This window comes from Lepus europaeus, chromosome 2 (assembly GCF_033115175.1).
Source record: "Lepus europaeus isolate LE1 chromosome 2, mLepTim1.pri, whole genome shotgun sequence".
Classification (NCBI taxonomy): Eukaryota; Metazoa; Chordata; class Mammalia; order Lagomorpha; family Leporidae; genus Lepus; species Lepus europaeus.
In genome coordinates, this window is record NC_084828.1 from 107,671,009 (window position 1) to 107,956,077 (window position 285,069).

The window sequence follows — 285,069 nt, forward strand, 5'->3', positions numbered from 1 at the left end:
ACCTGGAAGAAGCTCCTGGCTCCTGGCTTCAAATCGGCACAGCTCTGGCAGTTGCAGCCAGAGGATGCAGCCAGAGGTTCCAGCCAAAGGATGGAAGACTCTCTCTCTCTTTCTCTGTGTGTGTGTGTGTGTGCGCGCCTCTCCTTCTCTCTCTGTGTATCTCTCCCTTTCAAATAAATAAATAAATCTTTAAAAAAAATATTGGTGGAGGGGCCAGTACTATGGAGTAGTGGCTAAGCCTCCACCTGCAGTGCCAGCATCCCATATGGACACCGATTAGAGTCCTGGCTGCTTCACTTCCAACCCAGCTCTCTGCTATGGCCTGGGAAAGCCGTAGAAGATGGCCCAAGTCCTTGGGCCCCTGCACCCATGTGGGAGACCTGGAGGAAACTCCCGGCTCCCAGTTTCAGGTTGGCCCAGCTCCAGCTGTTGCAGCCATTTGGAGAGTGAGCCAATGGATGGAAGACCTTTCTCTCTGTCTCTCCCTCTCTTTGTAACTCTGACTCTCAAATAAATAAATAAATCTTTAAAAAAAAAAACTTAAAATAAAAAGAATATTGGGGCCGGCGCTGTGGCTTAACAGGCTAATCCTCCGCCTTGCGGCGCTGGCACACCGTGTTCTAGTCCCGGTTGGGGCGCCGGATTCTGTCCCCGTTGCCCGTCTTCCAGGCCAGCTCTCTGCTATGGCCTGGGAAGGCAGTGGAGGATGGCCCAAGTCCTTGGGCCCTGCACCCGCATGGGAGACCTGGAGAAGCACCTGGCTCCTGGCTTCGGATCAGCACGATGCGCCGGCTGCAGCGGCCATTGGAGGGTGAACCAATGGCAAAAAGGAAGACCTTTCTCTCTCTCTCTCTCTCTCTCTCACTGTCCACTCTGCCTGTCAAAAAAAAAAAAAAAAAAAAAAAAGAAAAAAAAATATTGGGGGAAGCACTCTGGCCTTCAGTTCATTTTGACCCCATCTGAGATGATGTCGATGTTCGCATTATTTTCAGGAAGCCACCTCTACTGTATTCATATAAAGCGTCAACCAAGGTAACTTACTTCCCAAAGCCACAACAATTGGTTTAGTCCCCAATCATCCCCAAGCTAGCCCTAAAAGTTTCTTCAGTCCCCCAAAGTGCTATTTCAGAGTGGATCTGAGATCTCCTTACTCTAAGAACTGCTCTCCCCGTGTGTCAGAGGTAATGCCCTGGAAGTCAGACCTGTTTCCACCTCAAAGAACTGGTCACATCTTTTCCCTCTCTTTCTCTGCCCTGCCACTGCACCCTGGGAGGCAATAGATAATAGCACAAGTAGTTGGGCCTCTGCCGCTTGTGCGGGAGACTTAGATTGAGTTCCCAGTACGGGCTAGGCCTGGTCTAGTTGGTTGTCGTGGGCATTTGAGAAGTGAACCAGAAGGTGGATGATAGCTGTGTGTGTGTGTGTCTTTCAAATACATAAAATTAATTGTTTAATTAATTTTTAAGATAATCAACAAGTAATATCAAGTTCAACAAAAGAAAAGCGAAAATACCATAAACCATTCAGTTTCCAACACCAAAGCTCTAAAATAAGGAAAGTCTCCAGACATATGTTAAGAAAATAAAAAGAAACACTTGTAGTTATTTCCCAAATGAGGGACTAATGTCCTCTATATTTTTGAAAACAGTTATCATATAGGACTATATTAGTAAAGAGAGAAAGTCCAGAACTTTACCTATACATGGACTCTTCTTGTGTTTGTTATTTAAATGTTCCTGTTAGTTTTTATTTTATTTTATTTTTTTCCTTTTTGACAGGCAGAGTAGATAGTGAGAGAGAGAGAGACAGAGAGAAAGGTCTTCTTTTTGCCATTGGTTCACCCTCCAATGGCCGCCGCAGCCGGCACGCTGCGGCCGGCGCACCGCACTGATCCGAAGCCAGGAGCCAGGTGCTTCTCCTGGTCTCCCATGGGGTGCAGGGCCCAAGCACTTGGGCCATCCTCCACTGCACTCCCGGGCCACAGCAGAGAGCTGGCCTGGAAGAGGGGCAACCAGGATAGAATCCGGCACCCCAACCGGGACTAGAACCTGGTGTGCCAGCGCCGCTAGGCGGAGGATTAGCCTGTTGAGCCACGGCGCCAGCTCTTCCTGTTAGTTTTGTACCTGCTTCTCTCTGTTTTTGCTCTATGCTTCTCACTTTTCTTCGTGTTTTAAATATTCAAAATCTACATTTTCAGCTGAGATTGCTATCCTGAGATCCACACCCATACACCACATGCCTACCAGGCTTTCAAACTTCAGTAGGCCTAAAACTGAACTCAGTATTACCTTCCACAAGCTTTTTCCTGTGTTCTCTAAGTGAATGGCGCCACCTACCCAGCTCTCTGTGACTGTAGAAATCTTGGAGACACCTTCACTCCTCCCTTTCCCCAAATTGTAACATTCCAGCAATCCTGTATATTCAACACCTCTAAAACCTATTCAATACTTTCCACTCATGCTGTCACCATCTCATTTATGATCTCAATTCTCACCTAGATTAGCCACCACCTTCACTTTCAGTGCCATCCTGTCTTTCATCTTGCCCTTGCCAACAGAGTAGTCATACACTATCAGAGTGCTCACATTAAAAATGAAAATCTGATTACGTTATCCACTCTCCATTGTACTGCTACCATTGCATCCCTCACCCTTGGGCTAAGGTTTATACTAATATAGCTTGACAGGCAAGATCCTTCCTTCACATTCTATTTGCTGCTCCCTTCCCTTGCCAAAAGGGAAAAATCTGCGTGGACCTGGGCAGCATAAACCAAAGGCCCAACTGGGGCACCGAGGAACGTGTATGTGCAGGCTTTTGACTCAAGGCGTCTCTATAGTAGCCCAGGTTACCTTGCTCAAGTTTATGAAGGGTTGCATTTAGAAAGAAAATGATAATTATTTGTTCAGTACCTGATCTGAAATCATGCGAGACTGAACATTTGTACTAACAAGGTTAAATGGAATCGACAGAGATTGATGAGTGTTGAGAGAAGAGTTTTTTTCTGTTAGATGGTTTAAATCAGAAAGCAAGTTGTCAAATCTCCAGAGGTGTTTAAAAATATAGTGGTACTTTGGCTAAACAGATATTAATCCACTAGGAGAAAAGCAGTAGTAGGAAATAATGTTTTAAGAACTCCTATAGCAGTATGATTTTTGAGGCGGCAAATTTCATCTTTTCTCACTTCAGTACCTGTTGATTCAAAGTGAATTTCCCCACTTCTGTGAGTCCTTTTCCACCTAAACTCCAACGGTTTCCACTCTCATGATCCAGTGGAACTCAACTCACCTTGCCGTGCCGTTGGGCTGCTTGTAGTGTGTTTTTGTGTGGGGCTTCCCACTGTGTAACTTCCACAAAGGAAAGTCAACTCTCTTTAAATTAATTTATTTAAAAGGGGTGAGGAGGGAAGGGGGGAGTGCTGATCATCTGGTTCACTTGCAAATGCCCACAAAAACTGGGGTTGGGCCAGGCTAAAGCGAGGCCCAGAACTCAATCCAGGATTCCCACATAGGTGACAGGGACCCAAATACTTGAGTCTGCTGCACAGATATCCCAAGAAGCATCTCTTTCCCAGTTTTTCTTTTTTTTTTTTTAAGATTTATTTATTTATTGGAAAGGGAGAGTTACAGAAAGGTGGAGGCAGAGGCAGAAAGAAAGAGAGTGAGTCTTCCATCCACTGGTTCACTCCCCAAATGGCCACAACGGCTGGAGCTGTGCCAATCTGGAGCCAGAAGCCAGGAGCTTTTTCTGGGTTCCCACGCAGGTGCAGGGGTCCAAGGACTTGGGCCATCTTCTACTGCATTTTCAGGCTGTAGCAGAGAGCTGGATTGGAAATGGAACAGCTGGGACTTGAGCCAGCACCCATATGGGATGCCTGCACTGCAGGCAGCGGCTTTACCCACTATGTAACAGCACTGGCCCCATTACTTATTTATTTGAAAAGCAGGGAGGAAGGGGGAGAGAGAGAGAATAACAGATATCCTTCATTGACTGGGTTCACTCCCCCAAATGGCTGCTACAATGGGGTTGGACTGGGCCAAAGCCAGGAGCTCAGAACTATATCCTGGTCTCCACATGGGTAGCAAGGGATCAAGTAAGTACTTGGGTCATCTTCCACTGCTTTCCCAGGAGCATTAAAAGGGAGCTGGCTCAGAAGAGGAGCAGCTGGGACGAAAACCAGTGCTGTGATATGGGATGCCAGTGTCACAAGTGGCAGCTTAACACACTGTGCCACAACGCGGCCCTCCCCTCTCCAAGCAGCATCTGAACTGCTGTGCCAAATATTGGCCCCGACTTCTCATCTCTGTAAGCCTGATGCCCTGCCTGCTGACCTCCTCTGTGGCCCTGCTGCCTTCTCTCGCAAAATGAATGGTGTGTGTTCAATGTGTTTTTGTTGTATTTAACTGAATTGCAAGTCACTTGATTTTAGGCATCATGCCTAGAAATGTTTGAGTTTTTAATTCATAATTGCTGAATACAAGAAGATGGTTTCTGAAAATTTCATGGTTTGTGAATAAACTTTTTAACAGATGTTATTTTGTGTACAATTCTTTACCTCATTATATTTAGCTAAGCAGGAGAGATAATGCCCTCTTTTTCCATGGTCAGCCTCTCAGATCTAAGCATTTGACTTTATCAATTATATATGGTCAGCTATGTGCCTATGTGCTATGTGCTATGTGCTTCCTTATGCCTGAAAATAGGGCATAAGGAAGCCATTGGAGAAAGCAATAAATTTAACTTAGAGTTAAAACTTTTTAAAAACATTTATTTTACTTATTTGAAAGGCAGAGCTACAGAGAGGCAGAGGCAGAGAGAGATATCTTCCATCTGCCAGTTCATTCCCCAAATGGCTGCAACAACTGGAGGTGGGCCAACCTAAAGCCAGGAGCCTGGAGCTTCTTCCAGGTTTCCCAGATGGATGCAGGGGCCCAAGGTCTTGGGCCATTCTCTGCTGCTTTCTTAGACACATTAGCATGGAGCTGGGTTGGAAGTGAAGCAGCCAACTTCAACCGGTGCCCATATGGGATGCTGGTGCTGCAGGCCGGGGTTTTAACCCACTGTGCCATAGTGCTGGCCCCAAGTTCAAATTTTTAAAAGAATAACTTTCTGGTAATATACCAAAGATAAAAAAAAAATGCCCAATGGAACTAAGCAATTTTTTTCTTTATCTGAGATAAGCATTAGAAGCCAGGAGGCAGTAGAAAATCTAACTGAATAAATAATTCACCTGATTTATCTTAATATATCTAGTCACTAAAATTTAAATGTCATCCTGAGTACTTGGCCTAGGAATTTAGACCACTGGGTATTTTTAATAATTAATCATTATGAAGCATATTTAATCAATATGAATGATTTATTCCTAAGAAACATACACTGATTTTTCTACCATTGACTTACAAAAAATACAACTAAATCAGTTAAATGAATTCTAATTGTAATCACTAAATCTGGGTCTACCAATAGTTTAATTAAAAACAGATCTGACACTTCTAAGAGGTATAATTTTACATCATTCAGAAAATGAACAGAAGTTTCTCCCTGAAACTGTCATTCTCTTGCAGATTATTTGAAGATGCCATATGTTTGTAGCTGTCTTTTCTTCCCTTGCCTGTCTGATATGCTTCTACTCAGCTTTGAAGCCTTTTCTTTCTACACAACTTTACTATAATACCAACATTTTTCTGTTTATTTTCCTGTTAATTTTTTTTTTTTTTTACTGTTTATTTTCTTCCCTACTACACTTATACCTCTTTCTCTTCAGTCATTGTGTCCTGTTGGGCATTGCCTAAAATCTCCATTACAATATGGCGCCTGTCGGATGTTTGAGGGGCGTGTCTGTGGCTGCTGTGTAAGATCAGACCACTGGCAGGGATAGGTCCGCTTCAGTTCCAGACTCGTAGACAGTGCGTGATCCCTATACTTTGCTTAAGATGCCCCTGTGGGTGGTCCACCCATGCCTGCGTGATCTTTTCACTGATTGGCTCCCCTACTGCACATGTCTTTTGTAAGCTTTATAAGCCTGCACACTTCTTCAATAAAGTGGTTCCTGCTTCGACAGAACTCACGGGTGCTTGTGGTGTGTTCATCACCCGTCCACCTTACCTCTCCCATTTGCCTTGTCGGGGAGTGCCTGTACTGCCCCTGCTGGTTAGGGGCTAGCATCGGCCTTGAGACTCCGACAGTGCCCCATTATCAAGCATGGTAGAGTGTTCACTACTTGGTAGGCCATTGGTAAATATCTATATAGACAATAAACGAAAGTTATGGTGATGGTCGATTTTAGGTGTCAGCTTCACTGAATAAGAAAACCAAGGAAAGTGTCAGTGCTGTGTTGCAGCAGGTTAAGCCCTGGCCTGCAGCGCTGCCATCCCATATGGGTGCTGGTTCCAGTCCTGGCTGTTCAACTTCTGACCCAACTCCCTGCTAATGTGCTTGGGAAAGCAGCAGAAGATGGCCCAAATATCTGGGACCCTGCCATCCACGTGGGAGATCCAAAGAAGCTCCTGGCTCCTGGCTTTGGATTGGCCCAGCTCCAGTCATTGTGGCCATTCGGGAAATGAACCAGCAGATGGGAGACTTCTCTTCCTGTCTCTCCTTCTCTATCCCTGTAACTCTGCCTTTCAAATAAATAAATAAATCTTATAAAAATAAAAAATAAAAGAAAACCAAGGCAGCTGGTGGAACATTATGAGGGGCTTCAAAATATTTGTGGAAAAATTGAATTGGAAGAAGTTTATTTTGGTACAAAAGTTTTTTTGTTTTTTTTGTTTGTTTGTTTGTTTTTAGAATTATTTTGTTTATTTGAAAATCAAGGTTATACACAGAGAGCAGAGGCAGAGAGAGAGAGAGAGGTCTTCCATTCTGCTTCACTCCCCAAATGACCACAATGGCCAGAGATAAGCTGATCTGAAGCCAGGAGCCAGGAGCTTCTTCCTGGTCTCCCACGCGGGTGCAGGGGTCCAAGGAGTTGGGCCATCCTCCACTGCTTTCCCAGGCCATAGCAGAGAGCTGGATTGGAAGAGGAGCAGCCAGGGCTCAAACCTGCACCCACATGGGATGCTGGCACCGCAGGCTGGGGCTTTAAACCCGCTGTGCCACAGCTCTGGCCCCGGTGCAAAAGTTTTTTTAAAAATCTATGCATAGTTTATTCATAACATACATTTTCTCAGAAACTTTTTGAAGATTATTCATATTTCTGGATCTGTGTGTGAGGATGATTTCTAAAGAAACTGGCATTATGGCCGGCGCCGTGGCTTAACAGGCTAATCCTCCGCCTTGCGGTGCCGGCACACCAGGTTCTAGTCCCGGTTGGGGCGCTGGATTCTGTCCCGGTTGCCCCTCTTCCAGGCCAGCTCTCTGCTATGGCCTGGGAAGGCAGTGGAGGATGGCCCAAGTCCTTGGGCCCTGCACCCGCATGGGAGACCTGGAGAAGCACCTGGCTCCTGGCTTCGGATCAGCACGATGCGCCGGCTGCAGCGGCCACTGGAGGGTGAACCAACGGCAAAAAGGAAGACCTTTCTCTCTGTCTCTCTCTCTCTCACTATCCACTCTGCCTGTCAAGAAAAAAGAAAAAAGAAACTGGCATTTGAATTAGTGAGTGAGGGAGATCTTCCCTCACACACTGTAGATGGGCACCATCCAATCTACTGAGGGCCCATGTAGAATAAGAAGGTAGAATAAAGGCAGTTTTTTTGTTCCTCCTCTGAACCTGGGTTGTTGTTCTCCTGCCCTGAGACACCAGAACGCTAAGTATTTCTGCCTTTGAATTCTAGGCCTGAACAGCAGTGACTCCCCAGTGCTTTAGTCCATGTATGAGTTTGCATGTTGAATTGTCCCTGTGGGCCAATGTGAAAGACACTTGGTCCCTGGGTTGGACCTCTGGGAGGTATGGAATCATCAGGAGGTCACTGGGAGCAAGCCATGGGGAGGTAGCTCTATGCGACCTCTATGTTTCCATGAGATGATTGTTAACAAAAGCCCGAACTGGGACTCATCTACTCTCTCTGCTTCCTGGGCCACCACATGCTCCTTTCTCCATATGTGCTCTGCCATCAGCCATGAAGCCTTCAATGAAGCCTGAATCACATACTGTTTGGGCTTTCAACCTCCAAAACAGTGATTAAAGAAACCTCTTTTTCCTTCATCAGGTCTCCGGTATTTTGTTGTAAAAAAGAAGAGCTGACTAATACCCTGAGTTCCTCAGGCATTTAGCTTCACATTAAGATCTCCCCCTCTGGTTCTCTGGTTCTCAAGCCTTCAGACTTGGACTGAGCTGCACTCCCAGCTCCCCTGGATGTCAAGCTTTCAGAGGGCTTGTGTGGGACTTCTCAGCCTCCTTAATCCCATGAGCCAACTCCTATAGTATATCCCCTCTCATGTATCTATCAATTGATCAGTTGATTTAGGATAGATTGATGTCTATCTCCTCTTGGTTCTGTCTCTCTGGAGAAACCTGGCTAATACAGTTATACTTGAAAATAATAAGGTAAATGTAACATATTGTGATGTTATATAAGTTTGAACATATCCAAGTCCTTGATACAGTGTCTTTTGTTTTTTTTTTTTTTTGCTTGTCTGATTTTTTTTATTATTTAAAAAAAGGAACAAAAGTGCAATATTTGTTCAATAAATATGACTTGAATCTTATGCAGTTGTTGCAGCAAGTGAAGTCCATGACTTTAGGATGATGATGGCAATTTATCCATGAGATAATCAGTTTTCACACAGTCTCAATAACTGCTGCAATTTCCTTGAACTGTCTGTAGAAATTCTGAAACTGTGGAATTGTCATTTCAAAGGATTTGCTCTTTACGTGGCCTGCATGATCTGCTATTTTCAGCATCACTGCAACATAAGGGTGCTTAAGAGACCTGCAACTGTCCGAGCTCACAGCCATACCGAGTTTCCACTGAAAATCTGTAAGCTGGTCGGTTACTTTGGAGTTGGCATCCAGCACCGGCTCGCTGGATCCCTCCATGGCAGGATTCCAGGGCTCACGGCACGGACACCTCCGGACCCCCACCCCCCAGCTAACAATTCCTGATACATAGTTTCATACATGTGAACCATGAAAATATATCTGGTTCCTGAAAGGGCAACATAAAACAAAAAAGCCACATTATATCAAAAACTATGAAATCATTTTCCCAGGGATTACCTAGTCTTAAAAATGTTATCCATAGTTGGTTGTATCAGTCTGAAAATCTGGGGGAAAGATGGAGATAGAGAAAAGATATTTAACCAGAGCTCTACTTTAAAAGTAGCTTTTTAATCAGGCAACTATTCTATGACCTTCCTGAAACAAGATTTTATTTCACTGAAATAAGAAAATCATCGTAGTATTTTCAGAAATAATGAAGCTTTTACTTGAAAAGTTTGGTTCAGAACACAAATACCAGTAACACAATTCTCTTTCCAGCTATATAGTCTCCATATTTACCCAAAATTTGGTCATTTAAGTTGGCTGTATAATATACTGCTAGTTGATCAGATAGCAGTTATAGAAGGTGCTTAGATGACAAGCTTCAAGGCCCAAACACATTACGTGATGAATTTTATAAAATACTGTCACTCAGAGGAAGAGACATTTAAGCAGCTACCAACAGCATGAACAGTAGGGGCAGAGTGCCAACTGGAGAGAACATCTTGGAAACACGTCCATGAAGGGGGCAGGAGTAAAGGGTGGGGGGAGGTGGAGGCGGAGGAAGTTTAGCACAGTGCTTAACAGCTGCTTGGGATGCCTGCTTCCCATATCAGAGCACCTAGGTTGAGTCTCAGTTACTCCAATTCCACCCTAGCTTCCTACCCAGCAGTCCTTGGGTGCCTGACACCCACATGGGAGACCCAGATTATGCCCTTGGCTCCTAGCTTCAGCCTGACCCAGCCCGGGCTGCTGTGGACATTTGGCAGGGGTGAACCAGCAGATAGAAGCTTGCTCTCTCATTCTGCCTTTCAAATAAATGCAAACAAATCAATTTTTAAGCTCTGGGGCAGAAAAGCCTTAGCACATAGCTGATAAGGGAAAATAGGCAGTATGGCTGCCCCACCAACACAAGGAGGGAGGGCCCTACATGAGTTACAGAGGTAGGCGGAAGTTGATCATGCAGGATTTGTAGACTTGCAAAGGAGGTTTAGTTTATTTGAATATAATATTCAAACTTACCTGTGATGTTGGCTGGAACCCTGAATGCCCAGTCGCCACTTGCCATAACACAGGCCCCGGGAACAGCTATGCAGGTCATTAGTAAGGCTCACAGCTTTCCTAGTCTGGCAGACTCAACAAGAACACCAAAAGAACAGTGAAATCGTTTCTAACTCAGTTTCTTGGAGGACCAGAAGTTGTGGGGGAGGGAAAGAAAAAAAAAAGAATGTATTTGGTTTGGAGCAATAAATACAGTTGGTCAAAGAATTTTAATCTGTATCATTGCAGAGCAGCTTCCATTTTGGGGATACCTGAGCTAAAGCTGTCCAAATGCATAGTTTATAAAGAAAAATCGAAATGCCTGGTGTGAGCCAAGTGATGGACGCGGGACTAGACGCGGCACCAATGCGGAAAGCGCGTGGGAGGCTTTAGCCGCCCCTCCGCCAGGTACACCATCACCAAGCGGCCCAGCAAGCTGTTAGCACAATGCTGTGCAGGTCCCCCACAGCAGCAGGCGCAGGCCAGGCTCCAAGAGCTCCTTGAAATGCCGGCAACCCCCGCTGGCTCAGCACTCAGCACAGCAGTGGGACCTCGGCCCCTATCGAGTTTGAAGCTCAGGCCTGTGTTCAAGAGCGTGAATGCCCGGCAGCCCCCTGCTACATCCTCCATCCCTGCAGGGGACCCGGGAGACCTACACACTGGCCTGGAAGGAGAACGTTGGCTTGGTGTCCAAAGCCTAGCAGCTGGTGGAGCAGCACCTGGGTTGTGGCCTCATGGGGCCTGTGCAGTATGTGGAGAGGAGCCACCAGTCCCTGGTCGCACAAGATTGTTGACCTGGCTGAGTAGGCACTCCAGTTTCTGGCTGGAATATTCAACTGGTCCTAGTGGCTTCTTGAGAAGCACTGGCTCCATGGACTCTGTGCCACCAGAGGACATGGGTGCCCTGTCCATCCCTGTGGCTTGGCCACATGCCAGCCATGCCTCGCGTGACAGCATTTGGACTTTTGTGCCTGCTGTTCTTTGATCCAGCTGTTCTGAGTTGTCAGGGGGAGGGACTGAACCCGTCTGACTTCAGTCCTGTCCATTGTGCACAGGGACAATTGCTGGAGCTGGCAGGAGAAGCTCCAGGCTGACAGCTTTAAGAAAGTGCAAAAAGCAAAACAAACGACCAAAAGAAAAATGAAAAATTGCCTTCACATGTTTTTTTTTACTAACAAATTTTTTTTATTATTGTTAATATTCCTGTGTTATTTTACAACACATGTTTGTGTGTGTGTGTGCCATAGGTTATTTGGATGATGCTAGGCTTTTGTTACTATAAAGCAGACAGCCACAAGCCATGTGTTACACAGACCATCCTCCAAGCTGCACCATACTCTTCTGTTAGCCTGAAATCTGAATAGTACAATTCTTCTTCTTTTTTTTTAATAAATCTGAAGGGTTTTCTTAATTTAAAATTATTTTTATCTGAAACTCAGTTACAGATTGAGAGCGGGAGAGAGAGAGAGAGCGAGAGAGAGAGAGATATTTTCCATTCAGTGGTTCATTCCCCAGAAGGCTGCAACCGCCAGGGTTGGGCCAGGCTGAAGCCAGGAGGTTTTCTGGGTCTCCCATGTGCATAGAGGGGCCCAAATTCTTGGGCCATCCTCTGCCGCTTTTCCCAGGCTATTAACAGGGAACTGGATTGGAAGTTGAGTAGTTGCCAAATCCCAGGTAGCGGCTCTACTTGCTATGCCAGCCCAGAAGGCATTCTTTAGAGTTAAACACACACACACACACACACTCACACACACAAATTACTTGCATGAAGTCACTCATCATTTACAATATATAGGAAAGCATATGTGCACCTCAACCCTCACTCTACCTCTTTTCCCTCTACCCCGAATTAGTTGTAAAGTTATTTGTCAATAAAAAAATGAAAACCTGAGCTTCAGAGAATGAGCAAAGGGGACATCACCTTCTTTGAATAATATAAGAAGGCCTAGGGATCATGTACAGTGCTACAGTGGTGGAAAGGGTAGGATGCCCTGCTAAAATGCTTCTTTTTTCCCATTAACTCTTGGTACTGTACTGGATTGAATAGTGCTGTCCCCACGCCTATTCATTTTCTTCCCAGAACCTCAGAATATGACCTTATTCAGAAATAGGGTAATTGCAGATGTGATGAATTAAGATAAAGTCATAAACTAGAGTAGGGTGAGCCCTTAATCCATTATGACTGACATCCCTATAAGATAAGGGGAGATACAAAAGATTGATTCTTCATGCCACTGTATCACCTGCTGCAAGTCCTTGCAAATATCACCCCTATCTTGGACACCTTAGAACTAACACCTTCTTCTGCTTCCCCTGCTCTCTCCCTGTCAATATACCCTCCACACAGTTACCAGAGCAACCTAATACGCACCTTTCAATGCTTCCAGACTGCCTGCGGGATAATGTTCAACTTCTTTGGCATGATGCAAGGCCCTGCATCATGTGATCTCTGCGCAAGCCTTCAGGTTAAAATCTCATCACTCTCTACTCCTGGCAGCTGATGCTCCAGAAATGTGGGACTACTGATTTACCGCTCTGCTTGCACCGCACTCCAGAGCTGTTGTCCAGGCTCTTCTGTGGGCTTACGATGGTCTTACCAGGGTCTGCCTGCATGCTCCTCTTCAGCCTGCAGAGCCTGCTCAGTCACCACTTTCATTGTGAATCTTCTTATTCTCACTCTCCCAGGACAGAACTAGCCCTGACCGCCTCTGTACCACACCTCTGAACTTTGTATGCATTTGAAATAACCCTTTTCTGTCCGACAAAGTGGACACTTTTGGCAGGTAAAGAAGCTATACCTTCATCACAACAGGGCCTATCACAGTACCTTACAGGCAGCAGGACTCAGGAGATGTTGGACGAAAATTCTTTTTATCTTAGGTGGGGAAGTCACGTCACATGGTACAGTATATGATATTTGGGGTAAATTTGAATTTAAACTTTTAAGATATTTTACTTATTTGAAAGGCAAAGAAACAAGGAGGGAGGCAAGGAGGGAGAGAGAGACAGAGAAAGAGATGTCTCCTAGTCACTGATTCATGTCCCAAATGCCCAAAACAGCTAGGGCTGGGCTAGGCCTGAGTCAGGAGCCTAGAACTCAATCTTTTTGGTAATGACTCAGCTACTTGAGCCATTATCTACTACCTCCCAGGGTATGCCTCAGCAGGAAGTCGGGATCAGGAGAGGAGGCAGCACTTGAGCCCACACACTTTTTTATTAATGTAGGAGTCACAATCAGCATCTCAACTGCATCAAACCACTGCCCTGGGTGCCTTTTTTTTTTTTAAGAATAAATAAATAAATATTTTGCTAAGTAGTGGTTTTGTTGTGTCATATACTTAAGAGATATTAATAAAAATTGAAGCAATCACGTAAAAGTAGAAAAATCAATTGCTTAACTCAAACCATACCATATGGGCTTAGGACCAGGACCAGGGCATTTTACTGACTGCTCTCTTTTGTTCACTCATCTTCACTCTCTCTACCTGCCTCTTTCTGTTGGCTCTGCATTTCAAATAAATAAATAGGTTGCTGGGATGCTGATGGATAGGGTTACACGGCTGCTGGGGCCCGCTTGAGGAGATGGAGAGTTATCAAGTGAACACTACCATTGCAACCCAGTACACCACTAATTACTCACAAATGATGAGTTATCCCAAGAGGTATACCAGATGGCCTTCCTTTCCACACTATTGGATACAACAAATTATATTGGTGCAAGTTAACCCTGGGGAGACTCTCACTATCAAGTCTAATGATGGGAACATTCAGAATATACAAGGGCCTGCTGATGTGCCTCTGATGTCACCAAGTGGTATTTTGCCACCTATATATCTTCCTCCTGGTTACATGTCTCAGGTGGTAGAAGAAAACGGGATTCGCAAAATTATCATTGTGCCTCAGACAATTGACTGTCATGTGTTCATGCCTGCTTCAGTGCAAGTACCACAGTTCATACTACCATTCTCTCCTGTGTATCCACAAGCCCCTGAACCGATGTATTCCTCAAATCAAGGAGAATTTCCACCACCTTACATCCAACAGCCAGGGCCACAGCAGCTGATGCCACCACCACCACCACCGCTGCCGCCACCACCAGCAGCAGCATTTATGTACCAACAAAATCATGGTAGTATATGTTTCTTAAATAGCAAATATTTTTAGTTTATGGAAATTAACATATTTGGACAATTATTAAAATTTAAAAGGTGGGAAATAACAACACTTCAATGAATAATGGGATTTGTGTGTTTGGCAAAATAGGGTTTCCTATATATGTGTGCTGTAGTTTGATATAGCAATGTGATTTATGATACTTAATCTTACTGATTAGGTCTATAAAATCAGATTCTAAAACTGTAAAATAATGTTTAGGTTATGAATGCCATATACTGGAAATATATGAAAGATATTGGAGGGTCAGCATTACAATCATCTTAAGAACTTAATATTTAGAAATGGAGTTACTACCTAGGGAGAAACTATATTTACTCGTATTTTTCTTTCTGTATGTACCACTTATTATAAACAGTCAAACATATGCCTAGTATCTGTATTAAAGCAAACTAATAAAAATTTTTAAAGTAAAAAATAAATAAATAACCTTTCAAAAGATTTTTAAATTCTAATTACTATATTAAGATGCATTTTTACATATGCCAGGTGTTTTAAGACCTTGCCTATTTCCATGAAGCAGTTATCCCAAATGTTTTCTTTCTGATTTCTGGTTGTAATTCTGATAGTGAACTTTCCTCTCCCTCAGCCCGTACTCCTCTCTCCCCAGTCTTTAACAAGAATCCTGGTTTGAATGCCTTTTCCGGTACCATTGGCCCACTGGAAGAGGTTTCATTCAGCTAGTATCCACCAAGTCATACCACTGTAAAGTAAGTTTTTTTTCACTTTGTAACAATAATTAGAGGTCATTTGATGAGGAATGAAAATCCCTTGTCAAGCTTTTACCCACTCTTTTTAACATTTATTTACGATTTTCTGTGGTTAATAGTTGACATTCCATTGTAATGAAAGCCTTCCCTCTTTCCCTATTTGTTTGTTCATGTATCTTAGTATAGATTCCTGGACTTTCAATGGTTTGTAGCCTATTATGATAGTTTGTTTTGATGCTAAAATTATGCCAGTTTTAGCCACCAGGAGATCTTTCAAGCTGCCACCTGTTCCATGATGTTTTGAGTACTTCCTTATCTTCCGGCAGGCCGGGTCGGGCTTATCTTGTAAAGCCACGTGCCCCGCCTTGGAATCCGCCTTTCCTCCAGCGAGCTGCCAAAGGGCTGGTTTCCTGCTACGAGGAGGGAAAGGGATTTGGAAACCAAGACTTGGGTGCTAAGTGTACCGCATGAGAGTCATTGTTGGAGCTACAGGGATTTTCCCTTCTTTCTCAGCTAGATAGGACACTGCCTGGCAAGTCTGGCTCTGGAAGACTTAATGCCTATCTTAATACCATCTCCACTTTGAGTGAAAGAACCCCCGCGCCTTGCACGGAGACTCAACCCACTGGAACAATTTCGGGTCTGGGGGTTGGGGAACCTCCGGGAAGAAGCCGCTGGCCACAGGCATGCAATGCAAGCCGCTGTCCTGCAGGGCCCGCTGCGCCACGCGCCGCGCCGTGCCAGCGCCTGCTCCAACCTGGGGTGCCTGGAACACTTGGCAAGGACACCCGCGAGGGGCACGTCAGCGCTCCGACTTCCTCCCGACGCCGCCCGCGATTGGCTACTGGGCGTATAAGAAACAAGCCAAGGAGCCGCTGCCTCAGGCAGAAACTTGCCGGAGGTCTCTGGGTGGCGTCGCCCCTTCCCCCTGGGTGCACCGGCGGGCCTGCGGAGCCGGGGAGGATGAGGTCGTCCTGCGTGCTGCTCGCCGCCCTGGTGGCGCTGGCCGCCTACTACGTCTACATCCCGCTGCCGGGCGCCGTGTCCGACCCCTGGAAGCTGATGCTGCTGGATGCGACTTTCCGGGGCGCACAGCAAGTGGTGAGGCGCAGCGGCGCGCTGCTTCGCTCCGGGTCCTCTCGCGCGGTCTCCCGAAGGGAGCAGCATTCCGACCTCCATCCGCGGGAACGCAAGGTCTCCCGAACGCGGCGGGGCGGTCGCACGCTCAGATGCTCCTGCGGGGCTTGTACGGGGGGTCGCAGTCGCCCCCTCTCTGGCAGCGGGCTAGGTCCGTGTCTCGCCTGCGATTGTGCCCGGGGAAGTGAAGTTCCAGGATAGAATTTGGCAACGGGGTTAATCTTTCTCCTGCCATAACTAGCCCTCTCTCTCTAGGCTTGCAACATCGAAAAGCGAATCCATCTTTGAGCCTTTTCCAAGCCTCCCCTCCCCCGTGTTCGTTCTCCGGTAGGGGCCGGCAGAGAGTGAGTTAAATGCATTAGGTTTTGATTCCGGGGAAGGCAGCCACTTAGAAGCCACCGGCGCGGGCGGGCCGGCCCCCACGGCCCTGGGCTCGCGGCGCTCCTTCCCGGGGGCAGCAGGCAGGGCCCTCGGGGCGCTGGAGCGGCCGCACGGATCTCCCAGTTCGTCTCCGGCGCAGCTCCAGGAAGGAGGCCGGGAGGCTGGGAGGCTGGGGTGGCGGTTAAGGTGCCGGCGGCGGCTCCGCTTTGCTGGATGTGTGTTTTCTGTTTGCCCGGCCTCTCTTTACGTCCTTGGCTGTCAAGGAGATAACCTTTTCCTGAACCTTAGCCTGGAAGGATCCCATTTCTCCCTATTGTAACAGGGGTGTGTGGTTCTCCCCACCCCTGGGACAGGAAAATCTGTTTCAGGCTTGTTCCATTGCAAGAGGCACTATTTTTAGTGTCAGAGAATCTAAAATGTAAATTACAGTCTGCAGCCAGGGCTGAGCCGTCCCATTGGACAGCATTTCCAAGCGGCCTGCTCTAACCTCAATAACCCACCTCCAAAACCAGCCTTTCTCCTCCTTCCCCCAACCTTTGTAAAGTCCTTCCTTCAGGAATGACAGCTGGAGAAAGAGGGAGAAAAACCGTGATTTTCTTAGAGGGTTTCTATTCCTTGTCCCTGTCCTCCTTGATTATGTGTAGGTAGATTACATGGTGTGGGGGCTTACTTTCACACACCCCCTCCCTGGGACACCGTAGCGTGTTTACAGTTTGGATTTGCTTTTCCTGAACCCAGCTTCGTTCTCCACCTCCAAGGTTGATTTTGTCCCTGAGGACAAGTCTGTGAAGCTGGAGACCCCCATCTTCCCTCCTGCTTACTGTGATGTTAACTACGATGGTGGGGCAATGACCAGCCCTTCCACAGGAAGTCCCGCCTTCCCATTCTGTGCCCCCCTCCCCCAGGCGGTTATGTAATTTAGAAGGATCACTCTGCAAAGATTCTGGAGAACAATGATATTTGAGCAGTTGGGTGGGGGGGCTGTCTACAGTATGAGGGCACTTCAAAGAGTTTGTGGAAAAATAGAATTAAGAGTTCATTTTGATGCAAAAATTGATATCCATGCATGGTTTTTTTCCCCATAGTATTAATTTTCCAGGAATTTTTTTAATAACTCTAGTTAACTTGAAACTAAAGAAAGCAGGAAAAAGTGATCAAGCCGCTGTGTTGGCTGCAGAGATTATTCTTAGTTCTCGTTCCCCAAGAAGTCTCCCCTCGTGTAAGTAATTTGGGAAACACCAAGTTGGGGGAAGAGCCTTTCTTCCTCAGCTCGGCCACCAAGTCCTCAAGAGCAAGGCCTTGGGTGCCCCACGGAGCAGAGGTGTGTGCAGATGGTGATGTGTGTGACAGATGAGGGAACAGGTGGCCCATCCACCCCCACCCCCACTGGCTTAGCAGAGAAGTGGTGCCTGTCGCTTCCCTTCTGCATTTCGAAGCATCACAAATGCCAGGAAGATTCTTCAGACACATGAAAGTGTGTTCCAGCTGCGGAAGCACTTGAGCGCTGTCACTTCACATTTTCCTAAGTCTTCCCTGTGAGATAGGACAAGTGACTCAATAAGCCTGCGGTGAGGTTTAGTGATGTCGTTAAGTGTTTTCATTCTAAAAGTTGTCCCCACGTGGTGTGGATTGTGGGGAATGGAAATGGAAGGGGATTTATAACAGTGACACCTAGAGAGCTACCACATAAAACTTCTTAGCCAAGTAATTGTAGTTTGAATCAGATGGCTCATTTAGTTGAAGCTAGTTGAGAGATTAGTGTTGTTTGCTTCCTAGCACAGCAGTACCTACCTAGCATCAAGCAATTCGAGTGCTACATTATTAGTGTTGTCTTTGGCAAATGCCTCCCCGTATCCCTCCTTATCTCCTCTGTCTTGTGCAGGGAGTCAGAATTTTGGGATTATGTTCACTGCACTTTGCTTCCACGGTCATCTAGTATTTTGTTTTTTTAAGATTTATTTATTTATTTGAAAGAATTACAGAGAAGGAGAGGCAGAAGTAGAGGGAGAGAAAGTCAGATCTTCTGTCCACTGGTTCACTCCCCAAATTATCGCCACAGCCCAGGCCGGGCCAGGCTGAAGCCAGGAGCCAGGAGCTTCATCCAGGTCTTCCATGTGGGTACAGGGACCCAAGGACTTGAGCCATCTTCTTCTGCCTTCCCAGACGCATTAGCAGGGAGCTGGATCGGAAGTAGAGCAGCTGGATTCAAACCGGCACCCGTATAGTATGCTGCACTGCAGGCGTTACTTAACCCGCTCCACCACAGCGCCCGGCCTGGTTCCTCTAGTATTACCTAAGAGAAAGCTGCTTAGACTCTCTAACTGGACGGCGCCAGTGCCGTGGGGTAGGTTAAGTCTCTCTGTATTTCTTTCAAATGAATAAATCGTAAAAAAAAAAAAAAAAAAATCCCGATGCCCCAGTCATACCTTAATACCATATTTATACCAAATCCCTGGGATGTGAGTATTTTTAGCAGTGTTCCTTAGGAAATCGCCTCAGGTGATTGCAATTGCAGCAAAACACGAGAACCATGGATCTATAAAACAAATAAAATGCCTTGCTCTTGTGGATGATATATTGTCCTTGAATTGCTCAAGTTATATTGCATACATGTTTCTGGGAATAAGCCCTTTTTCATTAGCATGGATTAGTTTCTCAGATTAGTTGGTTGATACTGTGGCTCTGAGTGTCTAAGGGGATAAAAGAGTAGCCTGGCAGATTTCAGCGGTACAGCAGTGGGCAAGCCCAGGAAGGGGCAGGGGATCAGTTTAGCTATGACTGACAGCAGGAGACTAGAGGGCTAATTGGGAAGTTCTGAGGACTGTTTTCAAAATGCTATTCAAATGAAGATTTAAAAAAAAAAAAAAAAAAGGCAATTCCAGCACGGCAGAAGACACTGACAAGTGTACAGTGCTGAGCGAATGTGCTTTGGAACCGCTTTTGTTGAGGACAGCTTGGCAACAGCCCTGGGAAGCTTTAAACCCAGCAATCCCTCTGGAGAGAATTTTTTGGTAAGAGATGCTGGATCTAGGCAAACCTGTGGCTGTAAAAAAGGGAGCATTTTACAGGATTCAAGGCTCGCTCAGCTCATCCGAAAGCACTGCCGTTTATGAGAAATGTGAGGAATCACTCACCAATCTCTTCTGTTCTCTCTCTCTCTGAATCTTTCTTTTTATTGCAGCATTGTTTGAAAAAATGAAAATGGATATAGAGAACAAGCAGGAAGATAATGTTTTTATTTTTTTAAAAGATTTTATTTATTTATTTATTTGAGAGGTAGAGTTACAGGCAGAGAGAGGGAGAGACAGAGAAAAGGTCTTCCTCTGCTGGTTCACTCCCCAAATGGCCGGAGCTGGGCCAATCCAAACCAGGAGCCAGGAACTTCTTCCAGGTCTCCCATACAAGTGCAGGGGCCCAAGGACTTGGGCCATCTTCTACCGCTTTCCCAGGCCATAGCAGAGAGCTGGATCAGAAGAGGAGCAGCCGGGACTAGAACCGGGGCCCTTTGGGATGCCAGCACTGCAGGCGGAGGATTAACCTACTGAGCCATAGCGCCGGCCCCGATAATTTCAAATATAATGATTTTCCTTCCAGGCCACAAGGAATCTTACCTTTATTTTAATATCTGTGTATTGCCACAGTAAGCATGAAGTCAGAAGAAAGTATTTTAAAACTTTTTCTGGGAGCCCAAAAATAAATTTCCTTCTTCTAAAGTGGAGTTGATGTGCTTATGCATATCAATATGATGTACATTTTGGTAGTTAAATTTCCTCTAAAAATTTATTGCAGGGGCCAGGTTGTGATGGAGTAAGTTAAGCCTCCGCCTGCAGCCATGCCATCTCATATGGGTGTTGGTTTGAGTCCCAGCTGCTCCACTTCCAATCCAGCTCCCTGCTAATGGCCTGGGAAAGCAGTGGAAGATGACCCAAGTGCTTGTGCCCCTGCACCCACATGAGAGACCCAGAAGAAGCTTCTGGCACCTGGCTTCAGATCAGCCCAGCTCCAGCCATTGTGGCCATTCGGGAAGTGAACCAGTGGATGGAAGACCTCTGTAACTCTGCCCCTCAAATAAATAAATAAATCTTTTTTTTTTTTGTTTTGTTTTGGACAGGCAGAGTGGACAGTGAGAGAGAGACAGAGAGAAAGGTCTTCCTTTGCCGTTGGTTCACCCTCCAATGGCCGCCGCGGTAGGTGCGCTACGGCCCGCGCGCTGCGCTGATCCGATGGCAGGAGCCAGGTGCTTCTCCTGGTCTCCCATGGGGTGCAGGGCCCAAGCACTTGGGCCATCCTCCACTGCACTCCCGGGCCACAGCAGAGAGCTGGCCTGGAAGGGGGGCAACCGGGACAGGATCGGTGCCCCGACCGGGACTAGAACCCGGTGTGCTGGCGCCGCAAGGCAGAGGATTAGCCTAGTGAGCCGCGGCGCCGGCCTGAAGAGACGCAATTTAAGAAAGCAAAAGTGAAGGCAAGAGACCACATAGGGAGCCCGGGTGCAGGTGAGAGCGAGGCCTGGTGCTTGCGGCTGGGGGCTGCTTGGGAGGGAGGCTGAGCGGAGTAGCTGCAGAGGAGGGGAAGGAGTCAGCCGGGAGAGCTCACGGATGACTCTTGGCCCAGACTCCGGAACCCAAGGCCAGTGGAGACGCTGATCCTGACAGGACAAGTGGCAGACCGTGTGGGAAGTGTCAGTGGGGCTGGCCCACGCACAGCAGCCACACCTAGAGGTCCGGAGCTCAGGACAGGGAGGCTGGGCTGGAGATGTGGACTTGGCGCCGGCGGCAAGTGCACAGTAGCAGAAGCGGTGGACGCAAACGTGTGTGGGGTGAGAGCTGGCCTGGGGGCTCCTACCAAAGGGAACCCCTGCGGGTGAGAGAGGGTGAGAGGAAGAAGGGACCAGTCCTAAGGGAAATGGGACCATAAGGAACATAATTTTTTACTATGCCGTACATTTAGATAGCCCTTTTGGGTTTTGTGAAAGGCTTCACTTATCTCATTTTATTGTGTCGTGAATAACTGGTGGGCATCGCTGGTTCCATTTGTCAGCTGAGGAGACTTAAGGTTCAGATCCGGTCAGGACATCCTCAGGATCACATGGTGAGTTTCACTGGTGAAGCAGGGGCCGCGGTGGAAATTCCCCAACTTCTCCTGGCGTGTGCTCACTGCTGGGCCATGCTGGAAGGGTGTCATTCGTGCATTCTTTGTGTCCTGACCTTTCCTGAGCTCTCACAGTTACTGTACGGCAGGCCTGACCTGTCTTTTTTGTGTCAGGGAGGTGGTTAGAGTTCTGTGGTACACCTTGAAAGTATGGGATATAATTTGGGGAGAAACTGTATGGTTTTGAATGACATAATTCACATGATTTATAAAGAGAATTATGCAAATGGTCAGAATGCAAACTCTGATAAATCTTGAAGTTATTAAAAATGGACTTAAGTTAAGGAGGTACCTTTCTCTGAAGGGAGGAGAGAACTTCCACTATGACTATGACCCTGTCGGAAGAAGATCGAAGTCTGCAAACTCAAAAGGCTTCCATAGCCTTGGCAACTCATGTCTAGAGCCTAGGGAGATTACTGACACCATAAACAAGAGTGTCAATTTGTTAAGTCAACAACAGGAGTCACTGTGTACTTACTTCTCATGTGGGATCTGTCCTTAATATGTTGTCCAATGTGAAGTAATGCTATAACTAGTACTGAAACAGTATTTTACACTTTGTGTTTCTGTGTGGGTGCAAACTGATGAAATCTTTACTTAGTATTTACTGAATCAATCTTCTGTATATAAAGATAATTAAAAATGAATCTTGGCCGGCGCCGCGGCTCAATAGGCTAATCCTCCGCCTTGTGGCGCCGGCACACCGGGTTCTAGTCCCGGTCAGGGCACCGGATCCTGTCCCGGTTGCCCCTCTTCCAGGCCAGCTCTCTGCTGTGGCCAGGGAGTGCAGTGGAGGATGGCCCAAGTGCTTGAGCCCTGCACCCCATGGGAGACCAGGAGAAGCACCTGGCTCCTGCCATCGGATCAGCGCGGCGCACCGGCCGCAGCGCGCTGGCCGCGGCGGCCATTGGAGGGTGAACCAATGTCCACTCTGCCTGTCTAAAATTAAGAAAAGAAAAGAAAATGAATCTTGATGTGAATGGAATGGGAGAGGGAGCGGGAGATGGGGGGGGGCGAGTGGGAGGGAAATTATGGGGGGGGGAAAGCCATTGTAAACCATAAACTGTACTTTGGAAATTTATATTTACTGAATAAAAAAAAAGAATAAAAATGGACTTAAGTTGTAATCCCTATAATACACTTAAATATCAGTATCTGGAGTGGCCTACCTGTAACCCATTTGTTGTGTGCCAGTTGAGAAACTCCCCTCTCTACAGATTGTACCTGTTCAAAGTATACATTGTTATGACTACTGTTATTAAACACAGAGGGTCCCATGTTACATATGTCTAGTAGCTATATCATTTGTTATCCAAACCAAGATTTTTTTGAGAATGACAGGGGCTGCTTCTAATAATCTTGCCAGGAAAACAGGTTCTTTCTTTTATTTTTAGATTTATTTGTTTGAAAGGCAGAGATACAGAAAGAAAAGGAGAGAGAGAGAGAGAGAGGACTTTTATCCACTGGTTCATTCCCCAAATGGACACCATAGCCAGGGCTGGACCAGGCCCAAGCCAGGAGCCTGGAACTCCATTTGGGTCTCCCACATGAGTGGTAAAGGCCTAAGCACTTGGGCCATCTTCCACTGCTTTCCCAGTCTCCTTAGCAAGGAGCTATATCAGAAGTGGAGTAGCCAGGATGCTGGGGTTATAGAGGCAGCTTAACCTGCTATGCCACAGCACCACTCCCCCAACCTCTGCCTCCCTCCCACCCCCCTCCCTTTCTCTCTCTCTCTCTTTTTCTCTCCCTTCTTTTTGGACAACAGTTTCAAACCAGAATTATTCCCAGGCAAACCTGGACAGATGCCCAGGCTACAGTCAGCTGACTTGTAGCCATCCAGCCCAGTCAAGCCAAAGCTGTAGAAGGGTCCCGGTGCCTGAGCCCTGAGTGCTGACTCTCCGTTCCACTCCCTCGTCCCACCCTGGCTGGCACCCCTGCTAACCCCAGCCTCACGCGTCTGACACTACCTCTTGTCCCGCCTTCCTTGCATGCCCTCCTACCCTCTCACTTTGGCCAACATCCCACACATCTTTCAACACCAACTCAAAATCATCTTTTCTAGAGACTTCCTCATCCTCTCCTTGAAACGCCAGCCAACCTTCCTTTCCCTCTCTACCCTCTGCTAGCATTTTGTGTTTCCTTTATGGCAATTGTGCTTATTCTCTTGTGTGGGTTTTTTTTTTTTTTTTTTTTGACAGGCAGAGTGGACAGTGAGAGAGAGACAGAGAGAAAGGTCTTCCTCTGCCATTGGTTCACCCTCCAATGGCCGCCGCGGCTGGCGCACTGCGGCCGGTGCACCGCACTGATCCAAAGCCAGGAGCCAGGTGCTTCTCCTGGTCTCCCATGGGGTGCAGGGCCCAAGCACTTGGGCCATCCTCCACTGCACTCCCTGGCCACAGCAGAGAGCTGGCCTGGAAGAGGGGCAACCGGGACAGAATCCGGTGCCCTGACCGGAACTAGAACCTGGTGTGCCGGCGCCGCGAGGTGGAGGATTAGCCTAGTGAGCCATGGCGCCGGCCCTCGTGTGGGTATTTATTGACAGATTCCCATCATAATTGTAAGCTTCCTTGCCTGTCATAATTTCCTTCTTACCGTTTTGGGCTTGTATTTTTGTCTTGCTTTGTTTGAAGATCATTTGTGATACAGAAACCAGAGGGAGAATAGGGATCCGTGGTTCTGCTTTCTTGTGGTGTCTGTGCTGCTGCATCTGTCCCCAGGGGCTGACCTGGTGCTCCCATGTGCTTATGTCTTGGAACTTAGCCAAAAGTGGCTTTTTGTTGTCCTTTGCAACTTTTATTTTTGCAAACCTCATGGTTTTTTATGTTTCTAACTTCCTCATAATACTTTTTGTAATGAATTAGGTATCTGTTTCCAGCTAAATATCAGTTATAATTACAAACCATTTCCTTAAACAATTACTGGCAAATTTCCAGATTCATTCTACCTCTTCTACTTCTTCCTGAATGGGATACATGAGTACCCCTGAGGAATGATGTGACACACTGCCTTCTGAGCTACCTGTCCTACAATATTATTCTAGGACACAAATGACTTTTTTTTAAAGTTTATTTTATTTATTTGAAAGGAAGAATGACACAGAGAGAGGAGAGACAAACAGATCTTCCATCTACTGGTTTGCTCCCCAAATGGCCACAATGACCAGAGCTGGGCCAGGCTGACACCATGAGCCTGGAACTCCATCCATGTGTCCCATGTGGGTGGCAAGTTCCTAAGTACTTGGGCCTTCTTCCACTGCCTTCTCAGGCACATTGACAAGGAAGCTGGATCAGAAGTGGAGCAGCCAGGGCTCAACCAGGGCTCTGATATGGTATGCCAGCACTGCAGGTGGTGGCTTAACCCACTGTACTACAACACCAGCCTCACAACCTTGAACTTTTTGATCTGTTTTCCTAAAGTGCAAGATGTTTACCCCACTGATTTGGTATGCACATTAGTTCTAAGATAGGATCATTTTGTTCCCAAGTTTCAGCCACTTCCATTTCGTAGCACAATTCTTCTTCTTGAGAGGCAGGAGCTGCAGTAACCGCTGCTTCCTTAGCTTTTGTAGCAAGGCAAGTCAGTTCTGCTTTGAGAAGATGATCTGCTTCTAATAGACTGCAGGTCTCTACATTACGCTGGATCCACGTGCTGAATGGTAAACAATCACCTAGGGAAATAGTAGGATGAATGTCTTCATTTTACAGAAAGGAAGTAAGGAAATAAAGGCTCCACAGAGTGAAGCTGTTCACAGACACACAGCTGCTAGTGCGGCTGGCTGTGACCCAGGTCTGCTAGCCCTAGAGCCCTGTCAGCGACAGCTGACAGTCTCCCATCAGGGTCCCCTGTGTCCCCGTCAGGGTCCCCTGTGTCCCCCACCCCCACCCCCAACTCTAAACTCATTTGTCTGGTCCTGTGAGCATGCATCGCACCAAGACAGACTGAGCATGTCATGTATTTACACATTTTAATTCTGGGAGATCTTAATATCATTAAAAAAAAAAAAACCTTTAGGCAAAATAAATTTGATAGCAATCATCTGGGCAAAGACCAAGTGATGATGATGAGTCAGGCAGACTCAGAACCTCAAGAGGCTCAGAGTTCCACTCCGCAGCATAACAGTGAGCTGTCATAGACCAAGCGGGCAGCAAAGCAGAGAAATTACTTAACTGGCTGCAGCTAGACATGGGCCTTATGTGGGAATGATCCAGTGGAATGTGTTGTGGTAGAAGTTCACCAGTGGTTTCTGATTACTTCCGCTTAAACTTCATTTTGCTGTTTGCACTGAATTGGGTTTTGGTTTGCTTAGGAACTCTGAGTCCAGGGACAACCTCAGAATAATTTCCTTATTTGTTTTAAGAAAGTACAGCACAGGGGCCGGTGCCATGGCTCACTTGGTTAATCCTCCACCTGCGGCGCCGGCATCCCATATGGGCGCCGGGTTTTAGTCCCGGTTGCTCCTCTTCCAGTCCAGCTCTTTGCTGTGGCACGGGAAGGCAGTGGAGGATGGCCCAAGTGCTCGGGTGCCAGCACCTGCATGGGAGACCAGGAGGAAGCACCTGGCTCCTGGCTTTGGATCAGTGCAGCGGCGACCGTAGCGACTATTTGGGGGATGCCGTAGCGGCTATTTGGGGGGTGAACTAAAGGAAGGAAGACCTTTCTCTCTGTCTCTCTCTCTCACTGTCTAACTCTATCTGGCAAAAAAAAAAAAAAAAAAAAAAAAAAAAAAGAATGTACAGCCCACATTGCAAAGGGTTCTATGATTCACTGAGTTTGTGAACTATTGAGTTAAGCAATTAATCAAAAAATTTTTTTCTTAACCAAAAGATTTTAGAATTCCTACTACACTCATATCAAGAGAATTTTCACCGAGTCCCATATTCAGTTGACTACAGGTCTCTTATTTTACAAAATATCTCGTACAGCTGATAGAGTATTAGCAAATTTTGTGGAACATATCCATTTAAAGAGCCTGGACCTGGGGATCAAGGGGACTGACTCTGAGCTGTCCTAACTGTGTGACCTTCAACAGGGCATTTAACCTGTGAGTTTGTTTCCTGATCCAGCAACTAGTTATAATACTTAGCCCATTGACTTACTGTGAAGAGCTCATAAGATGATGTGTGTGTATGAGGCTTCATTGCTCATTGTCATCCCCTTTCTCACTCATTAGATAATATGCAAAGCATTGGGAGCAGTACCTGGCACATAAGGAATATTTTCTCAAGATCTAATTTTTGGCAGTTCCCCACAGTATACTACAATTCACTATTTAAATATGTTGCTTTTTTTCTTTTATTTTCATATTTTTCTCTTTTTTTAGATTTATTTATTTGAAAAGCAGAGTTACAGAGAGAGAATGAGATCTTCCACTTGCTCGATCACTCCCCAAATGGCCACAACTGCTCGAGTTGGGCCAGACAAACCAGGAGCCTGGAACTCCATCCAGGCCTCCCACTTGGGTGGCAGGAGTTCAAGCACTTGGGCCATCTTCCAGGTGCATTATCAGGGAGCTGGATTGGAGGTGGGGCAGCCAGGACTCAACCGATGCTTGTATAGAATGCCAGTGTCGCAGGTGGCAGCTTAACCCGCTGTATCACAATGTTGGCCCCCATTTTCATCCTTATTGTCAATCTGTTACTGCTCTTAGGTCTGTGGACTTCTATATAGGAGTAGATTTTTTTTTAAAGATTTATTTATTTTATTTGAAAGGCAGTTACATAGAGGCAGAGAGAGAGGTCTTCCATCTGCGGGTTCACTCTCCAAATGGCCACAAGGGCTGGAACTGCACCAATCAAGCTAAGGGCCAGGAGCTTCTTCTAGGTCTCCCATGTGAGTGTAGGGGCCCAAGGACTTGGGAAAACTTCTACTGCTTTCCCAGGCCATAGCAGAGAGCTGGATACGAAGTGGAGCAGCCAGGACTCAAACCGGTGCTCATATGGGATACAGCACTGCAGGCAGCGGCTTTACCCACTATGCCATAGTGTTGGCCCCACAAGAATAGATCTTAACATGAACTGCATTTGGCTACAGTGACAAGATTTAAATTCTGGCTTTAGCACTTACTAGTTGTGTGACTAGTTGAACAAGTTACTTGACTTCTGTAAGTGTTAGTTTCTTCATCTGTGAAAGTGGGGATAATGACAGTGCCTCTCTCGGCTTGATTCAATCAATGTGATTGTTCTATGATTTTCTTATATTAACCCAACTTATAAAATCCTGTGAGGTAAGTACCATTGTTATTCTGGCTTTGTAAAGGAAAAGACCGAGACTCAGAGGGTAAAGTTTAAGTATCTGCCGGAGCCACACAGCCAGTAAGTGGAAGAGCCAGGATTCAAATCCATATACTCCGTCCAGGGTTAATGCTCTGAGAGCTGGAGAAATTACACGTCTCCTCGACAATCACTGTGTTATGTCCAAGATCTCAAGCTGTCAACTCAGTTTAGAATTTTTGGTGTCATTTGAAAAGAGTCCTTAGACTTCAGGTACTTGATGGAAAGTTTTAGTTTTAGCTTTAAGATTTATTTATTTACTTGAGAGGCAGAGTTATAGACAGAGAGGGAGATACAAAGAGAAACCTCTTCCATCCTCTGTTTCACTCCCCAAATGGCCGCAAAAGCCAGAGCTGGGTTAGTCAAAAGCCAAGAGCCAGGAGCTTCATCCTTGTCTCCCACGTGGGTGGCAGGGCCCCACGCACTGCTGCTTTCTCAGGTGCATTTGCAGGGAGCTGGATCAGAAGTGAAGCAGCCGTGATTTAACCCACATCTATATACGGAACGCAGGCACTGCAGACAGAGGCTTAACCTGCCATAGTGCTGTTCATAGATAAAGCTGTTCACAGGGCATTTTGTTATAAAAATTACAGTGCTTTGCTTGAATTCTAGTCTGTACGAAGGTAGTGATGAAGTCTCTCTGAACAGGGTTGATCTTTTCCTCAATAAAGGGCTCCGAATTTGCTCCAATGACTGCTCTCTTTGCCACCCAGAGATCTAGACTGTATGTATGAAGGAGATGACTTTGACATCTAAAGTTGTAAAGGCAACTTTAACATTGACTACTTCTTCCATTGACGACCATAATTATGGAGCTTCCCATAGCCTCTGTCACATATTAGCTGGGCAATTATTATGTGCTCGGCATTGGCAGAGACCAATTCATGAGCCAAAGGGCACCTGCTCTAGAGCTACGTCCAGTGCCAAAGTATGTGTGAGTTGTTGTGTGAACACAGAGACCTCTGTTGGCAGGTCAGGGATAATGGAAACCCTGGAAATACATGAAGACCCCTGAGGAATCAGTGTTGAGAGAGAAGATTGTGGCAGAGTTGCTGGGAGAACTGGGGCTGACAAAGGAGGCAGAACCTAGAGGGAACAAGGAAGAAACTGGGAAACAGTGTCAGAACCAGAAAAAACACTGCCAGTGGGTGGTCAACCTCGTGGAGTTCTCCTGAGAAGCTGAGGAATGCGAGGACCCAAATGAGCCATCAGCCCTGCAGCCTGGTGGAGCCCGCAGAGTGTCAGCCCCGGCTTCACGTGCAGTGTCTTCCGCCTGCAACCTGTTTGTTGGCATGATGTCAAGGATGCCTGCCAAAAATCATGCTCTCACTTTGGCAATATTGCTTCTGAGCTATTACTGCTGGTAGGAAATAGTCAAAATATACTTTATAGATTGTGGTTAAAACTTGAGGTGAAGCTACCGATGTACTAAATAGTGCAAAAATATATTTACATACACACATATTCAGAAAGAAAAAGTAAAGAAACTCCCACTAAATTTCCAAATAACTACCTTTCAATTTAAGTTGATTGGTTCATTTATGTGGAAACATTTTACAATATGGAATCTTAACAGGCTGAGTAGCTTCTCTTAACTGCCTCAAAACAAGGTTCACGGGGCTGGTACTGTGTCATAGCGGGTAAAGCTGCCTCCTGCAGTGCTGGCATCCATATGAGCACCGGTTTGAGTCCAGGCTGCTCCACTTTCAGTCCAGCTCTCTGTTATGGCCTGGGAAAGCATTTGAAGATGGCCTAAGTCCTTGGGCCCTTGCACCCATGTGGAAGACCCTGAAGAAGCTCCTGGCTCCTGGCTTTGGATTGGCCCGGCTCTGGCCACTGTGGTCACTTGGAGAATGAACCAACAGATGGAAGACTTTTCTCTCTCTCTCTCTCTCTCTCTCTCTGCCTCTGCTTCTCTGTAACTCTACCTTTAAAATTAATAAATAAATCTTTTTTTAAAAAGTTCACATTTGATGAATATTAACAATTCTATTTTAGATTGAATCCGCTAACTCTCTAGTTATCAGTGTAACATTTAAATACACATACAGGAGTCAGGAGTCTGGTGCAGCAGTTAAAACCTTGCTTAAGATTGTTGCATCCCATGTTGGAGTGTCGGGGTTTGGGTTCTGGCTATGCTTTTGTTTAGTCTCCAACTTTTGTTTTTTCAAGATTCATTTATTTTTCTCTAAAAGACAGAGTTAGAGGGAGAGAGGGAGAGAGGGAGAAGTGCGTGCGCGCGCACACACACACACACAGAAAGAGAAAGAGAGAAAGATCTCCCATCTACCAGTTTACTTCCCGAGTGGCCCAAAGTGGGCCAGCATTGGGCCAGGCCAAAGCCAGGAGCCTGGAACTCCAAGATCTTCTGTGGCACTTGGGCCATCTTCTGCTGCCTTCCCAGGTATACTAGTAGGGAACTGGATTGGAAGTGGTGCAACCAGGACTTGAACCTGTACTCAGATGGGATGCCAGGTTCATGGGTGATGACTTAACCCACTGTGCCACACTGCCTGCCCCTAGTCACCACCTTTGACAGTTACGATTTCAGGAACTGAAGCCAAACTACTTACTCACTGTTATTTTAGCCTCACAAAGTTTTGATTTTCTCATCTCTAAAAATATGGGCTATGGGGCATGCATCTAAACCTAGTAGTTTAAGGTGCAGCTTGAGATACCTGCATCCCATTTTGGAGTGCCTGGGTTCAAGTCCTGGCTCAAGCTGGCCCTAATTCAAGCTGTCCTACTAATGCACTCCTTGGGGGGAGTCCGTGCTGCCCACATGGATAACCCAGATTGGCTTCAACCTTGCCCAGACCTGGCTGTTGTGGGCATTTGAGGAGTGAACTAGCATATGGAAGGTCTCTGTCTGTCTGTCTTTCAGATAAAATGAAATAAAAAGTATTTTTCATTGATAAGATAAATACACATAATGTACTTTTGCCAAGGATGAGAGGTCAATGTTTTATACAATGTTCCGTGTACCAGAAGCCACAGAAGCAGTTCCTTACTCAAACCAATAACTTGTCAGTCTAATTTCCTCACAGAGCCAAATAAAAATCATGTAATTCTATTTGATTAAATATAGCTATGTCATTGATGAAAAGAAAAATATTGTTGGTTATGTCTATAGAAGGAACTTACTTGTAGTGATTTTCCATTGCTCTGAAGACATTAACATGAGTTTCCTGTCTACAAAAGCATATTGTGGGGGCAAACAATAGAATTTTAACTGCTTTGAAACACTGGACTTTCATTTGGTATTACCAGTGGTTAACTGTCTTCTGACCAGCGCTCCCTTGCCCTTTAACCACCCTGGTCCTGTTTATGCTGTTTGCTGGCTTCACCAAGGGGCCGGCAATCATGGGCAGTGTTTTTAATTCTATATCCTTTGAGGGTCCAGGGAATCATGCAGCATACTTAACTGCTACAGTCATTATTGACCTTCGAGAAATTCCACTGGTCTTTGTCCTGGCCACATCATGTCTGTGGAGGGCTGGGGAAGGCTCTAGCCAAGGAGCTCATTGTGCTCCTGTTTTGACTATTGGCACTCTGACCTGTGTACTGATTGTTGGCGGGGGCAAGAGGGGGCGGGGAGATATTACGTCATTGCAGGTCCTTGGGTAAGGCAAGGCAGGTCCTCTCTTGAGACTTCCAGTCCAGACACTTGTAGACCCAAGTTGTGTTTAGGTAGTTATTTGAAAGAAAAGAATGACGTCTCCTGCTTGTACTTAATACTAGCTTCTCTTGTGCACAGCTGAATATTTGTAATTATGTTCTGTGTTGGACCCACTGCTGTAAAAACAATAAAATAGGACACAGAAGGGAAAGAAGCTATACACACTGGTAAATGTAGCCGCAATGAAAATTGGTTCCTGTGGTTTTACAGGCATGTGGGAGATCTAGGTTTGCTTTTAAGGTCTTTTTATTAACGTTGAAGTTACACTTAAACGTGCAGTGTGAGACTGTTACAGCTGTACACGTGGTTCCTTTTCTAAAGTGTCAGTGACTTTTCAGCAGACATTTATTGATCACCCGGAATGTGCCAGACACTACAGAGACCTTGAAATGCTCACTCTCTGAAGAGCCCGTAGGTCCACAATCGCAACAAAGCCTTCAGAGTACTTCAGGCTGTGGTGTGTAGCAGGCACTGTGAGGGCCTGCTGGAGGAAGCCCCTGTGCGCCTGATGAACTTGGGCAGAAGAACCCAGAGGAAGCACTGGCTGAGCGGAGTCTGGAAAGAGAGAGAAAAAGCTCTGTCGGTCAGACGGCAAGGGCATTCCAGGAAAAGAAGGCAGCAGGTGCAAAAGTCTGCAGTGGCGAGCGTGATCCCCGCAGAGAGCTACTTCTGTTGAGTTTCTGAAAGTGTAAAATGAAAACTTGAGGAGGATCTTTACCTAACTGAGCCCTGGGAGCCCCAGTACTGTTAAGATCTGTTTCACTCTTAGTTGTGGTCACTTCTAATAAGCTAAAAGCAGGATTATGAAAGCACACAACTAATGTGTGATTTTTCAAGAGTAAGGGTGAAATGAACTTTAAATTACTTATTAAAAATGTTCTCTGGGGCCAGCGTTGTGGTGTAGCAAGTTAAGCCACTGCCTGCGATGCTGGCATCCCATATCAGAGCACCTGTTGGAATCTGAGCTTCTCCTCTTCTGATCCAGCTCCCTGCTAATGTACCTGGGGAGGAAGCAGAAGAGTGCTTGGGTCCCTATCACCCATGTGGGAGACCCAGATGGACTTCCAGGCTCCTGGCTTAGGCCTGGCCCAGCCCTGACCATTGCAGCCATTTGGGCAGTGAATTAGCAGATGGAAGATCTTTTTTGTCCTCTCTGTAACTCTGCTTTTCAAATAAATAAATAAATAGATTTTTAAAAGATGTGTATTATCTGTTATAAACCTGTGGAGTAGCATTTAAATTTTAGTGACCGAATAATATAATTTGATAGAAAACAAAGCATTTTCCTGGCATTGTTTAGTTTTAGTAGCTTCTTGTCTTCAACAAAAACGTCAAGCCAGTCCATCTTATTGCATCTGTGAATCATTGCTTCAGGAAGTCACTCTTTGAAGCTTGGAACAAAAACTGCAGTTGTTGGCAGTGATGGTGCTTTATGTGAGACAAAACCTTGCATGTTCATCCAAGGGGTGGGTGGGTCCGAGGTTAGAGAACTTGGCCTCTTGTTTGCATTACCCGGTGCCATTTCCCTCTCAACCTGTTTTCCTCTCTCGACCCACTCTGTTCCTTCCTATTTTTATCTTCCAGATCTTTCATCTTGCCATGAGCAATTGTCAGTTTTTCCAGTTCCTCCTAAGTAATTCTGTCTCCCATGCCCAGCAGGAGGGGGAAGATATGCAGGCTTCCCAAATACGTACCCAGTTCCTAAAAGTACCTGGCACAGAGAAAAACACTCACACACTTGCTGAGTGAATACCTGGAAGAGGGACCAAAAGCCCCTGGGCAGTTTCTACAGTAAAGACGTTGCTGGTGATAACCCTGACAGGAAGTCATCCCTGTACATCCCCTTTCTCAAAGGCTGCATCAGAAGGATCAACCAACAAAATTGCTTGTTTTTACCCTGGATTTCTCTTTGTTTTTGTTTTGTTTTGTTTTTGCAGGAAGAGCCTAAGCAAAGCTAGGAGGTAAGCTACCTGCTATCTTACAAGGCATGCATTTGGAAGCTGCAATGAAAAGCAACAGTAATAGAAATTCTGTATCTTCATTCATGCTACAACTTGGTAGGAGGGAGTATGCTAGGCCTCAAGGAATAAAGGTGAGGGAGATCTAGAGGCTGATAATGGTACTGCAGCAAGTTTCAAAAAAGTAGAGGCTAGATGCAAGTGGTAAGAGCACTAGAGCAGAGGTGAGTGTCCCAGGCGGAGCTGGGGGGGGGGCACGGGGAGGGGTGTTGGAGGTGGAGCACCGGATGAGCTGTCAGCTGGTTCTGAGGAGAAGCAAGAGAGAGTCCAGTAACCGATGGAATCTCATAGTTCAGCCCTCTGTATCTTTTCTGCCTGGGCAAGAAAGACAAGTTTTGCAAGCAGGGTGTGTACAGGCCAGTAGTAAAGAGGAGTGCGAGTAGGTAAAGGTATGTTTGGCCAGTGAGTATGTGTCAGGAGGTAGAGAATGTTTAAGTTCTATAATCACTGGATGTCATAGCTGCTTCAGAATTTTCCCACAAAAGCATAATTCTTGTAGTAAGTTAAGGCTGTTATTTTTTTTACTGTGAAAGTTAAGTAATCATGATATAGGAGTTTAGAAATAAAAAAAAAAAAACCTGTAATTTCAACTTTTTTTCTTTCTTTCTTTTTTTTTCTTTTTTTTTTTTTGGGGACAGGCAGAGTTAGACAGTGAGAAAGAGAGAGACAGAGAAAAAGGAGAAAGGTCTTCCTTCCATTGGTTCACCCCCAAAATGGCTACCACGGCCAGTGCGCTGCGCTGATCCGAAGGCAGGAGCCAGGTGCTTCCTCCTGGTCTCCCATGTGGGTGCAGGGCCCAAGCACTTGGGCCATCCTCCACTGCCTTCCTGGGCCACAGCAGAGAGCTGGACTAGAAGAGGAGCAACCGGGACAGAACCCGGCGCCCCAACTGGGACTAGAACCTGGGGTGCCGGCGCTGCAGGCAGAGGATTAGCCTAGTGAGCCACGGCACCGGCCTATAATTTCACTTTAACACAACCATCATTCACTTTCTGTTATCTTTCCTTTCAGTTTCTCTTTTTGTGTATACAGTATCTTGCTTTTTTGGTGCTGTCCTACTATACATACAATTTTATAAACTACTTATTTTACTTAAATTCCCACACAATATTCCCAAATTTCCCTGTGACAGATTAATCAAAAAGCTTGTGACGTTTTGGGACATAACTGTTTCCTACTACCAAAAACAGTCTGTTTAGGAAATTGCCACTAAAGATAATGTCACAGTGAACACAACTATGTATATAATCTTTTGGTTTTTAGGCTTTTCCTCAAGGGATACCCAAAAAGTGGATCTACCAGATCAAAGGTTTTAAATATTTTTGCAGGTTTTCTTATTTCTTTTTTAAAGATGTATTTATTTATTTGAAAAGCAGGCCGGTGCCGTGGCTTAACAGGCTAATCCTCTGCCTTGCGGCGCCGGCACACAGGGTTCTAGTCCTGGTCAGGGCACCGGATTCTATCCTGGTTGCCCCTCTTCCAGGCCAGCTCTCGGCTATGGCCCGGGAAGGCAGTGGAGGATAGCCCAAGTCCTTGGGCCCTGCACCCCATGGGAGACCGGGATAAGCACCTGGCTCCTGTTCGGATCAGCGCGATGCACCGGCCACAACGGCCATTGGAGGGTGAACCAATGGCAAAAAGGAAGACCTTTCTCTCTGTCTCTCTCTCTCACTGTCCACTCTGCCTGTCAAAAAAAAAAAAAAAAAAAAAAGAAAGAAGAACCCAAGGATGAGTTACTTCTTTAAAAAAAAAAAAAAGAAAGAAAGAAAGAAAGAAAGAAAGAAAAGCAGAGAAAGAGAGAGGGAGAGAGAGAGGAGAAGTCTTCCATTCGTTGGTTCACTCCCTAAATAGCCACAATGGCCAGAGCTAGGCCAATCCAAAGCCAGGAGCCAGGAGCTTCTTCTGAGTTTCCCACATGGATGCAGGGGTCCAAGCACTTGGGCCATCTTCTACTGCTTTCTCAGGCCATAGCAGAGAGTTGGATTGGAAGTGTAGCAGCCAGACTCAAACTGGGATGCTGGCACTGCAGGCGGTGGCTTTTACCCACTATGCCACACAGCCGGCCCCCACCCCCTGAAGCATTTTTTTTATTGGTTGTTTTCAGACATTTCAGTTCACCTTTAAATATCCTCATTGGTAACAAGTCCTCCTCTGGAGGTGCATTTGATTTTCACAAAAGCCAGTGTTCTTCTAGAACAGATTCTGTGGTGATGCGGTGACTTCGTTTTGTTCATAAACCAGCTGATACTAGAACGTGAGACTGATGTTCACATAAATGTCATGAAATGACTTGGGGTGAAATTTCTAGGGTCGGGTTTAAGACTTGTTCTGAGTACTAGCCATGGCATCACCATTCAATTAAGCTGAGGGCCACATACTTGGAGCAACAAGCGCCCTGCTAACAGGGCCATGCATTTCATTCTCAGGGTGGTGCAGCAGGTAAGAAAGACCATAGCATTGAAACAGACCAAGTTGCATTCTCTTCATAGCCACTTGTCAGCTGCATGAGTTTGGGGGAAATAGTTAACCTCTCAAGCCCTTTTTTATAAAAATGGATTTTTAAAGATTTATTTGAAAGGCTGAACGACAGAGATGGAAGAGAGAGAGAGAGAGTCTTCTGTCTACTGTCTACTGGTTCCTCCCCAAATGGCCACAACAGCCAGATCTGAGGAACTCCATTCTGGGCTCCCACATGGGTGGCAGGGCCCCATGTGCTTGGGCCATCTTCTGCTGCCTTCCCAGGTGCATTAGCAGGAAGCAGAGCAGCGAGATTCAAACTGGCACTCGAATGTGGGATGCCGACGTCACAAGCAGCAGCTTAACCTGCTGTGCCAAGATGTCAGTCCCTTGAGTACTTTTATTTAAATGAGCCTTTCTGAAGTGTATGAGTAAACAATCTGTGTGCTCTGTCCCCAGGGGGAAAAGAGTGGGGTCACACAGTGACGTGCATGCAATAGATATTCACTGAAACAATGAGCAAAAATTGAAATGTCAGCCAGTTTCAAGGAGAGCTCGATTAAACAAGGTACTCATTTAAGCTATTCCATGAATGAGTTCTAAAAAATCAGTTCCAATAGTTCGTGCTGGAAAAGAGGATAGCACAATGGGCACTGTCACACATTGCTAGCACCTCCAAACAAGATGGACACATCTGGAAACCATTGAACTTAGTAAAATAAGCCAGTCCCCAAAAGACCGATATCATGTTTTCCCTGATCTGAGGTAACTAGTTAGAGTACCTAAAATGTAATGTTGGAGTGAAAAGGACATTTTGAAATTAGATGATTGTTTACAGCCTTTGTCTTTTCTGTTGAGGAACAGTGCTTTTTCTTCATACTATTTGTTGAACTCTTTTCATTGGTGTAGGGTTAACTTTATGATCATTAAGTAAGCTGAAAATAGATCTTTGTAAAAATTAACAGTAGGAATGGGAGAGGAGGAAGGGTGGGAGGGAGGGTAAGGTGGGAAGTATCACTATGTTCCTAAATGTATATATGAAATACATGAAATGGGTGCCAATTGGTGTCCTGGCAGCTCCACTTCTGATCCAGCACCATGATAATGCACCTGAGAAAGCAGTGGAAGATGGCCCAAGTGCTTGGGCCCCTGCCACCCACATGGGAGACTCGGAAAAAGCTCCTGGCTCCTAGCTTTGGCTTGGCCCAGCCTTGGCTGTTGCAGCCATCTGGGGGAATGAACCAGTGGATGGAAGACCTGTTCCTCTCTCTGCCCCTTCTCTCTGTAACTCTGACTTTCAAATAAATAAATCTTTAAAAAATGCTTTTGGGGGGCTGGCATTGTGGTACGGTGGGTTAAGCTGCTACCTGCTATGCCAGTGTCCCCTATGAGCACCATTTTGAGTCTCCACTGCTTCTCTTCTGATCCAGCTTCCTGTTAATGTGCCTGGAAAGGCAGCAGAGGATGGTCCAAGTGCTTGGGTCTCTGCCACCCAAGTGGGAGAGCCTGGTGGAGTTCTGGGCTCCTGGCCTCAACCTAGACCTGTCTTGGCCATGGTGACCATTTGGGGAATAAACCAGGGAATGGAAGATCGATCCATTTTTCTTCTCTCGCTCTCTCTCTTTCTCTGCCTTAACAAATAAAAAAATTTTAAAAGTTTTTAAACAAGAACTACTTGGTTCAATACCTCTCCTCACTGGGAGGGGTGGGAGGGAAAGTGCCTCTGGCTATTACTGGCCTTACCTAAACCTGCCTTCCACTTGTGCAGCCCCAACTTCACTATCTCAGCTCACTATACCTCCCCCTCCTGCCTAGGAATTCGGACTTTATCTTAGAACCGGGCCTGGTCCAAAGTCTACTCTCCTTTTCTTAATGGCTGTCTCCACGATTTCCAATTGGTCTTTTGTCCCTTTCTTTCAGTTTTACCACAAGAGTAGCAAGGGAGTGGTAATCCCATCCTTGGGCTCCCTGCTTATTGAGAAACAGATTAGATATCCCACCCTTCTGATGACTCTTGTTTCATCTTGAGCAAGGCGGACAGATTGGACAGATTTTCGAGCTGTGACAGCTGCCTAAACATTTGCTTCGGAAGCAGCCCCACGAGGCTGATAGACTATGATGTCATGGGGCCTGAGATATTCTTGAAAAAAAGAAAAAAAAAAGGGGGGGGGGGACAGCTGTAACTAATTTTTCTTTGAATCTAGAACATTCACTACCCTTAAAAATATTGCTTTGTGGCTGGCGCCTTGGCTCAATAGGCTAATCCTCTGCCTTGCGGCGCCGGCACACCGGGTTCTAGTCCCGGTCAGGGCGCCGGATTCTGTCCCAGTTGCCCCTCTTCCAGGCCAGCTCTCTGCTGAGGCCCGGGAGTGCAGTGGAGGATGGCCCAAGTGCTTGGGCCCTGCACCCCATGGGAGAACAAGGAGAAGTACCTGGCTCCTGCCTTCGGATCAGTGCGGTGCGCCGGCCGCAGTGCGCCAGCCGTGGCAGCCATTGGAGGGTGAACCAACGGCAAAGGAAGACCTTTCTCTCTGTCTCTCTCTCTCACTGTCCACTCTGCCTGTCAAAAAAAAAAAAAATATATATATATATATATATATATATATTGCTTTGTGACTTGCTGAACTTATTTTGCAATTTTACCAGGTTTCTGGGTAATCAGTACTCAATGAAACAGCAATGGGTAATTAATAAACGTAGTAATTTTTATTCATTATAAATCACTGTGTCCATAGAAAACGTTATTATGCTGGCATTTATTGGACAAAGGGTTGGGGCCCATTTTTTAATACCCTTTCCCACCCCATGCCTCCTCCACCAGCACCTCTTCTCCACCTGCCCTTTCTGGATGATAAAGTCTGTAACTGAATCATGAGTAGGTTCTGTGAGTCTGCAATATAGAAGAACCTAGCAATGAACTGAATTACATGGCTACATGGCCAGCGTCTTACAGAAGAAAGGACAGCTAAGTGTGGTCCCACGGCGTGGACCAGGCTGGCTAGAGAATTGCAGCAACGCCACTGTCACTGTTTCATTAAATATGTGTTCTCAGGAAAAAAAAAAAAAAAAACTACTTGGGTCCCTGGTTGCCACATTAGGTTATGTGTATGAGTCCCTAACTCCTTTGCTAGGGTGAAAACCTGCCAGATCTCCTGTCCAGGGCACTTGTGGGCTACCACAAACATTTAACCTATCCATCAGCCTCAAGGACAAGGGCAGGAAGAATATCCTTTAGCATTGCTCATGACCATCAGCACAGAATTGGGCACCTGTCATTGTAGCAGCAGTTATAAATAACCTATTTCCTGGTATTTGCTGAAGTATTTGATAACAATACTTGGTGGGTGGAGAGAGAGACAGCATTTAGACAGCTTGGACTCTCTCTATATATTTGTTATGATGTATATGTAATAGTTTCTTTTTTAAAATTAAGCATTTTTACTTTTTTTTGAGGATTTATGTATTCATTTGAGAGGCAGAGTGACATAGAGAGGGGGAGAGATGGAAAGAGAGAGATCTTCCATCTGCTAGCTCACTCCCCAAATGTCTGTATCAGCTAGAGCTGGACCAGGCTGCAGCCAGTAGCTATGAGTTTCATTAGGTTTCCCATGTGGGTGGAGGGACCCAAGCACTTGGGCCATCTTCCTCTGTTTTCCCAGGCACGCTAGCAGGGAGCTGGATCAGAATTGGAGCAGCTGGGACTTGAACCAGTGTTCATACGGGGTGCAGGCCCTGCAGACAGTGGTTTAACCTGCTGTGCCACAATGCTGACCTCTATAATACTCTCTTTAGCATATTTCTCTTGTCTTCTAATTCTAATGTAATAATTATCTGAGAAAAATGAATCCTTATCACCCATTTCCAGAATTACCCCTGACAAGGAAAAGGAAATCTATGTTTTGAAGGGAAAAGAAATTTTAAAACAAGTGCTCCAGCCTCTGTTATCCTTGAGAGCACTCAACATACACCCTCGAAATTCTCCGTGATCTCCATGTCAGCTTTCTTTTTTTTTTTTTGGACAGGCAGAGTGGACAGTGAGAGAGAGACAGATAGAAAGATCTTCCTTTTTGCCGTTGGTTCACCCCCCCACCCCCCCCCCCAATAGCCGCTGCAGCCGGCGCACCGCGCTGTTCCAAAGCCAGGAGCCAGGTGCTTCTCCTGGTCTCCCATGGGGTGCAGGGCTCAAGCACTTGGGCCATCCTCCAGTGCACTCCAGGGCCACAGCAGAGCTGGACTGGAAGAGGAGTGACCGGGACAGAATCCGGCGCCCCGACTGGGACTAGAACCCGGAGTGCCAGCGCCGCAGGCAGAGGATTAGCACATCAGCTTTCAAAGCTAATTGAACAGCTTCTATGCATTTAAAATGTGAAAAAAAAATAAAAATTTATATCTTTATATTTTGATTTTATCATTGCCCGTATTTGGAAATCAACACTGTTAACTATGCATATTATTTGTGTGAAAAAATGTGGTTAGACATTGAAACAGCAAGCCTAAGAGCTGGAGACCAACTTGTAGCTATGCTGTTGTTGGCCCATGCTGCATATTGTTAGTACTTAAAATTCCAGATATTTCACAGAATAACCTGGGCTTCCCACTTCTCTTGAAAAATCATCGTCTAGTAGGTTAATCCTCCGCCTGTGGTGCTGGCATCCCATATGGGCGCTGGTTCTAGTCCTGGCTGCTCCACTTCTGCTCTAGCTCTCTGCTATGGCCTGGGAAAGCAGTAGAAGATGGCTCAAGTCCTTGAGCCCCTGCACGCACGTGGGAGACCCCAGGGAGATCCTGGCTCCAGGCTTCGGATTGGAGCAGCTCTGGCTGTTGTGGTCAATTAGGGAGTGAATCAGCAGATGGAAGACCTTTCTGTCTCTTCCTCTCACTGTCTGTAACTCTACCTCTCAAGTAAATAAATTTAAAAAAATCTTTAAAAGAAAGAAAGAACATGACCTAATTTAAAAAAAAAAGAAAAAGAAAAATTATTGTCTAGCAACCTGGGCCAGAATTTCCACTTCACACAGTTACTCAGGGTGGAGCAGCAGCAGTTGCCCTAGGCACTGTTTCTTCTCTTTGCTTCTTTCTCACTGTCTGATGTGTAACAACTGCTTTACTCGCTTTTATTAGTTGCCCAGGCTCCTGAGTTAATGAGAGTTTACAGAGAATGAGAGACTCACAGAAAGACAGACAGATGTCTTTCATCCATTGGTTCACTCCCCAAATGGCCACAGTGGTGGGGGCTGTGCCAATCTGGAGTCAGGAGCTTCTTTCATGTCTCCTAAGCAGGTGCAGGGGCCCAAGACTTGGGTCATCTTCTGCTGCTTTTCCAGACCAAAGCAGAGAGCTGGGTCAGAAGTGGAGCACCTGGGACAAGAACCAGTGTGCATACAGGATGCCAGCGCCACAGCTACGCCACGGCGCCAGTCCAGAGTTCATAATCTTATAACATATTCTGCACTGAACACTCATTTAATGTTTCATGTAATTAGCAAATATTTACTAAATAGCTAGCATTTTACACAAGCGTTCCAAAGAGATCCTGTGCCAGGGTTCTGAAAAGACAGGATTTACTTGAAGACAAGTAAAATAGTGTGGAAGGTAAGCCTAGAAATCTCAGTAGGTAATTAGGGCACGGGTGATTCTTTCTTTCTTTCCTTCCTTCTTTCTTTATTTTAAGATTTACTTATTTATTTGGAAGATGGAATTACAGAGAGGCAGAAGCAGAGGCAGAGAGAGAGAGAGAGAGAGAGAGAGAGAGAGAGAGAGAGATCTTCCATCCTCTGGTTCACTCCTCAAATGGTTGCAATGGCTGGAGTTGGGCCGATCCGAAACCAGAAGCCTGGAGCTTCTTCTGGGTCTCCCATGAGAGTGCAGGGGTTTTATTTATTTATTTATTTTTAAAGATTTATTTATTTATTTTAAAGTCAGAGTTACACAGAGAGCGGAGAGGCAGAGAGAAAGAGAGAGGGGTCTTCCATCTGCTGGCTCACTCCCCAGTTGGCTGCAACAGCCTATCCGAAGCCAGGAGCCAGGAGCTTCTTCCGGGTCTCCCATGTGGGTGCAGGGGCCCAAGGACTTGGGCCATCTTCTACTGCTTTCCCAGGCCATAGCAGAGAGCTCGGTCGGAAGAGGAGCACCTGGGACTAGAACCAGCGCCCATATGAGATGCCAGAGCTTCAGGCCAGGGCTTTAACCTGCTGCACCACAGCACCAACCCCTCCACAGGTGATTCTTAAGTGGCAGTACAGTACCAAGGACAGTACAATACCAAGGGCTATGAACTCAGAAGAGTGAAGACTGAGGTGGAACAGCCTTAGGAAGATTAAGACTGAAAATGTGCCTTGAAGAATGGGTCAGGATAACATTGTAGGGAGGCTAAGGGAAGGGTAAGTGTTAGAGGAGAAGGAAATAATATAAAATCAACAAAAACTAGTTGGTGGGAATGAGCAGGTTTGGGAACTGTAAGTTGGCTTGTTTAGTTGGAATACAGAAGATATATTCATCCATTTTGGTTAGTGTAATGAAATATCTGAGACAGGCCACTTTATAAAAAAAATTAGTTTATTTTTAGCTTGCGGTTTGGAGGTGCAAGGTCTAGAGGCCTCGTCTGGTGGTGATCTTGTTGACAGTGTTCTGAGGCAGCACAGGGAGGGCATCAGGTGTGAGAGACATGGAGAAAGGTGCCCGTCTGTGTCTGCGTGTCTCTCTCCCTCTGTCTACAAAGCCAGCAGGATGCAAGCATGCGAGTTCTACCCTAAAGACCACGGTTGGATTAAGTTTCCACCTTCTTTTTTTTTAAACTTTCCTTTTTGAAAAAATAAAAATTATTTATTTATTTGAAAGTCAGAGTACACACAGAGAGAAAGAGAAGTCTTCCATCCGCTGGTTCACTCCCCAGTTGGCTGCAATGGCCAGAGCCATGCCGATCCAAAGCCAGGAGCCAGGAGCTTCCTCCGGGTCTTCCCACATGGGTGCAGGGGCCCAAGGACTTGGGCCATCTTCTACTGCTTTCCCAGGCCATAGCAGAGAGCTGGATTGGAAGTGGAGCAGCCAGGTCTTGAACTGGCGCCCATATGAGGTGCTGGCACTGCAGGCGGTGGCTTTACCTGCCACACCACAGCGCTGGCCCCCATTTTCGTAGCACCATTAGCATATGATCACTGAGGCTTCAACTCCTACATGCGTTTATCGGAGGACAAGCCATATTCGCGGCACAGCAGCAGATGTATGAGCATGCAGGCCACTGTTCATCAGCGAGGGCCGTCTGACGTCCCTTTAACTCCCGCCGTCGTCCATTTATTCCCAGCTATCCTGGAAATGCCTTGCCAGAAAGGTAGTGAGCACTTTGTGCAAATACTGGCCCACCTCTCTTTATGCAAGACTTGTTTTCCTCTCTCTCTCCCTCTCCCCCAAGACACAATACAAGAAAAACTCTTTCTACTAGACTCCACTGGGAAAACTCTATTGGTGTGAGAGAACCAATAGGAAATGAGAAAATGGAGGGAGGTGGGTTATGAAGTTAGGAGAAAGGGAAAAAGGAGGTGGAGAGGAGGGGGCGCATTCTAATGAGTTTCTGGAGGGGCCGCATTCACCCATCCCTGTCACCTGAAGACCAGGGCCCTGTAAGAAGAGCATCACCCCCACATCTCCTCCACGATGCTCTGTTCTGGGCTCGTTCCTCTAGTCCTTTGAACGCTTTCAGATGGCGTTGTGTGTCCATGTCCCAATACCTCATGTTGCACTGAAGTTGTGTAAGTCAGGGAAACTAGGCCAGCCCTCTGGCCTGTAACATGAGATATGGGATCAAGCTGAGCTAAGAGCAAGCATCCACCCTCCTGCCCCCCACAGGTATACACAGTGTGAATGTTTGTAGTCAGTTGCAGGCAATTTGTTGGTTATTGGCTGTGCTGAAGGCCAGAAACAACTGGATCCAGCAGAGGAGAAACAGTACTTGGAGAGTAGGTCTTGCCCTGGGGCTCAGAGCACTGGCTCTTGGCCCAATAAGAGAATTCAACTCACTCTTCCTTTGTAAAATAAGGGAACTAGATATGGCATGGGCTTCCTAAACCAGTGTTAAGTGAGGTTTGTAGATGTGGAAAGGGGAAAAATTAATCAACGGGAAATCCGTCTCTTTGACAACTGGAACTTGTCGGTGTGTTTAAACAGCCGATGATGGCTCAGAGAGAAGTGATGTGCGACATTTCCCAGGCAGAGCTGATCACGGAGCCCTGCGCCCTTGCTCTCGAAGTGAAGGGATCCCCTCCACCTGATGTCACAGAGAGATCAGTTTGGGAGGGACTGCTCTGTAATTCTCCGTCCAGCTCCAACATTCTAAGCATGTAGAGAAGGCAACAAAAGCCTGAAGGGCCACAGGTATTGTCTTTTTTTTTTTTTTCTTTTTTCTTTTAATACAGGCAGAGTGGAGAGAGAGAGACAGAGAGAAAGGTCTTCCTTTTTGCCGCTGGTTCACCCTCCAATGGCTGCTGTGGTCAGCGCACCGCGCTGATCCGAAGCCAGGAGCCAGGTGCTTCTCCTGGTCTCCCATGTGGGTGCAGGGCCCAAGCACTTGGGCCATCCTCCACTGCACTCCCGGGCCATAGCAGAGAGCTGGCCTGGAAGAGGGGCAACCGGGATAGAATCCGGCGCCCCAACCGAGGCTAGAACCCAGTGTGTGGAAGCCGCAAGGCAGAGGATTAGCCTGTTAAGCCACGGCGCCGGCCCTCCTTTTTTTTTTTTTTTTTTTTTTTAAAGATTTTTATTTATTTATTTATTTGAAAGGTAGAGTTACAGACAATGAGAGGCATAGTCAGAGAGAATGGTCATCCGTCCGCTGGTTCACTCCCCTGATGGCTACAATGGCCAGAACTGTGCCGATCCGAAGCCAGGAGCCAGGAGCTTCTTCCCGGTCTCCCACGTGGGTGCAGGGGCCCAAAGATTTAGGCCATCCTCCACTGCTTTCCCAGATCATAGCAGAGAACTGGATTGGAAGAGGAACAGCCAGGACTAGAACCGGCGCCCAAATGGGATGCTGGCGCCACAGTCGGAGGATTAACCTACTCTGTCACAGCGCCAGTCTCCCCAGGTGTTGTCTTAATCTGTTTCCTTTCGGTAATTTCTAACAAAAAGAAGTGTTTTTCTCACCATTCTGGATGGTGGAAGTTTGAGAGCAGGGTGCCAGCATCTGGTGGGGGACCTTCTTGCAGCGTTATCACACGGCGGAGGGTATCACAGGGCGAGGGAGCCTGCCAGAGAGAGAAAAACAAAAACAAAAAAATGGATAAGCTCAGGCTTTTATCAGGAGCTCATTCTGGCAGCGCGCTCATGGCCTAATCACCTCCCGGCAGGTCCCATGTCTTAAAACTGCTACAAAGGCCATTGCATATCAGCATGAGTTTCAGAGGGACTTCCAAGGCACAGCAAATGTCAAGGGAGATGAGAGATCTGGTCCTCAGATAGTGAGGATTTGGAATGAGGCCTTTGGATGTGGGTGCCCTTTCTCAAGGTCTGGGAGGCAGATGGTACAGAGAAGGGGGAGAGCAGGGTTTAAGCAACCGGAATGACTGTAGAGTTAGTTTTGCAATGAAGGGGAAAAGAAAGAATCTGAGTGAGGGTTGCAGGAACTCTGAGATGAACTGGGAGTTTTTTCAGTTGAGATGTAGTAAAAGAACCTAGAGCTAGAAACCTGCCTGCCTGGTTCGAGTCTGCACGGGTCAGCGACTGGGTCATCTGGGGTTTGTCACCCATCTTTCTAGGCAGCAGCTGCCTCTGTTTTCTAAGAAGGGAATCTATATTTGTGGGCTCTTTGGGTTTTAAAATTATTATCCGATTTTCTTTGTGTCCAGTTTCAGTTAGTAGGGATTGAGGTCTTGGAAAGGGATTTAGTGAGGAAAGATGTATGAAGAAATAAGGGCCGAATCCGAGATTAGAGAGAATTAGGTCAAGAGAGGCCCTTGAGTAGCCTGGTGAAGATGAGTCCTCAGTGGCACGATCACTTCCAGCTCCTGGGATTTCTCTGCAAAACTGCATTTAGAAAAGATGCTATCTGTTCAGTTGACTTATTGTGTCAGTGTGTCTTCATTTCCCAACTAAACTGGCCAGGCCTCTGAACTGGATTGGGTTCTCGTTAGCTCTCCTGAGTAACTGGTAATTGGTTTACTTGGCTTTCATCCAGATTATATATATATATATATTTTTTTTTTTTTTGTCATACAGTGACTGGATACTTGCCCTTTTGTGAACTATTTCCGATTTTTGTTCAATTGCAGTCTTGTCACATGTTCTAGATTTACTTTCCTTCTTGAGTTATCTGCTAAGATAAAATTCATTTTAGCAATCTCTTAATTATGAGACACAGTAAAGTGTGTTTTGGTTAATACTTTTAGGCATTTGGGAAGAACAAGTGCATTTCTTTTTCAAGTATTAAATATATACTCCTCTGATATTTGTGGACATCCATCATTCCACGAATATTGAACACATATGTATTGTTGCCAGGCATTCTTCTCAGTAGGGTAAAGTGGTGAACGAATACATCATCGTATTTCTCATGTTCTGTGTGGATAGATACCTAACTTAAACACTGTTTTAAGCACTGTTACCTGTGAAAACATTCACTTCCTCACTCATTTTTATTTATGATTCTATTAAGTTATAAAAGAAGGATAAGGGCCGGCGCCGTGGCTTAACAGGCTAATCCTCTGCCTTGCGGCGCCAGCACACCGGGTTCTAGTCCCAGTTGGGGCGCCGGATTCTATCCTGGTTGCCCCTTTTCCAGGCCAGCTCTCTGCTATGGCCCGGGAAGGCAGTGGAGGATAGCCCAAGTCCTTGGGCCCTGCACCCCATGGGAGACCAGGAGAAGCACCTGGCTCCTGGCTTCGGATCAGCGCGGTGCGCCGTCTGCAGCGGCCGTTGGAGGGTGAACCAGCGGTAAAAAGGAAGACCTTTCTCTCTCTCTCTCTATCCACTCTGCCTGTCCAAAAAAAAAAAAAAAAAAAAAAAAAAAAAAGAAGTATAAAATGGTAACTTTCAACACAGCTCTGCCAGAAACTACGCTTAGTTATCTGAGTCACCTAGTATACAATAGGAAAGGAGTAAAATATTTGATAGCATTAAGGTTTTTTTTTTTTTTTTTTTTTAATATATTTTTGACAGGCAGAGTGGACAGTAGAGGGAGATAGAGAGAAAGGTCTTCCTTTTTGCCATCAGTTCACCCTCCAATGGCCGCGCAGCGCGCTGTTCCGATGGCAGGAGCCAGGTGCTTCTCCTGGTCTCCCATGGGGTGCAGGGCCCAAGGACTTGGGCCATCCTCCACTGCACTCCCGGGCCACAGCAGAGAGCTGGCCTGGAAGAGGGGCAACCGGGACAGGATCGGTGCCCCAACCGGGACTAGAACCCGGTGTGCCGGCGCTGCAAGGCGGAGGATTAGCCTAGTGAGCCGCGGTGCCGGCAGCATTAAGTTTCATTGACACCTGCAATAAACAACTTATGCTTGTGTTTCTTTTTTTAAAGATTTTATTTATTTATTTGAAAGTCAGAGTTACACAGAGATAGGAGAGGCAGAGAGAGAGAGAGAGAGAGGTCCTCTATCTGCTGGTTCACTCCACAGTTGGCCGCAACAGCCGGAGCTGCACCGATCTGAAGCCAGGAGGCAGGAGCTAGGTGCTTCTTTCAGGTCTCCCATGCAGACGCAGGAGCCCAAGGACTTGGGCCATCTTCTACTGCTTTCCCAGGCCATAGCAGAGAGCTGGATCAGAAGTGGAGCAGCCAGGTCTCAAACCGGCGCCCATATGGGATGCCAGCACTTCAGGCCAGGGTGTTAACCTGCTGTGCCACAAGCGCCGGCTCCTGCTTGTGTTTTTTTATACATAGCTGGATCACACACAATTCAAAACTCACAGAGAACCTGAGTCTTTACAGTACATATGTTCTTCCTGGAAATCCTTAACTATGGTATACCAGTCTATCTTTAAGCAGTAAAATTTTATTATGTACCATTTATATTTAATGTCACATTGACAAGTCAATCAACTGAAACTGTAAAAGTGGAAAAAATTTATGTTAGGGTCTGGTTATTGCAAATGAGAAACAGATTCAGAAAGCTCAGAAGGGATGTTACCAAGAAATTCAGATTGTACAGGACTTTCCAAAGGGAAGGAGAAGTAACCTATAAGGAAGATGAATGGAGCAGACGAGGTATCTTAATCCCAGTCTGTACATCATTAGGCTGTACCTGATCAATTGCTAGGGTTGTCTTTAGCTAAAGAGTTCATTGTGACAGCTGCAACTGTAGCATTCATTAAAGGATATTGATGGTTTGTTTTTAGAGATGTGGCGCAGTTTAAGAGTTCACATTCCCAGCAGTATCTAAGTCCTAATCCCTAATAGCCTCTTGACTCCATTTTGAAATGTTCTCTCAGTGTTGCTAGATTTTCTTCTAGATTTCACAGCATTACAAAATAATTGAAGGCACAGCACATGCAAACAAGCTTGAACCCTTTCTATTTATGAGCTGGGGGGCGGGTACATACTTGGGTGGACAAGAGGCAGGGAGCACATGGATGTATCCATGCGTGGTCTCTGTCCCTCTTTTAAAGCTATCAGGATTCAATCGGGGGCTCCACCCTAATGACCTCATCTAAGCCTTGTCACTTCCTAAGAGGTCCCACCTCTAAACACCATAGGTGGTTGAAGTTCCCACCCTGTTGACCCATCAACATATGACCTTGGGGATTACTATCCAGCATGAGTTGGGGGAGGGGCAACAAGGAATAGCAAGTTCTGATCATTTTCAAATGCACTAAAAATGACATGACTTCAGGGGCTGGCGCTGTGGTGCAGCGGGTTAAGCCATGACCTGCAGCGCTGGCATCCCAGAAGGGCACCAGTTGGAGTCCCAGCTGCTCCACTTCTGATCCGGCTCCCTACTAATGTGCCTGGGAAAGCAGAGGAAGATGGCCCAAGTCCCTGGGTCCCTGCATCCATGTGGAAGACCCAAATGAAGCTCCTGGCTCTTTGCCTCAGCTTGGCCTACCCCTGGCCATTGTGGCCATTTGGGGAGTGAACCAGTGGATGGAAGATCTCTCTCCTTCTCTCTGTAACTCTGCCTTTCAAAACAAACAGAAAAGACATGATTTCCTAGCGGCGCCGGCACACCGGGTTCTAGTCCCGGTCGGGGCACCGATCCTGTCCCGGTTGCCCCTCTTCCAGGCCAGCTCTCTGCTGTGGCCAGGGAGTGCAGTGGAGGATGGCCCAAGTCCTTGGGTCCTGCACCCCATGGGAGACCAGGATAAACACCTGGCTCCTGCCATCGGAACAGCGCGGTGCGCCGGCCGCAGCGCGCTACCGCGGCGGCCATTGGAGGGTGAACCAACGGCAAAAGGAAGACCTTTCTCTCTGTCTCTGTCTCTCACTGTCCACTCTGCCTGTCAAAAAATTAAAAAAAAAAAAAAAAAAAAAAAAAAAAAGACATGATTTCACAGGGACCAACCTACGTAACATTGGATACAAGAGTTCATTGTTCTATAACTCTCTCAGAACATTATTACTTATAAAATAATAGCTAAAGTGGTTTAATGTTTAAACACATGCTTCCCACCTCCTTTGTAAATAGACACTACCAAGAAAATACCTGAATCTGAGATTGTTAAGTAATGAACAGGGATGGTGAAGACATTTCACAAGTTATCCACCTTCTGTCACTGAAGCATGTTATTTCTCTAAATGCAGGGGTTCAGAACTCTAAGTAACAGTTTTCCTGGCCTTGTTAGCAGTAGTGCCGTGATCTCCATCACTAAGATTTATTTCATTTATTTTGTTGCTGAAGATGGCAGATATAGATTCTTGTTTTCCAGTAAGAAAATTTCAGACCTGAGACAGAGATCAGCAGTAAGTAAGGTAGCGAGGTTTAATGAAGACAACGCACCTGGCAGGCCAGACGGTTGTCTCAGCCAGAACTGAGATCCGTCTGCATTCAGACCAGAGTTTTTCTGGGCACGGGCTCACCATTTCTCCCCCTTCTGGGACTTTGGCTGGAGGGCTTTCCAATTCATGAAATTCCTCCCAAGGCTTTACCAGCACTGTGCTGGGAACTTAAGATGCCTGCAGGGGAGGGCTGGGACCTGCCTAACAGTGTCATCAGACATAAGGAAGACTTTGATGGCAAATGCTGTCTCCTTCCAAGGCCTGCTTCTAGTTCCTTCCCTCATTTAACCACAGGAACTTCCTGTTCTCTCTCACACATAGGCTAATATCTACTTTCCTACCTGTTATATCTTAATGTTAGCCGTTGCAAAGCACACCGGACACCGGAGTAAGGGAAAGGGTTTATTGGGGAACACCCAATAGACCGAGTGAAGGGGCGGCGAAGGAAAAAGAGAAGGAGACTGTAAGAGAGAGAGAGACAGAGACAGAGAGGAGGGAGAAGAGAGACGAGAGGAGAGAAGCCAAGAGAGGCCAAGAGAGCCGGGAGCAGAGCCAAGAGAGCACGTGTTCAGGGCGGGCCCTTTTAAAACTTTGCCTGAGGGCGGGCAGGGAAGCAGGAGCAGCGAATCCCATTAGGATGGGGGTGGAGCCTGGCTCAGGTAGCTGGGCTGTGCGGCCACCTGGCTAAAACTGCGCCAGTTTCCTTACACTACCCAGCAATTTGAAAGGCACAGTGACAGAGATAAGGGGGAGAGAGCAAGAGATAGATCTTCCATCCTTTGATTCACTCCCCAAGTAGCCACCAAGGCTGGGCCAGGCCAAAGACAAGAGCCTGGAGCTCGTTCCTGCGTGGCTCAAACACTCGGCCAACCTTCTGCTGCTTTCCCCAGTGCCCTAGCAGGAAGCTGCATTGGAAGTGGAGCAGCCGGGACTTGAACCAGCACTCTGATGTGGGCTGCCTGCGTTGGAAACTGAGGCTTAACCTCCTAGGTGACACCTAGGCCCTTCCATCTCTCCCTTCAGAAGTGTGAAGCTCATCTCTGAGTTACAAAAGATACTGTTTCTGTGCTGGGAAATTTAAGGGCTAAAGGTACTGGAGAATTAAGTATTGAGAGCATGGCTTCATTGTCCCATGTATGACAGTGGAGTGACAATCTACTTCCTATCTTCCTGACACTTTTTTTTTTTAAGCAAGTGAAGTTGTTGTTTTTTTTTTTTTTTTTTTTTTTTTAGGTTTATTTATTTACTTATTTGAAAGGCAGAGTTACAGAGAGGAAGAGACAGAGACAGAAAGGGAAATCTTCCATCCGATAGTTCACTCCCCAGATGGCCACATCAACCAGAGCTGGGCCAGGCGTAAGGCAGGAGCCAGGAGCTTCATCTGGGTTTCCCACATGGGTTTAGGGGCCCAGGTACTTGGATGATCTTCCACTGCTTTCCTAGGCACATTAGGGGAGTTTGGATTGGAAATGGAGCAGCTGGGACTCCAACTGTACCCATATGGGATGCCTGCAATACAGGTGGTGGCTTTGCCTGTTATGGCACAGCACCGTGCCCCAACCTGACACTTTTTGTAAGCCTCAATTTCCAATCCTCATAGAAACAATCATGAAAGAATAATTCAAGATCAACTCATCCTCATTGCTTTACCACTGTCAGGGTACACTTATTGTGCTCAAAATGAACATGCGGTTTGAAATTGAGGGGCTGGACAAGATCTGTATGCCTCACATTTATATTAAGCACTTCAAAAAAGTTTGTGAAATGAAATATAAAAATTATTTACCTGAAAAAAATTAAAATCCATGTACATGCAAAATTTCAGTAAGTTCCTAAGAAATGCCTATTGTGAAAAAACTATGCATTGTAGAGGAACCTCAGAATAGGTTTATGTTACAATTAAAAAGTTATCTCTTTCAAGCTCATTAATCCAAGAATTTTGTCAGTTTTTCCCCCTCTTTCACGTCTTCAGTGTCTGGCCCCTCTTATTGGATACCTCAGAATGGGAATCCTCATCATTCGCCAGCCTCCACCACCTCCTCTTCCTGTTCCTCTCCGACCCCACCCTGTTTTGCCCCTCAGGTCCACGCCTAGTCTGCATTTCTCAGGTGAGCTCCACCAATAAGGGCTTATGGATGTGGGTGTGTTTTTTCCCAGGGCCCGAACTTCCTTATCAAACTTGGCTTGCTTCTGTGGCTTTTGAGGACAAGGACGGGATGGGCATTTTACCAAGGTAGACAAGCTCTCCCTAAGTCCTTTTTAGGCCTTGGTGCCTCTTGGCGCGGTGGCGCTCCTCCACCCTTGATCGCAGGCGCGCGCAGGGTCTGCACCCTGCACAGCTGTTCCCTCCGGGCTGCACTCCGCAGATCGCCCTGGTCCTGAGCCTGCCGGCTTAGAAGTGCGAAGGCGCGGCTCACTAGGCTAATCCTCCGCCTTGCAGCGCCAGCACACCGGGTTCTAGTCCCGGTCGGGGCACCGATCCTGTCCCGGTTGCCCCCCTTCCAGGCCAGCTCTCTGCTGTGGCCAGGGAGTGCAGTGGAGGATGGCCCAGGTCCTTGGGCCCTGCACCCCATGGGAGACCAGGAGAAGCACCTGGCTCCTGCCATCGGATCAGCGCGGTGCGCCGCAGCGCGCCTACGGCGGCGGCCATTGGAAGGTGAACCAACGGCAAAGGAAGACCTTTCTCTCTGTCCACTCTGCCTGTCAAAAAAATTAAAAAAAAAAAAAAAGTGCGAAGGCTGGGTCCCTGAGCGCCAGCGACTCCGTGCGAAGAGCGGAGGGCGGGCTTGTTTTCTCCGCGGGAAAAGAGGCTTCCCAGCCGCCCGAGGCCAGGAAGTAGCCGCTTCTCTGCCGCCTGGGATTTCAGGCAGGTCTCAAGCCCCTCCACCTCCAACTCGTGGCAGCGCGCCAGCCGCTGTGCCTGGATACGGGGAAGACGCCAGCCTGGTTTCAGAGGTGTCGCGCGCACAGCAAATCTCACACCGAGTGGGGAGTTGCAACATTCGAGATGTGTTGGAGACGCGCACCTCGAGAGCCTAAAGCCAGGGAGGAGGGGGGGGGGGCGAGGGCCTTGACAGCGGACACTTCTCAAAGATGCAGAGTTCAGGGCAGAGACCTCTGGGGTGTGAGGAGGCCAGCGGGATCTTTCAGACTTTGCGCTCAGGCTTGTCCTGGGGAGTACTGCAGCGTTCCCTGGGCATACCCTGGGCTTTTGATTGCAAAGGAAATCAGTAAGAGCAAACATGGCTAACGAAAGGCGGTTCTGCACTTTGAATCCCCTAGGCCAGTGTTTCCCTGCTTTGTGGTACAAAAGAATCACCTGGAGGAGAGATGTCCTGGGCCCCACCGACGGGGAGTCGATGGATAGAGTGGGGCACAAGACTGTGCATTAGACACCTTAATCACAGGCTACCCTTGGAGTAATCCTGGACAAGACAACTGCATTGTGTAATGGTGACAGATTCACAAAACCAAGGAACTCACTCATCATAACTTTGTCTTGAAAAACAGTTGAATTTTTAAATGAATAATTTACTAACCTATGGGTGATTCACACTCGCTTTGTATGTTCAGTTGGGATAGATCCCTTTTAATGAAATTATTTTTGCTTCCCTGAGTTTTGTCCTGGGGTTTGTAGGGCATGGTGGAATTAGTTGGAGAGGCAGAGAGATGCTTTTTAAAAGGTCAACTTTTTGGAAGATTTATTTATTTATTTGAAAGGTAGAGTTACAGAGAGAGGGGGGAAAGAGAGGTCTTCCATCTGCTGGTTCACTCCCCAAATGGTCACAACAGCCAGGGCCTGGCCAGGCTGAAGCCAGAAGCCAGGAGCTTCTTCCAGGTCTCCCACCATGGGTGCAGGGACCCAAGGACCTGGACCATCATCCGCTGCCTTCCCATGCACAATAACAGGGAGCTAGAGTGGAAGTGGAACACTTGAACCAGTACCCATATGGGATGCTGGTGCTGCAGGCAGCAGCCTAACCCACTATGCCACAGTGCCAGCATCCTATCAAAACATTTGAGGCAGGCATCGTGGTACAGCGGCTTAACCTGCTGTTTGGGAAGCCCACAGCATATATCAGAGTGCTGGTTCCAGTGCTGGCTACTCTGCTTCTAGTCCAGCTTCCTGCTAACATATCTAGGATGCAACAGATGATGGCTCAGGGCCCTGCCACCCACCTGAGAGACCCTGATGGAATTCCTGGCTCCTGGCTTCTACCTGACCAAGCTTTGGCAGTTGGACACCTTTGGGGAATGACCCAGTGGATAGAAGATACCTCTCTCTCCCTTTCAAGTAAATAAAAATAAGCATTAATAAACAGACGCAACAGACACCCCTGTTTTCAAACCAGTCTTGCTCTTCCGTATCTGTATGTTACACGATTTTTCCACTGGGAGAATGTCCTTATCTCCCATTTTCTTTTGGCAGGTTATTAGTAGAGGCCCCAGTTCAAATGTGGCCAATGCTGTGAACACATTGCAAGCTCCCCGAAGTGGAAACCGTACTTCTCTGTGATTGTACCTGTCCTACTGTATACACTATTGCATTGCAATGTTTACATCTGCCTTAAAAAAAAAAAGATGGCTACAATGACTGAGGCTGGGCCAGGCAGGAACCAGGAACCAGGAGCCAGGAGGATCTTCCAGGTCTCCCATGTGTGTGCAGGGGCCCAAGCACTTGGGTCATCTTCCACTTTTCCCAGGCACATTAGCAAGAAGTTGGATCATAAGTGGAGCAGCTGGGAATCGAACCAGTTCCTATATGGGATGCCAGTGCTACAGGTGACGGCTTAACCCACTGCCTTCTAAAGCTTCAACTTCTTAAGAATGGAGCCCTTGTTTGTTTGTTTTTTTTTCCCTAATCTCTTTACCAGTTTTGAGATCTAGTAGACAATAAATATACAGTTTCTGCGGGGAAGGGGGCTGAAAAGTAAATGTGGGGGCCAGTGCTGTGGCATAGCAGGTAAAGCTGCCGCCTGCAGTGCTAGTATCCCATATGGCCCCAGTTTGAGTCCCAGCTGCTCCACTTCCAATTCAGCTCTTTGCTATGGCCTGGGAAAGCAGTGGAGAATGGCCCAAGTTCTTGGGCCCCTGCACTCCCCTGTGGGAGACCTGGAAGAGGTTCCTGGCTCCTGGCTTCGGATCGACCCAGCTCCGGCTGTGGTGGCCATTTGGGGAGTAAACCAGCGGATGGAAGATTTACTCCTCTCTCTCTCTCTCTCTGCCTCTCTGTAGCTCTGCTTTTCAAATAAAATAAATAAACATTTAATGAAGTTATAAAAATAAATATGGACCCTTTTCTGTGTGGTAGGTTATTTCCCCTATAAATTTCCCTGAAGAGGATCCTATAGTTATCCCATCTGTTGTATAGATATTCTGAATGAGACTTAACATGTCAGCCTTTAAGCAAGTTGGATTGCTTGTTGTTTAACTGGATACAGACTAAGTGTTTGTGCAGAGTGACTTGTTTCAAATGCATGAATGCATTAACAGGAGAGGCTTCTCTCTGCGTAAATGTAAACCCTCCTTTGTCCAGAAGAGTCTAGATTCTATCCAGATCCCATCCCAAGAGCCACTGCTTGCCTTCTTGAGTCTCTGTGGCTGGCAAGCCATGCTATCTCTAATGCCTCAGGCCAAGGAGTGACTCAGCTAGGTTAATTTGAAACTACTGGCTGTGGAAATTCTAATAGTTGTAAAGCTTCAGCTTTTGTACTGATGCAAATTTTCTCCGGCACTGTTTATGTAGCAGACTTGTTCTACTAACCTGCTGAGCAGGCGCGAAGAATATGCTGCCAGTAGCACTGAATTTGGGATACATTTCATGACCTACTTGCCTACCCCATTCTGATTTTAAGCCTTTTACTCTGAAGTTCACCAACACTTGAGTGATAGGAAGAAGCTTCAGCTCTCAATGATAATTTGGTTAGTTTCTGTCTTCTGAGCTCCAAGTAATAATATTATTGATCGCAAGCACAGTGTGAATATGCATAAAAAGTTACTTATGGTCATCCTATGCAATCTGGGTCTTCAGACATCTGTAGATGTCTATAAAAATTATTTGCTTTCTATCTTTTGGGTTTATGCACCGTTTAGGAAACCATTTTTCAAAGGTCATTTTGCTGCTTCCTGCTGTACTTTACACAAAAGAGAAAGTTAATCCAACCTCTGGAGTTGCCTGTGTAACACGCTAGTGAAGTCAGGCAGAGGGCGTGAGTGGGCATGCTCTGAGCTGCTAAATCCCAGAAGGGCGCCTTGGAGATTTTGTTGGGCAGTGTTAATTGTTCTGCGCAGCCTTTAGTCAGCTGCTGTTGGAACACACAAAGGAAAATAAACGCTACTTGTCCTCGCAATCAAGGGAGGCTCCGGGCAGCTTGGGTCCTCTGTACATGAGGCTCTGGAAGACATTTTGATCCCCTCCATGGCCCAGACCTCGTCCAAGGAGCTCACAAGCTAGTTATGTCTGATGGGTAACAGAGATGGGTGGAAAGAAGAACTCAACTATTTTTTTTTTTTTTTAAATCTCTTCCATGCACCTGCTATGGAAGGCAAAGGAGAGTGAGAGAGGAGCAGGATGGAGATAAAGGTGTTTGTTTTTTTTTTTAATTTTTTTTTTAATTTATTTGACAGAGTTAGACAGTGAGAGAGAGAGAGAGAGAGAGAGAGAGAGAGAGAGAGAGAGAAAGGTCTTCTTTCCTTTGGTTCACTCCCCAAATGGCCGCTACAGCTGGCACTGTGCTGATCCGAAGCCAGGAGTCAGGAACTTCCTCTTGGTCTCCCACGTGGGTGCAGGTGCCCAATCACCTGGGCCATCCTCTACTGCCTTCCCGGGCCACAGCAGAGAGCTGGACTGGAAGAGGAGCATCTAGGACTAGAACCCAGTGCCCATATGGGATGCCAGCACCACAGGCGGAGGATTAGCCAAGTGAGCCACGGCGCCGGCCCCGGAGATAAAGGTGTTGCCAGAAAAGGCTGGAGAGAGAAATGGGCTGGTGACCAAGGGGAAGGATGGAGCCCCTCTGATCCAAAGGATTAAGGCTAGATAGAACTGCTCTGTCATAATTGCTTAGCCCGGTGTAACTCTGGGAAGCTAAGTGTACCCCCCAGGTGTGAAGTCATCTAGTTTTAAGATGTAGGTTCAAGAATAAATGTACTGGTGAATGGTAACAGAGGGTCTGGAGCCAGGGAGGCTTGAGTTCAAGTGCAGCCCATTGTTTACCACCTGTGTGGCCCTTGGCCTGAGATTCCTGCAAATGTCAGCATGTACGCTACTCCCCTGGATGGATCCTTCAGAACCTAGGAGATTTGGAGTGACGTCAGTATTGTGGCATTACGGAAGCTACCTGTTTTCTCTGTGATAGTAAAAAGCAAGAAATCAAAGGACAAGCTTATCCTTTTGGCTTTCCTGAGGCTGAGTTGCAGCCCTAGAGATTTACTGGGAGAAAGGGAATCCATTGGACATTTTAGAGTAGCAGGGCTAAGGTGCTGGAACCTTCTGTGAGCTCCTTCCTTTCTCTGACCAGGGTTATCCTGGTTATCAGTGGTGGTAAGGTTCTCCTCATTCTTGCTTTGCAGCTTGTAATGAAATTCTCAGGTATGTGAGGAAACCATTTGAGATTCTGTAATGGAGTGATCCCATGAGGAAACGCTATTGTGGCATGATTACCCTATTTGAGGTCTTGCAGGTAGCCTGAATCATTCCCTCTGGTGCTTTGCTAGGTGGGGACAGTGCAGCTGTGCCCCACAGAGAACTCTTTTGGTCCAGGCACTCCCTTAGTGTGAAACAAAGGGATTCCTCCACAAAAAGAATGCTGAGGACATGAAATAAGGGATAGGCAGGGTCTCTAACCAGAGGGAGGTCTACCAAAGGCCTGGAGCCTGAGCAAGCCTATACGCTGATGCTGATGCGTAGCATTTGCCGATGGCCAATTCCAAGCTACCGACCTCACGTCAGCTTACTTACAGCTTCCTGTAAATTTATCAGTTGGTCCACTACTACTGATGTACATTGTCAAAGGAGATAGAAGGTGAAAATATAAAAGTTATGCAAGTTACACTTGAGTTCAAGAGGAAGTGTGGTGAGAAATGAGGCTGGAATGTTGGACCTAGGCTGGAATGCCAGGTTCTGATTTTTTTTTTCTGTAGGAAATAGCAAGTCAATATGTATTAATGTGACTAATATGAGCAACTTTTTAGAGTAAGAATTCTGTCACCCTGTCTTTTATGACCTTGTCTAAATATGATCAGAGTCGGCGAACTTGGAAGGCTTTCATAGCCTTGGCAACTCATGACGACAGCCTAGGGTGGTTACTGGCACTATAAACTAGAGTGTCAATTTGTTGGGTCAACAACAGGAGTCACTGTGCACTTGCTTCTCCTGTGGGATCTCTGTCCTTAATGTGCTGTACATTGTGATTTAATGCTATAACTAGTACTCCAACAGTATGTTTCACTTTGTGTTTCTATGCAGGTGCAAACTGTTGAAATCTTTACTTAATATATACTAAAGTGATCTTCTGTATATAAAGAGAATTGAAAATGAATTGATGTGAATGGAAGGGGAGAGGGAGCGGGAGAGGGGAGGGTTGCGGGTGGGAGGGAAGTTATGGGAGGGGGAAGCCATTGTAATCCATAAGCTGTACTTTGGAAATTTATATTCATTAAATAAAAGTTAAAAAAAAAAAAAGAGTTCTGACAGCAGTATGCAGCAGGGCCTCAGTTTTGTTAATTCTTTCCTCCTCCGTAATCTGCTCTCTCTTTACACCCCTTTGCCTAGAAGCAACTCAAGTCTCTGCCAATTTAGAAGGTGGGGGGGGGATTTTCTTTATTATTTCTCTTAAGCTATTTTCCCAACACCTTGCGTATCTCCTCAGACAGTCAAAGCTGTCTGTCTACATTGGCTACCCTTGTGTCTTCAACTCTCACTCACTTTGCAGCCGTGGTGTAACCCGCACATGGCTGTTGAAACCGGCTTTACCCGCTTCCCCATGACTGACTTGGCCTCTTTTCAGACCCCTGCTCATTCTGGAGGTTCACTTGCCCCATCACTTCCCAATTTCTTGTTTCTTTTGTTAAAGATTGATTTTATTTATTTGAAAGGCAAAATGAGTGAGAGAGAAAGAGATCTCCCATCTGCTGGTTCATTCCCCAAAGGGCTACAATGGCCAGGCCAAAGCCAGGAGGCAGGTGGCAGGGGCCCAAGCACTTGGGCCATCCTCTGCTGCTTTCCCATATACGTCAGCAGGGAGCTGGATTGGAAACTCAGCAGCCAGGACTTGAACCAGCGTGCACATGGGATCTAGGCATCACCTGCTGTACCACAATGCCAGCCCATTTCTTGTTCCTCTTATCACATTAACAAGTCACCTCCTCTCTATTTCTGTTTCCCCCTCTCTCTTTTTTCAAATTTTCTTCTGCTCCTGCCCACTGGCCCCTTTAAGTGATGATGTTCCAAGTTTCTGGTTTTTATTTTACTCAACTTTACAGTTCCAGCTTTCTGTGAGCAAACTGACTTCCTCTGTCTGGTGGGATTTACCTTGTGGCCTAAATCCTCCTGGTAGTGGTGCTCAGACAGTCCGGTCCTTTGACCAGAGTTGGGTTGCGGCAGGGAGATTCAGCATGTAACAATCGAGGGTGTGACTTAACCTCATACTCCGGTTGAGGATAGGAGAGGGGACTTCAATGACTCGCACGGTCTCTTCCTGTCCTCACTTGGTGAGACAGGCGAAAAGACTGAAAGGTGGAGCTGCCAGAAACATCTGGAAGGCTCTCTCCCCCTTCTCCGTCTCCAGCCTGCTGGTCATTGCTGGAAGTCCGTTTGCCTGAGCGGGTGGTCTGTGTGCAGGCAGCCTGTGTGGACAGCCTCAGTTGCTTTCTTCCCAAGGTTTAGTGACATACCTCTGTCCTTTAAGATACAGATCTGTAGTTTTGAGGTTTCCACAGCATACCACAATCATCCGTTGTGTCTAGGCTATTCCCACGTTTGTGTGCTCCTCAAAGACAGAAATAAAGCCATCTGAGACCTTCTACCCACCAAAGGAGGAACTCAGAAATCTGGAGGAAGCCGAAAGTGAGGCTTTCCCCCTGACACACACACCCACGACACACCACCCAGTCTGGAGAGCGGTGACCAGCTGGTGAAGCTGGCCAGCGGGCTCAGCCATTCCGTCCCTTTATCCTTGCTACGCAGAGGTCCCTGCCCCCTGTTTCTCATTGGTTGAGAAAGCTGGGAGGTACACTCTCGCCCAAAAGGGTGCCTAATGTGGGGAGGGGTAATAGAGGAGCGGGTACGCAGACCTGTTGCTGGGCAGATGAGGGAGAAGGAGGGTGCTTCAGACTGATACTGGGAACTGGCGTTGAACAGGGGCAACGTGGTAATCCTGTCCAGCCTGCTCACAATAAAATACAAACACCATCAGAAGGGTGGGTTAGGGACTTCCTCTTAAAACCAGAAGCTCAGAGGGTGGAGGCAGCGCTTTGGGCTTGCTGAAGGCAGCTTCGGTGGAGGAGCAGGCATAGTTTGCCCAGAGAGCTTTAGATGTCAGAGGGTGGAGACAAAAATCCCTTCAAGGGCTGGAGTTGTCAGCCAGCTCAGCAGTTAATCTACTTTGGGGTTTCTGCAACTGCCTCTTCTATGTGCTACGGAGGCCTGAAATGATGGCTATAGAGCCTAAGCTAAGCTTTTTTGAAAATACAGCATGGAGCATTTTCTAGCAGGTATTTTGTCAATGTTGATTGAACGAATTAGTTGACTTGGTTTGCTTAGTGCATCTCAACCTTGCTATGCATTGAATTCACCTAGACAAATACTCATGCTTTGGTCACATTCCCAGAAATTACTACTATTATTTAAAGATTTATTTTGTTTATTTGAAAGGCAGAGTTAGAGAGAGAGAGAGAGAGAGAGAGAGAGAGAGATCTTCCATCTATCTGCTGGTTCACTCTCTAAATGGCCACAGCAGCCAGGGGTAGGCCAGGCTGAAGCCGGGAGCTTTTTCCAGGTCTCCCTTGTGAGTGCAGGGGCCCAAGCACTTGGGCTGTACTCTGTTGCTTTCCCAGGCACGTTAGTAAGGAGCTAGATGGGAAGTGGAGCAGCCTGGACTTGAACCAGCTCTCTTTTGAGAGGCCACTGCTGTGGGCAGTGGCTTATCCACTAAACTGCAACACCGGCCCCTAGAAATTATTATTTAATAGGTGTGGAATCAGATTCGGTAATAATAATTTTTTAAAGCTTCTGGAAGATTCTAATATGATGCCACTTTTGAGAACCACTGGATTAAATGAATAAAAGAGGTATGCCAGCTGTTTTAATTAAATTCTAACAATAATTTAGGGATTTGTTTTTAGCATATGGAAAAGGGTGATCTAATAGCTTTACATAAACCACAAAATTCATGAGAGGCAGAACCAGAAACTGTTAACTTGCACTGTGTTTCTGGTTTCCCAGGCAACTACCCTCCAGTGACAGTGTTGGGGGAATCCATTCAGTCACTTGTTCCATCACTTAGCAATCAAATATTGCCCAATTGGCTGAATTACATAACATTTAGAGAAATGTGCCCTTATCTCACAGCTGCTAATTTTTTTTTTTTTTTTTGAAGAGTTATAATCAAAGAGGGAGACAGGTCCTCCACCCATGGTTCACTCTCCAGATGGCTGCAACAGCCAGGTCTGTGTCAGGCCGAAGCCAGAAGCAAGAAGCTTCATCAACTCTCCCACATGGGTGGCAGAGGCGCCAGCCTTTGGGCCAGCTTCTTCTGCTTTTCCCAGGCCATTAGCAGGGGGCTGGATCAGAAGTGGATCAGTTAGGACACGAACCTTTGCCCATATGGGACGCTGGTGTTGCGGATAGCAGCTTTATCCACTATTCCACCCTGGCCTCATAGCCACCAGTTCTTTTGAAGGAGAGTACACAGTGCAGAGCAGGGATACCTTGCACACAGTGAGGAAAATGATGAAAAGGATATTGAAATAATTGGGCTATACTTCCATGAATCACCTAAAACCTCCGGACTACTAGTGACGATTTCCGTTAGGGTGATAATGGCTGTTTTTCAGCCCTTAGCTCCCTTCAGTGTCCTAATTGTCAGCTGTTCCTTTGAAATTCTTTCAGGTTTGGCTTTTGTACTCTGATTTTCACTTAGTTCCCTTCTTGCCACTCTGACCTCCGTAGAGCTTTCCCTCTGGATTCTTCTTTCTAGCCCGTCAAAGAATATTTTCCTCCTTGGTCTGCACCTTTGACACTACGTCTGGTCTCTTTGCTGCCTCTTGTGAGCCTTCCTGCTGTTTGAGTTGTATCAGCTGCCACTGAGCTCTGTTTGCAGGAGATTCAACCTCCTTGGATCTCTGACGCTGCCTTTGCTTTCTGTCTTTTGGGACCTGGATATGTCCCAAAGAGCTTTACAAGGACTGATTCTAAAATGAAACTCCCTGCCCTACCTCTTCCTCTGTTTCTCATAGCCCAGGTGAAGCCCTTCCAGGATTCTTTCTCCCGTGGCCTTCCATCGGGCCTGCCAGGCCCCGGTCCCTCCACTCCATGAGCCATTGCCAAGGCCGGCCCCTCTGCCTCAGCGATGACTCTTGCCTATGTTCCCTTCCTTTGAGTCTGCTCAGGGAAGACCTTCACCTGCTGTCTGGTGGACAGTGGCTGAATTCTTATAACTGCTACCTTTGCCTCCAGTGTCTTCTCTGCCAATCTATTGTGTATACCCCAGCCATGAAACTCTTCCCAAGGAACAGAGTCATAAAAATAAAAAATAGCATCCTAATGTCTTTGTTGTTTCACCATAGAGGTTGTTTCGCCAGCTGAGGTCTACCCTTGACAGTGGCGTTGAGTCTGCTACCACCTGGCCAGCTATGCACTGGTTCAGTCCGGCTGCATCAGCCTCTACACTGGAGGTTGCCTCTGGTGGCCCTGTAGTCCTAGATTTGGCCTGCAGACGTTGATGCTTTTCTGCCACTTTTTTCAATATCAATCTGAGTCAATAGTTTAAAATCATGAGATTTACCTTAAAAGTTAAAGTCTCCCGGGGCCGGTGCTGCAGCAGAGTGGCTAAAACTGGTGCCACATCCCATATGAGCACCAGTTCAAGTTCCAGCTGCTCCACTTCCTATCCAGCTCCCTGCTAATGTGCCTGGGAAAGTGGTGGAAGATGGCCCAAGTCCCTGGGCCCCAGCCACCTATGTGGGAGACCTGGAAGAAGCTCTTGGTTCCTGGCTTCAGCCTAGCCTAGCCCTTGCCATTACTGCCATTTGGGGAGTGAACCAGCATATGGTAGTTTCTCTCTCTCTCTCTCTCTCTCTGTAACTTTGCATTTCAAATAAATAAATCTTAAAAAAAAAAAAAAAACCTTAAAATAGAATTGCAGAAGTTTAAAGGAAAAATGGAATTTTGGAGAAAAGGAGAAAGACAAGACTTTAAAAGATTCTTAGCTATTTCAGTTCTTTTTCCATATTTTACCTTTGTTTGTATTCCTGTAGTATGTGGCAGAGATGCTGCCTCATAGGTGCCTAACTAATGCTGGTTGACTTACAGCTCTGTGACCTTTGGTAATAAAGACTGATTCTGTGTAGAATAAAATTTCTGCATGCATGAACCTCAAGTGTAAGTCACCCAAGCTGAGCGTGAGCAACAACAAAGAGTAAATCTGCATGTTGTAGGCCACCCAAACTTGATAATGTTCAAAAAACAAGACCACACATTCTCAAGCAGAGAAATGAATGTTCCATGAGATTGTAGAATTTTCTGAAACAAGCATTAGTAGAACAGAATCTGGAGAGGAGAACTACAAAGGTTATTTGGAGACCCACTGGCATAGAATAACAAATTCTTTTTTTTTTTTTAAGGTTCATTTTATTTATTTGAAAGACAGAGTTAGAGAGGGAGAGATAGAGACAGAGAGAGAGGTCTTCCATCTGCTGCTTCACTCCCCAAATGGCCACAATAGCCGGAGCTGAGCCAATCTGAAACCAAGAGTCAGGAGCTTCCTCCAGGTCTCCCATGTGGGTGCAGGGGTCCAAGGACTTTCCCAGGCCATAGCAGAGAGCTGGATCAGAAGTGGAGCAGCCAGGACTCAAACCAGCACCCATATGGGATGCCGACACTGTAGGTGGCGGCTTTACCCACTACACCATGGTGCTGGCCTCTCTCCATACATTCTGTGCTTCATTTCCAATGCTTCTGCTTCTACTCTCCCCACACCTAGCCTGGGGTATCACCTTCTGTTCTAGGAGCCTCCTTATTCATCAAGCAGTCTGCTAAGCTGGTGTCTGTTTTTAAAATTCTCCTGCAGCACGAAGGCACTCCTGTTTTTTTGCAGTTTCTTCTCCTACCGCTTCAGTGAAGTGACAACTGTGGAAAGACTTGCCTAATGCTATTATTTGCTGGGCAGTAAGGGTGACGGGGAACAATAATCGCTAAGGGAAAGAGTAGATACTGGAGGAAGGAGTTGCATAGTATTCATGATTTGGTGTCGTTACATCAACATGTGGATGTCGTCTTATACTGGAGAGGGCTCAGAACAGATGCCTAACATTTCTAGTCCTTTTGTGGTCCTGCAGCCCCTCACTGTTTGAGTATTGCAGCTTCTGCACTTGAGACTTAATCTCTAAGCTTCTCTCCTCTCTGCACGGAAGGCGGCAATTCTCACCTGATGGGATTGTCGCCAGGATCCCACAGTCCACCTGGCACTGAATGTAGCCCCTGCAGCAGTAATGGCTCTTATTAGTGGTCTCTCAGTAACAGTGGTTAAGGACAGGTAATTGACACTGTTAAAGGTTTCTGTTACAGTGAAAATGGCTAATGGCAGGTCACTGTTTAGTCCTCTCCATTTTTACATTGTTTTCTTTCTTTCTTTCTTTCTTTTTTTTTAAGATTTATTTATTTATTTGATAGAGTTACACAGAGAGAGAAGGAGAGGCAGAGAGAGAAAAGTCTTCCATCTGCTGGTTCACTCCCCAGATGGCCACAAAGGCCAGAGCTGAGCCAATCCAAAGTCAGGAGCCAGGAACTTCTTCTGGGTTTCCCACATGGGTGCAGGGGCCCAAGGATTTGAGCCATCTTCTACTGCTTTCCCAGGCCATAGCAGAGAGCTGGATCAGAAGTGGAGCAGCCGGGACTAGAACCGGTGCCCAGATGGGATGCCGGTGCTGCAGGTGGCGGCTTTACCTGTTACACCACAGCACTGGCCCCTACGTTGTTTTCAAACTTATTTATTTTATTTATTTGAAAGGCAGAGCATCAGAGAGACAAGGAAAGAGAGAGATTAAGCTTACATCTGCTGATTCACTTCCCAAATGCAAGATAAAAACAGTGGTTGGCCAGGCTCAAGCCATGAGCCCCAAACTCCATCCGAGTCTCTCATGTAGGTGACAGGGACCCAAGTACTTGGTCTGTCATCCACTAGTTTCTCAGGCACATTAACAGGGAGCTGAATGAGAAGTGGAGTAGCTGGGACTAGAATCCGCACTCTGTTATGGTATTCAGGTTGCAGGAGGTGACTTAACCTGCTGTACAACTTTCACCTCCATTTTCACATTTTGAAACAGCCTTGCCATCAATATGGGATTTCTATTCCTATTCTCTAATTTCAAACATTAACATAATTTTTCCTTTAGCAGCTTCCTAGATTCTTTTTTCTTTTTTTAGATTTATTTTATTTATTTGAAAGACAGAGTTACAGAGAGAGGTAGAGACACAAAAATAGAAGTCTTCCATCCACTGCTTCTCTCCCCAGATGGCTGCAGCGGCTGGAGCTAAGCTGATCCGAAGTCAGCAGCCAGGAGTTTCTTGCAGGTCTCCCACACAGGTGCAGGGGCCCAAGGACTTGGGGCATCCTCCACTGCTATCCCAGGCCATGGCACAGAGCTGGATCGAAGAGGAGCAGCCAGGACTAGAACCGGTGCCCATATGGGATGGCTGGCACTTCAGGCCAGGGCGATAACCCACTGCACCACAGCACCGGCTCCTCTAGATTCTTTTCCCACCTATCCACACATCCCCTCTAACACCCTTCTTTCCTGTGTCCATATACTGTCCTTTTCCTAGCCAGCACTTCTGCTACCACCTCAGCCTGTCACTATTGTGAACAGTACAGATATGGCTGTTCAGAAATTCTGCTAATGCAGGTGAATGCCAGCTGAGGAGCAGGGCCGTTTCTGGAAAGGTATGGGCAATTTGAGTCATGTCTGTGTGCCTTCAGGGCGGTACCATATAGATAAAGTCCAAGCTGGGTTCTCATAAAAATAACAATTTTCCCTTCTCTTTCTTGAAAAGATAGTACACTAATTTTTCAGCTTTCCTATAGTTGAAAACTGTATATAATTTATCATAACTCTTTAATGAAGTCTTCATTTAGCCAAGAAAAATAACAGTCCAGAAAGAGCCAAGTTTGCTGTTTGTTCACATTTCATCATTTCATGCCTATCAGCTTACTCGTCCTGTGAGAAATGCAATGGATTCTGTGTGTTCTCTGTTAATTGGTAACAGTGCTGACAAAGACTTATTGTGTCTGTTCCAGAATCCTTTGCAAATACAGTGATTCCCAACTGTGCCCTCGCAGAGCGAGAATTCCCCAAGTTGAATTAAGGTTTCAACATGAATTCAAAAGATGATTGACTTGTCCCCAGTGAGCCAGAGAACTCAACTGGCTGGCTAGAATCCTCTATGGATACGCATGTTTGCACATGCACACACATATGTCCATGTTTACCTCTATTTACTTACGTGATATCAAGGGCATTCATGGTGTTTTAACTTTTTCAGTAAATTGGGTGGTTGATGTCAGGACACATAGAAGTTGAATCATTTTATTAATATTCATTTGCTCTGCTGATGCTTACACTTGCCAGCAAATGAATATTAATGGATTCCTGAAATAGCTGTTCATTGTTAGATTAATTGCCTCTTGTTCTTATTTTTCATGAACACTCACTAATGTTTTTATAATGCAGTGCCTTCCAACTCTTTTCATGACAAAGCATATGTATATATGTGTATATATGTATATATTCTCTCTCTCTCCATATATATATATATATATATATATATATATATATATATAAACCCCTCCCCCAGGATACTAAAATCAACAGATGCTCCAATCCCTTATATAACATGGTATAGTACAAGGGTACTTCAAAAAGTTTGCTGAAAAATAGAATTTAAAAATGGTTTATTTTTGGTGCAAAAAATTGAAATCCGACAGTGGGCATTTGGCAGAGTGGTTGACACTGGTTGGAATGCCCACGTTCCCTATCAGAGTGCTGGGTTCGAGTTCTGGTTCTCCTGGTTTCAGCTTCTTGCTAATGCACATGAGCCAGCAGGGATGGCTCAAGTACTTGGGTCCCTGCTGCTCACATGGGAGACCTGGAGTGAGTTTCCCACTCCTGGCTTTGGCCTGGCCCAGCTCTGGCTTTTGCAGGTATCTGGAGAGTGAACCAGTGGATGAGAGATCTCTGTCTCTATGTCTCTCTATTTCTGCTTTTCAAATAAATAGAAAATAAACAAAATAAAAAACACTGAAATTCTTGTACAGTGTTTTCATAATATGATTTCCCATGAATTTTTTAAAGATTCTTTGTATGCGTAGCTTTTAAATTTTTTGTACCAAAATAAATATATCTTTTATTTTATCTTATATTTAATTTACTTGAAAGTAGAGTTACACAGAGAATGGAAAAGGGGAGGGAGGGAGAGAGAGAGAGAAAGAGAGAGAGAAAGGTCTTCCATCGCTGGTTCACTCCCCAATTGGCTGCAACAACTGAAGCTGTGCCGATCCGAAGCCAGGAGCCAGGAGCTTCTTCCAGGTCTCCCACATGGGTGCAGAGGGGCCCAAGGAGTTGGGCCACCTTCTACTGCTTTCCCAGGCCATAGCCGGGATCTGGATAGGAAGTGGAGCAGCCGGGTCTTGAACCGGTGCCCATATGGAATGCTGGCAATAAAGGCCAGGGCGTTAACCCACTGCGCCACAGTGCTGGCCCCAAACATATCTTTTAATACTATTTCACAGACTTTTTTAAAAAATTAATTTATTTATTTGAAAGGCAGAGTTACAAAGAGGCAGAGAGAGAGGGAGAGGTCTTCCATCTCCATCTGCTGGATCACCCCCCAAATGGCTGCAATGGCTGGAGCTGGGCCAATCTGAAGCCAGGAGCCAAGAGCTTCTTCCAGGTCTTCCAAGCAGGTGCAGAGTCCAAAGACTTGGGCCATCTTCTGCTGCTTTCCTAGGCCATAGCAGGGAGCTGGATCTGAAGCGGAGCAGCCAGGATTCAAAGCAGCACCCATGTGGGATGCTGGCACTGCAGGCGGCAGCTTTACCCACTATGCCACGGCACCTGGCCCTCCACAGACTTTTTGAAGTACATTTGAATTTGCATATAATCTGTGCACATCCTCCCGTATACTTTGCATTATCTCTAGATTACTTATTATGATACCAGTACCATGTGAATATGTGAATGCTGTGTAAATAGTTGTTCTGCTCCATTGTCAGGGTTAGTGACAAGCAAAAAAAGCCTGTACATGTTCAGTGCCGATGCAGTTTTTTGGCCCAAACGTTTCCAACCTGCAGATGGTTGAATGCACAATGCAGAAGCCAGTGATATGTAGGCAATAATAGTATCTATAGGGGACATTGGGGTAGATGGCTCAGGAGCTCAGCTGCCCAGAGGCCAAGGGCCCACCTGTGTCCTCGTGGCACATCAGTGTGCTCTGTGCATGGCTGGGAAGCTACAGTATGGTGCACTCCAGACATCATATATTTTTAATTCTGCTAAGAACACAGTTTCCTTGATCTTGTGATGCATTAATAATTTCACTAATCACCAGGATTCTGTTTCATGTCCTACAAAAAGAGCACTCTTTCTCTCCAGCTGCTCCCCTTTTTGAGGCGCTTATAGAACTGGAAAGAGGAATGAACTCTGATGGGTCTTTGCAGGGCAGGTGGCCAGGTCTTTTCCTTTATGCTTCTTCTGCAAGCAGATAACACGCTGTGAATGCTTAATGCTGAGCTCCATACCTGTCCGGTTCAGAAGAGAAGGGATGCCAGTTTTGGGGCATTTTGCACATTTCTGAAATGTTCCTGGTTGTGTTTGAACTGGTCTGCTGTCAAATGCCAGGGCTGCAAGTAACCTAGTTCCTTTTTCTCACTCACTCATTACTTCCTCCTTCTCTCAAAATAGTCCAGACATACTTAAATATATAAGCTTGAAAGCACTTTAACAATACTTAAGGTAGGGCTGGTGCCGTGGTGTAGGCTAAGCCTCCATGATGCTGGCACCAGTTCATGTCCTGGCTGCTCCTTTTCCAATCCATCTTTCTGCTTGTGGCCTGGGAAAGCAGTGGAAGATGCCCGAGTGCTTGGGTCCCTGCACCTGCATGGGAGACCCAGAGGAAGCTCCAGGCTCCTGGCTTCAGATTGGCCCAGCTACAGCCGTTGCGGCCACTTGGGGAGTGATCAGTGGATGGAAAACCTCTCCCTATCCCACCCATCCCATCCTCTCTCTCTTTAACTCCACCTCTCAACTAAAAAAAAAAAAAAAAAAAAAAAAGTTACTTAAAAAATTCCTAAGGTAAATATAAAACTTACTTCACTTTCATTTACACTTAACTATTCTTCTTCTTGAAGCTGTGCTCTACTTATTTATTTATTTATTTTTTGATAGGCAGAGTGGATAGTGAGAGAGACAGAGAGAAAGGTCTTCCTTTTGCCTTTGGTTCACCCTCCAATGGCCGCTGCGGCCGGCGCATCTCGCTGATCCGAAGCCAGGAGCCAGGTGCTTCTCCTGGTCTCCCACGTAGGTGCAGGGCCCAAGCACTTGGGCCATCCTCCACTGCCTTCCCGGGCCATAGCAGAGAGCTGGCCTGGAAGAGGGGCAACCGGGATAGAATCCGGCACCCCAACTGGGACTAGAACCTGGTGTGCCAGCGCCGCAAGGCAGAGGATTAGCCTGTTAAGCCACGGCGCCAGCCTTGTGCTCTACTTATTTAGAGGGGGAGGGAAAAGGACTGAATCCTGGACTTAACAAGTCCTAGGTTTGAGTCCTAGAACCACCACGTATGCAGCTAAATGGGCAAGTGTAGTGCCTTTCTAAAGATTCTCAGTAACATGGGTCTGATGATAGCCGCTCCATTTCCATCCCAGAGCTGGTCTGAAAATGAAAGGTCATCTCAGATACAAAAATATGTTGGCTGCTCTGAAAGCATAAGGGAAAGGTGGTGCCCGGGGAGAACTCGGTCCAGTTGCTGGTGGAGAATTCAGATGGCAACAGTTGCCGAAGTGTAGCTCTGGCGGCGACAACGTTGACCTGTGTTCTTCCTCTTCCTCCCTCCCTTGTCCTACAGAGTAACCTGATACACTACCTGGGACTGAGCCATCACCTGATCGCGCTGAATTTTATCATCATTGCTTTTGGCAAGAAAAGCGCCTGGTCGTCCGCCCACGTGCAGGTGACCGACACTGACTTCGACGGGGTGGAAGTCCGCGTATTCGAAGGCTCTCCCAAGCCGGGGGAGTCTCTGAAGCGCAGCGTCGTTTACATCCACGGAGGAGGCTGGGCCTTGGCAAGTGCAAGTACGTCCTGGCACCGAGCTGTTGGGTGTTGTGGGGGGCTTTGAGGGGGCCGCGGACTTGACTTTGGCTTTCCTATTGGGTAAGGAGCAGGGGATCAGTAGTCTCAGAGGCTCGGATGGACCTCCTCATCCCTGTTGTCCCAGCAGAATTATGAATAGTGCCCCCCTTGTCTCTCTGAAACAAGTTCTGGGTTGAGTTATTGATTACATGGCTACCCTACGTAGCCGTGCTTGTTGGATGGTGTGTTAGTTCTGGCAGACTGTTTGAGAATATTTCTTGTGATCTAAATCAGAGACTAACTTACTGTGAAGTGCTGAGAATACCTTCCCGCACCAAAACGAGAAGTTTGACTGGGTTGAGGTATTACAGAATTATCGAAAGCTGTCATTGTACAAAACAGAGTAGGTATTTCTTATGCAGATGTTAACTCACCAACATTGTATGTGCTTATAAAGCCAAAGATTAACGTATAAAAGGTATGCAACCACTAAAAGAAAAAAAAAATGTTCTTTAGAGTTGGATGTCTTTCAAGAGACTAACAAGTTCCAAATGGTAGGCAGCCAAGTGGAACAGCCCAGGGGAGTCTAGCACCAATGAAGTCAGGCCCTTTGCTCTGGTTGTAATTATCACAGAGCTACTTCTTCATCTTTAGCTCTGAGCTTTTGTCATCCCTGAAATTCAGAGGCAATGACAACTTGTTCTGTCCATCTATTTTGTTATTATATGATTTATATACATATATATGCACACATGCATATACACTAATGGTCCAAAAGTGTATATTTGGGGGGTAATTCCATTTTATTTAGCTCCATATTCATTTATTCTTTTTTCAGTTATTTGTTCATGTTTTCAATAGCTGCTGACTGAATACATAGGTTTGCCCAAGATTTAGATTTCCTTGGATGCAGATTTTCAGTGCAAAAACTCAAAAAGTTGTGGGCAACCTGGGCCCTTGGCCACCCCAGGGGCACTTGGGGCTAGAGATGCACAAATGGAGAAGTCAGCCTCTGCCTTAGAAAAGACCGGGCCTGTAGCATTGGACGCTTGCCAGGCAAGGCATGGTACTGAAGGAAAGGAAGTGGAGATTGCAGGACTGGCAGGTGCTGTGTGAGTTAGCCTGGCCTCTTCTGCACCATTGTCACTGATCAACCCTGCCCGAGGAACAGCATGGCTGGTGAGGATGCAGGAGGCTACTGGTTTTTAAAACTTGAGATTTCCAGCTGCCTTGGAAAGCCTGTAAAGAGGAAATTCCTGGCTCTCTGCTGGCATAATTGAGAATTCATTACTGCATCAAATTCCTGCATGTGAAAATTGCTGTCACTGTGAGGTCTTGGGATCTGCTTTCTCAGAAATGCTTAGACATCCTAAATTCTGGTTTCATTTCTGTTGGTTGAAAGAGAATGACATATTCTTCAGATAGATGACTTTTTGAATCACAGCAAATGAAGATGTTAAAAGAGCAAAATTTTATGATTCTAAGGAGGAAACTGCTTATTTGCTATGATTTCAAGGAAAGGCATACATTTGAATAACTACAAAATTCAGAATTAATTTGTAGCATTTCATTATAGTCCATTATGAAATAAATGTTTAGTTAGCTAAAAAATGTATTCAAAACTAATCTCATATGGAGTTCCTGTTATTTACAGTCAGTGCATTTTTTTTTCAAAGATTTATTTTATTTATTTGAATGAAAGGCAGAGTTACACAGAGGCAGAGATAGAGAGGGAGAGAGAGAGAGGTCTTCCATCCTCTGGTTCACTGCTCAAATGGCCACAATAGCCAGCACTGCACCAATCCAAAGCCAGGAGCTTCTTCCAGGTCTTCCACACAGGTGCAGGGGCCCAAGGACTTGGGCCATCTTCTACTGCTTTTCCAGGCCATAGCAGAGAGCTGGATCAGAAGTGGAGCAGCCGGGACTCAAACCAGTGCCCATATGGAATGCTGGCACTGCAAGCAGCAGCCTTACCCGCTGAGCCATAGTGCCGGCCCCTACAGTCATTGCATTTTAACAGAAACCAGATTTAATTTTTGTATTTGTCATATAAGTCTATTGATACTTGTTCACATGTGCTTTTTATTATTTGTTCTCATTATTGATAACCTAACTTCAAGTCTAAGAGCAAGCCACATTTAGCTGAATTTAAGCATGGACAACAATGATGTAAGAATGGGCAGTAATAAATGGCCTGTTCTGCAGTGATTATTCCTTTGTCTCTTGTAGAAATCAGGTATTATGATGAGCTGTGTGCAGCAATGGCCGAGGAATTGAATGCCGTCATCGTCTCCATTGAGTAAGTAATTCATGATATTCAAAGAAAAAAATTTTTAATCAAGAAAGGATTCTAAATAGCATTGGATATTTGGCCTAGCGGCTAAGACACCGGTATCCCGTATCAGAGTACCTGGGGTCAGTCCCGGGTTTGGATTCCTCTTTCCAGCTCCCAGCTATTGCACATCCTGGGAGGCAGCAGTGATGTGCTGGCTCAGGGAAGACCCAGACTGACTTCTTGTCTCCTGGTTTCAGCCTGGCCCAGTCCATGTATTTAGGGAGTAAACCAGTGGATGGCAGTTCTCTCTTTATATATTTGTCTGTGTCTCTCTGACTTGCAAATAAGTAAATGAAAAATTAAATAAGTAAGCACCAGTCTAATTATTTATATTACAAGTGATAAAATGAAGTGTAAAATGTGGGTCCAGGGTGGTGATTTGCCTAAGGTCACATTTAACATAATCATAAAAATTATTTCTGATATAGCTTAAAAATTTTTAAACTAGCTCTATATCATATTGAATTACCTTTTTAATTTAGTCTTGCATACTTTTCGAAAAGAAATTAACTATATAAACTGGAGAAATATACAGTTACCAGCAACATATAACATTTCATACTACTGGGATGGGCATTTAGCCTAGTAGTTCTTTTTTTTTTAAGATATATTTATTTATCAGCCGGCGCCGTGGCTTAACAGGCTAATCCTCCGCCTTGCGGCGCTGGCACACCGGGTTCTAGTCCCGCTTGGGGTGCTGGATTCTGTCCCGGTTGCCCCTCTTCCAGGCCAGCTCTCTGCTATGGCCCGGGAAGGCAGTGGAGGATGGCCCAAGTCCTTGGGCCCTGCACCCACATGGGGGACCAGGAGAAGCACCTGGCTCCTGGCTTCGGATCAGCGAGATGCGCCAACCGCAGCGGCCATTGGAGGGTGAACCAACGGCAAAAGGAAGACCTTTCTCTCTGTCTCTCTCTCTCACTATCCACTCTGCCTGTCAAAAAAAAAAAAAAAAAGATATATATATTTGTCTAAAAGACAGTTACAGAGAAATAAGGAGAGAGAGAGGGAGATCTTCCATGCACTGATTCACTCCCCAAATAGTGCAATGGTTGGAGCTGGGCTGACCTGAAGTCAAGAGCCAGGAGGTTCTTCTGGTTTTCCGGTGTGTGTACAGAGGTCCAAGCACTTGGGCCAATCTCTGATGCTTTCCCAGGTGCAGCTGGGACTTGAACTGGCACCCATATGGGATGCTGGCCTGCCATGCCTTAGTGCTAGCTCCTAGCCTAGTGATTCCTTCATCAAAGCACCTGAGTTTGATTTCTGGCTCCAGTTCCTGACTCCAGCTTCCTCCTAATACAGACCCTGGGAGGCAGTGGTGATGGCTTATGTAACTGGGTTCCTGCCACTCATCTCAGAGACGAGGTCTGAGTTTCTAGCACCTAGCCTCCCCTTGACCCAGTCCCGCCTGTGGAGGGCACTGAGGGTGAATGAGTAGATGGAATCTCTCTTTCTCTGTGTCTCTCTGCCTCTCAAGTAATTAAATAATTGATTTTTAAAAATAAAATTGATTATTTGGGGGATTCGTTTTCTAAATGACTACAACAGCAGAGACTGGGCCAGACCAAAGCCAGGAGCTGGCCATGAACTCCAGGTCTCCCACAGCAGTGGTAGGAACCCAAGTACTTGAGCCATCACTGCTGCCTCCCAGGAGCTGCTTTAGCAGGAAGCTGGAGTTCAGGAGCTGGGTATTGAACCCCAGTCCTCCAGTATGGGGTGAAGATGTCTTAACCACGAGACCAAATGCTCGCTCCTTAATTCTACTACATTTTTAAGTCTGACAAGCAATCAAGATTTTAAGAGAGTTTCTCATATCACCAAGAGTTGGAAAAGGCCAGTGCCGCGGCTCACTAGGCTAATCCTCCGCCTTGCGGCGCCGGCACACTGGGTTCTAGTCCCGGTCAGGGCGCCGGATTCTGTCCCGGTTGCCCCTCTTCCAGGCCAGCTCTCTGCTGTGGCCCGGGAGTGCAGAGGAGGATGGCTCAAGTCCTTGGGCCCTGTACTCCATGGGAGACCAGGATAAGCACCTGGCTCCTGCCTTTGGATCAGTGCGGTGTGCCGGTCGCAGCGTGCTGGCTGCGGCAGTCATTGGAGGGTGAACCAACGGCAAAGGAAGACCTTTCTCTCTCTCTCTCTCTCTCTCACTGTCCACTCTGCCTGTCAAAAAAAAAAAAAAAAAAAAAAGAGTTGGAAAAGTTATTTTCATAGAAGCAGGTACTGTAACTTGGATCTTGGGACTTAAAAAATGTGTAACAAATCTTAGTGGTGTATTTAGGAGTGGTGGTCATGGTAGTGCCATTTTGGGCTGTCGCTAATCACTTCTTTATAAGCTACTCTTCTGGACCACTGAGAGGAACATGAATAATAGCAATGATAACAATTATGGTGGTAGCAAGAACTCAAAAACTCCACTGCTATGCCATGCCAGGCAAGGTGTATGTGCTTTTGCATGAGTCTCCCTCCCTCGTCCAGGCTGTGTTGGGGATTCTCAGGCGGACACCTTCCTTAACAACCCTACGGGACATTGCAACCCACTTTCCTCTGCCGCAACGGCTGGAGCTATGCCGATCTGAAGCCAGGAGCCAGGAGCTTCTTCCGGGTCTCCCATGTGGGTCCAGGAGTCCAAGGACTTGGGCCATCTTCTACTGCTTTCCCAGGCCACAGGCTCTGCTTTATTTCTCTCCAAAGCTACCACCACTGTCTGCACAGACCATGTATTTGACTTATTACATGTTTATTGTAGTAAGTGGAAGTAGACAATATGAACTCTAAGAAGGCAGGAATTTTAGGGAATTTTTTCTGTTTTGTCTTTTGCAGAATCATTAGTGCCTGGAAACACCCCTGGCATATGATGGCTATTCAATAAATATTTATGGAATGAATGGATAGGCTTCCTTACTTCTCATATAAAGCCTTCAAGATAAATATTTTGGTATCTTCTTCATAGATGAGGAAGTTGAGGCCCAAGAAGCCAGAGAGTCTGTGTGAGGTTGAATAGCTCAGCCAGTCACACAGTGGCGTAGGGAGCAGAGCCCAGGTTGGATGGCTGTGGAGACCCCGTGCCTTTGTGACCCAGTGTCAAGCCAACATTGAAGGAAGCTGATCACGCTGAGAACCAGGGCTGTGGCAGCCTCACCCACTGTCCATGCCTCAGGCACATCCCATTGTCCCTGCCCTCTGCCTCTCTCTGCCAGCTGCTCTCACCTCCTCACTGTGGCAACTCCAAATCCGAGATCTCAGAGAGCCCTGTCTGCTGCAGTCTCTTGGAAAGGCTGTTCTCAGTCACTGGGCATGGTCATGAGCAGTTCTGACTTGAAGTGGAGGAAAGGGGCTGAATTTTTATTACAGGCTCTTGCCATGTGCTAAGACAAGAATTCTTAGAGCTGACATATATAAAGCAACATTTATTCAAAAGGTGAGGCAGTGAACACACACACGCACACACACACACACGGGTTGCTCCACACTGAGAAATACCTGTCATAAGTATGCAGTGGCCAGAGGAGAAAGGGGTAGAGAGAGGAAGCAGAGAGCACCTGCTAGCACCTCCTTTTATGAAGTAGGGGGGTGTCTCTCCGGCCATGAAGCTACCTGGGAGTTTTATGGTACCTCCATAAAATTCCACGTGGATCTCAGTATACATATTTTCATGGAATCATTTCTGCAGTTCTGAGATGAAGAAGATGAATCTTGGAAAAGAGGCCCTTTTGCTTGACAGGTAGAAGGATAGTCTTACACGTGGGGCAAGGGCGTGTGACCTGCAGCTGCTTCCAGTCAGCAGACCCTAAACTAGCTGGGATTTTGGGTAACCCCAGCTCCTGGCAAATTCAGAGGAGAGAGGGCAGCCGGGCTTGGTTCCCTTGTCACTCTGAGGATTCTCCAGTTGCCGCACAGGCCCTGCCCTCTGGGGCTTCGATACCAGTGGGTAGCTGAAGGCCTCGGCCCTTGCTGCAGGCCCCTCTCCACCTGTCAGCAAGTGTTTCGAATGAAGCTCTGCTCTTCTAAGTCAGGCTCATCCTAAAACATCAGAGGATGGATAAGATGCTTTTAAGAACTAAAGCAACGAAGGGCCTGTTTTCATCTGAACTTTCATTGCGCCTGATCTGTGTCACAAAGCAGCCACAAGTTTATCCACTGCAAGCTGTCACAGTACAGTGGTCAGTGCCACTTCTCGTGATGGTGCAACCTCAGGTTCATGTGCAAATTGGGGGTTAGGACTGTTTCCTGTGTGTGTATAATGCTGCTACTGGGAGCAGAAATCGTGTCCTCTTTCATTTGCATCCCCAGCACCTCGTGCAAGGCTTGGAATGTGCGTGGCTGAGCAAACACGCAGTGAGTCGGGATAATGACTTCAGAAAGTTGTCACTGAGCACCAGTCTGAACACCTGACGTAAGAGGGTTTCCGATGCTGTCGGAGACATGCTGTAGCCCACAGCATCAAAAGGTCAGCTTAGAAACATATTGATCTGTGTGTGGAATTCACAGCACCACTCGATTTGCAGAAATAGTGAGATGACGTGGTTAAGATCCAGGCCAGCGCACCGGGAGCCTGATAACCTATACTCCAGTTGAGAAGCAGCCAATATCACATGATCACCTTTCCCTTGCAAAGTGTTTGGAGATCTAACTTGGGAACATGCTTGTCTCGCTGGCTCACCTCTTTTCTCTCTGTGTACTTACTGAGTTCGTGTTCAGTGTGAGTAGGACAGCCCCTACTGCACCCAGGCAGCCTTGGGGAGACAGTCAAACCAAATTCCTCAGGAACTCCTCTCCCAAAACAGGCAAGATGTGGGCCTTCTCCGCAGTCCTGGCTATCTGAGCTCACCTAGATAGCATCACAAGTAAGTTAACCCTACCGAGAGAAGGGATTGTGCCTTCTTTGAAAAGTAGTTTTATTTTCTTCACTATCACGAAATGAATGACCGCTTTGAGACGTATTTAACTCATGTCTTTCTGGTTCTGATTTCTACTAACAAAAAAAACAAAACAAAAAACAAACAAACAAACAAAAACAACCTGCAAGCTTCTTCCTGGTGGCTTAGGTCTTTAGAATTCTAGAGAAGAGAATTAGAGCTTTACAAATGGCCTGTGTCACAGCTAGAAGACACCTGCACACCTGAACCTGGTGCAGCTATTTTTAGCTGCTGAAGCCATGGGGAGAAGGGCTAGACGGACCTGGCATTGAACCGGTTGGGTTTCTGTAGCCCCATGGGGGATGTGCTCTGGCTCTCTGTTTACCTTTTTTTTTTTTTTTAAGATTTATTTATATATATTTGAAAGAGTTATACAGAGAGAGGAGAGGCAGAGAGAGAGGTCTTCCATCCGATGGTTCACTCGCCAATTGGCCACAACAGCCGGAGCTGTGCCGATCTGAAGCCAGGATCCAGGAGTTTCTTCTGGGTCTCCCACGCAGGTGCAGGGGCCCAAGCACTTGGGCCATCTTCCACTGCTTTCCCAGGCCATAGCAGAAAGCTGGATCGGAAGTGGAGCAGCCAGGACTCGAACCGATGCCCATGTGGGATGCCGGCACTGCAGGCAGCGGCTTTACCCACTTCGCCACAGTGCCAGCCCTTCTGTTTACCCTTGAGGGCCCCAAGGAAGGAGACCTGCTTTCAGCTGGGGGGCTCAGAAGGCTTGGTGGAAGCAACAGCGTGCAGGGACGGGAGCATTTGCCGAGGAAGAGCTGAAGGGCTTGGGGATGGAGACAGGCACTGCAAATGAGACAGGGGCGTTGTGCTCCGAGAAGAGCGCGTGTGTGCTTGGGCTCCGGGAGTTTTGAACTCAGGCTGCCCGTAGTAATTACTTAAGGAACTTTTCTTCCAGTAGAGATACTGAGCCCCTACCAGGGCTGCGTGAATTGCAGTGTTTTGCAGAAGGGCTCGCACCGGATTGATTTTGAGAACCTGCTAAGGTGGCATGGTATATGCTGCGCACAGAGCTGAGAACCACCCCCCACTCCCCCCAACCCTGATGGCTGGAGTACAGGACGTGGAGCCATGAGCGGGAGGCGGGCAGACGGGGCAGTGTGCCAGGAACCGTTGTTTCTAAAGTCGCTTCGTGCTGTCCTACCACGGCTAGTGCTGTACGACACGTAGCTCATCTTTACATTTGTATTCGAAGGGGAGAAAAATATGTTATTCAAAATGTACCATGTGCCAGATTTTGCTAGATTACCCTAGGCAAGTTCTTTTGAGAATATCGCAAAACTGTTGAAATCTTGCTAGTGTTCTGGGGTGACAGACTCACAGTGTTTTGAGAATTTAGTGCTTTGATGAAATAATGAGAATATGTACGAAGAAACTCCGTGGAAAATGGATGTAATGGGAACTCTATGGGGCTGGAGTGTGGCACAGCTGGTTCAGCTTCTGCTTGTGATGCCAGCGTGCCACTCTGCTTCCAAGCCGGCTCCCTGCTAGTGTCCTGGGCAAACAGCAGAAGATGGCCAAGTGCTTGGGCCCCTGGACCCACAGGGGAGGCCTAGATGGAGTTTCAGGTTCTTGGATTTGGCCTGGCCCAGCCCTGGGCATTGTGGTCATTTGAAGAGTGAACCAGCAGATGGAAGATACCTCTCTCTCGCTCACTCTTTCTTTCTTTCTTTTTAAGATTTATTTATTTTATTTGAAAGGCAGAGTGACAGAGAGAGAGAGGAAGAGACAGACTCCCCACTTGGCTGCAAAGACCAGAGCTGTGCCGATCTGAAGCCAAGAGCCAGGAGCTTCTTCTGGGCCTCCCATGTGGTTGCAGGGGCCCAAACACTTGGGCCGTCTTCTACTGCTTTCCCAGGTGGATTAGCAGGGAGTTGCATAGGAAGAGGAGCAGCCGGGACTCGAGCTGGGGCCTATGTGGAATGCTGGCACTGCAGGCCAGGACTTTCATGCCATAGCACCTAATCTACCTTTCAAAGAAATACAATAAACCTTAAAAAAAAGAAGAAAAAACTATGCATGGATTTAATTTTTTTACTTGAAAATAAGCTCATCTTTTGATTCTATTTTCCAACTTTTTGAAGTCCCCGTGTGTGTGTGTGTGTGTCTTTGTCTTTGAAAGGCTGCGTGTTTTGAAGAATGAGACTGTGTTTAAAAGGGAAGCAAGGAAGAGGGTTTGAAGTCCTCAGAGCCCAGCTCTCCGCTTCCTGGCTATTGTAGATGCGTCGGCACCCTCCCTCAGCCTCACGTTCTTGTCCCTAAACCCCGAGATTCGAATGAACCGTGTCTGTGGAACACTTGGCAAAGTGCCTCACCTAGCAGGAAAGACATCATCTTTACACAGCGACTTAACAGGCTGAGCCTCAGGCCTGAGTCTCCACCGATGCTGCTCCCAGCGGCGGGTGTGTCGGGTGTGCCGGGACAAGGACAGGAGTGCAGCTGGCTCTGCACAGTCAGCTCTCCGGCATGAGCTGGGGGAAAAACAGACATATCTCTAAATTTCTTAAAAAGGGAGAACCCGCTCTGAGTGCTTGGCAGGGACGCGGCCTGGGAGGCGCACAGTGGACAGCAGATGTCTTCCTGTGCGCTGACCTTGGCCTTGACCCCGGGTCTTCCCTCCTGACCCTCAACAGCCAGCACCTGTGAAGAGGCTGCAAACTCGTTTGTTTCCAGGAGCGCTTACTCTGTTCTCTGAGCCAGTTGTTAATCGACAAGATTAAGCAGTCACTTGCTCTTTTAGACCTCCCACTTCCTTTGATCCCAAATCCCTGAGACTGTTTCTGGAACAGCACCTGAAAACCGTTTAATTCATGTATGTATACGGTTAGGCATGCGTTCTGATCTCCTGGACAGCTAGGAAAACAGTTTATGGTGAGACGTGGAAAATTGCTGAAATATAATAACCTTTATCTCCATTAGCTTGTTTGTGAAATGAATTCATTTGTTTTGATTAAAATGAAAAATTCAGCTTGATATTGCTGAAGTTAAAAAAATTGGTACCTCCTCCAAGAGCTAGGGGTAAGTAGAATCTTGTGATATGGCGCCACCTAGTGGAAAAAAGTGTAATACTTCTCCTTTTGTACATAATTAGCAAATGAAATACCAGCAGCTTTTAGTACTGTGAAGTCAACTGGAGGAAAACATTTCACATGATTAATTGTTAATATTTATAGGAAAATGGAAAAGAATTAGAAAGATTTTATCTGCTATAAGGTAGCACTAGCGGAGTTTCTTATTGCCTTTGTTTTCAAAATATAATAATTCCTAAGCAATTAGCTCTATATTTACTATTTATCAAAGCATTTCACAAATATTTGTTCATTTGATTGTAGCAACATTTAATATCAAGATGGTTAATTAGATACCTGGATTTTAGATGGGGAAGATAAATGGCTTTATAAAGCTTAGCTGAAAAATTAGTTTCTAGAAATAAATATGGTAATTATAAAATGGATATTAATCATCTGAGTCTAATGGGGCATGGATAGTCTTGCAGTTAAGATACTCATATCCCACATTGGAATACCTGCTTCAATTCCTCACCCCATCTCCTAACTCCGGCTTCCTGCTAGTGTAGACCCTGGGAGACAATGCGGGTGGCCCAACAATTGGATCCCTGCCACCCATGTGAGAGACCTGGATTGATTTTCTTCCAGCTTCATCCCCTGCTAAGCTTCAGCTCACCCTTGGCCCAGCCCCTGCTGGGCATCAGGGGAGTGAACCAGTGGAAGGGAGTTTTCTCTGTTTCCCTGCATCTCAAATAAAAATGTTACAAAGATTCAAGTATTAAGTGGCTGATTTTTGGTTTTAATGAAGTGTTCTCATCCTACTTTATTGTGGTCTCTGTCCAATGTCTCTGACAAGGCAAACCATTTTTACACACTTCAGTTTCTTCCTTTGCAGAATGAGGTGTGCTGACGCCCAGAGACAGTTTACTGGGTGGGTGACTGTGGGCACTGGAAGCACATGATGAACACAGCGCAGTTCCTGATATAGAGAACAGAGTGCCTTCGCAGCAGGGTACCCCGACACATGGGACTATCATGGCCTTCCGTCAGGAGCCAGCTCACCTTCAGGAGCTAGCTCATCTAGAAACCAGTGGAGTCGAGGAAGGCTGCCTGGAGGAGGCCACACCTTCTGGTTAAGGATTGAATGAGTAGTCAGAATTGCTGAGCAAGGGAGGAGAGCGGAGACTAAGGGGGCCCTCCAAGTGGAGGTTCCAGTGTATCAGGGAACAGGGTGGGTAGAACATTTGTCAGAAACAGTTTTGGGGACTCTTAAGGGAATATGAACTCTACAAGTTGTACAGAGTGGGATCCCTGGGGGGCCTGACCTTGCAAAGTGGGGCAATAAGCTGTGTGCCAGAAGCCGGCTACGGACTGAACTGGGCCAGCTGGCAAACTGGGCTTTCCCATTGCCGGTTAACAGCTGGCTCTTTAGTCCTAGTCTTGGCCTGGACCAGCACCAGTGGGGAGCAGTTTTACTCTGTTTATCAAATGAATGATGAAGAACGCCAGGAGGACTCACTCAGTGTGATGCCAATGAAGTGGTCAGTGCTGCCGAGTCACCAGCGGGCCTGGTGCCTCCAACCCAGAGGCCAAGGCCAGCGAGCGGACCACTGAACATCCAGAGACAGAACCCTGAAGTCCGTGATAGCTCTCTCCATGTCCCAGTCACGAACATCTGCTTTTGCCTTTGAAGTCTGATCATGTTTTTGTTGTTGTTTTGTTTGGAGGTGGATTGGTGGTGGTGATGAATCTGACTTACTTGGTTTGGTGTCCTTACAGCAAAAAACAAAAACAAAAGGAATGGTCACTAATACAAAAGTCATTTGATTTGCAAGAGGATTGATGGCTTTAGATGTCGTTTAATTCCTTTTCTGTTTATTTCTGCCTGTAAAAGAACTTGTTTCCTCTTGAACTTCAAGCCGCCGACACAAACTTGTGAGGTCTTCACATGCCCACAACTTCTGTCTTCACAGATACAGGCTGGTTCCGCAGGTGTATTTTCCTGAGCAGATCCATGACATCGCCCGGGCCACAAAGTATTTCCTGCAGCCAGAAGTCTTACAGAAGTACAAGGTTGACCCGGGCAGAATCGGCATTTCTGGTGACAGCGCTGGTGGGAATTTGGCTGCTGCCCTGGGACAGCAGGTAACTCCCCTGCCCTGAGGTGTGCCGGTGCGGGGGAGGGGAGCAGCACATTGTCCATCAGGGGAGGGAGACGCTGGGACACGGCTTTGAAGCAGGAAGACAGGTCAGTGCAGCAAGTGTCGCCCGGAGTCCTTATGAAGACCCTGACTGCAGTGGGTGTTAGGGAGGGGCTCCCATTTCCCAGGACCCCTTGCTCCTCAGGGAGCTGCATGGAAATTCAGTGTCCCTGGCTCCTCTCCCATGTTTGACTTGCGTATTGCTTCCATTCCAGTTCCTGAGGTGCTTTCCAGAGAGCGCTGCACCACATTTAAAAATCGAAAAGCATTTCCCAAAGTCTCTCTCTGGTTTTGTTTTTTGTTGTTTTTTTTTTTTTTATTTGAAAGAGTTACAGAGAGAGAGGGAGAGAGAGAAGTCTTTCATCTGCTTTTCACTCCCCAGATGGCCTCAACAGCCAGGGCTGGGCCAGGCCCAAGCCAGGAGCCAGGAGCTTCTTCCAGGTCTCCCATGTGGGTAGCAGGGGCCCAAGCACTTGGACCCTCCTCCACTGCTTTCTCAGGCCATTAGCAAAGAGCTGGATCAGAAGTGGAGCAGCTGGGACTTGAACCGGTGCCCATACGGGATGCCGGCACCACAGGTGGCAGCTTTATCCCATAAGCCTCAGCGTGGGCCTCCCTCCACACACACACACCCAGAGTTTCTCTTTAATATAAAAGAAAACACAGTAAGTGGTTATGCCATTTTGAGCACTATGTTACAAGCTGAGCCGAGCTTTACCGGGTTAAATTCTCTGAGAACCATGTCGGCTGTAGTAGCCGGGTGAGCTGGGCGAGGAGACCAGCACCTGCTTCTTCCTGGGGCTTGGGTAACGCAAGCACGGCCCCTCTCTCTGGCTTTGCATCTCCAGACTTCTCTCGGTCTCCTGGAGTAGCAACGGCTGTTTTGTTCGTGTGGGCTCTGCTTTGCCCAATTCCTAATGATTAATGAATAGCAAGAACTTGATTCTGTGTCGCCTCGGCACTTGCTATCCGTGTGTCCAGATGTGGTCAGAAGGAAGGCTGTGCAGTACGGGAGAGTCACATGGGCTCTGAAGCCAGGCAGAACTGGGATCCACTCCACAGGGCGGCACGGGCAAGTCCTTGACCACCATGAGCTGGGGGAGAAGGAGGACTTGAGCTGACTGCAGGGCTGCCGGGAGGACTCGGAGAGAGGCCGCATGCAATCCTTGGCGGGTGTTACCATTGCCATCTAGTGACCGTTTCCTCTGGCTTTTACAAAGCGCTTTAGCATCCTACCTGGGGATGATGGGCTCTGAAGTCCAGGTGTGAAGCCCACCCGCTGGGCTGAAGCTACCTTGGCGATCGCCTCGTTGCTCGGGAAGCCCTGTGACCTAGGTAGCTTCCTTTTAGATGTTCGTGACAAATAGGTGCTTTTCAACACAGGGGTTAAAAATGGGGCAGTAGAGTCACACTATGGGGAGGCATAGAGAGCCTCCCCTATCTAGGAAGGTGAGGGATTCGCCCCCTCCCCAAGTCCACGTTGGGGCGTGTGTGCGCTCATGCCGCGGAGTGGGAAGTGCATCGGCAGCACTACTTAGATTCCCCAGGTGTGAGGAGTAAGTGCTCATCAGAGGTGGTGCCTGGGGTTCCGCTGAAGTACCTGGGAGCCCCATCATCTGTTCACTTAGTGTTCCCTCCCCCCTCCTTAGGAAGAGTAAGACCCATTCTCTCTCTCTCTCTCTCTGCTAAGAAGCTTTAGCCTTTGGGGGTTTTGTAAGGAATACAACGATCTAAATATGTTCCCCTCCACCCATAAGGCCCAGCAAGGGGTGCTAAGTGCCAACAAGCTGGTGTGAGTAAAACATTAGAGGCCTCAGGGATGGTGCACCTAAGGGTTTGTTCAAACCTCTGAGTGGCAAACACCCCGTACCCTTAACAGCAGGTGCAATAATGTCCCTGTTTCCTCCTCTCCAGTTTATTCAGGATGCCAGCCTACAACACAAGCTCAAACTGCAAGCTCTGATTTATCCCGTCCTGCAAGCGTTAGATTTTAACACACCCTCTTACCAGCAAAATGTGAACACCCCGATCCTGCCTCGCTACGTCATGGTCAAGTACTGGGTGGACTACTTCAAGGGCAACTATGACTTCGTGCAGGCGATGATCGTTAACAACCACACTTCGCTGGACGTGAAGGAGGCTGCCGCCCTGAGGGCCCGCGTGAACTGGACGTCCCTCCTGCCCGCTGCCATTACCAAGCACTACAAGCCCGTCGTGCCCGCCACCGGCGACGCCAGGATCATCCAGGAGATCCCCGAGCTGCTGGATGCCCGGTCGTCCCCGCTCCTCGCAGACCAGGAGGTGCTGCGGCTGCTCCCGAAGACCTACATCCTGACCTGTGAGCACGACGTCCTCAGGGATGACGGGCTCATGTACGCCAAGCGCCTGGAAAGCGCCGGCGTGGACGTGACCCTCGACCACTTTGAGGACGGCTTCCACGGCTGCATGATCTTCACCAGCTGGCCCACCAACTTCTCCGTGGGCATCCGGACCAGGAACAGTTTCATCAGGTGGCTGGATCAGAATCTGTAACGCAGGGAATCCTGTGGAAGGCCCCAGCCCTTCTGGATTCTGCACCTGCTTTGGCAAGACGTCTCCCTTCTCAGCGGACTCATTCCTCCCCCACCCCCCCACCCCGGCCCGTGGTGCCCGGGGAGCTGTGGCCTCCCTGCTCCCTGCAGACTGGAGGAGAATCTCATTTTTTTAAAAAATTGAACTGGAATACCTGACATGCGAGCATGCTTTACCTGGCTCCCAAGGTGCGCTGGTCTTTCTGTTCCTGTTATTTTAGCCGACTTCTGCTCATGCCTGCAGCAGCTGCACCAAGCTGGCCGAGGAGCCAGAAGTAACCCCGGGCCCTGCCTTCCTCAAGCTGCTCTTTGCAGAAGAGATCCTTCCAGCCGGGGGCGAGGCAACGCCCTTTCCGGAGTTCAGAGACCCTGGCTGGACTTGACTTTGGGTTCCAGCGGTGTTGGGAGTGTGCACTTTCCGATCGGTGCTGGGGGCCATGGGCCCTCTGGGCTTTGTGAGTGGATGGTTTTGTTTCTGTGGGATTCTTAGCAAAAGCTTTCCAGCAAGGACAAGTGTCTCCAAGGATCTTCTTCCTCGTGAATGTTCATTCTATGAGCTAGCTCCAGGTCCAGGTGGATTAAAATAATACTTGAAAGCTACCTTCTACCACTATGATTCGAAATTATGAGATGCATGCACTGGATAGCTACACATCGTGAAGATTTTTTTGTGTTTTCTGGTTATGCCATCTCCTTGGGGAAATCTTTTGTGAGCACATTCATTTAGATTGAGACTGAATTTTCCATTATAGAGAAGTAGAAACACACAAATAAAACAATCTAATGTTTCATAAAAATACTCCTGACATAAATTACTATGAGCAGTATGTATATATTTGGCATAGGCAGGAAAGAAAATACGTTTAATATTAGTCTAAAATTATGAAAAATACCTGTGGAAAGTCTAGTCTCTTCTGAAAAACTCAACTTTTTCACTTATATGGCTTTAAAATGGGGCTATTTTGGTATAATATAATGTATTGTTTGTTTTTTAAGTTATTTAATGTTAATATATCTAGCTAGAATTAGGATTTTGTTTTTGGAAAGACATCTGTTATAAATATTAAAATAGTGGTATTTTTAAAAAACTACCTTAGAGTTATATCCACATGTAATTTTATGGAAAGAGATAAAAATAGCTATTGATAGTACTATACATTAGACCTAAATATTTTGATATTTATATATATGCATATGAAAGTTAAAGTCATTAGAGACTATGATCACATCTAGGAAACATATCTCAGTTTCTACAGGTTGAGCATCCCTAACCCCAAAATCCCAAGTCCAAAATGCTCCAAAGTTGACTGTGCGCTGACTTAATGCCACGAGTAGACGATTTCTTACCATGAGACTTTGTTTCATCCATTGTATTATTAAATGTATTGCATCAAATTACCCTCAGGCTACGTGTGTAATGTATATATGAAACATAAATGAATTTCCTGTTTAGACTTGGGTCCCATCTCCAAGATATCGGATTGTGTATATGGAAATATTCCAAAGTAAGAAAAAAAAAAAATCCCAAATGTGACACTCCTGGTTCCAGGCATTTCAGATGAGGGATGTTCAACCTGTAGTTCAATAGCTTAGGCAGGACACACACTGCACCCTCTGCTCTTTGTCAGAGGAACCCTAGCTCATTCTTCTGGGTGAAGGGCAAACATTGGCACCTAGTGTCTACCCCTACCCCCCACTTGCCCCCTCCTCCTAGAACACTATTCTTTCTGACACCATCTAAAGGTGAACTTATATTGAGTTTGTCTACCTTTATAAAAGAGAACATCTAATGTTTGCACGGTTCTTTAACATGACGTGTTTGTTTTTTTAATTTACCAGAACTCTGAGTCAAATCCTAAAGTTATTACAGACAACAAATGATTCCAGATTTCTACAGGGCTCTCAGATGAAAGGGATGGAGGAAAAAAGCAGTCAAGCACTGTTTCTGATGACAAACTTGAATTTAGTTATTCTTTTAGTTTTTATTCTGGTAAAAAATGTTTATGCTCTGCAGATTGATCTTTTTTAGTACGATAACTGTTTGCTTTTCCTATTTTATGAAAAAGTTGGCAATCTTTTTGTAATGTCATTGCTGTCTGTGAGATATGAACATTAATATATGAAGAAAAACCTTGAAGTGCTGCACAACATAGGGAACTGTAAATTATTCTTCCTGTTTTATCATTGATTTGTGAAGAATTTACGACTATTGTATAATTATCATGGTGGTATATTTCATGCATGACTTTTAACCTTTGACTTCTTGCTCACCTCCCATGATAAAGGGGAAGGCAGATTTTATGAAGGATTTTAGGAGTGACTATATTTTATAAAATGAAAATCCAGTGTGGAGATAGGATATCAGATATCTCTTTTGAATCACGTTTGGAAATAAAATGGCTCCATCTGGGAATGTGTGTATTTGCTTCCTCTTGTCTAACTTTGTGGTTCCCAGCTGAGGCCGTGCTCTCTCTCAGCATCCCAGCTGCCCAGCCCTGAGTCTGCCCAAGTCCTGCCCACCTGAGTACACAGCTGTCCTTTAGCCAAGGATGAGGGGCTCACGGCGAGCTCCTTCTTCCTCTCACGGCTATTGGACTCCCTGTTGCCCATGGAGGGAGATCGGTTTTGGATTGGCTGATATATTGCTAAAAGTAGGGCAGGGCCTGTGGCTCTCTTGGAACCCTCTGTATGCATATTAGGTAGGGGTGCTAATAATGCAAGTGACTGGCTTTGGACCATTTCAGCCTAAGTAGCACGTTCACTGAAGGCAAGTCCTCAAACTGACCCTGTCATCACAAACGAGTCTAGTGATTTCACATTGTGTTTATTATCAGTATCATAGGCATTTACCAAACTTATTTTTTTCCAGAGTAAATTGTTTATGTTGATGCTAATTGGTCACATATAAGTGTGTTAGGTTTTCCTATTCAATTATAGCTACTTTCCTCTTCACCAACAAAATCTCTGATGTGTGCCTATATTTTGCTAGAAGGATCCAGTAACAGTTCTAATAATTCTCCTTCAGTACATTTAAATGTACACTCTCTGTGTTTTAATATTCTTTTTATTTATTTATTTATTTATTTATTTTTATTTTATTTTTTTGACAGGCAGAGTGGATAGAGAGAGAGACAGAGAGAAAGGTCTTCCTTTTTGCCGTTGGTTCACTCTCCAATGGCTGCTGCGGCCGGCGCATCTCGCTGATCTGAAGCCAGGAGCCAGGTGCTTCTCCTGGTCTCCCATGGGGTGCAGGGCCCAAGCACTTGGGCCATCCTCCACTGCCCTCCCGGGCCATAGCAGAGAGCTGGCCTGGAAGAGGGGCAACAGGGACAGAATCCGGTGCCCCAACTGGGACTAGAACCCGGTGTGCCGGCGCTGCAAGGCAGAGGATTAGCCTGTTAAGCCACGGCACCGGCCTTAATATTCTTTTCTTGTGATTTTTATTCTCCTTTTATCCTTCATGTTTTTTTACATTTCATATTTTCTGATGAACATTTTATTATTAGTTTTTTTTTTTATTTGAAAGAGTTACAGAGAAGGCGAGATAGAGGCAGAGAGAGAGAGAGATTGATTTTCCATCTACTGGTTCACTCCCTAATGGCTGCAACAGCCAGGGCTGGACCAGGCTGAAGCCAGGAGCCAGGAGCTTCATCCAGGTCTCCCACACGGGTGTAGGGGCCCAAGCACTTGGCCCATATTCCACTGCTTTCTCAGGTGCATTAGCAGGGAACAGCCCAGATTCAAGCCAGCACCCATATGGGATGCCGTTGGCACTACAGGTGACTTTACCCACTATGTCATAGTGCCACCCCTCCCCCCATTTTAACTATTTTAAAGGCGGAGAGACAAACAGATCTTCCATCCACTGGTTCACCCCCTATTTGTCTGCAACAGTTAGTGCTGGGCCAGGCTAAGGCTAGAGGCTGCAACTCAGTCCAGGTCTCCTTCAAGAGTGGCAGGGACCCAACTACTTGAACCGTTACCTGCTGCCTCCCAGGGTACGCGTTAGCAGGAAGCTAGATTCAGAGGCAGAGCTGGGACTTGAAGCCAGGCATTCCAACACGGTATGCAGGCATCCCAAGCGGTCTCTTAACCCTTGCACCAAACACTCACCCATGGATCCCCTATTGAGACACATAGAAGTTACTGATATCAGTCCCAGGTTTTTTTGTGCATCATTGGAGTGAGAGGCAGGGGGCACCATTTGCCCGTGCCTTCCATTCAGAAGGTTTCTCCATATTTTCTCAAGGCTGGATCATTGCTGGCAGTCCAGAATAAATGCCCCTGCCTAGGTGACCTGCCAGAACTGGCACCCAGGCCTAGCGCCATTCCACTCTCCAGCTGACCGCTGCGTCGACTGATGCTGTTCATCTCACTTCTCTGACATCTCATTCATTCGTGTAATGACATGTTTGCGTTCTGTTCCCCCATACCCACATGTAAGGTCCCAGAGGGCAGGGACTTTGTCTGTTTGTCTATCCTTATTTTCTAAGCTTTTAGAACAGAACACATAATGGATTTTCAAAAAATGTTTTTGAATAAATCTTCACTAAGAAAACTTCAACTTTGAAGAACTGGGATACAATTCTCCATGCGTCTCTTCTAGAAGTTATTTATGGTTATGTCAAATATAAGTCATAGGCTGGCGTCGGGGCTCAATAGGCTAATCCTCCGCCTGCGGCGCCAGCACACCGGGTTCTAGTCCCGGTCGGGGCACCGGATTCTGTCCCGGTTGCCCCTCTTCCAGGCCAGCTCTCTGCTGTGGCCAGGGAGTGCAGTGGAGGATGGCCCAAGTGCTTGGGCCCTGCACTCCATGGAAGACCAGGATAAGCACCTGGCTCCTGCCTTCGGATCAGCGCGGTGCTCTGGCTGCAGCGGCCATTGGAGGGTGAACTAACGGCAAAGGAAGACCTTTCTCTCTGTCTCTCTCTCTCACTGTCCACTCTGCCTGTCCAAAAAAAAAAAAAAATAAGTCATAGTTATTTAAGACTAACAACTAAACATTTCCAAACAGAATTAAGCAATTCAAAGTAGTTTGAGCCCTGCTGCTAACTAACAAATTTTAACACACGAAAAAATATTTTGAAGATAGGTTTCTTCTTCTTCTTCTTCTTTTTTTTTTTTTTAAGACTTATTTATTTGAAAGACAGAGTTACATGGAGAGAGAAGGAGAGGCAGAGAGAGAGAGGGAGGTTTTCCATCCACTGGCTCTCTCCCCAATTGGCTGCAACGGCCCGAGCTGTGCTGATCTGAAGCCAGGAGCCAGGAGCTTCTTCCGGGTCTCCCATGTGGGTGCAGGGGCCCAAGGATCTGGGCCATCTTCTACTGCTTTCCCAGGCCACAGCAGAGAACTAGATTGGAAGTGGAGCAGCGGGGACTCTAACTGGCGCCCATATGGAAGGCTGGCACTGCAGGCGGGGGCTTTACCCACTATGCCACAGGTTTTTTTTTCTTAACACAACTCAAATTTGTCCTTCATTTTTCTTAACAAATACTAAATTTTTTTGTTATGTTGACAAAACAGTTGGAAAATACCCTAAGAGAATGATTTATATAACATGTTCCACAAGTCAGTATAAGAATTTGAGAAATTTTTAACTAAATTCAATTTCTATCACTTTTAGAATGTTACCGTCCCTTCTTCCTGTTTTCATTATTTTTTGTATTTTAAAATGTTTATTTGTTGTTTTTGTTTACTTGAAAGGCAGAGAGAGAGAGAGAGAGAGAGAGAGAGAGAGAGAGAGAGAGATCTTCATCACTGATTCACTCTTCAAATGGTTGGAAAGGCAGGCTGATGCCAGTGACCAGGAGCTCCATCCAGGTCTCCCACATGGTTGGCAGGAGCCTAAGCATTTGCGTCATCTGCTGTGTCCCAGGATGCACTAGCAGGAAGCTGGATCAGAAACGGAGTGGTCAGGACTTGAACTGACACTCCATTATGGGATGTGGGAATCCCTAGCAGCAGCTTAACCCCCTGCAGTAATAGAGAAGCAAGTGCTATGTTTTTGGTTTCTCTTTCCAGTTAAAATCAGGGAATCAAGAGATATTAAATACTTACTTTGTTTGGCAACATATTAAGGTGATTTTGAGTGTTCTAGTTTGCCATAACGGTTTACTCAGTAACATCTCCCCGCTTATTTCCACCACTCTCACAGAATGAAGTTCCCTTCTTTCTGGACAAAGCCAGCACCTCTTGGTTAGCCTCCTCAATCCAGCCCATCATTGTCTCATTGAAGGACTTGTCAGTTTCCACTGTCTGTCCTATACATTTAACTCCACATCTCTGCTCACTGTGTCTTAGCTGTATGAATATGAGCAGGGTCAATTCTGTCTTGATCACATGAAAAAGTGCTCAGGATCACTAGCTGTCAGGGAAATGCAAATCAAAACCACAATGAGGTTTCGCCTCACCTCCATTAGAATGGCTTTCATACAGAAATCAACAAACATCAAATGCTGGCGAGGATGTGGGGGAAGATGTACCCTAATCCACTGTTGGTGGGAATGTAAACTGGTACAGTCATTGTGGAAGACAGCATGGAGATACCTCAGAAATCTGAATATTGACCGACCGTATGACCCAGCCATCCCACTCCTGGGAATTTACCTAAAGGAAATGAAATCAGTATATGAGAGAGTTATCTGTGCCCCTATGTTTATTGCAGCACAATTCACAACAGCTAAGATATGGAATCAATCCAAATGTCCATCAACTGAAGACTGGATAAAGAAATTATGGACTAGGTACACCATGGAATACTACACAGTGGTAAAAAAAAAAAAATGAAATCCTGCCATTTGCAACAAAATGGGTGAAACTAGGCAGCATCATACTTAGTGAAATAAGCCAGTCCCAAAAGGACGAATACCATGTGTTCTCCCTGATCTGTGATAACTAGTAGAGCATCTAAAAGGTAATCTATAGAAGTGACTTTGAGATGCAATGACTGTGAACAGCCCTTGTCTTGGCTGTTGAAGAACAGGTTTCTTCATACTATTTGTTGAACTCTTTACTTAGTATAGATTTAATTGTCTGTCTATAAAGTTAATTGAAAATAGATCTTAGTAAAAAATAACGGGAATAGGAGAGGGAGGAGGAAGAGGTGTGAGAATGTGGATGGGAGGGTGAGTAGGGTAGGAAGAATTACTATGTTCCTGAAGTTGTATTTATGAAATGCATGAAGTTTGTATTCCTTAAATAAAAGATTTCTAGGGGAAAATTTTTTAAAAATATATACAGAGTGGAAAGGTTAGGACAGAAAAAAGAAATCTGTCTTGTCAGGACGAAACTCCTGCTTGGCCCCGTATCCTCATTTTGTTTTTCTTCTGATCCAAACACTGAATTGTCTTCAGTTTAAAAAGTTGACAGTGGTGGGCATTGGTCTGCTGTGAAGATGCCCGCATCAGAGTGTGTGGGTTCAGTGCTTGGCTCTGCTCCGGATTCCCATCTTCCTGCAAATGCAGATCCTGGGAGACAGTGATGATGGCTCAAGTACCTACCACACACATGGGATTCCTGAATTGAGTCCTGGCTCATGGCTTCAGCCTGCTCCAGGCCTGGCCTTGCCCTTGTCATTTTGGGCATTTGGGAAGTGAACTGGTAGACGGGGAAACACTTTCTATCTCTTTCTCTCTCTCTCAAATTAAAAAAAAAATACATTTTTTAAAACAAGTAAAAAAGTTGATAAATATAAACATCGCAAAGCTATTTCATCCAACTTCCATTAAAAGAAAATTATGTATGTGTTTTAAATTATAAATGCTAAGTAAAACTTATTCTGAAACTTTTAATTTAAAACAATACCACTTGTTATCTCAGGGGTTTGAGTTGAGTGAGCTAAATGTGGGCTGGCTGGGACTTTGAACATCAGAGATGCACTGGGCCAGAGCGTTCTTGATGACTCACCGTGTGGCTGGCCGTTGTGCAGGCTGTTGGCTAAGGGCCTTGGTTCTCCTCCATGTGGCTTGCACTCCTGATCTAGGATTCTGAAAGCATGACAGGTGGAGTCCATCATGAGCACTCTGAATGTGCAAAGGCAAAAGGCTTCATAGATCTGGAAGTTACCCAGCATCACCTCCATCATATTCTGTTGGTGAAAGCAAATTGCAGGAACAACCCAGACTGAAGAGAAGGGGAAAAAGATACCACTGCTCAAGAAGGAATGGCAAAGAATTGGTAGCCATCTTTTTTCTTTTAGATTTATTTATTTCTTCGAGAGGTAGCTACAGACAGAGAGAGGTAGAGACAGAGAGAAAGGTCTTCCAAATGGTCACAACGGCAGGAGATGGGCTGATTGGAAGTCTGGAACCAGGGGCTTCATCCGGGTCTCCCCTGTGTGTGCAGTGGCTCAGCACTTGGGCCATCTTCCGTTGCTTTCCCAGGCCATAGCATAGAGTTGTGTTGCAAAAGGAGCAGCTGGGACTCGAACCAGCACCCGTATGGGATGCTGTTGCTGCAGGCGGAGGCTTAGCCCACTACGTCACAGTGCTGGCCCCTTGTAGCCATCTTTAATGCACCAGAATTCTTGCCAGAAGAGAATTCTCATTTCAACCAGTCATTGCTGAGAACAGACTCCTCTTTATGTTTCTGGGTGTCTGGAGGTAGGGAAATTTTTCCACAAATTGCTTTTGGCCCCATATGTTTCTAACCCTGTATTTCCTCCACTTCCTACCCCCAGTCTTCTAATGCTGGTGTGTGGAACATGGTTGTATTGCAATGCAGCTGACTTGGCTCTGCGGGGGCCTGGGCCTGCAGGATAAGGGTATTCCTGGAAGCTGTTCCTGTCTGAGCGAAGCAGCAATAACTCAGCTGAACCAGTGGCAAGTCCTGTACATGTATTCCACCAAACCCAAGATAAATGTGTCTCCAGCTGAATTTCCCCTTGATGGGATATCAAAATGCCTGCAGCCACTGTCAGCCATCTCACAGGTGACAGGTCATGACAAGGAACAAGTTGGAGTGGTAGGGGACCCTGGTACTCACTGGCTGACATTAAAAAATATTCCAAACTTTTGAACTTTGAGAAAAGCAGCGATCTTAACTGACTGTGAAGGGAGCCCCTTCCAGTTCCTTGAATGAATGAGGGTTCCTAAGCTCAAGTGTTATGGCAGATCCACCTCTGCACGAGATTCAGGTTCACGTACTCACCCTCCTTCTAGATGGCTCACCTCAGCCTTCCTCACCCTGGACCCCACTGCTATGTAAGTCTTACATGAAATGCATTAGCTTTTCCTTCCTGTGTTGGCATCAGCTTATGCAAGGTATTTTTGAAAAGTTCATGGGAAATGCATACTATGAAAAACTACATGGATTTCAAAAATTTTTTCACCACAATCAACATTTTTTAATTCCATTTTCTGTGAACTTTCAGTGGGTTAAAGCCCTGGCCTGAAGCATCAGCATCCCATATGGGCACTGGTTCTAGTCCAGGCTGCTCCTCTTCTGATCCAGCTCTCTGCTATGGCCTGGGAAAGCAGTAGAAGATGGCCCAAGTCCTTGGGCCCCTGCACCCTTGTAGGAGACCTGGAAGAAGCTCCTGGCTCCTGGATTCGGATTGACGCAGCTCTGGCCATTGTGGCCATCTGGGGAGTGAACCAGCGGATGCAAGACCTTTCTCTCCCTGTTCCTAACTCTCTGTAACTCTATCTTTCAAAAAATAAAATAAATCTAAAAAAAGTTTATTTTATAACTTTTCTTTCAATTCTTTTAAAATTCATTGTATTTATTTAAAAGGGGAGGAGAGAAGGAGGGAGGGAAGGAGGGGCTTGGGGGGGAGAGAGAGAGAGACAGAGAGAGAGAGAGAGAAAGCTATCTCCTATTTGCTTGTTAGCTCTCTGAATGCCTGTAACAGCCAGGGCTGGGCCTGGGCCAGGGCCAGGAGCTGGGAATTCAGTTTGGGTCTCCACATGAGTGACATGGACTCAACTGCCTCTGCCATCACCTGGTACCCCCCAGGGCTCCCTTTCGCAGGAAACTGGAATTGGAAATGGGAACCAGGATTTGAACCCAGGCACTCAATATGAAATGTGGGCATCCCAAGTAGTGTCTTAACCACTGTATCAAATACCTGTCCTGTGGATTTTTCTGAAAAGGTCTTTTAAATTTAATTTTACTTATTTGAGGGGCAAAGAGGGGGGGGTAGAGAGAGAGAGAGAGAGAGAGAGAGAGAGACTGCTCCCATCTGCTGGTTCACTCCCAAACACCCGCAATAGCCAGGACTGAGCCAGGTCAAAGCTGGGAGCCTGGAACCCAAACCAGGTTTCCCATGTAAGTGGCAGGGACCTACCTCCTGGAGCCATCTCTGCTGCCCCCCAGGGTGTATATTGGCAGGAAGCTGGAATTAGGAGTGGAGCCAAGACTCAAACCTGGGCACTTGTGTATTGGATGTGGGCATTCCAAGTGGCGTATTAACCACTACACCAAATGCCCACCTCTCCATGAACTTTTTGAAGTACTGTCACGTAGTCACCCACTTCATTTCATTATATCACCTTTCTCATTATCCTAGCTAGTATTCAAGAAGTTTATCTCCACCTTTCCAGCAATCACGGCATCCAAACACTCTTACCTCCTAAGTCATTTCCCCAGTCCTCTCTCTTCTCCCCATCTCTGGACATTCTGCTGTAACTGAGCGCCTCACCACTTCTTGCCCAAACAGTTGCAGCAAGGATCTAACAATTTTCTTGTCTCCCTCAATCTCGTGTCTCAGAAATTCATTCAATCCACAGCTGCAGAACCTCACCCTCAGCCATGTGTTTGTAAGCTCAAAGTCCCGTGTCTGCTGGCAGGGTTCAGGCCACCCTCCATGATAGGCACAGCTGTCCCTCCTGGGCTTCCCTGCCCAGCCTGCAGCGGCCATTTTCTAAGTCTGGGAACTCCCCGGGGCCCACGGAGTCAGCCGGCTGTCATAATACTTGACGCTATCTGCCTTTGTCATGATTTTTCTTTCGTGCAGGTGCAATGAAGTCTTCCAGCAGCTACAGATGGAATGCAGAAGCAGATAGAAGAATCTAGCTGTCGGGGCTGGTGTTGTGGCAAAGTGGTTTAAGCCACTGGTGACATCCCATATTGGTGCTGGTTTGAGTGCCGGCTGCCCCACTTCTGATCCAGCTCCTTGCCAATATCCTGGGAAAGCAGAGGAAGATGGCCCAAGTGTTAGGGCCCCTAGACCTACGTGGGAGACCCAGATGGAGTTCCTGGCTCCTGGCTTCAACCTGGCCCAGCCCTGGCTGTTGTGGCCATCTCCATCTAGGGAATGAACCAGCAGATGGAAGAGTCTCTCTCTCCCTCCCTCTATTTCTGTAACTCTGCTTTTCAAATAAATAAATAAATAAACTTTATTATTTTTTTTAAATAATCTAGCTGTGGGGGGCCGGCGCTGTGGTGCAGTGGGTTAACGCCCTGGCCTGAAGCACCGGCATCCCATAAGGGCGCCGGTTTGAGACCCTGCTGCTCCATTTCCAATCCAGCTCTCTGTTATGGCCTGGGAAAGCAGAATTTGATGGCCCAAGTCCTTGGACCCCTGCACCCATGTGGGAGATCTGGAAGAAGCTCCGGGCTCCTGGCTTCAGATCTGCGCAGCTCCAGCCATTGTGGCCAATTGGGGAGTGAACCATCGGATGGAAGACCTCTCTCTCTCTCTCTCTCTTTCTCTCCCTGTATTTCTGTAACTCTGCTTTTCAAATAAATAAATAAATAAATCTTAAAAAAAAAAAGAATCTAGCTGTTTCCAGTTAGGCAGACATTAAAAAGAATTGTAAAAATGTAAAACAATTCCATGTTTCTCACTAGTTTATATTTAGAAAATTCAGTTATTTTTTCATAAAATAGAATTTAAGATAAGATATAATTAGATAAATTAATAGTTATGTTTCAAGTTTCTCAGATTGAGTATCTACTAGGGTAAACATCAATAAAGAAAGCCCACAAACACTGGGTCCTCAGTAATTTTTGAGATTGGTAAGTCCTGAGACTAACATGTTTGAGAACTGCTATTATATATAGTATATAGCATTTGCGTATTTGCCTTCTTATGATAGAGTCTCTGGGACTTTTTCCTTTCAGGAGTTTTCTTTCAATGCATGCACTGAAAATCCTATTTGAGTCAAGAATGAAAGCCCAAAGCATAAGGGAGACTTCTAAAAATATAAAGCAGCTAGGCTGGTGTTGTGTGGCATAGCAGATAAAGTAGCCACCTGTGATGCTGGCATCCCATATGGGTGCTGGTTTGTGCTCCGGCTACTCCACTTCCAGTGCAGTCCTAGCTGATGGCCTGGGAAAAGCAGTGGAGAAGGCTCAGACGCTTGCATCCTTGTCACCCATGTGAGAGACCCAGGTGAAGATCCAGAGTCCTGACTCCAGCTTGGCTGAACCAGCACATGGAAAATTCTCTGGAGAGAGAGAGAGAGAGAGAGAGAGAGAGAGAGAGAGAGAGAGAGAGAGAGAGAGTTTGGCGCAGCAGTTAAGATGTTGCTTAGGATGCTCCCATCTCATATTAGAGTGACTGGGTTTGAGTCCCAGTTCCACTTATTTTTTTTAAGATGTATTTTATTTATTTTGGAAGAGTTACAGAGAGAGAGAGAGAGAGAGAGAGAGAGAGAGAATCTCTTCCATATGCTGGTTCACTCCCCAAATTGCTGTAACTCCTGGGGCTGGGCCACGCCAAAGCCAGGAACCTGGAACTCCCTCCAGGTCCTGACATGGGTGGAGGGGCCCAAACACTTGGGCCATCCTCCACTGCTTTCCCAGGCTAATAGCAGAGAGCTGCATCAGAAGTGGAGCAGCCGGGACTTGAACCAGCACTTGTACGGGATGCTGGTGTTACAGGCGGTGGCTTAACCCACTGCACCACAACACTGGACCCTCAGCTCCACTTCTGATCAAGTTTCCTGCTAATGTGGACCCTGGGAGGTAGCAAATGATCAAGTACTTGGATCCTTGTCACCCACGGGAGACTGGACTTAATTCCAGACCCCTCTCTTGGGCATGGCTCAGCCCTGGCTGCTGCAGACACTTGGGGATTAAATGAGCAAATGGGAGATCTATGTTTGTCTTTGTCTCTGTCTCTTTCTGTTTCCCTGTCTTTAAAATAAAATAATAAAATAAAATATATTTTAAAATGTAAGGCAGTTACCAGCAGAGGGCACCCTTGAAAGTCAATGGCAGTAACCTTCCAATATCCTGTTCCTGTTTCGTCTGGAATTTTTGATAAAAAGAAAAAAAAAAATGATTTCCAAATTGCTGTCTTGTGCTTTTTATAAAAGGTGAATGAAAAGCCATGTCATATTTCATCGCAGAATAAATTAAATCAGATGGTTTAAAATCCGCATGAGTACCTGGGAGAAAGCAGCTGAAGCCTCAAACAAAACAAAACAAAACAAAACAAAACAGTCTCACTTTGCTCTTTTGTTACAACATGACTCATCTCCCTGCCCACCAACGCATTTTGTCTTTTTTTTTTTTTTTTCGAATGTTTTTATCCAAGGTTGATGTTTGGATAAAGGCTGACAGAGAAGCAGTGTTTGGCATTTTTGAAGAACCATTTAGTGCCACGGGAAATACAGGTCCTTCATCTTTCTGTTGTGTTCACTGGTAACCCCCAGGCATCCCGCCCTCGGCTGTGGAGCCTTAAATGCGGAGAGACTGCTTTGGAAGCAGTCCTGGCTAAAGCACATCCTCAACTTTCAGGATGTTTGTGGGGTTGCCATGCTTTACAAAACAGATACAATACATCCCACAGTTACGAGGAGAATCTCGGGGCCAACGCTGTGGTGTAGCGGGGAAAGCTGCTGTCTGAAGCGCTGGCATCCTATATGGGTGTGGGTTCGAGTCCCAGCTGCTCCACTTCAGACCCAGCATTTGGACATTTGACACAGAGTAAGATGCTGTGTCTGAGTCTGGCTCCACTTCAGATTCTACCTTCTTGCTAATGTGCACCCTGGGAGGCAGCAGGTGATGGCTCAACTAATGGGGTGCCTGTCACCCACATGTAAGACCAGGATGGAGTTCCAGGCTCTCAGCTTCGTCCTGGTTCAGCCTTGCCCTGTTTTGGCCATTTGTGGAATGAACTAGCAGATTGGGAGATATGTTTCTCTGTCTCTCTGCCTTTCAAATAAAATGAACAGTTTTTTTTAAATTATAAATACTCAAAGCAGCTTATAACTAAACAAACAATACAATGAAATACCGACATAGAAATAAAGAAAAATACAAAAATACATTAAAAAGAAAAATCAGTTTTTGTGGTTGAAGCCTCTGGTTTAGCTCTGAGCATGTGGAAGTTAAAGCAAAAAGTAGAAAACATCATTAATGATTTTGCAAAAGAAGCGTCCTAATTTCGTGATGGTCTTTTCCTGGCACTAAATTCTAAAACAAAATCACTGCATGTGACTCAACGGGTAATAGCCTCTATTAGTTAAAGCAAACACAGCAGAGACTGTCACAGATTTGTTTAACGACCTCGATGAGAACCGAGGACATAACTGTACACCTCAGCGTGACCATGCAATCAGTGCGAGTGCTCAGGCTTGTCCCGTCGCTAATAGCCTCCAGGGAGTGTCAACAACTAAGCCACAGAAAGGCATTTTTAAAGTTCAGAGTTAAACAAATGCTAGACAGTATTAAATATTTCCCTGCAGGTGTATTGATAATAAGATGGTCTGCCTTTTTGTTCTTCTGTTGATACTGAGAAAGAGGGGCAGGCATTTGGCACAGCAGCTAGGCTGTTGACTGGGACACTGCATCCTGTGTTGGCAGTGCCTGGGGCCGGGTCCTGGAGCTGCTCCAATTCTGGTTTCCAGCTGATGTGCACTCTGGGAGGCAGCAAGTGATGGCTCAAGTGGTTGGGTTCCTGCTGTCCACATGGGAGACATGTACTGAGCTCCTGACTCCTAGTTTCCGCTTCTCCTAGCAAGGATCTGGGGAGAGAACCAGGTCTCATTCTCTCTCTCTCTCTCTCTCTCTCTCTCTCTCTCTCTCTCTCTCTCTCCCTCTCTCCCTCTCTCCCTCTCTCCCTCTCTCCCTCTCTCCCCATATAAAAAAAAAATATCATTTTAAAAGGAGATGTTGGCTGGCGCCACGGCTCACTAGGCTAAACCTCCGCCTGCGGCGCCGGCACCCTGGGTTCCAGTCCGGTCAGGGTGCTGGATTCTGTCCCGGTTGCTCCTCTTCCAGTCCAGCTCCCTGCTGTGGCCTGGGAGGGCAGTGGAGGATGGCCCAAGCACTTGGGCCCTGCACCCGCATGGGAGACCAGGAGGAAGCACCTGGCTCCTGGCTTCAGAGAGGTGCAGCACACCGGCCATAGTGGCCATTTTGGGGGATGAACCAATGGAAGGAAGACCTTTCTCTCTCTCTCTCTCTCTCTCTCTGTCTAACTCTGCCTGTCAAAAAAAAAAAAAAAAAGGAGATATTGTAGATGCATAGAAAAATTATTAAATATTATATAGGAAATCATTAATTGGTAATCTCTGAAGGGGTAGGAATGGAGGCCCCAGGAAGAGAAAAACTTTTTCTGCCTATCTTGCTCCCCTCTGAAACATTTGGGTTTTTCATAACGGTTATGAATTATTTAATATCTTTAAAATGGAGAAGAAATATCAACATGCCTATAAATAACACTCTACCCAAGGTTTGCAAAATGATTCAAAATAATCTATTTTAATTTTCTTTTAGTAATAACTTAATCTCTTTGTAAGTTACTTCTTGCAAGAAGCAGACATTTGAGCTAGCATAAGTAAACTGGGAGATTATGTTAAGGGTACAATCAGAAATCTCTTGGACAGGTAAGAACAACAAATTAAAGGAAGCCTGCCCTCAGAGAGATTGACATGGAAAATTCAATAGCCCAGGCTCTTCTCTCTGTCCTTCTGTGGTTTCCAATTCTTTCTTCTTACCTACACAATGAATTCTCTCTGACTGCCTTCCTTGACTTGCTTTTGCAAGGCATAACTTTTTTTTGTATTTTTTAAAGATTTATTTTATTTATTTGAAAGACAGAGTTACAGAGAGAGGAAGAGACACAGAGAGAGGTCTTCCATCTGCTGGTTCACTCCCCACATGGCTGCAATGGCAGGGGCTGAGCCGATCCAAAGCCAGGAGCCAGGAGCTTCTTCCTTGTCTCCACGTGGGTGCAGGGGCCCAAGGACTTGGGCCATCTTCTACTGCTTTCCCAGGCCATAGCAGAGAGCTTGTTTGGAAGAGGAGCAGCCGGAACTAGAACCGGTGCTCAAATGGGGTGCCGGTGCCACAGCACTGGCCCCGCGAGGCACAGCTTTCATAGGATAAAAAATGATCATCAACTCTGGATAGGGTTAAAGTGATCACTACTCACCAAGACATCCTTTTCCTAAATGTTAATCCCTGGGGATCTTTTTAGGCTGCAGATTCTAATTCAATATGTCTAGGTAGCCCCAATAGTCTAACTTTTTTTAAAGATTTTTTTATTTATTGATTTGAAAGTCAGAGTTACAGAGTGAGAAGGAAAGTAAGAGAGAGAGAGAGAGAGAGAGAGAGAGAGAGAGAGAGAGAGAGATGCTATGTCTGGTCTGCAATGGCCAGTGCTGGGCCAAGCTGAAGCCAGGAGCTTCCTCTGGGTCTTTGACATGGGTGCAGGGGCTCAAGTACTTGGGCCATCTTCTGCTGCATTTCCAGACCAGTAGCAGAGAACTGGATAGGAAGAAGAGTAGCTGGGACACAAACTGGTACAAGGCCACATCCGCTACAAGGCTGGCCCCAAGAGACTCATTTTCTAAGAGTCTCAGATGATTCAATGTTGCAGGTCAGCCAACTGCACTGTGAGTACCAAGGCCTCACTGTACATTTTCGGGGGGAATCTGATTGGTTGGTCGCTATTCAATGAATTGTATTGGATACAATCATCTGGGGCCTTTAACACCTGCATGTGTATCCAGAGCAACGGATGGTAGCAGAGTTTCTGGAAAAGAGAGATATGATTGGGCAGGCATTTCCAAACATGGCATCTTACCCTTAACTGCATCCCAAGTTGCTACAAACATGATTCAGCTGTGTTCAATAGAAAATCCTCTCTCTTTGAGGTCAGCAGTGGGTTAAGCTACTGTTTATGGTGCAATGGGTTAGGCTACTGCTTATGATGCTGGCATCCCACACTGGAGTGCTCGTTCAAGTCCTGGCTGTTCCACGTCCAATTCAGCTCCCTGGTAATGTATCTGGAAAGGCAGAGGAAGATGGCCCCAAGTTCTTGGGCCCCTGCCACCCATGTGGGAGACCTGGATGGAATTCTAGGCTCTTGGCTTCAGTCTGGAATGTTGGCGCCATTTGAGAACTTCCTCTCTGTCTCTCTGTATGTCTCTCTCCCTCTCTTCTTTCCTTCTGTCTTCTGTTGCTCTTTCAAAAATTCAATAACACTCACTCTCGCTTTGTTCCAAATGTGTACAACCTGTGTCAGATGCCAAAGCAGCCCTACTTGCCTCTGAGCTGACAACCTCCAGGTGATTTGCATTCTTCAGGGTTGTTTTCTGTTCTAGGAGTGGTTTCTCGCCATCCTTAGCTGATGAAGTAACTGGGGGCTCTCACCTGAGATGCTGCCACACAGGTTCTGCTTCAGTGAGTCCACTGTGGAATTTGGGCATTGGGATTTTGAGCAAGCCCTGTGTCACTGTGATGCATTACTGTGCTCCATTTGAGAGCCATTGGGATAATAATAATACCAAGATTCCTTTGCACTGGGGAGAGGGAGTGGGGAGTACTGACTGGAGTTGCTTACATTAAAACATGTAAGTAGTCATATGTTAAATCAGTGCTTTTCACACTTCAGTATGTCCTAGAACTTTCCAGAGAGTTGTTAAAACACCGATTGCTAAACCCAACCCCAAAGTTACCAGATCATCAGGTCTGGGACAGGACTCAATCATTTCCATTTTAACAAGATTCCAAGTAATGTCGTTGCTGCCAGTCCTGAAGGTATTGTGAGAGCTCCTATGTTATGCGATTTGATTGCTGATGGTCACCTCCCTCATCCCAAATTTGGTTGAAACATTGTATGTAAGTATTTGTGAAGTAATTTAGAGCTATGAAAATGACATGTTGTAGTGAGTGAATGATTCAGGTGAGTGGAGGATGGTTTTATTCTGGATTTGGCTGAATTTGAAGACTCAGATAGAAGGCCAGCTTGTAGAGGCATTGTCATCTCTGTGCACACGAGGTGTATCAGTCAGGTCCCACAGAAAGACACAGCTCAGACTGGCTCATTTGGACACCACGATAGCCAACAAGCGAGCAGCATGTAAAGGAACAAGAGACAGCCCCGCACTCTGGGTCTGGGTCTGGTGGTGACAGGAACTGTTATCTTTCCGGACTGGTAAGCCAGTGGAGGGGCCACCTCCCATTTTGAGTTGGGTAGAGGTGTGAGCCTGGCATCAGCTATGTGCTCCTGCAAACCCACAGAAAAGGAGCCAGGCCATCAGTTCCCACACTTCCTTCTCCTTCAGCCCTCCCACGTCCTGAACTGGAAGAGAGAGAGCCTGTTGGTTCAGTCTGTATCGGTCAGGCTCTGTGGGCCTACAGCAGGGTAGAGAAGGGGAGGAGTGGGTCTGGAGCAGCTAACAGAAGACCCCTTCCCCTCTGGGTCTGTAGCCCAAAGCCCATATCTAGTACTCTCACAGCCCAGATAATAAGAAGAGATGGATGTTGTTTATGTCTACTTCACACAGGCAAATTGTAGCTCTTTATGCTATCTGAAATAATTACACTTGAAAAAATACTAGAAGTGATGTTTAATTTAGGATGGCACTTAGCAGAAATAATAGGCCTAGTTCTATTATAACATCTATGTCCGGTGGTTATCCTGGCTGAAATTCATTGGCCCAATAACTAAAAATATACTACTAGCCTCTCCTTTTGAGTTTCAACATCAAATAATCTTCCCTGCCTACTTTTCAGCCCTAATTTTGATGCATGAAGGGGGCAAAAGGATCTCACAAGCTGTAATTCCAACACTTACAGAGAGGAAGATTTCACATAAACTGTCAGTTTATTAGTCAATCAAGAAAAATAATTGTGCTTCTCCTCTGTGGCCAATGAGGACTGAGCAGAGAAGGGACGCAAGGATGATATCAGCAAAAAGCTGGATCTCAACGTACTCACTTCCCCCAGGGCCTGACAGTCATATATTCATTTACTTGCTTAATAAGCGTTGTAGCATCTCTAGTGAATGCCCCACTCGGTGCTGAGCTCTGGGGAGATGCCCCTGATGACGGTAAGTAAGGCACAGTCTGCAGGGGCTGGTGCTGTGGCCCAGTGCATTAAGTTGCCTGCGAAGCTGGCATCCCCTATCAGCACTGGTCTCAATGCCCGCTGCCCCGCTTCCAATTCAGTTCCCTGCTAATGCGCCTGGGAAAGCAGTGGAAGAAGTCCAAGTGCTTCGGTCCCTGCAGCCAAGTGGGAGACCTGGAAGACACTCCTGGTTCCTGGTTTTGGCCTAGTCCAGCTCAGGTAGTTGTGGCTATTTGGGGAGTAAACCAGCAGATGGAAAATCTTTCTCTCTCTGTAACTCTACCTTTCAAATAAAAAAAATTTTTTTTTTGACAGGCAGAGTGGACTGTGAGAGAGAGAGACAGAGAGAAAGGTCTTCCTTTTGCCTTTGGTTCACCCTTCAATGGCCGCCGCAGCCAGCACGCTGCGGCCGGCGCACCACGCTGATCCAATGGCAGGAGCCAGGTGCTTCTCCTGGTCTTCCATGGGGTGCAGGGCACAAGCACTTGGGCCATCCTCCACTGCACTCCCGGGTCATAGCAGAGAGCTGGCCTAGAAGAGGGGCAACCGGGACAGAATCCGGCGCCCCGACCGGGACTAGAACCCGGTGTGCCGGCGCCACAAGGCAGAGGATTAGCCTAGTGAGCCATGGCGCTGGCTTCAAATAAATTTTGGAAAAAAAAAAATTGCCGGTGCCACGGCTCACTTGGCTAATCCTCCACCTGCGGCGCCGGCATCCTGGGTTCTAGTCCCGGTTGGGGTGCCAGATTCTGTCCCGGTTGCCCCTCTTCCAGGCCAGCTCTCTGCTGTGGCCTGGGAAGGCAGTGGAGGATGGCCCAAGTCCTTGAGCCCTGCACCCGCATGGGAGACCAGGAGGAAGCACCTGGCTCCTGGCTTCAGATCGGTGCAGTGCGCCGGCCGTAGCGGCCATTTTGGGGGGGGTGAACTAATGGAAGGAAGACCTTTCTCTCTGTCTCTCTCTCACTAACTCTGCCTTTCAAAAAAAGAAAGAAAGAAAAAAAGAAATACTCCAAAGCCGGGTAAAGCTTTACCTGGTTTAAAAAAAGAAAAAAAATTATAAAAGGGAGATTACAGTACTATGACGACTGTGGCCATGGAAAAATCAATGATAGGAATCTAATTATGAAAAACTAAAAGTGCTTAAAACAAACCATGCTTACCAAAGCATTTTCTTAAAAAGACTATTGTTTAAGGACAAGTTTTAGGTTCACAGCTGTATTGGGCAGTAGGTACAGAGATTTTCCATATTCCCCTGCCCCCACAGATGCATAATCCCCCCTCATAGTACCAACATCCTTCACTAGAGGGGTGTGTTTGCTGGGATGAACCTGCACGGACACATCGTTACCACCCAAGGCCCACAGTTTACCTTAGGCTTCATTTTTGATGTTGGATGCTTTATGGGTGTGGACAAATACATGACATGCTATTCATCATCTTATTATATTTTCACTGCCCTAGAAAATTCTCTTTGCTCCACCTATTTATCCTCTCTACCCACTAATCCCTGGTGACCACTTATCTTTTAACCATTTCCGTAGTTTTTTCTTTTAAGATTTCATTATTTAATATTTACTTGAATGGCAGAGTGACAGACAGAGGGGGAGAGAGAGAAAAGAGAGATCTTCCAACTGCTGGTTTATTTCGCAAATGGCCACAACAGCCAGATTTGGTCCAGGTCAAAGCCAGGAGATAAGAACTCCATCTAGGTCTCCCACATGGGTGGCAGGGTCCCAAGGACTTAGGCCATCATCTGTTGCCTTCCCAGATGCATTAGCAGGAACCTGGATTGGAAGCAGAGCAGCCAGAGACTCAAACTGGCACCATGACATGGGATGTTGGCATTTCAAGGAGTGGCCTAACCCACTGCACCACAACTCTGGCCCCTGTTTCTGTTGTTACATCTATTCCAGAATGCCATATAGCCTTCTGATACATGTAGCCTTCTTAGACTGGCTTTTTTTTTTTTAAATAGATTTCTTTATTTCTTTGAAAGTCAGAGTTAAGAGGTCTTTTATCTGGTGATTCACTTCCTAGATGGCCACAATGGCCAGCACTGGGCCAGGATGAAGCCAGGAGCCAGGAGCTTCATCAGGGCCTTCCACATGGTTGGTTGTAGTCCAAACACTTGGGCCATCTTCCATTGCTTTTCACAGGCCATTAGCAGGGAGCTGGATTAGAAGTGGAGCAGCTGAGACTTGAATTGGTGCCTACAGGTGATACCAGCATCACAGGTGGTAGTGGCTTTAGCCATTAAGCCATAATGCTGTCCCCTAGACTGGCTTCTTTTACTTACTAATATGCCTTTACATTTCTTCCCTGTTGCTGGATGGCTGGAAAGCCCATTTCTTTTTAGCACTAAATAATATTCTCTTATCTGAATACATACCAATTTATCCATTTGCCTACTGAAGGACATCTTGGTGGCTACCAAACTTTGGCAATTATAGACTTAAGTTTTCAGTCCCTTTGAATGAAAATCATAGATGATGATTGCTAAATCATATGGTAAGAGTATGTTTCATGTTGTAAGAACCTGCCAACTATCTCCTAAAGTAGCCACTCCGTTTTCAATTCTCTCTAGCCGTGAATGAGTGTTCCTGTTGGTCCACATCCTCATCAGCATTTGGTGTTGTCAGTGTTCAGGATTTTGGCCTTCTATGCCCGGCGCCATGGCTCAATAGGTTAATCCTCCACCTGCGGCGCCGGCACACCGGGTTCTAGTTCCAGTCGGGGTGCCGGATTCTGTCCCAGTTGCCCCTCTTCCAGGCCAGCTCTCTGCTGTGGCCCGGGAGTGCAGTGGAGGATGGCCCAGGTCCTTGGGCCCTGCACCTGCATGGGAGGCCAGGAGAAACACCTGGCTCCTGGCTTTGGGCCAGCGCGATATGCCGGCAACAGCGGCCATTGGAGGGTGAACTAACGGCAAAAAGGAAGACCTTTCTCTGTTTCTCTCTCTCTCACTGTCCACTCTGCCTATCAAAAAAAAAAAAAAAAAAAAAAAAAAGAAAAAGAAAAAAAAAAAGAAAAGATAAAAGGATTTTGGCCTTCTAGTAGGTCTGTAGTGGTACACAGTGTTACTTTCATGTGCATTCCCTGCTGTGGAGCATCTTTTCATCTGCTTATTTGCCATCTGTATACAGGTATACCTTGGAAACATTGTGGGCTTAGTTCCATACCAGTGTAGTAAAACATATAATAAAGAAGTCATATGGATTTCTCAGCTTTCCATGCATTTTAAAAGTATGTGCACACTATAGTGTTATGCAATAGCATTAGGTCTAAAAAATGTACATGTCTTAGACATAAATTACCCTATTGCTAAAAAATGCTAACAGTCATCTGAGACATTGACAAGTCAGAATCTTTTCACTGGTAGACAATCTAGACTAGGTGCTGATGGCTGCTGACTCAGCAGAGTGGCGCTGGCTGAAGTGACAACAATGGAGTTTGCTGCATCCATTGACTGTCTCCCGAAAGACTTCCCTGCAGTGTGCAGTGCTATTTGATAGCATTCTACCCACAGGAGTTGTTTCAAAATTGCAATCGATCCTCTCAAACCCTGCCATTGGCTTATCAAATAAATTTATGTCATTTGCAAAATTCTTCATTGTCATTTCAAGAACGTTCACAGAATTTTCACCAGAAGTACATTCTATCTCAAGAAACTATTTTCTTTATCTGTTAAGTAGCAACTCCTTATCTGTTAAAACTCATCACTGGACTGCAGCGATTCATTCATAGCTTTAGACTCCACTTCTAAATCTAGTTCTTTTTTTAAGATTTAATTTTTTAAGCATATGTTTTTTTTTAAAAAAATGACTTTTTATTTATTTGAAAGGCAGAGTTACAGAGAACAGAGGCAGAGAGAGAGAGAGAGAGAGAGGTCTTCCATTGGCTGGTTCACTCCTCAGATGACTGCAACAGCCAGAGCTGTGCCATTCTGAAGCCAACCATGGGTCTCCCACATGGGTGCAGGGGCCCAAAGTCTTGGGCCATCTTCCACTGCTTTCCCAGGCCACAGCAGAGAACTGGATTGGAAGTGGAGCAGCCATGACTCCAACTGGTTCCCATATGGGATGCCAGCACTGCAGGAGATGGCTTTATCTGCTATGCCACAGTGCTGGCCCCAAGATTAATTAATTTATTTGAAAGGTGGCAGACACACACACACACACAGAAAGAGAGAGAGAGAGAGAGAGAGAGAGAGATCTTTTATCCTCCGGTCCACTCCTTGAATGGCCACACCTATTGTGTGGGCCAGGCAGAAGCCAGGAGACAGGAGCTTCTTCTGGATCTCCCAGAAGAAGTGTAGAAGGTGTAGGGGTCTAGGACTTGGGCCATCTTGTGCTGCTTTCCTAGTCCATCAGCAGAGAGCTGGATCAGAAGTGAGCAGCCAGGACTCTAACTGGCCCCCATATGGGATGCTAGTGCTACAGGCAGAGGCTTAATCTATTACAGCACAGCTCCAGACTGTAATTCTAGTTCTTTGGCTATTTATATCACATCTGCTGTTATTTCCCCTGGAAGTCTTGAACCCTTTCAAAGTTATCCAGGAGGACTGGAATCAGCTTCTTCCTATCTCGTGTTAATGTTATTTTGCCCGTCTTCCATGAATCACAAATGTTTTTAAGGGCATCTGGAATGGCAAACACTTTCCAAGTTTTTTTTTTTTTAATATAGTTTGCCCAGATCCATCAGAGGTATCACAATGTAGAGCAACAGCTTCAGCTTTACAAATGTGTTTATAGAATTAGACTTGGAAGTTAAAATTACCCCTTGATCCATGGGCTGCAGAATGGAGGTCACATTGGCAGGCATGAAAATGACATTGAACTCATTGTACATCTCCAACAGAGCTTTTGCGTGACCAGGTGCATTGTCAATGAGCAGTTATATCTTGAGAAAAAAATATATATATTTTTTTCCTGAGCAGTATGTCTCAACAGCAGGCTGCAAACATTCAGTAACTTATGCTTTTCACCCGGCTTTGTTGTTCCATTTATAGAGTATAGGCAGAGTAGATTTAGTGCAATTCTTAAGGGATCCTGGACTCTCAGAATAGTAAATGAGCATTAACTTCAACTTAAAGTCATCAGCTGCATTAGCTCCTAATCAGGTAATCTCCATGTCCTTTGCAGCCATGAAGCTTTGACTTCTCCTTTCTAGCTATGAGAGTCCTGAATGGCATCTTCTTCCAATATAATGCTATTTTATCTACATTGAAACTCTGCTGTTAGTGTAGCCATTTTTATAATTGCATTAACTAGATCTCTTGGGTAACTTTTTTTTTTCTTAAGATTTATTTATTTGAACGTCAGAGTTACACAGAGAGATAAGGAGAGGCAGAGAGATGTCTTCCATTCCGCTGGTTCACTCCCCAGATGGCCGCAATGGCAGGAGCTGCACCGATCCGAAGCCAGGAGCCAGGAGCTTTCTCCAGGTCTCCCAGGTGGGTGCAGGGGCCCAGGGACTTGGGCCATCTTCTACTGCTTTCCCAGGCCATAGCAGAGAGCCAGATCGGAAGAGGAGCAGCCAGGATTCGAACTGACGCCCATATGGGATGCCAGCATGCAGGCAGTGACTTTATCCACCAGGCCACAGTGCCGGCCCCTCTTGGGTAACTTGAGGCAGCTTCTACATAAGCATCGACTGCTTCACTTCGCACTGTTATGTAGAGGAGATGGCTTCTTTCCTTAATCCTTTCTTCACTACTTCCCTATCTCTCTCAGCCTACACAGAATGGAAGAGTTAGGGCCTTACTCTGGCTTGGGCTTTGGCTTAAGGAGATGTTGGGCTGGTTTGCTCTTCTCTGCAGACCACTAAAGCTTTCTCCACATCAGCATTAAGGATGTTTCTCTTACAGTCCATGTGCCCCCTGAAATCGCACTTTTAATTTCCTGCAAGAATTTTTCGTTTGCATCCACAACGGTACTTAAGTGGTGCAAGAGGTCTGGCTTTTGCTTTATCTTGGTGACATGCCTTCCTCATTAAGCTAAATCAGTTCTGGCTTTCAATTTAAAGTGAAAGATGTTCACTTGAACATTTAGAGGCTATTGTAGGACTGTTAATTGCTTGAATTTCAATATCGTCTTGTCTCAGGGAATGGGGGAGACCTAAGGAGAAGAAGAGAGAGAAACAGCCTGTGGGTGGAGCAGTCAGAACACGCAGCGTTTATTTGTTATGTTTTCTGTCCTACATGGGCACAGTGTGTGACATCCCAAAATAATTATAGAAGTAACATCAAAGGACACTGATCACAGGTCGACATCACAGCTATGACAATAACAAAAAAGTTAAAAATCATGCAAGAATTACCAAAACGTGACACAAAACCAGCACCTGTGGCTGGAAAAACGACGCTGATGATCTGCCCAGTGCCAGGGCACCTCCAGCCTCCGATCTGTGGATATTTGCAAAGCACAAGACAGGAAACTGCAGTACAATGAGTGATACCTGTATCTTCTTTGGTGAAACGTTTGTCAAAGGTTTTGGTACATGGTTTAATCAGGTTGTTTTTATTGCTGACTGTTTGGAGTTCAAAAATTTTGGGCAACAGTCCTTCATCAAATGTGTCTTTTGAAATATTTTCTCCAAGTCTGTGGCTTGTCTTCTCATTCTCTTGACATTGTCTTTTGCAGGCAAAAAAAATTTAATTTTAATGTTCACATGAGTCAAGCCTTTGTGTTTTTATCTAGAAAGACATTGCCGTATTCAAGGTTACTTGGAGTTTTATAATTTTGACTAAATTAATCTTTGAGAAGGGTTTAAGGCCGATTTAAGTGCAGATTTTTTTCTTTTTGCTTTGTGTGGATATCCAGTTTTTCCATTACCATTTGTTGAAGAGACTATCTTTTCTTTATTGTGTTGCCTTTGCCCCTTGTCAAAGAGCATTTGACTACATTTGACCACATGGTCAGGTCTGTTTCTGAGTTTTCTACCATGTTCAGTTGGTTTTTTGTCTATTCTTTGCCAGTACCACATGATCTTGGCAAAACAGTGTACCTTTATAGTGAGTGTAAAATAGGGTAATGTCAGTTCTCCAACTTTGTTCTTCTTCAATATTGTGTTAGCTATTCTGTGTCTTTTGCCTTTCCATATAAACTTAGAATCAGTTTGCTAATATCCACAAAATAACTTACTGGGATTTTTATTGGCTATGATTTAATCTAGAAATAAAGTTGGAAAGAATCAATATCTGGACAATATACAGTCTTCCTTTTCATGGACATGGAATATCACTCCATATATTTCTGCTTTGGTATATACATATATTATGTATATATTTAAATATTTATTTATTTACTTGAAAAGCAAAGTTACAGAGAGAGAGAGAGAGAGAGAGATCTTCCATCCGCTGGTTCACTCTCCAAATGACCACAATGGTCGGAGCTGGGCTAACCCACATGGATGCAGGGGCCCAAGCACTTGCACCATTTTCAACTGCTTTCCCAGGTGCAATAACAGGGAGCTGGATCAGAAGTAGAGCAACTGGGACTCAAACCAGCTCAAGTGCTTCAGGTGGCATTTCCCCCTATGCCACAGTGCCGGCCCCTGTTTTGATATATCTTTTAAATCATAGTTTTGCAGATTATTAACATAAATGCTATCATGTTTTAAATTCAAATTCTAGCTGTTCATTGATGATATTTAGGAAAGTGATTGAAGTTTTGTATCCTGCAACCATTGGTTGCTGGAGTTTATAATAATAATAATAATATTATTATTATAATAAAATATTATATATTATATAATAATGTATGATATATTATATATATTATTATTATTCCTTTGGATTCTCTACATAAGCAATCATGTCATTTGTGAACAAAGTTTTATTTCTTTCTTCCCAATATATTTTATTTCCATTTTTTAATCTTATTGCATGAACTTTCAGTACATTGCTGAATAACAGTGGTGAGAGGGAAAATCCCTGCCTTATTCTCAATCTTAATAGGAATGCTCCTAGTTTCCTGCCATTAAACATGATGTTAGCTGTAGGATTTTTGTGGATATTGTTTATCAGCTTGTGGAAATTCCCCTATATTCCTACTTACCTGAAAGCTTTGTAGGTTTATAAAATGCCTTTTCTACATCTATTGGTATGATTGTATGAGTTTATTTAGCCTATCCATAGAAAAATCAATATTAATTGATTTTCTAATGTTGAACCAGTCTTGCATATCTGGGATAAATTCTACTTGGTTGGAAATGTATAATTTTTAATATATTATTTGATTTATTACTATTGTCTTGATTTTTTGCGTCTGTTCATGAGACATTGGTCAATAGTTTTCTTTTCTTGTAATGGCATTGGTTTTGGTATTAGGGAGATGTGGGCCTCGTAGAATGAGCTAGGAATACTTATTCTCTTGGTTTATATTTTTCTGCAAGAGATTGTAGAGAATTAATATGATTTCTCCCTTAAATGTTAGGAAGGATTCACCAATGAACCCATCTGGGCTTTGTATTTCCTGTTTTACGTTATTAATTGTTGGCTCAATTTCTTTAATAGATACAAACCTGTTCATATAGTTTATTTATTTTTCTTTTTAAAGATTTACTTATGGCCGGCGCCGTGGCTTAACAGGCTAATCCTCTGCCTTGCGGCGCCGGCACACCGGGTTCTAGTTCTGGTTAGGGCGCCGGATTCTATCCCGGTTGCCCCTCTTCCAGGCCAGCTCTCTGCTGTGGCCCGGGAAGGCAGTGGAGGATGGCCCAAGTCCTGAGCCCTGCAGCCGCATGGGAGACCAGGAGAAGCACCTGGCTCCTGGCTTCGGATCAGCACGATATGCCGGCCGCAGCAGCCGTTGGAGGGTGAACCAACGGCAAAAAGGAAGACCTTTCTCTCTGACTCTCTCTCACTATCCACTCTGCCTGTCAAAAAAAAAAAAAAAAAAAAAAGATTTACTTATTTATTTGGAAGTCAGAGATAGAGATAAGGAGAGCTAGAGAATCTTCCATCCACTGGTTCACTCCCCAAATGGCTGGCACAGTTCGGGGTAGGCCAGGCTTAAGCAAAGAGCCAGGAGCTTCTTCCAGGCCTCCCAAATGGGTACAGGGGCACAAGGACTTGGGCCATCTTCTAACTCTTTCTCAGGCACATTACCAGGGAGCTGGATTAGAAATGGAGCAGCCAGGACTCGAACCAGCACTCATATAGGATGCCTGTGCTGCAGGCAGAGGCTTAACTTTTTATACCACAGTGCCAGACCCCAAATAGTCTGTTACTTCTTATGTGAGTTTTGGCAGATTGTGTATTTCAAGGAATTGGTTCATTTCATCCAGGTTATCAAATTTGAGGGAATAGAATTGTTCATAGTATTCGTTTTATCAATCTTTTAATGTCCATAGGCTCTGCAGTGATGTGTTCCCTTTCATTTGTGTTACTAATTTGTGTCCTCTCTCTTTTTGTTTTATTATTTTATACTTACGTCATTTATTTGAAAGGCAGAAAGAGATCTTCAGTCCCCTGGTTCACTACCCCACTGCCTAAAGCAAGCAGGGCCGGGCGAGGCTGACTTCAGGAGAACAGAACTCAATCCAGGTCTCTCCTGTGGGTGGGAGGGACCCATGTGCTTGGGCATTCACCTGGCCTCCCAGGGTGACGTCAGCCGGAAGCTGGAGTCGGGGTGGAGCGAGAACTCAGACCCGGCATCCAGCACAGACTGCGGGTGTGCCAAGTGGAGTCCTAACTGCGGTGGCAAACACTCACCCCCTCCTCTGTTGTAGTCAGCCTGGCTAGAGGCGCATTCATTTTGTTAATTTTTAAAAGAACCATGTTTTGGTTCCATTGAATTTCTTTACTGACATCTTGCTTTCAATTTCATTGATTTTTGCTCTGTGTTTTTTTTTTCTTCTGTTTAGCTTGGATTTCATTGCTTTTTTGTTGTTGTTTTATATGATGGATTTTAGATACACTGTTTAAATATATACATTTAATGTACAAATTTTCCTCTAAGCACCGTTTTTGCTTTATCCCACAAAATTTGATAAATTGTGTTTTGGTTTATTTAGTTCAAAATATTTAAAAATTCTCTTGTAAGTATTTTGGATTTTCCAGATATCTTACTTTTATTCATTTCTAGTTCAATTTCATTGTTGTTTGGAAGCAGACCTTGTGTGCTTTGATATTCTTTTAAACTTATTAAGGTGTGCCTTATGGCCCTGAATGTGGTCCATTTTGGTGAATATTCTCTGTGAGCAATGTGAGAAGAATGTACGTTCTGACTTTAGTCTGGCCCAGCCCTGCCCGTTTCAAACATTTTAGGAGTAAACCAGTGGATGGAAGATTCTGTGTGTGTGTGTGTGTGTGCCCCTCTCTGTAACTGCATTTCAAATAAATAAATGAATCTTTAAATTAGTATAACTATTCTCAATTCCATTTTATTATTGCTAGTGTGGTATATTTTATTCATTTAGCATTATCTATATGTACGTTATATTTAAAGTGGATTTCTTATAGATGACATGTAATTAAATCTTGTCTAATTTCTGTTTTCTGATATTTTCATTCTTCATATGCTACATTGGAATTCTTGGATATTCTTTTTTTAAAAGTTTTATTTATTTATTTGAGAGGTAGAGTTATAGAGAGAGGGAGAGACAGAATGAAAGGTCTTCCCTCTGCTGGTTTACTCCCCAAATAGGCGCAACTGCTGGATCTGAGCCAATCTGAAGCCAGGAGCCAAGAGCTTCTTCTGGGTCTCTCAAGCGGGTACAGGACCCAAGGACTTGGGCCATCCTCTACTGCTTTCCCAGGCCATAGCAGAGAGCTGCATCGGAAATAGAGCAGCCGGGATTTGAACAGTCGCCCATATGGGATGCCAGCATCAGAGGTAGCCTGCTATGCCACAGTGCCAGCCCCAGATATTCTTTTCTTTTTCTTTTTTTTTTTTCATTATTTCATCTCTTCTCCTTTTTGAAGGCTTATATTGATATATTCTCACGCTCAGAGATTCTTTCCCCAGCCATATTCGTTCCACTAATAAGCTTATCAAATACTTAAAAAGAAAAAAAGGTTTATTTATCTCAAATGTAACTATACAAAGAAATAAGGAAAGAGAGAGAGAGAGAGAGAGAGAGAGAGAGAGAGAGAGAGAGAATCTTTCACCTACTTGTTCACTCCCCAAATGGCCACAATGGCTGGGGTTGGGTCAGGCCAAAGCTGGGAGCCAGGAGTTTCTTCCGGGTTGCCCATGTGGGTGCAGGGGCCCAAGCACTTGAGCCATCTTCCACTGCCCTCACAGGTGCATTAGCAGGGAACTGGATCAGAAGTGGAGCAGTTGGAACTTGAACCAGTGCCCATATGGGATACTGGCACTGAAGACAGTGGCTTAACTCACTGTGCCACAGCACCAGCCCTGTAGATTGTGACCTTAATGTTTGTTTCTCAGTCCTCCACATCCCTTTTAGTGAGATAGGATGGCCAGAGTGGGTTGAAGTTGGGTATTTCCCTTTTTCTACATGGAAGGCTAGAAATGCCTAAAGTTGGGTATTTTCCTTCCCCTAGTCATTAGGCTGTTAAAACCCCAGTAGGTTAAGCTCTAGTGAAATAATTTCTCCTGAGGAAAGACCTTGATAAGAACAGAATGCTCTGGTATTATTTTGACATGGTACCATTTTTCTTCCCCCTGATATCAGATCCCTTGGATGACCAAGCAGAAACCTTGGAGATTAGCTGGTGTCACAGCTCACTAGGCTAATCTTCCGCCTGCAGCGCCAGCACCCGGGGTTCTAGTCCCAGTGGGGCGCCAGATTCTGTCCCGGTTGCTCTTCTTCCAGTCCAGCTCTCTGCTGTGGCTCAGGAGTGCAGTGGAGGATGGCCCAAGTGCTTGGGCCCTGCACCCGCATGGGAGACCAGGAGGAAGCACCTGGCTCCTGGCTTCCGATTGGCACAGCACGCTGGCCATAGCGGCCACTTTGGGGGTGAACTAACAGAAAAAGGAAGACCTTTCTCTCTGTCTCTCTCTCACTGTCTAACCCTGCCTGTCCAAAAAAAAAAAAAAAGAAACCTTGGAGATAAGACCACACAAGGATGGGGCCCCCATAATAGGCCCCCGTAGTTTTAAACTCAGCCTACAGAAATTCATCCATTACTGTTCAGGTTGCTTTCCCTTGGCCTTTGTTCCTGGTGGAGGTTAGTAAACGTGGGTTTCTCTCCAGTTAATTGTGATTGTCTGAAATGACCTATTGGTCTCTCCAATTTGGGGGACAGCAATTTTCCCTGTGACTTTACTTCTCTTGTGGATCTTAAAGGAATTGTTGATATTTTAAGTTTTTTTTAGATTTTTGTTTGTTGTTAGAATGGAGGTGGTGGTGGCAACTTCCAAGCTCCTTGTGTACAAGACTTGAAACTTGAAGTTCTACCAAAGCATTTATTGCAGAAGACATTATTTAATCGTCACTGCAACTTTGGAAGTCATTTTTATTGTGTTGATTTTACAGGTTATAACTGGAACTCAGAAAAGTTAAGCACTGATTAATAATTGGTGGACATGAAACTGAAACCCAAGACACAGGCTATACACCTCCACGATAAGTGCTATTCTATAACCACCTGGAACAGTAATGTATTAAGTCATTAATGCCAAGGGATAAATCAGCTTAAACTGTGATGTGGATAGAGTGTCTTGAGAGAACACAGAAAAGGAAGGAGGTATAGAATAAAAATTGGCCTGGGGAGTTGGAGAAAGGGATAAAAATAGGGGGAGGGTCACTGCCGGGCGAGACTCGCTGCTTCAGCCCATCATATAGTCTGCTTCTTCTGCTGACATGAGTTCAGTGACTGCTACAGACAAGATTCATTTCTAGGGTTGAGTCTATAGCCAGGTAAATTATAATCAAGCGTGGCTTATTTGTTCCAGTTTTTCTGAGAGGGAGTAGGATACCAAGATAATGCGATAAATGATGTTCTGTTGCCCTCATGGTCAGTATTTGTTTTTTTCACTGGGGCCATAATAAATTTGTGCCCCAAACAGCACACGAAGTTCCATGTAGCCAAATTAGAATGCCCTCTAAGTAGTCCCAACATCATGTTTTTTTCGGTCTCTAAATTGGATGACCTAATAGGGAAAGAGTGCTGTAAACAAGTGGGAACACTTTGTTGTCCCTTGATGGAGCGATGGGCCCTGCTTCCTCATTGGCTTTAGCTTGCCAAGTTTGGTACACAGGGTGTCTCATAATCAAAGTGCATAGTAGTCACACAGAGCATGTAAGATATAATATCACCATGTGGCTTAATTTTCAAGCCTTCTATTTAAATCTATAGATACACTTCAGTGATTTTTAGAGTACATTTAACGTACAATAAAAATATTATATTTAAGCTTCTCTGATTCATTTTCCATTTCTAAACTATTTTATATGTAACCTAAAATATTAAGTATAAAATAATTATGTTTTTAAACAGTGCTCTGTAGATCCTGAAGGAAACACTAACAATTATAGATGTGAGTATGATATGTTGGAGGCTTGTATTCCTATGACTACGTGTGACAAGCACATCAAAATATTTCTCCTGACATCCGCAGTATTTTGTGCTTTGTAAATCAGTACATTGAGAGGTTAATTAGCTCATCCAAGATCATATCTGTTTCAGTCTTGATTCTTCAGTGAAAAGTAGAACCAATAGGAGATAAGGAAGTACTTCGAAAACATATGGAAAATGTGCTTTATTTTTTAATTCCATTTTCCCATGAATTTGCTAACATACACACTGCGTGTATCTTGGTATAATAAAATGATTTATTTATGTAAATTTTTAAAAAGATTTATTTACTTATTCATTTGGAAGAGTTACACAGAAAAAGAAAGAGATCATTCTTATGCTGATTAGAGGGCGACAGAGGTCTTCTATCTGCTGGTTCACTCCCCAAATGACCACAATGACCAGGGCTGGGCCAGGTTAAAGCCAAGAGCTTCTTGCAGGTCTCCCATGTGGGAACAGGGACCCAGGCACTCGGGCTGCTTTCCCATGCCATTAGCAGGGAGCTGGATCAGAAGAGGAGCAGCCAGGACATGCACCAGTGCCCACAAGGGATACCAGCATTGCAGGTAGCGGCTTTCCCTGCTGCACCACAGCACCGGCCCCTTTAAATGATTTATTATAAGGAATTGGCTCATGCAACTATGAAAGCTGAGAAGAACCAAGAACTGGAGCTGATGGCCTAAGTTTTGGAATGGGTTTGAATTTGAAGGCAGAAGTCTGGATGTCTCAGTTCAAGGATCTTCAGGCAGAGAATGGATTTTTCTATACTCAGTCTTTTGCTCTATACAGGACTTGAACAGATCAGACAAGGCTGACACACAGGAGGGAGGGAAATCTGCTTCACCCAGTCTACAGATTCAAATATCCTCTCACCCAAGAATGTGCTCCCCGACACACCAGAATAATGTTTACCCAAATACCTGGGCAACCCATGGCCCAGTAAGGGTGACACACAAAGGTGACAATGGCAGCATAGCTAGAAAGTGGTGGTGAAGGGGGATTTGAATAGCTGAGACTCCCAAGTCCAATGCCTTGTCATATTACCCCAAAGGAGTTGAGTTTTCTGATCCCAAGTTTTAACTGTAATAGCTGCATTGATTGTTTTGGGCAGTAGGGGAGACCTTTTGAAACAGCTCTTCTTATCAATTATTCTGAAATCGGTAAGTTTTAACTGGTTCATCTCCAGTTCTCTGATGCACTCATCTCTGGTAATATTCTGAAAATTCCCACCATACTTCCCTGTTGGCAAAGTTCACATCTTTGACGTTATCAAGAATTCCAGGAACTATAAAGTAGCTCATTATCCAATAGAACTGAGGCCTTCCAATTAGTTTTTAATTAAAAATTTTTAAATATAAAATTCACTTTTCAATTTATTTATTCTTATTTTGCATATTTAAGGTAGACAACATAATGTTTTACTACATGTAGTAAAATGATTTCTACAGGTAAATGAATTAACATATTCATCACTTTACATAATTCTTTTTTTGTTTTAATTGTGCCTTTAATTCACTCTACAGACAGATTTTCAGCATATGATATACTTTTAGCTATAGCTCTCCTGCTGTACATTAGATCCAATTTATTTAATTTATTCAATTTACTCAAATTTATACAAATTATGTAATTTTTATACCCTTTCACCTAGGTCACCCTACTTTTTCTTACTTCCTGCTGCATTATTTTTTTCTTTCTCTTAAAATAATTTTTTAAATTCACTCACTTGCATGTAGGAGACAAGGATGGTGCTCCAGGCTCCTGGCTTTGGCCTGGCCCAGCCCTGGCTGTTGCATTCATTTGGGGGAATGAACCAGCAAATGGAATCAATCTCTCTCTCTCCCTCTCTCTCTTTGTAACCCTGCATTTCAAACAAATAAATAAATCTTTTAAAAAACATTGAAATACATAGATGTAAAAATACATATTTTATCCAATTTCTAGAACCATGTTTTGCACTAATAGTATAATCTACTGTGCTGTACCTCAGGGGGCGTTTTCAGCCAGTCTCCTTAGTCACCTTCAAGAGTCTGTGAAGCAAGCCAGCTGACTATGCCACTGCCCTGGGAAGAAGGACCCTGACCATGTGGGGAAGGTTTTCTGTCACCCATGGGCTCCAGCTTTCACTCTCTGGCCTTTTTGACATTCTCCATGAGTGCCCCATCTCTGTGGTTTGTAGAAGTTAATGTTCCTGCAAAGAACAGCAAATTCATTATCAATATATTAATGAGATCAGATCCAAGGACAACTGGTCAAGAATCCTATTTGAAAAACCTTTAACATTTTTTATGAACGAAACGCAGGTAGAATCTGCAAGTAACTCGCCATGTTCAATGTCTAGAGGAAGGGAGATGTTTGTGCGTGTTATGACATGTGGCCTCAAGCTTCTTTCATGAATGAATATTTTTGTTTTTGTTTTTTTTTGTTTTTTGTTTTTTATTTTTATTTTTTTTTGACAGGCAGAGTGGACAGTGAGAGAGAGAGACAGAGAGAAAGGTCTTCCTTTGCCGTTGGTTCACCCTCCAATGGCCGGCGCAGCTGGCGTGCTGCAGCCGGCGCACCGTGCTGATCCGAAGCCAGGAGCCAGGTGCTTCTCCTGGTCTCCCATGGGGTGCAGGGCCCAAGGACTTGGGCCATCCTCCACTGCACTCCCGGGCCATAGCAGAGAGCTGGCCTGGAAGAAGGGAAACCGGGACAGAATCCAGCACCCCGACCAGGACTAGAAGAATGAATATTTTAAAATACGTTTTCCTTGTCTGCTTTGCCATTAACTCATTCATTCAATCAAAACATATCCATTAGGCATCTCTCATTTTGAAGTCATTTTTATACTGGATAATGTAAAGATTTTAAGATAAATAATCGATGTTCAGGGAGAAAGTAAATACCCAAATAAATGCAATGCAAAGCAATACATTATAAGGGCTGAGTAAGAGGGAAAACAAAGGGTTGTCAGGATTCAAAGAAGACTAAAATTAAACAGGGCACTTCAGGGAATCAATTAGGAAATCCTAATGTTAGCTTTCAAGGATGGGAGGCACTGCTGGCAAAAGGCCAGCATGAGCACAAATCCATCAGTGGCGGAGTTCACTTAACAGCAGAGTTTGTGTGCTGGGAAGAGCAGGGGAGATAGTGTTGTACCTGAGCGAGTATGAACAAAGGAGCTCCACACATTGATAAAATTTTATGGTCCTTTATTTGCCGGCGGTGGAGAGTGGGCTCATGCCCTAAAGAACTCTCGACCCTGAAGCCTAAAGCAACAGGGTTTATAAAGGCAAAAACCACAAAATCGGGAGGGGAATTCATGGTTGCTAGGAACAGGGGGGAATACATGGTTACCGGGGTCAAGCCAACCTAAAACCTATGCGAAACTAGTATCAATTATAATCTTCACAATACCAGTTACAATCTTATAATCCTGACATTAATCCAGGTATTGGTTTTAATTATATGTAGGACATAGACAAATTACATTTTTATCATTAACCCAGGTGCAACCTTTCTACTTTTAAGCTTGAACAATTATGCTAGGGGGTTCCTATGCTCTGCCAAGTGTGATGTAGTGGACTGCTATTGTTCTACTGTTTTAGATCATAGTTTCAGACCAGAGTCTCACAGTGGGGGGGGGGGGTGCTTTCTCAGAATGGAGTCTTAAGTGCTCCAAAATGGAGTCCCTACTGTCAAGGTGCTACTTCAATAGGAGTGGAGTGATGGACCCAGCATGCATCAGAAGAGAAAGCAGAGAGGCCTGTGGGAATTAAAGACTCAGTTCATTCAGAACGAAATTGCCTGCACACGCTGTGGGCAGCATGTGTGGTGGAACATACATGAGGGGCCCTCTGCTCTCCTGGCCTCTTCCGTGGCTCCTTGCCCCTTTCAGGGGTTCCGTGTCCACATCTGTGAAATGGGATTGCCGTTCTGCCTACCTTACCAAGTGGCTGTAAGGACTGGAGACGGGTTAGATCATGTAAGTTACTGCTAAGTTCCAATGTGGATTGGTAGATGAGTTACAGCTTTGCTGTTCAACTTCAGAGAGCTCAGAACATAAAGTATTAAAAAAATTCTTTAAACAATATTGCTAGACCCACACAGACATAGAACATAAACAAGCTAATCATGTATCATTACCATAGCAATGAAAATAAGAACTGCTTATATTTTTGATGACTTTAAAAAAATTAGGTTAAAATCTTCACACAAGCTTTTTATCACATACATCTATTGTAAATAATTTTTCCATCTTTCACTCTTAATGGTGCTTTTTGATTAAACTACTGGTTTTTTATACATCAAAAATTAAAGTATCGTTTTTATTGGCAAAAACAATGAATTCAATGAATAACCACTTTTCAGTTCTGTCCGACATCAAACTACTGAAATATGAAACTATTTTCCATATATTTGCAGCATATTTATAAGCAGAGTAGCGCAGAAGGGAGTTTATGAGACATTGGTTTAGAGAGGCTGGAATTGTGGCACAGCGGGTTAAGCCACTGCCTGTGACGCTGGCATCCCATTGGAGTTCCAGCTGTTCTACTTCCAGTTAGTTCCCTGCTAATGTGGCTGGAAAAGAAGCAGAGGATGGCCCAAGTTCTTGGGCCCCTGCACTCACATGGGAGATCAGGATGGAATTCTAGGATCCAGGCTTCTGCCTGGCCCCGCCCTGGTCATTGTGGCCATTTGGGGAGTGAGCTAGTGAATGGAAGTTCTCTCTCTCTCTTTCTCTCTCTCTGTCTCTCCTCTCTCTTTCTTTGACTCCCCCTCTCTGTAATCCTGCCTTTTAAATGTAAATAAATAAATTTCTTTAAAAAGAAAAAAAGAGATTGGCTTAGTGCACTATATTAGTGAAACTGATGTGATTAGGTAAAGCTAGCCTTCTTTAACTGAGGCTGGGCATTCATCACCAAATGCTGGTCCTAAATGTGGTTCAGTCTAAATCCACAACCAGCCAAAAAGCACAGAAAGGAATTTGAGGTTAGTGGGCCAGTGTTGTAGTACAGCAGGTGCACCTGTGCCAGTGGCATTCCATATGGGTGGGCACTAGTACATGTTCCGACTACTCCACTTCTATCCAGCTCTCTGTTAATGGCCTGGGAAAAGCAGTAGAAGATGGCTCAAGTGTTTGGAACCCTGCCACCTATGTGGGAGATCCATATGAAGTTCTTGGGCTTGCCTAGCCCACCACTGGCTGTTGTGGCTATCTGGGGAGTGAACCAGCAGATGGAAGATCTCTCTGTGTCTCTCCCTCCCTCTCTGTATCTCTGACTTCAAATAAATAAGAAATCTTTTTTAAAAAGGAAGAAGAATAGACACTCTGTAATAGAAAAAGACACATGGTTGTGATTCTTTCTCTGAGTTTTCATCACCGCAATTCCTATAGGGTATGATTAGGCAGAAAGCAAAAGTTATTATGTGAAAACATCCACTGGTGAACTGAATATTCGTAAAGTTGTTCCCCTCCCAAACAGCCTTCCCTGCTTAGCTAGAATGACTTCCCCTGAACAACAAGCCAAAACTCTTTTGGTCTGTGTCTTACTGAGTGTAGTGAAGTGACACCTTGACAGTAGGGGCTTTATTTTAGAGCACCTGAGACTCCATCTTGAAAAAGCGCCCCCCACCATGAGACTCTGGTCTGAAACTAACTACGGTCTAAAACTCAGACAATAACATAACACTGCATCCCACTTGGCAGAATGTAGAAACTCCCTAGCATGGTCGCTCAAGCTTTAAACAGGTAGACTGCACCTGGATTAACGTTACGATTGTAATTTGTCTATTGTCAAGATTGTAATTGATAGTAGTTTCCCATAGGCCTTAGGTCAGCTTGACCCTCAAAACCATATATTCCCCCTGATCCTAGCAACCCCTCCTTGTGGCTTTTTGCCTTTATAAACCCTGTTGCTTTGAGCAATGAGAGTTTTTTAGGGCATGAGCCTGCTCTCCATCTCCGGCAGTAAAGGACCATCAAATTTTTATCAATGTGTGGTGCTCCTATGCTTGCACTCAGGTACAACAGTAGCATATTATAAACATCTGAAAACACAACCCAAATAGACGGCAAAGTAAAGCTTCCATTCTTGCAAAGAATTCAGAATTCCATGAAATTGATTAAAATGATGTTGAACAACGGCTCCCATCTTTAGTTAAGTGTTGAGATTAGGTAAAATTGAAAAAGAAAAAATACATAGGAATCAGATAAATTAACAATACTAATAAGCAAGAATGATGACCCTACAAATGCCTCCAAAAAGGAACCGGCTTAAATATTAAAGAATTTTTAAAAATTCCTGTGAAAAACTGATACTTTGGATTAAAAATTCTTTTTTTTTTTTTTGCTTTTTCATGAAAATGATGCAGTTTTGATGATATTGCACACAGGTAATATTACTCAATAGTGTTGTACTCTGCTATCCTATAGTTTCATCCAAGAAAACATGTCTTCGAGGCGGGAGGGCGGGTAGGCGGTATGTATCCGGGCTGTGAGGTACTGCGAGCCTCGGCGGACCTTGCTGCCCCTTGTCTCTTTCACACGTGAGGAAGCGATGTGGAGGGGTGGAAAATGGCAGAACTGCAGATGTTACTAGAGGAGGAGATCCCGTCTGGCAAGAGGGCGCTGATAGAGAGTTACCAGAACCTGACCCGGGTGGCGGACTACTGTGAAAACAACTACATACAGGCTACAGACAAGAGAAAAGCTTTAGAAGAGACCAAAGCCTACACAACCCAATCTCTAGCTAGTGTTGCTTATCAGGTAAATGCACTGGCCAACAATGTACTCCAATTGCTGGACATTCAAGCCTCCCAGCTTCAGAGAATGGAGTCTTCCATTAATCATATCTCACAGACTGTGGATATTCATAAAGAGAAAGTGGCTCAAAGAGAGATTGGTATTTTGACAACCAATAAGAATACATCAAGAACTCACAAAATAATAGCACCTGCAAATATGGAGCGCCCTGTAAGGTATATTCGGAAACCTATTGACTACACAGTTTTGGATGATGTGGGCCATGGTGTCAAGCATGGAAATAACCAGCCTGCAAGAACTGGCACATTGTCGAGAACAAATCCTCCTACTCAGAAACCACCAAGTCCTCCCATGTCAGGCCAGGGAACGTTGGGACGGAATACTCCGTATAAAACCCTGGAACCTGTTAAACCCCCAACAGATCCTAATGACTACATGACAAGTCCTGCTAGGCTTGGAAGTCAACATAGTCCAGGCCGGACAGCTTCTTTAAATCAGAGACCAAGAACACACAGTGGAAGTAGTGGAGGTAGTGGAAGTCGAGAAAACAGTGGAAGTAGTAGTATTGGCATTCCCATTGCTGTGCCTACACCATCGCCACCAACAGTTGGACCAGCAGCCCCGGGCTCAGCTCCAGGTTCCCAGTATGGCACAATGACCAGGCAGATCTCTCGACACAACTCTACCACTTCTTCGACATCTTCTGGAACTCCCTCTGTGACTGCTCAATTTTCTGCTCAGCCTCATGTTAATGGAGGTCCAGTTTATTTTCAAAATTCAATTGCTGATAGTCCAGCGCCCCCGCCACCACCTCCGCCGGATGACGTTCCTATGTTTGATGACTCTCTGCCTCTACCACCACCACCTCCAGTGGACTACGAAGACGAGGAGGCTGCAGTGGTCCAGTATAACGATCCATATGCAGACGGGGATCCTGCCTGGGCCCCCAAGAATTATATTGAGAAAGCTGTTGCAATATATGATTATACAAAAGACAAGGATGATGAGCTGTCCTTCATGGAGGGTGCAATCATTTATGCTATAAAGAAGAATGATGATGGCTGGTATGAAGGAGTCTGCAATCGAGTGACTGGTCTCTTCCCTGGGAACTATGTTGAATCAATCATGCACTATACTGATTAGATTTTTGCTTTTAAAGTAGGATCTTATTACTCAGTCATACTGTGGGACTATTACGATTAACAGAATTGTCTTAATATGTTTTAAAATGTGCCCATATTTTCAGGACATGCCGTTTTATTGGTATAATTGAATGTCTACCTATAAGCATAAATCATTGAGGCAGTTTGTGTATTGCTAAACAGCAACTTATACAAGAGGCTGTCCCTGATCATGCTTATGTACTTACTTACACAATGTGAACTTATGACCAGCCTAAATATTCTGGGGCAGCGGGGTATAATAGTTAATGAATTATATGATTCAGATTGTATCATTACATGTTTCAGTGAGCATGGTTACTAATGCTATGTCAAACTAATATTAAAATCAGAAAACTTAAATGCTGGTGCTGGTCATACTTTTTTGTTTAGATTCTCTCATTTAAAAAAAGTACTGTTTAAAGCATGCATAAAAATTTATGTGCTGAAATATACTGAAAAATTCCAAGATGCTTCTAATTTGTGTGCTATTTCCCTGGAGTATTCACACTTAGGTCTCCTGAAATAAATTGAGTCTCTAAGTTCTCCATGCAAAACAAACAAAAGGCTAATCTGTAATAATTTGTACCTAAGTTTTTTAATGAATGAAATTTGAATTATAAATTTTTTCCATTCATAAATATATAAGTGAAAAAAAAAGAAAAGAAAACACGTCTTCTTTATACCAAGTCAACTCCCCTACACTCAGCGCGTAGTTGCCGTTCATCATATACATTTTGTTAATATTCACATGATTTTTTTCATTGTGTGCTCTCTATTACAAGAGGATTAATTAATGTTGGTCCATTGGTGGCCCCATTTATCCTCAGATGGGAAACGTATCATTGAAATCTGTTGTATGTGAATAACATTAGAGAGTGAGTTTATTTACTGCACCCACATCCTGTATCAGGCACTTTTCCAGGAGGTGCCTCACTTTGTAGATAGCATAACAGAGGCACAGAGCAAATAAGTGCTCTGCAGAAGTCACGGTGACGATGTTTGAGTTCATGTCCGGTGTTTGAGTTCATGTCCGTCTGCCTCCAGAAATCAGCTTAGAGGCTGTTGCCTGCCAGGGCTCCCCAATCAGAGGCAGCCAGAAACCCAAGGTGAATCCTTTTACTCTTCAATCCTCTGTTCCTTGAATGAGAAAACGAGGTCTGCACTGACTCTTCCCGGGCAAGAACTGTGCTAAAATATGCTTCGTGCCTGCTGAGGGCATACACAAGTCGCAAAGCACCTTCTCATCCACCCTATTTTGTGCTCACTGCCACCCTACAATATAGTGGGGAAGCGGCAAGCGGGCAAGCGTGCTCCGGGGCTCCAAAAGCTGCAATGGCCTGGCCAGGTGTTAGGCAGGAAGTTAGAAATTAACCCATGTGTGCGTGAGGGGAGCCTGAAGACCAGCACCTGCTGCAGAAGCTCCACAAGCCCAGCATCTTGCACATCCAAGTCCTGCTCAGACCCTGATAACCTTCCAGGTGGTCCCAGCCCTTCCCCCAAGGAAAGCTCCCAGGAGAATTCTCTCCCCTCAGGACCAGATGGGTTCCCTGACCTGATAACATGGGGCAATAAAACCTTCACAGAGGCCCTAAGGGAAGCCCCCCTGCTCTGCCCGGTGCCAGCACCTCTGGGGAGGAATCTGTCATTTACCCTCCACAAACCCCTTGTCACAGAGGAGGAGGAGGGAAAGGAGAAACCTGGCCCCCATTTCCTTTATAAGCCCCAATCTAAACAAAGACTGGGTACGCTCAGCCCTCTGCTCTCTGCTGAGCCGCCCGCCTGGCCTGCGCAGGTGTATTCTCTCCGTTCAGCCAGGTACCTTCCCTTTCTCCCAGTCCTAGCCCCAGTAAAACCTTATTACTTTGCTCTCTGTCTCATGCCTGAGTCCTTTCTTGCATGAAGACAAGAAGCCCACGGCTTCCACAGCTCTTTTCTCCGGTGACACAGGGACCCTCAGCTCAAATGCAGCGCTGCTGAGCCTGGCAGTGACTCCTCTATGCTGCCGGTACACTGCTGTTTTCTCTGTACTTCGCCCACTTCTGGCATGAGAAAGAATGAGAAATTTACTGAGAAATTTACTGATAAAGTTAACACCTAAACATCTTCACCAAGCACATGGCCCTCAAACTGTGTGACACTTTCCCAGTGCATAACTTAGGCGCGTCCTTCCTGAGAGTGGTACCCACAACACCAGCAAGAGGGAGCCTGGAGATCACACTTGCCCTCCCCTTGGAGTCAGAAGAAGGTCCTGGCTCAGGAACTTTGTATTATTCAGATCCATCCGGGTTCTCAGTCCCAGGTTAAGTGTGCTCTTTAGGGGAGCTGATAGAGGAAGGTACTAAACACAGATCCTGCAAAAATTAACAGCCCCTGAAGTTATTTCCTTTCAGTTGCATTTGTCAGTTTTACTTTCTGTTTCTTAGAATTAGCTTCCATTGTTCCTCTGTATTAGCGAAGACCGAGACAATAGCAATAATCCAGCTGGAATTCGTAAGTTTGTTTATTTCTCCTAGAACGCTAGGTTCTTCAGATCTCTAAGGTTTATTCCCATAGCCCTGAAATTGATTGGATTCATCTCACTTTTGGGGCCTGGGCTCTACTTCCCTCACCAACACACCTGCTCCCTCTCCAGCTATCACTAAAGAGAACACAGCAAACAACAGGGTTACATTTGGACCCTGACCACCACAAGGCAAGAAAGACCACAAAATACCTCGATCCTGCACAAATGGTAAGGGAGAGCAGTAACTGGAAATAAAAACAATCGACTCAAACCCCCTCATGCGTATTCTGAGTTTGGCTGTATCAAAAGCTAGGGTTTTATTTGCTTTTGTTTTTGCATTATTTTCCCCTATCAATAAGGAAATCAGTTAGGATTTTCTCTCCATGCTGAGTAAGTGTTTGGGGTTATGTCTCAAGTCAATATAACTTTTGTTCAGATTCTTGGGCAAATATGAAAATGAACTATTCTGCCGTCTTAAAGTTAAGTAAAATGTTTTCTGAAACACTCCGTCTAGTCACCGGGAAATTCCAGATTAATCTTCTGCCAAGTGTAGTTGATTTATGAGTCACTGTTAGCCACTCAAGTGAGCGGTGCCTGGATGCCTGCACTTGCTCAACTGGGTTCAGACACCGTCATGCCTCCACAACGTCTTCATCTGATCGACAAAGAGTCGAGGGAGAATGTGGTTTCCATGTAAGAGAGCCACTAGATAACAAAGACACTTCTGCAGCTTTACCAATATAGACATGCGAATCAGTGAATAGTGTCCTACATATACATGCACACATATATGTGAACACGTATACACATATGTATACACACATGCATATATGTACATATGCATACATATATGCGTGTGTGTATATAGATAGATAGCTCCTTTCCTCCAAAGAACTCAAAATATGTTTTTTCTCCTTGCTTGCATTTTCCTTGTCAGAAAAGGGAAAAAGAGGAGAAATCAAAACTGCCGTTCACCTGAGGTCACCTGGTGAAGTCAGCCCAGCTTGCACAGTTAGAGCTGCCTCTGTAAGCTTTTGAGACTTGTGGGAAAACATTAAGTCCTACTACACATGGGCCATAATGACCTTAGGGCACTTAGCACGGATGTGCCTAGGTGGAGTTCAGGAATTTCCAGAAGTTCAAAGGGAAACAATAAATCCGCCTTGGTTTTTTCCATGCAGTGAACAAAGCAAGCACAACACCCACATCCCCAGGATGTGTGCAGCGCTCCAGATTCCCCTTCCGCAGCTCATCCACACAAGACGTTTTCAGAACGGGGTCCCTCAGAACCATGTCCCCAGGTCTGGGCAGCAAATGGAACTGGAGCATTGTCTATCTCTGAGCCTATTTCTGTTCAGCCCCAAACAAGGAGAGGCAAAGGCTTTTTGAAAAAGTTTGCCATTTGATGGCCAAGGTTAAAGGGAATCCATGGGGATATTTAGTGACTAGAACTCATTTCCTTCTCTTTCATATTTCAGGGTTAGAGCCTCGAAACTTCAGTTCAGGGGAGAAAACCCCAGGCAACTGCCGCTGCTGCTCAGCTTCAGGCCCCCCAGGGTCCTGCGAAGAGAGCCCTGGTGCCCTGCCAGAGGTGAGAAAGGAATGGCAGCCAGACCCAGGAGAGGGAAGATTCGTCGATTAGCTCATCCCTCGTCCTACCGCGGCAAATGAAAGAAAATGAAATCTTTTAATTTAATGCTTTGCCTGCCTTGACAAGATTGAATTCGTCCTGCTTTAAGAGAAAAAAATGAAAGTCAGCATTAAAAGGGGAACTGACTTTGTGTACAAATCAGTATTCATAACCCCGAAGAGTCTCTTTGAGAAATTATTATTACAAAAAGAAAGGTGAATTGGGGAGAAAAATTTGTATGTATATATATATATATATTATAATTCTATGTTAATAATAAATAATTCTGTGTTCTTTGCCATTTGTATTTCTTCTAGCAAACACATTAAGAGGTGTTTTCTTTTGTTCAGGTCTAAATCCTTTTCATGTATATCTTCCTTCTTTCTTCTTTGTTTTACTTTCTTCATCTCTAATTTAATTTCCTGAAGATAGAATCAGGAAGAGAAAGGAAGAAAAAAGTTAGATGAGTACTGACAATGCTTCTAAGAACTTCCAGTATTTTAACTGGAGTAAGACTATAGAAAGACATAGGCTTGGATGTTCCTAGTTCAGCTGGAAAAATCTGCTTTAAATATTCAGTTTAGTCTGAGATAAAGTAGTGAGCTAAAGGTTCATCTTCCAGAAGCAAAAAAACCACCAGGAACACTCTCAAGCCAAGCCCACTCCCACCTTCTTTGTGTGAAAATGTACCTTTGTCATTGCACATCTGTGCACGCACACCAAGCAGGATGTTTGCTCACTGTAAATGTTTTGCCAAATTTGGAGCCTGAGCCTGATTTCCCAGCATTAGTTACGTTTTCCTGAAGTTCACTTTTGCTCAGCTCTTTCAGTTTTGTTTCTCGTTATTCCAAATGAGATAATAGAAACTGAAGCTAGGATTCAAGTCCTCTCATTGTATATATCCAGAAAATCAGAACTGGTGGCTTGCTCAAGCCCTCCTCATCCCCATATAGACATTTTATGAGTCTTAAAAAGTGGCCTTATTCTGGCTTTAAACATTAGGTAAAATTCCACACTCTTCAATTATTTGGTGAAAGTTATTATCTCTAATTACACTTACAGCCATCTGGGAGTCAATTTTATTAAGTCAAATGATTGTTCATGAATGGAAAATATATTTAAAGACAACTTAGACCAGTGTTCCTCTCCTGATTGGACATGATAGTCAACATATTTAATAAGTGGCAGGGCCCAGGCACTAACCTAGGGGTGCAGATACCAGCCATAAACACCTGTCTAAGTGAAGCACGCATCCTAGGGCAATAATTACGCCTTGCCTTGCCTTGCCTTTTTAAAATTTATGTATTTACTTGAAAGGCAGAGTTACAGAAAGGCAGAAGCAGAGGCAAAGAGAGAAAGGTCTTCCATCTGCTGGTTCACTCCCCAGACGACCACAGCTGGGTCGATCCAAAACCAGGAGCCAGGAGCTTCTTCCAGGTCTCCCATGCAGATGCAGGAGCCCAAGGACTTGGGCCATCCTCCACTGCTTTCCCAGGCACATTAATGGCAGGGTGCTAGATCAGAAGAGGAGCAGAAGGGACTCAAACTGGCGCCCATATGGGATGCCGGCACTGCAGGCAGCAGCGTTGCCTGCTACACCACAGTGCGGACCCCAACAACCCCATTTTTAATCTTCCTTCGAAAATTAAGAATTTGGTAAGATGAATCATAAATAGATACTTAAGAAAATAAAAAATGTAAGGAAGAGAATATATATTTGGAAACAAGGTAACTAATATCTTATGAACCAGAAAATAGCTACCAGCATTTATACAGAGAGTCTGTCTAATGTGACTGTATCAGCCAGGGCAGATTCCCAGTGCAAAATAATTCAGGCAAAAGAAAACAGTTTATTGGTTTTCAAAACATAAAAGTCCAGGAGGGTCCTCAGGTGCAATTTAATCCAGATGGTCAAGAGAACAAGTCAGGAATGCCTCTATGCCTCAACTCCGCATGCTTCGGTGTGGACTTCATCATTCTTTCCGAGAGGGAGTGAGACTGCCATGTGCTCTAGGACTATGGTCTACCATGTTAGAAAGGCATGAGAAAGGAACTGATCCATTCAGACTGTAACAAATCTTCCAGACCTGACTTTTTCTAATTAGACCAATGTGGGAATAGAATCATGGATCAAAGAGGGTTGGGTAGCTTCCTCATAATAAATCAAGTTGTAAATATCTAAAAGAAGAATGGCTATTGGACAGACCCAGACTTTTTTATTTATATATCAAGTGAATCTCTTAGCTCCCCAATTTTCACATACATTCTTTTCCTCATATAAACAATCATCAATATTCTTCCCACAAATATAATTCACCCATCCACATACAACTCAGGACATACAGTGTTCCTCTTCTAGCAAGAGAGACAACCTAAGGCTGCACCCAGTTGCTGCATAAACTCTCCGGGATCTCTGGCAGGTACACCTTTCTCCTAGGTCTTTATGCTATAGCACTCTGGACTAATGTCTTCATCCTTTCTCTTGATCCCCCCACAAAATATAATGTCAGCAAAACAGTATGACCATCATAAAAATCCCTTCTGGAAGTAGGAAAATGGAATATGAGGGTTCATAGGATCAGTAAACTTTACTAGGAAGAGATAACAAATATTCCCTGACAAGACAATAGAGTTTGTTTCTTAACCAGTTTGGCTCTGCCTAGCTCTGCCCACTGATCACTACTCTGTCCTTGGCTGAGATGAGCTTCAGCACGAATTCACTTTCTGGAGGATATATACTCTATTAGCCAATTTCCAGTTACTATATTTTTTGAGGTCTAGGGATTGCATGAGGGATTTTGTTTGCTTGTTTTGTTTTGCTTTTTTGTGTTTTTTTTTTTTTTCCAGGTTTTGGAGTTTCTTTGGCAACATATCTTTAAAGTTTATAGGCCTCTGTTGATTTACATTTGTTCAACTTCACAGACATGGAATATTTGTGCCTTTTGAGTTAAGAGCCAAGTCTGATGGATTTTGCCATGTAACAACAGGTTCTATAGCTTCATCTACTCTGCAAGTTTTCAGTATTCTGGTAGTGGGGCTCTGGGCAGTGCAAAACTGTAGTCTCAGTTAAAAAAACAGGTCTCCTTCCACTCACCCATATTACATCTCATGAAATGTTTTTTTACAATGGGGGAGTTGTCAACTTTGTCAATAAAAAAAAGCCAAAATGTTTGTTGGGGACGGAAGAATCAACTTTCTTCACATATCATCAGTCTTATTTCCAAACACATTTGCCTTCATTTGCTTCTTCTAACTTTAGATTGGTGCCGAGAATCTGGATTTTAACTCTGCAAAGTTCAACAAGCCCACCTGCAACTTAGTCATTTGAACTTTGGGACAGAGACCAAATCTGTCTTTCTTACAAAATCCACATTTCCTTTTCCTGGCCTTTCAGGCCAGCCACATGGGAAAAGAGCTTGTCACTTGTAAGAATTTACTAAAACTCGGGGCTGACACTGTGGCACAATGGGTTAATGCCCTGGCCTAAAGTGCTGACATCCCATATGGGCACCAGTTCGAGCCCCGGCTGCTCCAATTCCGATCCAGCTCTCTGCTGTGGCCTGGGATAGCAGTAAAAGATGGGCCAAGTCCTTGGGCCCCCGCATCCACGTGGGAGACCTGGAAGAAGATACTGGCTTCTGGCTTCGGATCAGTGCAGCTCCGGCTGTTGTGGCCAATTGGGGAGTGAACCAACAGATGGAAGACCTCTCTCGCTCGCTCTCTCTCTTGGCCTCTCCTCTCTCTGTGTAACTCTGACTTTCAAATAAATAAATAAATCTTTAAAAAAAAAAAGAATTTACTAAAACTCGCAGGACATAGCCAACATATCCTAAAATGCTATTTTCCCACCACATCCCCCCAAGTCAAGTCTTGGCACAAGAATATGTAATTTCATTTAAAAACAAAAAAACAAGCAAACAGAAAATATTTGTAAAAGACATGTCTGGGCTGGCGCCGCTGCTCAATAGGCTAATCCTCCACCTTGCGGCGCCAGCACACCAGGTTCTAGTCCCGGTTGGGGCACCGGATTCTGTCCCGGTTGCCCCCCTTCCAGGCCAGCTCTCTGCTGTGGCCCGGGAGTGCAGTGGAGGATGGCCCAAGTGCTTGGGCCCTGCACCCACATGGGAGACCAGGAGAAGCACCTGGCTCTTGCCTTTGGATCAGTGCGGTGCGCCGTCCGCAGTGCTCTGGCTGCAGCAGCCATTAGAGGGTGAACCAACGGCAAAAGGAAGACCTTTCTCTCTGTCTCTCTCTCTCTCTCTCTCTCACTATCCACTCTGCCTGTCCAAAAAAAAAAAAAAAAAAAAAAAGAAAAGAAAAAAAAAAAGACATGTCTGATCGAGAACTGTTAGCCTCAGTTCATAAATAAATATTTTTTTCAAGATTTATTTGTTTATTTGAGAGGTAGAGTTATAGACGGAGAGAGGGAGAGACAGAGAGAAAGGTCTTCCATCTGCTGGTTCACTTCCCAAATGGCTGCAATGGCCAGAGCTGGGCTGATCCAAAGCCAGGAGCCAGGAGCTTCTTCTGGGTCTCCCTTGTGGGTGCAGGGGCCCAAGCACTTGGGCCATCTTCTACTGCTTTCCCAGGCCATAGCAAAGAGCTGGATCAGAAGATGAGCAACCAGGACTCAAACTGGTATCCATATGGGATGCTGGTGCCGCAGGTAGAGGCTTAGCTTACTGTACCACAGCATCGGCCCCCATAAAGAAATCTTAAAAATCAAAAACAAGAGGGGCCGTCACCATGGCTCACTTGGTTAATCCTCCGCCTGTGGCGCCGGCATCCCATATGGGCACCAGGTTCTAGTCCTGGTTGCTCCTCTTCCAGTCCAGCTCTCTTCTGTGGCCCGGGAAGGCAGTGGAGGATGGCCCAAGAGCTTGGGCCCCTGCACCCGTATGGGAGACCAGGAAGAAGCACCTGGCTCCTGGCTTCAGATTAGCACAGTGCCAGCCATAGCGGCCATTTGGGGAGTGAGCCAACGGAAGGAAGACCTTTTTCTCTGTCTCTCTCTCTCACTGTCTATAACTCTACCTGTCAAATAAAAAAAATCAGAAAAGATCAAAAACAAGATAACAAAAACTTGGTCAAATGGGCAAAAGGCCTAAACAGACACCTCACCAAAGAAGATATATGGATAATATTATGCATATGAAGAGATGTTCAGTATCATAGGTCATTAAGGAATCTCAAATCAAAATATCTGTGAGATATCATCACACACCCATTTACAACGAACCAAATCTAAAACACTGACAACACCAAATACTGACAAAGTTATGGAGCAACAGGAACTTTTCATTGTTGTTGGAAAGCAAAATGGTGCAGCTACTTTGGTGCAATGGTTTGAGTGTGTATGTGTTGCCTAAATTTAGATGCTGAAATAGTTACTCCCATAGTGACCATAGTAGAGGTAACCTTTAACAGTAATTAAGTGATAAGGGCAGAGACCTCATAAATGGGATTAATGCCTTTATAAAAATGACCTCAGAGAGGTTTTTATAAAGCTGGTCTCTTTTGCCATGTGAGGACAATGACAGAAGGCACTGTCTACGAGCACAAGGTCCTCACCAGATACTACACCTGCCAGTGTCTGATCTTAGACTGTTCAGTCTCTAGACTTGTGAGAAACAAATTCCCATTGTTTATAGCCTACTTAGCTCATGATGTTTTGTTACAGCAGCTCAAACACACTGAGACAGTCTGACAACTTTTTGCAAAACTGAACAGACTGTTACCATATGATTCAGCAATCATTCCTTTGGAATTTATGCAAAGGAGTTAAAAAACAAGGGCCCGTGTTGTGGAATAGCAGGTTAAGCTGCTGTCTGAGGTGCTGGCATCCCATGTGGGCAATGGTTCGATTCCCAGCTGCTCCACTTCCAATCCAGCTCCTTGATTATGTGCCTAGGAAAGCAGCAGAGGATGGCCCAAGCATTAACTGCTCCCTGCATGGGAAGAAGCTCCTGGATCCTGGCTTCACCCTGGCCATCGTGGTCATTTGGGAAATGAACCAGCAGATGGAAGACCCCTCCTCCCTCGAAACTCTACCTTTTAAATAATAAAATAAGTCTTATAAAAAAAAAGAACTGAAAACTTAAGTCTACACAAAACTGCACACAAATATTTATAATAATTGTCAAAAACTGGTAGCAACCAAGAGATATTTCAGTAGATACGTGGATAAATTCACTGTGTTATACCCAAAGAAACTTTATTCAATGTTGAAAAGAAATAAGCTACCTACCCATGGAAAGACATGAAAGGGGCCAGCATTGTGGCATAGTAGGCTAAGCCTCCCCTGCAGCACCAGCATCCCATATGGGCACCGGTTCCTGTCCCAGCTGCTCCTCTTCTGAGCCAGCTCTCTGCTATGGCCTGGGAAAGCAGTAGAGGATGACTCAAGTGCTTGGGCCCCTGCACCCTTGTAGGAGACCTGGAAGAAGCTCCTGGCTCCTGGTTTTGGATCATCCCAACTCCAGACATTGTAACCATTTGGAGAGTGAACCAGTGGATGGAAGACCTGTCTGTCTGTCTCTCCCTCTCTGTGTTTGTAACTTTGCCCCTCAGATAAATAAATAAACAAACAAACAAATAGACATGAAGGACATTTAATACAACACATTGCTTTGTAGAAGAAGCCAATCTGAAGAGGCTACAGAGTGCATGATTCCAGCTACATGTCACTCTGAAAACTACAGAGGCCATGACAAGATCAGCTGTCAGGGGTAGTTGAGAGGGAGGAGTAAGCAGAGAGGATGTTGAGGTGAGTGGATCTATTCCATGCAATACTGCACCAGTGGGTACATTTTATATTTGTCAGAACCCATGGAATGTACAACACCTTGAGTGAACCCTAATGTGAACCATAGACTTTAGGTTGCAAAGGTGTAGCAATAGGGGCCAAAATTGTGACACAGTGGGTTAACCTGCCTCCTGTGACACTGGCACCTATATGAGTGCTGTATCAAGTCCAGGCTGTTCCACTTCCAATCCAGTTACCTGCTGGTACACCTGTGAAGGTGGTGGAAGATGACTTAAGTGCTTGGGCACCTGCACCCACGTGGAGACCTGGCTGGAGTTCCAGACTCCTGGCTTCAGTCTGGCCCAGCACTAGCCACTGGGGCAATTTGGGGGAGTGAACCAGCAGAGGGAAGATTTCTCTCTCTCTTTCTCTCTCTTACTTTCACTCTCTCTTTGTAACTCTACCTTTCAAACAAATAAATAAATCTTTCAGCAAAAAAACAAAACAAAGACAGTGCTTATTATATACCAAGAGGGTTTTTTTTTTTTATGTCTGTTAAATAACAGCAGCTGGTGACCGTTTAGCCGGTTTGTCACCTATCAGAGAGCTTCCATTTTGAGCCAGGATAGAAAAGTGTTCACTGTGCTGTGATAGTTCAGAGTCCATCCCCATGTAAAGACCTCATTTCCTCAGACTAGCTTCTAGAGTGATTCCTGCTGTTTGAGTTATTCAGGATCTCATTTCAAACTGGCTGAATTCCAAATGAGAATACGCTTGTTGACTTACATAACTGAAAAGTCTAGAGATCAGAAAGTATTCAGGCATAACTAAGCCCAAGTTCTTAAAAGAGGCAGTCAAGTCTCTCTCTCTCTCTTTCTCTCTCTCTCTCTCCTCCCCCACACCCCACTCTGTGTTACCTCTTTCTCTTGAGGGCTGACTCTCCCCATGAGTGGTCCTGTGATTATGAGCATCTGTAGGCCCAGCTTGCATCAGTCAAGCCATACTCAGAAGAATGTTTCTTTCTCAGCAAAACCCAAGCTGCTGTCTCATGCGATAGACTACACCTACTTGTCCATGGCTAAAACAATTTTAGTTCATTATTTCCAAAATTGATTTCCAGGTCACTGGTGCCCCATGAGATGATTGGGTAGTAGGTAAACACTTAAGTGGGTAGATGCCAGAGGATGAGGGGAGGGGAGGAACAAACAGGCAAGAGGATACTGATGCTCAGAGCAGTGACAACATTCTCAGATGATATTGTGATGGTGGATGCCAGTCACCACACATCTGTCCAATGTCTAATTCTGTATAAAGTTCAGTGTATACTAAAAATGGGAACTGCATCACTTGTCCTTTTTGTTAAAATTAGGCTAATCTGGGGGTAAGGCATGCTTAGCTTTAACCCTCCGGTAGTCTGAAGTCTCTACTGACACTTCACCTAGCCCATGGGGTGAAGTGAAGCAGAAAAACAGTCACGACTGCAAATAAGGGGAAACTTGGGAATACTTTTAAGTCCCTCAGGGGTTCTAGAAAATCTGTCTCATATGGATGCTCACAAGGCAGCTTTTGAAAGGAAGTCAAGATGCCACAAATGATATCTGGTGATTTCACATCCCATTTTACAGTTGATAAATTCAGGATTTACTCCTGAGAATGTGAAAATATTTCATATCATCTATCTTATAGCACCTCAGGGACTACCAAATTTATGTAAATAAAATATATATGTATTTAAAGTGTAACTTTGAAAATCCTCCACTTGAGGAAAAAAATATAATTCAATATAAAATAAAATCAATCGCATGACTTCTCACAGTTAAATTCCTTGTCAACTGAAATTATGTAACTTTTGCTCCTTTTGATTTGTTTATTTGAAGTTGATTTCTAAGAGGAAGCAAGCTTCCTTCTTAAGTTTAATTCAAATTCTATTCCAGGAACAAACAGAAGCTAGGTTTCTTTCTATATATATCTTCTTAAGTATCGCTTTTGCTTCTCTTGTGGTTTCACTATGAGAAGTAACTCAAGGAGAAAGAAGGCTGTTATATTGCATTTTTCTTTTCTTTCTTTTTTTTTTTTTTAGCTTTCATTTAATGAATATAAATTTCCAAAGCACAGCTTATGGATTACAATGGCTCCCCCCCCCAACTTCCCTCCCACCCGCAACCCTCCCCTTTCCCGCTCCCTCTCCCCTTCTATTCACACAAGATTCATTTTCTTTCTTTCTTTCTTTCTTTCTTTCTTTCTTTCTTTCTTTCTTTCTTTCTTTCTTTCTTTTTTTTTTTTTTTTGACAGGCAGAGTGGATAGTGAGAGAGAGAGAGAGAGAAAGGTCTTCTTTTTTGTCGTTGGTTCACCCTCCAATGGCCGCTGCGGCCAGCGCATCTCGCTGATCCGAAGCCAGGAGCCAGGTGCTTCTCCTGGTCTCCCATGCGGGTGCAGGGCCCAAGGACTTGGGCCATCCTCCACTGCCTTCCCGGGCCATAGCAGAGAGCTGGCCTGGAAGAAGGACAACTGGGATAGAATCAGGTGCCCCAATCAGGACTCGAACCCGATGTGCCAGCGCTGCAAAGCAGAGGATTAGCCTGTTAAGCTACGGCGCCGGCCAAGACTCATTTTCAATTCTCTTTATATACAGAAGATCAGTTTAGTATATATTAAGTAAAGATTTCAACAGTTTGCCCCCACATAGCAACACAAAGTGCAAAATACTGTTGGAGTACTAGTTATAGCATTAAATCACATATATTGCATTTTTAAACTTGAGGGAGTTCCTGAAAATTTCTTCAGATAAGTAGGATATAGGGTAATTTTCATTTATATGAAATAACATATAATTACCAGAGAGGATTCTGAGAATACGATAGAATAGACAGCACCAAGAAGCTGTCTCCCCACCTAGACACCAGTTGTATTGCCAGAATCTGGTGTTACTGTTCTGGAACTCTGCAGTAGCTTGAAAGTGTGAAACCTCTGAGGGAGGACTTGGGTGGTAAACTGTGCTCAGTTTCAGTCAACTTCAGCCCTACCATCCCCATCCCTCAACTGTCTGGCAGGCCACTGTGCACATATGTTGAAGCTGCTTACAGGAGTCAAGGACCCTTTCCTTCCATTCCTGGTGATCTGTATTCTGATTTCTGACCGTTGCTTCTCAACATGAAGATGCAGACAAAGGTAGCAGCCATGGTTGTTCCTCCATTCATTGTAGCAAGTCACCCTCACACCCACTCCATGGTCAAGGTGACTTCCATAGATTGTTTGTTTTAGTGTTAACTTATTTATTTTCATCTCTTTGAAAGGCAGAGTGATGGGGTACAGGTGGGGAGGGGGATCTTCCATCCACTGGTTCACTCCCCAAATGCCTGCAACAACCAGAGTTGGCCCAGGCCAGAGCTAGGAATCTAGAGCTCCGTCCAGCTCCTGCACAGGGGTGGCTGCTTCTGCCTGCCCTCCTTTAGCAGGAAGCTGGATCAGAGCAGAGGAGCTGGGACTCTGATATGGGACGTGGGCATCCCAAGCAGAGGCTTAACCTGCTGCATCACAGTGTACGGCTTCCAGGGGATTTAAAAGGTAAAAGTTCTTCTCCTTTCAGTTCTCTCCTTTATCCTTTTGGGAAACAGGTATTAAAGTCGTGGGCATTTGAAAGCAACCATATATAGAGCAGAAATCAGGAAGTTGCCGCACATGACCAGGGAAGGCATATTTTCAGAAAAGACCTGAGAAGACTCAAAGTTTATACCTGAGGCTGATCTTCAGCACACAGGCACCTTGCATCAATTTTTTAAAATTAAAAAATAAAAAATATTAGCAAACCCTGGGAAAGGGTAAAAATCTTTTTTTTTTTAAAGATTGACTTATTTATTTAAGAAGGAGTTACAGTTAGACACACACACACACACATACATACACAGAGGTCTTCTACCTACTGGTTCACTCCTCAAATGACGGCAACGGCCAGAGGTGGGCTGATCCAAAGCCAGAAGCCAGGATTCTTCTGGGTCTCCAAAGAGGGTGCAGAGGCCCAAGCACTTGGGCCATCTTCCACTGCTTTCCCAGGCTATTAGCAAGGAGCTGGATCAGAAGTGGAGCATCCAGGACTCAATTGGTGCCCATATGGGATGCTGGGGCCACAGGAGGACATGTAACCTGCTACACCACAGTGCTGGCCCCAAAGGTAAGAATCTGATTTTCAGGGGACCACTTTATTAGGCTCAAATGTCTAATTTGCAACAAAAAATCCAGTAAGTATAAAAAGAAACAGAAAAATATACTCCATTCATAGGAAAAAAATCAACAAAAGCTTTCTTGAAAAAGATCTGGTAGCAAATTTATTAGACTTTGAAATAACAATTTTACTTTATTTATTTTTTATTTATTAAACAGAGAGCTCCCATCCACAGATTCACCTTCCAGATACCTACAGTGCTGAGACTTGGCCAAGCCAAAGCCAGGTGTGGAACTTAAGCCACAGCTTCCACACAGGTGGAAGCCAAAGCCAGTGCCAAGAATTGAAGTCAGGTACTCCTATTAGGGTGCAGTCTTCTTAACCCCTAAGCTTATATCCATTCCATAAAATAGCTACTTTAAGAAGACTCAGAGAACTAAAGGAAGATATGGAGACAGTGATGAAAACAAAGCAAAAACAAAATTGAAATGCAGTCTTGTCTTTTTAAAAAATATTTATTTGAAAGGGGGAGTTACAGAGAGAGAGATTGATTGATCTGGTCCACTCCCCCAGTAGCTGCATTGGTCAGGACTGGGCCAGGCAGAATCCAGGAGCCAGGAGCTTCATCTGGGTCTCCCACATGAGTGCAAGAGCCCAAGGACTTAGACCATCTTCTTCTGCTTTCCCAGGCATATTAGCAGGAAGCTGGATTGGAAGTGGAGCAGCCAGGACTCAAACTGGCACCCATATGTAATGCATTACAGTGCCGGCCCCAGTCTTGTATTCCTTATCAATGGTGGTACATTATGAGAAAAGCATTGTTAGGTGATTTCATCATCGTGCAAATGCCAGAGTATACTTTCACAGACTCAGACAGCTACAACATGGTTAGGCAATACCATCTTGTGAAACCACCTTTGTCTATGCAGTCCGTCATTGACCAAATAATCATTAGGTAATACATAAATTTATTAGCAAAGAAAGGAAAATCTAAAAAGAAATTCCATGACATTCAACAGCTTAAAAGCACAACCATTGAAATAAAAAATTCACCTGAGAGATTCACAGGCATATTTGAGCAGGCAGAAGACTGAATCAGAAAACTTGAATACAAGGCAATGGAAATTAAAGATTCTGAGGAACAGAAAGAAAAAAGATTAAAGAAAATGAACAGAGTGTAAGGGGCCTGTGGGACACCATCAAGCAAACCAGTATCTACACGTGGCAGTTCCAGAAGCAGAGGAGAAAGAGAAAAGGACAGAGAGCATATTTGAAGAAATAATGGCCAGAACTTTCCAAATTTGGTGAGAGGTATGAACATGAATATCCAAAAGCCCAGTGAACTCTAAGTATGATGAACTCAAAGAGACCCACACTGACACATATTATAATCAAATTGTCTAAAGTCAAAAACAGAAAGAAAATCTTAAAATCACCTAGAAAGTGACTGGTCCCATGTAAAACACCCTGAGTAAGATTACCAGCAGATTTCTCATCAGAAACCGTAGAGTCCAGAAAGCACTAGGCTGATGTATTTAAAGCTCTAAAAGAAAAAAAAAAATCTACCAATCAAGTATTCTTTATCTAGCAAAATGGCCCCTCAAACGTGAGGGAGAAATTAAGATGTTCCCAAATGGGGCCGGTGCTGTGGGCGCAGTAGGTTAATCCTCCACCTGTGGCACCGGCATCCCATGTGGGCACCGGTTCTAGTCCCGGTTGCTCCTCTTCTGGTCCAGCTCTCTGCTGTGGCCCAGGAAGGCAGTGGAGGATGGCCCAAGTGCTTGAGCCCTTGCTCCCACATGGGAGACCAGGAGGAAGCACCTGGCTCCTGGCTTCGGATCAGCGCAGCTCCGTCTGTTGCGGCTATTGGGGAGTGAGCCAATGGAGGGAAGACCTTTCTCTCTGTCTCTCTCTCTCACTGTCTTTAACTCTACTTCTCAAATAGATAAGCAAAAATCTTTTTTAAAAAAAGTTCCCAGATAAACAAAGGAATTTGTTACCCTAGATCTTCCCTGAAAGAAATGTAAAAAAGAATCCCAAGCTGCAGGTTGAAATGAAAAGATACTACATGATTACATGAAGTGTATAAAGAAATAAAGCTGTCAGTGAATGTATTATTTTTTTTCTTTTCTTTCTTTCTTTCTTTCTTTCTTTTTTTTTTTTTTTTTTTTTTTGGACAGCCAGAGTGGACAGTGAGAGACAGAGAGAAAGGTCTTCCTTTACTGTTGGTTCACACTCCAATGGCCGCTGCGGCCGGTGCGCTGCAGCTGGCGCACCGCGCTGATCCAAAGCCAGGAGCCAGGTGCCTCTCCTGGTCTCCCATGTGAGTGCAGGGCCCAAGCACTTAGGCCATCCTCCACTGCACTCCCAGGCCACAGCAGAGAGCTGGACTGGAAGAGGGGCAACTGGGACAGAATCCGGCGCCCCGACTGGGACTAGAACCCAGTGTGCCAGCGCCGCAGACGGATGATTAGCCTAGTGAGCCACAGCACCGGCCAGTGAATGTATTATTGTAACGACAGTTTGTGATTCCATTTTTAAAATGTAACTTATGAGGCTAATGCAATTAAAAACATTTTGTTTTTGGACACAGAATGTGTAAAGACGTAATTTTGTGACGTTGATAATAGAAAGGAGTAGGGATAAAAATGTAAAGGAACAAACGAGTTTAAGTTAAACTGGCATAAATCCAAATTAGTCTTATAACTTTAGAATATTAAATGTAATCCTTATGATAACTACAAAGAAAAGAAAATGAGAAGGAAATGTGAACATTTCACTACCAAAACAATAAGCTGAACACAAAAGAAGAGAGTAATGCAAAAAATGGTAAACACAAAAAGCTGCAAAGAATGCAGAAAACAAATCCCAGAATGATGGAAATCGGTCTGTCTTCATCAGTGAGCCTTCACAAACAAGTCTGTTCTGACACGAGCGACACCACAGATGAACCCTACGTACAATAAACCAATCACAAGAAGACAAAAGCTCTGAGTCCACTTATAGGAGATACGAAGAGTAGTTAAAAATCATAAAGATAGAAATGGAAATGGTGGTTGCCAGGGAAAATGGGCATTTATTGTTCAATGTTCTAAACAAGGTTTCAGTTTAATAAGATCAAACGTGTCGTGGAGATGGATGGTAATTATGGTTACACGACAAATTGAAGACTGCACACTAAAATGAATATACCTAATATCACTGAATTGAACACTTAAAAAAAGGTTAAATGGTAAATTTTATGTTATGTGTATTTTGGCACAATAAAAAAATTGGAAAATTTTTTCTTCCACCATGAAAACGTGAAATCAACTGCTACTACTCTATATAGATGATTACCCTACATGATAAATCATTCTGAATCCTAATTGTCTATTTCCTTTTATTACAGATTTCTTTGTTTTGTCACTAACTTCTGCTTGTTGTTTGTTCTTATATTGTTGAAACAGGACATGGAAGAGCTCATAGATTCTGTCCTTATCATTAAGGCAAAGAAAAACAGAACACACATAAACAGTCTCTAAAAAGCAGAGGGAAATAACAGATAAGATTAAATAAACACATTTAAACTAAGGAAACAAAGAAAATGGATATAGACTTAACACTTTATTGTGTACATATGGAGTGTTATTTCTCTCCATATTCTCTCTTTTATATCCAGGGAGACTCTAAGATTTCATGGAAAAATGGAACTAAAAGATAAGTTTATGCTGGCACCAACAGTTTTTGAAATCTATGCATTTTTTCCACAGCATGCATTTTCCATGAACTTTTTGAGGTCCCTCATGTATGTTTAACAATCTGAGAGTTGAATGACCTCTAGTCCATCCATCACGTAAGTGACCATTTTTTTGACGCCGAAAGAGCTGCATCACCATTCAGCCGCTAGAGGATCGATCTCAAAGGCAAAAAAAACTAGCAGACCTTATTTAAAAGTCTTCAGAATATTTTATGTATTCTGACATTCTGCCACAGTAGGTGATTTATCTCGTAAAATAGACTGGAGCTCATGGGAAAGTTATTTGGATAACTTGTTTCTTGAGAACGAGAAGACAGAAAGGTCTTGCTCAATAGTGGGAGAGGCTAATCTCCTGAGAAAGCATAAGGAGTCCAAGGATGGGGGGAAAAGCTGATAAAGCAGTGAGGGATTAGGCAGCTGTCAGTCACATCTGCACCCTTTCCTGTTCAAGCATGCTCTAACCACAAGTTGCAATATCCAGTGCTGTGCTGAGCTGGGATAAGGAAGGGTCGGTCTAAGGTCCTCTGTTCATACGTGCAAAGTAGAGAGCTGAAAGGTTGGGAAACAGCCAGGCCCTCAGAGGTGGGGCCACAGTAACAAGAAGCACTGCTTATAATCCAGTGTTGCCTTGATGCTGGTCACAGGAGCCACGTGGGTCCACCATGCTTCACTATATAGTAGTAGTAGTAACACTTTATCAGGGATGATTTACATACAGCATTTCTGATTTCATACCAACAGTGGGAGGCTAGTATTATTTTGTCTTATATATCCTTCGAGAGTATTTATTTGAGAAGTAGAGTCACAGACAGAGAGAGGGAGATACAGAGAGGGAGGTCTTCCATCTGCTGGTTCACTTCCCAAATGGTCGCAATGGCCGGAGCTGGGCCCATCCGAAACTAGGAGCCAGGAGCTTCTTCTGGATCTCCCACATGGGTGTAGGGGCCCAAGCCCTTGAGCCATCTTCTGTTGCTTTCCCAGGCCATAGCAGAGAGCTGGATTGGAAGAGAAGCAGCAAGGACTATAGTCACCACCGATATGGGATGCTGGCACAGCAGGCAGAGGTTTAACCCACTACGCCACAGCACTGGCCCCAAGGCTAGTATTATTATATCAGCATTTTACAGTAAGGTCTAATGAGATTCAGAAGCAACAAAATCACTCAGCTACAATAATGGCTAAGCTGGGATTCTACCCAGGTACTGGGCTCTTTGTTTCCAAATTCTCTGCTTTTTACATATCTATACAAAGCAAAACACACATGCTAAATATGTAGCCTTTTGTTTAGCACACCCTAGGGTACTCCATGCATTTTAGTTCCCTTCTTCCTGCCTGTGACTTACCTGTTGAAAAAAACACCTGGCTTTGCTTTATTCTTGGGTCTGATTGTTGGCCAGTTTATTTTATAAATTACCACACATTTAGTGCCTTAAAACAACACAGCTTTTTTTCTAGCTTACTGTTCTGAAAGAAGTCCAAAATAAAGGGAGAGACAGAAAGAGATATCTTCCATTCATTAGTTCACTCCTTCCTCAAATGACCACAAAAGCCCAGAGCCAGGAGCCAGGAGCTTCTTCTGGGTCTCCCATATGGATGCAGGAGCCCAAGCCCTTGGGCCATCTTCCATTGCTTTCCCAGGCCATAGAAGAGAGCTGGATTGAAAGTGGAGTAGCTGGGATTCAAACCCATGCCCTTATGAGATGCTGGCATCCCAGACGGCAGCTTTACCCACTGTGCCACAGCCCCAGCCCTGCTTTTTCCAACTTCAGCAGACCGTCTACATTCCTTGGCTTGTGACCTCACGTCTCATCTTTTTCTTTCCCTGCTCCCCATGTTCTAACCCTCCTCTCTCCCTCATATAAATCCTCCATGATGGCACTGGGCCCCCTGGATAATCAGGGATAATCTTTTCATCACCAGATTCTTTATTTAGTCTCACAAAGTCTCTTCTGCCCTGAAAAGTAACATATTCCCAGGTTCTGGGGACTATGATGTGAATATCATTGGGGCAGCCATTATTCAGCCTAGCTGAGCATCTTTGTATTTTTAAGCTATAATATGGTGCAGTCAAGTCTTCAGAGAAGAAAGTAAAGCATGAATCACTGAGGACACAAAGCAGGCTCAACTGGTACAGGCTTAGTTAGAGGAAAGCAAGGGAAAGAGAATGCTCAGAGCTAGCCCCTTACGTAGGTCCATCTTATGTGGCTGAGCAGGGGTTGAAAGACTGCATGCACAAAGACTGCTCTCCCCAACTTATTCTTTTTACCCCCCTACATTGGAGCGGTATTCAAGAAGCAAGGGAATAAGTGTCACTTTCACCCCACCCTCAAATCCAGCCACAACTCTCCCATCTCCTTTTTCTCTGTCCATCATCCTCTCTCACCCTTCTCTTAATTCCAGTATAGTTCCTACAGGTTTCATCCTTAATCCTCTTTTCTTCTCATTCTAGCCACCATCCCCAGTAAGTGTCTCCATCCCAGGCACTTTAAAGATTTCCAACTGGGGGCACGGCGTGGTGGCATAGCGGGTAAAGTTGCCTGCAGTTCTGGCAGCCCTTATGGGTACCAGTTCAAGTCTCGGCTGTTCTGCTTCTGATCCAGCTCTCTGCTGAGGCCTGGGAAAGCAGTGAAAGATGGCCCAGGTCCTTGGGCTCTTGCATCCACGTGGAAGACCTGGAGGAGACTCCTGGCTCCTGGCTTTGGATTGGTACAGCTCCAGCCGTTGTGGCTTTTTGGGGAGTGAACCAGCAGATGGAAGACCTCTCTCTCTCTCTCTCTCTCTCTCTCTCTTTCTCTGCCTCTCCTTCTCGCTCTATGTGTAATTCTGACTTTCAAATAAATAAATAAATCTTTTAAAAAATATTTCCAACTGGTCAAATGTCATCTCAGCTGGACATCCCATAGGCATTTCTACATAACCCAAAGTAAACTCATATTTTCCCCTCTTAGTCTGCCTCTTCCATGTTTCATCTTTGATTAATAACTGGCACTTGGATTCTGATGAGCACTTCATTCACCTTTCATCTACCAGAACTGTCCACACTTCCAAATCTTAGACATATTTACATAACCCTTCCTATGTCGCAAGATTTCCTGTCTAGAAGCTCCCCTGGTTACAAGAAAACCATGTCAGAGGTGGGTGGTTGGCATGGTGGTTAAGACACTGGTTAGGATACCACATCCCATGTCAGAGTGCCTGGGTTTGAGAACTGGCTCAAGCTCCTGAGTCTAGCTTCCTGCTAATGCATACTCCAGAAAGCAGTGGTGATGGCTCCAGTTGCCGGTCCAAGATTGGGGAGCTGGATGGCCTAGCCTGTGTAGGCATTTGGGGAGTGAACCAGCAGATGTGCCTCTCTCTATGTCCTCAAATAAATAAATTTAAGAAAAGAAAACTGTGTCCCAGAGCCAACATTGTTCAGGTTATTAACTGCACAACCATAAATGGTGCTTTTCATATCATAGATACAAGAATACACCAACATTTTCATGGAAAATGGAATTAAAGCATATTTCCATGAACCTTTTTTGAAGATTCCTTGTATTTGTACTTTTAGGTACTTACTACATCAGTTTTCCAATGGATGAAGATAAAATGTCTTGGTAAAAGAACTGTTTGTTCCTAATTCACACAATTGTGCAGTATCAGTACTAGCAAGCAGGGGCCCTACTCTGCTCGGAGGAGAAAAGGTGGCTCTTAGGGTGAAAAGCAAAAACAAATACACAAAAACCCTGATCATAAAGAGACAGGCTCATAAAGAGTTCCCTGAGTGCTTGCTCCTGGAATTAAGTTTAAGGATTTTGAAGGAACAATTATCAGGTGAAAATATTGAGTAGGCTAGGAAGTTGTGCCATTCCCTTACTCTGAAGTGCCAAGTTGATGGTCCTCATTTGCACCACATTCTGCAGCAGTTTGTTGCACTCATGGCCGATGCAGAACAGTCCCTACCAACATGTCTCAAAGATGATTGCAGGATGAGGAGCAATGATAAAGTCAATAAAGCAAGTCTTGTGTTTTTCACTTTTTGATCTTCCAAGGTTGCCTTAGCTAGGCTGCTGCTGCTGCTGCTTCTGTGTTTTGTTTTTGTTTTTTTTTTCTTCAGGAGTATGTTTATTGTGTTTGAGATGATTTACCAGGTGCTCTCTGAGCTACAAAGAATAAAAGGAAATCCTCTCATTACATTACAAATTGAAACAGCACGAACCATATATTCAAAAATAGATCTGAGCTTGATACAAATGACATAATTCTTATTTATATACAGCTACATTTGTAGCATCATACAATGAATTAGGCTAACATATGCTATAATATTTTGTAGACTTCAGGACCAGTATCCTTGGTACATCACAAAAAACATTTTAAGATCCCAAAGAAGTGTTGCCTAACAATGGACTAGGTGGAGGTGTTGCTATAGAACCCCTAAACCTGAATCCCCTTGCTAATGTGCAGAAAGCCAATCACTGATGGAAGAAAGTACGTGCTTATTGCAAATCAAGGAGCTGGGCAGCTGTTGCTTCATTTCTGGGCTCCCCAAGGTGTTAGGGATAAAGGTTCTTATAGATCAAAGGTGGGGCTGAGAGGTGCATGATCAGCTCGTGCCAAGTGCCTGGTTGGTCAGTGGTATTTGTGACCTTTCCTTGTTTGATTGGTGATGCACACCATGCTCTTTAGAGAATTTATGATGGGCCGGCACCACGGCTCAATAGGTTAATCCTTCGCCTTGCGGTGCCGGCATACCGGGTTCTAGTCCCGGTCGGGGCGCCGGATTCTGTCCCGGTTGCCCCCCCTTCCAGGCCAGCTCTCTGCTGTGGCCGGGGAGTGCAGTGGAGGATGGTCCAAGTGCTTGGGCCCTGAACCCCATGGGAGACCAGGAGAAGCACCTGGCTCCTGCCATCAGATCAGCGCGGTACGCCGGCCTCAGCGGCCATTGGAGGGTGAACCAACGGCAAAGGAAGACCTTTCTCTCTGTCTCTCTCACTGTCCACTCTGCCTGTCAAAAAAAAAAAAAAAGAATTTATGATGGCCAGGTGGGCTTCAGTGGTCTTGGTCGGGGTGGGGGCAGAGTTACATGCAGGTGGTAGATTCCTTCCAAACTTGGAATTTCCCTGCTTGGACCTGGAATTTTCCTACACAAATACCTCTGGACAATACTGACCAACAAAGTTTTATCTACTGGAGAAGCAGGTGACTTCTTGAATCTGCTGATTAGAACCTTGTGGAACCAGCAGCATTGCTCCCTCAATTCAGTGAATTCCTCTTGGTAAAGGACAGGCAAAGACTCCTTGGGTTAAGGCAGACTGACAAGAGACTAGGTCCTGCCTTTACATTTTAGGGGTTTGGTCTCAGAGGAAAGATCTGCAAGCAGTTTTTTAAACATAACTGATCTACAGCTACAAAGTTCTACTCTTGGTATCATTTACCCTTAGGGGAGTCTCCCAGTCTGCAAAAGATAAAAGCAGATAGTTGAATCAGTGTAACATATGCAAAACTCAGTATTGTAAAGGCTATAAAGATTTGCAGCACAGTAAGAAGGGGCCTTCTGCTCCTTCAGACTGCATATAAATCTTGTGAATTATGTTGCTCATCCCTTGGTCCACTGTCTGGCTGTCCTGTCATGTTGGTCCAATTCTGAGTGGCTATGCTTCCAAGCAGAAGGTCCAGGGGGTTGCAGTCTATCAACAGGGAATAGAACCTTTGAGATAGTCAGAGCAGGACTCCAGTTGTCTTTAAGAATCTCCAAACAGATGGCTCTTGACTGTTGATGTTGCAATGATAGATTCTGGTGTGGAAAGTAACCTAGTTGGGGAAGATGAGGTTACCAACAAATATCCAAGACCTCATTGAGAATCAAGAAAAAAAGCTCAAGGGGAGCCTCCTCAACTACATGTAAAAATCTCTCTGGAAAGTGACTCAAAGACTTCCCCCTGATTTACCTGTGTCCTGCCTTTTGGACAGATGCCAGTCATTTGGGCTTTTCTCCCTTCTTGTCCCTGAAATTCCCCTAGAACCTATTTATCCTGAATCTTCATGAGCCTTCCAATTCACCACTCAAGGATGCCAGGATCCCATCCATCCAGTTTCCTCATAGTAAGATTGAGCCCTCAGCATGCTATCTTTAAAATTTGCCAGCCCTTGGGACAGCCACTCTAGAAATAATGAACTCAATATCCAGTACACTTAATTTCCATAACTAAAAGTTGGAACTAGGTCAACATGACGTAGTCCTGTCCTAAGAATAAGCATGAATTCCAAAATACAAAGGAGAGAGCAATTACTCATATTTAGATAAAAGAATCTGAATCTAGTGGGAAGCATCGATACTGAAATTTAAATTTAAATAATGGAAGACATTTTGTCTTTAAATGAGGAATGAGGTCATCTTATTGTTACAAATTTGAAAAATAGTGTCCACAGGATCTTTTTTCTTTTAAAGGTTTATTTGAAAGTCAGAGTTACACACAGAGAGAAGGACAGGCAGAGATAGAGAAAAAGAGAGAGAGGGGTCTTCCATCTGCTGGTTCACTCCCCAATTGACAGCAATGGCTGGAGCTGTGCTGATCTGAAGCCAGGACCAGGAGCTTCTTCCAGGTCTCCCACACAGGCACAGGGGCCCAAGGACTTGGACCATCTTCTACTGCTTTCCCAGCCCATAGCAGAGAGCTGGATTGGAAGTGGAGCAGCTGGGACTCAAACTGGCACTCGTATGGGATGCCAGCACCATGGGCTGAGGCTTTACCTGCTACACCACAGTGTCAACCCCCACAGAATCTTAAATATCATATTAGTATATCTTCAGCAGTAGAAGACAGGCAGAATTGTTTTTCATAGATCATGCATTGGAATTTTGCACACACCATTCATTTAGTTACTGATGGTAGATCAGATGGTGTTTTTTTTTTTTTTTTTTTTTTTTTTTTTTCAGACAGAGTTAGACAGTGAGAGAGAGAGAGAGAGACACAGAGAGAAAGGTCTTTCTTCCATTGGTTCACCCCCCAAATGGCCTCTATGGCCGGCGTGCTGCACCAATCCAAAGCCAGGAGCCAGGTGCTTCCTCCTGGTCTCCCGTGAGGGTGCAGGGCCCAAGGTCTTGGGCCATCCTCCACTGCCTTCCCGGGCCACAGCAGAGAGCTGGACTGGAAGAGGAGCAACCAGGACAGAATCTGGAACTAGAACCTGGGGTGCCGGTGCCGCAGGCGGAGGATTAGCCTAGTGAGCCACGGCGCCAGCCCAGATGGTGTTTTAAGGGAAACCAATTCAAGAATTTTGGAGTATTAGTGGTTATTTCCCTCCTATTTTATCTGAAGGGTAATGAAGGATGGTCATTTTTTTATTCTGTATACTTCTGTAGATTTGAAATTTTCACAACAAATAAGTATTTGTGGATTATTATTTTTTCTCTTTTTTAACTTTCATTTAATAACTATAAATTTCTAAAGTAAAACTTTTGGATTATAGCGGCTTTTTCCCCCCATAACCACCCTCCCACCTGCAACCATCCCATCTCCACTCCCTCTCCCATCCCATTCTTCATCAAGATTCATTTTCAATTATCTTTATATACAGAAGATCAATTTAGTATACACTAAGTAAAGATTTCAACAGTTCACACCCACACAGAAACACAAAGTATAAAGTACTGTTTGAGTACTAGTTATACTGCTAATTCACACAGTACATCACATTAAGGACAGAGATCCTACATGGGGAGTAAGCGCACAGTGACTCCTGCTGTTGATTTAACAATTAACACTCTTATTTATGAGCCAGTAACCACCCGAGGCTCTTGTCATGAGCTGCCAAGGCTTTAGAAGCCTCTTGAGTTCGCCACCTTGGATCTTATTTAGACAAGGCCATAGTCAAAGTGGAAGTTCTCTCCTCTCATGGGTTTTTTAGCCAGATCTGAATGTCTTAAGGGCTGATTCTGAGGCCAGAGTACTGTTTAGGACATCTGCCATTCTATAAGTCTGCTGTATATCCCGCTTCCCTTGTTGGATCATTCTCTCCTTTTTAATCCTACCTCACACCTTACACAAAAATCCACTCAACATGGATTAAAGATCTAAATCTATGACCTGACACTATCAAATTATTAGAGAACATCGGAGAAACCTTGCAACATATAGGCACAGGCAAAGACTTCTTGGAAAAGAGCCTGGAGGCACAGGCAGTCAAAAACAAAATTAACTATTGGGATTACATCACATTGAGAAGTTTCTGTATTGCAAAAGAAACAGTCAGGAAAGTGAAGAGGCAACCAACAGAATGGAAAAAATATTTGCAAACTATGCAACTGATAAAGGATTAATAACCAGAATCTACAAAGAGATAAAGAAACTCCACAACATCAAAACAAACAATCCACTTAAGAGATGGGCCAAGGACGTCAATAGACATTTTTCAAAAGAGGAAATCCAAACGGCCAACAGACACAGGAAAAAATGTTCAGAATCACTAGCCATCAGGGAAATGCAAATCAAAACCACAATGAGGTTTCACCTCACCCCAGTTAGATGGCTCACATACAGAAATCGACCAACAACAGATGCTGGCGAGGATGTGGGGAAAAAGGAACACTAACCCACTGTTGGTGGGAATGCAAACTGGTAAAGCCACTTGCAACCAAAAATCTGTCTGCACCTTAATGTTTATTGCAGTTCAATTCACAATAGTTAAGACCTGGAATCAACCTAAATGCCCATCAGCACAAGACTGGATGAAGAAATTATGGGACATGTACTCTATAGAATACTATACATCCAGTCATTTGCAACAAAATGGAGGAATCTGGAAAACATCATGCTGAGGGAAATAAGCTTGCCCCATTAATATGTTTACTAAACCTTCCTTATTCATTGGTCATTCTAGTCCAGTGCTTTAGTTGGAAATGCAATTAAAAGTTGTTTCAGGCCACAAGTATCCTGCTGTTCAGACTCAAAAATTTAAATATTGGATGAGTTCTTAGAACATTTGCTACACACTGTCCAAAACTAAAAAAGTTGGAAGGTTTAGGTAATATCCCCTATACCCAAACTTAGAAATGACTATATCTGGTACCTAGGATACTTGGTATTGCTATCTGGCCACTTGGCAATGATGTTGCTACTGAGGAAGTGCTCACAATCCTTGGCTTCTCATCTGAGAAGTCTGTGGAAGTTTAAAGAATACGTATATGATGGGGCTGGCACTGTGGCGTGGCAGGTAAAGCTGCTGCCTGCGGTGCCGGCCTCCCACATGGGCGCTGGTTGGAGTCCTGGCTGCTCCACTTCCGATTCAGCTCTCTGCTGTGGCCTGAGAAAACAGTAGAAGATGGCCCAAGTCCTTGGGCCCCTGCATCTACATGGGAGACCCAGAAGAAGCTCCTGACTCCTTGGCTTCAGATCAGCGCAGCTCCAGCCATTGCAACCATCTGGGGAGTGAACCATCGGATGGAAGACCTCTCTCACTCTCTCTCTCTCTCTCTTTTTGCTTCTGCCTTTCTGTAGCTCTGCTTTTCAAACAAAATAAATAAATATTTTTTAAAAAAAATATGTAATGCTGAGGTACTTACTCCAAAGTCTCTCCTATCTTTTAAGAACTTTAGATTGCCTATAAGAAAAACTCGAAGGTGAGCTAGAGTGGTAGCCCAGACTGAGAAGGAACAGAAGCAGTCCTACATTGGATGACTGTTTCTGTAACACAGAGAGACTAGAGAATGATGCTTAACTAACTTAAATTCACCATACATCCATAGTGAGATTCTTTCCAAGGATGAAAAATGTTAAAAAGAAAATCTTCAACTTCATTCTATGCTCTTATTGTTTCTATGAATGCTGTTATTGTTTGGAAATTTTTATTGTCAGGTAAAGCAAATAAGCAATAATGTTTGTTAAAAATCAAAAAGTTTTTAGCATAAGAGAAACAATTATGATTGTTTATAAGAGATACAACTATGGAAAATAAGAACATAATAATGTTAGAACAGAATTAGAGTTATCAATATTAAAAATACCTTTTCTACAGGAAAATAGTTTATTAACATGGCATCTCAGCTAAAACACTCTTAGTATTTATGTTTAGTACACAGAGGGCAGTTTATAACACCAACTTGCCTCAAAAACAAGCTAGAGTGTCTTGGAAAAATAGCCAATTCCATGTATAGATCTGGGAAAAAAGAGGCAGAAGACTGGGAAGCCCTTGAAGACTAATCTGAGTAGGATTTTAGTTTTTTGTTTGTTTGCATCTCAGTACAATTCCAGTTTTTTTTTAAGGTTTATTTACTTTGGGGCTGGCACTGTGGTGTAGCAGGTTAAGCAGCCATCTGTAGTGCCAGCATCCCGTATAGGCACCGAATGGAGTCCGGGCTGCTCCACTTCTGATTCAGCTCCATGATAATGTGCTGGGAAAGCAACAGAGGATGGCCCAAGTCCTTGGCCCCTAAACCCACTTGGGATTCCTGGAAGAAGCTCCTGGATCCTGGCTTTGATCTGGCCTAGCCCCCCACTGTTGTGGCCGTTTGGGGAGTGAACCAGCAAATGGAAGACCTCTCTCTGTCTCTCCCTCTCTCTCCATAACTCTTTCAAATAAAATTTTAAAAATCCCTTTTTTTAAAGATTTATTTTATTTATTTGAAAAGCAGAGCTATAGGAGGAGGGAGGGAGGGAGGGGGAGAGAGAGAGAGAGAAAGAAAGAAAGAGAGATCTCAAGATAAGATCTTAAATACACTGGTTCATTCCTGGCCACAATGGTCAGGGTTGGACTATGCCAAAGCCACCATGGATGCAGGGGCCCAAGCACCTGGGCCATCTTCCACTGTTTTCCCAAGTGCATTAGCAGGGAGCTGGATCAGAAGTGGAGCAGCCAGGACTTGAACCAGAGCTCATATGGGATGCTGGTACTGCAGGCACAGCCTGGCCCCCAATTTCAGTGTTAAAAAGAACATGCAAGTTTATCAACAGGAATTCTCAAATGCTATTCATCCAGATTCCCCAGATATTAACATTTTACTTGGTTTTCCCTCCCTCTCAACACAGATTCTGAATTGGGTGAGAAGTTGCTTCAGGAATGGCATCCTTTACCTAATACTTTAGTAGACTCTTTTATTAATCTTGAGCCATTTTGCAAACTTTCTGTGCTTCAGGAAGCTGATGTTTTCTGAGTGCAGCCCAGTTACTTTGTAGACTGTTCCTGGGTCTGGGGTTGTCTTCCCATTAAATTCCATCTGCCACATTAGTTCTGCAACTTTGGCAGGAATGTAACTCAAGTGCTGTTGTGTTCCACTCAATGCATCATACTAGGCCACCCATGATGCTGAGTTGCCACTTTACTGCTGATGGCTAAGTCATGTGGCAGAGGCTCATATATTGTATGTTTTTATTGATGTTTTAATCTTCCTTGTGGGAGCCTACCATGCAAAAACAAAACAAAAACAACTAATCCTCATTTGTGAGAGAGATAAAGGTAAAAGACTAGAAAGAATTGTAGCAGACTATTTATGAGAAAGTCTTTTTTTTTTAACTTTTATTTAATGAATATAAATTTCCAAGGTACAGCTTATGGATTACAATGGCTTTTCCCCCCCAGAACCTCCCTCCCACCTGCAACCCTCCCCTCTCCCCTTCCATTCACATCAAGATTCATTTTCAATTATCTTTATATACAGAAGGTCAATTTAGCATATATTAAGTAAAGATTTCAACAGCTTGCACCCACATAGAAACACAAAGTATAAAGTACCATTTGAGTACAAGTTATAGCATTAATTCACAATGTACAACACTTAAGGACAGAGATCCTACATGGGGAGTAAGTGCACAGTGACTCCTATTGTTGACTTAACAAATTGATACTCATATTTATGAAGTCAGTAACCACCCGAGGCTCTTGTCATGAGTTGCCAAGGCTGTGGAAGCCTTTTGAGTTCACCGACTCTGATCTTATTTAGACAAGGTCACAGTCAAAGTGAAAGTTCTCTCCTCCCTTCAGAGAAAGGTACCTCCTTCTTTGATGACCTGTTCTTTCCACTGGGATACCACTTGCACAGATCTTTCATGTAAGTCTTTTTCTTTTTTTTTTTTTGCCAGAGTATCTTGGCTTTCCATGCCTAAAATACTCTCATGGGCTCTTTAGCCAGATCCGAGTGGCTTAAGGGCTGATTCTGAGGCCAGGGTGCTGTTCAGGACATCTGCCATTCTATGAGTCTGCTGTGTATCCCGCTTCCCAAGTTGGATCGTTCTCTCCCTTTTTAATTCTATCAGTTAGTATTAGCAGATGCTAGACTTGTTTATGTGATCACTTTGACTCTTAGTCCTATCATTATGATCAATTGTGAACAGAAACTGATCACTTTAACTAGTGAGATGGCATTGGTACATGCCACCTTGATTGAATTGAAATCCCTTGGCACATTTCTAACTCTACCATTTTGGGCAAGTCCTATTGAGCATGTACTGAACTGGACATATCCTCCCTCTCTTATTCCCACTCTTATATTTAACAGGTATCACTTTTCAGTTAAATTTAAACATCTAAGAATAATTGTGTGTTAATTAAAGAGTTCAACCAATGGTATTAAGTAGAACAAAAAAATACTAAAAGGGATGAAGTAGTAAGTTGTTCCTCAACAGTCAGGACAAGGGCTGATCAAGTCATTGTTTCTTTTAGTGTCTATTTCACTTCAACAGGTTTCCTTTTAGGTGCACAGTTAGTTATCACCAATCAGGGAGAACATATGATATTTGTCCCTTTGAGACTGGCTTATTTCATTCAGCGTGATGTTTTCCAGATTCCTCCATTTTGTTGTAAATGACAGGATTTCATTTTTTTTTAACTGTTGTACAATATTCTATAGAGTACATGTCCCATAATTTCTTCATCCAGTCTTTAGTTGATAAGCATTTGGATTGATTCCAGGTCTTAGCTATTGTGAATTGAACTGCAATAAACACTAAGGTACAGACAGATTTTTGTTTGCCAATTTAATTTCCTTTGGGTAAATTCCAAGGAGTGGGATGGCTGGGTTGTATGGTAGGGTTATATTCAGGTTTCTGAGGCATCTCCAGACTGAATTCCATAGTGGCTTTACCAGTTTGCATTCCCACCAACAGTGGGTTAGTGTTACTTTTTCCCCACATCCTCGCCAGCATCTGTTGTTGGTCAATTTCTGTATGTGAGCCATCTAACTGGGGTGAGGTGAAACCTCATTGTGGTTTTGATTTGCATTTCCCTGATGGCTAGTGATTCTGAACATTTTTTCCTGTGTCTGTTGGCCGTTTGGATTTCCTCTTTTGAAAAATGTCTATTGATGTCCTTGGCCCATCTCTTAAGTGGATTGTTTGTTTTGATGTTGTGGAGTTTCTTTATCTCTTTGTAGATTCTGGTTATTAATTCTTTAGCAGTTGCATAGTTTGCAAATATTTTTTTTCCATTCTGTTGGTTGCCTCTTCACTTTCCTGACTGTTTCTTTTGCAATACAGAAACTTCTCAATGTGATGTAATCCCAATAGTTAATTTTGTTTTTGACTGCCTGTGCCTCCGGGCTCTTTTCCAAGAAGTCTTTGCCTGTGCCTATATGTTGCAAGGTTTCTCCGATGTTCTCTAATAATTTGATAGTGTCAGGTCATAGATTTAGATCTTTAATCCATGTTGAGTGGATTTTTGTGTAAGATGTAAGGTAGGGGTCTTGCTTCATGCTTCTGCATGTGGAAATCCAGTTTTCCCAGCACCATTTATTAAATAGACTGTCCTTACTCCAGGAATTGGTTTTAGATCCTTGATCAAATATAAGTTAGCTGTAGATGTTTGGATTGATTTCTGGTGTTTCTATTCTGTTCCGTTGGTCTATCCATCTGTTTCTGTACAAGTACCATGCTGTTTTGATTACAACTGCCCTGTAGTATGTCCTGAAATCTGGTATTGTGATGCTTCCTGCTTTGTTTTTGCTGTACAAGATTGCTTTAGCTATTCGAGGTCTCCTGTGTCTCCATATGAATTTAAGCATCATTTTTTCTAGATCTGAGAAGATTGTCTTTGGTATTTTGATTTGTATCACATTGAATCTATAAATTGCTTTTGGGAGAATGGACATTTTGATGATTGATTATTCAAATCCACGAGCATGGAAGATTTTTCCATTTTTTGGTATCCTCTTCTATTTCTTTCTTTAAGATTTTGTAATTCTCATCGTAGAGATCTTTAATGCCCTTGGTTAAGTTTATTCCAAGGTATTTTATTGTTTTTGTAGCTATTGTGAATGGGATTGATCTTAGCAGTTCTTTCTCAGCCATGGCATTGTCTGTGTATACAAAGGCTGTTGATTTTTGTGCATTGATTTTTATATCCTACTACTTTGCCAAACTCTTCTATGAGTTCCAATAGTCTCTTAGTAGAGTTCTTTGGATCCCCTAAATAAAGAATCATATCATCTGCAAAGAGGGATAGTTTGACTTCTTCCTTCCCAATTTGTATCCCTTTAATTTCTTTTTCTTGCCTAATGCCTCTGGCTAAAACTTCCAGAACTATATTGAATAGCAGTGGTGAGAGTAGGCATCCCTATCTGGTACCAGATCTCAGTGGAAATGCTTCCAACTTTTCCCCATTCAATAGGATGCTTGCCGTGGGTTTTTCATAAATTGCTTTGATTGTATTGAGGAATGTTCCTTCTATACCCAATTTGCTTAGAGTTTTCATCATGAAAGGGTGTTGAATTTTATCTAATGCTTTCTCTGCAACTATTGAGATAATCATATAGTTTTTCTTCTGCAAGTTGTTAATGTGTGTATCACATTGATTGATTTGCGAACATTGAACCATCCCTGTATACCAGGAATAAATCCCACTTGGCCTGGGTGGATGATTTTTCTGATGTGTTGTTGTATTCTATTGGCGAGAATTTTATTGAGGATTTTTGTGTCTATGTTCATCAGGGATATTGGTCTGTAATTTTCTTTCAATGATGCATCTTTCTCCCGCTTAAGGATTAAGGTGATGCTGGTTTCATAGAAAGAATTTGGGAGGATTCCCTCTTTTTCGATTGTTCTGAATAGTTTGAGAAGAATTGGAGTTAGTTCTTCTTTAAATGCCTGGTAGAATTCAGCAGTGAATCCATCTGGTCTTGGGCTTTTCTTTGTTGGGAGGGCCTTTATTACTGTTTCAATTTCTGTCTCAGTTATGGTTGTATTTAGGTTTTCTATGTCTTCATGGTTCAATTTGGGTAGATTGCATATGTCCAGGAAGCTATCCATTTCTGATAGATTTCCCTGTTTGCTGGCATACAACTCTTTGTAGTAATTTCTTATGATTCATTTTATTTCTGAGGTGTCTGTTGTTACATTTCCTTTTTCATCTCTGATTTTATTCATTTGGGTCTTTTTTCTTCTTTTTTTAGTTAGTTGGCCAATGGGGTGTCAATTTTGTTTATTTTTTCAAAAAACCAGCTCCTCGTTTGGCTGATTTTTTGTAATGTTTTTTTGGATTCAATCCTGTTGATTTCTTCTCTGATTTTAATTATTTCTCTTCTCCTACTAGATTTGGGTCTGGTTTGCTGCAGATTTTCTAGATCCTTGAGATGCATTGAAAGCTCAAATTTTTGGTGCCTTTCCAATTTCTTGATGTAGGCACCTATTGATATAAACTTTCCTCTTAACAGTGCTTTTGCTGTATCCCATAGGTTTTCATATGTTGCACTGTTACCCTCATTTACTTCCAGAAAGTTTGATTTCTCTTTTGATTTCTTCTATGACCCAGTGTTCATTCAAGAGCATGTTGTTCAGTCTCCATGTGTTTGCATACGCTCTAGGAATTCCTGAGTTGCTAATTTCCAGCTTCATTCCACTGTGGTCTGAGAAGCTGCATGGTATGAATCTAATTCTTTTGAATTTGCTGAGACTTGCTTTATGGCCTAGCATGTGGTCAGTCTTAGAGCAGGTTTCATGCATTGCTGAGAAGAATGTAAATTCTTTAAATGTAGGATTGAAAATTCTGTAGATATCTGTTAGATCCATTTGGGCTATAGTGTCGATTAAATCTACTGTCTCCTTGTTGATCTTCTGTCCTGTTGATCTGTCCATTTCTGAGAGTGGAGTATTGAAGTCCCCCAGTACTATTGTATTGGAATCTAAGTCTCCCTTTAAGTCCCTTAACATATCTTTTAAATAAACCGGTGCCCTGTAATTAGGTCCATATACATTTATAATAGTTACATCTTCCTGTTGAATTGATCCCTTAATCATTATATAGTGCCCCTCTTTGTCTCTCTTAACAGTTTTTGTGTTAAAGTTTATTTTGTCTGATATTAAGATGGCTACACCTGCTTTTTTTTTCTTTTTTTTTTTCTTTTTTTTTGGTTTCTGTTGGCATGGAATATCTTTTTCCAACCTTTCACTTTCAGTCTGCATGCATCTTTGTTGGAAAGATGTGTTTCTTGTAGGCAGCAAATAGTTGGGTTTTGTTCCTTAATCCATGCAGCCAGTCTGTGTCTTTTAACTGGAGAGTTGAGGCCATTAGCATTCAATGTGACTATTGATAAGTAGTAACTTTGCCCTGCCATTTCCCCAGAGATATTTTCTAATATATGCTTTGAACTTCCTGTGATCTTTTGCTGTGAGGTTTCCTTCCTTTACCTTCTTTCATATTGATGACCATGTTTCTGTGTTTCTGTGTGTAACACATCTTTAAGCATCTTTTGCAGGGCTGGACGAGTGGCAACAAATTCTTTCAATTTCTGTTTGCTATGAAAGGTCTTTATTTCACCTTCATTCACAAATGAGAGCTTTGCAGGATATAATATTCTGGGCTGGCAGTTTTTCTCTCTTAGTACCTGGGCTATGTCTCGCCATTCCCTCCTAGCCTGTAGGGTTTCTGATGAAAAGTCAGCTGTGAGTCTAATTGGAGATCCTCTGAGAGTAATACGATGTTTCTCTCTTGCACATTTTAGGATCTTTTCTTTATGTTTCACTGTGGTGAGTTTGATTACAACGTGTCGTGGTGAAGATCTCTTTTGGTCATGTTTACTAGGGGTTCTATGAGCTTCCTGTACTAGGATGTCTCTGTCCTTCTCCAGACCCGGGAAGTTCTCTGGAAGTATCTCACTAAAAAGGCCTTCTAATCCTTTCTCCCTCTCCATGCCTTCAGGAACTCCTAGAACCCGAATGTTGGTTTTTTTAATAGTATCCTGTAGATTCCCAACAATATTTTTTAGATTTCTAATTTCCTCTTCTTTTCTTTGGTTTGATTGTATACTTTCCTGTGCTCTGTCTTCTATGTCTGATATTCTCTCTTCTGCTTCACTGATTCTGTTTTTAAGGCTCTCTAATGCATTTGTCATTTGATCTATTAAATTCTTCATGTCATTATGATTTCTCTTCATTATTACAGTTTCATGTTCTACTAGTTGCTTCATTTCATTTGATTCCTCCTTAATATTTCATTTTCGTGAGAGGGAATTTCTATCCTGTCCAGTAAGGAACTTCTTAATGTTCTTATAAATTTTTTGAAATCCGTATCTTGCATTTCTTCTATCTCATCATCTTCATAATCTTGAATTGGGGTGTCTTGTTCATTTGGGGGCATCATAGTGTCTTCCTTGTTCTTGTTTCCTCAGTTTCTGCGTTTGTTGCTTGGCATTGTGGAGATATTCTTTGGTTTCTTCGCTGTAGTGGTTTTTCTCGTTATACTATGACTCTAGATTAAGTGGACTGTCTGCTTTTGATGGATCCTTAGAGGCTTGTGATGGGTGTGGCCTGAGAGCTCTGTTTGGTTCTTCAGGGTTAAGGGCGTGCCAAAGGTGACACACCCAGGTTAGGTGTGGTAAATCTCTCTCTCTGGCGCACTCTCTCTCTCTCTTTTTTTATTCAGAAGGGAAGTAATTCTGCACAGCTGAGAGGAATTGAAGGTAGTCAATGTCTGAAGTCTGGCCCCTATGGGTATAATATGTGTCTGCTCTGCCCCATGGACCACACAAAGGATCCGTGCAGACCTCAGTGTAAGCTCAAATTCCTCTGCAGTCTCCCACCGTGTTGCCAAGGCTACCGAGTTTGTGTACTTTCCCAAGAGTACTCACGTCTCCAGTACTCCGTGAGTTCTCTCCCACACCCTCAGTTTTTCAGTCTCAGTTCATTAGCTCCACACATTCACTAGTCCTAATCTCCTGTTATTTCTCCCCACCAGAGTCAGGTTTTTCTGCTTGGCTGATGGCAGGCGCAGCTTTTACATATGTCCAAAATGGCACCTGCTCTTTGCCTTGCTCACCTTCGTAAGGTGAGTGGAGAGAGAGACTTATGTCCGTACCGGTCCCTTTTATTTATTTATTTTTTCTTTCCTCTAGTTAGCCTGGTGAACTTTCCCCAACGGAGTTTCAAGCCTCGTTCCCTCCAGGCTCTTCCTGACATTTCCCCGCCAGTGTCTCAGGCTACTGATGTTTTGCCTCACCTCCCTTTCCAGCGCTGGTGCATAGACTCTGTGACTGGAGTCTCAAGCCATGGGCGCCCTTGCCCTCCACATAGGTCCACCGTGTCCCACTAGTTCTGGAAGAGTTTTCTCTGCAGTTTTTCCCCCTAACTTTTCCCTGAAACTACAGTATCTCCAATTTTATTAAACTAACTTTTCCCGGACTATCAGCACACGCTCTCACGATTCTGCCATCTTGGAGGACCTGGACTATGAGAAAATCTTACACAAACTGGAGAAGCATTTAAATGAATACAAAGGATTGGTCAACCTTATTTTTAACAATGACTCAACTTTTAACATTCCCCAAGAAAAAATGATTTAGTGGGTGAAAAATAAGCCTCTCTGCTTTTGCATCTGGATTTTGTCAAGTAAAACAAGTCCAAAGCCAAAAGGCCCAGAATTCATGAAGGACAGCTTCAATTGTTCTCAGTGTTATAATCTCAGTTCGCTCATATACGCATCAAATAAAATCTCTGAGTTTTAATTTCTCTTTCTGTAAAATAGAGTGGAATAGAGAGAGGAAAAAGTAGGAGGCAGGAGAGCCAGTGTTATGGCACAGTAGACTAAGCAGCAGCACTGGCATCCCATGCGAGTACCGGGTCATTTCTTGGCTGCACTATTTCTGATATGCACATGGGAAAACAGTGGAAGATGGCCTAAGTACTTGGACTCCTGAACCCACATAGGAGACCAAGATAGACTTCCAGGCTCCTGGTTTTGGCCTGGCGCAGACCTGGTTGTTGTGGCCATTTGGAGAGTGAACCAGCAGATAGAAGATTCCTTTCTCTCTCTCTCTCTCTCTTTCTCTCTCTCCCTTCCAAATAAATAAATCCATTTAAAAAAAGAGAGAGGAGAAAAAAAACACATACACACAGCTGCAGAATAGTCAGGAATACATATAAAATGCTATGCACTCATCTTAATGCTTAGCAAAGCTAATGTAAAACAGAAGATAAATAATTTGAGGAAGTGGCCGCTATTGCTATTTTTTGTGGATAGCCATGAGGCAGTCAGGATAATTATTTACTGTTATTTTCATTTTAGGGTAATTACCTCTAATATCACATTATCAAGCCAGCTATAAGGCTGGTACTGGCTTTTCAGTTATTTTATTGCTTGTTTGGCTACAACTTTCTGCTTTCTGCTTGAAGAACTCACATCAGATATACATGCATATACAGTGGAGTTTTATTTATATTTCTCAGGATTTCGCTAAGATTTAAAAATTGCCACACAAAATATAATTTAATATTAAATTCAAAATTCAATATAAAATATTAAATTTAATATTAATTCAATCATCCTGTTCCCTTATGTCTTGTGTTGAAAATAAAACTCTGTATAGCACAAAAGGTGGCCCGAGGATAACTGGCCAACAAGTTCATGGCTTAGTGTTTCAGGCACCAGGCAAACATTGCTCTGCTCGCACTCAGGGGTATTCCCAGCATTCAGGCTGGCAGGACGCACAGCAACATTGCTTTGACACAGAGCAACGTTCGCTTCAACCAGTGACCATAGAGACATGTGGTTCATTGCACCGGGAACGGATCACCCTAGACTTCCACCCCTCAGGGGGAATAATAAGCCTGTTTCTGGGCATTCAGTTTTCTAATCACAACTTCCTTCTCACTAAATGGTCTTCAAGTTTTGAATAGGCCAGTCAAAATGTGTTGACACATTGATGAGTTTTCTTCAGTTGATCGTTTTCTTTGGTTAGATTTTATATACTTCAGAAATCAAAGATAATTTAGACATTGTTAAATCGTTACACATTTCAGTTGCCTTAAGGATTTGAAAAGGAGCAAAACTAATAAGAAAGAATGATAATGGGAAGTTTTCAAGGCAGTTTCTCCTTCTTGGCTTCAGGGAACCCAAGAGCAGAATAGTGAATCTGTCAAAGCATGACTGCCCCACCCTATCCACCAGAAGCAGTGCATCCCCACTCGGTTCTCTCTCTCCCTCCTGACTCATACCCTCTGTGGCAACAGAGTTGCATGAATTTGAGAAGCGAAAGCTTGATGCTGACGGATTTTTTTTTAACTTTTATTGAATGAATATAAATTTCCAAAATACAGCTTATGGATTACAACGGCTTCCCCTCCCCATAACTTCCCTCCCACCCGCAACCCTCCCCTTTCCCACTCCCTCTCCCATTCCATTCACATCAAGATTCATTTTCATTTCTCTTTATATACGGAAGATCAGTTTAGCATATATTAAGTAAAGATTTCAACAGTTTGCACCCACATAGAAACACAAAGTGAAAAATACTGTTTGAGTACTAGTTATAGCATTAAATCACAATGTACAGCACATTAAGGACAGAGATCCTACATGAGGAGTAAGTGCACAGTGACTCCTGTTGTTGACTTAACAAATTGACACTCTTGTTTATGGAGTCAGTAATCACCCTAGGCTCTTATCACGAGTTGCCAAGGCTATGGAAGCCTTTAGAGTTCACCGACTCTGATCATATTTAGACAAGGTTGTAGTCAAAGTGGAAGTTCTCTCCTCCCTTCAGAGAAAGGTACCTCCTTCTTTGATGACCTGTTCTTTCCACTGGGATCTCACTAGTGGAGATCTTTCATTTATGTCTTTTTTTTTTTTTAAAAGAGTGTCTTGGCTTTCCATGCCTAAAATACTCTCATGGGCTTTTCAGCCAGATCCGCATGCCTTAAGGGCTGATTCTGAGGCCAGAATGCTGTTTAGGACATCTGCCATTCTATGAGTCTGCTGTGCATCTCGCCTCCCATGTTGGATCGTTCTCTCCCTTTTTTATTCTATCAGTCAGTATTAGCAGACACTAGTCTTGTTTATGTGATCCCTTTGGCTCTTAGTCCTGTCATTATGACCAATTGTGAACAGAAATTGATCACTTGGACTGGTGAGATGGCATTGGTACATGCCACCTTGATGGGATTGAATTGGAATCCCCTGGTATGTTTCTAACTCTACCATTTGGGGCAAGTCTGATTGAGCATGTCCCAAATTGCACATCTCTTCCCTCTCTTATTCCCACTCTTATATTTCACAGCGATCACTTTTCAGTTAAGTTTCAACACTTAAGAATAACTGTGTATTGATTACAGTATTCAACCAAACGTATTAAGTAGAACAAACAAAAAAAATACTAAGAGGGATAACATATTAAGTTGTACATCAACAGTCAGGACAAGGGCTGATCAAGTCACTGTTTCTCATAGTGTTCATTTCACTTCAACAGGTTTCTTTTTTGGTGCTCAGTTAGTTGTCACTGATCAGGGAGAACATATGATATTTGTCCCTTTGGGACTGGCTTATTTCACTCAGATGCTGATGGATTTTAGAACAGCTCTTGAGAGGAAACCTCTGTGTCTTATGTGCAGATGCTGATGTTACTGTGGGGATCCCTTTTTCTCACTTTCACTTCTCTAGGAAGACAGTAGAACTGTCCTGAGTGTGAACTTACTTGGAGACATAGATAAACTGGCTCCTGTGCTATCACAGGAATTAATGTTGGAGTGCAACCTTGAGCACTAACTCAGCGAGTGACCCAGCACCTTCTGGGCTTTGGTTTCGTCATCTGAGAAATGTCATGTTTGACCAGATGGCATATGAAGCACACTTCTATTCCTCAAACATACCAGAATTGAGTTTGTTGTTGTTGTTACAGTTTTTAGAATGTATTTATTATTTGAAAGTTGGAGCCACAGAGAGAAGAGAGAGAGAGAGAGATTTCATCTGCTATTTCACTCCCTAGATGGCCGCACTGGCCAGGGCTGGGCCAGGCCAAAGCCAGGAGCCAGGAGCCTCATCCGGTTCTTCCACATACATAATAGAGGCCCAAACATTTGGCCCATCTTCCACTGCTTTCCCAGGCCATTAGCAGGGAGCTGGATCAGAAGTGGAGCAGCTGGGACATGGACCAGCAGGGGATGCCAGCATCACAGGTAGCGGGTTTACCCGCTACACCATAACACTGGCACCAAACTGTTGCGTTTAATTGAAACACTTTGCTGCAATGGGATGATCACTAGAACAGATGTACTGGAGCCGGTGCTGTGACATAGCGGGTGAAGCTGCTGCCTGCAGTGCTGGCATCCTATATGGGCACTGGTTCGAGTCCTGACTGCTCCACTTCTAATCCAGCTCTCTACTATGGCCTGGGAAAACAGTGGAGGATGGCTCAAGTCCTTGTGCCCCTGGGCCCGCATGGGAGACCAGGAGGAAGCTCCTGGCTCCTGGCTTTGGATCAGTGTAGCTCCAGCCACTGCAGCCATATGATTGTCCCTCATCAGTAAAAGCCAGCAGTGGGGGTTAGCATTAGGGACGAATATTTCTGTTTGCTAGTGCTGCCGTTACACAATGCCACAAGCTGTATGGCTTAAACAGCAAGGATGTATTGACTCACAGTCCTGGAGGCTGAAGTCCAAGGTCACGGTCTGAGTGGGTTGATTCTGTGAGGAAGAATCTGATCCTGCCTCTTCCCTAGCTGCTGGTGGTTTGCTGAGGGTTCTCATTGCTCCTCCAGTGGAGCATTGAGGGTTCTCATTGCTCCTCCGTCTCGGCCTTCATCTTTGCACGGCACTGTGTGATTCCCCCATGTGCAAATGTCCCCAACTCTCATTCTGTTGAATTGGAGACCATCCTAATGACCTCGTTTTCATGAAATTCCCTCTCTAAGGATTATGTCAGAATAAGATTGCATTCTGAGGTTGTGGGAGTTGTGTGAGAGTCTTCTAGGGCCAGCCTCCTGCCACACTCCATCTGCGCTCTCCTGCCTGCTGCTCTGTGTCTAGGACCAGCCTTTGTCTCTCTGGTGACTAAAGGCAACAGCAGTTTGGAGGATTTGCTTGTCGCTCAACTTCAGCTTCCATTGGAGGCCACAACTAGACAGGTGCACACTTTCCTGGCCTGACTTGGAGCTATATTATCCAGCCCGATTTCAACACCTAGACTCCCCACCTGAGCCAAAGCTCTGGACCTCCTACACAGCAGAGAGGTAGTGTGAAAAGGAAAACTCACAGATCCCCAAGTAGTAGATTAAAAATTGCTTGAGAAGCAATAAGATAAGGTAGGAAAAAGACAATAGGCCAAGGACCAGAGGCAAGATACCAATCCAGTTTGTAAAAATGTGTGTTTTGGGGCCAGCCCTGTGGCATAGTGGGTAAAGCTGCCACCTGCAGTGCCAGCATTCCATACAGGTGCTGGTTCGAGCCCTGGCTACTCCACTTCTAATCCAGCTCTCTGCTATGGCCTGGGATAGCAGTAGAAGATGGCACAAGTGCTTGGACCACTGCACCCACATGGGAGACCTGAAAGAAGCTCCTGGCTCCTGGCTTCAGATTGGTGCAGCTCTGGCTGTTGTGGCCATCTGGGGAGTGAACCAGCAGATGGAAGACCTCTCTCTCTCTTCCTCTGCCTCTCTGTAACTCTGCCTTTCAAATAAATAAATAAATAAATGTGTGTTTTGTGCAGCCACTGCACCCCCATGTCCTTCTCTGTTGGCTGCCTTCTCACTTCCAGAAGTTCAGGTGGTGGAGAGTTCTCCAGTTCCCCAGGAGCCTCCTTGCTTTCATAGGCACAGAAGCATTATAACCCAGGACCAGGCGAAAAGACCCATTCACCTCTTATTTTTTCAGAAGCCTGGCTTTAGAATTAATTCACTCTACTGGGAAAGCATGATTTTTCAGTTGTCATATAAGGATGTTGGTGCACTGAAAAATAGGAATTAAACAACACACACACACAGTGATTACTTTTTTAAAAAATAGATCTTTATAGAAATATCTTGTTCTGTGATGTGTTTCCCATTGATGCTCCATATTCCAAAGCACAATTAGAAATGACATTTTCTGGAGCCAGTGCTGATGTTACCATTGTAAGAATAATTTTTTAATTATTATCTATTAAAAGAAAAAATATCAGTGTGTTAGGTTCTAAACACTAGCATTGGAAGGTTTTCTTTTTCTGAAAAGGAGAATTTTATGGAAAAAAAATGTTTATTCTAGACCCTGCCCCACCCACACAATGAATTCCCACTCAAAAACAACTATAAGCATTTTGGAAGAGATGGGGAACTTGCATCCTGGAGATCAGAGAGAGAGCAGCTGTCTCTTAACTGTGGCCTGAGGACCTATAGGTCATGCAGAGCCCTTTAGGGTCCTTGCATAGGTGAAGTTGTCAGCTATATCTTCCCCCTCCCCAAACTGTGTCTGTCATACACTACTTCTGTTTCATATTAGCCAAGCTCCATTTGCAGCTTGACATCTCTTGCCTTTTTTTTAAAGGCATTTTTTAAAAGATTTATTTGATTTAATTGAAAGTCAGAGTTACACAGAGAGAGAGAGGAGAGGCAGAGAGGAGAGGCAGAGAGAGGTCTTCCATCTGCTGGTTCACTCCCCAATTGGCCGCAATGGCCGGAACTGCGCCAATCTGAAGCCAGGAGCCAGGAGCTTCTTACGGGTCGCCCACGCGGGTGCAGGGGCCCAAGGACTTGGGCCATCTTCTACTGTTTACCCAGGCCATAGCAAAGGGCTGGATCGGAAGTGGAGCAGCCGAGTCTTGAACTGGCACCCATATGGGATGCCGGCACTTCAGGCCAGGGCGTTAACCCACTGCACCACAGCGCCAGCCCCATCTCTTGCCTTTTTTGAAGTCACACTTGCACAAAGTATTATAGATTTTCTAAAGCTGTCAGAAGGGAAAAGGAAGAAGATGGGTTGACATCGCACAATCTCATCTTCCTCCAACTAAAAATACATTCATTCGTTGTTTTCTATTTATTAAATGTCCTTTCTCAGTTCTTTTTACCATCACAGACTTCTCTGAAGTGGGTGCCAGGTGTGGAGGCCACTCTTCCTCTTTCTCCTGAATTCCTCTTTACCATTATTTCCCGTTTTGCAAAATAACTCAGTTCTGCTTTTAATCCTACACCCAAACTTGCAAAATCCAAGCTAACATGAACTCTAGCCAAAGTCTCGTGTTACAGGAGGGTTAGAAATCCTTTGTGTGCCTCACACACAGATGGCCCTCAAGAGGCAGGTGTTTGGCCTAGCAGTTAAGAAGCTGTTTGTGATGCCTTCATTTCATGTTGAAGTACATGGGTTCATGTCTTGGCTTTGCTCTCTGGTCCAGCTTGTTGCCAGTGTGCACCCTGAGAGTCGGTAGATGATGGTTCAAGTGGTTAGGTTCCTGCAACCCGTTTTGGACACCTGTATTGAGTTCCTATCTTCCAGCTTTGGCTTGACTCAGCTCGGGCACTTACTGGCATTTGGGAAGTGGACCAATAGATATGAGCTCTGTCTCTCTCTCTCTCTCTCTCTCTTTCTGCTTTTCAAATTAAAAACAATAACAACAATAAAAACAAAACACAGAGGCCGGTGTTGTGGCACAGTAGGCTAAGCCTCTGACTGTAGCTCCGGCATCCCATATGGGCACAGATTCAAGTCCCGGCTGCTTCACTTCCAATCCAGCTCCCTGCTAATGGACTGGGAAAGCAGAAGAAGATGACCTAAGTGTTTCGGCCCTTGTACCCATGTGGGAGACCTGGAAGAAGCTCCTAGATCCTGGCTTCAGATTGGCTCAATTCCAGCCTTTGCAGCCATTTGGGGAGTGAACCAGCAGATGCAAGAGCTCGCTCTCTCACTCTCTCTCACTCTCTCTATCTCTCTAACTCTGCCTCTCAAATAAATAAATAAAATATTAAAAAATAAAAAGAGCAAACCACAAGGCCCTGAAGGGTTGATGCTGTTAGTGTTAATTCTCCAAAAACAGTGTCCTTGAAATTCAACCTCTTTTTACTTCTCTAGCTATTTTCCTTCCCCACATTGTTTACTGCAATCCAAGAGTCAGATACCTAAAAACTCAAAGTTGAGAAAGACATTGTGAATGGAACAAACCTCCCCTCCCCACTTGACAGAGGTAATTACGAAGCCCAGCGTAAGATGCTCAGCACTCACCCAGGATGACACAGCTTGTGACAGAGCTGGCAGTGGAGCCCACATCTCTAAAGTCCTTAAACCTCAACACTCTTTCCATGGCATCAGTGACATTCACAACACTTTTTTAAAAGATTTATTTATTTATTTGAAAGGAGAGCTACAGAGAGAGAGAGAGAGAGAGAGAGAGAGAGAGAGAATCTTCCATCTGCTGGTTCACTCTCCAAATGGCAGCAATGACCGGAGCTGTGACCATCCAAAGCCAGGAGTCAGGAGCCTCTTCTGGGTCTCTTACCTGGGTGCAGGGGCCATGGACTTGGGCCACCCTCTGTGGTTTTCCCAGGCACTTTAGCAGGAAACTGGATCAGAAGTAGAGCAGCCAGGACTCAAACCAGTGCTCGTGTGGGATGCCGGTGCCACAGTTAGCGGCTTTTTTTTTTTTTTTTTTTAAATTTTTGACAGGCAGAGTGGACAGTGAGAGAGAGAGAGAGAGAGAAAGGTCTTCCTTTTGCCATTGGTTCACCCTCCAATGGCCGCCGCGGTTGGCGTGCTGCAACCGGCGCACCGCACTGATCCGATGGCAGGAGCCAGGTGCTTCTCCTGGTCTCCCATGGGGTGCAGGGCCCAAACACTTGGGCCATCCTCCACAGCAGAGAGCTGGCCTGGAAGAGGGGCAACCGGGATAGAATCCGGCGCCCTGACCAGGACTAGAACCCGGTGTGCCGGCGCCGCAAGGCGGAGGATTAGCCTAGTGAGCCGCGGCGCTGGCTACAGTTAGCGGCTTTACCTGCTATGCCACAGCACCAGTCCCAGACATTCACAATATTTTTGATCAGAAACAAGTCTGAAGAATATCCATACAGGAGGATCCTTCAAAAAGTTTGTGGAAAGTACAATTAAAAGGCAGGGTTTTTTTTGTTTGTTTTTTTTTTTTTTGGTGCAAAAACTTTGAAAGCCATGCATAGTTTTTTCATAATACACATGTGCTCTGAACTTTTGGAAGAACAGTTTATATGTGTAAATGTATAAATATATGATATTAATTCTTGCTACATCTGACATTTGCTGATATTTTCCATTCTGCACTAGTCTATTTAGCTTTTTTTTTTTTTTTTTTAAAAATTATTTATTTATTTGAGAGGCAGAGTTGTACAGACACAGAAAGGGACAGACAGAAAGAGAGGTCTTCCATCTGTTGGTTCACTCCCTCAATGGCCTCAAAGGCAGGAGCTGGGCTGATCCAAAGCCAGGAGCCAGGAGCTTCTTCCAGGTCTCCCACACGGGTGCAGGGGCCCAACCACTTGGGTTAGCCACTACTGCTTTCCCAGGCCATTGACAGGGAGCTGGATAGGAAGTGAGGCAGCTGGGACTCAAACTAGTGCGCATAGGAGATGCCAGAGCCACAGGTGGAGGCTTAACCTACTATACCACAGCGCCAGATCCAGTCTATTTAGTTTTTAAAAATGTTCATAACTCTCTAACTTGACCTCAGGCTCTACTAATGAGTTACTGTAAACAGTTTGAAAACAGAGCCTGGGATTATAGTGCAGTGAGCTAAGCTGCTGCCTGCAACCCTAGGATTCCATATCAGAGCACCAACTGGAGTCCCTGCTGCTCTGCTTCCAATCCAACTGCCAGCTAATGCACCTGGGAAAGTAGCAGAAGATGATCCAAGTATTTGGACCCCTGCCCCCAGTGTGGGAGACCCAGATGGAGCACCAGGTTCCTGGCTTCAGCCTGGGACAGTCCCAGCTATTGCAACCATTTGGGAGGTGAAGCAGGGGATGAAAGATTCTCTCTCTCTCTCTCTCTCTCTCTGCCTTTCAAATAAATAAAAATCTAAAAAAGAAAAGTAAAGACTGTACTACAACCCACTCACTATTAATGTTATTTAAAGTCAGGGAATATTCCATAGAGAAGATAAGTTTGTGCTGCAACTCAATACATGGTAAGATAAATCAAAATAAGTAGATGGCATGGAACAAGAGGAGGAAATATGGTGGTTTATAGCATATAGGTATACACTTGTTTAGGTGAATTATTTGAAGAAATGAAAAGAATAACTTAGGAGCCATATGTAATAAATTCTAGCAGAAGTCTGTCGAACAGAATGAATAAGAGATAGAGGGAAACTTTATCATCTGTCCAAAAGTAAAGCTATTTTATAATACAGAGAAAAACCTTAGTTGTATCAACTGTGTAGGTATGGAAGGAACCACCGGCAGGGGCTTTCACGTATTCATGAACTGTCACAGTGTTAACTCTGAACACTCCCCTCTTGTCTTCACTGTCCCACTCTGAAGTCTGCTGTTTCCTCTTCTCCTCCTTCTAGATGAAACTCCTCGCATCAGCTTCTGGGATCAGGTACCTGGGAGACATCTTTCTCCGTTTAGCTCTCTCTAGCCCTATGTGCCACAGCCCGCGGCTTTCGGAGTCCTCACGATAGCCAAGCCTTGCCCTTAGCTCTGCACCTTCAGCTTCAGGCAGCACCAACCTGGCATTTTTTCCCCTTCCCTTATCTCTGAGTATTCTCCTCTTCTTCGTGGTGGTTCCCTACAGGCTGCTTATACACACACTACCCCCTCACATTGGACCCCTCTTTCCTTTTGCGATTGCATAGTTCATTGAAGGACTAAGTTCCTTCAAAGTTCACTACCTCCTCCTCAACCTCCTGCATTAAGTGCTTTGTTCAGAACTCCGTTTTGCCTCATTTCCCTGCCCCAGCCCCCACCAGGAAGTACAAGCAAGGCCAAAGCTCACAGCTGTAAGGATTTAGTGTCTCATTTGATTGCCATTGGATATTCCAGCATTAGTGTTGTCTTTACAGTGCTGGCAGAAACTCTATAACGTAGCTGTCTCCAAGACTGCTTTCTCCATCGTGGTTATATTGTAGCCCCTTTCAGAAGCAAGACAGGAATCCTACAATAAAGAGGAAGATCTGGTTTGACAGCCTTTCTCTCCATGGATGGACAAATTCCATTCCAGTCCAACCGTTAAGCAAGAGTTTCCTTCTCCTCGTGCTCCCAGTGCTCCGGGTGCCTCTTCCAACCCCCAGCAGCCCCCAGCAACACTTTCAGCTCCAGGTGCATCCCCATCGGTGATTTCACCTTGCGTTGTAGGTGAAGAAGTGACTATTGATGCAAAAAGGCAAGGGGTAGGAACAAATCAGAAACTGAGCGGTGCCCAGGGAACAACAGAAGGGCCTGTCCATGTCTTTCTGGGGACAGGGGTATTGAAATCCCTACAGAAATGAATCTAGTTTTCAGAATGAAAGAAACCTAGGACTAATGTGGAGTACAGAAGAAACAGCAGGCCGGCGCCGTGGCTCAATAGGCTAATCCTCCGCCTTGTGGCGCCGGCACACCGGGTTCTAGTCCCGGTCGGGGTGCCGGATTCTGTCCCGGTTGCCCCTCTTCCAGGCCAGCTCTCTGCTGTGGCCAGGGAGTGCAGTGGAGGATGGCCCAAATGCTTGGGCCCTGCACCCCATGGGAGACCAGGAGAAGCACCTGGCTCCTGGCTTCGGATCAGCGCGGTGCGCCGGCCACAGCGGCCATTGGAGGGTGAACCAACGGCAAAAAGGAAGACCTTTCTCTCTGTCTCTCTCTCTCACTGTCCACTCTGCCTGTCAAAAAAAAAAAAAAAAAAAAAGGAACAGCAGAGTCATAGAGTGAAAACCCAAAGTCTCTAGAGCAGCCAGCTTAGAAAAATAATGAACACTCCTTCTTTCACGTGCCGCCTTCTGGGTAAGTCTCACAACATCACTCGGATTCAAATTACTTGTTTCACTTCTACAACATTGCTTCGCACTAAAGCACTTCTTTCACTTAAATTTTAATTACAGGTATTTATGTTTATATCTTCATGTCTATTTACTTCTATGTCTCTGTGTTTATTGGCACCCAGACCCATGCTATGTGTCTAGCAGGTATGTAATAAAGCTCTTGACTTGCAGCCATATCTCTGCTGTATACTGAATTATTGCTGCCCTTTACCCAGTGCCTCTGCTGTGCCACAACCCATGTTCCCAAGATAATGCTGTTTCCAAGAAGCAAGAGACCAAAGTTCCTAAATCAGCTTGATCTGTGTTTTCTTTCTGGACATTTTTTCGTGACACACAGCTTAAAGAATATCCTACCAAACCCAGAAATGTGATCATCAGCCCCTTAGGGAAGGTTGCAATCTCATAAGTTTGTTAAGTGAGAAGAGAGGGCTGCAGAATTGTGATGTTCAAATGGATTCCTACGGCTGTCTAGACTATACAAACATTTCTAAGTGCACCTGCTGTGTATTCCCAATAGATCATGCCAGTGTATTTGGTGTCTCATTTAGTGCTTACTAGTTTTCATGTGATATCAAGTATAAACAACAAATGACAATTGAATTGAGAAAAATCCTCTAACTAGAAAATTAGAGATAAGCAATTACCTTTAATTTGATAAATATGAGTGTTTTTAAGTTAAGTAGATTGGTAATAGCTTCTTGAAAATCCTTGTCTACTAATTCCATATCATTGTTACTTAGGGGTCCTTTATAATGATAAATTTTTTCTCATTTGTAAGTCTTATATGAGTATTTTCCCTCTGCATGTCTAATAAGTTATTCGCAGCATGGTGGATATTTTTAGCGCTGCATTGTTGAAAGTGTGAATTTTCTTTCTTCCTTTAAGTGTTGTTACATTCTGGCAGGCAGTTCCTATTCCTGCAGATCAGTCTGATGTTTTTGAGAATTTTTTATGATTTTTTTTTAATGAAAGATCCTGATTCACATTTACTTTGCAGCTAGATTAGCCCTAATCCTAAAATATTGTTTTTCTCGGGTCTCCACTGAACAGATGTCCAGAGTATACAGAGAGGCCTCCCCACCCTGGGTGATTGGAACCAGAAAGTCTTTCAGCCTTCTGGGGATCAAATAGCTGTTCAGCTCTCAGATCCCTCCTCGTGTTTCCTACCCAGTAGCTCTTAGTCTAACTCCATGAAGCAGCAGCCAGGGGATGAGTGGATTAGTAGGTAGGCATTTGAGGGCCTGCAGTGTAGATTTCTCTTTGCAGCTTCCTTCCCTCTTGTTCTCGGCTCAGTGAGGTGGCCCTGTTGTCCTTGGGTTTCCCCTCCTCCAGCCACAGCCTGAAAGTGCCTACAGGCACAAAGCTGGGGGTCTCACTTGTTAGTTCCCTTTGCTTTAGGGATCACAGCCATTGCCAATTCAACATCTGAAAAGAGTTACCGCGTATTTTACACCCAGTTGTTTACAATGGGGAGGCTAATCTACCCTAGGTACTTCCTCATGGTTGGAACAGGAAGTAAGGTTAGTTTATTAAGATCTACACTGAGTGGCAAGTGGTTGGCATAGCAGTTAAGGTCTTCTGCTTCGGATGCCCACATCCCACATCCAAGTGTCTGGGATCAAGTCCCAGCTCTGCTCTGAATCCAGCTTGCTGCTAAGGTGCTAGGTCAGTAATTGAGTTCCTGGCTCCTGGCTCCTGGCTTTGGTCCAACCCAACCCCAGCTGTTGTGGGCTTTAGAAAGTGAACCGGCAGATTGGAATTCTCTCTCTCTCTCTCTCTGTCTCTCTCTCTCTTTTCCTCTCTCTCTCTCTCCTTCTCTCTTTCAACCTTTCAAATAGATAAAATAAATCATTCATCCTTAATTGAGAATATATTCCAGGAATTCGTGGTGACTTTTAAAACACCTACTACAAATGATTATGCTCTCTGGCTGGCGCCGCAGCTCAATAGGCTAATCCTCTGCCTGAGGCTCCGGCACCCCGGGTTCTAGTCCTGGTCGCGGCGCCGGATTCTGTCCCGGTTGCCCCTCTTCCAGGCCAGCTCTCTGCTGAGTGCAGTGGAGGATGGCCCAAGTGCTTGGGCCCTGCACCCCATGGGAGACCAGGAGAAGCACCTGGCTCCTGCCATCGGTTCAGCGCGGTGCGCCGGCCGCAGTGCGCTGGCCGTGGCAGCCACTGGAGGGTGAACCAATGGCAAAGGAAGACCTTTCTCTCTCTTTCTCTCTCACTGTCCACTCTGCCTGTCAAAAAAAAGAAAAAAGAAAAGATTATGCTCTCTCTTTTTTTTTTTTTTTATCAACAAAAGAGACCAAGTTATTTAGCCTAATTACCTTGTAGACATGATTTCTTTCTTTGGTGGAGCAAGGGATGATCAGGATGTCTGGGCTCTCTGGGAGTTTGTGCAGCCTGAACATGGTGTAAATATCTAGTGAATCCAGTAACCCACACCCTTTGTAATGGCCCCCAAAGTGCTTCTCTGTTTGGAAGCTGTTGCCTGGAACTGTTTTTAACGGACTCTAACTAGGAGTTCAACTGAGCTACACCCAATGTTTTATTACGTTTACCTGAAGAGAAACTATCGGGAAAAATATGGGTAGGGCACAAGTAATTCAGACTTCATTATGGTAAGATGAACAGGTGATAGGACCATGACCCATAAATTTGTTTGTGTAGCAGAATTCTGCTTGACACTTGACTGCGTTTTTGCTTGGCGACTAGATTGGGAGGGGAGGAGATTTCTAGCTTTAGCTCCTTTTACATGTCAGGAGCCACCAAAAGGATCCTGATTTCTGTAAACAACTGAAATCGCTGAAGTCACTTCACACAGCGCCGGGTGGTCTGAGCTTTCCACCTTTTGTTTCGTCCCCTCGGGCTCTGTGACTAACAAGTGCACCAGCTGGACAAGGGCAGTTACTTTCTCCTTCATAATTTTGTTCTCGAGAGTTTGCAAAGGTACTTGGGGGTTATAGAGATTTATGAGTAATTCCCAGGTAAGGCTACTGGACAGGTTCTCAATGGGTTCATTTCCTTTAACCATTCTCCCTTGCCTGAGGTGATACAAACAGAGGAACACACAAATCATCTGGCTACTCGGAAGGAGCTGTGATCTGAACTTTGTGGGTAATTCTTTCCTCAAATATTACACTTACATGTCTTGTACTTGCCAATCCGCTGTGGCTTATTTTTTTAAAATAAAAATAATATTTTGTTGCAAACAAACTTTAGGAATATGTTTTTTATGTTTTTTGTTTTTTAGCTGGGTCATGGTAGGCTCTGAAAAGATGAAGTGGACAAGTTTCTTCTGTTCTCATAACCTTGCCACCAAGCTATAGTGAAAGCACGAATCAGGCCAAATTTTTATACAATCTGATATTTATTAAACAATCATTTATTTGCATGCACAAAGTCATTCACATTTTCTGTTCTGAAGAAAACTGGTGAAGTCCAAGCTTTCTGTCCTTTTAGATGCTAGAACAACAATCTTAGGTGAAAGATTCAGTTGATGTGGAGAACGCAACATTTTATTTGCCCTATATCAGCATTAGGCACAGAAATCCAACTAACTAGAGATCAAGATGTTGGTAATATCCCTACAGATACAAGCCAGAAGACTTACCAGATTCATGTACCTGCCTCATAAGAGTGTTATCCCTCACGTAGTGGATTTTAGCCACTTCACATATCCTAAATGTCTTAAATTTTGGAATATGACTCATTTCTGTCATTTATCATTCTAGTTATTATCTTATCAATAAAAGCATTTCTTTTTAATTTATTTATTTATTTGAAAGTCAGAGTTACACAGAGAGAGAAGAGGCGGGGGGGGGGGGTGGTGGTCTTCTATCCGATGGTTCACTCCCCAGATGGTCCCAATGGCGGGAGCTGCGCCGATCAGAAGCCAGGAGCCAGGAGCTTCTTCCAGTCTCCCACGTGGGTGCAGGGGCCCAAGGTCTTGGGCCATCTTCTACTGCTTTCCCAGTCCATAGCAGAGAGCTGGATTGGAAATGGAGCAGCCAGTCTTGAACCGGCGCCCATATGGGATGCGGGCACTTCAGGCCAGGGCATTAACCCACTGCACCACAGCGCTGGCCCCAATAAAAGCATTTCTAATATTTGCCATGCCAATTAGCAAATTTTAGGTATATTTTTTGAGGTACATATAGCACACATATTTGGAATAACCATTCCTGGAGGTCAAGATGATTTTTGAACACTTAAAATGTGCCTTTTCATTTAAGGTATCAGACTAACCTAAGTCCATGCTAAAGTTATGTGAATATAAATTACAGATACATTAACCTATTCTTGTACCTAAACATAAGTATTTCAACTGTGAAATAAAGCAAAAGAGATTTTGGGCTTCTTCAAACCTGCAATACACAATCTGCTGAGTAAATTTTCAAAGAGGTGATGATGAGGGTCATGGTGGATAGAGTAGGTGATATTTCCTAAACCTAGCTGACCATGGAACTAAGTATCTCATGGGAACAGTGCTCCTTAAAAGGCGTTTTGGCAAATACCAGTCTAGCTGAATTATGTAAACAGATTTCAAGGAGAAAACCTGAAGATGGCACAATAAGAAACACAAAACAGTAAGAACCTAACTAAGGATGAGAAAGTGAGAAGTCCTAGAAAATCTAGACATTTAAAACAGAGAAGTAATTAAGGATATTTATCCATCCTTACTATCTCTGTACATTGTCCTTCCATCCAATCTTGCACAGAAACCAATCTTGTTAGGGTCACTGACCGCCTCTCCTTGCCAACCCAAGTGAATGATTTTCCGTCTTCTGACTGAACCTCTCACTAGCCTTGGACACAGCTGATCGCTCTCTGCAGCGGGCAGAGGTGAAACATGATTGGCAACCCTAGCTTTGAGCCAGTCTCCCTGGTCCATGCATTGGTCATCACAGAAAAGATGAAAAGTGACCAGGCACAAGAGATGCTGAGGCACCATGATGTAGCCCTAGACAACACAGCAACCCAGCACGGAGGGCAGTAGTGTGTGTCCAGAATCCAAATTCAGATCCGGGACACATGGTGTGCTAAAGCCAGTTCCCACAGATTAAGGTCATTAGGTTAGAGTTCCATGGTGAAATGGTACAGCTTTGGACTGGGGCTTCCACAACCCAGCAGAGCCTCATTCTAGACAGACAGAATACGATTGCCACTAAACCACCGAAGTTTCCTGGGCTGCCAGAAGAGTAGCAGAAGCCAGTCTTGCTGTCTGTCACCCAGCAAATCTCTTCTGATTTGCTCTGTTAAGAGGGAGTGCAGTGGAGGATGGCCCAAGTCCTTGGGCCCTGCACCCCATGGGAGACCAGGAGAAGTACCTGGCTCCTGGCTTTGGATCAGCGCGGCACGCCGGCCGCAGCGCGCCGGACGCAGCGGCCATTGGAGGGTGAACCAACGGCAAAAAGGAAGACCTTTCTCTCTGTCTCTCTCTCTCACTGTCCACTCTGCCTGTCAAAAAAAAAAAAAAAAGGGCACTCTGTCAGCCTTTCTCAGAAACTGTACTTTCCATAACATTTATGATGTGCTACACTGCTTGTTTTCACAAGACTCAATTCAGTCTTTCTTTTTTGATATTTATTTATTTTCATCTACTTGAGAGGCAGATGAGAGAGAGAGAGAGAGAGAGAGAGAGAGAGAGAAACTGATTCCATTCTCTGAGTCACTGCCCCAAATGCTTACAACACCCAGAGCTGGACTAGGCCAAAACCAGGAACCTGGAATTCTATCCCAGTCCTCCATGTGTATATCAGGGTCCCAAGCACTTGAACCGTCACCTGCTACCTCCCAGGATGCATCAGCAAGATGCTGGAATGGGAGTGCAATACTGGTGCATGAATCTGCCTTCCAATATGGGAGGAGGGCTTCCAAGCACTGACTACCCATTGTGCCACAATGCCCGCCCCTCAGTCTCTCTTTGCTTGACCTGCACAGCTTGGTGTTTCTCTCACCTGTAGTCATTCCTCTCTGCTGGGTTTTCCTCATCTTCCATACCTTTCCATGTGGAACAGCCAGGGCGCCAACTCTAACCTCTGACCTCTTCTCAGGCACTTCCCAGGTGACCCCATTCAGGGCAGTAGCCTTAAAGCTCATAAACTGACAATTCCAAATTTTAACCCTGTCTTTTTCTCTTTTGAACTCTAGATTCATATATTCAACTGACTACCTGTCATCTCCACCTATATACATAATAGACATCTTAAACTTAATCTGTTCAATTCTGAAATCATCGTATCTCAACCTCCACAAAATGCTACTCCAAAAGTCAGTCCTTGGCACCACAGTTCAATAGGTGACTTTATCATCCAGCCAGCTGCCCATTAAAGAAACAGCGATAATCGTCAACTCCTGTCTTTTTCTCAGTTACATCCTGTGCCCACGAAGAAATCTTGGCTGCAACAGCTTAGAATATATCTTGTACCACACCACTGTCCACTGCCCACTCTGCCAGGATGGCTGAAATAGCCTCTTTGTCGGTCTCCTCTCTTCACACTTCCTCTTCTGGGGTCTGTGCGCTACACTACAGCCACGGAGCACCTGAAAACATCAATCAGTTCTTGTCCTTCTCTCTACTCAACTCTCCAAAGTCATCCTAACAACTCGAGAATAAAATCAAAACCCCATCATCACTTACCAGGCTATCCAGCTCAGGCCATGTGCCCCCTCCTGCCTCATTTCTCACCACCTGACTCTCCCTCTTCTGTTCCTCAAGTTCTCTAGGCATGCTCCTACCCCAGGGCCTTTGCACTTGCTCTCTCCTCTGCCTGAAGTTCTCTTCCCACAGAAGTTGGTAATATGGGTGGTAATATGGTTTTTAGCTTACCACATTTTGTAGTTAAAAAGAAAAAAAAGACATATTTTTAAAAAATTAATTTATTTATGAGGTAAATTATAACAAATCCACATTATCCCCCTCCCCCGGGCAGCATATAACGGGATATGCTTGTACACATAAGAGGGCAAGGACAAGCATAAACTTATAGGATAAAAACCTGAGACCTCACAGGTATTCCTGGATCCAGAATCACTGGATTCCAGTCACTTCAGTTGAGTTGCTTTTCATTTCAAAATTTAAATTCCTGCAATGCAGTGACCTACCTAAGGCACTGGCAGGTCTAATTGTCATGGCCTCCAGGCAGCCCTTGGGACTGGGACCAAGTTGCCCACTAGGCACCTGGGGCACAGGGCCTGGGGCTCACAGAACTTTTAGGAGGACCGGGAAAATGTTTACTTTTTTTAAAAAAAAATATTTTATTGATTTATTTGAGAGGTAGAGTTACAGACAGTGAGAGAGAGAGAGAGAGAGAGAGAGAGAGAGAGTAAGGGCTTCCACGTAAATGGCTACAATGGCCAGAGCTGGACCAATCCGAAGCCAGGAGCCAGGAGCCCCCTCCAAGTCTCCCATGCAGGTGCAGGGGCCCAAGTGCTTGGGCCATCTTCCGCTGCTTTCCCAGCCACAGTGGAGAGCTGGATCGGAAAGTGGAGTAGCTGGGACACAAACCGGCACCCGTATGGGATGCCGGCCCTGCAGGTGGAGGACTAACCCACTGCAAAAGAGCACAAGCACCAAGTTAAGCTTTTACGTGGGATAAAATGATTTAACATACAATAGAGATATATTCATCTTTATACCAACACAGCCATAAAATATAGCAATATTTTTTATGAAGCAAGGGGTCCACAAAGCCAAAGTACCCAGGGCCCATGGAAGCCAGTGGTGGCCTGGTTGTGCCGCAAGGAAAGGTGGCAGAGTCCGAGATGTTACTGCAAAACTGTGAAGTGGAAGACAGAGAACGCTGCAGAGAGATTGCCTCCTTGGGTTTTCCCATGGCAAAAGGAAAACACTGCTTCACAAACATCCCCATAAATGCCTCCTCCTGTCTTAAATCACAGGACAGTTCCCGGACTTGCTGGCAGAGTAGGGGCAGCTGTTTCCTGCTGCTCGGAGGCAGTACAACTTCTGAGGGGCTGGTGTGGTTTGGGTGGTGCATGGAGCACACAAATGCAAAAAGAGCTCTCTCGTCTGCTCTCTCTCTGCTTCTCAAATAAATAAATAAAATAAGAATGCTAATCACAGTAAAAGAAAACAGCATAGCTTGGTAAGATTAGAATAGGATGATGCATAGCAGTGTCTGGATGAACCACCCTACCTTAGCACTGTCTGGGAAATAGAACACATACCAAAGTCATCTAGAGAGCCGCTTACAGAGTGAGAGTCTAACATTTCCCCCTCTAGAGCCCCAACACTGCCACAGTAAGCCATCGTTTCTGTCACAGTCAGCTATCATTTCTGATAAAAACGTATTTCTTAGTGTGAGGAATCTGGGCAAAGGGGGAAGCCCTGATAACTCATGAAGAATTAGTGGGGAAAACCTGGTAACTGCTGATATGGAAGACAAAGTTGTATTGAGATACTGAGCCACGACTTCCTTATCAGTTACTGTGTCTAGGTACTGTATTGCTTGCACGTATTTCAACTCATTTAGATCTTACCATAATGATACATGGTGGTTATTATTATTATCACCCCCTCAGAGAGTTTAGGTAACTTGACCAAGGCCACATAGCCATGCGATGGCAGTGCTGGGAGCCAGGCCCCGAGCCTGACCCTAGAGCTTGCACTATGAGTAGTGGTTGAATAGAGGAATCAGTAGTTAAAAATGACACCCACACGAGTCACAAATACCTGTCCGTCTGAAGCGTTCGATAAATCTCTCTATTTTATCAATAATGTCATCTGTGTTTTCCTCCACTCCTTGCTTTATGTAACTCTAGGAAATGGCCTGTTTCCTCATCACTGCATTTCCTAACTCAGTGATAGTGAAACCCTGGGTGGATTCAGCCATTCACCTGGAGGTGCCTCCAAAAGGCTATCTTGTTTTAATAAACACTGGCCACATTATGAAATAGCTGCATTTGTACCTTGTGCTGCCACTGGTATTCAAGCAAGTCTGGGTTTATGCATGTCTCCCACTGTTTGCACTAGTGTTTCAACATGGTTTTACCCTCTCTGGTGGATTTTAGTATCCAGTTTAAATCGATTTCTCCACGGCTGGATCTGAACACAGGGACTCAGGCACACCCCAGGTCTTAGTTCAGTACTCCTGCCCTACTGTGAAAAGGTCTTAAAACCCATTGCTGGGGCGGGCGCCATGGTGCACTAAATTAATCTTCCATCTGCGGCACCGGCATCTCATATGGGCACCAGGTTCTAGTCCCGACTGTTTCTCTTCCAGTCCAGCTCTCTGCTACGGCCCAGGAAGGCAGTGGAGGATGGCCCAAGTGCTGGGGCCCTGTACCCGCATGGGAGACCAGGAGAAGCACCTGGCTCCTGCCTTCGGATCAGCACAGCGCCAGCCATTGCGGCCATTTGGGGGATGAACCAACGGAAGGAAGACCTTTCTCTCTCTCTCTTTCTCTCTCTGTGTCTGTAACTCTACCTGTCAAATAAATAAATAAAATCTTAAAAAAAGAAAAAACCATTGCTTTGCTTCTTTTATTTTCTTATTTTCCTGCTCCTTTTCTGTGGACTTGAGCAGGTCTGCAGAGGCACACAGCTTTTTCTTCAGACTTCACTGCCCTGCCGTGGGGCCGTGGTATGGGCGCCACACCCCTCTCCCAACCCAGATGAGAATTGTTACCTCTCGGGGAAGCAGGAAGTCCTTTTGAGAGTTTTTTCTCTGTTAAAGGCATTTTGTACTTCTGGGAAGCACAGGAATGCCATTTTCTGAAGGTGCATCATCCCGTCCACTGTTTAAGCATATAGTCAACCCTGATGGAAGACTGGACAATACATTGTTTCGCATCTGTGTTGATCTGCTCAACTGCTGACGAAACGGGGCCCACAATAAGCAAGGTGCTTTTTCTCCAGAGCACAATGGTAAGGGCTTATTCTGCCAGTTCTCTTTACCGAGGTGTATGTGTGTTGCAGTTCATATATCTTTATGATTGTAAAAATAATACATAACTACCAGAGGTATTTGGAAAACAAAGACAAAAAGACAAGTCCAATTGCCAGAGATAATGTATGTCACTTATGTTAAGACATAGCTGTGTATCCAGCTGGCCACTAAAAAGACATGTTCTTTCCTTTTTTTAAAAAAAATATTTATTTATTTATTTGGAAGTCAGAGTCACACAGAGAGCGAAGGAAAGACAGAGAGAGAGTCTTCCATCCTCAGGGTCACTCCCCAGTTGGCTGCCACGGCCAGAGCTGCACTGATCCAGAGCCAGCCAGGAGCCAGGAGCCTCTTCCAGGTCTTCCACACGGACACAGAGGCCCAAGGAGTTGGGCCATCTTCTACTGCTTTCCCAGGCCATAGCAGAGAGCTGGATAGGAAGTAGAGCAGCTAGGACTCAAACCGGCACCCATATGGGATGCCGGCACTGCAGGCTGCAGCTTTACCCACTATACCACAGCACCAGCCCTGAAAGACATGTTCTATTTGCCATTTATTTCCTGTAACTAATTCATTGTGATTTTCATATCATCAGTATTCTTCTACTACATAATCCTTTGTTGATTTATTTAGTTTATAGATTGGATCTAACATTATCTAAATGTAATTGCATAAAATCGCTACTATTGAATAGTTAAGTATCATCTGTGTTTCAACTTGATATTTTCCTGTTCCTGGATTCTTAGGTTATTTCCAGTTTTTCCTTTTACAAGCACTAATGCAATGAGATTTTACCCATAAATCTCTTTTTGAAACTATGACTGTTTTCTTAGGATAAATTCCTGGTAGTACAATCGCTGAGTCAAGAACAATGGACATTTTTATGGCCTTTGACACATTCTGCCAACTTCCCCTCCAGATAATGCTGACTTACACCTTCATTGTTTTTTTTTAACCTCAATTATTCTTTTCACCTACCCTATATATTAATACCGTGAAATCACATGACAACTGAATTCTGAGGTTCACCCTAACACAGGTAACAGCTGATGGGTATAAAGAAAAGATGTTATTTCCTCTAAGGTACCAAGGAATGGGGGAGGGGCATTTTATCTCTGGTTAAGACACCAGCATTCCATGTTGGAATACTTGGGTTCAATACCTGGCTCTGCTTTTCACTTAAATTCCCTGCCAATAAAGACCTGGGAGGCAGCAGGATGGCTCAAGTTATTGGGTTCCTGCCACCCACATGGAGACTTGGATTGTGTTCCCAGCTTTCAACTGTGGCTCTGGACCAGCCCCAATCATTGAGGCATTCGGGGAATAAACCAGCAGATGGGAGTGCTCTCTTTCTCTAAAAAAAAATAATAAATGTTAAGAATAGTTTTAAGGGTAAACCAGGCTTGTTGACAAAACCTGTGTCTCAGGGTTGCTTACTTTAGAACCTCCTTGTACCTTTTCTTTTTAAAGATTTATTTTATTCATTTTGAAAAACAGAATGACACACACAGAGAGAGAGAGAGAGAAAGAGAGAGAATTAGAATCTTCATATGATGATTCAGTTCCCACATGGCCTCAATGGCACAAGCTGGGCCAGGCTGAAGCAAGGAGCCTGAAACTCTCTCTAGGGCTCTTACATGGGCTGCAGGAGCTCAAGCACTTGGACCATCTTCTGCTGCTTTCCCAGGCCATAGCAGAGAGCTGGATTGCAAGTTGAGCATCAGGGACTCAAACTGGTGCTTACGTGGGATGCTGACATTGTAAGTGGCAGATTAAACTCGCTGTGCCACAATGCCAGCCTCTTTCCTTGGAAACTTGGTTGAACTTAACTTGAAAAATGTCCAAAATATTTTTACAATGAGGACACCCAACAATTTGTAGTCAACATCTTTGTCAAGAAAGGAACCCAAAGGCAATTTTGCTTCCACATGCAGTCTGGGTCAATAGAACTTCAGTCGCCACTTTCTGTGCTTTCTGAAATCCTTTTCTACACAAATTATAGAACTTATCAACCCCAAACATTTTATTTTGCCAGTGGGGCTTATCTAGTAATAGCTAGTATTATAGCTTTCAATTGCTTTTGGAAAATTATCTGTTGGGGAAAAGGCTGTTGTGATTTTTAGACTCCTATTAAACCATCTTGAGTTACAGGTAGTGACTCCAGCAATAGGTTTACAACCTGATAGAAAATATATGCCTGTGATTTGCTTGTATAATAAATGGACACCACACACATAACTGAGTTATTGCACACTACTGAGTCATATTAGTAAATTATGGTCAACATAGTCTTTCTTCTTTCCTAGAACACGCTAACTCATACTAAGCATTTTTCTGATAAAGATTATCTTTCCAAAAACATCTGTGCCTCTCCCTTACCAAGCTGTGCACTTATAAATCTAAAATGAAAGATGAACAACAGCTCTGATGCTCAAAACAGGAACAGAATTTATAAGGAAAGTTTGTTAAAACAACACTGAAATAATAATTATCAAATAAGTAAAGTTTTTTTAACAGCTCCAATAGTGAGACTGGCACTCTTCTGCAAGCGCTGATGAGAGTGAATTAGTAAAAACAACTTAACAATATGCTTTATTTATTTATTTGAAGATTTATTTATTTATTTGAGAGGTAGATTTACAGAGAGAGGGAGAGACAGAGAAAGGTTTTCCATCTGCTGATTCACTCCCCAAATGGCCGCAACTGCTGGAGCTGCGCCGATCCGAAGCCAGGAGTCAGGAACTTCTTCTGGGTCTCCCACATGGGTTCAGGGGCCCAAGCACTTGGACCATTTTCTACTGCTTTCACAGGCCATCAGCAGGGAGCTGGATTCGAAGTGGAGCAGCCAAGACTCAAACCAGCATCCATGCTGGCGCTGCAGGCAGATGCTTAACCTACTAAGCCACAGCGCCAATCCCAACAATCTGCTTTAGTAAACTTACATTTGGGGCCAGCCTTGTGGCGCAGTCAGTTAAACTGCCTACTGCAATGCTGGCATCTCGTACGGGAGCACTGGTATCCAGCTCTGTTCTCACTGCTGCTGTCTGCCAGCCGCCCTCCAGCCCCGAGTGCTGCGGTCCTGACTCCAGGGCTGTGGCTGCAGTCAACAGCGCTCACCAATCTTTTCTCGAGAGTGAAGAGCTTATGGCGGCGTCTGCTCAGCCACTCCAGCTGCTAGAGACGGAGGAAGAGTAGTGCCCATCTTCCTGGGCTGCCTGAGGCCAGGAGTCTCACTATTGCTGGGAATCTCCTCAAGCAAGATCTAGGTGACAGCCAGCAAAAATGTGGCATGTCCATGATGAACAGTGGAGATGACAAGGCCCCAGTTCTCAAAGGTGGCACCGTCCACAATAAAGGACCCCTCCCCCTGCTTAACAGCAAGCTTCTCTCAGCAGCCTAAAACACTACGGACTTGGGGCTGGCGCCGTGGCACAGTAGGTTAACCCTCCACCTGCGGCACTGGCATCCCATATGGGCACCGGTTCTAGTCCTGGCTACTCCTCTTCCAATCCAGCTCTCTGAAATGGCCTGGGAAAGCAGTAGAATATGGCCTTAGTGCTTGGACCCCTGCACCTGCGTGGGAGACCAGGAAGAAGCTCTTGGTTCCTGGCTTTGAATCAGAACAGCTCCACCAATGCAGCCATGTGGGGAGTGAACAAGCAGATGGAAGACCTCTCTCACTGTCTGTAACTACTTCTCAAATAAATAAACTCTTAAAAAAAAAAACAAAACAAAACAAAACACTACGGACTGTGAGAGTCATTTGCCTGCCTGTAGTAACTTGCTATCCTGTAATCGCTGTCTTTGCTGGACATCCGCCCACCTGTCTGTTAAGGCTCCCTGATTAAACCAGACAGAATCAACTGTAGTCAAAATTGTGACTGGAGGGGCTGGCACGGTGACGTAGCAGGTAAAGCTGCCACCTGCAGTTCTGGTATCCCACATGGGTGTCGGTTTGAGTCCCAGCTGCTCCACTTCCGATCCAACTCCCTGCTAATGCCCAAGTGCTTGGGACTCTGCACCCACACAGGAGACAAGTATGGAATTCCTGGCTTTGTCTTGGTCATACCCGGCTGTTGCAGCCATTTGGAGAGTGGACCAGGGGATGGAAAAAAATCTCTGTCTCTTCTTCTCTCTCTGTCACTCTGCCTTCCAGACAAATAAATAAATCTTTTTCTTTTAAAACAAATCTGTTCTTGTAAATTTCCCCAGCAACTGTGACCAGCACAGATTCTGAGGAAGTAACATCTGGGTGGAGTGAACTTACAAGAAGCAAGTGGAGCTGCCTGCATGGGGCGGGAACAGTGGGTGCTGTGGATGCCTCCCTCGGCTCCCCGTCACTGAGCTGGTGCCCCAGCTGCTGTATTGGCGGTGCCTTTTCCAGAGAATTGTCTGTGGCCAGTAAGAGTTGCCTCAGGAAGTTTTGTCGTCCCCTGCCCTGTCTCCACATACAGGAATGGCATGCAGCAAAGACTGACACCAAGCCCCAGTACGGAATAAACAAGGTGGTGTGATCCGTGCTCCAGAGCTCCCCCAGGGATGAACCCAGAGTAGGCTCCAGCAGAGGTCTCCTGCTGGCTACACTTCCTTCCTCTACCCTATCCAGCTTTTGCTGTTCCCCTGCGCTGACAGCTCGCCCTCAATTAATCACTTGTACAAGAATTCCCAGCTCAGAGTCTGCTTCTAGGGAGTCCCAAACAGTCATCATTAAATATTTTTTTTAAAAAAGGTTTTCTTACAATTACAAATATTTTGATGTCTCAGGTAGCATTTTTTTAAATTTTTTAAAAATTTTATTTAAATTATACAAGTTTCACATATTTCATATATACAGATTTAGGAACATAGTGACACTTCTCTCCCTACCCGCCTTCCCATCCATGCTCCAACCCTCCTGTGTGTGTGTGTATGTGTATGTGTGTATGTTTCCTCCAAAGAAAACTTTCATTTAAGGAATACAAACTTCATGCATTTCATGAGTACAACTTTAGGAATATAGTGATTCTTCCTCCCATACCCGCCCTCCCACCTACACACTCCCACCCCTCTTCCTCCTCCCTCTCCCATTCCCAGTCCCATTCTCCATTAGGATTCATTTTTAATTAACTTTATACACAGCAGACCAAGTCTATACTAAGTAAAGACTTCAACAATTTGCACAAAAAACAAACAAGGAAAACCTTTCCTCAACCAAGACAAGGGCTGTTCAAAGTCATTGCATCTTGAAGTTAATTTCACTTTTTTTTTTGAAACTTAATTACCTTTAAAGAAGCACTCAAGAATGATACATCTTTTGCCAGCACTTAGATGTAATTATAATACAACTTTTTGAGGACATTGAGTCCTGCTTAGGAAGTTAGTACACAGTGACTCTTGTTGTTAATTTAACAATTAACACTTTTATGTATGACGTCAGTGATCACCCAAGGTTCTTGACATGAGCTGCCTAGGCTATGGAAGCCTTTTGAATCCACAAACTCTGTCAGTATTTACACAAAGCCATAAGCAAAGTGGAAGTTCTCTCCTCCCTTCAGAGAAAAGTACCTTCTTCTTTGATGACCACTTCTTTCCACTGGGGTCTCACCCACCGAGGTCCTTCATGTAGGACCTTTTTTTCCCCAGAGCGTCTTGGCTTCCCATGCCTGGAATGTCAGGTAGCATTTTAACTGTAATCCTATATAATTATCCTTTTTAGCAATGATTATTGACATATTTCAGCTGTTTCTGTTCAATTTTTAAAGACTTTCCAGAGTGTATTTTGTGGGGAACAAATTTCTCAAAACAACCTATCACTCATAGAAGAAAACAAAGATGCAATGGTAAAAGATTTTATGTGAAATGGTTTGAGAAATACTGCATTATGGATGCTAGTGTTGGAGAGCCACCATGCAAATAGTCCATTAAAGTCTGAGGCAGTGCAGCCAGTGGTTAAAGGTCCCTGGCAGATTGATGTTCAAATCTCAGTTTAGCTATTAACCATTAGTTAGGAGCCTCGCCTAACTTTTCTGCTCCCAAGCTTCTTTTTTTGTTTGTTTGGTTGAAGGTTTTTATTTAATAAATACAAATCTTCATATGTACAGCTTTTAGGGATATAGTGTTTCTTCCCCCCATTCCCGCCCTCCCACCGGCACTCCCATTCCACCTCCCACTCCCTCTCACATTCCATTTTCCAAAAAGATTCGTTTTTAACTGACTTTATGTACAGAAGACCAACTCTTTACTAAGGAGAGATTTCAACTCTTTGCACCCACACAGACACACAAAGTATAAAGTACAGTTTGAAGACAAGTTTTGCCATTAATTCTCATAGTACAACTCATTAAGGACAGAGGTCCAGCATGAGGAGCAAGTGCACAGTGACTCCTGTTGCTGATTTAACAACTGACACTCTTATTTATGAAGTCAGTGATCACCTGAAGCTCTTGACATGAGCTGCCAAGGCTAAGGAAGCCTTTTGAGTTCACAAACTCCGCAGGTTTTTAGACAGGGCCATACGCAAACTGGACCTTCTCTCCTCCACCAAGTTTCTAATGTGTGAGATGGGTTTTACATGTTACATGCTTCACAGTTGCAGTGAAAGACTGAATAAGAAGCATTTAGCACAGCGCCAGGCACCTAGAACATTCAATAAATCATGACAAGTAAACGTACATAAACACAAAATGCCTGCCTTGGATTTCAGAGGAAAGGGGAGGACTAGTTAATTTCCTTGACCACAGAATGCTTTTTATTCTCACCAAGAACAAGAAACAAAGCACACAAAAACAATGAGCTGCAGTTTATAAAAATGCTGATGTGCTAAAACTGGACCCTGCTGACTCATCACAACGTGGAGAGCTTTATCTGAAGAATCCGGGCAGTGTAAACAGTGAAGCAAGATCGACTTCAGCCAAATGCCCTGATTGACAAACTGGAGCTTTTTGCATTTTTTTTTAAACAAAGAATTACTAGTTTATTTATAAGAAAATAAGTATCTGCTTGGCTTGTATCAACATTAAGTTTCCCTGTTGGTTGCATAGTCTTCTGGCCTACATATTCTTGATCTTGTTGATTTCATAACAGGTTAGGAGTTAACTTGAAAAAGGGTGGTCTTCCTGCATCTCAGAGCTGAGTGACCCTCCTTGTCCAGCATCCACTGCCCGCCTGGGAGGAATCCCCAGGGCACAGGGAAGCAGAAAGTGAGAAGCTGTCTCCTTGAAGGAAAGGCTTGGTGGCAACTCCATCTCAGGAAAGTCAGTCACTGCGGCCAAAAGCATCCAGCCCAAGGCACTGTGCTTTGTCCATCAGGCACAAGGGGCTTCAGACACAATATGTTTAAAATTAACACAACAGCAGGTTGCTAAGGCTTTTATAGTAAGGGCTAAGGCAATGTAGACAGCATTTAGCATGGAGGAGAAGCAGTCTCCTTCTGTCCAGGAGATGCACATCTCCACCCACTATGCATCCAAAACAAGATCTGCCCTAACCGTTCCTTGCAGCTTTAATGGTTTCTTGCCTGTAGTGGTCAGGCTCCCTCTGAGTGTAACGTTGCAAGACAAGTGTTCCTGGGATATCCTTTGAAAAACAAGCTCTAAAGAGTGTGTACTTACCAACGGTTTCAAATACCCTGTGTAAGACTGTGTACTTACAAATGGTTTCAAATACCCTGCCAGCTACCCAGTGCCTCCTCTTTGCCTAAATCCTACACTCTTGGTTACAATTTTACCTCGATTTTGTTGGGTGTTCTTAGGAAAGTTACCCCACTTCCACAGGTCAAGGCAAAAGGATCTGTAAATTTGACCTCAGGAAACAGGTTCCTCTTCATTCTTTTTCACCTGGGTTCATAATACGTACAAAGGTCGGTTCCTTGGTACTTCCATGTTTCCACACCATTCTTTTGTAAACACATGTAACATTCAACCGGCATACCTAATAGTAAACCAACTACCATCGCAAGAGCCTAGGCTCTACTACTTAAACAAAATACACAAGTTAATAGAAAATGGGAATTTCACAATACAAACACACTGATTTCAACAGGAACAAAAATACAAAAGAGATTTATTCCCTCACTTGCAAAGATGTTGGCAGAGGGTTGGGCATTTGACCTGGTCTTTCAGATGACAGCTGGGACAACTGCATCCCACCTCAGAATGCCTGGCTGGCTTCACATCTCGGCTCTGGCTTTGGATTCCAGTTCCTGCTAATGTGGACTCTGGGAGGCAGCAATGGCAGCTCATGTAGTTGAGTCCCTGCCACCTAAGTGGAAAACCCTGAATAACTTCCCAGTTCTAGGCTTCATCCTGGCCCAGCTTTGGCTGCTACAGAGAAGTGCGCCAATGGATGGGAGTGTGTGTGCATTCTCTCTGTCTCTCCCTCTCCCTCTCTCTCTCTCCCTCTCTCCTTTTCAAATATAAAACAAATAGCAACAAAACCCAGCTGCATTCTCTTAAAAAACAAAGATGTTATAGGAGGCATTTCCCTTCCTGATGATATAGGCAAGAAAGTAGTTAAGGCAAAGAGAAAGAACTGAGACCACCAACCCTCTCCCCGTGATCTAACTATTTTGGAAAAGCTGCACCCAGCACTGATACCATGTGAAAATAACACCATGTGAAAATATGGTTGCTGATTGCATCCCCAGGATGATCTTTAGCCCATTATAAATCATTATAATAAAATTACCATGGCCGACACCCATACTCCCATCATGCTTCTGATGCCTTGACACTTCTTCCCAGCCTCCAGAATGGAAAGAAATGAATTTCTGTTGCTTACTAGTCATTCAGTATATAGTATTTTTTGTTATTGCTACCAAAATGGCCTAAAACATTGATCCAGTACAAACCCTAGGGTTTTTTTTTTTTTTAAACATGAAAACAAAACAAAATAAAAGTGGAGTCCTGGAAATTAGCTGACCAAATCCAGGGCAGACATGGTACTGAGTCATTGTTATGACTCCCCGGGCTAAAATATGTGCTCTTGCAGACCAGACACAGTGACTCATACTTCCTTACACTGCCTTTAGTTTTTTTAAAGATTTATTTACTTATTTGAAAGTCAGAGTTACAGAGAGAGAAGGAGAGGCAGAGAGAGTGAAAGAGTGAGAGAGAGAGCAAAAGAGAGAGAGAGAAATAAAAGTCTTCCATCCACTGGTTCACTCCCCAATTGGCCTCAACGGCTGGAGCTACACCGATCCAAAGCCAGGACCTAGGAACTTCTTCCAGGTATCCCACATGGGTGCAGGGGCCCAAGGACTTAGGCCATCTTCTACTGCTTTCCCAGGCCACAGTAGAGAGCTGGATTGGAAATGGAGCAGGCAGGACTAGAACCAGCGCCCATATGGGATGCCGGCACTGCAGGCAGTGGCTCCACCGCCATACCATAGCACGGGCTCTCCTTACATTGATTTTAAATACCAGGTGAATTGCTGGGCTTGGGTAATACAGTTGGTCATCTGAATCCATGGGCTCCATATTCATGGATTCAACCAACCCCAGGTGGAAAATAATCAGAAATAACACAGCACCTGCACTGAATCTGTATGAGCTTTTTTTCTTGTCAAAAGTATACTCAAAGATGTGCACAGGTTACATGCAAATACTACACTATTTTACAAAAAGAGACTTGTGTCCATGGAGGGTCCTGTGACCATTCCTCCAAGGATCCTAAGGTATGACTCTGCTCTATAAACACTTGTAAGCCAACAGTACCCTTACCCAGGGCCAGAATGGGTGTACACAGGTTAAGACTCTGCTGGGGATGGCATCCCATTGGGAATGCTGATTTTTTTTTTCTTTAAAGCTAGAGTTGAAAGACAGAGATTTTCTAAGTGCCTGTTCACTCCCTAAATGGCTGCAATGTGCAATAGCCAGGTCTGGGCCTGGCCAAAACCAGGAGCCTAAAACCCCATCTGGGTTTCCCCATTTCTTTGGGAGATGCCAGCATCACTGGTGGCAGCTTAAACTGCTATGCCACAATGCTGGCCCCTGGAATGCCAGTTCGAGTCCCAGCTGATCTGCTCCTGATCCAGCTTACTGTTAATAAGCTTGGGAAGGCATGGAAGATGGCCTGAGTATTTGTGCCCCTGCTATCCATGTGGGAGACCAGGATGAAGTTCCTGGCTCCTGGCTTTGGCCTGCCTATACCTGGCTGTTGCAGCCATTGGGAGAGTGAACCAGCAGATGGAATATCTCTCTGTCCTGTCTCTGTCTCCTTCTCTCTGTCTCTTCCTCTCTGTCACTATACCATTCAAATAAATAAAGAAATCTTTAAAAAAGAAAACCCTACACAATATCATTGTCTTAAAATGATGCTAAAAGCTGAAAGCCTTAATTTTCTCTAAAAAGAACAAGAGACATGTATTTCTTGAATGACTCAGATCTATGCATAAATATTTTAAAATATTAATATAATTTCAAAAAATAATTGCTAACTTCAATAGTATCATCAAGAAAACCCATGTTGTTATATGATATGCTTTGCTATATAAAAGAATAAATCATTTCGTTTGGAAAGAACCATTGAGATTATCTAGTACTAGTTTTGAAGACCAGAAAGTCAGAGTGGGGCAGGCATTATGGTGCAGTGGGTTAAGCCGCTGCTTGGGATGCCCACCTCCTATAGCAGAGAGCCTGGTTCAAATCTGCTTTCAAGCCAGCTTTGTACTAAAGTGCAGGAAGCAATAGGTGATGGCTCAAGGACATGGGTCCCTGCCACCCACAAAGGAGTCCAGGACTGAAGCCCTGGCTCCTGACTTCAGCCTGTCCCAGTCACAGCTGTTAGAGACATTCGGAGAGTAAACCAGCAGATCTCTGTGTGTGTCAGTCTCTCTCCTTCTCTGTCACTCTACCTTTCAAGTGAATGAAAACAAGTAACCATTAAAAGAATTTCAAAGAATTAGAATATCCAAGTCTCTCCTGAAGTGAGAGGGCTTTTTGTACAAAAGCATGTGGTATTGACAAAGCACCAGCCAAACAGAACACTGGACAAGCCAAGAAATTCAGAAACAGCCTCCTGGATACATGAACTTAAGATTTATGATGGAGTTCGTATGGAAGATGGATGGGAAAATGACAACTCTATCAAGAAAAGGTTCTGGGCCAATTAGCTATCCATTTGGAAGAAAACTATAATAGGGGACTTGACTTTGTTCATTTTTGTGTTGCTAACAAAATACCTGCGGCTAGGTACTCATAAAGAAAAGAAGTTCACTTGGTTCACGATTCTGGTGTTTGGAAAGTACAAACAGTTCGGCATCAGCGTCTACTGAGGACTGCCTTATTATGCCACAACATGGAATTTCTGTATCAAGGGTTGGGCAGCGTGCAAAAGGGTCAGGCATGTGAGCTGACCGTGCTTAATAACAACCAGCTCTCATGTGAGCTACTCCAGTCACATGAGAACTGACTTACCCCAGAGAGACAGCTCAAATCCATTCAGGAGGATGGAGCTCCCATGACCCAGCCACCTGCCACTGGGCCCTAACTCTTAAAAGTTCCACCAACTCCACACCACCATACCAGGAGTCAGGCTCTTAAGACATGAACCTCAGGGAACAAACCACACCCAAACCATAACAGAGGGCCTACCTCACTCCACACCAAAATAAAATAAACATATATACAGATGTACAGAGATATTTTATATATGTAAATACATAATAGGATATAATATATATTAAAGTATATAGGTTAAAAGCATAAATTTAAGATCTAAAGGTTATATACCAGTTCATATCACTAACAGAGTGATACCAGATTGTTTGCAGCACCCTTAAATAAAAGGGACAAGTATCTAGAAAATATGGAGAATTTCCATGCATGAATTCTTAGCAAGAATTGATAAAACAATCCGAACAAAAAATGGAAAATTAAAAAGATCTCTTTGAGCAATCATTGAACAGGATATGGAAGCCTAAGTGAACAATTACATATCAAACGATACTCAACCTCATAAGGAAAAGAAAATTAAAGCCACAGTGACATCCCATTATACATCTACCAGACTGACAAAAACATTCCTTTACTACCAAGTATTGGTGAGAATTCATTGCCATAGGAACTCTTTTATTGCAGTCAGGATTATAAATTGGTACAAGCACTTAAGAGTTTTTTCTATCTTTCTTTCTTTCTTTCTTCTTTCCTTTCTTTCTTTCTTTGAGAGGCAGAGTTACAGACAGAGGGAGAGGCAGAGAGAAGGGTCTTCCATCTGTTGGTTCACTTCCCAAATGGTCGCAAATGCCAGTGCTGGGCTGATCCGAAGCAAGGAGCCAGGAGCTTCCTCTGAGTCTCCCACTTGGGTGCAGGGGCCCAGGCACTTGGACCATATTCTTCTGCTTTCCCAGGCCATAGCAGAGAGCTGGATTGGAAGAGAAGCAGCTGGGACATGAACATAGCCATATGGTATCCCATATGGGATACCAGCACCAGAGGCAAAGGCTTAGCCTACTACACCACAATGCTGGCCCCAGAGAAGTTGTACTTTAGAAAGCAAGAAATTGAGTATCCTCGCAAAAGTCAAAATAGCAATTTCTCTGGGAGCAATGAGAGCACACAGGAGTGTGTGACTTACTGAATGAGGCACAGACCTTTTTGTATATCAAAGTCTTGTACTAGACTAAGGTTCTACTTATAATCTGGGAGAGTTTCATGGTTTTATGATGATTGCTTAATTATGCATGTAACTATCCTAGGCTATCTTCTATATGTATGATATACTTTACAATCACAAAAACAGTTTTACATTGCCAACACTGGACTGAAAATAAAGCAATCTCCAGTCATTACTGTGATGATAAGAACACTGCCCAGGAGGGACCAGTAGGTTAAGCTTCTGACAGAGATGCCAGCATCCCACATGAGCAACTCTTGGAGTCCCAGCTGCTCTACTTCCAATCGAGCCCCCTGCCAGTGCGGCTAGGAAAGCAGCAGAAGATAGCTCAAGTGCTTGGACCCTTGCACCCACTCACGTGGGACACCCAGATGGTGTCCATCCAGGTTCTTGGCTTCAGCTATTGTGGTCATTTGGGGAGTGAAATAGCAGGTGGAAGATAACTCTCTCCCTCTTTTTCTCTTCTCTATCTCTCACTCGGCCTTTCAAATAAATAAATAATTTTTTTTAAAGAAAAAGAATGTAGCTCTGGCCTCCTGGCAGCGCGGGTAGAGGAGGCAGTGTGGGGAAGAGGGGGCAGCGCCGAGGAGGCTGCTGAGGGCAGCCGGGGTGGATGGCGACGCGGCTCGCTGCGGAAGTTTGAAATCGGCAGAATGGAAGAGACTGGAATTTGTGGGCTAGGGGAGAAAGCAGATATGTTGTATACTGTCAATCAAATGATATTCTTCAACATCAAGACTCAAATTGTGGTGGCACAAGTAATAAGCTTCCATTGGAAGAGGATGAGAGCAGTGACTTTATAACAAAGAACAGGAATTTGGTGGGTCCAGGACTGCACACGGGAGTCCAGAAAGGAAACTCCTGGGCGAGGAGCTCAGACAGATCCCCCCGATGGTCAGCAAGATTCAGAGTGCAACAGGAACACAGGAAAAACCTCAGGAAAAGAAGTTGTATTACAATGCAAGCCCTAAACACCCTTTCAACCCCAGAGGAGAAGCCAGCAGCTCTCTGTAAGAAATGTGCTGATCTTCTGGAGGAGAGCAAGAATGTTTAGAAGTGCATGAAGATTCTGCAGAGAAGAGCAAGCCCAGGCTGTGGGAGAAAGCCCACTTGCAAAGTGAACCCAGCAAGGCTATCTCGGCAAGAAGCAAACTAGAATCTCTGCAGGAGACTTCAGCGTCACAATGAGGAAAATGCGTAGCAGGCACCAGGGGAAGAGGAACAGCTAAAGAAGCTCCCTGCTAATGTACCTGGGAAAGCAGCAGAAGATGGCCCAAGTGGGAGACCCAATGGCGTTCTAGACTCTTATGATTTGGCCCGGCCCAACCTCTGTTGTAGCCGTTTGGGGAGTGAACCAGCAGATGGACGATCTCTCTCTCTCTCTCTCTATCTCTCTCTCTCTCTCTCTCAACTCTGCCTTTCAAGTAAATAAAATAAATCTTAAAAACAACAACAACTGGCCGGCACCTCAACTCACTAGGCTAATCCTCCGCCTGCGGCACCGGTACTCCGGGTTCTAGTCCCGGTTGCTCCTCTTTCAGTCCAGCTCTCTGCTATGGCCCGGGAAGGCAGTGGAGGATGGCCCAAGTACTTGGGTCCCTGCACTCGCATGGGAGACCAGGAGAAGCACCTGGCTCCTGGCTTCGGATCGGCACAGCACACCGGCCGTGGTGGCCATTTGGGGAGTGAACCAATGGAAGAAAGACCTTTCTCTCTGTCTCTCTCAGTCTAACTCTGCCTGTCAAAAACAACAACAACTGTACGGATGCTAATTCCAGAGGCCTAGAGATCTGAGAACCAGGGCTGTTGGGGCTGCCGGTCCACTGAGCCACCTTGAGTATTGTGGGTTCTGTTGTCATACTGACTGGAATTCTGATGCCACCAAACGTATTACTCTTCCTCATTTATAAAAATGAGATTAATAAGCCTGACCTCATAAGGTTACTGTGATATTTAGAGTTATAATGTTCATCCAGGGTTTAGAAGAGTGCCTGGCACTTAGTAATTACTCTAAACTTTAGTTATTTTTAATAGTAACACACAATTATGCCTCTTATGAGATTTATCTAGTCCTAAAAGGAACTAACGAATTATACCAGAGGGCTCTCAGCACAAACATGAAAAAGTATGCCCCGACCACAGCAGGGAGCTGCCACCATTCTCACTCCTTATAATCTATCCGCACATCTTGCCTGAACTTGTGAGTTCACAATTCACAAAGTATTCTAGAAAAATACTTGATTCCAGAAGACCTACTTATATGGAGGAAAAATCTCCCACATCTTTTTATCAATCAGCAGCACTACATAAGAGGAGATGATTTTTCCAGGAAAATAGCTAAGGCTGGGAATTGATCCAGTTATTTAAAACTGCTGATTAAATCCAACTAGCAAACGCTCTCCTAATATAAACCATTTTGAAGCATTGACTGAAGACATTTTGCGGGGGAAATACAAATAAGAACTTTATTACGGGCACCGTGTTCCTCTGTTCTCCAGCACCATGCTATAACCAGTCAGCCATCTGACTATTGAGGATAAGGCTATCGTATGGTCTTTGTCCTTTCTTTCATCTTCGTCCTTTGGCATCAAATGTGCATCTTAATTGCTGGTTGAGCACGAATTGGTTTTGTTTCATAAAACGTGTAGCTTTGTGAAATCCAATTTTAATTTAAATGGATTTGTCCAAGTGGACACAATGGGATAAAATGTGTTTTGTGTCATGTAAAAAGAAATCTATTGAGCAGACATTGTGGCACAATATTAAGCTGCTACTTAGGATATCCAGGTGCCACATCAGAGCAAGTCCCGTCTCTGCTTCCAACCCAGCTTCTTGCAAATGTGCACCCTGGGAGGCAGCAGTGGTCCAACAGGACTTGGGTTCTTACCACTCACATGAGACCCGAATGGGCTTCTGAGTTCCTGGCTTTAGCCTGGCCCAGCCCTGGCTTTATGGGTATTTGGAGAATGAACTGGCAGATGGCAGAGCTCTCTCTCATCCTCTTTTGCTCACTCTCTCTCTCTCTCTCTCTCCCTTTTAAATAAAAATAAATAAATAATTTAATAAAGAAATTAATGTTTAGACATTCACTATGGATGACAAAATGTAGGCTTATTAATCTCATTTTTATAAATGAGGAAGAGTAATACGTTTGGTGGCATCAGAATTCCAGTCAGTATGACAACAGAACCCACAATACTCAAGGTGGCTCAGTGGACCAGCAGCCCCAACAGCCCCTGGGAGCCTGTTAGAAAGGCTGGTTGTCAGATCTCCAGGCCTCTGGAATTAGCATCCGTACAGGTTGTTTTTTTGTTTTGTTTTGTTTTTTTTACAGGCAGAGTTAGACAGTGAGAGAGAGAGAGAGACATGTTTTACTCCTGGATACAGTTCCTATAGAACATGATTTTTCTCCCACTGAAACTAGGATTAATGGATCATTTCTGTATTTCTAGAAACCCCTTCTTCAGTGATGGCACAGTCTTGATCCTGCCAAACGAAGTGGAATTTTAGAGTATTTTCACTTCTATACCTAGAAACCATTTGATTTTACAATTATTACATTATCTGCTTGGATGCTATTCTTTATATTCCAGGAATGTTGAGAAACAATGTAATTATTTTAAAAAGAACTCACTCATCTATTTTTAAAGCAGATGAACAAAAAGTAATAAAAATCTTTGCTAGAACAGAACCAATCTCCCATGTTTTCATTGCGAGATTAACTATAACTGTGTTAGTGAAGGAGTCAATTACCACTTGTCTTTTGACTAATTCTGTACCCAAAAATATTGCTTTTAATTGTTCTCTTTTTCATTTTATTTGAAAGGCAGAGAGAGTAGGAGGGAGGGAGGGAACAGGAAGGAGGGAATGAGGAAGGAGGAAAGCAGGGTGATGGGGGCCAGCGCCATGGCTCACTTGGTTAATCCTCTGGCTGTGGCGCCAGCATCCCATATAGGCGCTGGGTTCTAGTCCCGGTTGCTCCTCTTCCAGTCCAGCTCTCTGCTGTGGCCCTGGAGGGCAGTGGAGGATGGCCCAAGTGCTTGGGCCCCTGCACCCGCATGGGAGACCAGGAAGAAGCCCCTGGCTCCTGGCTTCGGATCGGCTCAGTGCCAGCCGTAGCGGCCATTTGGGGAGTGAATCAACGGAAGGAAGACCTTTCTCTCTGTCTCTCTCACTGTCTATAACTCTACCTGTCAAATTAAAAAAAAAAAAAGATTCAGAGAGAGAAAAACAGAAGCAAAGATCTCCAATCTGCTGGTTCACTCCCCAAAGGCCAGCAAGAGCCAGGCCTGGCCCAGGGCAAAGACAGGAGTCAGAAATTCCATCCTGATCTCCCAGCACTTAAACCTTGGGTGTACATTATTAGGAAGCTGGAATAGAAGCTGGGCCAGGCCCCCAATCCAGGTACTCCCACATGGGATATATGCAACCCATGCAGCATCTTCACTATTGCACCCAGCGTTCACCCCTCAATTCTAATCTTGATCTTTTGTTTTCATCTCTATATGACAGTGCTACTGTGACGGTTCAACTGCTGTAATGACAAACACTTTACAACTCTCATGTGCCCAAGACTGTCTGGCCTTTATGGGCCCCTTCTTCCATACAAAACATGAACAATTATATTTTATGACTGTACAGGTAAAGAGATAAATGTAGCTCCAGCTGCATTCATTATTATATGCTCATTTTTCTCGTGCTTTTATAAGGAATTAAAATTAAAACATCCTCATGCCCCCCTAAAAGATTCATGGGCCTTAGACACTTTGCCTATTGTGCTTAATGAGGACACTGGCTGCTAAAAGCAGCTGAGCCCTTGCAGGCACCAGGCTTTGTGGTAGCCCAGTTTCGTGTCTTGTCCTAATTAACCTCCATACAACTCTTATGTCTTAAATATTAACATTATTCCCACTTTACAGATGAGAAACTTCAGCCTAAAGAAGCCACAGAGGAAGTAACCACAAATTCCAGACTCAAATCCAGCCCCTTTTGCTTTTGAAGCCCATGAACTTCATCTCCATACCATATCAGTTTCCAGAAAGGGCTAGCTCAGTAAGTCACTAATCCAGAGAGTGACCTGGGTTTCAGGGCAGGCGATAGTAAAGGCCTGAGACTTTTGGGGCTGGCACTGTGGCCTAGCGGGTAAAGCCGCTGCCTGCAGTGCCAGCATCCAATATGGGTGCCAGTTCTAGTCCCCACTGCTCCTCTTCCGATCCAGCTTTCTGCTCTGGCCTGAGAAAGCAGTGGAAGATGACTCAAGTCCTTGGTCCCCTGAAGCCACATGAGAGACCCAGAAGAAGCTCCTGGCTGTTGCAGTCATCTGAGGAGTGAACCTGCGGATGGAAGACCTCTCTCTCTGTCTCTACCTCTCTCTGCTTCTCCTCTCTCTATGTAACTCTGACTTTCAAATAAATAATAAATAAATCTTTTTTTAAAAAATGGACTTCTTTCAGAGATCTCAAAAGGCTTCCATAGCCTTGGCAACTCATGACAAGAGTCTAGGGAGATTACTGATGCCATAAGCAAGAGTGTCAATTTGTTAAGTCAACAACAGAAGTCACTGTGCACTTACTCCTCAGGTAGGATCTCTGTCCTTAATGTGTTGTTCAATGTGAATTAATGCTATAGCTAGTACTCTAACAGTATTTTACACTTTATGTTCTGTGTGGGTGCAAACTGTTGAAATTGTTACTTAATATATACTAAATTGATCTTTTGTATATAAAGATAATTGAAAGTGACACTCTGGCAAAAAAAAAAAAAATGACCTAAATGAAAGATCTCCCCTAGTGACCCTAGTGAGAACCCAGTGGAAAGAACAGGTCATCAAAGAAGGAGGTACCTTTCTCTGAAGGGAGGAGAGAACTTCCACTTTGACTATGACCTTCTCTAAATATGATCAGAGTTGGCGAACTCAAAAGGCTTCTATAGCCTTGGCAACTCATGACAAGAGTCTAGGGTGATTACTGACTCCATAAACAAGAGTGTCAATTTGTTAAGTCAACAACAGGAGTCACTGTGCACTTACTCCTCATGTAGGATCTCTGTCCTTAATGTGCTGTACATTGTGATTTAATGCTATAACTAGTACTCAAACAGTATTTTTCTTTTTTTTTTTTTTTTTTTTTTTTTTTTTTTTTTTTTTTTTTTTTTTTTTTTTTTTTGTTTTTTTTTTTTTTTTTTTTTGACAGGCAGAGTGGACAGTGAAAGAGAGAGACAGAGAGAAAGGTCTTCCTTTTGCCGTTGGTTCACCCTCCAATGGCCGCCGCGGTAGCGCGCTGCGGCCGGCGCACCACGCTGTTCCGATGGCAGGAGCCAGGTGCTTATCCTGGTCTCCCATGGGGTGCAGGACCCAAGCACTTGGGCCATCCTCCACTGCACTCCCTGGCCACAGCAGAGAGCTGGCCTGGAAGAGGGGCAACCGGGACAGGATCGGTGCCCTGACCGGGACTAGAACCCGGTGTGCCGGCGCCGCAAGGCGGAGGATTAGCCTAGTGAGCCGCGGCGCCGGCCTCAAACAGTATTTTTCACTTTGTGTTTCTGTGTGGGTACAAACTGTTGAAATCTTTACTTAATATATACTAAATTGATCTTCTGTATATAAAGAGAATTGAAAATGAATCTTGATGTGAATGGAAGGGGAGAGGGAGTGGGAAAGGGGAGGGTTGTGGGTGGGAGGGAAGTTATGGGGCGGGGGGAAGCCATTGTAATCCATAAGCTGTACTTTGGAAATTTATATTTGCTAAATAAAAGTTTAAAAAAATGGACTTCTTCACCAGCCATGAAATCCTACAATAATAAAATGCAGATTGAGTGCCTGTAATGCAGTTGTTGAACATGTTGGGGTGCAGTCAACCTGACGATTCCTTGAGAAATAAAATCTAGAGTTGCAGGGTTTTTTTTTTTAAATCAGGAATTGTTAGTATTTTATAAATAACTGTAACTTAGAGATTCTCAAGTTAAATTCACTTTGGAAAATGAAGACATTTTCATTGTGTGGTCATCATTTTCTAGACAGTCACCTTCTTGTCCCCCATATAAATTCTTCACATTGTATCCTCTTTCTTTTCTTTTCTTTCTTTCTTTATTTTTTTTTTAAAGATGTATTTGAAAGATGGTGTGGGGTGGGGGTGGGGGCTCTTCAATCTGCTGGTTTATTCCCCAAATGCCTCTAACAGCCAGGGCTGGACCACGCCAAAGCCAGGAGACAGGAACTCCATCTAAGTCTCCCATATGAGTAGCAGGGAATCAAGTACCTGGGTGATTAGCTGCTGCCTCCCAGGCACATTAATGGGAAGTTGGATTGGAAGCGTAGGAGCCAGCTCTCAACCTGCACTCCAATATGGGGTATAGGCAACCCAAGCAGTGTTTTGTTTTGTTTTGTTTTGACAGGCAGAGTGGACAGTGAGAGAGAGACAGAGAGAGAGGTCTTCCTTTTTGCTGTTGGTTCACCCTCCAATGGCCGCCGCGGTAGGCGCGCTGCGGCCGGCGCACCGCGCTGTTCCGATGGCAGGAGCCAGGTGCTTCTCCTGGTCTCCCATGGGGTGCAGGGCCCAAGCACTTGGGCCATCCTCCACTGCACTCCCTGGCCACAGCAGAGAGCTGGCCTGGAAGAGGGGCAACCGGGACAGGATCGGTGCCCCGACCGGGACTAGAACCCGGTGTGCCGGCGCCGCAAGGCGGAGGATTAACCTAGTGAGCCGCGGCGCCGGCCTCCAAGCAGTGTCTTAACCTGTTACACCACAGCGGCAGCCTGCATCCTCTCTTCCTGCTGAGCAGTTTTAATAAACAAGTACTGGGACTGATCAGATAGCACAGGCATGGATCCCTTTGCAGACCAGTAGAGCTATTTTGCAAGAAATGTCTGGGTAGGGTCCGCAAAAGGAAAAAGAAAGTTCAAGAAACTCTGAGATGTAGTAAAAAGACTGCATAGCCCATAGGTTATGCAACCCAGCATAACTGGCAACCCAGTTGAGACCAAGGGGCAAGCAAAACAACCCCGCCTGAGTTCCCCACAGGGCAATTGTCAGAATGATTAACCTTAGTTCCAATGAGACATAGTGACCTCCATTAGTTCAGCTAATGGAAGTGCACAGACTGGGTGCCTTTATTTCCTGGCCAATTACGCAGCCCTATTTTCCTCCATGTTCAAGAGAAGTGACCTAAAAGCTTTTGAGGCACCAGCCAACAAGGTGCCTAGATACAACTACCCTTCAAAATTATCTTGCTCTCACATTTCTTTGTGGGAAAAATATCCTGCAGCCAAAGATACCGCTCTGTACCCAGGGGAGAGATTGTTTAGCTGCAGCCTTCAATAGGAAGGGGAGGAAAATTAATTTGCTGGCTGGCACTCAGAACTGTATATTTGGTGCATTGTCTGGAAAAGAGGCGGAACTCACTGCAGGGAACCCCCTGCCATGATAGAATCTACACTTTGGCCTCTGAGGCTTTGTAAAATTTGAAAGTGAAACAGAACTTGTTGTTTTGGGTGATGGTTGACTTGGAGTGCTTCCTGTTATTGCCCCGTATAGACAGGAGGGAGGGAGGACATCAGTGCCCCGCAGGAGCTGCCGGGTGGAGCTGTCCTTCCTGAAGGAAGAGGCAAAGGGCTGCAACCCACAGGAAGTCAGAGGCAGTTATGAACCCATGCACTTTACAAATTTGCCAACCGTCATTTAAGTTTTATAAATTGTTATTATTTATTGTTTTAAAGAGAGAGAGAGAGACACATACACACACACACACAGAATCTTCCACCCCACTGGTTTACTCCCCCAACACCCACCACAGCCAGATCTGGGCCAAGCAGAAGCAGGGAGCCAGGAACCCAAGTCAGGTCTCCTATGTGTGTGGCAGGGGCTCACGTACTTGAGCCGTCACTTGCTGCCTCCTTCGATGCACATTGGCAGGAAGCCAGAATCAGATTTGGAGGTGGAACTTGAACCCAGGCATTCTGATATGGAACAAGGGTGTCGCAAGCCGTGTCTTACCTGCTGGGCTAAGTGCCTATCCTAAGTACAATTTCAGTACTGAGATATCAAACTGCTGAGAAAATTCCCTCATCCAGACTTTTTGGCCTGTCCTTCAGCCCTGGGGACCGGTCAACAAACCACTGCCCCCTCCAGGAAGTCCTCTCAGCACCCCCTCATGTCCAGTCCCTTCCTGCACCAAGGCCACCGCATGGAGTTCCTGCCGATCACTTGCTCCCTCCTTTTCCCTCTATCTCTCCCCTCCCAAAACCCTGTGGCTTCCTTCCTAAGTACCAGAAGCTCAAAAACTTTCAATGAAAGGTACTAAGATGGGCCTCTGGTTGTCTGGGGGCTGTCCTGTGGAAATCCAGCTTGTAATAAGTGTGAATTCAGTGCCATCACAGGTCCCTTGGAAATAAAGGGACCAGGAATAAAGCCGTTGAAAGGAGCATGGCCGTGTTCTCCGCAGGTGCGGGGAGAGTGTTGTAAGAGTGTGCCCTGAAAGAGCTTACCCCTGGCTGGCTTCCCCCCTCCTCTCCCCAAGTCCACTTCCTGGTCCTTCTCCATCATTTCCTCACTGAGCTAGCAGCCCTCTGGGCCGACGTGCTCACGGCAGAAGCCCTCGGGCCTTCTCAGAAAGCCACGAAGCTGTTCGAATGCCAACTGCACAGAACAGAGATGGGGTCAGAGATGTCTCCTGGCCTGCCCACGAGCACGTAGCTCAGCAGAGCGCCTCATGGCCCAACACGCTTACGCAGTCTCACCTGGCCCCTCCTCCTCCTTCCTTCAAATCTGGGCTCTTCTGCTCTACCCCTGGGGCCTTCCTCCTGGGCAGGGAGGGAACATGCTACAGAGGCACAGCCTGGGGGCCAGGGCCGGGCCCTCAGGCACCACCACCTCCCCAGTGTCCCTTTCACGCTGCTCCTGCTTGCCTCTGCTTAGACGTATTGTTCAATGAGCATCTCACGTGTATCGCGTTTCCTTAAAATGAGCCCAAAACTGTCGCTCCCAGGAGCTGTGCTCAGGAGTCCCTGTGCTTCCGGCCCTTGATGCTCTGGGTCTGAGCTCCTCAGAGAAGCAGGACAGCCCATCATCACCCTGCACAGCTAGTGAGGGCCTCCCTGAGCACTGCACCAGGGCCACCTGAACCCTGTGGTGGCCCCAGGAGCTGGTGGGTCGGGTCCAGGGCTGTGTACAGGGCTGTCCTCATCTATATCATATTCTAACCTCCAGCCATCACAACGGGGCAAATCTCACCGAAAACAGAATGCTTGACATGTACCTACAGCGACAATGCAGACACTCTAGCCACCCCACTATGCTATGCCCATCAAAGATGGCACAAACCTTTCTGGAGTGTCTGCAGCCACCCCGACCTGCAGTGTGTTGTCACATCCGAGAAGCTTTTCTTCTTGGCTGAAATACCAGTTGGTGGTATCTTATGGTGTGTAAAGTTATTTTTTCTAATTCATAAGAACCATGCAGTGGGCTTTTAGCTTAGTGGTTAAGACACCAATTAACATGTCCATGTGCCATACTGGGATGCCTGGGTTCAACAACTGATTCTGGCTTCTTATCAGTGCAGTCCTTGGAAGGCAGCAAGGATGGCTCAAGTGATTGAGTTCCTGTTACCCACGTGGGAGACCTGGATTGTGTTCCCAGATCCCAGCTTTGGCTTTAACCTAGCCCCAGCCATTGCAGGCGTTTGGGAAGTGGACCAGCAAATGAGAGCTTTCTCTGTATGTCACTCTGCCTCTCAAATAAGCCATTATTTTTTATTACAAATAGGAAAGAAGGAAGGAAGAAAGAAAAAAAAAAGAAAGGAAGGAAAAGGAAGGAAGGAAGGGAGGAAGGAAGGAAGGAAGGAAGGGAGGGAGGGAGGGAGGGAGGGAGGGAGGGAGGGAGGGAGGAAGGAAGGAAGGAAGGAAGGAAGATCCTTATTTGTCTAACCACCTTTTACCTAAGATTTATTGGTAGGAAAGCCAAGCTTCCCAGTTTGCCTAGAACAGTCCTGGTTTATACCTCTTATCCCAGTATAATATTGCTGGCACCCCATTTTACTACCAAAGCAGCTCAGTTTGGGGGATAGGTTATTTGGCCATCCTCTCATACACTGAGTACATACTATGTGCCACCATTGTGACAGGTTCTAATGATGTGATGACACACAGAACACAATCCCTCCCTTTGAGGAGCTCACAAACCTGGGGAGCTTCTCCAGGTTGTACAGGGACTTCTGAGCAGGTGCTATCGGTGGTGGCTCACCCCAACTTTTCTTTCCCTCCTTGGTGCCCATAGCCCAGTTAATTAGCATCTCTAGGGCATCTTCTCACCTTCGTGGCTGCCAGCTCCTTCACTTCAGAGGCCTACAAGGACCAGGTGTCTGTCCTTCCAAGCCCCTAGTGGATATATTCCCTTTCAGTTTCTCAAGGGGAAAGTTCTTGTGTGGGTTCAACATCCTACATGGTTCTATGTGTCCCTCTACTGTCCCACATGGATGTCCTTGTGAGCGCCATGAGTTTCCCCTGTGGACAATGCCCTCTGCCCCTTCAGTGTGCAAAGGGCCAGTGTTTTCCTTTTGTGTCTCACGCAGTCACCATTTTGTACCCACCCACTTGGAGACCTTCCTGTGTGCCCATCCAGTGTTGCATGTCAACTATGGGCCCTTCCAGTAATGCAGACTCTACCAGTAACCCTAGAGGATTAGACAGAAGCAGAGATCCCGGGAAACATGTATGCAAAGCAAATTTCTTAACTAGGTTTACAAAGACTGCTTGCATTTCAAAGATTCTGCCTCAGAGCCACCTGGTGTATTTGTTAAAAAGCAGATTCCAAGGCTTGATTCTAGAAGCATGTCATCTGGCTGCTTGAGCGATCTAGAAAAGATCTCAGACTTCATTATAATCTGATTTCAATGCTGACTGACACTCCCACCAGTGCCACCAGCATGACAACAGCCAGAAGAGATCATAAAAGGTCAAGAAGCAATGGTGTAGTGAGTTAAGCCACAGCCTGCATTGCCAGCATGCAATACCAGCACCGGCTCAAGTCCCAGCTGCTCCACTTCCCATCCAGCTCCCTGCTAATGCACCTGGGAAAGCACCTTTTCAGGCTGCAATCAGAGATATTTAGTATCTGGGACAGATGTCTGAGTGGGCAGCAGGTTTTATACACAGCCACTCCATTTGTTAATATTTTCATCAGGGGCCGGCACTGCGGCATAGCGGGTAAAGCTGCCTCCTGCAGTGCTGGCATCCCATATGGGTACTGGTTCAAGTCCCAGCTGCTCCACTTCTGATTCAGCTCTCTGCTATGGCCTGGGAGAGCAGTAGAAGATGGCCCAAATCCTTGGGCCCCTGCACCTGTGTGGGAGACCCGGAAGAAACTCCTGGCTCCTGGCTTCAAATTGGCACAGCTCCGGCCGTTGTGGCCAATTGGGGAGTAAACCAGCAGATGGAAGACCTCTCTCTTCCTCTGCCTCTCCTCTCTTAGACTTTCAAATACATAAATAAATCTTAAAAAAAAAAGGGGGGGGGGTTTGGAGGGGCCGGCACTGTGGTGTAGTGGGTAAAGCCTCCACCTGCAATGGTGGCATCGCATATAGGCTCTGGTTCAAGCCCTGGCTGCCCCACTTCCTATCCAGCTCTCTACTATGGCCTGGGAAAGCGGCTCAAGTCCCTCAGCCCCTGTACCCACTAGGGAGACCCAGAACAAGTCCCTGGCACCTGGCTTTGGACCTGTCCAGCTCCAGCCATTGTAGTCATTTGGGAAGTGAACCAGCAGGTGGAAGACCTCTGTTTCTGCCTCTCTCTCTCTCTCTGTCTCTGCCTCTCTGTAACTCTATCTTTCAAATAAATAAATATTTTTTAAAAAGGCTTGCAGAACAATGGAATTAAAACATATAAGTTTATTTTGACACAAAAATGTTTGAAAACAACACAAGGTTTTTTTGTAATATTCATTTTCATTGAACTTTTTACAGCTTCATTATACAAATGAAAATGACTTAGAAACTTGAAGAAACAACAGAATTTGAAGCAAACTAAATAAAAACAAAGTTAATACTCAGAGGAGGCAGTGGGAGCTGGCCTGGGCCTGGGCCGGGCAGCGGGTGGGTCTGGAAGCAGGGGGAGTGTCTGTTCCAAGGCTCTGAGCTCTCTCTGTCTCTCCTTTTTTCCTTCCACTCCTTCCCCTTCACACCCCCACGGCCGGAAGGAGCCTCCACTTCCGCTCCAGCCGGGGGCCCTGGCCCTGGGAGGAAGGCCCGGGGCACTGGCCTGTTTTTCCTCTTCTTTAGGGCAGTCTCATCACTGATGGAGTAAGGAATGACCTGTAGATTGTGGGACTTTTTTTTTCTTTTAATTTTTTAAAATCAAGAGTGATCTCTCCTGCTTCCTTCTCACCATCTTCCCAGACGGAGTTCAAAGGCGGCTTCTCAAGCAGCTTTTGGCACCTTCAGCCTCAAAGTGGAGTCTTTTAAAGACAGGAACCCACGTCCAGGAAAGGGGAAAAGGAATTCTGCCAATGAGAGTGACCACAGCAAAAGCAAATAATAATAATATTAATAATAATAAAAGAAATAAATAAATTAAAAAAAAAACAAAGTTAATAGCTGAAGAGCATTGATGACCCAGATGTTGGAATTAGCGGACAAGAATTGTAAAACTAGTAGAAAGTTTTTGTTCATAATTGAGATTTTATTGGCACTGAGAATCAGTACACTGACAAATTTAGTTTGCACACAATTCTGAACATACACGCAGAAAATCTAAGACGCTGTGAATTGTTTTAAAAAGTTTTTCCAGTGACTTTCCAGCTTCAAATCTGGAGGCAAAATTTCAAATTTTGAGCCTTCGTAAGAGGTTTTCAAGTATCAGTATCTTCAAAGGTTGCTGTTGCATAAATTCCCACCCATTCACAATTTAATATCATATGCATGACATAGTCAAATTTTCAATCTTTCACAACACATGAACACAATCATTAGGAAAACTGGACTCCCACAGGGAAAGATGTTACAGAGCACACGATTCTAACAGAGCAACAAGGGGTGGTTTTCTGTAGGAGCCAATTCTACTAAACAACACAGGAGAAGTAATAGAAAATATTCAAAACAGACTAAATGCACAACTCTGACTCCAAATTGTCATTTAGCATGTGTTGTATTGTAGGACATAAAACTCACTCCCCACCTATGGAATGTTAAGCTGACACCCAAGACAGTCAAAGCCTCCAATAATTCAATACCTCACTATTTTCTGGTTGTACCAAAAAATAAACAACCAGCAAAATACTTCACCTTTAAAAAATCATTTACACTTAAAAAAAATGGGATGAGGTGGGCGTCCTTCCTTCTTAATAATATTTCTTTGCTGCCATAGTGTTTCTAATGCTACTAAAAATTGCATTTACAAAATAGTTGATAAAAATAGTCCCCTTGTAGCTGGTGTTGTGGTGTAGCAAGTTAAGCTGCTGCCTGTGATCCCATTTGGCTGCCTGTTCATGTCCCAGCTGCTCCACTTCTGATCCAGCTCCCTGCTGATGAGTGTGGAAAAGCAGTGGAAGATGGCCCAAGTGCTCACGCCCCGGTACCTGCATGGGAAACAGGAAGAAGCTCCTGGCTCCTGGCTTGGATCAGCCCAACTTTGGCCATCACAACCATTTAGAGAGTGAACCAGGGGATAGAAGAGCTGTGTGTGTGTGTGTGTGTTTCTCCTTCTCTTTCTGTAACTCTACTTTTCAAATAAGTAAATTAAAATTTTTTTTAAAAAGTCCTCTAGATGGTACAAGAGAGACAGAGAGTACTGGTAAGACGTGATGCATGATATTAATCAGATGTGCCTTCCTTCTCTGTTCACCAGAGGCTGGACTCTCCTCATTGTAGGGTCTCCATTTTCTGCAGGCAAATCTTTAGTTTCTTGGTGTGCTACCTTAACCCTTTTTTTTTTTTTTTTTTTTTTTTTTGACAGGCAGAGTGGACAGTGAGAGACAGACAGAGAGAAAGGTCTTCCTTTTGCCGTTGGTTCACCCTCCAATGGCCGCCGCGGTAGGCGCACTGCGGCCGGTGCACCACGCTGATCCGATGGCAGGAGCCAGGTGCTTATCCTGGTCTCCCATGGGGTGCAGGTCCCAAGCACTTGGGCCATCCTCCACTGCACTCCCTGGCCACAACAGAGAGCTGGCCTGGAAGAGGGGCAACCGGGACAGGATCGGTGCCCCAACCGGGACTAGAACCTGGTGTGCCGGCGCCGCAAGGCGGAGGATTAGCCTAGTGAGCCGGGGCGCCGGCTACCTTGACCTCTTTCCCTTCGCTCCCCTGTTTCCCCATTGCTTGCACTTTCTTGTCCGAGGACCTCTCCTTCCCAACTGCCTTTTTGGGCTACCACCTTTGCAGGAGCAGGTTCAGCCGACAACCTCTCCAATCTCCTCGTGGGCTCCTCCTTGGGCCAACCTTCCTCTTGGGCATCTTGGCGGCAGGGAGGGTGCATGCTGGGTGTCTACGGGGCCGCGGTGCACTGAGAGCCTGTGCCCAGCTGGGCTACAGGGTTGCTGCCACTCCTCCTGCTGGCAGAGCTACTGGGGACCTGCAGAGGGGGTGGGGGGAGAGCTGGATGGAACCCTAGGAAGATATTTTTTACACCACCAGAGAAAATGAGTGTAATTAGTAAAGGATTAGAGAATGTCAGGAGAGGGAATTCTGAAAAAGAACCAGATGGAAACTGAAACACTTCTATTTCCTAGAAGTGAAAGAAACAATATTCAACTCAAACAGTCATCAAATGGAAGTTAGAGAAAATTTCACATTACAGGAGAAGGAGTCTGTGAACTTGAGAACCAGTCATTAAAAAATCCACAAACTAAACTAGAGGGAAGGAAAATTTAAAAAACAAATAAATAAAACAGACCAGCTTTCAGTGAACTGTGGTGAGGTATTAAGTAATTTAAATGATCTTTATTGAAAGTTTCAGGATGAGAAGGGAAATAGTGCAGTATAAAATCTATGTAAAAGATATATTGGTTGAAATTTTACAAAATTTGATTAAAAGCACCACATCAGAAATCCAAGTTCAATAAACTCCAAAAAAAAAAAGGTGGATACAAAAAAAATCATACTAAAATTTTCAAGAACAGAAGATAGGAGAAACACCTTAAAGAGAAAAAAAAACACAATATATACAGAAAAATAATGACAAGAATTGGAGCCAACTCTTTATCAGAAACAATAGGAATCTGAGCAAAATGAAAACCTGTCTTTCAAGTGACAGAAAGAAAGATGCAGGAACTTCCAGTAAGAGTAGAGGCACTGGCCACACTTCTGTCCCACAAAGAAAGATCAGAAACAAACAGATGCTATTTAGCTAGAATATCTGGGGAAGAGCATTGGCGTGCACTGTGAGTGAATCAGAAAGACTATGGAATAGATACTCGGATGGCCTCGAAGAGAAAATGAGGTGCCTTGCATCGATTGTCTGCTGCCCAGTCCAGACCAACTTGAACCTGAGAAAGTCTCCCCATGATGGGCAAAAGGTCAACAGTAGGCCTCCATTGACACTGTGGACCTGGAGGTTTTGCTGCAAGGGAATCTTGCAGCCCACATGGGCCTGAGCCAGTTTGGAGGCTACCAGAGAGTATGCAACCATTGCACCATTCCAGAAGGGCGACTCGTTTCACCTTGTCCTCTCCTCCACCCAGCTGCTGCACGATGCCATTTCAGGACCAAACCTACCCACAGCCCACTCCTGCTGCCATCACCACGGCAGCCCCTCCCCACCATGGGCCTCAGAGACTGAGGCGCACAATGTGCCTGCAGCTATGACCCCTGCACAGCACTTACTTGAGCCAGCTGAAGTAACCTCATCCCTACACCACTGCTGGGGACTGACCGGTGTGCATGGCACTCACTAAGACCTGCTGGAGTGGTCCCACCACCACCAGGCCTACAGAAAGTGACGGGCATCTTCCCACTGCTGTATGTATTGTGCCACATCAGCCTGGGGCTGCTGAAATGCTGCAAGCCTCCAATCCTTGTTGCTTTGTGCCCACCTGGGTCTCTGGAATGCCCCTACCCCAACATGAAGTGGTTCCTTGTTCCAAGTGCCACACATACCATACTGAAAACCACAGATAACAGCTGGAGACACTACAAGGGTATTTTCAAAAGCTTGTGGAAAAATAGAATTCAAAAACTTATTTTAGAACAGAATAATTTACAAATCCAAGTTTAATTTTGCCAAAATATACATTTTATATTACTTTACTGTCTTTCTTTTTATTTGAGAGACAGAAACTTAGAGGGAGGTCCCCACTGCTGGTTCAATTCCCAAATGCCCACAATGGCTGTGGCCAGGCCAGGCTAAAGCCAGAAGCCAGAAACTCAATCCAGATCTCCTGTGTGGGTGGCAGGGACCCAACCACTTGAGCTATCACCTGCAGCCTTCCAGGGTGTGTCTTAGCAGGAAGATGGACTCAAGGGCAGAGCCAGGACTCAAACCTAGGTGCTCCAATGTGTGATGCAGGTACCTAACCGATAGGCTGATCACCTGCCCCTTCCATGAACTTTTTGAAGTATCTTCATGTACAGATACAGTGTCCAACTAGAACCAAACTCAATGCAGCATAACAAACTGATACCCTAAGAATTTCTTCAGAAGGTATGTTTCAGTACAAAAGCTTCCCTACAGAATTGGTAGAGATAATAGATCCACAAATATCAGCATATAGCCCAAGAAGGATGAGAAATCAAGAGAACATGACACCATACCTGTCGTGAACATAATTAGTCTCTAAAAGCAGACCCCAAAGAAAATGATGTTTATGAAATGTCTGAGAAAGAATTCAAAATAATCAGCATAAAGAATCTCAGTGAGACACTGGAGAATTCACACAGACAATTCAGTGAAATTAGGAAAACAATTCATGATCTGAGTGAGAGATTCAGGAAAAAAGACTGAGATGATTAAAGAACCAAACCTGAAATCTTTGAGCTGAATAACTTAATAACTGAAATTCAAAATACAGTTGAGAGGCTCAATAGACTATATCAAGCAGATGAAGAATTTCTGAACTTGAAGACAAGTTGTTGGGAAGGTACAGTTATCAAGTTCCCCCACCATTATGCCCCCTTGTCTGTGTCCCTCTATGTCAACAAATGTCATGGCAACTGACAGTTCCACCTGCTCGGCTAGCTGCCTACAGCCCTGTTACATAAATGTTTGGCTCTGGGACACTTTTATCTGTAAATCTATGTGAGCAGCTAGGGGGGCATGGCTAGGCACAGCTATTGGTGGATAGGCTGCTTGTGGATGAATGTGGCACGTGGATGCAGCTGTATGTGGATGTGTGGCTAAATGTGGCTGTGGGTAGATGTTTGCAGATGTCTCTGTGTGTGCATCCAATTGCCACCATGGACACAAAGACCCCACTTGTGGCCCCACTGCCACTGGGGGCTAGGTGCTGTTCCTTGTATATTTCTCACTGTCACTTTGAGCAGCACACCAAGAGCTCTGAGCTGTTCTCTGAGCTGGGCAAATCTGAATTCGCTTGTGCTGGGCCCTGAGCCCCAGGCAAACATTTTAGCATACTTGATTCCTTTCAGGGTGTGGAGGGTGGAATTCAGGGGTGGTTAGCCATGGTGCTTGGTGGCTGTGGCCTTGTGGGCTGCAGTGCCTCCCAGGAGTGGACTGGAGTAGATGGCTCACCCCTAGTGTAGAGAAGACATTGCACATGCTTGGAAAGGTATCTGAGCAAGGACATGCCCGGATAACAGCAGGGGCCACAGGGTGGGTCTTCTAACTGCCTTGTGGGCAGGATGTGATACCAGACCGCAGGCTGAAACCCAAGAATGGGGCCTGCTGGTTGCCTTAGAGAGGGCAGAAAGGAACAGAGGGATGCTCAGATAATGGCAGATACTGTGGGTTGGGTCCTTCTCACTGTCCCGTGGGCAGGAGGTAAAATTGAGTTGCAGACAAAAATTGAAGAAAAGCAGAGATTGCAGTGCACCTCAAAAAATTTAAAAAAAAAAAAAAAAAGGCAGCAGCACGGAGAGCAGCCGTGGTGTGCCCCAGCCCAAGACCATGCATTCCACCTCCCTCACTTCTGGGGAAAGGGTGGGAGGAAAGGAGAGGTGGCTGCAGCAGCTCTGGGAGCAGTAACTAAAGACCTTGACTCACACGGCCCTTATAAAGCACAAGTAAAGGAGCTCCAACACCCAGGAAAGAGACAAAGACCAAAACAGAGGTAAAAATGACTCTGCTATAAAAAAAAAAAAAAAAAAAAAAACCTGCTGAGAACTTATGGAGGCAGGTGAGGTCTCAAGCCAGGGCACCCACCTGGGGCTGATCCCACCACCCTTGGTTGTTAAGTTTTGGGACCTCGGGAGCATTTATATGTGGTAGGAAGGAATGTTCCATCCTCCACGGTTCCTACCAGCCCCATCCCTGTGATGAGTTCCGTGCTATAGATGTTTTAAGATCCCTGGGATCAAGAACCCAGGCTTGCAACATGTTTTCCACCCAGTGGGCTACTCAGATATGCAGGATCTGCTGTGGACCGGCCTCTCCCTGGTGCTTGGTACAGGGATGGACAAGCCCACCAGGGGCTGCATCAGTGGCACCAAGTGGGAGTCTGGGGTTGCAAAAAAGGTGAGCATCAGCTGGTACTGCAATCCCTCTCCATGGTGGGGCATGGACAGAGCCAGGCAAAGGCCTCAGGCTGCAGGCTGAGCACTCTCCTAGGAAAAGCAGCCCAGTACGTGACCAGAGTGTCTGCAATGAGGACCATCTGGGCCTTCCGTTCCCTGGGAGACCTCCAAAGCTCAGGAGGTGCACAACTGAGACACAGGGCAATGTTGCAACTGCTGGACCCTGAGAACAGCCAGCAAGAGGCAGAAAAAAACAGCACAGCCGATGAGAGATGGAGACAAAAAAAATTCCATTCGTGGCCTGGAAGGAGCGGTCACCACCCGTTGAGCTCCACCCAGCGCTGGAGACTGCCCAGCAATTGTGAGAGTTGCATCCGCTGCTGGTGAGGACAATGCAGAGCCTCAGTGTTATCCAAGGCTTCTGAGTCCACCTACTTGTGGGGTACACGGGTGGATGAGATTTTGCTCTTGGGGCAAAAAAAAAAAAACAATTAATGTTTCTGGCTGTGTGCCCAGCTTTGCAGCAATGGTTAAAGACTGCCTGTCATATAGTAAAAGAGCATTCCCTTGTAACCCAAGACTCTCTTGCAGATTTAAAAGCAGTTATACCCACTTTGCTGAGCCATGTAAAGTCATAAGACTGGGTGGTCAACAAGTCCAATATCAGGGACCGGCATGCTCTCTCAGGTTCTGGGGAGTTGTCTGCTTGGGTAAGACCGAGTCAGCCCTGAGGCAGTTAAGAGTCAGGCTTTCACTCCTGTGGAGCGGCTACAAAGTTTGTAGGAATGTTGGGATACTGGGGAGTGTTTAGCGCCCATTTGGCATACCTTCCAAGGCTGCTGTGTTGTTTGGGGGAAGAGGGTGTCAGGTGAGGTTAGGATGAGCAACAGCAAGCAACCTTCACAGTGGCTGAGGAGGATGTACAGGCCGCCCAGGCCCTCAACATGTTTGATCCCACCCGCCAGTGTGGGCTTGACCAAAGGCTTTGCGTGGGGCCTTTGGCAGCGGCGTGAAAGCCTGAGACAGCCTATGGAAAAGGAGCAGAGACTCGATACTCCCTAAGTAAAAACAGCTCGCTGCAGTGTACTCTGCCTTGATGCTACCTAAAGCATACGGGCATTGCCCTGTCACTGTGGACGCCTCATGTCCTATCATTGGCTGGAAGTGATACGGGGCAGTGAAGCCACATAGTGGGACAGCACAAATGCCCACGGGGGCAAATGGGCTGCCTACTTACAGCCATGCGGAGTTTTAAACACAAGGCCTTTGCAGGGTGACCTGCAAGGGATTTGGGGGCCTGTGGCTTATGTGACTGACAGCACGCTCCCAGAGACCTCCCAGAGACAATGAAGGCTAAGGCACTGGTACCTAGTATGTTCCAGGAAGGGCCTCTGCTGGTTGCTGTGGAGGTCTGGTGCACGGACAGATCCAGGAGAGGACAAGCCAGCAGTGGACTGCAGTAGCCTTCTGGCTTTCCACCGAGACAGTTCGCTGGGAATCAGGTAATGAACAGAGTAGTCAATGGGCTGAGTTACAAGCTGCATGGTTGGTTGTTGCCAATGAGTCTTCATCTATCGTTATTCGCGTAGACAGCTGGGCTCTCCATCAGGATATAACCCTCTGGATAGTGACACGGCATGCAAAAAAAAAAAAAAAAAATTAGTAATGCACCAGCGCTTGTGGATCCAAGCCTTGTGGCAAGACTTGTGGGAGATGACACATCAGAAATCACTGTGTGCCACGTGATGGGTCACATGACTCTTGCCTATCCAGGGAATGATGGTGTTGATGCCCTTGCTAATGCACGTTGGTTGGAAAAGTCCCCTGCAAATCACGTGTTCAATGGTTACATCAACAGTTGCTACATACAGAGTAAAAGATGATGTGGGCCACAGTGAAGGCGTAGAAGCTGCCTGTGACCTGTCAGGTCCTAGATGCCTGCAAAAACCGTACTGCTTGTGCCCAGGAACATGCCCGTCAAGTGCCAGGGGTGGCTGGAATGCCCACTGCCATGTGGCATAGCTTTCATTGGGCCTTTTTGACCTGGTCTGATGGGTGCAGGTGTGCTGTGACTTGTGTGGACACTGCTATAGGACTGCTCTTTGCCACTCCTGTCAGGCGACCTGACCAGCGAATGGTCCTGCATGCCTTGGAAAGACGATGAGCCATGTACGGGCAACCCTTATTGAAAGTGACCGGGCTCCCGTTTTAGGGCTCTAGAATGCAAGACAGGCAAGCACCTAGGTATTTACTGGAAGCTACACGCACCATAACATCTCCAAGCAGCTGGAATGATTGAATGATATAACGGACTCTTTTTTTTTTTTAAAGATTTATTTATTTTATTTGAAAGTCAGAGTTACACAGAGAGAGCAGATGAGGCAGATAGAGAGAGAGAGAGAGGTCTTCCATCCAGTGGTTCACTCCCCAGTTGGCCGCAATGGCTGGAGCTGCGCCGATCTGAAGCCAGGAACCAGGAGTTCCTCTGGGTCTCTCACACGGGTGCAGGGGCCCAAGGACTTGGGCCATCCTCCACTGCTCTCCCAGACCATAGCAGAGAGCTGGATAGAAAGAAGAGCAGCCAGGACTAGAACCGGCGCCCATATGGGATGCCAGCACTGCAGGCAGCAGCCTTACCCGCCACACCACAGTGCTGGCCCTGATATAATGGCCTCTTGAAGCAGGGCCTTAGAAAGGAAGCTGACTCAGGCTCCCTGTTGGAGGGACCAAGAGACTATGGACTGTGTCACAGTTGAAAGAACGGCCTTGGGCGGGAGCACTGGCTTCTGTGGAAGGTTTGCTGCCTTACTCTGCAGCGCCCATCCAACCGCAGGTACATACCACCGACCTTCTGCTGAAACCAGGTTTGGGAAGACAAAGCCGTGTGTTCTTGCCAGCTCCCATGGTCTTTGAGCCAGGGGAGCATAACACCTGGCAGTAGTCTTGGAAGAAATGGAAACCCAGCAAGGTAATGTTTGCCTTCCTGTGGCTGTGGGGAGTAGAGATAGGACATGTCCTGGAGGCAACACCATGAGTAACAGTGCTTGAGACCTGGCTCCATGTTGAGTCCCAGCATCCTGCTAATGCACACCCTGAGAGGCGGCAGGTGATGGACTAAGTAGTTGTGTTCCTGTCACCTCCCTGGGAGACCCGGATTGAGGGTCCAGCTTCCAGCTTCTCTCACTGTTTCTGTCTTTGTCTCTTAAATTAAAACAAGATTTTTTTAAAAAAAGATTTATTTATTTTACTTGAAAGTCAGAGTTACACACAAAGAGAAGGAGAGGCAGAGAGAGAGAAGTCCTCCACCCACTGGTTCACTCCCAAATTGGCTGCAATGGCCCAAGCTGTGCTGATCCGAAGCCAGGAACCAGGAGCTTCCTCCTGGTCCCCCACGTGGGTGCAGGAGCCCAAGGGCTTGGGCCATCCTCTACTGCCATCCCAGGCCACAGAAGAGAGCTGGATCGGAAGTGGAGCAGCCGAGACTCGAACCGGCGTCCATATGGGATGTCGGCACTGCAGGCGGCAGCTTTACCCGCTACGCCACAGCGCCAGCCCCAAAATAAGATTTTTTTAATTTAAAATTTATATATGTATATTTTTTAAAGATTTATTTATTTATTTGAAAGAGTTACACACAGAGAGAAGGAGAGGCAGAGAGAGAGAGGTCTTCCATCTGCTGGTTCACTCCCCAATTGGCCGCAACGGCCGGAGCTGCGCTGATCCAAAGTCAGGAACCAGGAGCTTCTTCTGGGTCTCCCACACGGGTGCAGGGGCCCACGGACTTGGGCCATCTTGTACTGCTTTCCCAGTCCATAGCAGAGAGCTGGATAGGAAGTGGAGCAGCCAGCACTTGAACCATCACCCATATGGGATACTGGCATTGCAGGCGGCAGCTTTATCTGCTACGCCACAGTGCCTGCCCTCCAGCATTCATGCTTTCAAAAGCTTCAAGAAGATTCCAAGGTGCAGCCGGGTTTGAAAATCACTGGCATAGTGTGATTTTGTATTACTAATTGGTTTAAATCATCCCCCAGTGACCTGTCACTCTAGCAGAATGTTGACACCCACAGGTCAGAAAGTTCAGTCTCCGCAGGTAGAGTGAACACACTTTGCATCATCCATGCCACATCCATGCAGGAGGCTTTGCCAATCAGAAACCAGCTCTAACTGTGCCCCTGAGGATTGCGGTGCACCCAGAAGCCCCGGGGAGCCACGAAAGCATCGTGTGCAATTTCTGTTGCTTTGCCCAGTTCTGCTGCTTTTGCAACAGTGGATTTTCCATAGCGCAGAAACAATCATAAACAGCGTATAACTAATGAGCTTGTTTCTGCTGAACCATGGTGTTTTGCTTTTTACTTGTTTGTACTTTTTATGAAGCCCTTGAATATAATGGAAATTAAAAATGTGTTCAATCAAAACTAAAAAAAAAGAAAGAAGGAAAGGAGAGAGGGAGGGAGAAATAGGGGTGGGTAATGGAGGGGGACAGGGTAGGAGACAGGGAGGAAGTATCATTATATGATTAGAATTGGATCTATGAACTACATGGAATCTGTTCTCTTTGCATTAATATCACTCTAACATGAAAAAGATAAAGTATGAAGTGGTAAAAAAATAATTCAGAATTTGCCTGGGCTGTGATTCCACTGGTTGAGCTAGGCATGCTGGCGGTAGTCGCCTGGGATTTATCTTCCTGTGCTTTCTTTGGAAAGGGAACCGCACGATAGCAAATGTGGCTGAAGGGCTAGGCCCTAGAAACTGAGGCAGCAGCACTGCTGAAAGCAGTGCCCAAACCCAGGCCAGATAGAAGTTGAGGAGCCAGTTATGTGGCATTGTTGGCCACAGATCCTAAACAAAGCTCCCATGTGCTCAGCAGACACAGGGTGCCACTCAGTGAAGAGGCCCAAGGACAGTGTTGGGCAAACCTTTGTTCTGGGTGTGACCCAGCCGTCAGCTCAGAGGTGCAACAGGTAGGGGCACCCTCCCTGCCAAAGCAGATCGGTGTGAGTGCCTATCAGTCAGAGTTGAAGACCCAACCTCAAAATGTGACTGTATCTCAAGACTGGGCCTTTACAGAGAAAGCTAAGTTCACCTGAACTCCTTGGGGTGGACCCATTATAATCCATATTGACACAGAGAGTACGACCATGTGCAGACATACAGAGCTGCCAGCACCTGTGAGCCAGAGAGAGCCTGGCACAGGCCCTTCCCATGTGGCCGTGCTGCTCCCATCTTGATCTTGGACTTCTGACATCCAGAACTGTGAGGCAATGGATTTCTGCAGTTCAAGCCCCCAGTCTGTCATGCTTTGTTTTAACAGGCAAAGGGAAAGGAACATAGCCAGACTCTCAGCCTGAGGACACACCTCCCAGGCTTCCCCAGGGACATGCGGAAAGACTTGCCCCCCCCCCCCCCCCGGGGACAAAGGTTTGAGCAGAAATGTCACCAGCCCAGGACAGAAATGAGGACAGCAAGCCTTTGGAGGAACTAACTGTTGCTCTGAAATCAAGATTGGGAAATGCTGCCAGCAAGGACTTTGACAGTCTCACTGGCTGCTTCCTAGCCATGTGCTTCCTCATAGGAGAGGAGCAGCTGTGTCCCGTGTGGCCGGGAAACTATTCACCACCTTTCCAGATGGGAAGTGAACAGCATAAAAATAATAATCTTATTTGAGAGAAAAACCCCCTGGTGTCAAGAGGACTAGCAGCTTTTCTCATTTATAAATGTTGAAGCTGACGCTCAGAGATGGTGATGGGATTCCATCTCTTTTTTTTAAGATTTATTTATTTATTTATTTATTTGAAAGGCAGAGAGGCAGAGGCAGAGAGAGAGAGAGAGTCCTGGGCCCCAGTATTTTTAAAGCTCCCTGGGGGGGTGTTGTCAATGAGCAGGTGCATGTGGCTCCTGTTTGCTGGCACATACTCACATATTGTTTAGGAACATCTTCCCATGTGCAGGAAATTATCCAAGCCTTGCTTTCATTATAGATATGATGAAGCGGTGGCTAAGAGGGTAACACCCCTCAGACCTTCTTTGGCTATATGTATCAAGTTAAAAGTACCCCAGAATGGAAGATAGCCAAAACTGTTACCTCGGTTTCTTATCACATAATCATCCCACTCACTTGGAGGCACCTACTACAACTGGAAGTGTAGAACTAGAAAAAAATGAGTTTCTGTTGAGGTACTGTGCAGGAACTTGACAGAGTAATGACTTGAACTCATATATGTTGTGAAAGAGAAACTCCTCCTGGCCCTCATACTCACCCTCAAAAGGAAAGGGCCACTAGCATAGCTCAAGTAAGAAGGGAATTCCATGTCGGTGCGGGCGGTCTGTGGGCTGGAGAAGGAGTTCTCAGAGACTCTAAGAGCGTGAGCATAGGGGTGGCCTTAGCTTGTCAGCACGGCAAACTTGCCCACAGTCAATCAGACAAGGGCAAACTTGGGCCTGTGCTGTCTGTTAACAGCGGATGTAGGCGGCTTCTGAGCACTCCGTGTGGCTGGTGTGACTGAGGAACTGAAATTCTTGTTTTATTCATTTTTTTAAAATTATTTTCACTTTATTTGAAAAGCAGAGAAACAAAAAGAGACCTTCCACTCCCCAAACGCCCACAACAGCAAGAGATGGGCCAGGCCAAAGCCAGGAACCTGAAACTCATTTCGAGTCTCCCAGAGACCAAAGTACTTGAGCCATTATCTGTTGCCTGCCGGGGTACACATTAGCAGGAAGTTGTAACGGAAGCAGAGGAGCCAAGACTCAAACCAGGAACTTGGATATGGGCTGCAGGTGTTCCAAGTGGCATCTTAACTGCTGCCCCAAATGCTCACGCCTATTTTATTCTATTTTAATTAATTTAAATTTTAAAACTGGTATTGCAGTTAATGGGAAATTTTGAACTTTGGAAAAGTGCGATATGATAATCTACTTTTCCTACTGTAAATTCATGAAATCTGAATACAGTCAAGCCTTCTGATGAAGAGTTAGTGAATTGCTATCTGCTGAAAGTATGAAATACATTGAGAATTTCAAAATCTTGGTGTGAAAGAGAATGCCAGGTATCTCACTGTTTTAAAAAATATTTTGGTTGAAGTTGAAATGTATTTAGGATGTTTTGGATTTAAGAAAAATATATAATTTCACCTGTTTCCTATTGCTTTCCCTGACAGTAACAATTGGTGCTATTCACTGGGGGCTTCCTAGAGGTCGGGATTTGTACAGAATCCTCAGGAGTACAGCTATCTAAATGACCAAGGTGCATGTCCTTAGTCTTTCTGGGTGACATTTTCTGGAATTCCTTGTCTATCACTGCCAGTAAAACCTTACAAAGGCTTAGGTAGGATTAAATCTTTCAATTGATGAGCAGGCTGTGTGTGCACTCTCCACAGGTACGGCCGGACAGGTAAGTCTGCATTTCCTGAGCACCCTCTTCGCGTCAGCCTTGAGAAAGTCACTCTGCCTCCCGAACACCTTCTGCAGAGACGCCCTCCTGCTTCCCACTTTGCAGACGATGTGGCTTGTGACTGGAGTCCTTAGGAAGCCAGCTAGGACCATCAGGAAGCACCAGGGCTGAGATCTCATCCCGGCAGTCTGTTTGCTGGCGCCCCACCCCACACCGCCTTGCCTGCAACACTGCCAGGGTGCAGAGCTGTGGCATGGAGGCCACAGAGTCACCACTGGATCGACACCAAAGGATGCTTTTCCTAATGCCGTCACATCCCCATGTTACAGGTGAAATGGCAGCAGAGAAAATATTACCCTGGTTCTGTGTCTCGCGTGGAAGAAGAATTTCCAAGTGAAGGCAAAGATGTAAAAGCAAGATTTATTAAAGTCAGAAACCTCCAGCCAGAGTGGCCTGGAGGAAGCTCCAAGAAAGGCAAAACCCTATGGAGTTGGTGGGAACTGGGGTTTTTAAGCACAGTTTTGGGGAAGAAAAAACTTACCGGCTTGATATTCAGTTACAAGGCAAGGACAAAACCCGTCAAAAGACCTGATCTGTAGTCTTCTTTGCCGGAGGGGTGGAATAGGTAACTTGTTTTTACAGAAAACTGTGAGCTCAGAAGGATGGAATCCCCACTCCCTGCTATTCTTATGATAAAACTGGACACTTTCAACCTTACTAAAGATAACTTTTGGGGGAAGAAAGCATTTTGCACCCTAAATTTCCACTGGGACCAACCTGACTGCCTGTCCATCCATCTGATCCCTCACACCCAGACCAGAGTGGCCCCAGGCTGTGGGCAGACTTGTAGGGGTCCTGTGGCAGCCTGCAGCCTGACAGATGTGCGGTGGTGCCTGGGAGTTGACAGGGTTTCTGGGCATGCATGGTCCACAGGCAGGGTTCAGAAGGCACTTTGTGCTGGAATGGGAGCCCTTTGACTTAAGCACTTTTGGTTCTGAATGTTTTTTTTTTTTTTAAAAAAAAGGAGTGGCTAACTCCTTGATCCCTGACATCGCTACTATAAAAGAGAAAGAACATCCGGGAATTTTACTCTTGTGCTCTTGAGCTTGTTCTCCAGCAGGCTGCCTTCAGTGTCACTTCCTGGTTGGTAGTAAATGAAACTGAGACTCCACCTCCCTTCCCCGGCTCTCTGCTTGCCTCACAGTAACCAGCTGCCTGGCTGACATGGGGCATTCAGACCCAGACAGAGGCATGTCCTCTGTGCAGGCCCTGGGGGGCCCCAGTGCCGGGCAGACCTGCGTGCTGATCCTGATCTTCACAGTGCTCCTGCAGTCCCTCTGTGTGGCCGTGACTTACCTGTACTTCACCAACGAACTGAAGCAGGTCAGTACAATGCACAGTCCTGGAGGCTGTCAGTGAGGCCAGCTAGCTGCCTCTCCTGGCCCTCCCAGCTTGCGCCTCCTTGAAGACTTTGCTATGCAAGAAAATGCTCCCTTTCTCTGTCTGGAGACTCAAACTGCAAATGCGTGTAATGCCTAGGAACTTCACCAAAGTCCGGGTTCAAAGGACCGTGTGAAGCAACTGCACTTGCAGGACCGGCTGCACTAGATTCTTGCAGGTGCAGCAAACACAACTCCCAAGGGGGTTTTCTGGTTCTTCCCCAGGGAAGAGAGGCAAAGGCTGAGTCCTCAGTTCAGCCACCTTGGGGTCTTCAATCAGAGTGTTTTCCTGGGGGGTTGTGGATTTATTGTTTTGTTTGTGGTTGTCTTTAAAAAAAAAAAAGAAAAAAGAATGCATTTTATAACACTTGCAACTGCTACCATTCATGAGTGCTTTCTGCTCCAGGCTTTATCAATGCTTTATCCTTCTTGACTCATGAATTCTGGAGAGTGAGGGCAGCTGTGCTGGCACAAGGCCCATGTCTGCTTTTGCTCCCAATTGCACGTCTGGGGTCGAGTGTGCAGATCCCAGGAAGGTGTTAACATCTTTGTTGGTGAAGGGCAGCCTTCACCATTGTGGTAGGGGCCACTAATATACAGGCAGAAAGAGCAGAGTCAGGGTGGGATCCACAGGCGGTCTTCAGCCACAGAACACTGCTTTTTTGTGTTCCGTGTGCAGCCAATGCCAGTGGAGTCTCAGGCAGACATGGCAGAGAGTTCACTCTCGGTCCTCCACAGAGAGAAACGCTCTGTATGCGCTATATGCTTATCCTCAGACGTCAGTCCTATTAACCAGCATTGGGCCTCTGCTCCCATGGCTTTTTTTTTTTTTTTTTAAATATAGTTGTTTCTGTGCCTTCACAGAGAGAAGCCAAACTTTCAGAAGTTATCAAGTAGAATAATATGTGTATGAACTAAAGTCAGAAGCAGGCTGGAATGTCAGGTTTCTTTTCCCCACAAGACCTAACGGAGATGAGGTACATGGGATCTTTGAGATATGTTTTGGTTCTAGCCCCATGGCATTTCTGTGTTGACAATAAGTGAGAACAAAAAGGCCTGGTATTCTGCCCACTGCTTGACACAGCTGTGCTTTGGGTAAAGTCTGTAATAAAGAAATTATCAGACTCAACATTTGGCTATTCATGAGAAAATATCTGAAAATAAAATTGCACTCTATGCCCATGGGCTGTCTGGGTACAAGCACAAGTATATTAAGCTTTATTGACTATAAGACTTCTAGAAGTATCAATGTGAAAGTGCTGAAAGCAAGCCAACTCAACTTATTGTTCCTTGTGTCTATTTTGCCCAATCAAGTATCATTGAGAGTTACGAGCTGGCAGGATCTTCCCACTCCCAACCCCCTTTCTCTGAGGACACTACAGACCTCCCAAGGAACTGTATTGCCCCAGCTCAGACCAGGCTTTGGAGGTAGAGCTGGGGCTAGCTCTAAGGTCTGCAGGCACCCACATCATGTTCTTCCTTGCTAAGCAGTGTCCATAGGGTCAACATAGTTGCACCTTGTGATTTGCACAACATCAAATATGACAATTGACTAGAAAAGACAAGGAGAGTCTCAGAAAAATATAATTTGCACAAAAGTCACAGAGTGTTCACTGTCTGTTAAGGAAATGTTAATATTAATTTAGTTATCTGTAGAATATAAATGTAGTTATCTCAGTAGGCTAGACATTTTTCCTTTGCAAATGGATAACAGACTTTGGTTTTATATACAAGTAATTATGAAAATTATGATTGTAATCAGATGACTTGGCACATTTAAAACAGACTATCTATTTTAAAGAAAAAGCATTAATATAACTATAACCACACCTTTAGTTCTAAGTCTACATACAAGATTGTAATAATGCAATGTTTGCAAATCTGGAGCCAGCCCAGCCTCCCAACCTAACCTTTGTTTACTTCACAGCATAAACAGAATGAAACTGATTTTCCATACATAGTAGCTGCATGAAATTGCACATATTATAAGGTGGTCCAATGTTAAGACTCAGTAACTAATTCTCTACTGAGCTATGTCATACAATTTTCTATTTTTTAAAAAACAAGATTTAAAGATTTTTAAAAAATGTCTTCAGTACAAATGGAATTTTTTAAAAGATTTATTTATTTATTTATTTGAAAGGCAGAGTTACAGAGAGAGAGAGAGGCAGAGAGAGAGAGGTCTTCCTTCTGCTGGTTCACACTCCCCAGATGGCCACAACCGCTGGCGTTGTGTCGATCCGAAGCCGGAAGCCAAGAGCTTCTTCCTGGTCTGACAAGACCCCAAGTACTTGAACCGTAATCTGCTCCCTGCCAGGATGCGCATTAGCAGGAAGCTAGAATCCAGAGTGGAGCAAGCAGCAGAACCAAGACACTCTGATATGAGATGCAGGTGTCCCAACCGGAGTCTTTACCACTGTGCAAAATGCCCCCAACCCGCTCCTGCATTATCTTTTAATTCCACCTTTTTAAGCCCCTCTGTACACATGCAAAAGAATTCAGTGAGAACACTAGAAATGGAGGATAATTAACAGATACTATAAGATTGTTATGTACCAGAAACTTTGGTAAGGATTACCCTGTTTCATCCTCATGACAAACCACCACGTGTATGATGGCACCAAGAGCAGCCATCATGGAAACTCACTTCTCAGAACCAAGGGTTTCTGGAGCTGCAGACCAGTGCAAAAGCAGCCTCCCCTTCCAGAGGTGACCACACTGCCCCAGTCCTCTCCCAGATGTGGTTAGCAAGACGAGAGCCCAACTGGCAGGGTACTGCAGGAAATTCATGGTTTAGGTAAGGAGGATGTGGTGAGGATCAGAGAAGAGAGGCACATCACATTAATAATCACTCACTATTCCCAGAATAACCATGGCACCACCACCCCAAGCCACCATGTATCTATTCACTAGCCCTGGCCAAGGTCAGTGTGAGAAACTACCGTATATGATTATGAAGGAAATATGTGGCGAGGGGGAGGGTGGCTGGAGCTTGATCTCATTGTTTAGAAATCAATATTGGGATATGCACTGTGTCGTAGTAAGCTAAGCCTCTGCCTGTGGTGCCAGCAACCCATATGGGTGTTAGTTCATGTCCCAGTTGTTCCTCTTCCAATCCAGCCTTCTGCCATGGCCTGGGAAAGCAGTAGAAGATGGCCCAAGTCCTTGGGCCCCTGCACCCATGTGGGAGACCTGGAGGAAGCTCCTGGCTTTGGATTGGCGCAGCTCTGGCCATTGCAGCCATCTGGGGAGTGAACCAGGAAGTGGAACCAGTGAGGCAGCAGATTATGGCTCAAGTACTCGGGGTCCTGCTATCCATGTGGGAGACCAAGATGGAGTTTCCAGCTTCTGGCTTTGGGCTGGACCAGCTCTGTATGTTGAGGGCATTTGAGGAGTAAACCAGCGGATGGAGATATTTCTCTCTCTTTCTGTGTGTGTGTGTGTGCGTGTGTCTCCCTCTATCTGCAACTCTGCCTCTTAAATAAATAAATCTTGAAAAACAAGAAATCAATATTTATGCATAAAAATATTTAGAAAGACAAACATCAAAGTATTGATAACTGTGATCTCTACAAGATAGAATTAGAGGTGCCTTTTTGCCTTTTTAATTTTTCTTTGTATTATTAGTTTTCTATGGTGAATGTCACAAAAATATCTATGCCATTCATAATAGTCTCTTTTTTAAAAAAATATTTATTTATTCATTTATTTGAAAGGCAGAGTTATATAGAGAGAGGAACAGATTGAGAGAGAGATCTTCCATCTGCTTGTTCACCCCGCAAATGGCCACAACAGCTTGGGCTAGGTGAGGCTAAGGCCAAGAGCTTGGAACTCCAAGTACATGAGCCATCCAGGGAGCTGGATCAGAAGTGGAGTATCTGGGGATAGAACTGGTGTCCACATGGGATGCTGGCTTCAGAGACAGTGGCTTAACCCACTGCACCACAATGCAGGCTCCTCTTTATATAAGTCTGAAGAGAAGACAGTCACTTTATACGCATAGTCTGATCTTGACCTTGTAAACAAAAGAGACCATCCGAAGTTTAATGAAGAGGAAGGATTTTGAGTGTTTTTGTTTGTTTTGTTTTACTTTTTTAGTGGGTTGGAGTTCTTTTGTCTTTTCCCCCTATGTTTAGAAAAACATTATTTCACTTTTCCATGTTTTCTAGGTCGCCTGTGTATCCTGAATGTATCCAAGCTTCATTAACCTTGAGAAATAATGGAGCCACCTTAGCTTGCTAACCACCATTTGTGTATAGCCAGGATCTTAATTTTCAAAGTTCCCCTGCCCACCTCCAGAAAATGTTTCTGGAAAGTCCCCAGGAGGTGTTGCAGACACTAGCCAGGCATGGATGTGGGCTGGCCCCAGAATGCTAGGGCTCCACTGGTATGTCTCCCAAACTCCACGGCAGCTCACAGATTGCTGCGGTCATTGTCCCAGCAGCTGTCCACTCTGCTGCCTCCTGAGCCCACGGCACGCTCGCTGTGTTCTCAACTCTTCCATGTTGCCATAGCTTCCAGCTGCTGGGCAGTGAGAGGCACATTGTGTCTTACACACTTTTGTGACCCAACCTGTTCCAGAGGTTTGAGAGCCTGCCTGCTTGGTTTGATCAAACCAATGCCTGCCAGGGCACATTTGTTTAGAGCAGGAGTCACAAAAACTTGCTCTTCCTGGAACCACCCTTTGGACTTGCAACTGCATCTCACGCTTCCTCTGTTCCCCCCTGAACAACGCCGCCTCCCTCCTATATCTGATTAAGTTCCTTCCCTAGGAAGGTTTTTCAGCTCCCCAGTTGGAGACACAACTAGATGTTTGCAGTAGAACTGCGTGAGCAGGCACAAACAAAGAAATATTGTCTCATTCCATTGCCAGTCATACCTGGATTGGCCCTAGCTGTCATGGTCAACTGCATTCCTCTTATAATTTAAAAGAGGAAAAAAAGAAAGATGTGGAAAGAATGCCGTAACTCAGGTTTGTACACTTGCACTTGAGCAACCCGGATCAAAAGTCTAGGGGGTACATGTGTCTGAGGACAGAACCATACAACTCTGGCTGGGACCTTTCCTAAAACGTTGCTGTTTTTATTTAAAATGAAATCTTTCTTCTGTAGGAAAGAGTGGATTGTTATGAATTCTGATCCCTCTTTAAGTCTTGCAATATCTTAGGTTCAAATAACAGATAAAAGTGGCTACTTTCCTGTTTGTTTTCCAAAATAAGGCACATCAGTAGATTTTTACAAGGAAAGAATGTCTCTTAAATCCCAGTGGTTACAAACACAAAACAAAGTGGGAAAGGAGGAAGCAGAAAAAAAAACAGAACAACTTCTGACCTTGTGTGAACTTCCTGTTTGTTTGGTTTGGTTTGGTTTAATAAGTTATCAGCCTGACAACAGAATACTGGGTAGTTTGGAGTGTGTGTGTGTGTATGCGTGTGTGTGTCTGTGCGTGTAACAACCAAGGGCTTGCTAAGCCAGGTAATGACCTTGTTGGCAGTGTTCTGGCTATTGTAAATGTTTATTCTTAATCAGAAGGAGGAAGCAAACTTTCTTTTTTTTTAAACTTTTTTTTTTCAGCTTTTATTTAGCAAATATAAATTTCCAAAATACAGCTTATGGATTACAATGGCTTTCCCCCCCATAACTTCCCTCCTGCCCGCAACCCTCCCATCTCCCACTCCCTCCCCCATTCCATTCGCATCAAGATTCATTTTCAATTCTCTTTATATACAGAAGATCAATTTAGTATATATTAAGTAAAGATTTCATCAGTTTGTACCATACAGAACATAAAGTGTAAAATACTGTTTGAGTACTAGTTATAGCATTAATTCACATTGGACAACACATTAAGGATAGAGATCCCACATGAGGAGTAAGTGCACAGTGACTCCTGTTGTTGACTTAACAATTTTTTTTTTTTTTGACAGGCAGAGTGGACAGTGAGAGAGAGAGACAGAGAGAAAGGTCTTCCTTTGCCGTTGGTTCACCCTCCAATGGCCGCCGCGGCTGACACGCTGCGGCCGGCGCACCGCGCTGATCTGATGGCAGGAGCCAGGTGCTTCTCCTGGTCTCCCATGGTGTGCAGGGCCCAAGGACTTGGGCCATCCTCCACTGCACTCCTGGGCCATAGCAGAGAGCTGGCCTGGAAGAGGGGCAACTGGGACAGAATCTGCCGCCCCGACCGGGACTAGAATCCGGTGTCCCGGCGCCGCTAGGCGGAGGATTAGCCTATTGAGCCACGGCGCCGGCCGACTTAACAATTTGACACTCTTGTTTATGGCATCAGAAATCTCCCTAGGCTCTAGTCATGAGTTTGTGTTTAAAGTCTGTACTTAGCTAGCATGCACATTTAAGAAGGCACTGTCAGGTTTCTGGGGGTAACATGGTATAGATCCTGCCATCCAGAAACGAAGAAATCACCTATAACTAGAGTCTACCCAACCAGCCAAAGAAGCAGAACATTACCCATGCCCTGTAGGGTTGGGTTAGCTTTTATTTAGGATCTGGGAATTTAAGCTGAGTGTGTTGCTTGCCTGATGGGTTTCCAGATTTAGAATGAGATCCATACCATGTCAGAGCTGAAGGGACCTCAGACATCATTACACGGAATTGGCTCAAAATTGTAATGCAGAGCGCCCACAGATGAGGGCAAGGAGCTTGGGAAGCCGCTCACAGCTGGTTAGTGAGGGAGCAGGCAAGGGCACCATGACCCAGCATGCCTGACTCATACCATGTCCACCTGCATAGTCAAAGCACAAAGGACAGCAACTTGCTTTTATTTCAGGCAGGAACTTATTCAAGATGCCAAACCTCCTCTGAAGCATCCGTCAGTTTCTGCGGTTTTCACTTCCAGATGAACAAAAATAAACGGCCGTGTGCATTGTTTTTCCGTCTCAACCCAGATGCAGGACAAGTACTCCAAAAGCGGCATCGCTTGTCTCCTAAAGGAGGATGACAGTTCCTGGGACTCCATCGACGAAGAGAACATGAACAGCCCCTGCTGGCAGGCCAAGTGGCAGCTGCGGCAGTTCATTCGAAAGGTGAGTGACCTGCATGCACCAGCAGGCTTGGAAGTTTGCAGAAGAAGGACTCTTAGAGATCATCAAGTCTAGATTCACTTTGAAAATGGGAAAACCGAGGCTCAGAGCGTTTGATTCCTCCCAGATTCACAGAACTAGGAAAAACTGGCCCTACACCAAGCAGAAAGCCCGGGCTGACGCGTGGCCCAGCCTCTGTCCGGACAGCCTCCTAACCTGGTCTCACCTGTGGATCTTACATCTTGGAAACTGTGGCAGAGACAGAGCCACGCGTTCAAGATCCCACGATCATAAACGATGTGTGGATGACTTTCGTTTTCATCCAGAAGACAAGAGGCCAAATGATGTTTTGTATTCTGGCCACATGGGTTATATCTGCAGTTACATGTGTATTTATTTCTGTATGCATAGAGACATGAAGAGGAAAGGAAGATGGAAGAAAGAGAGACTTGGAGAAATCGAAGATGATGGTATCTCACATAACAGTCAGTAAATGACAAATTGCAAAAATAAATCTGCTGATGGAACTTGCTTTAACAGGATTCCTAGCAGAAACATTCTATTAACTGACAGTTTAGTTTACTAAATGCAATTGATTCTACTTTTAACAATGTGACATAACTCTTTATAAGATGGCATTTAATAATATTTGCCTCTGCCTTCCTGAAAAGATCAGGAGAGATAAAAAAGCACATGTAACCATGAAGCACTGAACATGTTACCATTGTTTTAAAAAGCCTGGGGGGGTTCCAGAGGGGCGGAGAAAGATGTATTTTCGACATGTATGTAAACTTATGGTTTGAGTGCTCAGAATTCCTTTTGTCCATAAAAACTGTTAATGTTGGTGGTTAGGGCTCCAGTTAGAACTCTAAGCAGGCCTGAAAATAGAGCCCAGGCATCCCCTTCGGTGCTGACTTTCTGGGAGATGGAATTGAACTTCCACTTGGGAGTCCTAGAAGCACCCCTGCAACTGTACTGAGTTGGCTGGGCACAGGGGTAAGGACCAGGCAGAGCCTGGACTGCAGAAGCTCACAAGGACCCTGAGAAGTGAAACTCCAATGTCGCTGGCATCAGAGGCTCGCAGCCCAGTGGGAGAGAGAAACTCGGAATTGGGTAGAAATCTGGAGACTGGGATGGGGCTGGATGCTGGGGCTGTGAGTGGGGAGGGATGGGGTATAGGGGTGACTTGGGCACATCACGTTCCTACTTTGCTCCCTCACTCTACATAGAAGCTGGGGGAGAGCACCAAGGGCAGGCTCAGAGTGGGGAAAAAAATTCCGCATTTCTTTCAGGCACCTTCACTGAACAGACCATTTCCAATAAACATCTTACGCCCATTTCCTACATTACCTCATTGAATTCTCACAATAGCTCAGTGATGGAGAATCATTATTCTTATCTGTTTTTTTTTTTTTTTAGTAGACATGGAAATTGAAGTTCAGTTCAGTTAAACAGAGCTGGTGCTTGCAACCCATATATATACATTTTTATTTGACAGGTAGAGTTATAGACAGTGAGAGAGAGAGAGAGACAGAGAGAAAGGTCTTCCTTCCATTGGTTCACTCCTCAAATGGCTGCAATGGCCGGAGCTATGCCGATCCGAAGCCAGGAGCCAGGAGCTTCTTCCCAGTTTCCCACATGGGTGCAGGGGCCCAAGCACTTGGGTTGCCCTCCACTGCCCTCCCAGGCCACGGCAGAGAGCTGGACTGGAAGAGGAGCTGGACTAGAACTGGTGCCCATATGGGATGCCGGTGCCGGAGGCGGAGGATTAACCAAGTGAGCCACGGGGCTGGCATAACCCATATATTTGAATCTAGGCCATCTGACCATGTTCGCAACCACTCTTTCATTCTGCCCCTACGTGGTAGGAATGACCTTTCTCTCTCCTTAATGTAGAGAAGGGCACAGCAAGAGAGACAGAAAAATGAGAAAGGGAAATGAGGAAGACAGAAATGTGTGTGTGAGAGAGACAGAAACAGGGAGAAAGACACACACACACACACACACGGGGTTGCAGGGAGAGAAGGCTGAGGTCTCCCTTCCTCCCCTTCCCATCCGCCAGGGCCCATGGGACTGAGCCAAGTCAGTCTCCATTTCTGGGGCCAGCCTTGAGGCCTGGGGAGAGCAGAGAGCTTCTGATCTGGGAGAAGGCGCAGAGGAGGCGGGTTTCTGGCAGGCACCAAATTATCATCAGTGATGGGGAAGGCAGGAGGGTGGGGGAGTGAGAGTCAAAGCCCTCAGGAGTGGCAAAGCGGAACAGAAGGGTTCAGAAGCCGCAGGTGAGCCAAGCCGGGGTCAGCCTGGTAAGAGAAGCGCTCGGTTTTCCCTGTTGGTTAGTACAAGGAGGGGTTTGAGGGGGTATTTAGCAAAACTACAGACCTTGGTGAAAGATCCTGATGCTGAGCAAGCCTCCGCTACATTCTGAGTCGTGAGAGCCTGACGTGGTGTTGCCAGGGCACATGGGGGTGAGCTGCCGGCATTAGCAGAGGGAGAAACCAGGCCTTCCATCTTCGCGTGTGGGTCTGTTTCAAGCCCCTGGGCTCTGTCCACAGCACCCACACAGACACACGCTCAGACACACACTCTGCCCACAGAGGGGATGCACCTGTCAGTCACATGGACACCCTGGAGCACCAGGCTATTCCCTGGGCAGATGGCTCCTTCCCCCTGCTGCTCCAGGTGTAGCTTTTTCTGGACTTCATCCAGAAACATAAATTTCCCTGGCAGAGGACCAGCCTTTCATCATTAGGTGGGGACCTTATCCCAACATCCCCTCAGCGCCTGTCCCGCTCTGTGCTTAAACAGCTTAGAGCTTTCTAGATCCACATGTTATATAGAAATTTCCTATTTGACATCAGCAAGAAGGACCATAGGCATTCTTAGTTTCAACTTTTAGGGAAATTAACAAGCTTTATTAATACTATTTGCAGATGCTTTTGAGAACCTATGAGGAAACCATTCCTACGGTTGAAGGTAGTATGTTTTGTTGTTGTTATTTTAATTTTCTGCTGTCAACTTCTTGGCAAGTGAATAGCTCTCTGTCTTTGCCCTGATGCCAATCACATAGCCGCACCTCCGACCTGCTCCTCCATCTCAAGCTGCTTCCCTCTTTGCCGTGGCAGCCGGAAAGTTCAGAACCAAATCCACCCCACTGGGGTCACAACTTTATTTCAGCTTCATCGTATTCTTCCCATGAGCATTCTTTCACTTCAATTTCTTCACTTCTTTATTCTTACCTTCTGTTGCGCTACAAGTAAGCCATCTTAAATCCTTTCTCAAGCGTGTCAGCAAATAAAAGATTCCAGGACCCCCGAAGTTGGCTACTGACCGCCACCAGGCTCTAGGCCTTTTTTTCACAAAAGAGTCCCTCATTCCACCACTGTCACCCCCGCCCCGCCCCCACCATCTCCCAGCTATCTTTCCCCCACCCACAATCCTCACCCTGCGGTCTCCACCCACGGCCAGCTTGCTGTTCATGGTCAGCCGCCTTCTCCTGACCCACAGCTGGTGTTGGTACTGATGCCCAGGCTAGTTTCTTTAGTCCTCCATCTGGCTGCTTTCATTTCTGTCCCCTCCTGCCCTTCACAGCTCATTGAATGGCTCTTCCCAGAGGCCTTTCCTGGCCATTTTTCTGCTCCGTTATTTCTATTGCATATACCTTGTTCATATACACACACACACACACACACATATATATATATATATACATACATATATATTTAATCCATGTGCTGCCTTCTTATCTATCAGATTAAAGAAATGATGTCTGTTTATCTCATCTCTACACCTAGCTCCTAACTCTACGCCTCAGGACCAGTGGGTTCTGTTTTTTCTCCCCTAGGCCTTTACCTTTCAGCATGTGTGTGAGTGGTGGTGGTGGTATTGATATGAACTTCGTATCACGGACAATCAGCATGTGAAACAACCCAGCTGGATGTAATTACCATGCTCACAACACTGTGCTACCACATCCTCTCTACCCAGAAGCTTCTGAATACATATTCTTTCAATGAATAAACAAATAAATAAAATTACTGGATTAAATGCATCACTTCTTCACCTTTGACACCTTATATCCCTATTTTCCTGTACTAAGACCTGGAAGGCCTGAATACATATTGCAGAGAGTCCTAGTGCTGGGGCATAGCCTGGCAGCCAAGAAACTGCTTTTTAATATATGTGCTATTCATGATGCCTTCCTACTTCTCAGCCACCCTTTTGTGATAAACTTCGTCATCGCTTAACAGCCGCTATTTCCCTTTGCTAAATCTGCTTTATTAAACACAAAGGACAAGACTGGGGCCTGGAGTCTAATCTTTCTGATCATTTTCCCAAAGGTCAAAGCAGTAGGCAGGATGTTAAACACTCCTCTTGTTCCAATGGGGCACACCAGATCATGATTTATAGTAGATAAATGTACAATTGCCAGTGTTGATAGAATAATATTTTTTTACTCATCTCTGTAAGGTTTAAAAACCACGCACTAGCCTGTGTACCAAGTTGTATCCATGATACCCAAATATATGTATCCACACATTTTGTTTTGGGAAGTGTTTGCTATATCCAGTAGGAAATTTCCTCTCCCTAAAATTTGCTTTCCCATATCCTTGGCATGTCCTCAAGTGCAAGATATTTATAACTGGACTCAGCTATTGAATAATTAAAATAAACGTTAAGGCTAGGGGCAGTCAGGGCATGATGAATTATTTATCCAGTGGAGGGTAAAGGTCAAGGGACAAGTCAAGGTTCTGTGACTAATATGTTATTAGCTATGCATCTCCACATCACATTTGGTCTTCAGTAAATAAATACCCATTCACCCTGAATGCTAACATCTAATACCAAACAGGTGGAAGAGATTCTCATTTCCCATTCATTCTTCTCCTGTGGAATTTTATCACCTCCTCTCATCCTCTCTGCTACCAGGCTACAGTAGGGCCTCCTGTTCTGAGGTCTAATCAATTTTAATATTCTGGTAACTTGCCTACTGACCTCCAACCTTCTCATCTTCTATCAAATCTTACTTGTACATAGGTTGGCTTAAAGTACAACACATATCTCTTCATCTCCATGAACAAAAGCTCTGAGTCTCCTGTGCCCTGTAAAGTCCCAATCTCTTAGCCTAACACTCAGATTTTCTATAGTTTGGTTCTCATTTAAGCTGGCAACCAAATTCCTCTGAGCTCCTGTCTCAGGAATGCTTTGCGCATGGTTCCTGGGAACTCTGTGTTAGCACTTTGAGAATGACTTTCTCCCCTCCCCACAGGCTCCCAGCCTGCCCATCCTCATGCTGTTCAGTTATTTGTCCTTGTCCTTCAAAGAGTTTCTTGTGTTTGTTTGTAGTTCTTCTTCTCCCTAGAAGGGTGCCTAGCACAGGTGCAGTGGGCACTTTGATTGGCTGAAGCAAGTGAATAGAAAGGGTCTCAGCACCAACTCCTTCTCAAACTTTTTACTGACCCCAGCTCTCCAAAAAATGGGAATATTTCCCCTCTCTGACCACTTATTGCTCATTTCTATGTCTCATAGGTAAATTTTTAACCTCTAGTTCATATTTTCCCTAAAAGACTGTAAGTTCCTTGAGCACTCAGTTAATGCAATCAATGATTAATCTTTGTATCCCTGTAGAGCATGGAGTCGTGCCTTTCTCTGGTAATAATTGTTTAATGCAAAAAAATCTAATTTACCTTAACAACCAATGAAAGCACACTTGGGAAATCTGAACTGATATTTAAAGAGGGTATTTTGTTGAATTTGTATTTTTTTAGGTTGCTTTGAAGTACCTTAGATAGTGGTCAATAAATATTTTTGCTATTACAGTCTAGTGAATTAGCAATTTTATATGTTCCTGTATGGAATATTGTGACCAGCATGCCACTTCCTATCCCTTTTTCCAGTTGAGAGGAAGGGGTACAGGATGACTGTTGGATACCAGTTTGTAACATCAATGGACAATCACTATCATTGCTATGCCTGTAGAATCAGTAATAGTTAGCAAAGTGAAAAAGATGATTGAAATGACAAAAATCGGCACCACTCTGTTTGTATACATAATTCAAAGTGAAAATTTGCCAATACCTGGTTATTTATGTGCTCTAAACCAAACAGCAGGATCATTACAAGGCCATAGTTATTGTTTCTTGTCAAGGGGCGAGGCTCTTCACTTTGTTGTATTCCATTTGAAGTATTTTTCAGAGAAAACATAAATTGAAGAAAACAGGTCATCAGACCTAAACATAGGCTGTGTTTATGAAATCCCATGGAATCAACTTTGAAGCCTGGGTGCTCATAGTGCCTGATGGCCAATGGCTGTGAACAGCAACGTATTTTTTGTGTGCTGATGATTTTCCCACCATTTCTGTTTTAGAAAAGCCACAAACTCTTCCTTCCCCAGAAAGAGAAAAAGAAAGAGAAAAAGAAAGAGAAAGAGGGCCTCAGAGAGTCGCAGCCCACCTAACTGGGAACAGCTGGAGAAGCTTTATCTCAGTCCCAGCTCCAGGTAAGAGCAACAATACCTGACTTAGATGAAGGCAATGGGAGAATTGCTCCAAATAATGTATCTCTTTAACGTCTACGTGCAACATTTATATGCCATCAGAGCGACCTACAAAGTGCTCAGTAGTAATCAAGTCTCAGATTGACTTCTTTCAAAAGTTAGATTACAGAGCCAACAACTTAAGCAAGTGAAGCTTATGTTTCTTTATTGGCAAAGTACAGAAAATCCTTCACTCATGAAATAGTGAAGATTAACTGTAACACAGACAAACATCTAGTCTTCTGTAAAGCTTCAATAGTTGCCTTTATTATAATGAAGTTTTGTCTCAAATTAGAGACATTTCAGACATCAGTTAACAGATGAAAAGGTTATTTTGGGGGTTTTGTTTCTATGTCTGTTTTGTTCTTTGCTGAGCAATTTCCTTCCTGGTATTCATGAATTCCTATTTTATAAGTGATTAACATGCCTTGTCTACAATTGAGCTAGTTATGACAATGCTTTTTTTTTTTTTTTTTGCTAATAATTAACAAATCTGAGAGTGTTTTAAGCACTTAAAAAGCTACATTTTGGCCGGCACCATGGATCACTAGGCTAATCCTCCACCTGCGGCGCCAGCACCCCGAGTTCTAGTCCCGGTCGGGGCGGCAGATTCTGTCCCGGTTGCCCCTCTTCCAGGCCAGCTCTCTGCTATGGCCCGGGAAGGCAGTGGAGGATGGCCCAAGTCCTTGGGCCCTGCACCCGCATGGGAGACCAGGAGAAGCACCTGGCTCCTGCCTTCGGATCAGCGCGGTGCGCCGGCCGCAGCGCGCCGACTGCTGCTGCCATTGGAGGGTGAGCCACATTTTGCACCAGTCACGGAGATAAACCCCAAAATTAAACACCATACTTGTAATTTTGAAAAGATTTATTATATATTTATTGAAAGGCAAAGTTACAGAGAGAGAGATCTTCCATCCACTGGTTCACTCTCTAGATGTCCACAACAACCAACAGCTGTGCCAGGCCAAAGCCAGGAACTTGGAATCTCTTCTGGGTCTCCCACATGGATGCAGGGCCTCAAGCCAGGTTCCACTGCTTGCTTTCCCTGTCCATTATCGGGGATCCAGAATAGAAATGGAGCCGCTGGGTCTCAAACCCTCACCCATGTGGGATGCCAGTGCCACAGGCAGCAGTTTACTTACCATGCCACAATGCTAGACCCATAATTGTATTTTTGGAGGGCCCCTTGCGTTCAAAATCTCAGAGAATTAAAGATTCAAGGATCAGTGGAGCTTTACACTTGGCTTCCTTTGCCAGACGTTACGTCTTTCTTATTTTGGACTAGAGATGCCTTCTGCTTGGATGGTGCCTTTGACTCTGGAGAGCTGAGAAAAACCACGCATGAACTCAAACAGCCCACAAGAGTAGCAAGAAGTCCTGAGCTCTAGGCTTAGGAAATAGTGGACATTTCTGTTGATTTCTTTCTACATTGTGAATTTGAGTTTACTCACTCAAGAAGGGAACAAGGGGTTCAGGTTCTAAGTTCCACCCGAGAGTAAAAATTGCCATCAGAATGGGCTGTCCCTGGTGCCACTATTCAGAGCTGAGTGTGACAGGTGTGGCATAAGGATCAGGAGAGAGAATAGAAAGGCAGGGATCTCCCAGCAAGTCACATTAATATAGCAGCATCCTGATTTGTGTGTAGAATTTGTAATCCATGTAAGATTGAAGGAACAAGAAGTGCAATATTAGATTGAAATCCTTTGCACTCTCCACAAAAATATGGGCTGGCTGCACCTGCCGAGACACTCATTGTTTTGCCATAACTCCCATTTGTTAACTCTCTCTAATCTTCATTCAGGCTCCCAGAGTGGAAAGAATTTGGGCCAGAAAATAAGCTCCTGGGAATCATCAAGGAAAGGACATTCATTCCTGAACAATTTGCACCTGAGGAACGGAGAGCTGGTTATCCATCAAACAGGACTTTATTACATCTACTCCCAAACATACTTTCGATTTCAGGAACTTGAAGAAATTTCAGGAACAATTTCAAGAGAAGAGAGCAAAAAGAGGAACAAACAAATGGTACAATATATTTACAAATGGACAAGCTACCCTGACCCTATACTTCTGATGAAAAGTGCTAGAAATAGTTGTTGGTCTAAGGATTCAGAATATGGACTCTATTCCATCTATCAAGGAGGAATATTTGAGCTTAAGGAAAATGACCGAATTTTCGTCTCTGTAACGAATGAGCAGTTGATTGACATGAACCAAGAATCCAGTTTTTTTGGGGCCTTTTTGATTGGCTAAATGATCTGCAAAGGAAAAAAAAGCAATCTGCTCAAAGTGACCATTCGTTCTTCAGGATAATATACTATGAAAATATCTGCAATAAGTCTAACAAAGAATGGCAACCAGAACAGAACAGCCTCCATCGAAAACTCTAACATACACTGTTCAGTATCTCTGAAAGGACTTCTTATTCTAAGATCCTCCCAAGACTCTATCTAATATGAGTTTGCTAGCAGAAATTTAGAGGTTCTTGGCTTCCAAGCAGTTATACCACAGTTAAAGCTATGTCATTCTCCTTGGCGAAGGTTGCCTAAGAAAGAGCAGCAATCCATCCGTTCAGTAGGGATACCACAGCGGTAGCTGCCAGATTGTGTTGACAACATCCCCAAGTTGGGAGAGAAAGGGGCTCCACGGCAGGTTCCTGGTCTTGGGAGGCAACGCTCCATCACGATGTGCAGTGTGCAAAGAGAGTCTGTGTTGTGCAAGACCTCGCAGGATTATAACACACACCTGGATTTGATGGAAATAAGACAATTCCACTCAATGTACAATCATTTTATAAAAAAAAAAATTTGTAAAATTAAAAAAATCATCCAGAGTGAACAGGGTACCGGCAGGAACTATTCCTGAATGACTTGTGCATTTTCACTACTGAAAGTCAGGCTCAACTAAAGCACTGAACATATTTTCCATAAAGGACTTTGTAGCAAGTGGTTTCGTGATCAAAAACAAGGGAATTTGGTTTCGTGTGAGCAGAAGAGATGGGAAAGTGGAAATGACAAGTACAAACAAATCAGCAAAAAGGAGCCAAATAAAGTCATTCCCCTTGCCCCCTGCCCAATGTTGATATGTGATATAGATCTGCCTAAGTTTGCATCACTTATTTTGACCCTGCAAAAAGAACATTAATTACTGTTGAATTCCAAAATCATCACACAAAACATTTCACCATTTAATCCATCCACTTGGGGGAAAACTAATTGGGTTATTTCTAACCACAGCATAATTGACACTCTTTGGTGGTATGTCCAAACCTTCATTTAAATGGAATACGATCAGCAAGATCTTCAAACATGCTCATTTGAATTTAAATATACAATGTACTAGAAACACCTGATACTTGTGAACACTCTACCTTTATTTTTCCCTAGTACCAATCAAGTTCTTACATCCTAACAAATCAAAGTATTTGTGGCCCTCCTTTTGAAACCTTCACGTTAGAATGTAAACATTGAGATTTCAGGGAACATTTAGTCTCATTTACAATTGTATCCCAGTACCTAGAAGATTACCTGAACACAACACCCACACAAAACACACTTAAGAAAAAATGAATGGCTGGATGAATACATAACCTTAAGGAAAAGACAGGGAAGTTTCTTGGGGGGTGAGGAAGATCTTTTTATTAAAGATTCAAAACTCAGGAAAAAAGACTAAGAGTTTTGATAACGTGGCATTTGGGGATGGAAAAGAGAATTAATTTTTGCTTTATATTTTTATACTAGGTTGTACAATGTTTTTCAATAAAATGTCATAATGTTAAAGTATGTGATCTTTGTTTTTATGTGCTCAGTTTTGTATTGTGGTGCCAAGATTAGTAGAAAGGGAGGAATGATTTCTAATCTGTTTTTGGTGTTATATTTTATCTGACACATCTTAGACAAGATATGAATTGCTCACCTTTTACTTAATATGCTCTAATGTATCGATCCTTTTCTTTAAGGCTACTGTTTTTGTGATCGGTTGAATTATTGAAGTCCTATTCCCTTGTACTTTAGGATATAACCTCCTTTGGAAATAGGGTTGTGGCAAATATAGTTGAGATGAGATAAAAATGGAATAGGTCAGTCCTTAATACAAAATGATTACTGTCCTTATGAGAAGAGGGAAATTTAGAGACAGAAGCACAGGAAGGAAACTGGTCACAACAGACCCAGAAATTAGTGTCATACAAGTCCTAGCCAAGGTCTGCAAGCATCCAAGGCCATTACCAGAAGCTGGGAGGAGACAAGGAGGAGCCAGAGCCTCAGGGGAAGCAGGGCCAAGCTGACACTTTGATTTCAGACTCCGGCCTCCAGAACTGAAAGGAAGTACGTTTCTGTTTTTGAAAGCTACCCAGTTTATAATACTTTGTTCCAGGAACCCTAGGAAACTAAACAGCTAATGCAGCTATTCTAAAGTAGCTGATACAGTGGGAGTCTTTCCAGCTGATAATCATATACACATCAGCACGGTTTTCCTAAACATTTAGATGCTTGTCATTGTTTGATATTATCATTCAACTGTAGTTTGATTGGTGTGTTCAGTGAGATAAGGGTAAAATGCTATCTTTTTACCACATAAGTAGCCAGTTGTCCATCATTTTCTTTGGGATAGTCCACTCTTTTCTCCACTGATTTTAATTTCATTTTATTCACATACCAAACACCCATAGGTCTGAATCTGTCCAGACTTTTTCCTACTGGTTTGATTGTCCATCCTAGCATCCATAACATTTTTCAGAAAGAAAAAAAAAAAAACTGGCAAAATACACAAAACAGAACATTTACAGGGGCCAGCGCTGTGGTGTAGCAGGTAAAGCCTCCGCCTTCAGTGCCAGCATCCCATATGGGCACAGGTTCAAGTCCCGGCTGCTCCACTTCTGATCCAGTTCTCTGCTATGGCCTGGGAAAGCAGTACAAGATGGCCCAAGTCCTTGGGCCCCTGCACCCACGTGGGAGACCCAGAAGCTCCTGGCTCCTGGCTTTGGATCAGCATAGCTCCAGCCATCTGAGGAGTGAACCAGCGGATGGAAGACCTCTCTCTCTCTCTCTCTGCCTCTCCTTCTCTGTGTAACTCTGACTTTCAAATAAATAAATAAATCTTTAAAAAATGTACAGTTTTCATTCTTCTCTAGTGCACAATGCATTGACACTATTGTCAGCTGTCACCATTATTCATCTCCAGAATGTTTTCGTCATCCCAGATTGCTGAACAGGTTGAATAACAACACCTCTCCCTTGCCCCCTTCACGCAGTCCCTGGAAAACACCATTCTACTTAATTTCTTCATCTTTGGTAGCTAATGGAAGTGGAATTGTGTGATATGTGTCCCTTTGTCTTTCATTTGCTTCCTTAACAGAGTGTCTCCAAGGTTCATCTGTACTGTCGCTTGTGTCAGAATTTCCTTCCTTTTCAAGGGTTACTAAAACTGCATTTAATGAAATACTACCGTTAGTCAGTCATACTATCTGGTTTTAATTAGTTGTTTTACTACAAAGTTTTTTACAGTTTTATATTTATTTATTTGTAAAAGTGACAGAAAGAGAGAGCGAGAGCGAGAGCGAGAGAGAGAGAGAATCTTCTATCCACTGGTTTACTCCCCAAGTGTCTGCCAACAGCCAGGGTGAGGTCAGGCTGAAACCAAGAGCCTAGAACCCATGTGGGTGGCAGGGGCCCAAGTACTTGAGACATCATCTGTTACTTTCCAGGCACGTTAGTAGGAAGCTGGATTGGAAGTAGAGGTGGAACTCGATCCAGGCACTCTGACAAGGCCTGTGGGTGTCCCAAGCACTGTTTAAACCCGTGGTGCCATAATACCTGCCCCTCCCCCCACCACAATGTACTACAATTCTTCCTGTGCATTCACCTTCTTTAGTCCTGTGTTTCAAAAGAATCTGAGCTCTTCTTAGCCCTTAATTTTTCTCCATGAATTTAGAAACTTCTTGAAGTCTGCACACAAATACATATACACATGATTTTGAGAGACTTTGATAGAATTGCATTGAATTGGTGAATTAATTTGGGGATAGTTTCTGTAGTTTTAGATATTGATAATTCCCAAATACGAACCATCATACCTCTTTTTTTAAATTTATTCAAGAAGCAGAGTTACAGACAGTGAGAGGGAGAGACAGAAAGGTCTTCCATCCCTAGTTCACTCCCCAAAATGGCTGCAATAGCCTGAACTGAGGTGGTCAGAAGCAAGGATGGAGCGAGGATCTTCCTCCAGGTCTCCCACATGGGTGCAAGAGCCCAAGCGCTTGGGCCATCTTCTACTGCTTTCCCAGGCCACAGAAGAGAGCTGGATCGGAAGTGGAGCAGCTGAGACTTCAACCAGTGCCCATATGGGATGCCGGTGCCACAGACAGAGGATTAATTTACTGTGCCACAGCGTGGCCCCAACATCATACCTCTTTCCTTACTTAGACTTTCGGAAATGACTTTCACTGAGATTGTATTTGTTTTGTTGTTTTTGATGTTGTGAGTGCGATCTCTGTCTTTTAATTCTGCTCTAAGGTAGCTGATTCCAAGAATAGGCGTTAACCTTGCATGGTAGCATAATGCAGTGATTAGAAGCATTGTCCGGCTCTGAATTGATGGGGTTCAAATCCTTGCTCTACCACCAACTTGGGGCTGTAAAATGGGAGAGTTGCCATAGTACTTTCACAGAATTCATGCGAAGATTAACAGAGTTTACACATACGTTCTTAGCACAGTGCCTGGTAGGCAGCTATTATTGTTACATCGATTTCTACCCAGAAATTCTTACTCAAAGCCTTTTGAAAATATAAGTATTCCCAGGAAAGGAAAATACATGATAAAATATAAAGCCAGAATGATTGTAATTTTAATTGTAAACTCCATTTTTATTTTCTACAGTACTTAAACCAGAAATGCTATAAAAATTGTCATATTATTTGGTACTTAGTAATAAATATTGCCTCACTGATTTATACCATGTTTGTGAAAATAAGCCCATCTTTCCCCACTTATGATCATTGTCATGTACCCCACATGCTGTGATATTAATGTTCCTATTCTCAAGAAAAACAGAATGTATGTGTACGGACATAACATTTACATATGAAGCAAATATGACAAGATGTTAAAAATTACTCAATCTGAAAATTAAAAAACAAAAATGCACAAAATAATTATAAAACTATGTCAATAGGTATTTAATATGTAAAGATGTAATTTGCAATGTTAATAACTTGAAGGGTGCCAAGGGACAGAGCTACAAAAGAAGTAGAGTTTTGGATGCAATTTAAAGCAAGGAGACAGGTAAGGGAATGTGCTTGGATGTTAATAGCAACAGATGAGGCAGAAAAGGGTCACCCACAGAAAGAAACAATGCCCACAAATGAAGCTCATTTCAAAAGTTTGCAAAAAGAGGTGTTTGATACCAAGATAACGATAGTTTCAGGCAATGGAGGCCATTTGTGCAGAAACTGATTCAAATATCTTAGAGAGTTTTGAAATCTTAGTCTGAAGAATGACTACTAAACTTTGTAGATAGACTTGCAAAGCCAATGCAAAAAGATGTTATTTATAAAAACCCAGTCAACCAAATCATGGGAGGTCACTGACTGAAAATAATGTTCTGTAATGCAGTTACAAATACCAATAATGTCCTTGACCATGGTGGCAAAAGGACAAAAGCCTTCTCTTTTGCAAAATGATTTAACGTATCTTCTGATGTCTTATTTGCTGAGCCATACAGAAAGGACAGTTTTTGGTTCAATGTACAAAATGTACAGGTTTTGTTAACAATGAAATTAATTTCTCTGGCTTTAAGTCACATAGTAACTTTAAAAAAAAAATTCCTATTCACCAAAGACATGATGAATGTGAAATGACAGCATGATATTATTTTCCAGTCCAGAGGAACCATTACTGCGCCCCCTGGTGGATGCTTTCCTGTCTTGAGCCAATCTTGAGGAAACATCAGAATCACCTGGAGCAATTATAAAACACAGATTTTAGGAGTTGGTACTCTTTAAATAGAAAAAAAAAAAAAAAAACACAAGACAGGTTTTTAGAATCCACCCAAAGTTTGTGATTTAGGAGGTAGGGATTGTAGCCTGAAAATTTGCATTTTTTTTTTTTGACAGGCAGAGTGGACAGTGAGAGAGAGAGACAGAGAGAAAGGTCTTCCTTTGCTGTTGGTTCACCCTCCAATGGCCGCCGCGGCTGGCGCGTTGTGGCTGGTGTACCACGCTGATCCGAAGGCAGGAGCCAGGTGCTTCTCCTGGTCTCCCATGGGGTGCAGGGCCCAAGGACTTGGGCCATCCTCCTCTGCACTCCCTGGCCACAGCAGAGAGCTGGCCTGGAAGAGGGGCAACCGGGACAGAATCCGGCGCCCCGACCGGAACTAGAACCCGGTGTGCTGGCGCCGCTAGGCGGAGGATTAGCCTGTTTGCATTTCTAACAAGCTCCCAGATGATACTGATGGCACTGGTTCATGGAATGCATTTTTTCATTTAATTTAAATTTTGTATTATAAATTGACAAATCCAGTTGTATGTATTTTTCAGATACAAAGTGATATTATGATTTATGAATATAGTATAGAATAAATAAGTTAAGTAACATATCTATCACTTAAAAAAACACTTTACGTTTTTTGTAGTGAGAATATTTGAAATTTACTCTCAGCAATTTGGAAATTGCAATTTTGAAACCTGAATACAATACCCTATTAATAATTATATCCTATGCAATAAATCTAAAATCAATAATTTCTCCTATTTAATGGAGACTTTGTACCATTTAACCATCATCTTCCCACTTTCCCATCCCTCAACCTCTAACCATCACTCCAATCTCTGCTTCTAGGAGTTCTATTGTTTTAGACTCCACATGTAAGACAGAACGTGCAGTATATTTTTTTCTCGGTGCCTGGCTTATTTCACTTACCATAATGTTCTACAGTTCCATCCATATTGTCACAAAGTACAGATTCTCTCTTTCTTTTCAAAGGCTGGAGAGCATCCCATTGTGTACATACACCTGTTAAGGACACTTAGGTCGATTTCATGACTTTCGTATTGTGAATAGTGCTGGAATGAATAGAGTGAATTTATCTTTGACATGCAGATTTCAAATGCCAAATCAGTTCTTCACTTAGCCATACTGATTTCAAATCTTTTAAATAAGTATCCAGTAGTGGGCTTGGTGGATTATGCAGCAGTTCTATTTTCAGTTTTGTGAGAAAATTCTGATTTTCCATAATGACTATAATGCATTCTCAGCAACAGTATACAAGGGTTCCCTTTTCTCCACATCCTTGCCAACACTTGTTATCTTTGCCATGGAGCATGTTTTGAACAATAAAGCTATAAATCACTATTATAGGAATAGGAAGCAGGACATTTAAAAATGGGAAATTAGATGTAATCATGACCCAGCTAACCTCTACCCCTTATTTTCAGAAATAAATCAGTACAGCATTGGGACCTCCTGCTCAGTGTGTCTCTGGTGAAGACACAGTTCAGGAGCAAGAAGCAACGTAACACTGTCTAATTCACTGGTCTCACTGTATTTCCCACTATCCTTGAAGAACTGGCTCATAAAAGGGCAAAATGATTTTTGGAAGATCCAACAATAGAACAAACTTGAGGACAATACTTTTTGAAGACAGATTTTAGACTTATAGGATGTGGTATATGCTTTAAACTAGTGGCCAAATTTGATGCTTTACTGCTGTATGTGTTATGGTGTTACAAATTCAAATTTAGGTGCCAACAAAGAAGGATGGGAGGAAGAAAGTGAGGGAGAGAAGGAGGAAAAGAGAAAATAAGGGAGGGAATAGAAGGGAAAGGAGGAAAGAGAAAGAAAAAGGGAAAAGGAGAGGAAAATACATCAGCAAAGAGAAATGACAATTTAGTGTACTTGGTCAGTATAAACCCTGAAGTAATTCTTAGAGGAAAGACTTAAATCTACGGTTCCCCCTCTTGCTCTCAGATGTTGTGGGTCTCTCAGAGACTGAGCATTTCACAAGATCGAATGTGACAGTGATGTTTAAAGATATATATTTTTCCCACGACATCATCCTTTAAATACTAATGAACCACTGCCAGGTTGGTTTTCATAAGGTAGTTAAGTTCCCAGGTCAGGGAGTAAACAACGGCAGCGATATTCAAATGTACCCTTGAAAATCCTTCAAGTAATTCTGAAATCATCGTGACCCAATCTCTTAGAGGCAAAAAAAAAAAAAAAAAGTAAAATTAACGTCTTCATTAAAGAGCTGTTAGCTGCATTTTCTAGAGAGATGGAGATCAAAGTCTATTTTGAAATAGGACGTAGCGTGGGATTCTTTCTTTCCCCAACCTTTTCTCTCTCCTTCCTCTTACTTTACTCCTTTCCTTCTCCCTAAATATGCAGTAGTTATGTATTGTTAGGATGGATGGACGGATCAATGGATGGGGAGATAAGATGATGAATATAATGACAGATAGAATAATAGATATTTGTCCCCACATGATTAGACAGACATTTATTGCTTGTGCATTTGAATTTTCTTTTGATACCCATAAAGACTCAACTAGCAACATTCTCCATGTATATAATGAATGCCTTATATGTAGCCTGATGTAGTAAGTTGGAGACTTCAGTGCCTCACTTTGTCGTGAATATAACATCTAGACAGAAGATGGACAAGGAAATTGAGGACTTAACACTATAAACCCACTAAAGCTAAAACACATAGACAGAACACTCCACCCAGCCACAACAGAACACACATACTTTTTAAGTACCCACATAGCATTCAGCAGGATAACCATGTTAAGTCACAAAACAAGTCCAAGGAAATTTTTAAATTGAAATAATATGAAGAATCTCCTATCACAATTTTTGGAATGAAGCCAGAATAACAAGCAACAAGCAACACTTTGAGATGGATGAGAATGAAAACACACAATACCAAACTTTTGGGGATGCAACAAAGACAGTGGTCGTAGAGGAATTCATACCTGTGAATGCCTACAGTAAAAAAGATGACTTCCAATCAGTAACCAAATTTACACCTTGAGAAATGCAAAAAGAAAATCAAACTAAACCTAAAGCTATAGAAGGAAGGAGACAATAAAGATTATGTTTCTTAGGCAATGTCTGCACAAGCCCAGTTAGGTTTCCATACTGGCCCTGATACTGTTTCTCTTTGGATGGCTTAAGGAGCCAACTGGTTTAAGTGGGTGAGATCTAAGATGGCTGCCAACAGCCTTCAGCTGACACAAGCCTTAGTACAATCTCATGTCCATGCTAAAAATCACTTCCACCAGCACAACTACAGTTGATAATCATCGTGACAACCCGGGGAAGAGACCATAAAAGGACAGAGAAGTAGGTAGTTCCTTGATTCTGAGAATTATGCCACTTCTCCCCCCACCCCAATTCCCTGAATTTTCTTCAGTTATTTGTCTGTTCCTGCCCTTCATATCTGTCGCCCTGTATCCACGACTCCTCCACCCGGCAGACTGAGAAGGCGATTTGCGGGCAGACTCTGCTTCTTCCTTCTTTGACTGCTGAGGAAAACCTGCACGGTGACATCCAGCTTCTTGGCTTCGAAATACCTAAAGGACAAAGGACCCAGTTTTGGAGTTCCCTGTCCCTACAAAAGAGAGGGGCAACAAGGTGGTAACAAATGAAACACAAAAATGAGAAACCAAATCAATGAAACCAGAAGTTGATTCTTCTGGGGAAAAAAAAATGAGAAATGTTAGATTGACTCAGAATAAAATAGAGAATATATAAATACCTAGTATCTGAAATGAAAGTGGAAACATTACAACCTACCCTACAGAAATAAAAATATTATGAACAATTGTAGATCAACAAACTAGATAACCTAGAGGAAGTTGACAAGCTCCTAGAAACACCACTTATGAAAATGACTCAAGAAAAAATAGAAAATCTGAACATACTCATAACAAGAAAAGTAATCAAAAACTTCCTACAAAGACAAGTTAAAAAACAGATAGCTTCACTGGTGAATTCTATCAAATATTTGGGGAAAAATCAATACCAATTCTTTTCATTCCTTCCAAAAAAAAAAAAAAAAAAAAAGATGGAGAAGAGAACACTTCCTAACTAGTTCTATGAGATTAACATTATCCTAATAACAAAGCCAAAAATACCACAAGAACACTACAAACCAAACTCCTGTGTGAATATATGTGAAAACTTCAACAAAATACTAATGCAAGTTGAAAATTAATTAATACAAATTGAATCAAATGGAATACTAAAAGTACTATCCACCACACTCAAGTGAGATTTATCCAGAAATGCAGAATAGTTCAACATAAGAAAATTGATCTGGTTCTGACTATGGCATAGCAGGTGAAGCTGCCGTCTACTTTTGCTGGCATTCCATATGGATGATGGTTTTTGTTCCAACTGCACCACTTCTGATCCAGTTCACTGCTAATAGGTTGGGAAAAGCAGTGGAAGATGGTCCAAGTGTTTGGGACCCTGTCACCCACGTGGGAGACCTGAAAGAAGCTCCTGGCTCCTGGCTTCAGCCTGGCCAGGTGCTGGCCATTGCAGCCATCTGGGAAGTGAACCAGCAGATAGAAGATTCTCTCTCTCTCTCTCTCTCTCTCTCTCTCTCTATTTCTCTCTCTCGCTGTCTCTCTATCTCTCTCTCTCTCCCTCCCTCCCCCCCCCTCCCTCTCTCCTTCTCTCTTTCCCTTCCTGTTTCTCTGCAACTCAGACTTTCAAAATAAATAACAATTGGATATTTGCATGCAACAGATTGACGTTGGACTCCTACCTCAAAGCATACAAAAAGATTAGCTTAAAACAGAACATAGTCCTAAATATAAGAACAAAAATTCTTACAAGAAAACATAGGGGTAAATCTTTATAACTTTGTATTTGGCAACAATTTTTAGATGATACAAAAAGTACAAATTCAACTTCATCCAAATTGAATATCTGTGCATTGAATTATCCCGTGAAAAATGAAAGGATATTTATCAAGGAAGTGAAAAGGCAGACAACGGGATGTGAGAAAATATTTGCAAGTCATGTGTTTGATAAGGAACTTATAACCAGAATAAATAAAGAACTCCATAACAACAAAAAGACAAACAGCCAATTTGAAAAAGAATGAAGGTTAAAACCACAAAGAAAGATCACTTCACACCTTTTGCTAAAAAAAGCAAAACCAAAAGAGAAAATAACAAGTGTTGTAAGATGGTGTGGAGGAGTTAGAGCCCTCACATGCATTGGTGACTGAAAAGGTGCAGCTGCTGTGGAAAGCATCTCGAGGTTCTTCAAAAAGTTAAAAATAAAATTGCCTAGGATGCAGCATTCCAAATAATTAAATGTAGGATCTCAACTTGAAACTTACACACTTGTGCTTATAGCAGTATTATCCACAATTGCCAAGATGTGGAAGTGACCTGAATATCCACTGATGGAAAAGTGAATATGCAAACTGTAATGTGTGCATGTAATGCTATATTAGTCAACCTTAGAATGGAAACTCAGTCACATACTACAACATGTATGAAATATGAGGACATCAAGTGAAACAATCCAGTCACAAGACATCCTGGATGAGTCCATGTACCTGAGGCATCTAAAGCAGTCAAATTCATAGAAACATGCAGTGGAATTGTGCTTGCCAGGGAATGGAGGAAGGGGGAAATGGGGCCTGCTGTTTAAATATTAACAGAGTTCCAGCTCTGCAAGATGATAAAGCTTTGGAGATCTGTTGCACAACAATTTGAATGTATTTAACACTACGGAACACTACACTTAAAAAGATTAGAATGGCAAATTTTATGTCGTATGTTTTTACCAATTTTATTTTAATTTAAAAGGTAGGCAAATTGCAAAAAACCCAAATGATTAAAGGTCTCAAATTGACATTTTGTCAAAGAAAAGATACAAATGGCCAACAAGTACATGAGAAGATGCTGGACATCTCCAGTCAGGAGAGAAATGTGAGTCAGAACCATAATGAGACAATGCTTCACACCCACTAGGATGATTATGACAATAATAATCCGGACAGTGAGTGTCGGCGTGAGTCCTGGCTGCTCCACTTCTGATCCAGCTCTGTACTAGTGCACCTGGGAAAGTAGCAGAGGATGGCCCAAGTCTTTAGGCCTCTGCACCCATGTGGGAGATCTGAAAAAAGCTCCTGGCTCCTGGCTTCACCTTGGCTCAGCCCTGGCCATTGAGGTCATCTAGGGAGTGAACCAGTGGATGGAAGGTCTCTCTGTTTCTCCCTCTCTCTGTATCTCTGCCTTTCAAATAAATAAACTAAAAATTTTAAAATAATAATAATCTAGATAGTAACAGGACTGATGAGGATGTGGGCAAATTGTCAGCTTCATACATTGCTGTTGAGAATTTAAAATGGTGTAGGCTCTGTGGAAAACAGTTTGATGGTTCCTCAAAAACTAAAACAGATTTATCAGAATGCACAGCAATTACGCTCCTCAATGCATTCCCAAGAGAAGTGAAAGAAGGTACTCAAAGATGCTTTTACACAAGTATTCATGGCAGCACTGTTCACAATTCCCAAAGGAAGAAACAATACAAATATCTAAGTAGCCATTGTTTATCCAGATGAATGGACCAACAAACTATAGTATTTACATAGAATGGAATATTACTCTGCCACAAAAAGGAATAAACTATTGATGTGTAAAAAACTACAGTGTGTATGTGTAATAAACTACAGTGTGTATGAACTTCAAAAACATTGTGCTAAGTAAAATAGACCCAAAAGCTTACATATTCTTGTGATTCCATTTATATGAAACATCCATAGATTCAAAGAGGAAATATGTCCCACATACGAAACAGGAAGAAAACTTACTTGTCTGGAGTGCTGAGTGCACATGAACATTTTTCTCACATTTTTTTAGAAAAATTTTATTAAAATAAAGAGAATAGATTTTATGCATTCCGTAAGTATAGTTCCAAGAGGACAACCACACTTCCCTCCCTCCCATGCTCCCCTCAAATCTCCCTCCCTCCCTTCCCTTTCTACATCAGTTTTTGCAAGGACATAATTTTTAACCCACTCCTCATTCACAGGCTTAATTCACCACTAACCATAATATTCAACAAGCAAAATGTATGAAGACCACAGTTCCACAGGCGTATAAGCACAAGCTAAAAATGACAATCATAACCCAAAGTGACCATTTCATTTCTATACATTTGTTTTTTATATTCTATATTAGTTGCCACATATCAGAGAAAACATATGATATTTGTCTCTTATGAGACTGGCCTATTTCACTAAGCATAATGGTTTCCATTTGCATCCATTTTATTGACAAGATTTCATTTTTTTTTTTTTATGTCTGAGTAGTGTTCCCTATTGTATATATACCACATTTTCTTTATCCAGTCATCCGTTGAAGGACATCTGGGTTGATTCCATATCTTTGCTATTCTGAATTGAGCTGCAATAAACATGGGGGTACAAATAACTCATATGTTGATTTAATTTCCTTTGATTTTTCCTACAGTTGTAAGCACACAAAGTTCTCTCAGTGGTTTGTGGCAGGACTACCATGTGCCCCAACACAGGTCATGAGCAATGTAACTCCAGGGGATGCTTTCACATAGACTGTATTGTAAATGGTGCCCTCTAAGTCGTGTAATGCCCAGCCTGCATAACCTTCCTTGTGGTCCTTATTTGTGGCCAGAACAATACTATCTGTGTGTGGATAAACTGAAGCCAAGGGTGTATTTTTAAAATGATTCTTATTCAGTAGTTCCCCCAAATTTCTGGAAGAAAAAAAACTTCTTTAGATAGGAAATCATCTTAAAGCACTCATCAAAGAATTGACAGAGAAATAAGGAAGAGAAAAAGAGGGAAGAAAGGAAGGAAGGAAGGAAGGAAGGAAGGGAGGGAGGGAGGGAGGGAGGGAGGGAGGGAGGGAGGGAGGGAAAGGAAAGGAGAAAGAAAAAGAAAAAGAAAGACTAACACTAACTAAAAGAAGACAAAATGCATAAGCAAACAGAGCACCACAAGAGACAATCATCAAGAACCACAGTGGACACACAGAGACTTCAGATAACAGAATTATCAGAAACCAAATATTAAAGAGCATATTTAATAAGGCTATAGTTATTTGAAAATATAAGCAATAAAAGCAAGCATATTAAGAAAAAATGTAAATGCAAGTGTACTTCCAAAAGTTCATGGGAAAATGAAATTAAATGCTATTTATTTTGGTGGAGAAAATGTGAAATCTGTTCATAATTTCTTATGCATTTTCCACCATCTGTTGGAAGTACCCTTGTACAAATTTATAAAATCAACAATGTAATCATTGAAATCAGAAGTTCAACATTCGAGCCAAAAGCTCTTTGCTTCAAGTTTTGAAATTTAAAGGAAAGAGTGGCTGGCATCAAGGCATAGCAGATAAAGCCACCGCCTACAGCACCGGCATCCCATATGGGCACCAGTTGCAGTCCTGGCTACTCTTCTTCCCATCCAGCTCTCTGCTATGATCTCAGAAAGCAGTAGAAGATGGCCCAAATCCTTGGGCCCATGCACCCACATGGGAGACCCAGAAGAAACTCCTGGCTTCAGATCGGCGCAGCTCTGGCTGATGTGGCCAGTTGGGGAGTGAACCAGGAGATGGAAGACCTCTCTCTCTCTTCCTCTCTCTCTCTCTCTCTCTCTCCCTCTCTCTCTCTCTGCCTCTCTGTGTAACTCTGACTTTCAAATAAATAAATAAATATTTAAAAAATACATATATACATAAAACTTTTATGGGGGGCTGGCATTGTGGTGCAATGAGTTAAGTCATGGCCTGAAGTGCCAGCATCCCGTGTGGGTGATGGTTTGAGTCCCGGCTGCTCCACTTTCCATCCAACTCCCTGCTAATGTGCCTGTGAAAGCAACGGAGGATGGCCCAAGTCCTTGAGTCTCTGCACCCATGTGGAGACCAGGATGGAGTTCCAGGTTCCTGGCTTTGGCCTGACCCAGGCCCAGCTGTTGTGGCCATTTGGGGAGTGAACCAGTGGATGGAACATTTCTCTCTCTCTCTCTCTCTCTCTCTCTCTCTTTCCTTCTTTCTCTGTAACTCTGCCTTTCAAATAAATAAATATTCAAAAACAAGTTTTATGGGCAAGTATATTTGTGCAAAAAGCATAATGATGAAATTGATAAATTCATCACATTACAATTAAAAATTTATTCATCTAACATTATTTACAAGATGATAAAACAAGAAAGGGATCAGTATTGTGGTGCAGAAGGTTAAACTGCTGCCTGCAATGCTGGCATCTCATATGAGCACCAGTTCAAGTCCTGGCTGCTCCTCTTAATCCAGTTTCCTGCTAATGTACCTGGGCAAGCAGCATAAGGTAACCCAAGTAATAGGCATAAGGTGGCCCCTGTCACCCTTGTGGAGATGGAATTTCAGATTCCTGGCTTTGGCCTGGCCCAGCTTCAGCTATTGTGGCCATTTGGGGAGTGAACCAGTAGATGGAAGATTTCTCTCTCTCTCTCTCTCCCTCTCTCTCTCTCTCTTCCTTTAAAATAAATCTGTTAAAAACAAGCTACATAGATCTCTGTCATTAATGTGCTGTACACTGTGATTTAATGCTATAACTAGTACTCCAACAGTATTTTTCACTTTATGTTGCTATGTGAGGGCAAACTGTTGAAATCTTTACTTTATATATACTAGACTGATTTTCTGTGTATAAGGAGAGTTGAAAGTGAATCTTGATGTGAGTGGAGGGGAAGAGGGGGAAGGAGGGGGGAGGGTTTCGGGTGGGAGGGAAGTTGTGTGTGGGGGGGGAAGCCATTGTAATCCATAAGCTGTACTTTGGAAATTTATATTCATTAAATAAAAGCTTTAAAAAAAATTTAAAAAAAGCAAGCTACATAATGGAAGAGCATATTTGGAACACATTTAACTGACAAAAGGTAGTTATGACGATGGCCATTGGGTTATTGAATACAATGCCCAACACTGAGTTCTCTGCTGTCAGCAGCATGTGACCGTTTGTTGCTCCCTTCTGTGCGCATGCTCCCCATGTTGGACCTCTGTCCTTCATGTTTTGTACTATGAGAATTAACAGTAAAACCTGTCTTCAAACAGTACTTTTTTTTTTTTTTTGACTCAAACAGTACTTTATTCTTTGTGTGTCTGTGTGGGTGCAAACTGTTGAAATCTTTACTTAGTATAGAGTTGATCTTCTGTATATAAAGATAAAAGTGAATCTTAATGAAGAATGGGATTGGAGAGGGAGTAGGAGGTGGGATGGTTTGTGGGTGAGAGGGTGGGTATGGGGGGAAGAACCGCTATGATCCAAAAGTTGTACTTTAGAAATGTATATTTATTCAATAAAAGCTTTTTATTAAAAAAAAAAAAACTTGCTTTACATGTTTCCTGGAGACAAGTCTCCCCATTTCCTTCCTCCCTCTCTGCACACTCTGTCTCCATCTCCTTTCGTGTTTTCTTTCGTAGGCCTTCCCTGGCGAGACCCGGGCTTTGGCCTTGAACTCCTTCTGTTGTTTTATCTGCTTTCCTTTCCTACTCGTTCAACTTCATGTATCTCAGTTTTCTATCTCTTCAGATATCTGAACTCTAGAGCCATGACACTGCCTGCACTTGCGTTTCTAACAAGATTCTCAGAGGCAGGACGTCCAAACGGCAGCTCCTGATCCTGCCTCTGAGATGTGCTGCTCTGCCATTTCCCCACCTCATGGCATCCCACGCTTACAGTAGCTTCCGCAAAACCTTGGCATCATCCTTGTCTTCTCCCATTACTCATACCCCGAATCTGATCCATCTGCGAATCCTTGTGGCCTCAAGTTTAGAACAGGCCCAGGATTAGACCACTCTCACCATTCCTACTACCACCGAACCACTCAGAGCCACGGTCATTATCACAATCCCTTCAACTGCTCTCCCCGCGTTTGCTCTGGCCAATCAAATCTCCACCAGGTGACTCCTGTTAAAGCCTAAATTGTGTCACACCTGTGCTCGAACCTTTGCTGGATTCCCATTTCATTTACCAGATGAAAAAAATCCACTTTGATTTACATAGGACTTTTCCAAAACCCTTAAGTACCTTCGTGCTGTGTGCCCATTTCTTCTTTCACCCTACCGCAAAAAACTCTCCTCCCCACCTCGCTCCTCCCCAGTGAAGTCAAACTCCTGGCTGTTCTGCTACAACAAGGTATTCTCCATCCAGGCTTCTTCACTTGCTCTTCTGTCTGCTCCAGAAATTCTTCCTCCGAAGATCCACGTGACTCAAATCATGAATTCCTTTAAGTCCCTCCTGGAAGGGCACCTTGGCAATGAGGCCTTTCCTGGCCAGCCTATATGTACGAAACTGCAAACTCTCTCACCACACATACATTTTCTATCCGTTTGCTACTTTTTTTATCCTGGTTTTTACACAACACACGCTAATATACTATGCATTTTGCTTTCTCCTCCATTAGAAATTTCTCGTGGGCAGTTGTTTTTGTCTGTTCTATTTAAAGCTGTATCAGCTGTACCTAGAACAGTGCCCATCATTGTTAAATGAATGAAACAAATGAAGATAGTATTTAAATTCTTATACTCACAAGTTGTTGTGAGGGCGTAGCACATCAGCCTCTTCATCCACCACAGATGGGGGAGTAAATTGGTGCAATCGCTTTGGAAAACCATCTGGCATCACTTAATATAGTTGTTCATTTACATGTCTACAACCCAATGATCCCTCCTCTAAATACATCCCCCAGAGAAACTCCTGCACATGAGCAATAGGAATCGTGTGACTGTTCATTGCAGTCTCATGCAAAACAAAAACATAGAAACAACTAAATCATCATTAACAATGAAGTGATAAATAAAATGCGGATATCCATTCAAGGGATATTACACAGCAGGAAAAAATGAATCTGTGACTATGTTCATCAATATGAATGAATGCATAATCATAAGATTGGGAAAAGTTTCAGAATAACATGTACAAATGACATATAAAGTCTAGGAATGTTAAAAATTACCAATATATTATTTAAGGATATTTATATGTGAATCTATATATTAAAAAAAAGCCACTAGTATGACAGATGGGTATTTTTAAAGATAAAGCAATGTTACAGAAAGAGAGAGAAAGATCTTCCATCTGCTGGTTCACTCCTCAAATGCCCTCTATGATCAGGGTGGGCCAGACTGAAGCCAGGAGCCAAGAACTCCATCCAGGTCTCCCACCTGGGTGCAGGGGCCTAAGCATGTGCACCATCTTCTGGTGTTTTCCTAGGCACAGGAGCACAGGGTTGGATAGGAAGTGGAGCAGCCAGGACTTGAACTAGCACTCATATGGGATACCATTTGTCAAAGGCAGCAGCTTAACTCACTGTACCACAACTATGGCCACAGTATGGTAAATGTTTCACTCCAGGGTGAAAGGAGAGGATGTGAGTCGAGCGGGGTATTGAGCATCAAAAGCATTGGTCAAGTTTGGGTTCTTAGTTTGGAGGTGACTTCACAGAGCTGGTCCCCCAGTATCACTTTTTTCACTATATGCATACAGTGTTAATAGTTTATGGTATATACCTATCTGAATGATATTGGCAGTAATGGCAAACCATGGATTTTGGAAGCAAATGCACTACTCTTTGCTCTCCCTATATAGTTTTTAAAAATTCATTCACTCTTATAAATTGCTCTGCTCAGACAATGGCTCTGGAGGAGACATCCGCTCCGCTGTCAGATGGGCAGAGGCGTCTCTCCTCTCCTGGAGACCAGAAGCGGCCCACTTTTTATCCCTTACCGTAAGCAGCCACCAGGTGGCGAGTTTCCTCCCATTTTAAAGGTGAGAGAGAATAAATTACTTCAGATTCTCTATTCGGTTAACACAAATGTGAAGGGGAGTGGTTTACATCTGGACCACAGGTGATCAGGCCTGGGATCAAGATCATCAGAACACTGTATCAGGTACCTGCCCTGATTGAGCGCTTGCGAGCCACACCTCCCGGCTGGGGGTGGAGGAGGCAAGGGAGTGTGGCTTCAGGTGGTTCTGCGGCAGCCTGTGTGTCTTGGGGCCTTATTCACTGAAACAGAGACAGCAACAGGACCTACCTTGCCGGGGAGACTAAGGAAATAATTCACGCATGTGAAGGGCGGAGACACTGCCTGAAGTTCTGAGCACTGGGGAAGCTTCTTTGAAAATTCTGGTATACAACTTCATTTTCTTTTCTTTCTTTTTTTAAAGATTTTATTTATTTATTTGAGACACAGAGTTACAGATAGAGAGAGGGAGAGATAGAGAGGACGGTCTTTCTTCTGCTGGCTCACTCCCCAATTGACTGCCACGGCCGGAGCGGGGCTGATCGGAAGCCAGGAGCTTTTCCAGGTCTCCCATGTGGGTGCAGGTGCCCAAGCACTTGGGCCATCTCCTATTGCTTTCCCAGGCCACAGCAGAGAGCTGGATCGGAAGGGGGGCAACTGGGTCATGAACTGGTGCCTAAAAGGGATGCCAGTGCTGTAGGCGGAGTCAGCCTACCCTCAGCACCAGCCCCTACAACTTCATTTTCATTGCTTTCATGCTGGGCTTCATTTTGCATTCCTCCTTGTTCTTAAAAATCCTCTAGAAAGGCAGATCTATGTCAAAACTGCAAACCACCTAGTTATAACAGATATGTAGATAGGAAACAAGACCTAACTACTTCCTGCTGGGAGAAATGTCAATCTGCGAAACTCCCAGGTTTACAAATCAGATACATTGAAGAGATCACAAAGGAGTGCTTTAAAGATAATTTCATCAGTCTTCCTTAAAAGGTAGGTTTCCTCTCGGCATTAAGAATTTGATTCATCTTATTAAACTCAATGTGCTCCTACCTGCTCTGTGAAATGAGACGAAGGCAGCCTCAGGATCAGCTGTGAAGCTGACCATTTTGGCTGCACCTGCGCCTCTTTGTGTGGCTCTCCCCTTCTCTTACTAGCTCCCTGCCCTGCCTGCCTGCAGCCCACTATGCTTTGATTCCAGAAGGGGTGCTAGCAAGAACGAAGACTGGGAGGCAACGCAAGAGCAGTAACAGGTGTCCCTTCCTCTGTGGGCGGAAGGATGAGATGGAGCCCTGTCCCTCCCTCACCCCCAAGGAAGCTCAGCACAGGACTGGCAGGCTGGAGGGTGGGCAGCCTTCTGGGGCGGATCTTTGACTTCAGGGAGCTCCCGTGCAGGAGGAGAAGGAGCTATTGGCTGAGCACCTTCTCCATGCTAGACACTCTTGTTTGCATGCCTATCTGCTCCCCACAACTTCCCCACAGCATAGGAATTGGGATGGGCACCTTTTTCCGTATGAACAAACTGAGGTCCTAGAACTAGCACAGGAAAGCTCCAGGTGTTGATTTCAGGTTTGTCTGACCCCACAGCCCAAGTGTTGAGCCATGGCTAGAATAGAATATGCCCAGACAGAGGCAAGGGATTAAGTGAGAAGAGCATTTCAAGGTAATTCTGGGAAAAACCCACTAACAGTGCCAGCCTAAGCTCCAATCACACAGCGGCAAATATTCTTGCTTCTGGGACACTTTGCCAATAATGAAAATTGAAGTCTTCGCTGTTCTCTCTTTGACAATGGGCAATTTTTGTACTGATACACACGTTGGCCTCAGATGTGCGTTAGAAACCTGCGTCAGATGTTCTTTGCCCAGAGTCCATGAGGTTTCCTGCTTAGGTGGAGTCGGGGGCTCTCCGTTCCCCGCACTGGCCACTCAGAGCCAGCCTTATGCTGCCCACTCACAGCACCCTAGGAAGCCTTCAAGATGTCCTACTTGCAGTGTGCCACAGTTACCGCCGACATGGATGGAGCGCCACGCCTGCTGCGTCTACCTGTCCGTGTCTCACCAAACGCTTTGTCACCACTCTTAGGAGAGAGTGCGTACGCATTGAGAAAATGAGGAAGCTGCACAAGCCTCGAAATGGCCGAGTCTTCCTTCAGGATGTCAAGAGGTGAGACCATGATGACCCGGGAAAGTGAGCTGAAGACAATGGAGTGTGTGTTATCCTTGGGGAGTGGAGGCAGGGAGTGAATCAGTCATTACTGGAACTGTACAAACTGGCCACTGGCTAAAATGACTTCAAGGAGATTCATCATCTGAACGAACAGGTGAACTTCGTCATGTAACCAAGCTTTGCAAGGTGGGAGCCCCCCAGTGCGGCACGGCGGAATCTCCCTTGGACCAGCACACACCCCTGGGGAGACAGTGATCAGGAGAGCCAGGGCCTGAGGTTGACTCCCCCATAGCCGTGGGTGAGCGCCCAGGTCACTGGGAGAGAACATACCTGCTGGGGCTTCCTATGCCTTCCCTCCAAGTTGTACCAAAGCATCCTCTTAACTACTTTAATCTGTACTCTTCCTTCAAATTAAGAAATGTGGTGCCAAAAGGGAAACAGAGAAAACAAAGCTTTTTTCACCATTTAAAGTCTGAATAATTTGAGCAAAATACTGCATATCTCTGAGCCTTGATTTCCTCACTTTCTTTACCCCCCGAAACCTTTTATTTAAGGGATACAAACTTCATGCATTTCATAAACACAACTTTAGGAACCTGGTGATTCTTCCCACCCTATCTGCCTTCCCACCCATGCTCCCACCCCTCCCCCTCCCCCTCCTCCTTCTCCTTTGAGGTGAGGATGATAATTCTCTACTTCTTAGTCCTGTAAGAGTAAATGTTAACATATGTCACCAAGATTTCTGTCAGGGACCCTGTGGACCACTTCTAGTCTCCATGCCATATTTGAATGGATGCCGTCCAACATCCAAATGTCAACAGGTGTCCGAGTCTTTAGGCTTACCTCTCATAGAATACTATATGGGAACTAATTCCAAACCCAGGGAACAGCTCTTAAAGCCTTTTTTCTGGTTTTGTTTTGTTTTTTTTTTGGGGGGAGGGGGTGTGGTTTGCTCTGTCTCCCCCATTCCTCATCTCTCCTAAAACATTGCTCCCGTTGCTAAAACAAAACTTCCCTGAAAACCTGAGCTCACTTTCTTTCTTGCTCCTTTTTCCCCTCCCATCTCTGTCCTTCCTCCTGTCTTCTGAGAGAATGGACCATTGGTGACCGTAAACCCAAATCCAATTCTATTTCCTGCTAAACTTTGCCCTGGTTCTGCATCTCAAAAGCCAGCAAGGGGTGGGGAAGCTGTAAGAACTAAAAGCCAAAAGCAAAATTTTCTTAAAATTTAGTCTTTCTAGGCCGGCGCCGCGGCTCACTAGGCTAATCCTCCACCTTGCGGCGCCGGCACACCGGGTTCTAGCCCCGGTCAGGGCACCGATCCTGTCCCGGTTGCCCCTCTTCCAGGCCAGCTCTCTGCTGTGGCCAGGGAGTGCAGTGGAGGATGGCCCAAGTGCTTGGGCCCTGCACCCCATGGGAGACCAGGAGAAGTACCTGGCTCGTGCCATCGGATCAGCGCGGTGCGCCGGCCGCAGCGCACTACCGCGGCGGCCATTGGAGGGTGAACCAACGACAAAAGGAAGACCTTTCTCTCTGTCTCTCTCTCTCACTGTCCACTCTGCCTGTCAAAAAAAAAAAAAAAATTTAGTCTTTCTATTCTCTTTATCATTTTCTCCCATTAACCATATTTTTTCCTTCTGTTGCTTTTTTCTAGAACTTTTTTCTATCTTCTTGAAATGAATCATTAAAATCTATTTCAATAACTTTTTTGGCAGATTAATTCAATTCTGTAATTTTCCCCCAAGTATTCATTTAATTGCCATCCATTTTTACATAAACATTCCATTGTTTTTTTTTTTAAAGATTTATTTATTATTTTATTTATTTGAATGACAGAGTTACAGAGAGAAGTAAAGACAGATAGAGAAGTCTTCCATCCACTGGTTCACTCCCCAATTGGCCGCAACAGCCGGAGCTGCGCCGATCCGAAGCCAGGAGTCAGGAGCTTCTTTCGGGTCTCCCACGCGGGTGCAGGGGCCCAAGGACGTGAGCCATCTTCCACTGCTTTCCCAGGCCATAGCAGAGAGCTGTATCAGAAGAGGAGCAGCTGGGACTAGAACGGGCACCCATATGGGACACCAGCGCTTCAGGCCAGGGCTTTAACCCGCTGCACCACAGCGAGGGCCCCTCCATTGTTATTAAACCCTAAATTTTATACAAATTATCTTACGATTTATTTCTTGAAACTAAAAGTTATACAAAATCCTTCAAAACATTCGTGGAGTTAAAACTTTAGTTTGGTGCAAGAAAATTTTGAAATCCATATCTAGTTTTTTCATGATGTGCATTTCCATGAACTTTTTGAGGTATCTTCATACGAATATATTTCTTTAGTTGCAAGACTTGCAAAAATTTTAAGCTTCATTTGCTATTTACTTTTAAATTAATATTTCCCTTCTTTCTTTGGTTTTATATATGGTTTTAATTTGTTCCCCAAGGGTTCATGTCTTGAAGGCTTGGTCCCCAGGGTGGTAGTGTTGGAAAGTGGTAGAACTTTAAGAAGTAGAGACTAGTGGGAGATTCCTAGGTCACTGGTGGTGTGTGCCTAGGAGGGACTGTGGAACCCTGGTAGTTGTCTGGCTTCCTGTTCAGTAATGTGATCTCACTCTCAGAGGCATTCCTGCCATCCACCATCAGGACCTCAGGAGAACATCAAGCCCTTGAATCTCCAGCACAGAAAGCTAAATAAACCTCTTTTCTTGACAAAACTAGCCTGCCGCAGGTTTTCATTATAGTGAAAAAAAGGACTCATGAAATAATGTCTATTATTTCAAATTTATTAAGACTCTTTTTACAGGATGATATATTTTTGTGAATGCTAACAGACACTAAACATGTATATTTGAATTTCACCTCATCTTAATAAGAGGTATATGTATTCATTATGCTTTTTTCATCTCTGTTATTTAACTCGTATGTAACCACTCACCCTGCTTGTCCTTTACATTCTCTTTAGCCGCACAAGATTGATGGCTCAAATGTCTTTTGTTTCATATTTTCTTGTTCCATTTTTTCCATTCTGTTACTTTCCCTTTTTTTAATTTTATTTTTATTTTTTATTTTTTGACAGGCAGAGTGGACAGTGAGAGAGAGACAGAGAGAAAGGTCTTCCTTTGCTGCTGGTTCACCCTCCAATGGCCGCCGCAGCCGGCGCACTGCAGCTGGCGCACCACGCCGATCTGAAGCCAGGAGTCAGGTGCTTCTCCTGGTCTCCCACGGGGTGCAGGGCCCAAGCACTTGGGCCATCCTCCACTGCACTCCCGGGCCACAGCAGAGAGCTGGCCTGGAAGAGGAGCAACTGGGACAGAATCCGGCGCCCCGACTGGATTAGAACCCGGTGTGCCGGCGCCGCAGGCGGAGGATTAGCCTATTGAGCCGCGGCGCCAGCCTCCATTCTGTTACTTTCAATTGTTCTTTAAATCCTTGCTTTTAATATTTTTTTTTTATAAATTCTATACTGCTGAAAATCGTTTTGCTGAGAATCTTTTCTCTTGGTTAATGAGTTTAACTTGTTTACATTTACTGTAACCACTGTAATATTGGGACTTAGCTGTGTGTCTTTACTTCTTAGCTTTATTTTTATTTTTATTCTTCCACATTCCATGGATAATTCAAATTCTTTACTAATGATTTTAGAGTTACAAATTCTATTTTTAATATCTGGTAGTTGGCCCTAACTGAAAAGACCCAGAGTTATGCTTATTTCTCAATGTCAGTTTAAACGTTAATAACCCTTGAATCTTACACACCTACCATCAACAAATTGAGAATTTTAGTAAGAGTTTCTTATTTTCTTTTGCACCATCTCCATGTTGATGTTGATACCATCTGGAACTTAAGTACTAGATTATATTTTGGTATTGTTGTTTTTGTTGGGCCACTGCTTATTAAACGTCAATAAATTACTTACTTCTTCCAACTTGGGCAATGGATTTCTCGTTAGACTGCTGTCCTGATCTTGTACCACTGCCTTGATTTCTTACCCTGCAGTAATCTGGGAAAGCAAATGGCACTGTGTGTGATAGAGCTTTCTTCCAATCCTCAACTAAGATCCCTGGTGCTCTTCCACTGCAGGCCGCATCCCCTAGTGCTGCTCCTGCACCCCTGACCTATCTATCGCTGTGAGAGTTTTCCACAGTCTTCTGTTGACTTCTGAGCACGGCTGGCATCCATCCACTTCTGTATCAACCCTGTGACCCAGCAGTATGCAGGGGGGATGCAAGTCAGCAGCAAGTGTCAGATGGTCTGTGCTAGCTGCCATCTTATCTTTTTTTTTTTTTTTTTTTTTAGATTTATTTATTTATTTGAAAGTCCAGAGTTACACAGAGAGAGGTGGAGAGGCAGATAGAGAGAGAGAGAGGTCTTTCATCTGATGGTTCACTCCCCAGTTGGCCACAACCGCCGGAGCTGCACCCATCTGAAGCCAGGAGCCAGGAGCTTCTTCCGGGACTCCCACATGGGTGCAGGGGCCCAAGGACTTGGGCCATCTTCTACTGCTTTCCCAGACCACAGCAGAGAGCTGGATAGGAAGTGGAGCAGCCAGGTCTTGAACCGGCGCCCATATGGGATGCCGGTGCTTCAGGCCAGATTGTTAACCATTGCGCCACAGCACCGGCCCCTGCCATCTTATCTGAAACTAGAAATTTTAAACCTATCTTATGTTTTCTGCAGGGATTTATTGGTAGACTCAAAAAAGATAATGCAAATAAAAATTCTTAAAAACTTGGTTACATGAATGTTCACTATGTATTATGGAGGGGTGTTATTCCCCCAAGATTTGAACAGGCAAGGGATTTGGAGGGAAAAGCAGTATGTTGCGCTATTTGCAACTGGCAGACATTGAAGTTAGTGACATGTTCGTGACTGGAATACTAGAGAAAGCTTTTTCACTTCCATTCTTTTCTATTTAAAATTTGAATCCCTATTCAAGTTTTTTGAACACGACGTACCCAAGAACATCATGCATAATCAGATGGGGACCAGAGGGAAGGCCAAAAGTCAATGTGAGTTCCTTTTCCGCTAGCGTATTGCATTGACAACAAACCTCAAAGAATTAAAGTGGATATTACTTGTACTTGAAGAGGAGAACTGACTTTCACTGCCTGCCTGGTCCATCCTCTTACTATTCTGCTGATCCTCTCTACAAGTTTGCCTTGAAGGGAAAACAGCAGGAGAGGTGATATGTCATATGGTACTCATGAATTATTCTATGTTCCTTTAATCATATATGATTATTTTTATGCCATTCTCCAGACTATTTCACTGTAGAACTAAACCAAATAATATAAAAACATACCACCCTGAGATTGCTGCCAGAAGAAATATAAGCAATTTATCATTCTTTAGGGTATTACAGAGAATAATCATTTTCTGTATTCTTTATGCTAATGAGAGAATACTTGTTTTTTATTATTCTTTGTAACATTCAACATAAAATAATAATCAACACATTTTAGAATCTTTAAAATGTGTCCAAAAAGAAAAGATTAAAAACAAGAAAAAACAAACAGCATCAAAAGCTTTATGAAAAACTTTAAATATTTTCCATTTGTGAAGATAAGGCAGTAAGAGCAAAAATACTTTACCAAAAATCAATTCTCATGTTTTGCTTTCATGCTTAAAGACTACATAATTAAATAACAAGCTACTTGAAATATCTGAGTGAAATAATGAAAAGAATTCAAATTATCTCATAATAGTTTTCTAAATTTATTTGGAGACTTGATTATTTTTCTGCAATCCATAGTTCAAGTTTTAAAAATTATTATTTATTTATTTTTCATGTTGTTGGAAAGACAAAGGGATGGTGTTGTGGCACAGTGGGTTAAGACGCCAGAATCCCATATGGGTGCTGGTTTGAGTCTAGCTGCCCCACTGTGAATCTGGCTCTGCTGATGTGCTTGGAAAGACAGCAGAGGATGGCCCAAGACTTTAGGCTCTTGCACCCACATGGGAGATATGGATGGAGTTCCAGGCTCCTCACTTCAGCCTGATTCAGTTGCAGTCATTTGGGGAGTGAACCAGCAGATGGAAAATTGGTGTCTCTCACTTGCTCTCCCTCTCTCTCTCTCTCTCTCTCTCTCTTGCTCTCTCTCTCTGTCTCTCTAACTCTGCTTTTCAAATAAATAAGCAAGTAAAATTTTAAAGAAAGGAAGGCAGAGAGAAAGAGGTGTCTCCCATCTGTTGATTCACTTTCCAAATACCTCTAACAGCCAAGGGCTGGGCCACACAAAAGCCAGGAGCCTAGAACTCAGTCTGAGTTTCCCACATAGGTGACAGCAACCCAGGTACTTGTGATATTATGTGCTGCCTCTCAGCTGGAACCAGAAACAGAGCTGGGACTCAAATCAGACACTCTGATACACAATAGGTGACTCAAGCAGCATGTTAACCACTGTAGCAAATGTCCACCCCCAACCCCTGAGTCCTCAGCCCTCCCTGGTTCAAATTCTAAAGTGATTGATTTAACAGCCTGTAACCTAAGCCAAATGCAAATTCTAATTTGTCTTGGATAAAACATCCTGGCTTATTCATTAGGCTTGCCTAGTACTGTAAAAATGTCTATACCCTATAGTCTTACAGAGTCCATAAAATCATTTATCAGGGCATAGTATAAGTACCTTTGGTGAGAGAAAGAGAGAGAGAGAGAGAGAGAGAGAGAGAAAGTGCAGTAGGAACACCATGCTGTTTCTTCTTGACCTGCTTCTGCTGTGCTTTGCTCATCATGTTGGCCCTGGACCTCACGTTCGCAGGATGGCTGCAGCAGCCTCGCATCCTTCACTGCCGAGGAAAAACTCACAGTCACATTTAGAATTACAGATGTTCCCGCTCCCACATCGTTCACTGGCAAGGAAAATGGCATGTCCCCGATTGCCTTAGTTTAATCAAGATTATCCTTGCTAGGCCTGGGGAAAGGCTTAGCCTTTTCTCCAGTATGCAGTCTCCTGATAAGCTGAACCAAAGCAGAGTTCTGAGGGCAGGCAAGGCTGCAGGGCAGCTGCCGGAGTCAGAAGAAGAGGCTACAAGAATTTGGTCCCCAAAGGAGGGCTGATGCCTTCAGGGTATTTGCATTGTGGAAAAAGACTTCCCTTTCAGAATAACTGGGCAACACTAGTCCTTTTTTTCCTGATTTGACATGGCAGCCTTATCCCTGATGATTTTTTAGAGAAAGATAAAATACTATGGTTTTCTCCTAAAATAGGCAAGAATTCCTTACACAGAGGAGCCACTATTTTTTAAAGTTATTAATTATTTTTATTTATTTATTTATTTGAAAGGCAAACATACAGACGAGGGTGTGGGGTGGGAGAAGAGATCTTATGTCCACTGGTTCATTCCCCAAATGGCCACAACAACCAAGGCTAGGCCAGACCAAAGCCAGGAGCCAGGAGCTTCTTCCAGGTCTTCCATGTGGGTGCAGGGTCCCAAGCACTTGGCCCATCCTCCACTGCTTTCCCAGATACATTGGCAGGGAGTTGGATGGGAAGTGGAGCAGCTGGGACTCGAACCAGTTCCCATAAGGGATGCCAGCACTGCAGGTGGCAGCTTAACCTTCTACACCATAGCACTGGCCTCAGAGGAGACACTACTTATAACCAAAAGAAATTTGGGGAAAAATATAACAATTTACAGAAACTCTACATCACTGGGTTGGCACAGTGGGGAAATCCATATTTCATTGCAGAGAATCTAGAGGTAGAGTAGGCTCCAAGGGTGGTTGACTTGGCTCCTTCTGTCTCGTGGTCCTGTCTTCCTCAGTGTTGCCTTCGAAGTTAGGCTGGTGGCTGTAGTGACTCTAGCTATCACAGTTGGTCAAGGCAAAATTCAAAATGGGTAGACAGCCAGCTGCCCTTTAGTACTGTGGGAATTTTTCCAAGATTCCCCCCACAGCATACTTCTTCATCTATTTCACAGGCCAGACTGGGTCATATGTCCATTCTTGACTCAATCTCTGTCTAAAGGGTTGGTTTGTTAAACATCTAGGGTATCAGAATTCTGGCTACAAGTTTGTCTTTGCTGTGATTGAGATAATCAATCTCTCCTCCCCTCTATAATTCTAGTTCATCTAGGCCACAGGTCAGCAAACTAATGTGGCCACCCCATGTTTGTATAAATGATTTTATTGGAACACAGCCCCAGTCATTTATTTTTGGATTGGTGATGGCTGCTTCCATGCCACAATGACAAGAGCTGAGTTTGTAACAGAGACTGTGTAGCTTGCGAGACCTAAAATATCTTCTATCTGGTCTTTTACAAAAAAAGTTAGCCCACCCCAATCCAGAGTTAACTGCTATCCTCCTATTATTTGCTTTAAACTGCCTTCTGAAATATATCTTTAATTTTATTATTCTGAAGGAGTAAACCCTGTGCTCACTGTATCCATAGCTGAAGGAGTTGATAAATTTTATCCATTTCCCTAGAGCTTTTCCATAGTGAAGAACCCTAGTCTATGTAGGATCCCTACATGAAGTCAAGTCATTGACTTTTCCAACAGATTTGTGCTGCTTGTACAGTGTTCCAACAAGTAATGTTCTGGACCTAGTTCACACTGGTTTGCGAGAGCCAGTTGTTTGGTGTAGCTTTCCAATTCTGCCTCCAGTAACCACCTTATTAGTGTGAAATTGACCACAGTGGGAGCAGTTGCCTCAGAAATCAGCAAACATCACAAATTGAAGTTTTGGGGGTTTTGTCCCTGAAGACATGGCTGTTAAACATTTCCCAGGACACTATGGCTCCAGTAATTATGAGTACATTTTGCATACCTTGCTGGGTTACATAACTGCAAAGCAGAGAATGTCTGTGAGTGACCAGGGCATTGCCAGTACATTCTGTAGTTTGAAATGAATTTGTAGTCTGAAATAATCAGCCCGTTAAATCCCTCTTGCAAGGAAGTAATGTAGTCTATGTTTTAATTTTTTACATAGTTTTTGGTTTATATAGTTTTCCCCCTAAACAAATATTTCTTTTAGATTTTTGCATATGCAATCAATGGGAAGAAAATCTTCTCCTCATACTGTCTGAAAATGCAAGCATATTTATATTATATAATCTACACAAGCCACTTCGATGTAAGTAAGGCAAGACCACATCCACCAGTGTACAGCAGTGAAGTGTTCTGATTTCTCACATTAATCTGGGGGAGGAAATTGTGCTTACTGAGATCTGCAAGGAAGTCCTAGGCTGGTGGGGCTGCCTTTCTATAAAAAGAGGGCTCTGTTACTCAACAAATATTTATTAAGCATTGATTAGGTTCCAGGCAATAAAGATTTGAAAAGACCTGACTCCCATTCACAAGAGCCTTATAATCCATTGAGGGAGATTGACATCAAAGGGCACAATATTAACTGTGAGGCAGAAAGAAACACAAATCTTTGCAAGTGTGAAAAACTGAGCCAGCTTGGGAGGAACTGCAAGACAACAATTGGATCTGGACTGCAGAGTAAGAGGGAGAGAGTTCTGAATTTAAATGTATTCCAGGGAAACTTATTGTCCAGTAGATTTTGGAAAACTATGTCAGCCATTGTGGCCCTAAGAATAAGAGGCCATTGAAGGGTTTTAAACAGGAGAGGGTCAGGATTAGATTTGCATTTTTGATAGATCACTGGCCACAGGATGGCAAATGGATTGTGGAACAGGCAGAATGAATACACAGAGGGAATCCCTCGGTGTTGCAGTAATTTTAGTAGAAGACTTAAAGGTATTAACAATGGAAATGGTGAGAAGTGGCTGGAATGACCCGATTGGGTTTCCCAAGAAACATGAACATTACCTTCAGGGAGCTTATAATGTAACTGAAGAGACAACTTACCATTATCACAGAAACTGTACAATTCAGAAGTAGACCGAGAAGTTCAAACTCTGGGTACCACAGTGAATAGGAGAGTGGGAACCTCTGAGAGCAGGAAATAGACCAGGACTCCAATGGTAAGGATTTGGATAGAAATGCTAGAGGCAAGAGGTAGCAAGAAGTAGAATAGCGGGGGAAGGGATCCATAGGGCGGAGATGGCTGTGGGGAGGAAAAAGAGAATATTGTTGGATATGCAAGCTAGGGCCGAATTATGAGAACTCAAGGAGGCCAAATGTTTAAAGAATTAGCCATTAGAAGTGCTTTACATAGGAAGGATGCAAATGGAAAAAAAGGTTTAAAAAGTTTAGTTTTGCCAGACTTTTATAGTTAATTAGATTAAGAAAAACTTTCTGCATGGCTGTTGCATGACAAACTGGACTTAAGTAGGTGGCAATTAGGAGTGGAGATGATAGAGGGGAGTTAGGACCATCCAAAGGGTTGAGATGATGAATTTGTTTTGCTATACATATACAATGAACTTGAAATGATGAGTTTCCCAGTAATAAGTATCCAGTAGGCAATATAGATGGTATGATTTTTATTTGCATTCCTCTGCACTATTTCTAATCCCATGTTGTCTTTTCTCTTTAGCCTCCCTACAAGGAATGTTCCCTTATTTAGATAAAGGAAAATTTATGGTTTCTAAAACACTTGGCAAGACTTTGCAGAATAAAATATTTTGATACATCGTCTTAATTAAATAATATTTTCACACAACAAAATTGAATTGCTCAGATGATCACAGATATGTTTGTATTTTTTACCAGTGTTGATAATTAACTACAGGAGCAAGCATTTAGCCTAGCAGTGAAGATACCAGTGTCCCGTATGGCGTACCAGACTCCATACCAGGCTCTGGCTACTGACGCCAGCTTCTTTCTAATGTGCCCCCTGGGAGGACGCATAATGGCTCAAGTAATTGGGTTCCTGTCACCCACATGGGAGACCTGGATTTAGTTCCTGGCTCCTGGCTTCAGTCCTGCTCAATTACAGCCATTGCAGGCATTTGGAGAGTGAAACATTAAGGGCGCTCTCTCTCTCTTCTTCCTCCCTTTGTCTCCCCAATAAATAAATAAACTATAACTTTAAAAATAAATAAAATACCACTACCATATGAGCTATAAGTAGGATTGTATTTTAGTAAGGTTGAGAAGATCAAAGTCAATTTATGGTATTTAACTTCCATTAAATTTATATGCAAGGATACTACAAAATGCTTGTGGGAAATGGAATTATATTTTGGTGAGTGCATGTATAAATGAATCTTTAAAAAGTTCATGGAAATGCATATTATGGAAAAACTGTGCATGGATTTCAATTTTGTGTACCAAAATAATCTTATTTTTTAATTCAATTTTGAAATACTCATATATTGCATTCTATAGCAAAATAAGTCTAGGGTATATTGTCCATTTTTAAAAAGAAACTCATACACATGCCTCATTTGCAATTTTTTTCTGGCTTATTAATGACTCACCCAGCACTATGCCTTTTTGCCAGAGATGAACGAATCCCTTATCTCTTCATCTTCATACTCCTCAACTCTTCTGAAGTAAACTACACCAAAATAACAGTATAGCATTTTTTAATCTGCAGTTTCAAAGATACAAACACACTACAAATGACACACACCAAAACGTCTTTGTTAAAGAGATTAGCTTCAGAGATGAGAACAACTGTGGAAGGCAGCTGCTAAGTGGGATTTTTAATTTAGTGGAATTTGTCGTAACTTTATCAGCAAAGCTCATTTGCTGTGTACCATCTGTTGAGGCTTTGAAACTGCCTTGCTTATATAGAAATGGATTTAACGATTGTGTCTATTCAAATGGAATACCACTGTTTACTAAGTTTTCTTTTACCCACTTCTTTTCCAATGCTTTCAGAACCAGTAAAAGATGAATTGTCCAGAAAAACAAACAAAAAACATGATCTAAAGAGCCAAAGGAACAGTTCGCCAGCCACAAAACTCGGATTTTAAAACGGGCAGAGGATTGGAATAGACATTTCTCCAGAAACAGATATGGCAATAAACGCATGAAAGGATGCACAACATCGCTGATCATAAGGGAAATACAAATCAGTACCACAAGGAGATGCTACTTTACATCCATTAAAAAAAAAAACAGAACATAAAAGTAAGGATGTAGAAAAATTGGAACCCTTGTGCATCGCTGAGAGAAATATGGAATGGTGCCACTTTGGAAACTATATGGTGGTACCTACAATTTTTTTTTAAGTAGAACTACAATATGATCCAAAATTTTCTCTGCTACATATATACCCAAAATAATTGAAAGCAGGGAATGCAAAATACATTTGAATACCCATGTTCATACAATATTATTCATTATAGCCAAAGGTATAAGCAACCCAGTGTACATTGATGGATGAACAGTAAACAACATGTGGTATATACATATAATGGAATATTATTCAGACTGAAAAGGAAGGAAGTACTCACATGTGCCACAACATGGATGAACCTTGAAGGCATATGCTACACTTTATAACCAAGTCACAAAAGGGCGAATACTGCACGATTATACTTAAATAAGATGCTTAGAGTAGTCAATTCATAGACAGAAGATGGAATGGTGCTTTCCCAGTGGAGGAATGGGGGCTTGTTGTCCAATGCATACAGACTTTGACTATGGGAAGAGGAAAAAAACGTTCCGAAGATGGGTGATGGTTAAGGTTACATAACAAAGTGAAAGAATGTCACTAAATTCTGCATTTAAAGATGGCTAAAGTAGTAAAATTTGTATTGTATCTGTTTTCCCACAATAAAAAAAAAAAAGTCAATGAGACCCAAAGGAGAATTCTATTAGCTGGAATTAATGGCTTAAAGGTGAGTCAAATTTATTGAATTGGGCAGAATCTGCACTCAAATCCTCATCATAGCCTAGGCCTCCAGTGTTGGCATTGATGGACTTCCTGATGCCCAAGGTCAAAGTAAGGAAGGAGAGGCGATTCAGAGAAGGTGCAGAGGGTGGGCTCTTGGAATGTCTTCCCAAGGATGATCCCTCACTTTTGTCCCAGAGACGGCCTGGAAAGTCATTGAGCCGGCCGGCTCCGCGGCTCACTAGGCTAATCCTCCGCCTTGCGGCGCCGGCACACCGGGTTCTAATCCCGGTCGGGGCACCGATCCTGTCCCGGATGCTCCTCTTCCAGGCCAGCTCTCTGCTGTGGCCAGGGAGTGCAGTGGAGGATGGCCCAAGTGCTTGGGCCCTGCACCCCATGGGAGACCAGGAGAAGCACCTGGCTCCTGCCATCGGATCAGCGCGGTGCGCCGGCCGCAGCGCGCCAACCGCGGCGGCCATTGGAGGGTGAACCAATGGCAAAAGGAAGACCTTTCTGTCTGTCTGTCTCTCTCTCTCACTGTCCACTCTGCCTGTCAAAAAAAAAAAAAAAAGTCATTGAGCCACTAAGGAAGCTTTCAGGATGTAGAGAATAGATTTCAGGGGTTCAGATAAAGGGTACCAGTTAAAGGGGTTCATGATAAATTACATGTGGGTAGTGGAAAAGGAGAGGCATGTATAAAAGATGATTCCTTGATCTTGAACTTGCACAGCTGGATGGATGTTGGCATCATCACTGAGGTAGGGAACATACCATAAGTTCATAGTTCAGTTTGGAATATGGTGATTTTATGATGCACCCAGATTCCAATCTAGTTTGAGATGTGTTGATTTTTAGGTGCCCTTGAGACATATAAATGAAGATGGTAAATAGTTTATAAATTGTTTAGAGCTCAGAGGCTTATCAGTAGAGAGCTCTAGGCTTATCAGTAGAGAGGTGATAAAGGAACTCAAGGGCATTGAGAGGTTGCAGGATGAAGAAAAAATGACTTGGCATGAGCCTTAGAGAAATCAAACATTTCAAGACTGGATAAAGAAAAATGAGCCCTTAAAAGATCATAGAGGGGCTGGCGCCACAGCTCACTTGGCTAATCCTCCGCCTGAGGCACCGGTACCCCGGGTTCTAGTCCCAGTTGAGGTGCCAGATTCTGTCCCTGGTTGCTCCTCTTCCAGGCCAGCTCTCTGCTGTGGCCCAGGAAGGCAGTGGAGGATGGCCCAAGTGCTTGGGCCCTGAACCTGCATGGGAGACCAGGAGAAGCACCTGGCTCCTGGCTTCGGATCAGTGCAGTGCGTCGGCCATAGCAACCATTTAGGGGGTGAATCAACAGAAGGAAGACCTTTCTCTCTGTCTCTCTGTCTCTCTCACTGTCTAACTCTGCCTGTCAAAAAAAAAAAAAAAAAAAAAAAGAGCATAGAAGGGCTGGCACTGTGGCATGGTGGGTAAAGCCATCACCTGCAGTGCCAGCATCCCATATGGGCACCAATTCGAGTCCCAGCTGCTCCACTTCCTATTCAGCTCTGTGCTATGGCCTGGGAAAGCAGTGGAAGATGGCCCAAGTGTGAGACCTGGAGGAAGCTCCTGGGTCCTGGCTTCAGATCAGCGCAGCTCTGGCCGGTGGCCAATTGGGGAATGAACCAGAGGATGAAAGACCTCTCTCTTTCTCTCTCACTCTGCAAAATCACAATCCTTGTTAAGTCAAATTTTTCTTCCATGCCATTTCTGACCAGTGCAACTGAGCATAAAGATGAGAAAACAGGCCGGCGCCGCGGCTCACTAGGCTAATCCTCCGCCTTGTGGCGCCGGCACACCGGGTTCTAGTCCCGGTCGGGGCACCGATCCTGTCCCGGTTGCCCCTCTTCCAGGCCAGCTCTCTGCTGTGGCCAGGGAGTGCAGTGGAGGATGGCCCAAGTCCTTGGGCCCTGCACCCCATGGGAGACCAGGAGAAGCACCTGGCTCCTGCCATCGGATCAGCGCGGTGCGCCGGCCGCAGCGCGCCTACCGCGGCGGCCATTGGAGGGTGAACCAACGGCAAAGGAAGACCTTTCTCTCTGTCTCTCTCTCACTGTCCACTCTGCCTGTCAAAAAAAAAAAAAAAAAAGAAAAAGATGAGAAAACAAATAGTCCTGTTGACTGGTATTATTTTAAATTTATGATCATTAACTTCAAGTGGGTCCTTTTTGCTGCCCAGCAATGGCCAATTCTCATCTCACTTACCCATAGCAATATCTGATACAACTGATCACTCCTTCCTTGGAATACTTTCTTCACCATCTTTTAGAATATTATATTCTACTGGTTGAATTTCTACTGCAATAGAACTTTGAAGAGTTCTTTCTCATAACTTTGGCCTCTAATGATTGGTGAGTCCCAAATATCAAGGTCTTTGCACCTCTTCTCTCTCTTGGCTACATTCACTTCCTAGGTTATCTCAAATGGCACCCTGATTTTAAGTATTACCAATTTCTAATAACTCCCAAATTTTTACATCCAGTCCTGAACTCCATACCAGCGTATCCAACTGCCTTCTTAAGTTCTCTACTTAAAATCTAATCTACTGCATCAAAAATCAGATTCTTAACTTTCCCCTCACAACCTCTTGCACCTCAAATCTCTCCCATATCAGTTAGTTAATGGCAACTCTATTTTTGCGGTTGCACACGCCAAAATATAGGTATACCTTAGGCATCTATAAGCATAGAATATAAGTTATACCTTTCAGACATGCAGAATTCAATGATTTATCATTACTTCTGTGTCACTACTCTGATTCAAGTCACCAACAACTCTTGTCACCATAATGTCTTGATGTATGACTAAAACAGCTTTCTAAAGAATCTTTCCTGGCCGGCGCTGCGGCTCACTAGGCTAATCCTCTGCCTTGCGGCGCCGGCATACTGGGTTCTAGTCCTGGTCGGGGCACCGGATTCTGTCCTGGTTGCCCCTCTTCCAGGCCAGCTCTCTGCTGTGGCCAGGGAGTGCAGTGGAGGATGGCCCCGTGTGGTGCGCCGGCCGCAGCGCACCTACCACGGTGGCCATTGGAGGGTGAACCGACGGCAAAGGAAGACCTTTCTCTCTGTCTCTCTCTCACTGTCCACTCTGCCTGTCAAAAAAAAAAAAAAAAGAATCTTTCCTACTTAATGTAAATCAGACTATATTACTCTTCTGCCTCAATTGCTCCAGTGACTTTCCATAATCATCAGAATAAAAGCAAAATCATAACTCCAACTCTCAAGATCCTTAACCATTTGGTCCCATTATTTCTCTGAACTCACCTATCATTCCTCCATCTAACCACTTCACTACTGCACATTGGCCTCCTTGCTGTTCCTCCAGCAAATCCTGCTGTTGTATGAATAAGGGTTTGATCAAAGAAGCAGAACCATTAGTGGGGAGATAAAATAAGGGATTTATTTTGAGTATTTAATCTAACACAATTGAGGTAGAACAGCTTACATATGGTTGTTGCTTCTGTATATGCTAGTTCTAGAGTCATCAGGGAAGGAAGTCGGAAAAAAAGATAAACATGAAGTGGGGGAGATCAAGGACAACAGGGACCTTTAGGAAGGACTGGAATGGATGATGAAGTAGAACACATACATCTCTTTTCAGAACTCACAGTGACTTCTTAGCAGTGCCCCCTCTAGCTTCTGCTGTGGGTGACCTGCAGAAGTCAGTGCCCTTTCTCATGGAGCTAGGCCTGCACCTGGCTCAGGAGGTGGAGACAAGGAGAGGACACACATTAGGAGCTGGGGGCGATGTGGTGCTGGCTACTGCCCAAGTCAACAAAGGTGGCAACTATGTGAGCTGCAACAGCACCTGGCACTACTTCAGTCTTCTAAGCAAACCAGCACCTTCTCAACCTGGCAAATTTCTCTTGCAGGGAATCCTAGCCAAGAACCTAGCCAAGACTGTTAGAATATAATAGTCAAAATGAAAGAGATTTTTGTTATTTTCATTCATTTCTGTATCTTCAGCGTCAAGACTAGCACTGGGCATATAATAGGTACTCAATAAATATTGTAGAATAAATTAATGAATCTCAAAATCTTTTCATGAAAACAGACATAAATCATATACAAATGATCTAGAACTATAATAGTGTTAAATTTGAGGAGTTTCATGAATCAAGTCCTTTGAAATTCTGAGGGAAAATGATAGCTGAACTAAAACTGCTATGTATTATTTGTGGCATCCCCTCCCCTAACTCATAGGTTGAAATTTTAACCTCCAAAGTGAGGGTGTTAGATGGTATGACCTTTGGTAGGGTGAGTGGAGTAGGTGATGAGAATAGCAGCTTTGTGAATGGGATAAAGTCCTTATAAAACAGACACAAGAGATCTACCCAGCTGCTTCAGCTACACAGGAAAGCAGTGAGAAGACTGCTGTCTATACATCGGAGCATGGACCTTCACCAACCACAAAACGTCCCTTGATCTTGAGCCTTTCCAGCCTCTTGGCAGGTGAGAAATACAGTTCTGTGGCCTACAAGCCCTCTGGTATTCTACTCTATCAGTTTGAACAGACTAAGCCAATAACTCAACTCTCACGTTATTCTGGTAGAATAATGATAGGTGTGATATTATGTCCCCAACATTTTACTTCCCTATACTTTTTCTCAGGAAATTATTGGAGAATGTACTCCTTTCGAAGAGAAGGCAGTCAAGAAAAAGGAAGACCCAGTACCTAGCCAGACAAATGCACCAGGCAAAGAAAGTACAGAGGATAATGATGAAGTAGGACAATTACCTATGCAGCAGGACCAAAGAACATTAGTCCAGACTGAAGGAGGAGAGTGGAGGTCTCCAGAAATGTTGTCTCTGAGAACAGATGAAATTCAAAAATGACCTGCTGTGCTGGAACATAGTGAGAGGAAGAGTAGTGGTAGTTACGTAGAAACAAGGCAAACAGTGCAATGTGGTAGTTACAACACAAAAGCAAGCAAAAAGCATTTCATGAAAGCAGAATGTTATCCCAGTGTGTTGTGTGGTTTGGATTTATTAACGTCAACATCAGAATAAAATGTTGGATGTTGAAGATAAATCTGATCCAGAAGTACAGTATGATTGTATTTGGAGGATGAAGCAGGAGGAAGTGTGTGTGTGTGTGTATGTGTGCACATGCACATGTGTGCATGCATGTGGGCTTTCACATGTACTCACACAGGTGATACACATGGGTTCAAAGTGTGAAAGTACTACAAACTACTCTTCTGTAGTAATAGGTCAGTAAATAATAGCCAGTGTCATAATGGTCTAGTAAGCCTTTTGTAACTACTTGAAATTATAAACCTACATATGTAACTTTAATAACTATTCATAGATCCAATTTGGTAGTAACTAGCTTAAAGAGACCACAATAAAATAATGCTTTACATCAGATGTACAAATAGCTATATGAGCACCTGTGGAAATATAGAAAGTCTCAAGGAAATATCAATGTGGAAAAGTCAGGATGAGATGGGTACCAGATATTTTTCTGACATATTTCTATTTTAAATAAGTACATATGAAAGATTTAAAAATGCTTTTCTAAGCCGTGTAATTAGTTAATTATTTATAGTGATAACTCATGATAATTTGCCTCATTTATTAATTGGAAAAATATTTTAGGTACCTGAAAGCTAAGATTAATTTTTTTCTGGAAGTACAGCTTTTGTATTCCTCTGTTGACGTGTCTGATATTAAATCTTTATTTCTACAGTTTGTTGATTGGGAGAGAGGATGATATGTATTTCCTACTTTGAAATATGTGCCTGGTATTATTTAAATGGTGAAGCATTATGTGGTAGAAAGAGTACAAATGATGAAGCCAAATATATTGGTACCTTATGTACACAGCTTGAAGGAAACGTTAAAAATCAATTATATATTTTATTTATTTTTTTTTCTTTTTGACAGGAAGAGTGGACAGTGAGCGAGAGACAGAGAGTAAGGTCTTCCTTTTGCCGTTGGCTCACCCTCCAATGGGTGCCGCGGTTGGCGTGCTGCGGCCGGCGCACCGCGCTGATCCGATGGCAGGAGCCAGGTCTTCTCCTGGTCTCCCATGGGGTGCAGGGCCCAAGCACTTGGGCCATCCTCCACTGCACTCCCTGGCCACAGCAGAGAGCTGGCCTGGAAGAGGGGCAACCGGGACAGGATCGGTGCCCCGACCGGGACTAGAACCCGGTGTGCCGGCGCCGCAAGGCAGAGGATTAGCCTATTGAGCCGTGGCGCTGGCCTAAAAATCAATTATATATTTTATGAAAAGCACAATATAGCACTTACATTTCCTTATAAACCTTCTTAGGGGTCTTACATGTATACATGTGATCTTAAATGAAATATAAATTTAATCAAATCAATGTTTACTTTAGGTGCTCTACAACTTGCAAGACACAGTGCTAGATTTTTTTTAAATTTATTTATTTACTTGAAAGTCAGAGTTACACAGAGAAAGAAGGAGAGGAAGAGAGATGGAGAGAGATCTTCCATCCGCTGGTTCACTCCCCTGTTGGGCGCAATGGCCAGAACTGTGCCAATCCGAAGCCAGGAGCCAGGAACTTCCTTTGGGTCTCCTACGTGGGTGCAGGGGTCCAAGGACTTGGGCTATCTTCCACTGCTTTCCCAGGCCATAATAGAGAGCGGGATAGGAACTGGAGCAACTGGGACTCGAACTGGTGCCCATATGGGATGCTGGAACTGCAGGCAGTGGATTTACCCACTATGCCACCGAGCTAGACCCCACAGTGTCAAATTCCATAGGTCATATAAATAAAAATGTATCTTTGCTTTCAAATCACTGGCAGTCTGAATGGAGATATATGGCAAGGACTACAAATCATTGACCCAAGCTTAAACCCTAAGAGTGATTGTGTGTCTTGTAGGAAAGAACATTTCCCCAGGGGCCAGTGCTGTGGCATAGCAGGTAAAGCTACTGCCTGCAGTGCCAGCATCCCATATGGGCACAGTCCTGGAAGAAGCGCCTGGCTCCTGGCTTCAGATCGGTGCAGCTCCAGCCATTGCAGCCAATTGGGGAGTGAACCATAGGATGGAAAACCACCCCCCACCTCTCCTTCTCTCTATGTGTAACTCTGACTTTCAAATAAATAAATAAATATTTTTAAAAAGACAAAGGAGTAATTTTAATTATAAGAGAAGAGGTGAACTTGTTAATAAATGATGTTGAGAGGCCACCACTGCGGCTTAGTAGGTTAAGCCTGCACTCGAGGTGCTGGCATCCCATATGGGCATGGGTTCAAATCCTGGCCGCTCCACTTCTGATCCAGCTCCCTGCTAATGGCCTGGGAAAGCAGTGGAATATGCCCAAGTACTTGGGCCCTGCACCCACGTGGGAGGCAAAGAAGCTCCTGGCTCCTGGCTTTAGATCTGCCTAGCTCCTGACATTGCAGCCATCTGGGAAGTGAACCAGTGGAGGGAAGACTCTTTCTGTCTCTCCCTCTCTCTGTAACTCTACCTCTCAAATAAGTAAATACATTTTTTAAAGAATGATATTGAAGCAACAGGATAGCCATTTGGAAAAATAAAATTGGATCCACACACCACTTCATGTACCAAGATAAACTGCAAATACATTCAGGAATATAAATGTCAAAAAACAAACACAAAATAATAGAACAAAGCAAAGATGAATTTATTCATAGCCTGGCAATAAGTAAAGACCTTTATAAATATGACTCAAAATCCAGAAGTAATAACAGAAGAAACTGATAAATTTGATGGTGTATAAATGTAAAATTCTTGCATGACAAGAGAAGAAAAGGCCCACAAACAGAATTTAAAAGACAAATGAATAGGCAGGAAAATATTTTTAATTTATTTATTTCAAAGGAATAGCTCCCACACAAAGAGAGCACCTAAAATCAGTTTTAAAAATAATAAAAACCTGACAGAAATATCATAGGCAGCAGATGACACAAAAAGAAAGGCAAAAGCTCTTAAACCTGGGAAGGTGCTCCATCTCACTCAAAACAAAAGAATGCAAATTAAAATCACTGAGAAACTATTTGTCATCTAACAAATTGGTAAAAATCTAAAAAGATAACACTTGCTGAGGTTGGGAGAAACCAAGCATTTTCATTCATTGCTAGTAGAGATACAAATTGATACAACACTATGGAGAAAATGTAGCTGTATCTAACAAAATTACAGACACCTTTAACCTGTGATTCAACAATCCCACTTTTAAGACTCTAATGTGAAGTTTTATCTGCTATACTAAATCTCTGGATGTATTTTCAGAGCTCAGACTCAGCATTTAGGCACTATATATCACCTCTCAATGCTTTATTTATGGCATTCAATAAGTTGTATGTTGCCATGTATCGTTTATTCTTTTATTAAACTGTAGCTTTATTTATATTACTTTATAATATATCTATCTATGTATAAACTGACATATGCAGAATTATTTATAACTGTAAAAGATAGTTAAAGCACAGAAATATACAATAATCATTGGTTTAATGAAATTGAAGTACATATCCTAAGGAAAACTGCAACTTTTTCTAGACCAAGTACATTAGCACCACTTTTTAAAAAGAATATTGATATTAAACAGTCCCACATATAATGCTCAATTAAAAAGGCAACATAGAGAACAAACAGCATACTACCTTTTCTGTAGAAAACAAACTCACACACTTTTTTAAATATTTATTTTATTTATTTGAAAGAGTTACAGAGAGAGGTAGAGACAGAGAGAGAGAGAGAGAGGTCTTCCATCCGCTGGTTCACTCCCCAAACAGACTCAACAGCCAGAGCTGAGCTGATTCGAAGCCATGAGCCAGGAGCTTCTCCCAGGCCTCCCACGTGGGTGCAGGGGACCAGACTTGGGCCATCTTCTACTGCTTTCTCAGGCCAGAGCAGAGAGCAGGACTAGAAGAGGAGCAGCTGGGACTAGAACTGACGCCCCTATGGGATGCTGGTGCTTCAGGCCAGGGCTTTAATCCACTGCACCATAGCACCAGCCCTACTTACACACTTCTGAAAAGAAAACAGGCACAGGATAGGTAGATTAGACACTAAAATTGTAAAATTATATCTTTTGAGTAGAATGTGAAGAAAGAATGTTTTCCTGAATATAGTTTATTTTAAAGTTTGAACTACCAAAATCATGTAGATGGCTTATACATTCAAAAATAAAGTTGCTTAAAAATAATTCCTAAAATTGAGTGAATATGAAACAAATGATTTGTACATAAAATTGGAAACATAATTGGACATATAAAAGCATTATTTTAAGTTATTTTAGCACACAATATTTGTGAACACTTAGATATATTATAAGAACAACAAACAGTTGTAAGAAAATTTCAAACTCAATTTTATTATTAATAGGAATTTATTATTAAAGGGATGTTACTAGATTGAAATAATTTAGTATGAATGAAAAATAAGCATGCATATGTCATTAGAAATCATGATGTTCAGTATAAATATAAAATCAAAGAAATTAAGTACATAATTGTAAATGGAACTAGAAGTATGAGTATCCATACAAACTTATGACCTCTTAGACTTTTTATTTGAAAATAATCCAAACTTATAGAAAATTTTAGGAATAATACAAAGAAAATCATCTTCTCAATTTTATATATTATAAATGTTTTATCTCACTTACTTTGTCATTTGCTCTATGCACACACATGTGAGTTTTTTCAGGAACAGTTGAGAGTAAATCATAG

General features: G+C 44.4%; 4 protein-coding genes and 1 pseudogene across 7 annotated transcripts; 4 read left to right on the forward strand and 1 right to left on the reverse strand.

Annotated features, from left to right (window-relative positions):
* Positions 1-8,577: 8,577 nt before the first annotated feature.
* Positions 8,578-8,992, reverse strand: LOC133748874 (COMM domain-containing protein 6-like). Its single transcript, XM_062177947.1, has one exon. The coding sequence runs from the start codon at positions 8,978-8,980 to the stop codon at positions 8,723-8,725; it is 258 nt and encodes an 85-aa protein (XP_062033931.1). The 5' UTR covers positions 8,981-8,992; the 3' UTR covers positions 8,578-8,722.
* Positions 8,993-15,853: 6,861 nt separating this feature from the next.
* NCEH1 (neutral cholesterol ester hydrolase 1) lies at positions 15,854-88,111 on the forward strand. The gene is made up of 5 exons (XM_062211747.1): positions 15,854-16,167; positions 70,411-70,639; positions 72,867-72,936; positions 82,876-83,047; positions 85,018-88,111. Exons 1-5 carry the CDS (start codon positions 16,030-16,032, stop codon positions 85,633-85,635), a joined length of 1,227 nt encoding a protein of 408 aa, XP_062067731.1. The 5' UTR covers positions 15,854-16,029; the 3' UTR covers positions 85,636-88,111.
* Positions 88,112-124,939: 36,828 nt separating this feature from the next.
* On the forward strand, positions 124,940-126,403 carry LOC133774138 (abl interactor 1-like). Of its 4 annotated transcripts, XM_062211780.1 has the most exons (3): positions 124,940-125,084; positions 125,253-125,542; positions 125,663-126,403. In XM_062211780.1, the coding sequence occupies exons 1-3, from the start codon at positions 124,968-124,970 to the stop codon at positions 126,297-126,299; spliced, it is 1,044 nt and encodes a 347-aa protein (XP_062067764.1). In that variant the 5' UTR covers positions 124,940-124,967; the 3' UTR covers positions 126,300-126,403. The 4 variants fall into 4 exon arrangements, with proteins under 4 accessions (XP_062067764.1, XP_062067752.1, XP_062067757.1 ...); XM_062211768.1 differs by having other exon boundaries at positions 124,940-125,542; XM_062211773.1 differs by having other exon boundaries at positions 124,940-125,524.
* Positions 126,404-129,456: 3,053 nt separating this feature from the next.
* Positions 129,457-224,858, forward strand: LOC133751484 (gamma-taxilin-like; annotated as a pseudogene).
* A 971-nt stretch (positions 224,859-225,829) lies between these two features.
* On the forward strand, positions 225,830-243,513 carry TNFSF10 (TNF superfamily member 10). Its single transcript, XM_062211792.1, has 5 exons — positions 225,830-226,107; positions 233,065-233,202; positions 236,130-236,172; positions 239,564-239,695; positions 241,533-243,513. Exons 1-5 carry the CDS (start codon positions 225,949-225,951, stop codon positions 241,982-241,984), a joined length of 924 nt encoding a protein of 307 aa, XP_062067776.1. The 5' UTR covers positions 225,830-225,948; the 3' UTR covers positions 241,985-243,513.
* Positions 243,514-285,069: the final 41,556 nt, after the last annotated feature.

Coding starts and splice junctions, on each gene's coding strand:
- LOC133774138 (XM_062211759.1), top strand. CDS start 124,968: ATGGCAGAACTGCAGATGTTACTAGAGGAGGAGATCCCGTCTGGCAAG.
- LOC133748874 (XM_062177947.1), bottom strand. CDS start 8,980: ATGGAGGGATCCAGCGAGCCGGTGCTGGATGCCAACTCCAAAGTAACC.
- NCEH1 (XM_062211747.1), top strand. CDS start 16,030: ATGAGGTCGTCCTGCGTGCTGCTCGCCGCCCTGGTGGCGCTGGCCGCC. Junction 16,168..70,410: donor TCCGGGGCGCACAGCAAGTG/GTGAGGCGCAGC, acceptor CTTGTCCTACAG/AGTAACCTGATACACTACCT. Junction 70,640..72,866: donor CTGGGCCTTGGCAAGTGCAA/GTACGTCCTGGC, acceptor TGTCTCTTGTAG/AAATCAGGTATTATGATGAG.
- TNFSF10 (XM_062211792.1), top strand. CDS start 225,949: ATGGGGCATTCAGACCCAGACAGAGGCATGTCCTCTGTGCAGGCCCTG. Junction 236,173..239,563: donor AACCATTCCTACGGTTGAAG/GTAGTATGTTTT, acceptor TTTCTGTTTTAG/AAAAGCCACAAACTCTTCCT. Junction 239,696..241,532: donor TATCTCAGTCCCAGCTCCAG/GTAAGAGCAACA, acceptor ATCTTCATTCAG/GCTCCCAGAGTGGAAAGAAT.